The following is a 288,358-nucleotide window of genomic DNA, read 5'->3' as shown; positions in this document are numbered from 1 at the left end:
AGTTTCAGTTTTGTTTTGTTAGGGAAAAAAAAAAAACCTGCCAAGATGTGAACAGAAATGTGTGCATAGAAATGCAGAGCTTGTTAGTCTGAGCCAAGATGGCAGCCTTCTCTCGCTCTGCCTTGCCCCTAAGACACCACTGTGAGGTTGTCAGTTTCCCAAGGGGACCACAGATACAAGTATTTCTTTTACAGGAAAAAAAAAAAAAAGAATGCCTAGAATTCATGTTATATCCTTTGTTAGTTTCCTACATTTAACATCTCCTTGATCCCCATAAAACAATATGCACATTCCTGAATTATGTCTATGGCTGTCTGTCCATCTGTCTGTTTCTTCGTTGTCCCCACTGCCTCCATTCTCTCTCTCCTCCCCCATCCCTCTCTCAACTCTAACTCAAACTCAATACTTTAAAAGTTCTCTAAGAACAAGTGGAGGAGATCTTCAGTTTCATTTAGTACCATGACTCAGTTGAAGATAGCTCTGTGGTGAAGAGTGTAGAAAGAGAAGACTACATTAGAGTCACAACTGGTCTTTTTCTTCATCTCTGAACAACCTGCACATTTTCCATTGTTTCTTTTTCTTTTTTCTCTTGCATTGGAAACTATTTTTGTAATTAATTAATTTATTTTAATTAGAGGCTAATTACTTTACAATATTGTAGTGGTTTTTGCCTTACATTGACATGAATCAGCCATGGGTATACATGTGTCCCCCATCCTGATCCCCCCCCTCCCAACACCTTCCCCATCCCATCCCTCAGGGTCATGCCAGGGCACCAGCCCTGAGCACCCTGTCTCATGCATCAAACCTGGACTGATGATCTATTTCACATATGGTAATATACATGTTTCAATGCTATTCTCTCAAAATCATCCCACCCTCTCCTTCTCCCACAGAGTCCAAAAGTCTGTTCTTTACATCTGTGTCTCTTTTGCTGTCTTGCATATAGGGTCATCGTTACCATCTCTAAATTCCATAAATATGCATTAATATACTGTTTTGGTGTTTTTCTTTCTGATTTACTTCACTCTCTATAATAGGCTCATTAGAACTGATTCAAATATATTCTTTTTAATAGCTGAGTAATATTCCATTATCAAATTAATTCCCCCAAATAATTCACATGCCATATAGGAAAAGGACCCTTCAACTGGCCACACCCGGCAGCTGAATGAAAGTCAGAAGGTAATGAGAACCTCTTCTTTCCCTGACAAATTCATTTTCTTATTCATCTGGATGCTCACAGGATGAAAGTGAAAAGAATCATTTCTCAAATTTCTTTATGGAGTTCCATGTCAAATAAGTATGTATAAGACTGATATTGGACTGAGAGTGAAGAGTAAACCTTTTTAGCATTTGTGTCATTTCACAAGGATAGATGGGCATCTCCTGGCTGGGCCTTGTTACCTCTGACACTAGGTCCAAATGAGTTTAACCACTTGTGCAATATGCCCAGAATACCTGTAAGATTCACATCTTCAACAGTGGCAGCATTTCCAATTTATTGCCCAACCAGCATCTATCTCACTACCACCACCACCAAGTTTTTTTCCTGAGTTTGCCAAGATCTTGGACTGTTTCAAACTTCCATTGCTCCCAGTGAGGCAGGAAGACTGTCTCCCTGGCTCCCTGGCATGGACAGGGGCTTGGGAGAAACTGAAAATCCTAGACAAGGGGCTAAGGACCTTCAGTTCAACCAGCATCAGAGTTATTTTCTGCTTCTAAGGGGATCCCACATGGAATGCTGCCAAGCCCCAAGAGGTCAGCTCAGACTTCCAAAAACTCAATAAAAATCTTCCCAGAGCCCAGTCCTGAAAACCCCACACTGGCGACACTGCACCCAGCCCTGTGAAGCCCTTGAACCCTCTTTTCCTCCAACTCCTACACAATCTTCCAACTCACCACCTCTCCCTGGCTATTTTTTCCTCCCTTAATTCTCATGGCTCTTAGTAAGGGAAAGGGAAAATAACAAATAGTCAAGAGAATGAAAGCATCAAACTTTCTAGGTATGGCTATTAATATTTCTTTCACACCATAAGAATCCTTCTATACAATTCTTGTTGAAATGTCAGTCTTGGGAGAGAAGTATCCTCAGGCAGTGGTGTCTGTCAAGGTTTGAGTTTTGGATCAAGATTACATATAACCCCCTCCCTCCATGGGTCTCAAGATGAGCTGTGTGGAAATGCTTCATTCATTCATTTACAAGTATGTACAGTGAACCCCATACAAGATAAATAGTCAAATGGGACTTAGTCCCTGCCCTCATTTATCCTATGATTTTTCTTCCCCATGTCTTCCAATTTCTCATCTGAATAAACACCATGACCACCTCACAACTTCAGCTCCATTCCTCAATCTCCTACTTTCGCTCCAGTCCACTCTTCATACTGATGTCTCAGGGAAATTTCCAAACACCACTCTGTTTTCCAGGTCAGCTTGCCCCCTGTTCAATATTTTCAGTGCTTTACTGTTGCCTTTAAAATAAAGCCCAAACCCCTGAGTAGCAGAATTAACTACCGGCAATTCCCCCAAATATACCATGCTCTCAGATCTCAGGCTCTTTGCATATGCTGTCCTCTCTACCTAGAATGTTTTTCCTCTTCCTTTACCAAGGGAACTCCTGCTGATACTTCAGAATCCAGTTGAGATGTCAGTACCTGTAGGAAGCTCTGACCACCAGCCACTTTTATTCCAATTTAGATGGCCCTCCCTTCTCTTTCATTAGCACTTTGTGTACACCTCTGTCACAGCAAAAATATATTGAATAGTAACTGTCTTATTTACCCACTTTCTCCCCAACTAGACTGAGAATGTGTTGTAAATGAAATCTATACTTTTTGTCACTATTTATCTGATCTCCCAGTAGACTGTCCGAGACATAATAAGTGCTCAGAAATTGTTTGATGAGTGAAGAAGTTCAAAGTCTAAGAGGGAAGACAAAGAGGCATAATTCCCTAATGAGGTGTGATAGATAACAGAGTGGGGTGCAGTGATAACTGAGCAGAGGGATTGCATACTTCTGCTTGAGGAGAAGACAGGGTCTAGGAAGTCATCCCTGGGGAAAAGAGCTTGGGTTGGCCTTGAGGGAAGATTAGGAAGGCACCAGGCCTGTTGGGAAGACAAGGCAAGGAAATAGTGGCATATGGAAGGCCCTAGCCGCCTCGGTGAGTATGATGCATCTGGGGAGATTTCCCTCAGAAGAATGCTGCTGGTGACCATGTGAAGATATTGGTGGGAGTAATCCAGATGGAGGCAGGAACTGAACTAGGAGCTCAGCAGGAGCCCCAGGTTTCTATCTTGGGTGAATGGTGGCGCTGTTGTCCAGGATGAGGACTTGAGAGGACAGACTATCTGGGGAGAAAGGTGGTGAGCCCGATCGACTGGTGTTGAGCTGCAGTGGCCTGCTGGACATCCCAGTGGAGGAGATGTTTAGCAATCAGTCAGGTATGTGAACCTGAAGAGAGTAGCCAGGAATGAAGACTCTATTATAACAGCTTCACTGAAACCTGTGCTTTACTTCTACGATGTGATGCTGGGTCTTGGGGTTTCAGTCACAGGCGAGGATTGCTGAGAGAGGGTTAGTTGGTCCCACTTCTGCCACTGGCTTGGATACCTGACCTCAGGCTAGCTGCTGGACTTCAGGCTGTGCCTGGTGCCTCCTGGGAAAGGAGACCATAAAGGAAACCTGAAGAAAACTGGTGCAAACCTTGGCCCTAAGACAAATTAATTTTGTCCTGTCTTTAGTGATTCTTCTATGTGGAGTTTGTGCCATCGAGGCCAGCCTCTTCCACTGCCTTGAAACAGTGCTTCCAAAGGCCACTGAGTACACGAAGTGGGGAGCCTTTACTTTCATTACACTGAAGTCCTGGCCCCTTAGGGAATCTGATTTAGGTAGAGGCATCATTTCCATGGGCTTCCCAGATGGCGCTAGTGGTAAAGAACCTACTTGCCTGCCTGCTGATGCAGAGACGTGGATTTGATCCCTAAGTCAGGAAGATTCCCTGGAGGAGGGCATGACAACCCACTCCAGGATTCTTGCCTGGAGAATCCCATGGACAAAGGAGCCTGCAGTCAATAGGGTCACACAGAGTCAGACATGACTGGAGTGATGTAGCACACACACAAGCACATACATCACTTCCTTACTATAATAAACATGTGTTTATTCCCCCCTCCTCCCACTTTACTCTACCCTTTGGCTGTTGAGACAGCAACTTTTTGTTCCTGTTCTGGTCCAGCCTATAGCACTCACTTTGATAGTGCTCCCTTAAACGGGGCTTATTTGCAATTCTGTCTGCATTATCAAGTTCAGGAACCCACCTAAAATAGCATTTCTGCAAAGCAACTCATTGTGCTTTTCCTGGCTAATTTGTCTTAAGTGACTTGCACTGAAATGAAACATATTTTAATTCAAAGGTTTCTGACAGTAATAATACTGTGGGAGTTACATGGTGTGCTCATGGTTGAACCTCTTTTATTCCAAATATCTATTCACAAAGGATAACGGGAGCTGCTTATGGAACCCACGCACGCTCAGTTGTCTCAGCCGTGTCCAACTCTTTGCAACCCCATGGACTGCAGCCCACCAGGCTCCCCTGTCCATGGGATTCTCCAGGCAAGATTACTGAAGTGGGTTGACACGCCTAGGTATTGTCAACAATTCAAGAGGAATTGGTATTTAACCAAAGAGTTTCTGACAGTCAGATGTGAGAATGGCAAAGACTGAGCAAGGGCATTAGTCATGTATGGAGAATGGAGTCATTTTTAATTCAAAGGACTGTGATAGAAAATTCATCATCAAACTTGAGTATCAACCAACCACTATTTACAAAGAAGGCAATATCACAACATCACCCAGGGAAATGTAAGTAAATGATGCATAACAAAAATTCTCAGAGAAGCCCAAAAACCAATCATTCCACCCAACACACTGAATTAGATCCTGCAATGGCAACCCATTCCAGTACTCTTGCCTGGAAAATCCCATGGATGGAGGAGCCTGGTAGGCTGCAGTCGATGGGGTCGCTAAGAGTCGGACACGACTGAGCGATTTCATGCATTGGAGAAGGAAATGGCAACCCACTCCAGTGTTCTTGCCTGGAGAATCCCAGGGACAGCAGAACCTGGTGGGCTGCCATTTATGGGGTCTCATAGAGTCGGACATGACTGAAGTGACTTAGCAGCTTAGCAGCTGTGTTCAATGAAAAGTCCTTAAAATATTCACTTCTTGACTCAAAGCGAAGATGCCAGCTTATTTTGAATTGCAGCATCAAACACATCCCCTAATTTTTTAAGAAAATCCTAAATAGTTTAATTATGACCTCTGTCATACTGGCTAAATATAAGTGACATAGCATCACAACCTTCATGGTCTAATATTTGAATTTCTACAAAGATAAATAAAGCTTGGTGGTCAGATTCAGGATGCAGCCAGGGATTAGCCTCTACTAAGGAGCAGCAGGCTGCAACCAAGCCTTTCTGTTGCTCTCTGGAAACTGGTCATTTATGGGTGCTTCTCTGTTGGAAATGCAACTTGAATAAAACCATCTTTGGCTAACGTGATGTTTCTTTAATTAACAGGTAGGAGATCAGATCATTGAAATCAATGGGGAGAGCACAAGAGACATGACCCACGCCAGAGCAATAGAGCTCATCAAATCAGGCGGAAGGAGAGTGAGGCTACTGCTGAAGCGTGGGACGGGACAGGTCCCAGAGTATGGTACGTTTCACATTTTGATTCATGTCTTTTCTGTCTCTTCTGTGCCCATAAATGCCTATGCTTATTTATAAAGCTACGTAAGTTCTCTAATTCTACCTAAATATATATTTAGTGATCAGTGGACATAGATCTATACACATGTATATTTAAGGACAAGGTATATATTATATGTTTGTGAGCTCTTTCTTTTGCTCCCTTATTTAGGTAATGTTGAAAATAGCAAATGTAGGACCTTTCAAGGCATCTCTGAGTGTGCTGGGAGATCTGGCTAAATTTATATATTGGAACTTCTGTTATTTGACTGATAGTCCTCTGTTCATTTGAGTCCACAGTAATTTATCAATTATTTCCTAAAATGACTCATGCATCAGACTGTCCTGTGGGATATGTAACCTGAGCCAAGGGACCAGCAAGACCAAATCTTCAGGTTATGAAGATTAAAACATAAACTTCAGTTCAGGTAGTGGTTGCATTGCCTTGGAGTTCAGGGATATTCCAAAAGTTCACTCTTATGTGTATCTAGATGCTTGTGAGGAAGGCTTTGCAGTGCAATTTAATTCATAGATTTGCCTTCGGAAGTCTTTAACAGTGTTATTTCCCAAAAGCCCATTTAAGGTACAGCCAACATCATTACCCTAGTATATCAGAAACTGTTATGTGATGTTTACATGAGAAACAGAGAAACCTTGGCTTGTCTTTAATCTCAGGGAGTAACAGAGAGACAGACAGACATCAGTCAAGAGTAGCACAGATAGTAAGTGTCTGGATTAGGGAAATAAGATCTAACCACTGATCTGAATAAGTAGCTGAGGATGTTGATCTAGATTAAATTGACTCCCATTTTCAGTCTTCCATTCTTGAAAATCTAACTAGTACTTTTTCCTCTTAAACTGTGCTTTCTGCCTAAGTTACCTAATAATTGACTGAATGCTTATTTAGTAGGACAGATATAATCCTGAATTCAGTTTAAATATCTGAATTCAAAGGCCCTTAAATTCTTTATGTTTCCAGGGTCTTGAACATACTGAAAGCCTACAAGAAGGGCTGGCAAGTCCTCACATTAAGAGTAGGGCAGCATTTAGAAGTTTCTAGGGCTGGCCATATGCCCAGGGAAATATTTCATCCCAGCTTCCCATCCTTAATACTCGGATCTAATAAAATATTTTTAATTATTAATATTAGCAGTAAGCACAGACTTGAGCCTGTTCAATGGCATTGGCATTCTTCCCTTTGTAAAGAATCTGAACTCTTGAAATAAAATCATTTTTTGCACCCTAGGGCATGAAGGGATTCTGTAATGTGAAACCAACCAGTGAAATTCTATCACTTCTACAAAAGACCTTGCTTTCAAGGTGTGTTTCCTTCCATGCCAAGACCTATTATCTATACCCAGGAATTCTCATAGAATTAATGTTGTTCTTATTGTTCTAACAGATTAATCTTTAAAAAGTTAATCTGAATAACATGGCTGTCCTGAACTTTCTATTCTTTTTGTAGAATCACTATTTGGTCCTTATTCTGAGCACCCACCACACCAACTGCTGCTCTACAGAGAGCAGTTAAAACAGTCTGTCGACCAACATGTGGCATAACTCAGACTGTGATGCGTCAGCACGAAGCTGCCTCAAGGCATAAAAATAAAAATATGTTTCTGAACAGCATGAAAATTCAAGACCATGTCAACATTATCCCATTAATTCTTAACATCATCTGAAAATATATAGTTAAAGTTAAATTCTAAAATTAACCAACACAGAGAGTTTGTTAAATATCTGGACACACTTTTGAATATTAACTAATATTGTTAACTCTAGCAGTATTGCAGAATTTCTTCTAAATAATTTCTTCTAAAATGTAATATAAAAATCATACACACTGGTAGCAGTAGAGCTTGTCAGCTACTTTTGATGTTAGATTTGACATGGATTGTGACTGTAATTTTAGAGATTATGTCATAAAAGAACAAATTTAATAGAGTAAAGCAATCTCCTTTAGGGAAGTAAATGAATAGTTATAAACTAAGTAAACATTAGTTCTTCAGGAAACTCTAAACCAAAATTATGGTTTGGTTGGTTCGGTATGGTTTGGTTATTTGCGTGAAAAACCAAGAAAGTAGGGATCAGATCCGCATTTTTGAGGATAATTCCATCAAATGATATTTCTGGAACCTCACAGTGCCTCATGAAGGAACTGTTTTAGGGGTCCCCAAGGCTACCCCACATTCAGGTATTTGCTTATAGGACTCCTGGGACACAGAATATAGTTGTGGTCACAGCTCAGATTTATGACACTGATGTATTAATAGTAAGGATACCCAGTAGAATCATAAGGAAGAATAACACAGGTAGAATTGGAGGAATCCACATGCAGGCTTCCTTCTGCTTTCTCTGTCTCCCATGAGGGGTCACCCAGAGAGCATTCTTCATGCAGCAATAAGAATGCAGCAGCATATGTGTGATAATATTGCTGCCCTGATGGTATGGCTGCCCTGGGAAGCTCATAAGAGACTCAGTGCCCATGGTTTCTCCTGGAGGCCAGTCAAGCTGGCACCCTCTGCCTGGCACGTACCAGAATCCCAGACTCCCAGAAGGACAGCAGGTGCTGAGCATAAACCACATTGCTTGAGCAAACAGTTGAGATACAGTGAGAGACTTGTATCACTTAGGAAAGGTTTATATTAGTGAGGGAACGAATTACCAGTCACGTTCCCGGATGCCAGCCCAGAACCAGACTGGTGAGGAGGCCTTTCTGAGGTATCAGTTACAGCCCTGCTCTGGAAATGCATTCCGGTACCAGGAACAAGCCACAAAGTGGCCACATTCACAGACTCTATAGATGCCCCCAGTGTCTGTACTTGCAGCTAAGGAACTCGCAATTCCTCCAGCATCAGTTAAATCGACTATCATGACAAAGAATTTTTTTGTCCAAGATAGAGTATATTTTTATTAAGGTACTTTTATGAAAATTTTTATTAAAATATACTCTAGTCTATCTTGGACATAAAAAAAGTGGGGGAGTGGCTAGGGGTGCAGGTAACAAAACAAAACAATAGCAACAAGAGCAGTGAAAGAAAATGCTTGGACTTATAGTAGATGTAACCAAAAATAAAATCCACTTTGTCCAAATGCACCCTAACGACAGGAAAACTGATTTCTCTGTCAACTATGAGTTTAATCCTATGTTTGTTTCCTTTGTTTGCCCTTTAAGATCCCAAACTTGGCATAAAATCCAGTCTCAAAAGATTGTTAAAGGGAGTTTATCAGAATCTAGAAGAGACTTTACCAGTTAGGGAAGTGTTCAGGCTTAACCCCGCCCGGGTGAGAGTGAACTCTGAAGGTGAAGAGACTGGTGAACAGCAGGCTAGGAAGGGGTTTAGGTGATAACCCTCAGCCCTACCTCTGATACCTGCAGAATTCAGAATTCAGAACAGCTCTGAAGCCGTCCCTTATCTGGACTTTTGGACATGTCAGGAGAAAGCTGATCTCAGTCCAGAGAAATACAAAAACTCTGGCTCAGAGTCCTTAAGGTGGTTTGTGACAGAGAGATAAGCACAGGTACAATGGGAAGAAAAAATTACCCCAGGTAATCTGTCAGATTGTTGACTAAACAAAGTCAGTGTGAAGCCAAGTGAGCTGAGGAAGGGAATAAATATGCTGCAAACACGCCATCCATAATTACCATGAGACTAATCGGCAGACACACCTCAGCCGATCCAGAGGCAAGAATAAGCAAAGGCAGCCACTAGCAAGCATACTGGCTGCTCACAGAGGTGGCTGAGCAGCTGTGGCAGGGGAGGGGAGGTAATAAGGGCTTCGAAGGAGAAGCTGCTTTCATAGTTAAGTCCTTGAAAGAGCAGCTCAGGAGATAGGCACTTCAACTGCACTCTAGTCCTCGGGATAAGAATTTGTTGATTGTAAACTCAACGAGAGCTTGGGCTCCCCCTCCCCTGACACATACATCTCAACACCTGCCAGGAAGAAGGCAATTTGATGCTACCATACTGAGGAAAGGATCAAAAACGGATGCAGCAGAAGCAAGCGGTGCCCTCCTTAACACTGACTGTTGCAGTTCCAATTAAATCTAAAAAGTCTAAGAGAAAAGAAAACAGGGATCCTGATTCTAAAGCTGCATAGGAATGTATTATGCAAATAAACTCCTTCATCAGCATTCAGGGATTGTAAGGAATGTTCACTTGATGTATACACTGAGCCACAGAGCCAGGGCCTTGGTAAACAGAAGTGCCACTGGATGAAAAAGATGTCCTCCACCGGCAGTTCAGGCCAATGCAGAGCCTTCCCCGGTTATACTTGCTGTTCAGAGCTCATCAAAATTAAAAAAAAAAAAATTATGCCTTCCATTTTTGGTTGGTGGTCTGGCCTGTTGATTCTCTTAAGCAGCATTCCAGGTCTTTATGACAAGAATGCTGAAGTAAGTTTGATTGTAAATGGCCTCAATCATCTTAGGAGGCCAGACAGGGTTCCCAGGAGGAAGCACAATTCTCAGAATGCCTAGGGACAATTAACACTAATGCCCACATCTCCCTTTGGGGAAAGAAATCATCAATCCATGAGTTAGACTTCTTCCTGCACTACCATTTTCAAAGTTAATTGCATCTTTGATAGGTGTTGACTAATATAAGGCCTATGAGAAATGAAATTGTTTACGTTTTATAAGTGTAATAAATGCATAAGGTAAGAAAAGATCTGTTTGAACCATACTGCATTCACACTCTAGCTGAAGAAATGAATGGGCTAAATAGTTAAAGGTCTTCCTTTAATCGGTAAATGAAAATGATTTACAGTAGTATCAGAGCAACAGATTAAGCTGTACCAGTCTCTACTTGTATGGCAGTTAACATTATTTTTTCATGTATTCTTCTTTAACAATGTGCATTGGCATGTGGCTGTTATAAGCATGCTCCTATAATCTTGTTAACAATTATTTGTTCAAGTCCTTTCTTCCTCTGATCATACAAAGGTCAGCTCTAGACATTGTACTCCTACCAAATAAATATTCCGTATGAGGTGAGGCAGATCCTGTAATTAGTATCATTAATTAATATCACTACTATTTCCTCAACTGAATCAGGATTTTCCTGAGCACCTACTATGTTCAAGGCACTTTGCAGGCACTGAAAGTAAGACCCAGTCCTGGCCTTCTGTGAGCTGACAGTCTAAAATGAGCATATGTGTAACAGTTGATTTTAATAGAGGGGTAACTAATTAAAATGTCTCAAAGGATCTACTCTAATGAAAAAATTATTAGTTTTACTAGTTATATGTGGCTTTAATAAATACATCTAGAGGGTTAAGGATCTTTGAAAAGCCCTTGGCTTCTTTTGTCTGTTAAGCATTTCCTTTGTAATATTTGTACTAATAATTTGTACTTTTCCTGAAGAATGAACTCACTGAGTATAGATAAATTTCTGCTTATACCTTGGCTGAATTATTCTCAGTTCCAAATTAGTGAGATAGAATTCTCTTGAGCAAATCTGCTGATCGTTGCTCCTCCCCTCCCATGGCACTCAGCATGGAACCTGGAGCACTGTAACCTCACAGCCTGAGGTGTCCATGGTACAGACATGGGGAGAGTCTCTGCTGCTTTTGCCTCTTCCTCAGAGACCACATTTATGGGAACTTTAAATGGTTCCATAGCCTTTGCACTATTTCACCTGCATTTTTAATAGGGCAAAAGGCGGCTGGCTTCAATAATAAATTCTGAAATTTAATTTCAGCTTCTGACATTCATGGTTGAGTGTATCTCCCTTTTCCATGAGTGGTTCCACAAATTACTCCAGTTCACCCTGACTGACCCAGACCAGGGAAGAGGACAGGCAGTCAGACAGTACTCTGGCTGCATCCTGCAGAGAACAGAGTCCTTCCTTGGCTAGAAGGCTCCAGACTGCTCTCTTCAGAATTTAGGGAATCCCAGGAAATGTTCAAACCATGAAGCTTCCAATAGGTTCCTGTTTCATGGAGTCATACCCAGGGGCTTCCTTGAGGATGCCCAACTCTGAAATTCTTTTCCCCGCTGCTCAGCCAAAACCTCGTTTATTAAGGTGCTTTAAAAATGAGGGTGAAATCCCATTTCTTCATATGTTTTATTGGAAACCCTGGACTATGATGATATTCCTTCTTGATAGTCTTTGCAACATACACTGTTCTCTTTCAAGATATATTAAGTGACCCACTTCCCCCAGTCGACACTTGTTAGGTATTTAAGACTCTGATAAAATATATTAGACCATGAAGTAACCAAGAAATCAAGCAAGAAAAACCAGTTTTGCTCTTGAGGTCTGACCTCCTTTCAGTTCCTTAACAGTACATTGTTGGAGGAGACTAATGAGTGAACAGCTATCTTTCCCAAACCCCACTGAGAAGGACTCCACATGCATCTTGGAAAACCTAAAAAATCCAACTCCTCCAGTAACTCATGCTGGACAGTTGGATTTAGGTTCTGATAAAACTTTCTCTTGCCTCCCCTAATATGAAGCTGAGCTCTCCTGGGCAAGGGCTGCTTCCACCACAGTCCAGGGAGAAGGTAGCCTCTTAGATGAAATGCTGATGAGTTCTGTAAGACCATTGAAATAGATCTCAGAGAAGTCACAGAATCAAGAAAAGGTTGGTTTGTTTGTTTACACGGTGAGCAGAGAGTGGGTAGGAGTGGAGATCAAAGTATTAAGGTTAAGAGGAAAGAAAGCTCACATCATGGTTTTACATCTGCACACATATTTGTACCATATGTACATGCGCGCACACACACACACAGAGGATTGGGTCGATTTTCCAGTGTCATCCCAGGTAATTTCATGCCATGGAGATGGCTGGCTTTGTCTCCTCTAGTTCTCCTGTAAAGACCCAAGGAGTTTCTTGTCCTCTCTGTGTCTTTGTGGACCTCTCGCTGTATGAGCCTCACCCCTCAAGCCGGCTCCCGCCTTGGCCATCAGATCTGAATCACTCTCCATTCAGGCTTGCAACCGTTAAAAGTAAAGAAAGGAGATAAGACTGTCTTCCCTTTTTTCAGTCTCTGGCTTTTGTGACAGTCTCAGCTCAGCTCCCACTCAGCTCAGTGTCCCTCCTCACTGAGACAGTCTGACCTGTGTTCATAGCATGGTGGTGTTGATTCAAGTCAAGCTTGTGACCCCTCAACCTCTCCCATTATGAAGCTGGTGCTAAATGCCAAGCCATTTTCTCCACTGTCTGATTGTTCTCTTGTCTCAAACTAGAGATGATACAGAAGATGTTGACCCCTATGAGGGAGTTTTCTAACAACATCCTGTTATCCAGGTGCTCAGAGTGGAGTTTAATATCATAAGACAAATTCTTGGGTAGATCCAGCTAACCGCTACAACCAGCAAACATCAAGTCTCCAGAGCAGTCCTTAAGCTCTGGAGTCCATAAGTCCTATCCCAGTGTTCCCAAAGCAAATAATTCATTTTAAACTTAAGTACTAAAAACCCCTCATTTCTAGTGAAAGAAATAGTCCATAAGGTTGGATTTTTTTGTTGTTATTTGAGAATTCTGCCTACAACTTTGCTCACAAATAGGGTTATCCCGATGTCCTGTTCTGACAAAGACTTCCCCAGGTTTTCTTTTCAACCGAACTCCCTCAGACAGGACCAAAATAAGATTATATAATGCCTTACTCCAGGCTTGAATTATATGCTCTAATTGTAGCAAAATCTCTATAAACGGTGAGAATCACACATTCTTCAACGTGCTGTTTGGGTTCAAAAAAATTTTTAATAGAAACAACAGACAGACACTTAGCCCGGATTAAACAGCGGTTTACTCTAAGGCAGCTCCCACATTTGCTTAGAGAGGAGCCTGCATTTACACTCCCGTCACAAGGTCTCTCATGTTTTTATACACAGTCTCCAACAAATAGTGATCCTCATCAGGACCCTGGGTTTTCAGACTGAACATGGGTTTTAGGACTCATGACGTATGCATCGCATATGCCAAGCACAGAATGCAACTCTGTTTGTCACATTTCACCGTAATTTCTGTTACAGTTTTCACAGCTATTTTCCCCACCATGTTCTGGGCTCTTTTGTTTGACCTCTGGCCCCAACGTTTCCTAGCACATGTATCTTTCAAGCCCAGTAAAGGCCATGTTTAGAATTAAATGAGACCCTTTTGTGCTTGATAGTAAAACCACTTGATGTTTTTTGTACAAAAGTACTTGCATCTTGGCTAAATGGTAAACTCAGTTAATAATTCCTGAAACTTCACTTCCCTCCTGACATTCGTTGTTAAGCGTTGGTTTCCACACCACAGAGAGCCTCTACTTTCCCTTTAACTTCGAATTGTTTGTCCAGGTGGCGCTAGTGGTAAAGAATCCGCCTGCCAGTGTAGGAGATGTAACAGATGTGGGTTCAGTCCCTGGGTAGGGAAGATCCCCTGGAGGAGGACATGGCAACCCACTACAGTATTCTTTCCTGGAGAATCCCATAGACAGAGGAGCTTAGTGAGCTACAGTCCATAGGGTCCCAAAGAGTCGGACACGACTAAAGCAACTTAGCACAGTGCACCCCTCAACACAGCTGTGCGGTGAAAAACACCCCGGGGGGTGCGGGGGGGAGTGGGGAGGGGCGCATAATGAGACATCCGTGTGGGGGCACTGTCTCTTTTGTGTGTTGAAGCACGTGGAACAAGTTAGGCATTGAGATGGGGGCTGGGGGAGGGGTGGTATAAGAATATACTGGCAGAGAGGGGAGCAGGCTCCCAAATGTCTGAGCTATGTGGACTCAGTGCTTCTGATCCAGCAGCCCCACGTCACCTCTACCTCACACTGTACGGGAGCTAAGACAACATGGCACTGAGTGCTGCAGGGACTGGTTATTACATCTCCCAGGGCCTGTCTGGTGGAGATCACTGACAGCCCAGAATTTCTAGTACCATCTTTATGTCAGCAAAGAACTGAAGCCCAGGAGCTGAGATAGGCCTAGACCAAGGCAGCTGCTAAGAGGCAGGTTTCAGAGCACAGCCCTTGGACAGGCGAGTACAGCCACGTAGAACAGGCAAAACCTGGCTGTTCTGCAGCTCTTTTTTTCTCCAGAAAACAAATACGGCCAGCAAGTCAACTGTGAAGTTTGATTCTAAATGAGCAAATTGTTACAGAAGAGACGAGCTATAAGAATTTATGAGATTATTAGAGAAAACATAAATATAAACATAGGCAAACCATGGCTTTAATTTGAGGGTTTTTCAAAATTTAGAAACATGATTACTGTGACTTCTCAAATGACAGCTGGTCTCACTGAAACACTCTAATTATGAGAAAATTCTGCAAAAATTCTGATATTATGATTTCAAGATGTTTTAAACATTTGTGCCTCCTTAAAAGCACCTCAGGATGCCCTCAATATTTTGAGAAAAAAAAATCTATTTTTGGAATACACATGTAGCTCAGTCTTTTCACTAATTTCACTTGCTGCATGCTCAATAGGGTCAGCTTTGCTTAAAGTCTTTATTCTTACTGCCTAGATAATTTTTATTCAGCTACTCTAAACGTACTAAGCAATCTTGATTCTAACAGTAATACTATATCTTTGTCACTGGTTCTGTTAATTCTAATGATTGGTCCTAGGCTGTTCCTCCCCTTCCTTTAGGAATGGTACCTTCCAGTCTCTCCATGTGCATGAAAAGTGACAAGCATGGGTCCCCATATTTCTACTTATTGGGCCACCCTAAAGACACGGTTTGTAAAATCTGCATGAATATTATCTTTCTCTAATGAGCTTTGGTTTTGCATATGTTTTTAACTGATGTATAATGCTCTATCTTTCATAGTAGCTTGTCTAATTACTGCTAGAGCTCTGGAAAATATTTATAGCTGAGACCTTATGAGTGGTGAGGATAAGATCTGTGGATTCAGGAAAATTAGAGACGCACTCATTCCTGGGTTCTAGCCAGTATGGTCCCAGAAGGAAGGAAGGGCTGGGAGGGGACATACAGCAGAGGCAGCGCTGGGTGAGCTCCGCACACACACTTCAGAAAGCAATCCCTGGGCGTCAGTGCAGAAAAACAAAATGTATTTTCTCTCAGCCCACGTTTGGTTTGGCCAGCTCCCATGAGGCCACTCTTTCTACACCAGACAGAGAGAGCCACAGTCATCAGACATGTTAGCCCTGGGAACCCAGAACTGCCCCCAGTGTCTTGCTATCCTCCAGCCTGAGTGTGCCAGTTAGTCATTAAGGACAGAATCTTCTAACTCTCCCTCTCCATACTAGTGATGCACCGAGTTTAAGGGGGAAAAACAGTTATGATTTTTTTTAAGTAGTCCTAAGTTTGTATCTAACGATTTCAAAGTGAACATTCTCATGCTATATTTTAGTGTAACATTTGGTAAAAATTCTTAAGGAAATTAAGAATCCTGTATGTTACATACATATAGACACAAACATACAAATAAAGCAAAATATGAATAACAGCTTTGCAAATATAGTTCAAGCAACTTCTCACCCCTCAACTACATCCCTAGAGCAGCCCCCATGTCCACTATCAAAGCTTGCAGTAGATCTGTGACTACCAGCCCAATTTTTAAAAACTGCGATTTTAAAATGTCAGTTTAACTTTTCAGAAGTAGTTGATACACATGCTCGGTTTCCCCACGGTTTGCCATGGAAACAGGAATCAGACTGACACGCTTCTCAGTTCTGACTCGATTCTATCCCCCGCCTTACAGTCTCCCAGCCATGGCTAAGCATCTCTCCAACAAAGGTTTTTAAGTTGGCCTTCTGAATGTTTTCTGAAATATATTTTTCTATTGTTAATAACCCTGCTAGTTGCCATCTAGGACTGGTTTGATTTAAGAATGAAAGGAAATATTATTCTCTAAGTGAATTATTGAATTGGCCTATTGTTGAACATTTCCTTATCAAATACATTTATGTGGATATGTGTCTACACACACACAAACACCCTTTCACAATCATTCCCTGAAGATGTCTACAGAGACATAAGTTTTAAATGAATCGTTTCTCTAAAGTGTCTCTCAAGGGTAAGTTATTGATCAGGGGAAACCTAAATTAGGGCATAAAGAAGACAGTTGCAATGTACTGGAAAAAATAAAAGCCATGGAATCATTATTGGGGACATCTAGTCCAGTGACCATGCTTTAAAGAGGTATAGATTTCTGTTTCTGACAAAAGAAATGTATATGCTTGTCATATAATTTACTTTAACTAGTTTGCAATCCATGCAGGTAAGGTGTCCTGAATCAATTCACTAGAGTCATTAGCTAAAACCAACAACAGAAGAATTGGAGGGCTCTTTGTGGTCTCAGTCCAGTTCCACCAACATCTATCAGGCACCTTGCTTGGTTCTAGAGAGAGAAAGATTAATGAGAGAGTCTCTCACTCTATGCATTCGAAAGCAAGGAGGAGTGATGGGGAAGAGAATGAGGTAAGGAGACAAGTAAGGATAGTATCAGCAAGGAATGCTAAGAGCCCAAGGGACACAGCACCTGAAATCTGCTGAGCAGACTTGTAGAAGATTCTACTCCACCTAAAAGGTGACATGTTAGCTGGGCCTCGAGTGACAAGTATGATTTCACTTGTGTGGGCAGGAGGTACAGTGGCTCTTATACTGGAGAAGTAGGAAAAGGAGAGGGTCGGACTGAAAGAACATTAAAATGGGGCTCAGTGAAAAGGGCCTTCTATGCTGCATAAGGGAATTTGAATTTTATATAATCATATATCATCAAAAAAATTAAGTGGAAGGGTGAAATTATCTGTATTTGGAATTGTGCCTCAATAGTATTTAAAATGGCTTTTTATAGGAAACTGGGGACAATTAAAATGTTATCGTAAAAGTTGAAGCAAATGATGTGAGGACCAGAATTAGGGAAGTGGTGACGGAAACAGCACATTGGAAACAGATTTCAGAGATATCTCAGGCATTTCATTGATGGAAATAAAGCTTGGTCAATAGTGAATACAAAGAAAGGGTTCAGGAAGCAGAGCTGTGGCCAGAGTTAAGTGGAAGATGATGCCGCATGGGTGCAGGAGCAAGTTTAGGAACAAAGGTGATGAGGTTAGCTTCAGATTTGTGAGTTTCTGGTGCCTGGAGGAGCCTTTGGGGAAGAGCCCAGGTGCAGGGCACCAGGGTGTGGTGCTCAAGGGCAGAGCATTGTGGGAGACCTGGAAGGGGCCATCCTGGAATGGGACGAGCTCTCCCCAAGAGACCCTGCTGCGCAGAGAGCAGAGGAGAGTATAGTCAGAGAGGAGAGCAGAATCTGCCAGGCACAGTCACATCTGAGTGGCAAGCTAGGGCAGTCTGAGAGCTAGGGATCTCTTCCAGAAGAGGAGCCGGAGGGGAGCCAGGGTGGGGGTTCAGGGAGGCCGCAGGGAGAAAGGGAATGGGAGGCAGTTAGAAAACAAAGGGGAGGAGCAGGCCTAGCCTGCCGGTTCAGCGCAGTGCAGGAGCACAGCACTCCACTGACGCTAACGTGGTGAGGGCGGCGGGAACGGGCCTTCAGCTGCTCCTCTGCAGGGGCCTCCCCACAGGCCTTCCCTGCGCACTGCCCCACGGTCACAGCCACACTGGGAACCCCCGCAGTGAGACCATGGGTGCTCAGGTCCAGTCATGGGCAAAGGCCTGGCTTCTCTGGTTTGGTTTTTCAGAGGGCAGGGGTAGGTAGGATACAAAGATGAGTAAGACACCAATTCTACTCTGAAGGAACTCAGTATGTAGGGAATGTTTAAGAAAAACAGAGTGCTCATTGTTTACAAAAAACACTCTTTAATCACCATCTTGTTGAAACCGTTCTCAAATGTACTGTGTTCCATTCTTGGGTTGAGGCACACAGTATCCTGAAAATGGGCATGCTCTTGAGTTTCCCTTTTCCCCTGACACATTCAGCATTTGAAATCTGGATTTCATCATCAGGACTCCAGTGAAAAGCATCCCCTCAGTGATCACCAGCCTCACCATAGTAACAGCATCCAGTGATGGAGTCAACCCTTCATCCCCTTGGGACGGCCTGTAAGCCGAGACTAGTGGTCAGTGTATTCGCTGAATTTTCTCCTTCCTCTTTGATTGCTCCTCAGGGGGTTCCTTCAACTCTCTTCTAGTGCGGTGACGCCCCATCCCCAACCCCTCCCCCAGGACCTCATCTGTTCTCATGGCTCCACCCGTCACCACCATACAGATGACTCTGATGTCTGTTTTGCCATCTTTGGCTTCATTCCCAAGACTTCCACTTGCCCTCTCAACATTTCTCTCCAGATGCCCCACATGTATGCGTTCAAAATTATTCATGACCTCTCCTCCTAAACTCCTCCTCCTCTTGAATCACCTATTAATTAAGAAACCATCAACCCTCCTTGTTGCCCAGCTCAAAACCATCTAAGTGCCTTCACACTCGTATATATATATGTATCTGTATATATATATACAATCAGTTCCCAAATTCAAGTGATTTTACTTCCCCATTTCTCATAAGGGCCCTCTCCTCCTTTCCTCCTGCCATTCTATTCCTGTTCAGGCCCATTCTACAGGGTGAAATAGCCTCTACTACTATGGTAAATCTTCCCTGATCACTGATGCCACAGCACTTGATTGTCCTAAAGGACCGCCCCACTTGGAGACTTTTCTCACACACACACAGTGTTAAATGAGTCCTCAGAGCGTCCCTGATGCAGCCCCATTCAAATCTGTCTTATCTCTGCTCTCCCACAGTAGCCTCTTACCCATCTGTGCTGCTGAAACACTTGGCATCGTCCTGTGTTTCCACTTTCATGGTTAGGCCCATGCTGATCCCTTACCTTGGAAAACCCTTTCCGCAAACCACGTCCTCCTTCAAAAACCAGGTTGAAGTCTGCCTTCTCCATGAATCCTTCCCCAAATCCATCAATCAGAAGTGATTTCTTAGTCCTCTGAAGTCCCATCGCTCCTCATACATCTCTTTTGTTCCCTCTCACTCTGTTTTGCAACATGGTTATCGGTGTTCACATGTTCTCCCTTTTATGGAATTCAAATACTGGATATTACCTTGGGTTCTTACAACAGTGGTTTTCAGAGAGAGTGAACAAGTACGTGAATGAGTAAATAAGTCTTGCAGTATCATTAAGTCATCATTCTATATCAAATTTCGGGTAGATTGCCTATCTCTACATCACTTAGTTCTTCTGGAGCTTTATCTTGTTCCACTGCCATCTCATTTGGTCTAAATTTCTACTGGTATTTTTATGTATGTGGAAGGTTTCTTACATTTCTTGACCTTGGAGAAGTGGCCCTCTGTAGGGGTGTGCCGTATGTCCTAGCACTTCACTCCCCTCGATCACTCAAGGGCCCAGGGAGCAGCCTGTCCCCGGTGGGCTACTCAATTCCAGAAGCTGCTGGGTTGTGGTTTTCTGGTTTCTGGTGTTTGCCGCCTTGTTGGAGAGTCGGTCTAGAGGCTTGTGAAAGGCTTCCTGGTGGGAGAGGCCGTGCTGGCCTACTGGTGGGTGGGGCTGGGTCTTAGCCCTCTGCTGGGCAGGGCCTTGTTAGGGGCGTGTCTACTCACCGGAGTCTTAAAGAAGCCTGTCTGCCGCCGGGTTGGAGCTGTGTTCCCATCCTATTGGTTGTTTGGCCCGAGGAGTCTCAGCATGAGCCTAAACGTTGTTCTGTGGGGCCAAGTCTTGGTCCTAACTGCTCCAGCTGGATGTCTGCCTCCACTAAGAGTTCAAGCAGAGGAACACTCCCTGATATTTCCACCACCAGCTTTTATGAACCCAGAGAGAGGGCCACAGCTGCACCCTCCTCCCCAGGAGACCCTTTAAGACCAGAAGGTAGGTCTGGCCCAGGCATGAGACCTTGTGTGTGCCCTCCCAGAGTGGAGTCTCTGTCTCCCTTCCTCCTGTGGAACTCCTGTGCTCAAGCCCAGCTCTGGGGGCTCCTCTTCCCAATGCCAGACCCCCCAGGCTGGGGAGCCTGGCGTGGGGCTCAGCTCTCTCTCCTATAGGAGAACTTCTGTGACCTAATTGTTCTCCAGTTTGTGCGTCACCCACCTGTGGGGTATGAGATTTGATTATATCACACTTGTGCCCCATCTACCATCTTGCAGTTTCTTCTTTATGTCTTTAGATGTAGAATATCATTTTTTGTAGATTCCAGTCTTTTTGATTGATGATTCTTCAGCAGTTAGTTGTTATTTTGGTGCACTCGTGAGAGGAAGTGAGCAAATTTATACACAGGCTTTTATTTTATAGGAGGATGGCCCAAATTTCCACTGACCGTCTCAACCAAAATCAGAAGCAGATGTTTATTTGTTAATAACTTCCTGATTGTTTTGCTTATTTTCTTGTAATATATTGCTTTCTGTTCAGAGTTGAATGGAGAAAAACTGGCTAATTGAATGTTCCAGGTAATTGTCTCTGGTTAACCTAACTTTGGGCTTCCCTGGTAGCTCAGACAGTAAAAGAATCCATCTGCAATGCGGGGGACCTGGGTTGGGAAAATACCCTGGAGAAGGGAAAGGCTACCCACTCCAGTATTCTGGCCTGGAGAATTCCGTGGACTGTATAGTCCATGGGGTTGCAAAGAGTCAGACACGACTGAGCGACTTTCACTTCACTTCACCCTAAGTTTTGTTTCTATAAGGTGTTTTCTTTCACATGGGTAGCTGGGACCTATGTCAATCCAGCTACTCATTAGAATCACCTGGGGGACTTTGTTAAAAAAAAATAGAGGCTCCTCCCCAAACCAATTAAAACAGATTGGTGCCAGGAGTGATGATAGTGTGAGGTATGCTGCTTTTTTTTTTTTTGAAACACACCCCAGGTCAGTGCACTGAGCAGCCTGAGTGGAGAATCACCAATAGATCAGATAAGTAGGAATATTATATACGGAGGCTGTTACATTAACTGAGGGAATTCAGGAGCGGGGATTGAGGTGCTGAAAATAGCAGAAGTAAAATGCAGAAGTGACAATATCAAGAGTCTTGAACAAATAATCATTAAGACTTGGTGACTGTTGACATAAAGGGAATAAAAATTAGGAGAACTCAAAAATTATCCCTGGACAAAATCCCAAGTATTTGGGAAGATGGCACAGCCATTGTCGGGGCGGGGGGGATGGGAAAATTCAGAAATGATGCCGTTGACAAACTGGGTGGCCTTTCAAGAATTACTTACCTTCTCAGGGCCTCCGTTTCCTTGCCTATACAAATGATAGGGTTTGGTTTTTTGATGTCTCAGTTCCTTTCAAGTTCTAGCATCGAAAGTAAGTGCATGAACTAATCTGGGATAAAAAGCCATATGGAATTTCAAGATGTGTGTGGACATTTAAACAGTGATTCACAACAAGCAAGTGAATCAGAGCCCTGTGGCTTCAGCAGATGGGGTCTCCAGGGAAGAGCCCAGAAAATTGGGGTTGAAGGGTAGGTCAGGAAAGGAGACTGAGAATATAGAATTTGCCTCTTCACCTGCTCCAGGCTTGCTTACCTTGTGACTGGTGCGCAGGGACACAGTGCCTGCTGTCCCTCATCACCTCACCATTAATGCATGGACACAATCATTTTTCACAGGACTACTTGGAGTTGCTGTCATATACAAGGTTTTTCTGGAGAAAGATTGCCTCTTATTAACAGTGCCTTTGAAAACTGAATTGGATCATTTTGCAATTCATTATGAAAATTTACTAACAGGAAAAAAAATAGCAGGATATCTTAATAGCTCTTTTTTATATTTAAGATGTCTCTGTGTTTTCATATCAAGTGCCAGGAGGGAGAAAAATTATATTTTACAAGTGAAATACATCTGTTCAGTTGGCCTTTTCCTATTATTTCTATCAATAGCTTATCACCCCTGGGCATACAGAAATCAATATCTTTAGCTTGTTTTCAGAGTGAAATTTTAGGCAATGGCCATGGGGGGTGGGGGGGGCGGGAAACCTCATTGCTTATTCAGCATAGAAGTGAAATGTTGATTGCCTTTCAGCTGTCAAATACAGTGAAACCAAGTCCCAGTCTTCCCATACCCAAAGCTGTGGGGCCCACAGAAGCTCTAGCTAGAAACCCCTGGTTGTGTTATGTTTGGACCACAAAGATACACAAATAGCCAATGAGCTGTTCAACCTCACTAAGGATCAAGGAAATGCAAATCAAAATCATAATGAAATATTGCCTCATATCTGTTTGGCCACTATTTGGAAAAAAAACAAAAAAACAAAATAGCAAGTTTTTGGCAAGGATGTAGAGAAATGAGAACCCTTGTGCACTGATGGTGGGAATGTAAAGTGGTGAAGCCACTAAGGAAATGGTATGGAGATTTCTCAAAAGATTAAAGATAGAACTACCATATGATCCAGCATTCTCATTTCTGGGTATATATCCAAAATAATTGAAAACAGAATCTCAAAGATATGTGCACACTCATAGTTCATTGCAACATTATTCACAATAGCTAACAGCTAGTGGCAACATCGGAGAAGGCAATGGCATCCCACTCCAGTACTCTTGCCTGGAAAATCCCATGGACGGAGGAGCCTGGAAGGCTGCAGTCCATGGTGTCGCTGAGGGTCGGACACAACTGAGCGACTTCACTTTCACTTTTCACTTTCATGCATTGGAGAAGGAAATGGCAACCCACTCCAGTGTTCTTGCCTGGAGAATCCCAGGGACGGGGGAGCCTGGTGGGCTGCTGTCTATGGGGTCACAGAGAGTCGGACATGACTGAAGTGACTTAGCAGCAGCAGCAGCAGCAGCAACATAAATGTCCATCTTTGGACAAATAGATAAAGAAGTAGAATATTATTCTTTAAAAATAAATCCTGACACATGCAACAACATGAATGAAACTTGAGGACATTATGCTAAGTGAAATAAGCAAATCATATAAACACAAATACTGCATGATTCCATTTATATGAGGTACTTAAGCAGTCAAGTCTTAGAATGTAAAATGTTGGTTAACCAGGGGTTCAGGGTAGTAAGGGGCATTGTTCAGCAGGCACAGGGCACAGGGTAACAGTTTTACAAGATAAAACAAGAGTTCTAGAGGACTATGTATAAATAACAGTGCTGTTAATGTTGTTGTTCAGTGGCTAAATTGTGTCCAAATATTTGTGACCCCATGGACTGCAGCATGCCAGAATTCCCTGTCCTTCACTGTCTCCCAGAGTTTACTCAAATACATGTCCATTAAGTCAGTGATGCTATCTAATGATCTCACCCTCTGTTGCCCCATTCTTCTCCTGCCCTCAATCTTTCCAAGAATCAGGGTCTTTTCCAATGAGTTGGGTCTTCACATCACCTGGTCAAAGTATAAGAGCTTCAGCATCCATCCTTCCAATGAAAATTGAGGGTTGATTTCCTTTTGGATTGACTGGTTTGATCTCTTGCAGTCCAAAGGACTCTCACAAGTATTCTCCAGCACAGTTCAGAAGCATCAGTTCTTTGGCACTCAGCATTCTTTATGGTCCAACTCTCACATCCATAATTGATTACTGGAAAACCCACAACTTTGACTGTACAGACCTTTGTCTGCAAAGTGATGTCTTTGCTTTTTAATACACTGTCTAGGTTTACCATAGCTTTCCTTCCAAGGAGCAAGTGTCTTTTAATTTCTTGGCTGCAGTCACCATCCCCAGTGATTTTGAGCCCAAGAAAATAAAACCTGTCACTGCTTCTACTTTTTCCCCATCTATTTGCCATGAAGTGATGGGACTGGATGCATGATCTTAGTTTTTTGAATATTGAGTTTTAAGCCAGCTTTTTTCTCTCTTCTCTTTCACCCTCATCAAGAGGCTCTTTAGTTCCTCTTCACTTTCTGCCATTACAGTAGTGTCATCTGCATATCTGAGGTTGTTGATATTTCTCCTGGCAGTCTTGATTCCAGTGTGTGATTCATCCAGTCTGGCATTTCTCATAATGTACTCTGCATATAAGTTAAGTAAACAGGATGACATTATACAGCCTTGTCTTATTCCTTTCTGAATTTTGAACCAGTCCATTGTTCCATGTAAGGTTCTAACTGTTGGTTCTTGACCCACAAACAGGTTTCTCAGAAGACAGGTAAAGTGGTCTGGTATTCCCATCTCTTTAAAATTTTCCACTGTCTATTATGATCCACCCAGTCAAAGGCTCTGGGTACTCAATGAAGAAGTAGTTTAGATGTTTTTTCTGGAATTCCCTTGCTTTCTTTGTGATCCAGCAAATGTTGCCAATTTGACCTCTGGTTCCTGTGCCTTTTCTAAACCCAGCTTGTATATCTGGAATTTCTCAGTTCATGTACTGTGGAAGCCTAGCTTAAAGGATTTTGCACATAACCTTACTAGCATGCAAAATGAGCACAACTATATGATAGTATGAGCATTCTTTGGCATTGCCTTTCTTTGGAATTGGAATGAAACTGACCTTTCACAGTCCTGTGGCCACTGCTGAGTTTTCCAAATTTGCTGACATACTGAGTGCAGACTTTAAACAGCATCATCTTTTAGGATTTGATATAGCCCAGCTGGAATTCCATCACCTCCACTAGATTTGTTCGTAGTAATGCTTCCTAAGGCCCTCTTGATGTCACATTTCACGATATCTGGCTCTATGTCAGTGACCACACCATTGTGGTTATCTGAGTCGTTAAGACCTTTTTAGTGTAGGTCTTCTGTGTATTCTTGGCACCTCTTCTTAATCAAGTGTGCTTCTGTTAGGTTCTTAGCTTTTCTGTCCTTCATCATGCCCATCCTTCCATGAAATGTTCCCTTGATCTCTCCAACTTTCCTGAGAACTCTCTTTCTTGAAGAGATCTCTAGTCTTTCCCATTCTATAGTTTTCCTCTATCTCTTTGCATTGTTCACTTAAAAAAGGCTTTCTTATCTTTCCTTGCTATTCTCTGGAACTCTGCATTTAGTTGGATGTACTTTTTTCCTTTCTCCTTTGCCTTTCACTTATCTTCTTTTCTCACCTATTTGTAAGGCCTCCTCAGATAACCATTTTGCCTTCTTGCATTTATTTTTCTTTGGGATGGTTTTGTACGATGTTACAAACCTCTGTCCATAGTTCTTCAGGCACTCTATCTACCAGATCTAATCCCTTGAATCTATTTGTCACCTCTACTGTCGAATCATAAAGGATTTGGTTTAGGTCATACCTGAATGGCCTAGTGGTTTTTCCTACTTTCTTCAATTTAAGTCTGATTTTTGCAATAAGGAACTAATGATCTAAAGCACAGTCAACTCCAAGTCTTGTTTTTGCTTACTATATAGAGCTTCTCCATGTTCAGCTGCAAAGAATATAATCAGTCTGTTTTTAGTACTGATCATTTGGTGATATCCATGTGTAGAGTTGTCTCTTGTGTAGTTGAAAAAGGGTGTTTGCTATGACTAGTGTTCTCTTGACAAAATTCTGTTAGCCTTTGCCCTGCTTCATTTTTTACTCAAGGCTAAACTTGCCTGTTACTCCAGGTATCTCTTAACTTCCTACTTTTGCATTCCAACCCTCTATGATGAAAAGGATATCTTTTTTGGTGTTAGTTCTAGAAGGTCTTTTAGGTCTTCATAGAACTGGTCAACTTCAGCTTCTTCAGCATCAGTCGTTGGGACATACATAGCCTTGGATTACTGTGATGTTAAATGGTTTGCCTTGGAAACAGAGATCATTCTGTCATTTTGAAGTTGCACCCAAGTACCGCATTTTGAACTCTCTTATTTGACTATGAAGGCTACTCCATTTCTTCTAAGGGATTCTTGCCCACAGTAGTAGATACTATGGTCATCTGAATTAAATTTGCCCGTTCCCATCCATTTTAGTTCACTGATTCCTAAAATGTCAATGTTCACTCTTGCCATCTCCTGCTTGATCGTGTCCAATTTACCTTGATTTGTGATTTTTACAGCATCAGACTTTACTTTCACCACCAGGCACATCCACAACTTGAGTGTCATTTCCACTTTGGCCCAGCCTCTGCATTTTTTCTGACGCTATTAGCAGTTGCCCTCCAATCTTCTCCAGTAGCATATTGGATACCTTCCAACCTGAGGGGCTCATCTTCCAGTGTCATATCTTTTTTTTTTTTTTTTGCCTTTTCATATTGTTCATGGGATTCTCATGTCAAGAATACTGGAGTGGTTTGCCATTCCCTCCTCCAGTGAATCACGTTTGTTTTTGTTTTTGTTTTTTTACATTATTTTTAATTTATTATCTTTTTACTTTACAATATTGTCTTGGATTTGCCATACATCAACATGCATCCACCATGGGTGTACACATGTTCCCCATCCTGAACCCCCCCTCCCACCTCCCTCCCCATACCATCCCTCTGGGTCATCCCAGTGCACCAGCCCCAAGCTTCCTATATCCTGCATCGAACCTGGACCGGTGATTCGTTTCTTATATGATATTATACAGGTTTTAATGCCATTCTCCCAAATCACCCCCCCCCCCCAACAGAGTCCAAAAGACTGTTCTATACATCTGTGTCTCTTTTGCTGTCTTACATACAGGGTTGTCGTTACCATCTTTCTAAATTCCATATATATGCGTTAGTATACTGTATTGGTGTTTTTCTTTCTGGCTTACTTCACTCTCTATAACAGGCTCCAGTTTCATCCATCTCATTAGAACTGATTCAAATGTATTCTTTTTAATGGCTGGGTAATACTCCATTGTGTATATGTACCACAGCTTTCTTATCCATTCATCTGCTGATGGACATCTAGGTTGCTTCCATGTCCTGGCTATTATAAAGAGTGCTGCGATGAACATTGGGGTACACGTGTCTCTTTCAATTCTGATTTCCTCATTGTGTATGCCCAGCAATGGGATTGCTGGGTCGTATGGCAGTTCTATTTCCAGTTTTTTAAGGAATCTCCACACTGTTCTCCATAGTGGCTGTACTAGTTTGCATTCCCACCAACAGTGTAAGAGGGTTCCCTTTTCTCCACACCCTCTCCAGCATTTATTGCTTGTAGACTTTTGGATCTCAGCCATTCTGACTGGCGTGAAATGGTACCTCATAGTGGTTTTGATTTGCATTTCTCTGATAATGAGTGATGTTGAGCATCTTTTCATGTGTTTGTTAGCCATCTGTATATCTTCTTTGGAGAAATGTCTGTTTAGTTCTTTGGCCCATTTTTTGATTGGGTCATTTATTTTTCTGGAATTGAGCTGCAGGAGTTGCTTGTATATTTTTGAGATTAGTTGTCAGTTGCTTCATTTGCTATTATTTTCTCCCATTCTGAAGGCTGTCTTTTCACCTTGCCTATAGTTTCTTTTGTTGTGCAGAAGCTTTTAATTTTAATTAGATCCCATTTGTTTATTTTTGCTTTTATTTCCAATATTCTGGGAGGTGGGTCATAGAGGATCCTGCTGTGATGTATGTCAGAGAGTGTTTTGCCTATGTTCTCCTCTAAGATTTTATAGTTTCTGGTCTTATGTTTAGATCTTTAATCCATTTTGAGTTTATTTTTGTGTATGGTATTAGAAAGTGCTCTAGTTTCATTCTTTTACAAGTGGTTGACCAGTTTTCCCAGCACCACTTGTTAAAGAGATTGTCTTTTCTCCACTGTATATTCTTGCCTCCTTTGTCAAAGATAAGGTGTCCCACGCACCAGTGAATCACGTTTTGTCAGAACTCTTCGCTATGACCCATCTGCCTTGAGTGGCCCTGCAGAGCATGGCTCATAGCTTTATTGAGTTACACAAGCCCTTTCACTGTGACAAGCCTGTGATCCACGGAGAGGATGTACCATACCATAGTGTACATTTAAAATTGTTAAGATAATCAGTTTTATGAATTAAAAAAAAAAAACAGCACCATATAGGGCTCTTATAAGAACCAGCATCTGTAAGGCTTAGTAATTCAAAACACAGAGGACTTCTCTTTGAGCTTTATTTTGTAAAATGTGCTGAAGTGTGCTTCCCTCAGGGCCATTAGATGAGAAGCCTCACATTTCTTAAACTGATGAGGAGCCATCAGTTGGAGGGAGGAACTTGTTATAGTAAGATTGACATTAGTATCCCTTCTCCCTCTACAGAGTTTTCTGTTTTGCTTCTCTCATTGCTGCTGTTTAGGTTCTTGCTTTTGGTTCATTTTGGAATAGGGTATCTTTGGGGTTCCACTGGGACAATAAGGAAGGAGGACTGTGTAGAAAAGGAAATTCCAGATTCTCGTGACATTTCAGAGATCATTTAAATCTATCTGTTCCTTTGCATCCCACCTCTTTTCACGAAGGCCTCTTTGAGGCAATATTCAGGTTCATTGGGAAAGAAGAGTATCAATTGTCCTGCCGGCCGAGATATCAAAACAGACAAATGCTGACAGAACGCACAGCCCTCATCCCCACCCAGAGGCCCAGTGACTCAATGACAGGGCAAAGCGTTCCCATCAGGGGTCCCCTGTGGCGGCTGCAGCCCTCACCACAGCGACAGGCATGGAGGCGGAAATGCCTTCCCGGGTTATTTGGTTATTGCAAAATGTGCTGTGAAGAGCATGGCATGCCTTTCTGTGACCTTGTTTATGAAAGTTTTTAGGAGGTTATTATTTTTGTTCATCAGTTAGCAAGCCCAGAGCCCCACGCGGGCCCCTGAGACAACTGTTTACCTCCTGAGGACAAAAGCCACGACTGCTAGCTCAGTGGGTCTGAACTTCACACCCAACGGTGCCCTGTGCTGCACTGTATGAATGAATGAGCGAGCGAGTGACGAGAAAGGACATACAGCAGCAGTCGGGCCCTGCCCTCCAGGAGATTGTGGTCTATTAGGAAAAAGACAAAAAAGAGAACAAACGTAAAAACAATGAGAACACAGTACATACACACACTGAAATGAGGAGGATGCCCAAAAGAGTAAGTTGAGTGTGGGGGAGACTTTTTTTTATGAGAATTCCTACCCTTCCAGTCTGTGGAAAGTACATTCTTTTAACCAACTGCAATACCTTTTGCCTATGTTTATACTAAACTTCTCTATTTAAATATATATATGTATATATGTGTGTGTGTGTGTGTATATGTGTGTATATATATATATATGTAAGAGAAAGTGCAAAGTAAACTCAATTCATAAAGAACATAGTGTTGGATCTAGCTGATTCTGAGGCAGACCCCACAAGAGGACATGTGCGCTTGAAAACTTAAAAAGCTAGAACTTATCCTTTAACACCTCACAGCAGCTGGAAGTTCAGTTTGGACAGCTGAATGGAATGCCGAAAAACCCAATCACCTCCATCTCCTAGCAAAGGGTAAACGATTTTCAGCAGAAAGCTTTTTTCTCCCCGCTTGCTCACTTCTCATCACCCTCTCCATCTGATCGGTCCTCAGTCCACCCACCCCAGGAAATGGATGCTTCCACTTCGAAGCAGGAAAAGGACAGGGTATGGGGGAAGTGAGTCACAAACTGCTGCCCAGGCCGGAGACTCGAGAGGAAAAAATACAGGGAGATGTCACCTATATTTTTCCAAATTACTAGTTAATAGATTTCTCCTGAGAGAAGACATTTAGCCTCACTTTCCCGTCTCCGAACAGAACACGTTCCTGCGGCAGGTTCCTGGCCAGTCTGTCCTCCCAGGTCTTCACCCAGCTTTGGGACCAGTGTGACCAAGAAAGTCAGATGAGGGAGAGAGGTGGGACCCTCGCCTGGAAACTTGCTAGTTCAGAGGCGCCATACCCTGGGACTCCCTCTGTACTGGGTCTCTTCACCAAGTGTTCAGGGTACCGCCTTCATGAATGGCTAATATTCAGAAATGAACTCTTAAGACAGAAATTAAGAAAAGGATGGATCTTAAATCTCAATTTTGAGACTGTTCCTATTGTCATTCTGTGGCTGCATTTATCCTCCAGTGATGCTGCAGAGGGCATCACTCCTTAAGATAACTTTTACTATTTTTAACACAATAATACACACTGGTTATAGAATATCTCAAAGAAATTATCAAAAGAAGGAAAAACTTCTTCCTCTATCTTGAAAATATAACCATTTTGTTTGGAAACCTGCTTGATTCATTTGCCAGTCTGCTTGCCTCTCCAGAATAGAAAATACCCTTCTACACATCATTTTGCACAACTGCTTAGCACTTTGTTATAAAGGTTTATCATTCAACCAACCTCCTATTTGAACTTCTCTTGTTTTTTTCTGATTTGTCCACTATTGTGAAAATTACTGAAGAGTATCTTTGTGGCTATATCATCTGTCCATGGGATTTCCTCAGCAAGAATACTGAAGTCGGTTGCCATTTTCTACTCCAGGGTATCTTCCCAACCCAGAGATCAAACCCAAGTCTCCTACATTGGCAGGTGAATGCAAGAGACACAGTTTCAGTACCTGAGTCAGGAAGATCCCCGGAAAAGGGAATGGCAACCCACTCCGGTACTCTTGCCTGGGAAACTCCATGGAGAGAGGAGCCTGGTGGGCTACAGTCCAGGGGATCGCAAAGAGTTGGACACATCTTAGTGACTAAACAGCAGCAGCAGCAGCTATGTCTTGCCGTGTATCTTTAGTTCCTCGGGATAACTTTGGAAAGTAAAACCACTGGGGCAGAGTATCTGCATTCTCACAGGAGGGTAGACGAAGTCAGAGAATCATGTGGACCCATGTGGGAGCTACTCCTCGGTGATGAAGTAAACTTTATAATAAAGTATCGTTTCCAATAGCCAAGCAGTTATGAGCTCTAGCAGAAGCCTTGTGATCTAATAAAAAGTGCCAGGAGCTGAGAGTCAGAGCTGGGCAGGAAGGCCAGGCTGCCCCACACAGCCCGCAAAACCCCTCAGGCCCCAGCCCTGCTTTCCAGGGCTCCCACAACTCATGGATAACCTGGTGACTAGGCTGAACCACAGGTTCTCTGACCAACTCTCAGGCTGGAGCACAAGAAGACTCCACTCAAAACTGGAAAACAGAGTGCAGCCCAACAATTGCTTCGAATTTATGTGTACCTACAGTTTGTTTTACTGTTATTGTCCCTTCCGTTTTCTTTAGTTTGTTTTTAAACAGCACTAGCAATATTTCTCAGAGAAGCAGAGGGCTGTGTGTGCAATTTCATAATACACTTCCTTGACAGTTCAAAAAATCATAGGCCTTCTCGGATAACTTAGAAGCTGTCTGCATCTGTGTATCATATTACGTTGGGGAAGAGCAATTAGTCAAGGGGAGGCCCAGGCCCAGGGCACCACTGACATTCCTCTAGGTTTTCTTGAAGTGTTCTGGACAGTAAGGGCTCTGCAGGCACTCAGAGTGAGTGCTGGGTGGTCACTCACCATGGCAGGCCTGACCTGTGGTGCTGGACCTCTTGTGCCTGTAGCACACTAGGCAGCGACGGAACCCAAGCAGCCTGACGTCCTAGGGAGGGATGGCCAGCAGAGGAGGCTGTGGTTTCTGACTTCAGAGGTATCTGTCCTCTGGCACAGCAGATTTTGAGGTCCATTCCTGTTGACTCAAGTGTGGAAATGCTTCCATTTGGGGAACCGGCTGAGATGGTAATATTTAAGGGGACCCGTGGAGCCCATGATATCTAACTATCACTCTTCCTGGTAAACTGTGCCTTCACCTCTAAATATGTGCTATTTCACTAAGAAAGTTCTTGTGAGATGATGTTTTCAAGCAAGCAGGTCTTTGAGAATTCCTTAAACTAGATCAAGACAGATCAGACCCCTGGGAGAATCGTCTCCACATTGCAGTTCAGAAATCTAAGATGCAAGAGGAATTTCTGATCACACGAACCTACAACGCCAGTGTAGAAATGAACATTTCCATTTCCTTGCCTTCTACCCATTCATTCAGTAATATTTCCAGCTGAACAATAGCAGCCGATGGGAAATACTCCCGTGTCATTTAGTTGCTGTCCAAAGCAGACACCCTTGGCACTTCCAAAAAGAGCTGTCTTATGGAGCACCTTGACTGAGCTGAGAATATTCATTCCTATTCAGTCTTCACTTTAAATAGCCACTGTCTTGTTTTTTAGCAAGATAGGCTTAATTTGAAGAGCCTATAGTGTGGGGGGAAAAAGAGTAAATGAATTGAATACTGGTCCGTAACATTGGTCTAAAACCATCAGGCAATTTAAATGTAAGATCCCTAAGGTTTCTTATAGAAACAGATTTATGGCTAAGGGTTAAAAACTATTCAAGGACAAAACTGAGTATGAGAATGTATTATACACACACAGCTGTAGCACTTAATAAATATGTAATAGCTAACAAAGAGAGTTGAGACAACTTCCTAATATAGAAAATTTGGACAACTTCTACCTGGTGATATAAGAAATTTTCTCCATCGTGAAAGATTTGTTGGCCTTTTACACAGGTATCAGACAGCCTTCATTATCAGTCCCGATGTATAAAATGGTGTTTAAAGAGAAAAATAGTGGCATATTTCAGAGGCCAAAAGACCCTAAGATCTTAGAGTGAGTTTTTCCAGGAGCATAAATGTGTGGAAAATTACAGAGATAAATTCTGAAGCACATCGATATTCAGTGAGACCCTAAATACTTGAAGTTCTCATTTTCCCCTTCTGAAATGAATAAGAAAACATGGAGACATCCCTGCCATGTTATAAAGAAAGCATCACATTGAGAGTTTTTCTCAGTCAGGGATGTTGATAGAGGATGTCATCAGGCACAACCTGGCAGACTGTATCCTTGGAACCGATGGGTTTTGTTTATCACGTTCAAATGGATTCCCCCCTCCGCCCACCTCCATGATCCGGGTGGAGAGGAGATGGTAATGGTTGTTAGGTGCTTGACTGCCGGCCACTAAAACATCGTGAAATTGCACTTCTGTCTGCAACCATTTGTTAGAAGCTAGAGCTGATTACAGGTGCGAGGACAGAGCCCCCACCATGATTTGTGGTGGAAGAACAGCTCAGAGAGGAATTCAGTCAAGCAGGAGTGGCTAAGAAGCGCTAGCCAAGGAGTGAGCACGAAGTGAAACTTCTAGAAAGAGGAAACTTCAGCCACAGGCCCTAGCCCTGTGTTCTGAGCCAGAGATAAGTTTAACCTCTTCTCCTTCCTCATCTTTGACCTGGTTTGCAGTTTGCACTGACCATTCCCGGGAGAAGCCCTTTACAGATCAGACTGGCGACTGTGGCAGTGATGAGACTATTGTGATTATGAAATTGCCTCTGTGGCAGTGATGAGATTATTGTGATTATGAAACTGCCTCACATCTTTTATTTCACAGGGTCTTTTTATCATCACGTTGTACCCTTAAAACAAAAGAAGTGCATCAAACGTTTGATGTGGAGAGGACAGAATAAATTAAAAATTAATTTTGAAACCATTTTTTAAAAATTTCCCAGCCTTCTTTATATTCACTGGAAATTCCTCAGAATGCCTCATAACTAAGAGAAGAAATCAATGAAACTATTTATGTTTGAGATCCATTCTTGGGTGAATGGAGAACCCAGGATAAACCACTCCTCCAACACAAAATCGGTATGAAATGAAAATCTAGTTTGTATAAATATGAGGGTATCAAGGAGAAATGTCATAGAAAGAAAAAAACACTGGAGGGAAATTCACATTTTAATAGTATTTTTTTTCTGAGTAGCAAGAAATACTGCCCAGATTTTACACCTCTATATATTATCCAAAGTGTCTCTAATATATTTTAGTATTCAGAGAACAAGGAGAAGGAAGATGAGAGACTGACTCCTTCAGAGGGTGACTGATTCATTTCTCTTGATTATCATATGTAGATAGATGTATGGGTGAGAACATGAGTTATATACACAAGGACTTTCAGGCAACTCCTGGGGGAATCACCATGTTCTCAACCCAGGCTTTCTTCTGAAATACTATCCCCATAAAAAACAAAGCAGTACCCCAATTTAACATACTGTGCATGTAGGAGACATTCCAGTGAGGACATTCTAATATCCACATTGTTACCCATTGAGTTGCAGAGCCTTCATTCCAAAATGTCACCTGGGCAAGGCTTTCTCTTGAACTGACTCATTCCTTAAGTCAGTTTTTGGTGCAAGGCACTTATCTTACCACTGAGAGGAACAGAAGATGAATGAGCCACGCTTCCTACATAGTAGGCATGACCCAAAAAGCCTATCAAAAAGTAAATATCAGCCAACAGATACTCAGAAGAGATGAGCAAAACGCATCTTTCCCTGTGAGGTTTTCAAAGAAGACTTTCCAGAATGTGGTGGCATTTGACTGAGCCTTGAACGAATAGGCTGACTTTTTAGGAGGCAGAGAGGGAGTGGGGCAATCCAGTCACAGGCGAAATAAATCAAAGCGAGGGCTTGAGAGTCAAGGCAGGTAAAACAATTTGACTGGAGGGTAAGGTGCATGCTCGAGTGGGAAGGAAGGAAAGCCAGAAAGCCTACCATTCAGCCCCAGGCCATGCCATGGAGGCCAGACAGTGAAGACAGAGCAGTGGGGTAGCAAAGGAGAGGCTGGAGGTGGAGGCAGCGATGGCCAGGTGACAGCCACCACAGTGCTGTAGAGAGAGAGCAGACTCCAGGGCCTCAACTAGGGCAGGAGTGGAAAGGCAGGCAGAGATGGGGGGAACTACCAGTACCTTATTACGGGCAAGCGGGAGAGGACAACCCTGAGGCTTGGCTCCTGAGTGACTGACTGGCAGAGGAAAGAAAGCAGGGAGTCAGATGGCGGCAGCTCATCCTTAGCGATTCCAGGGAGGCTCAGCAGCCTCCAAAAAGGCAACATGCTTCCACACAGGATCTGGGCTGGCGTGTTTATAGGCTCATCAGGAGATAACCCCGTTCATTTTCTTCTCTTCAGGCAGTTCCACGCCAGAGCTTCTCCAGACAGCTGAGCTAGATATACACCTAGCAAAGAAAATTCTTCTCCCTCCAACCCCATTTTAAGTTTTCACAGGAGAATGTATTTGCAGGTTATCTAATTCGTCCTGCCCTAATCTCTTTTCCTTCCCTATTAAGATGATACACACAGAGCTCATTGCTTGGTTCTTTATAAAAGGGCCCAGTCTCTGACTAATCAGTATCCTAATTTTAAATCCCGTCGATGGGGATCTGGTCTATATATTTTATAAACATGGATAAGCAGTTACCTGGCTATTTAGCTAGTGATGCAAAATATCATTAAACTACTTTATATTACCAGTTAATATATTTAATATTTAATGTTACACACTAACATGAAGTAAGTGATTCCTAATATTTTAGTCCATATACATTTTCATCTGGGAAGAATATTTTATTAACATATTTGTGATACCACTTAATTCTATTAATAAAAACTAATTTTAAAATCTTTTCCTAATTATAGCTTTTGATTTAGTTATTTCCTGCTTGGCAAATAAGGGTTGCTGAAGCTGTCATGCAGTTGGTCCATAGCTAGCTTTGTTCTTTTTGTGTCTATCATGAGTTATTTGGTAAAGGAAGTTGATTAAAAGCAGCGGCTCCCCATGTGGCCTCACGACTTGACTGTAGCCCAGTTTGTCAGAGCTCTGAGCAGATGCTTAGCTTTTAGCTTATTCTCTTCCATGGTCATGACCTTTAGCCCACAGAAGCCGTGTTGAAAGCAATTCAAACTGGATGGTCAGCAGCCTTACCTATGATGACCCAGGTCATCTCATCAGCATCTTTATTGAGCCTGATACTAGAGACATTCCTACTTCTGAATGTGAGATGCCTTCCCTTGGTATTAAGTTCCTAGCTCCTCAATTTCTCAACTGTGGACTCATCATCCAGGCTCTGTAGATACAAGGCTGGCAGGACCAGGACACCAGGGACCATGCGGTTTTCGACCTTGATGTTTGCAACAAGGTCGCAAAGCTGCTGAGTGTTCAGTAGAGCCAGTATCCTAAGACATATATCAGAACTCATCAGGGGAGGGCTGCTGGCAGGGAAGAACTAAGAAATAGGGGATGTAGAAGAGATGTCATATCTCCCATATAGATGTTAAGTTCCATGGGATAAGGCTGCAAGGAGCCTGAATATTCCTGTAGAGGTTTGCTCCTTGCCTGAAAGCAAACCACCAAAGGGGAAGAGAGAATGCCTATCTGTTCACCAGGAAACAAGCACTCCCAGATCTTGGTGGTTAAGAAGGGAGTTGCCATAGTCACCAAATGTTTTCAATTACAGGTAAAGCCAGCTTGTTTCAGAGTTAAGCCAGAGTGTATTGATTACAGAAAAGCTGTTCTTTGATCTAACTCTGGTTCCAACTGGGAAAGTTTTTGAGCCAAAAAGAAAAAAGTGCAGTAGCCAACAATGAATTGCTCAGAAAGCAATTGAGTTTTTCCCCTCACACTGTTTCATATATTAAAGTAAGCATAACATGACTGAGAAATAAGCATATGATGCTACTACAGCTTTTTTTTTCTTCTTTTTTTAAGAAACCTCAGGTCAGTCTGTCTTAAGGGAAGTTGGTCAAAGAAATGGTAAAGCAGGAAGGTCAAGTGATCCTGAAAAGTTAAAACATCTCTAATCCATCTAGGCTTATTAATTTTAATATTAAAGTGCTTTCACTGTATCCATGCTCTTTACTAAGAGAGTTGCATGTAGTTGTAAAGGAAACAGGTTCATGTTAGACGAATCTTCCATCCCAAATGACGGGAAAGTGAACTTACCCCATGTATGTACATAACCGTAAAATTGTTGACTGAAATTGAAAAGACCCATGAAAGTGCCATCATTACTCAGATACTTTCTCTCTAAAATACATTTCTAAGGAATTGTACCATGTCTTCATATCAGTCAGTGTATAACTCTATTACTGTGCTTAACAACTTGTACTGTACTTCTTTCTTTAGGTGTCCTTCTCCCTTCATTAGAATGTGAGGTGCACAAGGTCAGAAGGAACAGGTTCTAAATTCATTTTCATATTCCCAATTGTGAGCACTTCACTCTGCCTTAGGGATATGAATAGGCTACTCAGCCTGTGGTTGAATGAATAGATGGATGAAAAGAAACTAAAGAGTTTCAGACCCCCAACCAAGATCTTTAAATGGCTGTTGCTGTTCCTAGACCTACCTGTTCCTAGGTAGGTCTCTGCCACTAAGATACATCCTGAAGCATCTGGGGGAAGTCTCCCAAACAAAATCTCTGGAGTCTTAAGTTTCCATCCACATTCGACATTTATCCCCACTTGTAGCAAATGATAACACTGAAGTTTTTTTGAATGTCATATTGACTTTGTCATTGAGTCTCAGACTCCATCTCTGAGTCTTGGTGGGAGCCTTTGTTTGCCAAATACTGCCCCCCAAATGGTATGTTAGCTCTACAAGGGCACTGATGATGTCTTGTTGACCTCTGTATCCTGAGTGCTACCACTGATAGTTACTCCAAAGATATTTGTCAAATGAGAAAGTAAAGATTTCTCAGTCTGCTGCCATCTAACCAGTCCTCTATACTGCTGTGGAAGAAAAGACAGAAATAAAAAGCAGTACTAGAACTCTGCATTAAGAATGAGTGGTTTCCTTGTGTTCAGCAAAAGGTGGAACTGGAGTCTGAGGAGATACTAACACCACTCCATGTGGCTCTGAAATTTTGTCATTCTGAATGGCAGTGACAACAACCAACCTGTTTTCCTCATGGCTATGTTGACTGCAGCCATGAAATTAAAAGACGCTTACTCCTTGGAAGGAAAGTTATGACCAACCTAGATAGCATATTCAAAAGCAGAGACATTACTTTGCCAACAAAGGTTCATCTAGTCAAGGCTATGGTTTTTCCTGTGACCATGTATTGATGTGAGAGTTGGACTGTAAAGAAGGCTGAGCGCCGAAGAACTGTGGTGTTTTGAACTGTGGTGTTGGAGAAGACTCTTGAGAGTCCCTTGGACTGCAAGGAGATCCAACCAGTCCATTCTGAAGGAGATCAGCCCTGGGATTTCTTTGGAAGGAATGATGCTAAAGCTGAAACTCCAGTACTTTGGCCACCTCATGTGAAGAGTTGACTCATTAGAAAAGACTCTGATGCTGGGAGGGATTGGGGGCAGGAGGAGAAGGGGGCGACAGAGGATGAGATGGCTGGATGGCATCACTGACTCGATGGACATGAGTCTGAGTGAACTCCGGGAGTTGGTGATGGACAGGGAGGCCTGGCGTGCTGCAGTTCATGGGGTCGCAAAGAGTCGGACACGACTGAGTGACTGATCTGATCTGATCTGATCTAATGTTGAGAGAGGAGGAAAGTCTTACTATTCCCTACACACACACTCACACACTCACACTCTTTCTCTCTCTTTATACACATACATACACATGCCTGGAGAATTCCATGGATGGGGAGCCTGGCACACTACAGTCTGTGGAGTTCCAAAAGAGTTGGACACAACTGAGTAACTAAACAACAACACATACACTCAAAGACCTCCTAGTTAAAAGAAATAGTATTTCCACTTAGAAATAATTGTTGTCAGTCTTACTAAGAGAAAGAATGCCCAGGGAACTTTGGATCCTGAAAGGGAATAGTAACAGCGCTATAAATTTAGGGAGGAGAAATCATATTATTTTATTAAATAGTTCTCATAAAATAATGGAATAAAAATGACCTCCTCATAATAGATGTACAAGTTATGACACAAATTACCTTTCCCCCACCATTTACCTTTAATCAAGCTACTCCCGGGAAGATGAAAGAGTAAAGAGAATAAGCTTGAACTTGAAAAGAGATAAGATTTATACCCCAGTAATTGTCTTGATCCATTAATTGTCATTATTCTTTTAGCATTTGCTTTAGGTTAGAGTTTGGCAAAAATCAAGCTTGGTGAAAGTAATAGTTATACCAGAGTATATCAGTTCTCAATTTTTAAGTTTTTGAGGCAAATTTACATCTCTTAAGATTTATACTTCTCAGTAAATTGGGGACACCTGTGTCCTAGGGAAAGGCATTGCCAAAATTAAAGTGCAAGGCTGATTAGCATTCACTCTTTCCTAAAACAGCAATGTGGCAATTTGACCGTGAAGACAGTGGTCACACATCAAGTTAAAATATCTTTGACTTGCTTGACTCATTCAAGCTTAGATGCTACAAAAGAGGAGAGTGCTAACAGACCATCCTCTAGGGCTCTCTGAATCCATAAGCCTTATCTAGCTTTGCTGGTTATTTCAAGTGGGCTATAAATGGAGATCATGACCAATCCATTCTACCCCCAGAGGTCAATAGAGCATCTGTACTTTTAAAACAAATTCTTCTAAAACTTAAGTTCCCCGTGCAACTTTCTCTTGGTCTTTAAGGCTGATAAGAAGCTCCAGAGCACAAGCTCCCCACACAGATGCACCCCTTCTCAGACTCCACCTGCCACACACAGAACCAGTAGGGTCCATCCAGCTTACCTGGCGACATCCAAAGCCTTTTGTAGCAATTTCAGTTGCTAAAATGTAGCTCCCCAAATCTGTACTGTTTTAAAAAAGTTCTTGTCAGGTAATACAAATAAGAAAAATAATATATCCCACTGTATATTTGTATAGCGTCTTTACTTCATACAAGGCAACTTTAAGAAGGAAAGTAATTAATATTTAACAGTTAAGAAAATTGAGGCCCAGATACATTTGTCCAAGGTCACATAGCAAGTAAGCAATAAACAGTGTACTTAAACCCATCTTCTGACTTCAAAGGATAGTGTTCTTTTCACTCAGCTGTGCCCTGCTGGCCTGATCCAGAGGCTTTACTCAGCTGAAGAGGATGCTGGTATATTCCTGCATATTGTATATATTGATGTATTGATGAAGTCATGGTCTTGAGGGTCTGGAAGTTGTTATTTAGCTGCATTTGACATCTCCAGGGTTCACTCCCTGTAATACTGTAGATATGGATAAAGCTGACTCATTCAAAGTAATTCCAGGCAATTCAGTCCAGTCAGGCCTTCAGAGAGTCTCCAGAGGACAGGGTCTTTGTGGTCAACCAATAATAACAACAACATTTAATTCACTTTGCATTTACTTTGTATCGACTATGTGTCTGGCACTCTAATGGGTGACGTGGTTATTGAGCTCCCTCAAACTTTATAACAGGTCTGGAGTTGGGCACTTCAACTCATTTTTTTTTCTAACTTACTTAAATTTGGCTGCATTGAATCTTCATTGCTGTGCCCGGGCTTTCTCTGGTTGTGGCGAGCAGTCATTGTGGGGCATGTGCTTCTCATTGTGATGGTTTCTCTTGTTGTGAGGCACAGGTTCTAGGGCATACAGGTGCCATACTTGTGGTTCATGGGCTTAGCTGCCCCGCAGCCTGTGGGATCTTACTTCCTGCACCAGGAATCGAACCTATGTCCCCTGCATTGTCAGGTGGATTCTTAACCACTCGACCACCAGGGAAGTCCCATCCTCTCATTTTCCTAAGAAGAAAGTCAAGGAGTAGAGAGTGCTGGTTGGCCTTGACTGGGGAGGCTGATCAGAGAGTGGAATCAAGGCAGTTGGACTCCACAGTCCAGACTTTTAAAAGATGCGTTACTACAGCCCAGAGGAATCCATGCCCTCCTAATCAGCCCCAGCCCTCCAGAGACTCCTGAAATTTAACCAGACTTGAAGCCTTTATAGAGAATACTGTCCTAAAAAACAACAGCCAGCCCTCTTGGCTTATGGCCTGCAATGTTTGCCAGGACAGGGAAGAGCTGCCATTTCATTAGCACAGTGAAACTACCCTCTCGTTCTTCTTTGGGTCATTTATCGAGCCATGTAAATGTAGCCAAAGAACATATTCCTCAACCACTGGGAACCTGACCCTGAGTTTTTGGAGTCAAGAGCAAAACTCTCTAAAAACCATATTAGAGGAAGAAAAGATAAAGACTTGAAATAAATGTACTGATTTGAGATCAGAAGGAGCCATTTAGGACCCGTGTCTTCCGTACTCACAGTTGCTTTGAGTATGCATAATGGAATCATCCTTTGCTTTGAAAACAGCCCCTGTCAAAAGGAGCAGCGGCACCTCCTCAGGCCTTCCATTGTTCATTGCATCCCCTCCAGACCTCCTCACCTCCTCCACACAGCAGCCTCACCCCTGGGAGCAGGGTTCTGTGAGGCTCTTTAAAGGAGCCACTGAGAGGGGCAGCAGGGCATGCAGTCGGGCAGATTCTGACCTCAGCCAGCCAACTGGCATTCACAGGGCTGGGTTTCTAAGTTGACCAGAGCCTTCTTGCGCAGCTTTGCATGGCAGACTGGTGACGGTGGTCGCTCCACCACCAGCATCAGTTTCTAGTGACTGGCCCTGAGAGGTCATGGTGGGTGGATTTTTCTTTCCATGGACGCTTGGATTAAAGCATGCAGTTTCAGGTGAGGAGTGACGTCGTCTCTGGTGCTAAAAGCAGCCAGAGATGATCCTGTCTTCCCCCAACAGCATACCTTGTGTGTTCAGCAAAGCAGCCGATAGTGGAAGCAAAAGATGCAGAGTACATGCTGGGGTGGGGGAGGGGGGGGAGCGTGAGCATTTTCCCAGCTGCTCTCCCTCTACCTTAGGCACAGTGGCAGCCACAGGCATACCTTGAGGCTCCTCCAGTATCCTTAGACTCTATGACTTCCTGAAAGACCACTGAAAGATTAACATCCCACCCCACCCCATCCCTGGGATTCCCTGGTGGCTCAGATGGTAAAGCATCTGCCCACGATGCGGGAGACCCAGGTTCGATCCCTGGGTCAGGAAGATCCCCTGGGGAAGGAAATGGCAACCCACTCCAGTACTCTTGCCTGGAAAATTCCATGGATGAAGGAGCCTGGTGGACTACAGTCCATGGGGTCGCAAAGAGTCAGACAACTGAGCCACTTCACTTTCACCACCCCATCAGCTTTAGTAGTTAAGCCATTTAATTGGAGGCAGGTCACCTGAGTCCACCCTTACTGAGCAGTGATGTAAATACAAAAGAGCTTAGTCTTCTCAGATGAAAAGGGATTCTTATTACCAACTAATGCTTCCAGTCAGCATTTCTAAGGCAGCAGGTCTTTGCCCTACCTGCTGACTGGAATCACCTGCCATGCTTTACAAAGAACCCAAATTTGAGTCTCCTCTCCAGAGCCCAGGGACTGGTCCACGTGCCTATGCTGGAGGAGAAACCCAACCACCATATTTTGAGTGCAGGCAGAGGAGGATCCCCTCATTCCCAGTGTTTAGTTCAGTTCAGTCACTCAGTCGTGTCCAACTCTTTGTGGCCCCATGAATTACAGCACGCCAGGCCTCCCTGTCCATTACCAACTCCCGGAGTCTACTCAAACCCATGTCCATTGAGTCGCTGATGCCATCCAGCCATCTCATTCTCTGTCGTCCCCTTCTCCTCCTGCCCCCAATCCCTCCCAGCATCAGAGTCTTTTCCAATGAGTCAACTCTTCACATGAGGTGGCCAAAGTATTGGAGTTTCAGCCTCAGCATCAGTCCTTCCAATGAACACCCAGGACTGGTCTCCTTTAGAATGGACTTGTTAGATATCCTTGCAGTCCAAGGGACTCTCAAGAGTCCTCTCCAACACCACAGTTCAAAAGCATCAATTCTTCAGCGCTCAACTTTCTTCACTGTCCAACTCTCACATCCATACATGACCACTGGAAAAACCATAGCCTTGACTAGACAGACCTTTGTTGGCAAAGTAATGTCTCTGCTTTTTAATATGCTATCTAGGTTGGTCATAACTTTCCTTCCAAGGAGTAAGCATCTTTTAATTTCATGGCTGCAATCACCATCTACAGTGATTTTGGAGCCCAAAATCACAAAAATAGTCTGACACTGTTTCCACTGTTCCCCCATCTATTTGCCATGAAGTGATGGGACCAGATGCCATAATCTTATTTTTCTGAATGTTGAGCTTTAAGCCAACCTTTTCACTCTCCTCCCTCACTTTCATCAAGAGACTTTTTAGTTCCTCTTCATTTTATAAAGGGTGGTGTAATCTGCATATCTGAGATTATTGATATTTCTCCCAGCAATCTTGATTCCAGCTTGTGCTTCTTCCAGCCCAGCGTTTCTCATGATGTACTCTGCATATAAGTTAAATAAGCAGGGTGACAATATACAGCCTTGACGTACTCCTTTTCCAATTTGGAACCAGTCTGTTGTTCCACGTCCAGTTCTAACTGTTGCTTCCTGACCTGAATACAGTTTTCTCAAGAGGCAGGTCAGGTGGTCTGGTATTCCCATCTCTTGAAGAATTTTCCACAGTTTCTTGTGATCCACACAGTCAAAGGCTTTGGCATAGTCAATAAAGCAGAAATAGATGTTTTTCTGGAACTCTCTCGCTTTTTTGATGATCCAGCAGATGTTGGCAATTTGATCTCTGGTTCCTCTGCCTTTTCTAAAACCAGCTTGAACATCTAGAAGTTCACGGTTCACGTACTGCTGAAGCCTGGCTTGCAGAATTTTGAGCATTACTTTACTAGCGTGTGAGATGAGTGCAATTGTGTGGTAGTTTGAGCATTCTTTGGCATTGCCTTTCTTTGGGATTGGAATGAAAACAGACTTTTTCCAGTCCTGTGGCCACTGCTGAGTTTTCCAAATTTGCTGGCATATTGAGTGCAACACTTTCACAGCATCATCTTTCAGGATTTGAAAGAGCTCAACTGGAATTCCATCACCTCCACTAGCTTTGTTCATAGTGATGCCTTCTAAGGCCCACTTGACTTCACATTCCAGGATGTCTGGCTCTAGGTGAGTGATCACACCATCGTGATTATCTGGGTTGTGAAGATCTTTATTGTACAGTTCTTCTGTGTATTCTTGCCACCTCTTCTTAATATCTTCTGCTTCTGTTAGGTCCATACCATTTCTGTCCTTTATCGAGCCCATCGTTGCATGAAATGTTCCCTTGGTATCTCTAATTTTCTTGAAGAGATCTCTAGTCTTTCCCATTCTGTTGTTTTCCTCTATTTCTTTGCACTGATCGCTGAGGAAGGGTTTTTCTCTGTCCTTGCTATTCTTTGGAATTCTGCATTCAGATGCTTATATCTTTCCTTTTCTCCTTTGCTTTTCATGTCTCTTCTTTTCACAGCTATTTGTAAGGCCTCCTCAGACAGCCATTTTGCTTTTTTGCGTTTCTTTTCCATGGTTATGGTCTTGATCCCTGTCTCCTGTACAATGTCATGAACCTCCGTCCATAGTTCATCAGGCACTCTATCTATCAGATCTAGTCCCTTAAATCTATGTCTCACTTCCACTGTATAATCGTAAGGGATTTGATTTAGGTCATACCTGAATGGTCTAGTGGTTTTCTGTACTTTCTTCAATTTAAGTCTGAATTTGGCAATAAGGAGTTCATGAGGTGAGCCACAGTCAGCTCCCGGTCTTGTTTTTGCTGACTGTATAGAGCTTCTCCATCTTTGGCTGCAAAGAATATAATCAGTCTGATTTTAGTGTTGACCATCTGGTGATGTCCATGTGTAGAGTCTTCTCTTGTGTTGTTGGAAGAGGGTGTTTGCTATGACCAGTGTGTTCTCTTGGCAAAACTCTATTAGACTTTGCATTGCTTCATTCTGTATTCCAAGGCCAAATTTGCCCGTTACTCCAGGTGTTTCTTGACGTCCTATCTCTGCATTCCAGTCCTCTATAATGAAAAGGACATCTTTTTTGGATGTTAGTTCTAAAAGGTCTTGTAGGTCTTCATAGAACCGTTCAACTTCAGCTTCTTCAGCATTACTGGTTGGGGCATAGGCTTGGATTACCGTGATATTGAATGGTTTGCCTTGGAAACAAACAGAGATCATTGTCATTTTTCAGATTGTATCCAAGTACTGCATTTCGGACTCTTTTGTTGACCATGATGGCTACTCCATTTCTTCTAAGGGATTCCTGCCCAGAGTAGTAGATATAATGGTCATCTGAGTTAAATTCCCCCATTCCAGTCCATCTTAGTTAGCTGATTCCTAGAATGTCGACATTCACTCTTGCCATCTCCTGTTTGACCACTTCCAATTTGCCTTGATTCATGGACCTAACATTCCAGGTTCCTATGCAATATTGCTCTTTACAGCATTGGACCTTGCTTCTATCACCAGTCACATCCACAACTGGGTATTGTTTTTGCTTTGCCTCCATCCCTTCATTCTTTCTGTAGTTATTTCTCCACTGATCTCCAGTAGCATATTGGGCACCTACCCACCTGGGGAATTCCTCTTTCAGTGTCCTATCTTTTTGCCTTTTCATACTGTTCATGGGGTTCTCAAGGCAAGAATACTGAAGTGGTTTGCCATTCCCTTTTCCAGTGGACCACATTCTGTCAGACATCTCCACCGTGACCTGCCTGTCTTGGGTGGCCCCACGTGGCACGGCTTAGTTTCATTGAGTTAGACAAGGCTGTGGTCCGTGTGATCAGATTGACTAGTTTTCTGTGATTATGGTTTCAGTGTGTCTACACTCTGATGCCCTCTTGCAACACCTACTGTCTTACTTGGGTTTCTCTTACCTTGGACATGGGGTATCTCTTCAAGGCTGCTCCAGCAAAGCGCAGCTGTTGCTCCCTACTTGGACAAGGTCACCCCTCCTGACCTTGAACCTGACCTTCCCAGTGTAGGAACCACCATATGAACTCAAGTGGGTGAGTTTGCCAACCCAGGGAAAGTTGAGCAAAACGTAGAATGAGGCGCCCAGGTTCCACCCTAGGACTGAGCTGTGAGGGGGCGGTTCAGCCAGGAGTCCACCAGGGGATGCTTGTCCTCCTGAAGTCCATGCCAGGCCATGCAACGCACTCTGTGTGGTGGCCTGGGGAGAGGATGGGAAAGAACTAGCATTGTGCTCTAACTCCTTCCTGCATGTGAGGTGACCCAAGGGAAGTCACTTGCTGTCTGGGAATACATACATACAAAATACATACAAAAATAACTGTTACCCACAAGCCCTAGACAAGTGCCCTAAGAGCAACAGCGGGATGGCTGGGGAATGTACCGGCAAAAGCAGCCCATTTGCAGGAATTATTATCATTACGAATAATAACTTGCCTGTTGAAGTCTAATGTCTATATTAGAACGGCTGCCCGTGTGCTGGGAGTGGTCCTCTAAATGACTTAACACATTATTGTGAAGATTAGTCCCCCAACCTGTGGAACAGTATTAGCAGGTCACTATGAGGTTCATCTCTCAAAATTGCAGATTCAGAAAGCAAATCTCAGGTGGCAGGTATGCCGTCGTGTCCACTCCACCAAGGGTAAAGGCCAAAGAATTAGCAGCATCTTAATTACTCATCCACCGGGGTGTATAGACTTCAAGGCTGAGCCAGAATGCAGGAAGCTGTTGCCCTGCAAGGACCTCCCTACATTTTTCAAGCAATTTCTCCAGTTCATTTGTTTCAAGCACCTTTGAATTCCTCTGGCATAATCACCCTACCCTTTGTCAACACAAAGTGATCGTTTAAACGACTCAATCAGATCATGCCATGGGCGACTATTTCCATTTATTATGATTTATTGCCTGTTTAGCACCAGTGTGCCAGGCACATTCAACAGAAAAGGAAGCTTCGGAAATGATTTTTCTTTCTGCTCTGAAGGCCTACAAAATAAAAACCGCCTGCTCAGAGTAAAGGAAAGATTATCCTCACTGATGAGGATCAGTGACTAAGGACATTTGGGGAAGGAGGTTTAATTTTCCAGATGAAAAAGAACAAGATTTTCTCATTGCCATTGATCCTCCTGTTGACCTAGGGCACAGAGTAAATTGATTAAAGAGAGAGGGAATTCCCGGTTTTTCACCAGGCCAGGAAGAGATTTGTCTGGAAGTCACATAATCCCATTGAAGGCAGGAATCTGGCTCTATTAGTCTTGATTCCCAGCACTGGCCCCATACTGGCACCTTTTGGCACTGAACAAATGCTTATTTAATCGATCAATCCAAGTGTGAGCGATCAGACCACTTATTATCCCCATCACTGATCACATCTACCATTTAGAGAATTGAGGTTTTTTGGTAACAGCTTTTCAGGGAAGAGCCTGTCACCATTTTCCCTCAAGTGGTTGCCAGAAAATGACAGGAGCTAGGTACTGAGAGGTGGTTTTTGAACAGCTGATGGCCTCAGGAATATATTAACTGGATAAACAGGCTCAAGTTCTTAATAACAAGAGCCAGCTAACTTCCTTTTTAAGAAGTCCTATTAGTATTAACCATCAAATCATTTATAAAAATTAAAAAGCACTGTCTATCAACACATCATTCGGATACCCCCTCTCCAGTCATACCTGGGGTAGACAGGGATGATTGCTGTCCTGTCCTGAATGAAACACTGAGAGTTAATATGACAGTAACATGGCATGACTTATGCTTGGTTAAAACACCACTAACTTAGCCAGTAGTCTCTCTTTAGCATTCACAAGCGAAAGCCTACCTGGGAGGCATAGAATTTCTTATTCATCCTTGAACATCATTCACTTCAGCACTCTGGTCACCACTATTACTTCTTTTCTCAACTTTGGGAAAGCGCCCCCTGCAGTTCACAGGATGATCTCACAGGCTCAGATCAGATCAGTCGCTCAGTCGTGTCCGACTCTTTGCAACCCCATGAATCACAGCACGCCAGGCCTCCCTGTCCATCACCAACTCCCGGAGTTCACTGAGACTCACGTCCATCGAGTCAGTGATGCCATCCAGCCATCTCATCTTCTGTCGTCCCCTTCTCCTCTTGCCCCCAATCCCTCCCAGCATCTGAGTCTTTTCCAATGAGTCAACTCTTCTCATGAGGTGGCCAAAGTACTGGAGTTTCAGCTTTAGCATCATTCCTTCCAAAGAAATCCCAGGGCTGATCTCCTTCAGAATGGACTGGTTGGATCTCCTTGCAGTCCAAGGGACTCTCAAGAGTCTTCTCCAACACCACAGTTCAAAACACCACAGTTCTTTGGCGCTCAGCCTTCTTCACAGTCCAACTCTCATCTCACAGGCTAAACTGAATCTTTGAGAGCTTTCTCAAGCTAGAAAAGAAAGTGAAGTCGCTCAGTCGTGTCCGACTCTTTGAGACCCCATAGACTGTAGCCTACCAGGCTCCTCTGTCCATGGGATTTTTCAGGCAATAGTACTGGAGTGGATTGCCATTTCCTTCTCCAGGGGATCTTCCCAACCCAGGGCTCCAACCCAGGTCTCCCACATTGTAGACAGACATTTTACCGTCTGAGCCATCAGGGAAGTCTCTCAAGCTAGAGAACTCATTAAAATGCAGATTCTTTTTTTTTTTTAATTGAAGAATAACTGCTTATAGTATTATGTTGATTCCTGCCATACATCAACATGAGCTAGCAATAGGTATACCCATATCCTGTCCTGCCTGAACCTACCCCCCACCCCATCCTGCTCCTCCAGGTTGTCACAGAGCACCAGGTGTGCACACCTGTGACACACAGCCATGTCCTACTATCTGTTCTACATCTGATGTATATGTTTCCATGCTGCTCTCTCTCACAGTTTGTCCCACCCTCCCCTTTCCCCACTGTGTCCACAGTCTGTTCTCCATGTCTACTTTTCTACTGATGCCCTGCAAATAGGTTCATCAGTACCATCTTTCTAGATTCCATATATATGCATTCAGGTATATTTGTTTTTCTCTTTCTGACTTACTTCCCTGTGTATAATAGGCTCTAGGTTCATCCACCTCTTTAGGACTGACTCAAGTTTATTCCTTGTTATGGCTGAGTAATAGTCTATTTTATATATATATATATATATATATATATATATACACACACACACACACACACACACACATATATATATACACACACACACCACAACGTTTTGATCCATTTATCTGTCAGTGGATATCTAGGTTGCTTCCATGTCCTAGCTATTGTAAGTAGTGCTGCAATAAACATTGGGGTACATACGTCTTTTTCATTTATGGTATCCCCAGGGTATATGCCCAGTAGTAGGATTATGGAAGTTTTAGTCCTTGTTTTTTTAAGGAATCTCCATACTTTTCTCCATAGTTGCTGTATCAATTTACATACCCACCACAATGCAAGAGGGTTCTTTTCTCCACACCCTCCAGCATTTATTGTTCGTAGATTTTTTGATGATGGCCATTCTCACTGGTGTGATACCTCTTTGTAGTTTTGATTTGCATTTCTCTAATAATGAGCAATGTTGAGCATCTTTTCATGTGTTTGTTAGCAATGTGTATATGTTCTTAGAAGAAAAGTCTGTTTAGGTCTTCTGCCCACATTTTGATTGAGTTGCTTGTTTTTCTAGTATTAAGCTGCATGAACTGAAAACATAGGCAGGACATTCCTTGACATAATCACAGCAAGATCTTCTATGACCTACCTCCTAGAATAATGCAAATAAAAACAGAAATAAATAAGTGGAATCTAATTAAACTTCAAAGCTTTTGCACAGCAAAGGAAACTATAAACAAGGTTAAAAGACACCCCTCAGAATGGGGGAAAATAATAGCAAATGAAACAACTGACAGAGGATTGATTTTCAAATGCAAATTCTTATTCCTTGAATCTGAGATTGAGGCCTGAGATTCTGCATTTTCAATGAGCTCACAGGTGACGCCAATATTGCTGGCCCATGGAACAGCTTGAATAACAAGGTTTTAGCAATTCGTACAAAATTTTTCCTACATATTGTACATGACGTGGAATATCTTTACTTTTTTTTTTTCATTTAGCAAGACAGTAATGCAATAAAATGTAACTAAATAAGAGTTGTATAGCATTGAGTGATATTACCTATAGATACAGACATTGATACATATACATTTAGTTCAAGTATACCAGCTTTCCACATTTCTCTAAATTACAGTGGTTGGCTGCAGTTACACCTTTAGGAGAGGAGAGTGAGTGATCTCTAAGTGATATTCATCTTTCATTCAAGGGCTATTTATTGAACACCCAGTTTGAGCCCACAGCTGTGTTAGATAATGAAGTTGTAACAGTGGACAAGACAGATCACTGTCTAATAGGATTTGTATTGGAGGAAGAAACACACACAAATTGGGATAAGCACTGTGAAAGAAGAAAAGGAGCCTAAATAAAGAAAATGGCCACTTTGGGCAAAGTGGTGAGAGAGGCCTGTGTGAGGAGATGACACTGAAGCTGAACAGTCTGCTCATGTGAAACAACAGCGGCCCGAGTGTTTGGGTTCCGGCCGTGTGCACGGCCCAGGGAGCCGCTCCTTCCTTGGCAGCAAGTGGGTACTGAACAGAAGGAGCCGCTGCACAAGTTTGGCCCTCAGCTCCGAGTCGGCATCACGGCCAAGACCCCTCTGCACTCAGCTGCGAAGTTCTTTCCCCAGCCAGCCTCTGGTCCCCTCCTGTCGGCAGCCCCATCCAGCCACTGCACTAGCGCCCCCTGCAGGCTTGCTGACACGAGTGGCGGTTTTCTCCTTGTGCACAGACCCGGGAAAACCTGGGGGCTGATAAACCATCCACCGCAGTGATAGTCAAATAGAGTTTCTGGTATTTCTTCTCAGTTCAGTTTCATTTCTGAAAAAGAGATGCCAACAAAAGAGCCTTATCTTGCTAAAACAAAATTAAACCTGCTGGAAATTGAACATTATGTATGAGACCAAAATGCTCCAGAAATTGATACTTACTGTTTGTTTCTAGGAAGAGCAGGGACTTTGTGTGCAGAGTAAAAATTCATAGACAGTCTTTTTCAGAACCCATTGAGAACTATCTTTTTTACGGAGGCAGACACTGTGTGGATGGATGCCTTGTGGGCTCTGGTTCCTTCTCTGGTGAATTATCCAGGAGATGGATCTACTAGGATCTGTATTTGTTCATCCTTCTCTGGGGCCGTAGCTCTGCTCTCAGCATCTTCTACAGGATATATGAGAAACGAGATAAAACTCACCTTGCCTTTTTGCTCCTCATGGGAACTGTAAAAGTTACAGAAAGGCTAAAAGGGTGGGAGAGGACAATCTCCGAATAAGCCAGTTAACCTTTCTGAGGCTCAGTTTCCTCATCTATATAATGGAGATAATGCCAGTATCTACATCAAAGATATGTTGTGAAATTTGAATGACAGAATGCATATACAACATTTAGCACAACAGTAAGTGCCCAATGAATGTAAGCTGTTTTTTCCCATTATCTTTATTATTTACAAGTGCTTACTATGTGCCAAAAGCTGTGATAGATGCTTGTTTAATGTCTACAAAAGTTTGGGTAATTTTAAGTTTCATAGTAGACATGTGAGGAAGTTATTATATCACTTAGGCTCAGAGAAGTTGAGTACTTTGCCCAAAGTCACACAGCCAGTGAGTAGTAAAGCTAGGATTTAACTCTATACCACCTCGATTGTAGATCTCCGTCCATGCTTTTTCATGGGTGTTCATGAACACTGACATTACAAAGTCGGGCTCAAACCCCCCAGTAGTTCTCCGGCACCTGAATAATGAATGACCTCCCTCACATGCCTGCAGATGAAGAAGCTCGCCATCGCCCCTCTTCCATTACCCCTCACGTGCTTGGATAGTCTGTTTGGAGCCCCTCATACACTGCGCACATAGCACAAAACTTGAGCAAACAAATAAGTGTGTGCAAATATGAATGCACAGGAGTCAGGTCTGTGTGGCTGACTCTGAAAAACAGAGGAGCTTAGTTTGGGGGGTATACACGTGAGAGATTTGTTTTTTCTTCCTTTTTCCAAGGTAGGCAAGAACTGAACATGATTGAAGGTGGAAGAGAAGCAACCACTTGAGAGAAAAAAGCTAATTATTCAGGAAACAAGGGATGATATCCCTGCTAATAATAAAACTATAATTAATCTAGTTTTCACTTGAAGACCATTTTGGCAGGGAGGCTTTCCTGAACCCCTAAATGAGGTCAGCTCCCCCATTAAATTCTTCTGTAACAGCCTTCACTTTTTCACACTTTTCTTTTGATAATGCATCATATTTGAAATCATTTGTTCTGTATCTGCCTCATATAACAAGTACCTAAGGGAAAGACCATCATCCTTGTTGATTCTGGATTCCCAGCAATGAACACAGTGCCTGGCACACAGCAGATGTTCAGTTATTATTAATTAACTGCAAGATTAATAGTATTTGTCTGCCCTGAGAGCAATAGTATTTCTCCTTGCCAAAACCAGTAAGATAAAAAGAAATTTCATTTCATGATATAGGAATCTAAAACAACTTGATACTCGGATTGAGGAAGCAGACAGTAAGTTTTAGTTCCAGCATCAGTGCATTGACTCACTTGTTAGTCAAGGAGGGGGAACCACCCTTATCACTTTCCTGCATTTAAACCCTCCCCACTGTCTTTAGGTTGAAGTTTTCACTCCTTAGTTGGTACCCACAGTTCCTAGGCACCCAACCTGCCTTCCCAACCTCCTTCTCCATCACGAGCCCAGGCGGGCACTCCTTACCATTTACACAACCCTCTGAGCTCTTGCTGATCCCACTTTCTGGAATATTCTTTACTACATTTATTTATTTATTTTTTAACAGCAAAAATATTTTGTATTGGGGTATAGCTGACTAACAATGTTGTGGCAGTTTCAGGTGAATAGCAAAGGAACTCAGCCAAACATATTCGTGTATCCATTCTCCCCCAAACCACCCCTCCACCCCCCACCATTCAGGCTGGCACATAGCATTGAGCAGAGTTCCATGTGCTATACAATAGGCCTTTGTTGGTTATCCATTTTAAATAGACCAGTGTGTACATGACCTTCCCAAATTCCCTAACTATCCCTTCTCCCCAGCAACCATAAGTTAGTTTTCTAAGTCTGTGCATTTCTTCTTATTTTGTAAGTAAGTTAATTTGTATAATTTTTTTTTACATTCCACATACAAGGGATGCTGTATGATATTTCTCCTTCTCTGTCCGACTTCACTCAGTATGACACTCTCTAGGTCCAGCCATGTTACTGCAAATGGCATTGTTTCATTTTTTAAATGGCTAAGTAAAAAAGAACATTTGTTTGTTTCTGGATTTTTTTGATGATAGGTATTCTGACTAGTGTGAGGTGATCATAGTTTTGATTTGCATTACTCTAATAACTAGCAATATTGAAGATCTTTTCACATGCATATTGGCCATATGTATATCCTCTTTGGAGAAATGACTATTCGGGTCTTCTGCCCATTTTTTGAGTGGGTTGTTTGTTTTAATGCTATTAAATTTTGGAGACTAATACCTTATTAGTCACATCATTTGCTAATATTTTCTCCCAATCTGTGATTTGTCTTTTCATTTTGTTTCTTATTTCCTTTGTTGTGCAAAAGCTTTTGAGTTTAACTAGGTCCCAGTTGTTTATTTTTGCTTTTATTTCCATTTTTCTGGGAGATGGACTGAAAAAACATGTTGCTGTGATTTATGTCAGATAGCATTCTGCCTATATTTTTCCCTAGGAGTTTTATAGTAGCCAGTCTCAAATTTAGGTCTTTAATCCATTTTAAGCTTATTTTTGTGTATAGAGTTAAGGAATGATCTAATTTCATTTTTTTTTTTTTAATGTTTTGGCTAAAATCCATGTCATGTATTTATTTAACAAAAATCTGAATATCTTCAATGTTCCAAGCCATCAAGCTATGTCCTTGGTGCTGGAAATGGAGATTAAACCCCTAGCCCTCAAGGAGCTCACAGTCTAGAGGGGAAAAGACATATACATAAATAAATATAACGTAGAGTATGCCAAGGGGACCATTATAGGAGGCAAAGAGCCAAGGAAGCTGATTTTATGGTTAACGTCCACAGCAAAGAGAGACCTGGCTAATGTGGATTTTTTGTGAAGAATAAAGGCAGTGGTTCTCAAAGTGTGACTGGCTAATTATCTTCGTCAGAATCATCTGGAGCACATATTAAAATGGAGATTCCCAGCACTTCAGCAGGTTGGAGTTTGGGACCTGGGAGTCTACATTCTAAAGTGCTCTAGGTAATTCCACTGCAACTTAAAGTTTGAGAACAAAGAATGATCTGCACATCGGATATACTAATTTGTGGGTCTTTAGCGAGAGGTGAAGTAGGAAAGAAGGGAGTTGACATTAAGCTCTACTACAATCTTTATATAAGTTAATGTAATTCTCAAAATGATCCCATGAGGTAGATGCAGAAACAGAATTATTATTTTTTTTGTTTGTTTGTTTGTTTTTACATTATGGTTGTCCAGTTTTACCAGTGCCATTTGTTGAAGAGCCTCTCTCTCCAACATTGTGTAGTCTTGCCTATTTTGTCATAGGTTAATTGACCACAGGTGCTGGGCTTATTTCTGAATTTTCTATTCCAATCCATTGATCTATATTTCTGTTTTTATGCCAGTGCCACACTATTTTGATGACTGTAGCTTTGTAGTATAGTCTGAAGTCAGGGAACATGATTCCTTCAGCTCCATTTTTCTTTTCCAAGATTGCTTTGGCTATTTGGAGTCTTTTGTGTCTCTGTACAAATTTTGAGATTTTCTCTTCTAGTTCTGTGGAAAATACCATTGGTAATTTAATAGGGATTGTATTGAATCTGTAAAATGCTTTGGGTAGTATAGTCATTTTGACAATATTGATTCTTCCAATCCACAAACATGGTATATCTTTCCATCTAGTTATGTCTTCTTTGATATCTTTCACCAGCATCTTACAGTTTCTGGAGTACAGGTCTTTTGCCTCCTTAGGTAGGTTTATTCCTAGATATTTCATTCGTTTTGATGCAGTGGTAAATGGAATTGCTTCTTGAATTTCTCTTTCTGATCTTTCATTGGTAGTGTATAGAAACACAACAGATTTCTGTGTATTAATTTTATAACCTGCAACTTTACCAAACTCTTTGATGAGTTCTAGCAGTTTTCTGGTAGTATCTTTAGGATTTTCTGTGTGTAGGATCATGTTATCTGCAAACAGTGACAGTTTAACTTCTTCTTTTCCACTTTGGATTCCCTTTACTTCTTTTTCTTCTCTGCTGTAGCTAGGACTTCCAAAACTGTGTAGAATAAAAGTGGTGAAAAGAGGTGTCCTTGTCTTGCTCCTGATCTTACAGGGAATGGTTTCCGCTTTTCACCATTGAGTATGATGCTAGCTATAGGTTTTTCATATATGGCCTTTATTATGTTGAGGTATGTGGTACCCTCTATGCCCACTTTCTGGGAAGTTTTTATGATAAATAGGAGCTAAATTTTGTCAAAAGATTTTTCTGCATCTATTGAGATAATCATATGTTTTTTATTCTTCAGTTTGTTGATGTCATATATCATATTTACTTGTGGATGTTGAAAAATCCTCACATCCCAGGGATGAATCCCACTTGATCATGGTGTATGATCTTTTTAATGTATTATAGAATACAGATTGCTAGTATTTTGTTGAGGAATTTTGCATCTCTGTTCATAAGTGATATTGGCTTGTAATTTTCTTTTTTTGTGGCATCTTTATATGGTTTTGGTATCAGGGTGATGGTTTCCTCATAAAATGAATTTAGATGTTTTTCCTTTCTCTGTGACTTTTTGCAGCAGTTTCAGAAGGATAGGTGTTAACTCTTCTCTAAACTTTGGATAAAATTTGCCTGTGAAGCCATCAGGTCCTGGACTTTTGTTTGTTGGGAGACTTTTAATCATGGTTTCAGTGCTTGTGATTGGTCTGTTCATATTTTCTATTTCTTTCTGGTTCAGTCTGGGGAGACTGTGCCTTTCTGAGAATTTGTCCATTTCTTCCAGGTTGTACATTTTATTGGCATTCAGTTGTTCATAGTAGTCTCTTAGGCTCCTTCGTATTCCTGTGGAGTCAGTTGTAACTTTTTTTCCATTTCTTATTTTGTTGATTTGAGTCCTCTCCACCTTTTTCTTGATGGGTCTGGCTAAAGGTTTACCAGTTTTGTTCATCTTTTCAAAGAACCAGCTTTTAGTTTCATTGATCCTCACAATTGTTTTCTTTGTCTCAATTTCATTTATTTCTGCCGTTTTCCCTCCTGTTACAGTGTCCTTTGCCTTTTAATGTTTTAGAGTGTATTTTGTCTGATGTGAGTATTGCTACTCCAGCTTTCTTAGGATTTCCTTTTGTGTGAAATACCTTCTCCCACCTCCTTACTTTCAGTCTGTAAGTGTCCACTGGTCTGAGGTGGGTCTCTTGTAGACAACATATATATGGGTCTTATTTTTGTACCCACCCCGCCAGTCTGTGTCTTTTGGTTGGTGCACTTAATCCATTTACATTTAAAGTAATTAGAGATATGTATGATCCTGTCACCATTTTGTTCATAGTTTTGGGTTTATTTTTGTAGCTCTTTTCCTACTGTTGTGTTTCCTGTCTAGAGAAGTTCCTTTGTTGTAAAACTGGTTTAGTGGTGCTGAATTCTCTTAACTTTTGTTTGTCTGAAAAGCTTTGATTTCTCCATTGAATTTGATAAGATGTCTTACTGGGTAGAGTATTCTTGGTTATAGGTTCTTCCCTTTCATCACTTGGAATTTATTATGCCATTCCCTTCTGGCTTGTAGAGTTTTTGTTGAAAAATAAGCTAGTATCCTATGGGATTTTGCTTGTGTGTTATTTGCCTTTCTTTTCCTTGTTGCTTTTAATATTTTATCTTTGTCTTTTAGTTTTTATCAGTTTGATTACAATGTGTCTCCGTGTGTTCCTCCCTGGGTTTTATCCTGCATGGGACTCCTGTGCTACTGGCTGACTATTTCCTTTCCTATGTTCAGGAAGTTTTCAGCTATCATCTGTTCAAATGTTCTCCTGGGTCCTTTCTCTCTTTTCCTTCTGGGACCCCTATAATGCAAATATTGGTGCATTTAATGTTGTCCCAGAGGTCTCTTAGGCTGTCTTCGTTTCTTTTCATTCTTTTTTCTGTATTCTGTTTTGCAGTATTAATTTCTACCATTCTGTCTTTCAGGTCACTTATCTGTTCTTCTGCCTCAGTTCTGCTGTTGATTCCTTCTAGTGTATTGTTCATCTCTGTTTGTTCTTTAGTTCTTTTAGGTCTTTGGTAAACATTTCTTTCATCTTTTCCATTGTTTTTCTGAGATCCCAGATCATCTTCACTATCATTCTGAATTCTTTTTCTGGAAGGTTGCCTATCTCTACTTCATTTAGTTGTTTTTCTAGGGATTTATCTTGTTTCTTCATCTGGAACATAATCCTATTTCTTTTCATTTTGGGTAGCTTTCTGTGATTCAGGTATTAATTCTGGAGGCTGATGGGGTTGTAGTTCTTATTTCTTCTGTCTGCCCTCTGGTGGATGAGGATAAGAGGCTTGTGCAAACTTCCTGATGGGAGGGACTGGCTGGGGGGTGGGGTTGGTGGTGGGGAACTGGGTCTTGCTTGGAGGGTAGGGCTGTGCTCAGTAAAACCTTAATTCAACTATCTGCTGATGGGTGGGGCTGCGCTCCCTCCCTGTTAGTTTGGCCTGAGGTAACCCAGTCCTGGAGTTTATTGGCTTCTATAGTAGGGCTGTTGGTGACCTCCAAGAGGACTTATGCCAAGACACATCTAAGACTGCTGCTGCCAGTGCCCCTGTCCCCATGGGGGGCCACTGTCAACCCATGCCTCTGAGGAGACCCTCAAACACTTACAGGAAGGTCTGTCTCAGTCTCCTGTGGGGTCACTGACCCTTTTCCTTGGGTCCTGGTGCACACAAGATTTTGCTTGTGCCCTCCAAGAGTGGAGTCTCTGTTTCCCCCAGTCCCATGAAGCTCCTGTAATCAAATCTCTCTGGCCTTCAAAGTCAGCTTCTCTGGGGATTTCCAGTCCCTTGACCAGAACCCCAGAATATTGACAATGGTACAAGAACCTCTTTGGTATTATTGTTCTCCAATTTGTGGGTCACCCACTTGGCAGGTATAGGATTTTATTTTGTTGTCATTGTTACCATTTTGTTACAGCTTCTCCTTTGTGCTTGGATGGGTTTATCTTTTTTTGGTGGGTTCTTGTGTCTTCCTGTTGATGGTTGTTCAACAACTAGTTGCAATTTTGGGGCTCTGGCAGGAGAAGATGAGTGCACGTCCTTCTGCTCTGCCATCTTGAACCAATCCTCCTATTCTTTCCTACTTTCTGCATCTAGCGGACTCTTACTCTGCCTTCAAGCTCAAACTAAAACCTCCCTTAAGTCCCAAGTACAGAAGAAGCTGTTCTCATCCTGCCTACCTCACAGCACATTGTACTTTCCCCCCAAAGTCTAGAAATCTGGAACAGGGCACTGTGAGCTCCCTGAAGGCACTAATTGTGTCTTATCCATCTTTGCCTCTCCAGTGCCTGTATAAAGGTCATTGCATTTTCTAATGAACAAATACAGAAGAAACCCTTGGGTCCTCCATGGCTCTTCTCTCCCTCACACCCAATATCCAACCCATCAGCAGGTCCAGTCTAATTTATCTTCAGAATCATCCAGAGTTCAGCCCCTTCTCTCCACCTCCATCACTACCACCCTAGTCCAAGCCCCACCATTTCCTGCCTTGGCCCCACAGTAGCCTCCTATCTGGTTATCTTGATTCCACTTATAATCCGTTCCACACACAGAAGCCCCATTGGCCTTTTAAAATACCAGTCTCCTGCTTGAGACCAACCTCTGGTTTCTATCACACTTAGAATAAAATTCAAACTCCTCACTGAAGCCCCATTGATCCAGATTTTCTCCCTTCTGCCTCTATTTATATGCCTCCAACACGCCAAACCCTCTCTTTGCTCTTGTTCTGTTTTTACTCACATGACTTGCTCCTCAGCATTCAGGTCCCTGCTCAGTGTCACCTCACCACAGAGGCCTTCTCTGACCGTGCCTGCTTACTTAGTCAAGTCTGACTCTTTGTGACCCCATGGGCTGTAGCCCGCCTCCTGTGGAATTTTTCAGGCAAGAATAATGGAGTGGTTAGCCATATCCTACCCAGGGGATCTTCCCAACCCAAAGATTAAACCCATGTCTCCTGCATTGGCCGGCGGATTCTTTACCACTGTCCCACCTGGAAAGCTCCTTCTCTGACCACCTTATCTTAAATAGCACCCAAATTTCTCTCCATCCCCTTGCCTAACTTTACTTTTCTGCATTGTACTGATTCATACCAGATTTGTTACCGTTGCCTATTTGTGTATTAATTTTCTGTCTCTTCTACTCTAAAAGTAAAGTCTATGAAGACAGGATATTGCTTTCCTCACAGGTGTATTTTCAGTGCATAGATCTGCATAACATAAACATTTGTTCAATGAAAAGTTTCCCCCAGGCGTCTGCTGAAGGTGGCAGTGGGGCAGGTCTGGTGCTTGATGTCTGAGGCCATCTCCTGGGCCACAGGCACCCATCATGGCCAAGAAGGTCCTCTGGGTGGGAAGGCATGGTCATGTGCTGAGTGGGCATGAACATCGTTTCTGGCAGTTTCTCAGAAACAAGCCAAAGTGCCTGGCCCTCCTCTGAAAGTGTATGAACATCAGTTGGTCCCGTGGCCCCTCCCTCTTCCACCCCCATTCTCATCCCTTGGTGGATGGAGGAGGCGTGCTGCCCACAAGACCAAGTGAGGCCAGGCTGCCCTGACCTCTGTGGTATCGGATAAGATCCCTCAACCCCTAACAAGAGAAAACAGGTGGTCATTCTGCTGCCCTCCAGACTGTGTGTCTGGAAGCTTTGTGAAAGTTTGTCCACACAGGGTGCCAGGACCAGCAGGTTGGCTGGGAGTATGGAGGTGATAGCACCTGGAGGAGAAGGGGAGGATGGCCAGGTTTCTTTACCGGAGGAAAGAAGGCTCATGAGTCTACAGGAAAAGGCTGAAAGGAATGTGGAGAAGAAAACCTGTCCATCCACAGAGATCCTCAAGACCCAGGGACTCCCGGGCTGACTGCAATAATGGCAGTCTATGCCTCTTGCCTGGTCTGCCCTTCGCCCAGCACCTTCCTGGGATGTGGGGACCTAAGGGCGGCCATCCAGGGGCCACAGGTAGCCTGGGGCTTAGTAGGCTAGGGTCACAGAAAAGGCCTTGGTCATTGTTCCTGATGAAGAAAGACCTTTCTTTAAAAAGTTACTTTAAACACCTCTAAGAGCTGTGCAGACATACATGGTCTGTAACCTACTTGTTCATGAGGGACTTTTAGAAAATCAGTGGTAGGAACTAGTTACTTCAGTTTTAGTATTTGCACAAGTGAGCTGTAAAACCATCATTGGAGGGGAAATCTGCATTATGAGTGGGACATCTGTTTGAAACTTCCCGCATGGTGGTATACTGTCCTCAGCGGCTGTTAGAATATAGGGAAATGCTTGTGGGGATGGAGCCTGGTGTGGTACCGAGGTATGCCAAGATATGCACCCAAGTGGCTACAGACATAGCCATTGCTGTTGCTCTGTATTCACGATCAGAAGTGAATACAGTATTTTTTAAATTATTTTAATAATTTAATCTTTTAAAGAAAAAAGGGTGAATAGAGCAGCTGGCCTAGAGAGAGATGAGTGGGAGGACAGTGCTTTGTCTCTGGATAGTCTGATGAAATATGATGACAGCGAAACTGGATGACTGGAGACACAGAGCTTTGCTTCCACAACTACATTTTCTTTTAAACAGCCAGAATTGTTAAGGGACTTTGTTCCCTGGGGACAAATTTATGAGGATACAGCTGCACATCACCTGTGGGGCCTCACAGTCTAGAAGTGAGTTAATGTGATGGCTGAGTCTTTCCTGTGGATGGCAGGCAGAGGAAGGGATTATGGAGAAGAGCTTGTTTGGGTACACAGAGGTGTGGATTTAGCTAGAGTACAGGAGCATCCTCTGAGTAGCTCATCTCCACTTCTTGCATCTTTGGTGACAGGCAGCTATTACCGTTTCCATCACTTCTCCCATGAAATAGGCACATTATGATGGATCATTCTCATCCCTATTTCCACTCTCTGCCACTTCAGACAGGGGATGTATTTCTGTGATGAAGAACATGACTCCAGAAAAGCTGGGATATTAAAGATGCCCTCTAAAGATTAAAGTAAAATCTCTTTAATTAAGATTCCACTGTCTGAATTCAGAGTTCATGATCAGTTTCATTGGGCTGAGAGTTAACTTAGTCCAGTGGTGAGGGAGGGAGGGAAGTTCCTAAGCAAATTAGTGGTGGAACCAGTATTTGCAAAAGGTGTAGCCAGTTTAAAAAGATTGCTTCCCATAAGGTGTAACAACAGTTTATCAACACTATTAATTTTTTAACATTTTTAAATTGAGGTTTAATTTGCATATAGTAAAAATCACCAGTTTAGGGTGCAATTCTACCAGTTTGAAAAACCGATACAGTTATATAGTCACTATCATAGTCAAGATACAGAACAGTTCTGCAGTCTCTCCAAACTCTTTCATTCTCCACCAGGGTCAAGCCTCTTTAAACCCCCAACCCCTGGAAACCACTAATCAGTTTTCAATCCCTTTAGTTTTGTGCCTTAGAACATGATATGTAAAAGGAATCATACATACAATCAGCTTTTTGAAGCTGACTTACTTCACTTAAAATTTGAGTTAACTTTGTTATTGGGTATATAAATATTAATGGGGACGGGGGAGCCTGGTGGGCTGCCATCTATAGGGTCGCACAGAGTCAAACACGACTGAAGCGACTTAGCAGCAGCAGCAGCTTGTTCCATTGTATAGCTGAGTACTGTCTCCCTGCAGCACAGTGTGTTTACCCAGGGATCATGGGCATTTGGGTTGTTTCCAGTTTGGGGTGGATAAGAATACAGCTACCATAAAAATTTATGTTCAATAGGAAATAGTCGATTATGGGCTTCCCTGTTGGCTCAGACAATAAAGAGTCCACCTGCAATGCAGGAGGCCTGGGTTCAATCCCTGGGTCGGGAAGATCCCCTGGAAAAGGGAATGGTAACCCACTCAGTATTCTTACCTGGAGCATTCCATGGACAGAGGAGCCTAGTGGGCTATAGTCCAGGGGCTCACAAAGAGTTGGACATGAATAATATTATAATAACTTTGGTGTGTTACCTATAAAAATATACAATCACTATGTTGTACATCTGAAGCTAATATAACATTCTAAGTCAACTATATACTTGAATTTTTTAAAAAATGTGCACTACTCAGATTTTTGTTTGAACATTAACTTCTTGGATATATCAGAGTGAGATTGCTGAGTTATACAGGAAGTACATGGTTGATTTTCTGAGAAACCTCCAAGCTGATTTCTAAGGGGGCTATTGCTCTTTTCCTTTCTAACATAAATAGGTGAGAGTTCCAGTTGCTTCACATCCTTGCCAGTTATTTTCTAGTTGTTTGTTTGTTTCAGTTTTAGCCATATTAGTAGATGTGTCGTGGTATCTCATCGTAGTTTTGATTTGGATTTTGCCATTAATGAAGTTGGCTATCTTTTATCTGCTTATTTGCCATGTATATGTCATCTTTGATGAAGTGATAGTGCATATCTTTTGTCCATATATTTTATTTTTCTTAACTTCTAATTTTATATTGGAGAATGGTTATTTCCAATATTGTGTTAGTTTCAGGTGTACAGCAAAGAGATTCACTTATGCACGTACATAGATCCATTTTTTTTTAATTCTTTTCCAATATAGGTTATAACAGAATATTGAATAGAATTCCCTGTGTGATAGAGTAGGGCCTTGTTGATTATTTGTTTTATATATATTACTGGGTATATATTAAGCCTAACCTCCTACTTTGTTGTTATTGTTGTTCAGTCACTAAGTCATGTCCAACTCTTTGGGACCCCATGAACTGCAGCATGCCAGGCTTCCTGTCCTTCACTATCTCCTGAAGCTTGCTCAGACTCAACATCCATTGAGTCAGTAATGCCATCCAACCATCTCATCCTCTGTCATCCCCTTTTCCTCCTGCCCTCAAACTTTCCCAGCATCAGGGTCTTTTCCAATGAGTTGGCTCTTTACATCTGGTGGCAAAAGTATTGGAGCTTCAGCATCAGTCTTTCCAATGAATATTCTGGGGTATATTTCTTTTAGGATTGACTGCTTTGATCTCCTTGACGTCCAAGGGACTCTCAAGAGTCTTCTCCAGTAACCACAGTTAGAAAGCATCGATTCTTTGGCACTTAGCCTTCTTTATGGTCCAACTCTCACACCTATACATCACATCCATACTGGAAAAACCACAGCTTTGACTAGACAGACCTTTGTCGGCAAAGTCGGATATCTCTACTTTTTAATATGCTGTCTAGGTTTGTCATAACTTTTCTTCCAAGGAGCAAGTGTCTTTTAATTTTGAGGCTGTAGTCACCATCTACAGTGATTTTGGAGTCCAAGAAAGTAGAGTCTGGCACTGTTTCCACTTTTTCCCCATCTATTTGCCATGAAGTGTTGGGACCGGATGCCATGATCCTCGTTTTTTTGAATGTGCAGTTTTAAGCCAGCTTTTTCACTCTTCTCTTTCACCCTCATGAAGAGGCTTTAGTTCCTCTTCACTTTCTGCCATAAGGGTGGTGTCATCTGCATATCAGAGGTTATTGATATTTCTCCCAGCAGTCTTGATTCCAGCTTATGCTTCATCCAGCCTGACATTTCACATAATGTACTATGCATATGAATTAAATAAGCAGGGTGACAATATACAGCCTTGATGAACTCCTTTCCCTAATTTTGAACCAGTCCATTGTTCCATGTCTGGTTCTAACTGTTGCTTCTTGTCCTGTTTACAAGTTTCTCAGGAGGCAGGTAAGGTGTTCTGGTATTCCCATTTCTTTAAGAATTTTCCACATTTTGCTGTGATCCACACAGTCAAAGGCTTTAGTGTAGTCAGTGAAACAGAAGTAGATGTTTTTTGGAATACTCTTGCTTTTTCTATGATCCAGTGAATGTTGGCAATTTGACCTCAAGTTTCTCTGCCTTTTCTAAATCCAGTTTGTACATCTGGAAGTTCTCAGTTCACATACTTTTGAAGGATTTTGAGCATTATCTTGCTAGAATGTAAAATGAGCACAGTTATATGGTAGTATGAACATTCTTTGGCATTGCCCTACTTTGGGATTGGAATGAAAACTGACCTTTTCCAGTCCTGTGGCCACTGCTGAGTTTTCCAAATTTGCTGGCATATTGAGTGCAGCACTTTCGCAGCATCATCTTTTAGGATTTGAAATAGCTCAGCTGGAATTCCATCACCTCCACTAGCTTTGTTCATACTAATGCTTCGTAAGGCCCACTTGACTTCACACTCCAGAATGTCTGGCTCTAGGTGAGTGACCACACCATCGTGGTTATCCAGGTCATTATATAAGTCCTTTTTTGTACAGTCCTTCTGTGTATTGTTGCCACCTCTTCTCAATCTCTCTGCTTCTGTTAAGTCCTTGCCATTTCTGTCCTTTATTATGCCCATCTTTGCATGAAATGTTCTCTTGGCATCTCCAATTTTCTTGACGAGATCTCCTACTTTATCCTTTCCTGAAACTTATTGCCTTAAGTATCCATAACTTTGTTTTTGAAAGCTGTGAGTCCATTTCTGTTTTGTAAATAAGTTTATTTATATCTATTATTGTTTAGTCTCTCAGTCTTGTCCACCTCTTTTGCGACCCCATGGACTGTAGCCTGCCAGCCTCCCCTGTCCATGGGATTTCCCAGGCAAGAATACTGGATGGGTTGCCATTTCCTTCTCCAAGGGGTCTTCCCGACCCAGGGCTTGAACTCAGGTCTCCTACACTGCAGGTCACCAGGGAAGCCATCTATTATTAGACTCCACCTATAATTTATATCATATGATATTTTTCTTTCTCTGACTTATTTCACTGAGTATGATCATCTCCAGATACAGCTGTGTTGCTATAAATGGCATTATTTCACTGTTTGTATGGCTGAGTAATATTCACTTCCACATATGTACCATATCTTCTTTATCCACCTATCCATGGACACTTTCATTGCTTTTTTGTCCTGGCTGTTGTAAATAGTGCTGGAATCAATGTTGGGGTACATGTGTCATTTTGAATTCTGGTTTTCTCTAAGAATATGCCCAGATATGGTATTTGGGATCATGTGATAGCTCTATTTTTATTTATTTTGTGGAATATCCATACTGTTCTCCATACAGCCTATTCCCAATTTACATTCCCACCAACAGTGTAGGGTGGTACCCTTTCTCCCATGCCCTCCACAGCATTTATTCTTTGTAGACTTTTTGATGATGACTACTCGATTTGTGCCAATGATACCTCACTGTAGTTTTGACTTGCGTTTCTCTAATAGTGAGTAATGTTAAGCATCTTTTCATATGTTAAAAAAAAAATGGTGTGAATACAATTTGTCTTCAAATTATCTTCTTGAAAGCCTGCTTTCTTCTGAATTCTCTTTTGATTACCTACTCCAGTACATTTCTTGAGGGATACTGTCACTGACAGCCCTTCAGGCCTTGTGAATATGTGTGTTAAGTTGCTTTGGTCGTGTCCGACTTTTCGTGACCCCATGGACTGTAGCCCACCAGGTTCCTCTGTCCCTGGGATTCTCCAGGCAAGAATACTGGAGTGGGTTGCCACTTGGGAAGTTTCCAAAATCACTGGTTTTAAAGTTGTTTTTACCCGAAATGGCCACAAGGCGGCAGGGTTTCTTCATGCCCAAATCTGGTTCTTCTGGCAACGGGAGCCTTCATGAAAGGTCTCTTCCTGGTTGTAAATGAGAGGCGAATGTGCCAGAAAAAAAACACCCAAGAGCTGGTGTATTATTATTTCTTCCCCATTACCCTTCTGAAGAAGGCAATGACACCCCACTGCAGTACTCTTGCCTGGAAAATCCCATGGACGGAGAAGCCTGGTGGGCTGCAGTTCATGGGGTAGCTAAGAGTCGGACATGACTGACAGACTTCACTTTCACTTTTCACTTTCATGCACTGGAGAAGGAAATGGCAATCCACTCCAGTGTTCTTGCCTGGAGAATCCCAGGGACGGGGGAGCCTGGTGGAGCCTGCCATCCATGGGGTCGCACAGAGTCCCCATAGACAACTGAAGCAGCAGCAACAGCATTACCCTTCACACCCAGAAAAATCCCAACCCATGCAAAAGCACACTACTGAGGGTGCTGTGGTCCAAAGCTCGGGCAACTCTAAAGAAGGAGACTGGAGGTGCAAACCCCAGCGCTAGGACACATGGAGGACAGGTGACTCCTCAAAGGACCTACAGCCTAGAGGGTCCATCATCCTTTGGGTGCACTGACCTTGGCTTAGTTGTCAGATGGCCTGCCTAGTCCTGAGGACTATGGTCCCATGCAGAAGAACCAGGCACTTCAGGTCCAAGAGGGTTCCTTTCCTGGCACATCCTTCCCAGCTCTCTCAGCCTTAGGACAGTCCAGCCTCAGGACCCTAGCCAGCCCAGGCTCCAGGGATGTGCCACCAACACCAAACACCCATGTGTAAGGGGAATATTGTAGGCATTCTTCCTGTTCATATATTTTCATTTCTTTTTTAGTTAATATTGGAGTACAGTTGAATAACAACATTGCATTTCTTTGGACATGAACCAGATTTATTCGGTTATCCATAGGGGTACATCTACTCTTTTTTAGATTCTTTTCCTAGATGGCATCTTCCAGGGTGTTCATTGGAGTTCCCTGTGCTGAACAATTCCTCCTTGTACTATGCTTAGTTGCTCAGCCGTGTCCAACTCTTTGCAATCCCATGGACTGCAGCCCACCAGCATCCTCTGTTCATGGGATTCTCAAAGCAAGAATACTGAAGTAGATTGCCATGTCCTTCTCCAGGGGATCTTCCCAACCCAGGGATCAAACCCAGGTCCCCCACATTGCAGGTGGAATTTTCACCAGCTGAGCCACCAGGGAAGCCCTTCTTAATTATCTATTTTAGAGGTATCAGTGTTCATATGTTAATCCCAACGTGCTGATTTATCCTTCTTCCCCACTTTTCCTCTTTGGCAACCATAAGTTTCTTTTCTAAGACTCTCAGTATGTTTCTGTTTTGTAAAATCATGTGTTTCTATACATTTTTAGATTCCACCTCAAAGTGGTAGAATCATATATTATTTGTCTTTATCTGACGTCCTTCCAGCAGTATGATAATCTCTAGGTCCGCCAGTGTTGTTGCAAATGGGACTATGTTCTTTTTTATGGCTAAGCCACATTCCCTGTCAGAGAAGGCAATGGCACCCCACTCCAGTACTCTTGCCTGGAAAATCCCATGGGCAGAGGAGCCTGGTAGGCTGCAGTCCATGGGGTCGCTAAGAGTAGGACATGACTGAGCGACTTCACTTTCACTTTTCACTTTCATGCATTGGAGGAGGAAATGGCAACCTACTCCAGTGTTCCTGCCTGGAGAATCCCAGGGACGGCGGGGCCTGGTGGGCTGCCGTCTATGGGGTCACACAGAGTTGGACACAACTGAAGTGACTTAGCAGCAGCAGCACATTCCCTGTATATAAGTGCCGCATCTTCTTTATGATTTCAACTGCTGATAGAAAGTTTGGTGGCTTCAGGTCTTGGTTAATGAAGGTAGTGTTGCAGTGACCTTGGGAGTCGTCTGTCTTCTGCCTTAGGGTTTTTCTTAGGTGTTTGCCCAGTGATGGGATTGAGGGTCCTGTGGTAGCTCTCGTCTCAGTTTTAAAGGAACCTCCACTCCATGGTGTCCTTCATAGAGGCTCTTACCAGGTTACGTTCCCAGCCACAGCACAGGAGAGTTCTTTCTCCACACCCTCCCCAACATTTACTGCTTGTAGACCTTTCTGTGATGACTGCTTGGACTGATGCAGGTTGGTACCTTATTGTAGTTCTCATTTACATGTCTCCATTCATGAGCGATGCTGAGCATCTTTCCATGTCCTTCACTTAGGGGAAAAAAAAATTTTTTTTTTTTTTTTGAGGAAAATTGAAATGGCTTCTCTCTTGAAATGGGTTTCCTGAAAGTTGACTGTGTTTTGAATTTTCTTTCAATTACCTACCACAGCACATTTCTTGAGGTCAATTTTTATTAAGAACCAGCAGGCCTTGTGAATGCCATTCCCCTGCTGCTGCTACTGCTAAGTCACTTCAGTCGTGTCCGACTCTGTGTGACCTCATAGACGGCAGCCCACCAGGCTCCCTGTCCCTGGGATTCTCTAGGCAAGAACACTGGAGTGGGTTGCCATTGCCTTCTCCAATGCATGAAAGTGAAAAGTGAAAGGGAAGTCGCTGTCGTGTCCGACTCTTAGCGACCCCATGGACTGCAGCCTACCAGGCTCCTCCATCCATGGGATTTTCCAGGCAAGAGTACTGGAGTGGGGTGCCATCGCCTTCTCCAGCCATTCCCCTAAACACTGGTTTTAAAGTGGCAGTTATAGGAAATGGCCACCAGGTGGCAGAATTTCACTTTCCCCCCAACTGGTTACAGGGGCAAAGGGCAGATGAGGGAAAGGCCTGTTCCTAGGTTGTAAATGAGAGCCGAATGTGCCAGAAAACACACACCCATGACTTCTGTCTCACCACTTCCACCCTCTTACACTCTGCCCCCCCAAAAATATCCCAGTCCCTACAAAAACCCTGTGATGAGAATGCTACCAAAAAGGCTAGGGGTAGGAACCCTAGCACCAGGAGACATGGAGACCAGGTGACTCCTCAAAGTCTTAAAACCAGAGGGTCCATCATCCTTTGGGTGCGGTAGGCCTGGCTAAGTTGTCAGATAGCCCACCTGGATCTTCAGACTGTGGTCCCATGCAAAGGGACAAGACACCATGGGTCCAAGGGTGTTCCTTTGCTGGCACCTTGTGACTATTCCCTCAACTTTAAGACAGTCTGGTCTTAGAATGCTAACCAACTCAGGCTCCACAGAGGTCCCACTAGCCCAGATCACCCAGGCACGAGGGGAATATAGCAGGCATCCTTCCGGTTTATATTTTCCTTTCGTTTTTGTATTTACTGGAATACACCTGATTAACAATGTTGTGTTTGTTTTTGGTGCCAAGCAGCTCAATTCAGTTTTACAGATGGATGCATCTGCTCACTTCTGGCCTCTCTTCCCAGATAGTTTCTTCCAGAGTGTTGAATCGAGTTCCCTGTGCTGGACAGGAGGTCCTTGTTGATTATCTATTACAGTATCAGTGTTCATATATTTATCCCACTTGCTAATTTATCCCTCTCCAGCACCCTTCCCCTCCGGTCACCTTAAGTTTCTGAGTCTGAGTGTGTTTCTATTTTGTAAATTTGTGTATTTCTATACATCTGTGGATTCCACTCCAAAGTGGTATCATATGCTGTCTTTAACCTGCTTCCCATAGTATGCTCATCTCCAGATCCATGTATGTGTAGGAAGTGACATTACTTTATTCTTTTTCTTGTCTGAGCAATATCCCCCTGGATACATGTACTACATCATCTTCATCCATTCCTTTGGTGGACGGTGTGGTGGCTTTCAGGTCTTGACTATTGAAGGTAGTGTTGCGATGACATTGGAGTACATGTGTCTTTTGACTTAGGATTTTCCTCAGGTGTATCCCCAGGAGTAGAATTGTGGATCATGTGGTAGCTCTCATTTCGTTTTCTAAGCAACCTCCATAGTATTCTTCGTAGTGGCTATTACCAGGTTACATTCCCACCCAGAGCATACGAGAGTTCTTTTTCTCCACACCCTCCCCAGCATTTATTACTTGTAGACTTTTCTTGCATGGCCGCTTGGACTGGTGCAAGGTGGTTCCTCATAGTTTCGATTTATATTTCTCTGATAATAAGCAATGTTGAGCTTCTTTCCATGGCCTTTTTACATTAAAAAACAAAACAAAATATTTTTGAGAAAAATTGAAATGGCTTCTCTCTTGAAATGGGTTTCTTGAAAGTTGGCTGTGTTTTGAAATTTCTTCCCATTACCTACCTCAGCACATTTCTTGAGGAGAGTTTTCATTAGTAGCCTTGTGAATGCAATTCCCCTAAGCACTGATTTTACAGCTGTAGTTATGGGGAATGGCAACGAGGCAGCGGGATTTCTTCCTCCTCACCTCTGGTTGCTCTGGCAAGGGGGAGATGAGGGAAAGTCTTGGGTTATAGGTGAGAGCAATATGTGCCAACAGCCACACCCAGGGCTTCTGTCTCACCATTTCTACCCCCTTACCCTTCCTCCAGGGCAAATCCGAAGCCCTGCAAATGTGCCGTGGTGAGAGGGCTGTCATCTATAGGCAGGATAGCAGTAAGGAGCGAGGCTGCAGGTGGGAACCCCAGCCCCAGGAGATGTGGAGACCAGGTGACTCCTCAAAGGACCTGCAACCTAGAGGCTCCATCATCCTTTGGGTGCACTAGGCCTGGCTTTGATGTCAGATCACCTGCCTGGATATGGGGACTGTGGTCCCATGAGGAGGGACCAGGCACTATGAGTCTAAGGCAGTTCCTTTCCTGGCACCTCATGCCCTCTCCCTCAGCCTTAGGACAGTCCAGGCTTAAGACCCAACCCAGCTGAGCCAGAGGTAGGTACCCCGGCCACCCAGGCATGAGGGGAATGTCGTAGGTATCCTTCCTATTTATATTTTCAGTTCACTTTCTATTTCTGTTGGAACACAGTTGATAAACAGTGTTGTATTTGTTTTTGGTGTCAGGCAGCTCAATTCAGTTACACACAGGGCCACGTCTACTCATTCCCGCCTTCATTTCCCACACAGCACCTTGCAGAGTGCTGAGTGGAGTTCCCTGTGCGGACAGAAGGTGCTTGTTGATCATTTATTAAACGTATCCGTGTTCATATATTAATCCCATGTATTAATTTTTCCCTCTTTCCCACCTTTCCTCTTTGGTAAATATAGTTTTCTAAGTCTCTGAGGATGTGTCTGTTTTCAATTAGGGTGTATCTATCCATTTTTTGATTCCACCTGAACATGATGTATATACTATCTGTCTTTATCTAACCGACGTCCCACAGTATGACCATCTCCAGGTCCACCTGAGTTGTTACAAGTGGCATTATTTTTTCTTTTTTATGGCTTAGTGATGTTTCCTTGTATAAATGCACCACATCGTCTTTATGCCTTCATCTGCTGATGGACAGTTTGTTGGCTTCTTGGCGACTGAAGGTATTACTGCAGTGACGTTTGGGTGGGTGCTTTGGGTTTTCTTCAAGTATATTCCCAAGAGTTGGACTGCTGATCCTGTGGGCACTGTAATTTCATTTTTAAGGAACCTCCACAATGTTCTCTGTAGTGACTCTTACCAGGTACCGTCCCCACCCACAGCTTAGGAGAATTCTTTTTTTTCTAGGTCCTCTGCAACACTTACTGCTTGTAGACATTTTGATGATGGCCCCTCAGACTAGTGCTAGGTTTTACCTTATTATAGTTTTGATTTACATTTTTATGATAAGTGATGTGAAGCATCTTTCTATGTCCTTTACAGGGGAAAATAAAAAGTAAAATGTTTTTGAGTCACAATTTGAGTAAAACTGAAATGGCCTCTCTCTTGAAATGGGCTTCTTAAATTAACGGCCTTATTTTGAATTTTCTTTTGAATACCTACCACAGCACGTTTCTTCAGGGCAGGCTATTATTCACCTGAGGGGCCTTGTGAACCGAAAGTTCACTGTTTTACATCTGGGTATTTGCTTTTTCAGTTCACTTTTCTATCCATTTTAGTTTCCACCGCAACCTGGTATCACATGCTGTCTGTCTTTCTTGATCGGACCTGCTTCCCATAGTATGATCATCTCCAAATCCACCAAGTGGATTGGAGGAGCCAAGTGTTCTTCCAAGTGACATAACTTTATTCCTTTTTTTATGGTAGGCAATATTCCTTTGTATACATGTACCACATCTTCATGCACTCATCTGCTAATGGACAGTTTGGTGGCTTCCATGTCTTGGCCATTCAAAGTAGTGTTGCAATGGCATTGAGGTTCATGTGTCTTTCACCTTAGAGAGTTCATCAGGTATATGCCCAGGAGTGGGATTACAGATCATGTGGTAGCTCTCATTTCATTTTTAAAGGAACCTCCATCGTGTCATTTGCAATGGCTCTTACCAGGTTACATTCCCACCCAGAGCATACTAGAGATCTTTTTCACCATGCCGTCCCCAAAATCAGTGCTAGTAGGCTTTTTTTTTTTTTTTCACACACACACACACAAAACCACGACTAAGCACACTGGGCTTTTGCCTTTTCTCTTACTGACTTGTAGGAGTTCTTTATATATGCTGGACATTAATCCCTTTTAATTGTCCATTTTTTAATATAAATTTATTTATTTTAATTGGAGGTTAATGAATGATGGCTTCTGATAAATCCTTGTAGTTGTGATTTACACTTCTCTGATAATGAGTGATGTTGAACATCTTTCCTGTCCTTTTATAAAAACAAAAGCATTATTGAGTAACACTGAAATGGCTTCTCTTTGGAAATGGACTTCTTAAAGATGTATTTTTTGAATTTTCTTTCCATTTACCTACAAAGCATATATCTTGAGGGCTGTTTTCATTAATAACCACACAGTGGTTGTGAATGCGTGGCCGAAAGACTGGTTTTAAAGTTGTAGTTTAGGGAAACGACCACGTGGTGGCAGGATTTCTTTTCCCCACCTCTGGTTACTATTCTGGTAATGCAGAGAAGGCGATGGCACCCCACTCCAGTACTCTTGCCTGGAAAATCCCATGGAGGGAGGCGCCTGGTGGGCTGCAGTCCATGGGGTCTCGAAGAGTTGGACACGACTGAGCGACTTCCCTTTCACTTTTCACTTTCATGCATTGGAGAAAGCAATGGCAACCCACTCCAGTGTTCTTGCCTGGAGAATCCCAGGGACGGGGGAGCCTGGTGGGCTGCCGTCTATGGGGTCGCACAGAGTCGAACCCGACTGAAGCGACTTAGCAGCAGCAGCAAGGCAGAGATGAGGGAAAGTCCTGCTGTGGGTTCTAAATGAGAACAGAATGTGGCAGAACCCACGCCCAGGGCTTCTGCCTCACCACTTCCACCCCCTTACCCTTCACCCAGGAACAAACCCCAGCCTCTACAGAAGTGCTGTGATGAGGGTGCTGTGGTCTCTAGGTGGGGTCACTCTAAGGAAGGAGGCTGGAGGTGGAAACCCCAGCACTAGGAGACATGGAGACCTGGTGACTCCTCCAAGTCTCACAACTCACAGGGTCCATCATCCTTTGGGTGCACTAGGCTTGGCTGAGCTATGTCCCATAGCCCATGTGGATCTGAGATGGTGGTCTCATAAGAGGGACCAGGCACTCCAGGTCAAAGAGTTCCTTTCCTGGCACATCCTTCCCAGCTCCTTCAGCCTTAAGACAGTCCAACCTAGAACCCTATCCGGCTCAGGCTCCAGGGACATCCCACCAGCCCTGAACACCCAGGCAAGAGGTGAATATAATAGGCATCATTGCTTTTAGCATTTTCATTTAATATTCAGTATCTATTTGAGTATGGTGATTTATAATGTGTTTGTTTTAGGTGTCACACAGCTTGACTTAGTTATACATAGGCATACATCTACTCATTTTCAGACCCTCCCAGACAGCTTCTTCCCGAGTGTTGAGTAGAGTCCCCTCTACTGGACAGTAGGACCTTGTTAAGTATCTATTACAGAAATCAGTGTTCATGTATTAATCCCACGTGCTAATTTTTTCTTCTCCTGCACCTTTCCCCTCTGGTAACCTTAAGTTTTTTCTGTCTCTGAGGGTTTCTCTGTTTTGTAAATTCATATATTTCTATCCAATTTGAGATTGCACCTCAACATAATATCATAAGCTTTCTGTCTTTCTCTATCTAACCTGTGTCCCATAGTATGATCATCTCTGGGTGACATCACTGCATTCCTTTTCTTGTCTGAACTGTATTCCCTTGTATTAATATATGTGTACCACATCGTCTGTATGCGTTCATTTGCTGATGGACAGTCTGGTGGCTTCCATGTCATGACTGTTTAAAGTAGTTTTGCAATTATGTTGGGGTACATGTGTCTTTAGCCTTAGGGTTTTTGTCATATATATGCCCTGGAGTGGAATTGTGGATTATGTGGTAGCTATCACTTTGTTTTTTAGGGAACATCCATGGTATCCTTCATAACAGCTCCTGCCACCCACAGCATACGAGTATTCCTTTTTAGCATGTGATCCTTAAAATTTACTGCTTGTAAGCTTTTCTACGATGGTCACTCAGACTGGTGCAAGGTGGTACCTCGTTTTACTTTTGATTTATATTTCTCTGATATTGAGCAGTGTTGAGCATCTTTCCGTGTCTTTTATGTTTTGTTTTTTTTTAAGTATTTTTAAGGAAATTTGAAATAGCTTCTCTCTTGAAAAGAGCTTCTTGAAAGTGGCTGTGTTTTGAATCTTCTTTTGATTACTTACCACAGCACATTTCTTGAGGGAAGATTTCATAGCACTGATTTTATAGCTGTGGTAATCATAAATGGCCACGAGGCAGCAGGATTTCTTTTTCCCCAGCTCTGGTTACTCAGGCAAGGGGGAAATGAGGGAAAGTCTGCGGTTATAAAATGAGAGCTGAATGTGCCAGAACACATACCCAGGGCTTGTCTCCCCACTTGCATCCCCTTACCCTTCATGCAGGAATAAATCCCAACCTCTACAAAAGTGCGGTGCTGAGGGAGCTTTCATCTATATGTGGGGTGATTCTAAGGAAGGAGACTGGAGTGGGAACCACAGCATCAGGAGACAGAGAGACCAGGTGACTCCTCAAAGTCTTGCAACCCACAGGGTCCATAATCCTTTGGGTGCACTAGACTTGACTTTGCTGTCGGATGCCCCACCTGGATCTGGGGGCTGTGGGCCCATGCAGACTGACTAGGCAGTGCAGGTCTAAGGGTTCCTGTCCTGCCTCATCCTTCTCAGCTTCCTCAGCCTTAGGACAGTCCAGCCTTAGGACCCTAGCTGCTCAGGCTCCAGGGATGTCCCACCAGTACCAAACACCCAAGCCTGAGGGGAATATAGTAGACATCATTCCTGTTTATAGTTTTGTATCATTTTTATTTCTGTTGGAACAGAGATAATAAACAATGCTGCTTTGCTTTTCCCCATCAGGCACATGCATTGTTATACATAGGAATGCATCTACTGGTTTTTGCCCCCCTTCCCAGATAGCTTTCTCCAGTGTGCTGACTAGCATTCCCTGTACAGAACAACAGGTCTTTGTTGATTATCTCTACAGATGCCAGTTTTCATGTAATAATCGCACATGCTGATTCATCCCTGTCCAGTATTTTCCCTCTCCAGTAACCATAGGTTTCTTTTCTAAGCCTCTGAGTGTATTTCTGTTTGGTCAGTTCACGTATTTCTATCCATTTTTAGATTGCACCCCAGCGGGATATGTATGCTATCTTTTTCTCTGTGTAACCTGCTACCCATGATATGATCATCTCCGAGTCCATCTATGTTGCTGAAAGTAGCATTAATTTATTCTATCTTATGGCTGCCCAATATTCCCTTGTATACATGCACCACCTCTTCCTTATGCATTCGCTGCTGATGGACAGGTCGTGTCTGTTGAAATGACATTACGGTGCATGTTTCTTTTCCCTTAGGGTTTTGTCGGGTATGTGTCCAGAGGTGAGATTGCAGATCACGTGGTAGCCTTTACTTCATTTTTTAAGGAACCTCCATAGTGTCCTTCCTAGTGGCTCTTACCAGGTTACATTCCCACCCACAGTGCAGGAGAGTTCATTCCTCCACACCTTTCCCAGCATTTACTGCTGTAGACTTTGACGATGCCTGCTCTAATTGGTGCAAGGATGTACCTCATTTTAATTTTGATTTACATTTCTCTGATAATGAGGGATGTTGACCATCTTTCCAAGTTCAGATCAGATCAGTCACTCAGTCGTGTCTGACTCTTTGCGACCCCATAAATCGCAGCACGCCAGGCCTCCCTGTCCATCACCAACTCCCGGAGTTCACTCAAACTCACGTCATCGAGTCAGTGATGCCATCCAGCCATCTCATCCTCTGTCATCCCCTTCTCCTCCTGCCCCCAATCCCTCCCAGCATCAGAGTCTTTTCCAATGAGTCAACTCTTCATGTGAGGTGGCCAAAGTACTGGAGTTTCAGCTTTAGCATCATTCCTTCCTAAGAAATCCCAGGGCTGATCTCCTTCAGAATGGACTGGTTGGATCTCCTGGTAGTCCAAGGGACTCTAAAGATTCTTTTCCAACACCACAGTTCAAAAGCATCAATTCTTCGGCGCTCAGCTTTCTTCACAGTCTAACTTTCACATCCATACATGACCACAGGAAAAACCATAGCCTTGACTAGACGGACCTTTGTTGGCAAAGTAAGGTCTCTGCTTTTGAATATGCTATCTAGGTTGGTCATAACTTTCCTTCCAAGGAGTAAGCATCTTTCAATTTCATGGCTGCAATCACCATCTGCCGTGATTTTGGAGCCAAAAAAAAAAAAGGTCTGACACTCTTTCCCCTGTTTCCCCATCTATTTCTTATGAAGTGGTGGAACCAGATGCCATGATCTTCATTTTATAAATGTTGAGCTTTAAGCCAACTTTTTCACTGTCCTCTTTCACTTTCATCAAGAGGCTTTTTAGTTCCTCTTCACTTGCTGCCATAAAGGTGGTGTCATCTGCATATCTGAGGTTATTGATATTTCTTCCGGCAATCTTGATTCCAGCTTGTACTTCTTCCAGCCCAGCATTTCTCATGATGTACTCTGCATATAAGTTAAATAAGCAGGGTGACAATATCCAGCCTTGACATACTTCTTTTCCTATTTGGAACCAGTCTGTTGTTCCATGTCCAGTTCTGTTGCTTCCTGACCTACATATAGGTTTCTCAAGAGGCAGATCAGGTGGTCTGGTATTCCCATCTCTTTCAGAATTTTCCACAGTTTATTGTCATCCACACAGTCAAAGGCTTTGGTATAGTCAATAAAGCAGAAATAGATGTTTTTCTGGAACTCTCTTGCTTTTTCGATGATCCAGCAGATGTTGGCAATTTGGTCTCTGGTTCCTCTGCCTTTTCTAAAACCAGCTTGAACACCTAGAAGTTCACGGTTCACATATTGCTGAAGCCTGGCTTGGAGAATTTTGAGCATTACTTTACTAGCGTGTGAGATGAGTGCAACTGTGTGGTAGTTTGAGCATTCTTTGGCATTGCCTTTCTTTGGGATTGGAATGAAAACTGACCTTTTCCCGTCCTGTGGCCACTGCTGAGTTTTCCACATTTGCTGGCATATTGAGTGCAGCACTTCCACAGCATCATCTTTCAGGATTTGAAATAGCTCAACTGGAATTCCATCGCCTCCACTAGCTTTGTTTGTAGTGATGCTTTCTAAGGCCCACTTGATTTCACATTCCAGGATGTCTGGCTCTAGGTGAGTGATCACACCATCGTGATTCTCTGGGTCGTGAAGATATTTATTGTACAGTTCTTCTGTGTATTCTTGCCACCTCTTCTTAATATCTTCTGCTTCTGTTAGGTGTTGACCATCTTTCCTAGTTTACATTAAAAAAAAATGAGTAAATTTGAAATGACTTTTCTCCTGAAATGAGCGTATTGCAAGTTGGCCTTTTAAAAAAATATTTTTCAAGTATGACTTTACAGTTCTTGAGGTCCTTTTTTTTTTTTTTTTTTAATGAACCTAATAACCTTAAGAGTGCGATTCCCCAAAGCACTGATTTTAAGTTGTAGTTTAGGAAACAGCCACAAGGTGGCAGGAGTCCATCTTCTCCACCTTTGGTAACCAGGGTGAGAGGATGATTAGGGGCAGTCCTGCTCTTAGGTTGTAAAGGAGGGCAGAATGTGCCAGAACACAGACCCAGGGCTGTGTCTCACCACTTCCATCCCCTTACCTTTCAATGTGGGAAAAATCCCAACCCCTGCAAAAGCGCTGTGTTGGGAGCTATTCTCTATACATGGAGTGTCTGTAAGGAAGGAGACTGGAGGTGGGAACCCCAGCACCAGGGGACATGGAGACCAGGTGACTCCTCAAAGTCCTGGCAACCTGAGGGTCCATCATCCTTTGAGTGCACTATGCTTGGCTTTGCTGTTAAAGGGCCCGATGTGATCTGGGGACTGTGGTCCCACATGGAGGGACCAGGCACCATGGGCCCAAGGGGCTTCCTTTCCTGGCAGATCCTTTCCATCCCCCTCAGTTGAGCTTTTCAACTCAATCTGGTTCAGGCTCTAGGGATGGTACCCCCAGCCCTGACCACACAGGCAAGAGGTGACTATAGTAGGCATTATTCCTTTTCATGATATCTTCAATTTAGTTTCTAATGCAGTACAGTTGATTTACAAAGTTGCATTTGTTTTGGCATCGATTCAGTTACAGATAGGAGTACATCTACTTGTTTTTGGACTCTAGTCCCAGATGGCTTCTTCCAGAGTGTTGAGTAGAGTTCCCTATGTTGGACAGTAGGGCCTTGTTGACTTAGAAATATCAGAAAAGAAAGGGAAGTTGCTCAGTCGTGTTCAATTCTTTGTGACCCCCATGGACTGTAGCCTGCCAGGCTTCCCTGTCCATGGGATTTTCCAGGCAAGAATACTGGAGTGGGTTGCTATTTCCTTCTCCAAGGGATCTTCCTGACCCAGGGATCGAACCCGGGTCTCTCGCACTGCAGGCAGACTCTTCACCATCTGAGCCACCAGGGAAGCCCAAAAAATACGTTACATGTTAATCCCAAAGTGCTAATTTACTTCTCTTCTGCACATTTCCTCTTGGTAACAATCAATTTCTTTTCTAAGCCTCTGAGCATGTTTCTCTGTTGTCAGTTTGTGTATTTCTATCCATGTTTAGATTACACTTCAAACTAATATCATGCAGTGTCTATTTTTGTCTATCTGACCTGGTTCCATAGTATGGGCATCTCCAGTGCCAACACTAGAGATATAGCTGTAGTTCTGGGAAATGACCACTGGGCAGCAGGATTTCTTCCTCCCCACCTCTGGTTACTCAGGCAGGGAAAGTCTGCAGTTGTAAATGAGAGTTGAACGTGCCAGAACACACATCCAGGGCTTCTGTCTCACCATTTTCACCCCTATACCCTTCACCCAGGAGCAAACCCCAACACCTACAAAAGCACTGTGGTGAGGGAACTGTGTCTGTAGGCAGTGTGACTCTAAGGAAGGAGGCTGGAGGTGGGAACCCCAGCACCAGGAGATGTGGAGACCCAGTGACTCCTCAAAGTCTTGCAACCGACAGGGTCCATCACCTTTGGGTGCACTAGACCTGGCTTTGCTGTCAGATGCCCCGCCTGGGTCTGGGGCCTGTGAGCCTATGCAGAGGAACCAGGCAGTGCAGATCTAAGAGTTCCTTTCCTGCCCCATCCTGCTCACTCCCTCAGCCTTAGGACAGTCCAGCTTTAGGACCCTGGATGCTCAGGGTCCAGGGATGTCCCACCAGCTCTGTTCACCCAGGTGTGAGAATATACTAGGCATCATTCCTGTTTATATTTTTATTTCATTTTTATTTCTACTGAAATAGTTGATAAACTTGGGTTTGTTTTCCTTGTCAAGCAGCTTGACTCAATTATACATAGGGCTGTGTATACTCATTTTAGGCCACTTTTCCCAGATAGCTTATTCCAGATTGTTGAGTGAATACCCTGTGCTGGACAGTAGGTCCTTGCTCAGTACCTCTACAGGTATGCTAATCCCAAAGTGCTAATATATCCCTCTCTTGCACCTTTAGTAACCAAAAGTTTATGTCTGTGTATTTTTGTTAATTTGTGTATTCCTATCCATTTTGGTTCCACCTCAACCTGGTATCATATGCTGTCTTTCTCTGTGTGACCTGTTACCCACAGTACAATCATCTCCAAATCCAGCGGTGGGGTCCCAAGTGGCATTACTTTATGACTGAGCAATATTCCATTGTATACGTGTACCACATCCTTATTCACTCATCTGCTAATAGTTTGGTGGCTTCCAGGTCTTTGCTATTGAAAGTAGTGTTGCAATGACGTTGGGAGGCATGTACTTTTACCTTACTGTTTTCTTGAGTACATTCCCAGGTGTGGGATTGTGGATCATGTGATAGCTTTGCTTTTTAGGAATCTTAATGTGCTATGCTTAGTCATTCAGTCATGTCTGACTCTTTGAGACCCTGTGGACTGTAGCCCGCCGGGCTCCTCTGTCCATGGGTATTGTCCAGGCAAGAATACTGGAGTGGGTTGCCATGCCCTCCTCCAGGGGATCTCCAGGGATCTAACCGTGGTCTCTCACATTGCAGGCAGATTCTTTCCCATCTGAGCCACCACAGTGGCCCTCATAATGGCTCTTACCAGATTACATACATTCTCACCCACAGTGTAGGAGAGTTCTTTTTCCATGCCCTCCTCCACATTTATTGCATACAGACATTTTAGTGAAGGCCATTCTGCTTATGGGAAGTGGTACCTTGTAGTTTTGTTTTGCATTTCTGTGATAGTAAGTGGTATTAAACATACTTTCATGTCCTTTTTGGCCATCTGTATATCTTCTTTGGAGAATGTCTATTTAGATATCTACACATTTCAATTTTTCTTCATATTGAGCTGCATGATCTGTTTATTTGGGTTCAAACTATGAATGTTATGGCTGACACATATATAAACGTTCACATATATATTCTTCTATGTGATCATCCATACTTCTGTGATGGAAGCAGAGCAAACACTCCCTAATTCTCAATTGTCATTTTCTGTTGAGAAACTGAAGCTGGAAAGGGTTACGTAACCTGCCCGAGTTCACTGCCCCCCACAAGTGTTTGCTTAAAGTGAAATGAAAGTGAAAGTCGCTCAGTCGTGTCCGACTCTTTGCAACCCCATGGACTATACAGTCCATGGAATTCTTCAGGCCAGAATACTGGAGTGGGTAGCATTTCCCTTCTCCAGGGCATCTTTCCAACCCAGGGATCGAACCCAGGTCTCCCGCATTGCAGGTCTTTACCAGCTGAGCCACAAGTGTTTGGGCTAGGAGGGCTCAAAGCCTGGCTGCTCTGGATACTCTTCTCTCCACAAGATGCTGACTGACTGACTTTAAGACAAATGGGGTCACTTCCTACTTAGCAGAGCACTGAGGCTCTAGGTCAGCAGCCATCCCAGGCAGAATTCTGGAAGGTGAAGTCTGTCCTTCCCACGTGTGCTAGACATCGCCACCTGTTTCTCTTCTGTCCGTTATCTCCTGTCTCTGAAGCCTAACTCCTGGCTACTACCACTCAGAAAAAAGCCTATTGCACAAATCTTCCTTGACTGTTTGCTCTTCCCATCCCTAATGCGCAGTGGTTTTCAGATTCCGTTAGAGCTTCCATGTTCCTGAGAAATGGCCAGAGGAGCCATTGCAGGTGGGCTTGGGGTTGAATGGGAGAGACTGTGGCTCCACTCAGCCAACCAAGGATGTCCGGCTTTTATCTCTTTTACATATTGCACTTTTAAGACTTTAATTTAGAAGAATACATTGCTTTCTAAAACATGTGTGGAATAAATACACCGACATGTTTCTCTTCTATCTTGTAATGTTGATAATTTACTAATTAAGACTGGTCTGTGGGCATCCCCACACCCCTAGTTTAATCTGGATTATCACGATGTACCTTGCTTAAAAAAAAAAAACCTGAATTTCAAAATCTGTTCTCCATGATACCCCTCTGATGGGTTATACCGGGACGGGGACTCTCTTTAGCGCTCGGGACACACTTGGCTGTCATCTGCAGACCTTGACTGTCTTCTTAGCTTACTCCAGTGCAACGTCTAAATAAGCTCTTCTTCCATGTGTTTCCTGATGTGGAAAAAGTTGTTAGGAAGCACAAAAGTACCGGAAGCACTAAAATCTAGTAACACTTGGGGCTTGGGCTCTGGAATTTTATGTAGTCAGTCATCTTGATTCTTACTAGCTGAGCGGTCCGGGCAAATTGCTTAACCAAGCCTCAGTTTTCTCATCTGTGAAATGGGGATGACAGCACCATTTCTTAAGAGCTGGTGTGAGGATTAAAAGAGAATACATGTGACATGGCACAGTAGCTGGTATGATACTTAGGACACAGTAAACCGTAGACCCACTGTTAATAGCCCACCTTGCACCGAGATTTGCCCTCAAGCATGGAAGTCAATTTTGCCATGGCTTTACTACTACTGCATCTTTGATAATGCTTGCAAAAGAGTATAGATGTGAAACATCGTAAACAAATATAAACATTAATAACTTTAAAAACTGTGACTATAACACCTAGTTTACACTCTCTGATAATAAAGGTGAAACAAATACTTACTTGAAGGTTATTAACAGTGCCTCCAGACTGGAAACGCTGCTTCAGAAAGAGCAGAATCAAATACTTTTTCCTGAAATTTTTTTAAATGCACATTTTTATTTATATTTTGTTATAAAAAAACAATCATCTTCATGATGGTAGAACAAATCCAAATGAGCCATTATGGTTTGAACACATCTTAATAAGTTTTCTTCTGAATACCAAAATGACTTCACATTACTGTCTTTTGATCTAATCATTTATATTTTCTTGTAATATTCTAAATTAGAAGAAAATATACTTCTGTATAACCGTATCAGTATTCTCTAACCCAGTCAATTTATAGGAAATAACACTTAACCAAATCCAGAAATCTCTTTGCAGAAATTTTATTCATTTCAGCAAAAGTATTTATGTAAAAGATGTTTCCAATATCTAGTTTGAATATTTTTATATTACTATATCGGAGAAGGCAATGGCACCCCACTCCAGTACTCTTGCCTGAAAAATCCCATGGACAGAGGAGCCTGGTAGGCTGTAGTCCACGGGGTCACTAAGAGTCAGACACGACTGAGCGACTTCACTTTGACTTTTCACTTTCATGCATTGGAGAAGGAAATGGCAACCCACTCCAGTGTTCTTGCCTGGAGAATCCCAGGGACGGGGGAGCCTGGTGGGCTGCCGTCTCTGGGGCCGCATAGAATCAGACACGACTGAAGCAACTTAGTAGTAGTAGCAGTAGTAGTAGTATATCACTATATATTTATCCTTTTACTATTTTATTGAAGTATAGTTGATTTACAATGTTGTGGTAATTTCTGTTCTACAGTAAACTGAGTATATGCACATTCTTTCTTCTATAAGCTTTTCTCCTATGGTTTATCATTGAGTATCTCTGTGCTACACAGTAGGACCTTGTTTATCCATTCCATATATGAAAGCTTACATCTGCTGACCCCACCCCCCCACCCCTCCCCTCTGGCAACACCAGTCTGTTCTCTGTCCGTGTTTGTTTTACAGATAGGTTCATCTGTGTCATATTTTAGACCCCACGTGTAAGTGATATCATATGGTATCTGTCTTTCTAACTTACTTCACTTAGTATGATAATCTCTAGTTGCATCTAGGTTATTGCAAATGGCATTATTTTTCGGTGTGTAGTATTCCAGTGTATATGCACCAGATCTTTATCCATTCATCTGTGGATGGACATTCAGGTTGTGGGATTACTGGATCATAAGGTAATTCTATTTTTAGTTTTATTAGTGGTTTCTGGAAAACCACTATACTGTTTTCCACAGTGTCTATACCAACTTACATTCTCAACAACACTGTAGGAGAGTTTCCTTTTCTCCACATCCTCTCCAGCATTTGGTATTTGCAGTTTTTATGATGGCCATTCTGACCACTGTGAGGTGGTACCTCACTGTAGTTTTGATTTGCATTTCTCTAATATAATTAGCGACAAGGAACATCTTTTATAAGCTTCTAAGTTTGATTACGTCCCATTTGTTCCTTTCCTATTGCCTTGGGAGACTGACCAAAGAAAACACTGGCATAGTTTATGTCAGAGAACGTTTTGCCTATGTTCTCTTCTAGGAGTTTTACGATGTTACGTCTTATATTTAAGTCTTTAAAAGCCATTTTAAGTTTATTTTTGTGTATGGTGTGAGGGTATGTTGTAACTTCATTAATTTACATGCAGCTATCCAACTTTTCCAATACCACTTGAAGAGACTTTTTCCACTGTAGATGAGATTTTCAATTCAATTCAGGTTCAAGGTGTGACAACATGAGGGATATTTTTAAAGCATATAATATTATCCCCAACCTTAAGACATCTAATCTCACTGTTCTGATTCCAGCTAATAATATGCCCAGCATTTCCACAGATCAACACAACACCCCAGCTCTGTAATTATTCTTCTGTGTCCAAGATTCAAACACAAATAGCATTTCAGAGACTATTTGGATTAATAATAGATCTGCCTCCGACAGTGCTTTAAATGGGAGTTCCTGTCAAGCTGCCCTAGAAGAGATGAGTCCCAATCAAAAGAGTTGATAGCAAAGGAGTCTCGTGACAGTATTCCAGCTGAGCTTGTAGAACTTCACCCCATTCAGAAAGTCATTCAACAACCCTGTTCTATTACCTTCTGCTATGTAGTCTTGAACAAGGTAAACTTTTTGTGCCTTGGTTTCCCCATCTGTAAATGTGCAAGTTTACAGGTGAGTAAATACATCTTAAGAGTTCAGAATAGTTCCTGGTACCTAGGAAGCACTTCAATCCGTGTTAGCTGTTGTCGATATTAGTCATTCCAACGGTGGTGACAGGACTGGTACTTTCCTAGATACCCTAATCCAAAAAGCAGCCATTAGGCTTCGGGCCCCAGACCTCACTGAGAGGAGGAGACAAGTGCAGGAACTCTTTTTCAGGGTTTAGGGGACCAGTCAGCCCAAGCTGGAAGCCTGGAGGCTGTCAGGTAAGGGGTAGAGCAGGAAACAGATCCTCTTTCCCTGCAACAATCCCTGGCTTCCTTCCTTCCAAGGGTCTCCCTTACCCTTCAGCACAGAAAAAAATCAACTCTTCCTTGACTTATTTTCCTCTTCTGTACAAATTTTTGCTGCCAATAAGAGCCACCTGGGAAAACCAATAATACAGATATTTACTACAATAAGTAGTTTATTCCTAGCAGATCACCTCTCTGGTTATTGTCACTCTAGTGATATTCAATAAAATAAAAAGAGTGGTTGAAGCACAGTAGATAAGGTTTTTTTTTTTTTTTTTTAAAGCTTGGACATATGAAGTCAGAGAGCATTTTATTTTTTCAATATTGCCAGGTTCCTACAAGATAATTTAAGAGGTCATACATCTTTTAATCCAGAGATAATGGTGTGTGTTTGTGAGCGTGTAATGTGTGTACACCATATACTAGTAATATGTAATGTGCATTCACTGGTTTGTTTTCTAGGAGAGATCCAAACTGGCTAGAGCTGATAGGAAAGGGGGTTGCTTGCAAGATATTTTGGTTCTGTCTTACCTGTCAGCTAATCTGAACATTCACTGGCACGTTGATTCGTGCTTCCATAGGGATGACGTTCTTTAAGCAAAGGCATTATTACCATTGTAACTGCAAAGATTACAGAGGGAAGGAACATCTGTTGTATCAGATGGACTTGGATTGGGACCCTCTCTGCCCTCTGCATCCGAGGAGCCACCAGGGAAAGCTGGTGTCACTGGTGTCCTCCTTCTGCTCTCTTTCTGCAGACTTCCTTCTTTCCTCTCACACTTCAAGCAGACATCGTCATTTCACCACCATCCTCCCCTTGGAAAGTCTTCCATTTCTATTTGTGCAGTAGATTTATTTTTTATTCAAATATACAGTGAACAGGTATTACTGTGTCAAGCACTATGCTAGATGTTAAGTCCACTGTGATACACAAGACCAGTGTGGTCACTGCCCTCATGAAACTTACAATCTACTAACTGAGACTTATGTTAATTAAAGGGGCAGCCAAGTATTAATTCCAAATTATAAGCACTATGAGGAAATAAAAAGACAAGAAGCTCTCAAGGAGACCAGAATCCCTACTGTGGGCTGGGGTTCTCTTGGGTAATATTTAGCAGTCCTAAAGAATGAAAAAGAACCCACCCTGTGAATCACTGTGGGGTGCAGAGGAGCCAGCAATGATGTATGGTCCCAGAATACAGAATGAGCTTGTGTGTGTGAGTAACTAACTGCACAAAGACCAGTGTGAATGAGGAACAGGGGATGAATGGAGGTGAAGCTGGAGAGGCTGGCAGGGGCCAGATGAGGCAAGCTTTTGTGGGCTTTGTTAATGATATTAGTCTAAGAGCAGTGAGAATCCACCAAAAGTTTTAAGCAAAGGAATGGCATGAGCAAATTTATGTCTCAGAGACATTGCTGCTGCATGGAGACCAGAGGTAGGGAAGAGTAGAAGTAAAGAGAAGACTGGGTTATGGTGGAGCCCACGTGAGAAACAAAGTTTGCTAGGAACTGCACTGACTCTGCAGACTGCCTTAGGTAGTATAGTCCACTTGGATAATGTTGAATCTTTCAATCCAGGGTGATGGTGGCCTCATAGAATGAGTTTACAAGTTTCCCTTCCTCTGAAATAGTTTCAGGATAGATGTTAATTAACTCTTCTCTAAATGTTTGGTAGAATTTGCCTATGAAACCATCTGGTCCTGAACTTTTGTTTGTTGGGAGTTTTTAAATCACAGATTCAATTTTAGTACTTGTCATTGGGCTGTTCTTATTTTTTTTTACTTCTTCCTAGTTCAGTCGTGGGAGACTTGTACTTTTCTAAGAATATGCCTATTTCTTCTAGGTTGGGGGAGGACTTTTGCAATTTAATTATTCTGCAGTTTGTGGGTCTCCCACCCGGGTGGTAAGGGATTTGATTATATCGTTGAGTGTGCCCCCCCTACCGCTATCTCGTGGTTTCTTCTTGTGTCTTCGGATGCAGAATATCCTTTTCTGGTAGATTCCTGTCTTTTATCAATGGCTGTTCAGCAGTTGGTTGTGACCAGCATGCTCACGAAAGGCGGGGAGCTCAAAGTATCTGCCTTCTTGTCTCCAACCAACCTCAGGTTCCTGCAGAATAAAATAATTTGTGTTTCAACAATAAAGTTTGAACATCTAGTAGACAACTTTGTATTACCTGTTTGAATCTTGGAACTCAGGTTGACAATATAAGGCCAAAGGAAAGTTGGAGATTATATTATATATATATATATATATATATATATATATATATAGGAAAGAGCTCCTAAAGGGTGTCCATCCAGGAAGTCAAAGTTTCTGCAAAACTTTCTAACACTTTAAGGCAGAGCCTCATAGAAGCGTCCCTCCTTCCACACCAGCCTGGTCCCACTGCCCGCCCCAGTCTCCAGAAAAACGAACCTTTTTAGGTGTCTTTATCCAAATTCTCTGTCTGGTGGTCGCTAAGAAATATGTCTTGAGTGACACTGAACTGCTGAGAAAGTCACTCCCCCAATTTCTTCCAGAGAATGCAGGCCAGTATTTCTCAAAGGCTGGTTCTCCAATCACTTTCTGAATTACCTGGATGCCTGTTAAAAATGCAGAGGACTTCCGTAGCCCTATCCTACTGGAAGCTCTGGGTCTGACCATCAAAGAATCTGCATTTCTCACGGCTGCCCTAGGTGATTTATGTTCAGCCAAGTCAGATTTCCACACAGGACTGACTGTCAGACCTGATGACACCCCAGGAAGTTAGAAGGGGCCAGGGCAAAGGGATGGATTAGGCCTGGGCTTTGTAACAACCTTCCTGACCCAGCAAGGAGGGAAGGGGTGAGGTAGAGGATGGGAGGTCAGCTGCCCTCTTGGCAGTGGGGGTGGGGGTGGCAGTGGCTTGGGGCGTCGAGAGCAGGGGGTCCCCGGCCACCTGCTCTCATTCCCAATGTGGAGGGAGGTGGCGAGAGGTGGAAAGCCTGTGCGGCCGGGCCCTAATGCCTGCGCTTCCTGCCCCACAGACGAACCCGGCTCCTGGAGTGCTCCCGCTGCCGCCTCCCCAGGTCTGCCGGAAGTAGGCGTCTCCCTGGAGGACGTCCTCTCTCCATTCTGTCCATCACATCCAGCCCCACCCTCCGACCCTTCCCACCAGACAAACCCAGACCCAACTTGGGATATCAAAAGGGAACACGACGTTAGGAAACCAAAGGAGCTTTCAGCCGGCAGCCAGAAGAAGCAGCGCCTTGGGGAGCAGAGCGAGCGCTCAGCCAGCCCGCAAAGGGCCGTGCAACCAGGGCTCGAGGAGGCGCCTGGCGGCCAGGGGCAGCCTGAGGCCGGCAGGCCCTCCTCGGAGACCAGAGCGCCTGGGCCCGCACTGGCCGAAGCGGCGCGGGCTGGCAACAAGGAGGGGCTGCAGGCCCCGGTGGGCTCCGAGCTCGGCCGGCACGGAGGCCCCGGCGCGGCACCTGCGTTCGTGGGCCCGGGCCGCGGCGGGGGCGCACGGGAGGTCGAGGGCCGGGCCGGGGCGCGGGCGGGGTCCAGGCAGGGCTCGCGGCCCCCCGGGGGCGCCCCTGCGCGCAAGGCCGCCGTGGCGCCCGGGCCGTGGAAGGTGCCGGGCTCCGACAAGCTGCCGGGCGTCCTCAAACCCGGCGCCTCAGCCCCGGGGAGATGAACCCGCCGCCCCGCCTCAATACCTGCAGGCCGTTCTTAGGTTCCGTCTCTCGGCGTTTTAATTTATTTCCACTGTCACACGCATAAATCCACGAGGCACCAAGGCTTGGGAGCACCAACATGAAGCCCCAAGTGTCCAATAAGCATAGTCCGGACGGTGTCTACAGTGCAGACCTAACTGATCCTAAAGCCCCTGTTACACAGTGGGGGCTTTGGCAGCTACGGAAGAACCAAAATAACATGAAGAACATCACAGAGAATGCAGTGTAGCTTTAGTTAAAAAAAAGAAAAGAAAAAAAAATTCCCCCACTGCATGAAGGATTTGGATGTCATCCAAACTTTGTTTCAAGAAACTGGACAAGTTAAGAGCAATCACAAACTGGAATATCGCCTTAAAAATCAAACTGCACGGAGCAAGCTGAAACTGAGACAAGATTATATCTTTTAATTGATCTGAAGAGTTGTAAATAAATTGTTCTCGACATATCTAGACAGGGGTTAAAAGGTTTCTTTGAAACATTCGGAACTGTTCGCCCATGACCTGTTTCCACGGCTCGCTCGTGGCACCCATCACCAGTCTTAGAAGCAGTGTTCCCTGCACACTTGCAGGGTGAGTTAGAAACCTAGTGAATTCACTGGTGTGCTGCCATTTGTACTGCCATTTCTGTAATCACGTTTCTGTACATTTTCAGTGGTAGAAAAAAAGGTTTTAAAAATTGTATTCTAGGGAGCAGTTTGCCATAAGTCAGAATTTTGCAGTTTAGCTCATAGATCTTAATCAGTTTTCATCTACAATACAAATTTTATAATTGAAGGACCACAGTTTGTTAAATTGAGATTGGCATTGCTGCAGTTCCTTTATGAGAAGGCTTTCCTCTCGTCTCAGGCTCAGAGATAGGAGTTTCTTTGACAGCATTGTTATATTTCTATCATTTTGTTGTCTTTTTAAGAATCCTCTTTCCATTACATTTTCACCTTGACAGAGCAAAGTATTCCTCCTATATTTTCTCAGATTACAATGAATCTCTTATATTAAAAAATCATTATTATAGTCCATTTATTTTCATTAAAGAACACAGATCTTTTTAGCATTCCTTTCTGCTTACCTTTCTTATTATTTCTCCTTTTATTTCTATTTGGTTTGCTTTTTTGTCTAGATGTTTAGTTTCCTTGCCCATGGTTGATAACCTAGTAAAATTTCAAGGCTTGCCTTTCTTCTCTATTTTAATTTTTAATCTTTACCTTCAGTTAATTATCCATGCATTCTTATTTGTAGCTACACATACTAAAAGGCAAATGTTTCAGAGGGCAGTTTCTCTTTAATGGGACCTGAAATAATGAGGCTTCCCATACTCTGCCCCTCACAGGAGTTCAAATGCAAATAAGCCTTACCTCCCCTACTCAGAAAGTCAAACAGGGAGATCAGGTCCATCACAAGAGGGCACATGTAAACAGCTTCCTTGGGTTGCCTCTTTCCCTCTCTTTGTAAGTGCAGTATCCTGAGCACCAGCTGTTTAATTCCCATCAGGCAGAGGTATAGTTTAGTTGTTTGACAAGAGGACAATGTAGTTGAAAGCCTCAAGTGAAGAGTCTTGCAGCCTGTAAAAGCAATTTCCAAAAAATGAAACTTAGTCATCATAAACTAAAGCACAAACACATGTAGCAGTTTACAGTACTTTTGGTTTAATCTCAATTAGTCTTTCTCCCCTGGACTAGAAATCCAGTCTATTTTGCCATTAAGTTATTGAATCTGGTTTTGGACAATGCTTCTGTAGTGTAGCTGCACGTCCGGGTACTGTATCCTCTGACCTTTATTTTCCATATGTTACAAAAGGATAAAAAAAAATTTGAGATTACGCTTGCATAAACTCTAATTTGCACAGTTCACAGCTACTACTTGTGCAGTAATTGCTTTATGCGGCTGTAATCCATAACCTGTGAAGACAGCACATCATCTAAACCCCATTCCAAATAATATTTCTGTGTAGTGTTAGCTGTGAATTTACCCTGTACAGCTGTATCTCTATAAATATAATTACATGTATTAATAGTCACAGAAAGACTGTAAGTGAGCAACTATTTTTATGAAACGCACCACTATGGATAAATTAACTTTTACAGAAATCTTGTTTACTGTATGATATTCTAAAACACTGTCAAATAAAATATATATCCAAAAATATTTTCTTTTTCCAACTATATAGGCTGTGTGTTGTCAACTGAAAAAAAAAAAAAAAATTCACAGCATGAGAGCTGTGAGTTAAGTCTTATTCGGGGCAAAATGAGGACTATAGCCCAGAAGACAGCATTTCAGAGAAACTGAGAAACTGCCTCAGAGAGGTGGGGAGTGGTCAGTATTAGGTATGACTATAGTGAAGGGGTGGGATGTGCAGTCATGCACACATTCTGGTGGAGGCCTGCTGCTAGTCATGAGGAGTAGATGTCCCCTTTAATGATTTTAGTGCTTTTCTAGGTATGAGGAGATGCAAGCACTGAGCTCGTAATATCTCCAGAGAACATCTGACTATCCAAAGGCCTGTTCTGCCAGAGCACAGAGTGCCCCATTCCTGACCTCCACCCTAACCTCCATTCAGGAGGCATTGAAGGTCAGTGACTACAGTGGCAAGTGACCTTATCTGTGTAGAGGCAGATGACACGTGCCCATTTTTAGTTGGCAGGGTTCCCTAGTGGTCATAAATGTGTGGACTGCAAGGCATTTTGTGACTATTTTGGCCCATGGTGCTAGGGATCCCTAGGTCAGGTGAGGATTTCATTGTTAGGCCACTCAGTGTGCTATTACTGGACTAGGCCTTATTAACAGTAGTCAAAAGTCTCTGGACAATACCAGTCTTACTCGTCTATCATGGTCCCAGAAAAAAAATTCCCTCTTATTGCTTCTTCCCATATCTAGAGTTATACTATTAAAATCATTTATCTCACATATATGTATTTTATATATATATTTAGAGGAGAACTATAAATGTGGTCAAGTGCTTCCAATCATCATTTTATCAGAGGTTCAGTCACACATTTGATAATGCAAGAAACAATTTTGTAAAACAGGCAATATACAAATAATGTAACTACCAGTATTGGTAAGGAGCAGCCCAGTACATCCCCAGGCTGTCTTAGTCTGTTCCCCAATCCTGGCACTGTCCGTAAGGTGCCCAGCCCAACTTCCTGCTGTTCCTAGGCTGGCTATCCTTGTGCGTGTGTGTGCTCAGCTGTATCCTTTTTGTGGCCCCATGGCCTGTATGTAGCCTGCCAGCGTTATCCCATCAAGAATCCTGGAGTGGGTTGCGATTTCCTCCTCCAGGTGGACTGTTTACCACTTTTGCCACCTGGGAAGCTCTGGCTATCCACAGTATGGTTTAATTGTACCCAACATAAGGGAGTCTTTAAACTTAAATGGATATAGCCTAGTGTTAACCACATAGTCTCAAAATTGTGGGAAGCTGTATTCTTTGGCTAAAATTTTTTTGTCTGTTGCTCTGACTGAACTTGGAAATGTCTATTTATGGCCAGGGTCAGAGCAGTCCAGGTGAAGGGATAGCACCTAACAATAGTGTCCAGAACAGAACTATACTTTCTTTCTTTCTTTTAGAATAAGTTTCCTAAGAGCCAACCAAAAGGAGAGGAGAAATCCAAGGTAACACAGAAATACTAGACACAGGTAATTGGTCACAAACCCAATAACTGGATTGAATTTTAAAACTAGCACAGGATCATGCCCATGATAGAAAAACATCTGATTCGAGTGTACAAAAAGGTCCAAGAAGTCAAGAAAACACAATAAATGATCTTATGGGTCAGGTCCAGCACCTTCAGTCAGCTGTCTACTTCGGATGTTGTCTTTTTCTCATCCTGGTCTGAGTGCAGTTTCTCCTCTGTTTGAGTGTCGTTTTAAGGTGAATTTGAGATCAGCAGTCCTCTCTGTAGACCAGGCCAGTGTAGGAGTCCTTTCTAAGTGGAAATATTAATCAAAGAGTCAATTTCTTTCAATTTTGCAGTGCATGAGCTAGTGTAGAGTACCTGATAAGGATCTTTCCACCTAAGTGGGAGATGGTCCTTTAAAAGATGTCATTTCCAGTACACACAATACTGCTTGCAGGCTGTGGGATACCTGATCTTCCTCTAAAGATTATTAAGATAAGCTTCAGAAACAAACTTAGGGTGTCCTATTAATTATTCAATTAAACTTAATATAACAGCAAGGAATCATCTGAGAAGTGAGTCTTAGTAAATGCAGACCTCAACACAACTAGAATTTAGTACTCACTGAAAGAATCTTTTTCTAAAATTACTTACCAAATTCAGCCAAATTAAGTCTAATTTGTTTCCAAAGTAAGTCTGATTTCAATAAACTTGGCCTGATGATTTATATAAATATAGTTGATTGCATAGGCTTTTTTAAAAATAGCTTTGAGGGAACTTCTTTTATAAGGAGTCTCTGACTGAACCTGTAAAAGGCCTCTCAGAAATAGGAAAGTCATACCCAAGGGCTTATCACAGACTGTCTCACAGACTTCGGTGAATCCCTTTCCTTGAGACTCCTGTATCTGTTAGGAGGTGTCCTTCCTAATATATCAGACAAAGCTACTAGTGAACCTAAGCATTTCTAGTCTCTGGAGAGATCAGATAGGTGAGATAAATGTTTCAATTCAGTTTACAAAAGCATAATTTACCAAACGCAAGTCATAATCAGCTTGAGGAGGAGGGTTTCCTTGTATCTGGAAAACACAGATTAAAACCAGTTACTTTTCAGATAGAAACCATAAAAATTACAGCCAGAGTCATCAGTTCATTCACTCCTTTTGTTAATAGTTTTATGAACCCATTAGGTTTCCTTTCAGAATTCCTTCATTTCTTACCCAGTTCAGCATTATTGTCTGAAAGTCAGAAACCTATACTTGTCCTAATGTACTTCCCATAAATCTTTTTGAAGAGGAAGCATTTTTGTAAAAGCATCAGAATAAAACCATAAATGTCAACAGTGACAAAAGACATATGGCACTTTTAAAATCTGACTACAATGCAACTGACAAAGAAATTTGGCTACTGCTATAACAAATAACACTTTAATAACCAGAATTATGACTGATAATTTTACCAGGAGTATCAGATTTTAAGAATTCCATGCAACTTCCGGAATATCTATGTTAATAACATTTCCCCTTATAACATAACCTAAGAAGATTTATTACTCATTTGACAATACTTCCCATGAAATTTAACATACCAAATGAACCTAATTAGTTTAATATCTTTCTCTGAAGTTTTCCAGGGGCCCTTTGAAGCATCCCCAAATTAGCTAGGGGTCAAAAGAACTTCATTAGAATTTGATTTTGGAAGTTTTGTTAAAAAAAAAAATTATCAGTTTTAAAACCCTTGGTCAGACAGGATCATAGGTCACTGCAGAATAACATGCCCTTAACAAAAGTGACTGAAACTCCAATATTTTGGCCACCTGATGCAAAGAGCCGACTCACTGGAAAAGACGCTAATGCTTGGAAAGATTGAGGGCAGGAGGACAAGGGGATGACAGAAGAAGAGGAGATAGCTGGACAGCATCACTGACTCAATGGACATAAGACTGAGCAAACTCCAGGAGCTACTGAAGGACAGGGAAGCCTGGCATGCTACAGTCCACGGGATTGCAAAGAGTAGGGCACAACTTAGCAACTAAGGCAGGTACAGATCAGATCACTTAAAAGGTAAAGAAACTTAAAAATATGTTATCAAAGGAAGCTCAACATTTTAAGAAAAATGTCTCTTAGAAATAAAAACCAAATTCAAGTCTTGTACCAGCTTACTTTTAAAATTCATTTACTCCACTAAATTTAAACTTAGCCAGTTCTAACCATGCACAAAACTCTTTTGTTGGCAGTGTTAATTTGAAGGAAATAATTACCAGAAGTTGAGTTAATTTTTAAAAACTGCAGTTGTCTTAGATTTTTCAAAATATAAGTTTAATGCCCAAACAGGACTTCTTTGAAAGTTGACTCTAAATGCAGTAAAACTGCAAGGGAGAATAACTGCAGACTTTTTCCACCCTAGTAAGCAGAGTTTTCTCACAGACACTAGTTGGTATTTGCCTGTCAAGGGACCGCATCACTCATGAATTGGTGCTATGTTTCTGTTGCTTGCTATGCTGATTGATACCGAACTTTTTTTTTTCCCAAAAAGGTAGGTATCAATCACCAGTAAATTCCATCGCATTTTTTTCTTTTAATTCTGGATTTTTTTCATGCAAAATCCAAGCTTATGCAGAAGCCAAGATCTAGTGAAAAACAGTGTAAAGGTACGAAATGAATGGCCAGATAAACTGTTTGCAACATAAAACAATACTTGCACTACAGAGGAGAGAGTTCTAGGAAGTAACAGGAATAGGATGATGACAACCGTGCCATCAAGATTACAATCCAAACAAATAGTTCTCAACCCTAGTCAAGACTTCCCACTGATGTCAACAGGAGGCCTAAAATTTCCAACTGACCATTTTTACTCCAGTAGGGTTTTTCTTTTTAAAGATTTAAACCTACTGTATATCACTCAGAAAAGCGAAGACGCTAATACAAAGTGTGAAATCAAGCACACAAATTGAGACAATTACCATAAATGTATGTCGTGCTTTGTGGACTAACCAGAGAAAGGCCAAGTGCAAGTTGAAAAAAGCAAGATCTAGAAAACAATGAATTTAGTTTAAAAAATGAGGTGTCAATATTAATCATGCACAGCCAATTACGTCTTAAAAGGAAAAAAGTCATTAGGACATCAAAAAGATCACAGATCAGAGACCAAAGGTATCAGGGCGGGGACAGAGCAGCACCAGGGCTGAGCAAGTGAGGAGCCTCAAAGGACAAGGCCTTACCATGAATCAAGTTTCCAAGGTCAGGCAGAAAATAAACATGAAGATGCCAAGGTGGGGACTGGGTGGACCAATAAGCACATCCCTCCTCTAAAGCTGTCATCTGTCACTGTGGAACTGTCTTTCAGTTCCTCATGAGAAGGGTTAGGGGGGTGGGGGGGAGAGAAGAAAACAAAAAAGAAATCAGCTTTTTATATGAAATTTATGGTTTTTAAAGTTTGACAAGTTTAATTCACATTTTTAAGAAACACTGAACAAGAAGATTCGTATCTTCTACCACAACTAACCACCTGCAGACCGAGTCTGGCCCACAGCCTACCAATCTGCAGCCTCTGTCTTGGAACAACAGCAAGGCTTTCAGCAGAGAACCCCTTGCTTTCATCAGGATCTGATTCCCCTTCCAAGCAGTGGATCATACACACCCCAGACCTGGTGAAGTGTGTGGCTGCTGGGGGCTACACGTGCCTGGCATAGCTTCAAGTGTGTACTCCAAGTGCAAGGCACTCTGCCAGACACCTGACCACTGTTCCTACAGTACAGGTGGGTTTGCTGTGAAGCTGGAGGAACTGAAGCGTGCATGAGCCCTCAAGCTCATGTGGAATTTTACATTTTCTTTCTTATTGAGTCTCTCCCAAACTGTGTAAGCTTGGGGCTCCCCCAGAATGAATCTGACCCTGCCCAACTGATATTATTTTTCAGGCCAAACTCACTGCAAAATCAAGTGACCTAACTGCTGAAGAAGTTGGACTAACAAGATTTCTTTTTCAGATAATCATAGCACCAGACGGGATGCCTACAAAATCTCCAGAGTGCTTTCCAAGTCTTAACACAGTAAGGGCACTATGTCCAATGATAGTGCATGATTCTGCATCATGTCAAGTTTATTTAGGGCACCAATTAAATGTGTAGAGATGATGGTTATGCTTACTGGTGGTAATAGCAGCTGCAGTGTGTAAACATTTGGGAATAAATGATGGAGCAACAATCTCGAATTACACTGACCTCTTGCTGGGCCACACTGGTGGCATATCACCCCGGCAGCACAGCGATCCAGGAAAGCTGAAGTCTGTCCACCGCCCGGGGGGAGGGTTGCTGGCAACCGCAGATGAGGGCCACATCTGTTTTAAAAGATTCTGAGAGTTTCGTTGGATCTTTTCTTCTGATGTAACGGTGTCTTGGAAAATGAGTTCACCTGGAAATCTTGTGAAGCAACAAAGTGACCTTTCTTCATTAAGTGGAAGGTAAATTTTCTAAAACCCTCACAAGGTGTATCTGTGTGAAAGAAGATGTGATCTCCACTGTGCCTTCCTCCTGGGTCAAATGCCTTCACGCCAAGAACACACAGTCCCTGGGGGTCACACAGAGACTTTCCAGGGTGCACACAGGCAGAGACCTATCTTACCTGGAATCCACTTCCAGAACTTCATCTTCCAATTTTATGCATTTCAAGGCCTGTGGTTTGCCCACTGCCCATTCCCACCTGCCCTACACAAGGACCCTTCACATTATGGAAGACGGACTTATCACACAACCTAAATTTGACTCTGTTCATCCCCCTAAAGTGTAAAACCTCTAGGGCATTAAAGTGACAACTGGAGAAGGCAGCCTTGGGGAGTCAGGAGAGCAAAGCAGACAGCATCACTTACATGGGCAATGCCTTCCTTCAATTCAAGAGCCCCGGAGGGTTCCTATCTAAGAATCAGCACCCACGTTTATCTAAATTTTAAAATAAAGTCAGACTTTTTTTCTGATTGAATGTGTGGTTTGGCTGTTTGTCTGACTTGACCACAAGGACTAGCTTAGCCAGTTAGATTATATAGCAGGTATTTTCCATAAGTTAAATGAGTCAAATCTGCAACTACAAGGTTTAAATAAGATACATTTAAAGCATATATACAAAAATATATCCTTGGCAATATTTAAATTTGTGAAAAAAACATAGATGTCAACTTAAAAATGAAATCGGATCTAGAATTTTTATAAAATTATTTTACGGGCTACGTGAAACAAAAGGAGCATGAATTAAACCTACTTAACTCAGCTTAACAAACATTTTTGAATAGTGTTGAGTACCTACTAACTATAAAGCATTACAGATGCGTAGAACGCAGCCCCTGTTCTCAAGCTGCCTATAATCTGGTTAGAAGATCAAGACAGTTAACACAGTGGGAATGTCTGTTTCTACAGAATGCAGAAATGGGTGGAGGCAGTTAGAAGTGACCCTGGACAAGGGGTGTATTAGTGGGCTTTGGAGGATGGGTAGGATTTCAAAAGGTAAGGGAGGGATAAGGCATAGAACAGCATGAGGGAAGTCAGAGTTAAGAAAGTTGGAGGTATGTTAGAGAAACAATGTATTGTTTATTTTGACTGAGACTGACAGAGACAGACAGGCAGAAGAATAACAGACGTAGGGGCAAGCAGATCACAAATGCTATTACGAGCAGTCGAGCGTCATTAGAGCTTTCTGAGGAAAGGTGAACTCAGCACTCAGCTCTGGGAGGAGGCCCTGGCAGCCCTGTCCAGGTGCAGTGGAGACAGGAGATGCGCTGGCAGGCACTGAAATCCTCCAGGTAAGAAATAAGGAGACCTGAGTACCTGTTAAGGGTGCCAAGAAATAGCCAGGGACTCTGACTCGAGCACAGAGTACATATACAATGACACATACACATTTTTAAGTTGTTGCTCTTACCAGCTGAGAGACATGTAATGGTTTGCAGTGGTGCTCCGGAATTCTCATTCAGCAGATGTTTATCAGTGTCAGTCATGTGGCAGGTACTGTGCAGAGGGCTGAGACTACAACTTTAAACCAGACAGGCACGACCCACCTGTCAGAGATGTGCAGGCTTTACATATCAGGAAGCTAATTCCACAACTAGTTATGTTACTTGCAGTTGTAATAAGAGCTTCAAAGGAGAACTGAAGGAGCCAGAGTGGGCAAGCAGGAGGCCTCATGAGGCCAGGAGGGGTATACCCAGGGCTTCTCCTAAGAAAACAGCCGGGGACTGGTTCAATGTGTGCAGAGTCACAACAGGAACAGCGTGAGGGGGTCCAGGCCTCGGGGAGCAAGGTGACAACTTCCCCCAGTTTGACAGGATGGTCTTGGTTTCGAAACTGTTGAGTGGGCATCCAAGCAACACCCTCCCCACCTCGAGTCATGGGCAAACTGGAGCAGTTCGGCCACCTGAGAAGAAAAGGGCCTGGGGGCCAAGCTCCAAATCTGAGACCTGATGGCAGCCCGTCACCTGAGGGCAGAGGATATAAAAAACTGGCCTGTAGAAGGCTGGGGGGCCGTGGGGTAGATTTCACAGGCATAACAGGCCCCGGCCAGGATGTGGGCCTCCACACCAGGCAGCAGCAGGCACTGACGGGTTTCACTGGAAGGATGACCTGACATGACGTGGGTCCCCCTACAGAACCCGGAGCTGGGGTGGGGCCCACCTTTATGCTTCCTGCCTCTCTTCCTTCCACTCCATCCTCTGCTGGAGGCTGCAGCCCTCACAGGCTGCTGACCCGGAAATCAGCCTCTCCCAGCCCCCAGTTGTGTTTCAACTCTTCCAAGAGCTTTCCTGGACAGGTATCTAATCAGTACACAGATTCACATTCTTATAATCTGCTCTCTTCTCCATCATCAAGGTATGAAAATTCACCTTCAATTTCTACAATTAATCTTCATGGTACCTAACACACAATAGGCGCTTGGTGAGTATTTAAACATCAGATAATTAAAAAAAAAAAAAAAAACTGGTCTCACGTCTAAATCCACTATAGTTTCCCTTGAATAAAAATGGTTTGTAACATGGTAAGTGACCCTGACTAGTCAAAGTGGACAGTTTGCAATTCTTCTCAGGTTTGCTGCTATTTCTACACAATTCTGACAGAAGGGCTTGATGTTATCTGAATACCAGATGGGACGAAGGCTAGCTTCTGCCACCACCCAGGTGCTTTATCCAAAACCAGTATTATTTTCCCTTGACTTCCTCCTGTTCCTGCTCAGGCCCAGCTCTGTCCCAAAGCCAGCAGGCCTTGAGAAGACCCAGCTCTGGCTTTATTTCAGGAAGGTAAGGTCAGGACCATACCAACAGTGAGAGGGCAGGCCTTCTTGTTCCAGCCTTTCTTCCTCAGAACCTGGGGAGAGATTTCCCACTAGCATCCTTGGCTGATTTCTAGCATGCTGGATCCAGCTGGTCAAGGTACCTCAGATGAACTTGGCCTCCCCACTGTGAATGTTCACTGCAAGGAGGCAAAAGGCTCCTGTGGCTTTTGACCTTGGAGCAGGTCTGGACTCCCTCTGCCTCTCTGCTCCAACTGCAACTCTTCCCAATAGCACACACACTCCGATACCACACACATCAGTATCCCATCTGCCTCCCTGCCCAGGCTTCTGTCACTGGGGTCAAGCAGCCTTTGAGTGACCACACTTTTGGCTGGGCTCCTCCAGCCAACCTCTGCCCTGCAACCTGCACCAGGGCCCTGGCACTCACCCACTGGTCCCTTGCTTAAGAGACTCTACCTCAATTCCCTGCACTGAGACTTCTCAGGGTCAAAGACCCTCATGGTCTGCTCTCCACTAACCTCCCCGCCAGATGAGGCAGATCATTCACAACCCATCCCAAACATTTTCACTCTCTGTTTTTAATCCAAGTCAACAAATATAAAACCCAGATTTTTTTTTCCCCTTAACCACTATTGTCAATGAGCTAATGGATAAGGCTTTGGCAGGTTTTAAAATGGGCTTCCCTTGTGACTCAGCAGTAAATAATCTGCCTGCAATGCACGAGGCACAGGAGATGCGGGGTCGATCCCTGGGTCAGGAAGATCCCCTAAATGGCAACCAGTATTTTCCAGTATTGCTTGGAAAATTCCATGGACAGAGGAGCCTGGCAGGCTAGAGTCCATAGGGGCTGCAAAGAGTTGGACGTGACTGAGCATGCAGACACGCCCATACCTTTCTGCAAAGGCTTATTTCTCACTCAGGTAACAGATCAGGAGTTGCTGAGTAAAGGAGATTTTTCCTACTTAAGTGATTCAGAGACAGGTTCCTTTCATTTTATGGCTCCACTACAGAATAAAGGTCTAAGCACTAACAGCACTGCCATCTCCTGGAAACTTGTTAAAAATGCAAGATCTCAGACCCTGCCCTGGACCTACTGCACCTGCCCTGTGCTTTAAGATCTCCAGATACAGGTGACTCAAACACTCAGAAGTTTCAGAAGTCCTGCTCCAGAACCTCAGAGCCCTCTATATCCAGATAGCTGAAGGGGACAGAGGGCTTGCAAGTGAGCATTTCATTAAAAATCCCAGCCTGCAAATGACAGGTCACTCCCATTCCCAATCCATTGGTCAGAACTAGTCACATGGGTACACTCGACACAAAGGACTGTGGGAAATGTAGTTCCTGACTGGACAGCTATCAGGCAGCTACCACGCCACACTATGGAACTAGGAGGACGGATTTTGGTAGACAGACATTTCTGACTCAGAGTACTTTTTGTATTTTTTTCCAAGAGTAGAAAGCAATGTCTTCCTCTCTCCTAGAAACTGTCTTGGAATAAAGTGACAGGGGAATTTCCCCAGCTTTCTTTTGGGTTTTTTTAATGGATTTTTGTGGTAAGAATACTTAGATCTACTTCCAACAAGTTTTAAGTAAACAATTCTGTATCATTAACTACAGTCACCATGCAGCCTCCAATGTGAAGGTGGCCCAGCCTGGTATTAAGTGGACCAATGTACTGAACAAGAAGATGCCCCCGCAAGGCTTCGTGTCTGTGAGAGTCTGTGAGCACACGTGGTTTACACCAGTGCTGCTTCCCTCCTCACCCTTAGCTCAGAGGGCAGCCCTGAGTGACCTTATCTTCTGAACACATCTAAGGTATCCAAGCAGGGGTCAGCAAACTTTTCCTATCAAGTGTCACATAATAAATATTATGAACTATGTAGGCCATTCTGTGACAGCTGCAATCACTCAGCTCTGCCATTCTAGCATAAAAGCAGCACAGACAAAATGTAAACTAATTCACGTTATGTAAACAGTATGGAGAACTGACTATAGTTCATGTTACAAACTTAACTGAGTATTTATTAAGCTACTTAATGCCTCTTGTCCAAAGTGTAAACTCTGTGAGGACAGGAACCATTTCTATCTCCTTCCTTATTATAATCCTTGAACACAGCACCATAAATGTCACATTTAAATGAAAGAATGAATAACTAAATGAATGTCATACATGGGGAAATTTTCAGATTGGAACAGATGTAGCAAATGCTCTGAGGTCCATCCTGGCCAAGGGCACTGCCCAGTCAGGGCTGCCATGCACCACAGGATCAGCATAAGGCCAGAGAAAGTCATCAGCAAGGTCATTAATCTTTGGCAATCTGGCCCAGAAGGGCCCTCCCAGAACAGGCTAGCCTGAGGCTTTCACCTTCTTGTCCAACACATCAGACCGTTCAGCACCAGGATGAACCACCCTCACAAAGGAAGCAAGGATTGCTGCTAATAGTGCATTGTCCACTTGAAATCTGCCAGGAGAAGATCTTAAGCATGCTCTCACCATGACACCTCCTTAGTGAGCAGGTGACCAAAGGGGAAGAAACACTGCTCTGCCAACAAACACCAGGCCCCGCACCAGGGCACACACGACATGAGTGTGCAAGAGAGAAACAAGCAGAACCCTTGAGAGTTCTCAAGAGAACCATGAGAGCCATGGAGAACCATGGAGCTACAGTAATCAAGACTGTGAGGTCCTGGCAAATATACGCAGATCAATGGAACAGATAAGAGCTCATAAACACAACCATACATAACCTAAATGGCAATTCAAAGAAGACAGAATAGTCTTTTCAAGAAATATATATATGTTCCTTGATGCAGGCCTCACACTGCACAGAATTTAACTCAAAATAGATCACAGACCTAAATGTAAAACCTTAAATCTGATAACTGGACATAAGTAAAAATTGGAAACATCTGCTATTCAAAAGACCCTATTTTTTTAAAAAAATGGGAAAAAAGAGAGTCAAAGACTGGTAGAAAATATCTGAAAAACAAAAATTTGATAAAGAAATTATATCCTAAATACATTTTTAAAAATTCTGAAAATTCAATAGCAATTCATCAAAGGCATGAAATATTTGTAAAGACATTTCATCAAAGAAGATATATAGAAGGCAAATAATTACATAAAAATAATGCCCAGCGTTATTAGTCACTAGGGAAATGCTACTTACAACCACAAGGAGACATCACTACATACCAACTAAAATGACTCAAATTTTAAAAGTGACATGCATTGGTAGTGGGAGTGCAAAACGAGACAACCACTTTGGAGAATAGTATGATAGTTTCTTATACAGTTAAAATGTGCTTGCCATCTGACTCTGAAATCCCACTCTGAGGCAACTATCCAAGTGAAATGAAAATCTGTGTTCACACAAAAGCTAGTATGTGAATCTGAATAGTAGCTTTATTTCTTATTCATATAAAATTGGAAACAACCTGAAAGTGCCTAAACTTGTGACTGGATAAACACACGGAGGCACACGCACACACTGGACTGCTGCTCAGCAAAAAGGAGACTAGGGCATTCCCTAGCGGTCCAGTGGTTAGTGCTCTGTACGTCCACTGCAGGGGGCATTCTGCATGCTCCAACGGAGACCGAAGATCCCGCCTGCTGCAACCAGGACCCAGTGCAACCAAACGAATACACATCTATAGCACAGGCTACATGATATATAGTTTCATTTACATGACGCCCTACAGACATAACTCTGAAGACAAAGCTAAAAGGCCAGAAAAGACAACAGTGGTGCCAAGGACTGCAGGTGAGGGCCATGCTGACCACAAAGGGGTCCCAGTGCACTCTGAGTGGGGAAACTGGTCTACATCTAGACGGTGACAGTCACGTGACTACACGTGTTTGTCAAAACTCACAGAACTATGTAGTCCATATCCTCAGGTTCCACATCCACAAATTCAACCAACCTCAGATCTCAGATTCAGGGGAAAATTTTTTTGACAAAGTTCTAAAACAACAAAACTTAAATTTGCAGCATCCCAGCAACTATTTACACAGTATTTACACTGTATTAGGTATTACAGGAAATCAGAGATGGTTAAAGTACATAAGAGGATTTGCGTAGATTATATGTAAATATAAGGAACCTCAGCATCCATGGATTTTGTTCTCTGCAGGCACGGTGTTCCTGTGGATCCTAAAAAAGGTGAATTTTACTGTATGTAAATTCAAAAAATTATATATGAATAGGATTTGTATTTAGACTTTTAGAAAGAAAATTAATCACTTATGAACCTGAATAAAATTCTACGACTGCAAATAAAACAAGTCAGACTCTCACTCTTCGGCTCACACTCAGCACCCACCACCCAATCTCCACATGCACACCTACCTGATTTCACTTCCTTTCACTCTCCCTGTTGCTTCACTCCAGCTACACTGGGTCCCTTGTTCTTCCTGAAATAGTTTCTTTTTCCTTTGCTCACGATGCTCTTCCTGTTGTTTTCTGCATGCCTTCCTCCCTCACTTCCCTCGGGGCCTTAGCACAAATGTCACATTCAGAGACCTCTTTCCTGATCTCTCCTTTTCTCTCTCTCAGTACTCCTCCTCCTTACTCTGTTTTATTTGTCTCCATAGCACTTCTCAGGCACCTTTTTTGCTTATTTGCATAAGAATATAAGCTTTATCTGCTGTCATCACTTTAGTCTCCTAGAACAGTTTCTGAAACATACTAAAGTGAAAGAAAGTGTTAGTCGCTCAATCATGTCCAACTCTTTGCGACCCCATGGACTGTAGCCCGCCAGGCTCCTCTGTCCATGGGATTCTCCAGGCAAGAATACTGGAGTGGACTGCCATTCCCTTCTCCAGGGGATCTTCAAATGCTCCATAAATACCTGAGTTTTTTGTTTCTTGAAAGAAGCTTCTTTTTTTGAGGTATACTTGACATATAGTATTAAATTAGTTTTGGATGTTATAAACACTTGCTAAATGAACAAATAAATGAAAGACTGCATGGGCTGATGGGAGCAGGGATGGAAAGACACAGGGAGGGAGGGAGGGAGGGAGACAGAAAGAAAGGAATGGGTGGATTAGCTGGTGGAGATGACTGGATATCCTCAGAATTTGAATTCAAAACATGAAATGAGAATAAGCAACAACTGTAACAGTAAAAACAGAGATATGAACAACTGTTTTACAAAAAGATTAAACACTAAAATTAGCAGTCACAAATAATTGCAATCTCACAAATAATTAAAATCTCAGTCAGCATGGTCACAAATTTTAACACATGATAAGTAAATGTATCACAGTCTTCTAACTAGCAAGTCTAGCTGCCTGTCTTCCTTACTTCCCTCAGTTTCCCTACTAAAACCTCTTTTGACTGAGGTTCCCCACGCTCTTTCTGGGGGACTCGGGGATGGACTGTTTCCCCTGCTCAGGAAGAGCGCCCTCTGCAGGTTTCCATCGGCCGGAGTCACAAGAAGACGTGAGCACCCAGAGTGATGCTGCTCTACTACCAGCCTCAATGTTGTGTGACAACAGAATTTCCGCGTGTCCCCAGGAGACCCCTACAACTTCCTTCTTGCAGCATCAGGACAACTTGCCCCAACTCATCATGCCCCTTAACTCTGCTTTGGTTGGGTATCCTTTAACCCTCAAACCCTTATCCCACCCCTTTCTGACACTCCTTTTTCTGATCCCCTTCCCTGAAGCTCTTCCACAGAGCCCTTTGAAAATCATCAGCAAAATGTCCACAGCCTTCATTTCTTCTCTGAACTTTTCTGAATCGTTGTGGTCACTGGAACCTACCTTCCCCTTGGGACTCTGCTTCCCCTGCAGGCTCTCAGTGGTAGTTTTCTTTCCCACTTCTCTTGTTCTTTGAGGGTTAAGTGTCTTTCTTACATCTCATGTCACTTTCAGCACCTCTCCATCCTCCTCTATAAAATGTTTAGTCTTAAAACTCATGTCAACTGACTCAATAATTCATTTCTAATATATGAATTCATTGTTACAAATTTTCTTCTATGCCTTGCTTTTATTGCATTCCATAATTTTGATGTTATATTTTTATTTACTTGAAAATATTCTTTAAAAAATTTTCGCATGATTTCATTTTGACCCATATGTTATTTAAAAGTGTGATGTTTAATCTCCAACGATTTTGAGATTTTTCAGCTTTATTTCTGTTACTGATTTCTAGTTTAATTCCATGTGGCTGAGAAGAGACTTTGTAGGATTTCTACTCTATTGAATTTGTTAAGGTATATTTATGACCCAGAATGTGTTTTAATCATCCATATGAGCATGAAGAGAATGAATATTCTGCTGTTCTGAGATAGAGAACTGTATAAACGTGAACTAGATCCAGTTGATAACAGTGTTGTTCAATTCAACTATATCCTTACTGACTTCCTGCCAGCTGGATCTGACCTAGCTTAAACTCCATGGTCACTCACCATACTCCTCCCTTGCACCTTGCCCCTCTCTGCTCACTTACCTAAACCACAGCCCTGTTCAATCCAGTTTTCTGCATATATATTGCCTATCTCCACACATACTGACTGTGGTCAGTGAAAGACACCCCACCATGGTGAATGGTCTCTCCTTAAATTCATAAGCACTAAGATCAGGTGGGCCTTGATTGCTATCAAGTGAACAGACTGACACTCCCCATTCCCTGGAAGGATCCATTTCTAACCCCACTCTCATGGATGACTATTTCCTTTCTTTCTGCACTAGATTCCCCTTGCTTACTCATAAGTGATTCTCCAGCAATTCTTTTTCCCCTGCAGCATCCATTTGTCCCTCACTTTGATCTTTCTCATCAGCACACAGGATATTTTGTCTCAAAATGGCAGGCATGTTCCTCGAAAATTTGTATTTGTTTTTTTCCTCTTGGGAAGATGCTCTTCCCAAGAACAGTCACATGACTTTCTTCCTCTCCTCCCCAGGTCCTTCCCCAAATGGTAGCTCTCAGGAATGCCTTCTCTGGCCACCCTGTCTAAAACTGCAACCCCACTGGGTCTGGATATTCCCTAAGGTGACCTCCAATGAGCCACACCTAGAATCCCTCCCCCCTTGGGTGAGAGCAGAACCTGTTATTTGCTTCTAATAAAACAGAGCAAAGGTAATGGGGTGTCACCCCATATTTAGACTACATGATAAAAGACACCATCTTAGGAAACTAGAGAGACAGCTCTTCCTTGCTGACATGAAGAAGTCAGCTGCCATACAGTGAGAGGGCCAGTGGAAGCGGGAGGCCTCTAGGATCTGAAAGTGGGCTCCAGTGGAGAGCCATCAAAAAGCTGAGGCCTTCAGTTATACAACTGGAAGGAATTAAGTTCTGCCAACAACCTGAATGAGCTTGCAAGAAGATGATTCTCCAGTTAATTCTTCAAATGAGACTTCAGCCTAGGTGGCATGTTGATTGCAGTCCCGTAAGACACTGGGCAGAGGACCCAGTGAAGCCGTGTCCAGACTCTTCAAACCATAGAAACTGAAAGATAATAAACATATGCTGCTTTAACTGGCTAAGTTTGTAGTGATGTGTTATACAGAAAAGTTGAGAATATATCCCCCAAATCCTCCCAAAGGAGGATTCACTTTTTTGCCCTGGCATTTATAACCATTTAACATTTTCCATTTCACTGATTTGCCTTGCTTATAGTCTGCCTCGTCCTCTACTTTTGAATACAAGTTTCACTAAAATAGGGATTCCTGTCCATTTTTTCCCCCATCATTATATTCTCAGTGCCTGGCACACTCTCAGTAAATGTTTGTGGATGGAAGGAATACTGAATAGATGCTAACTCTTGTTACCTGAACAGAGGAATTCACTAAGCGCACATATATCTCAGAAAGGTAAAGGTATGAGAGGAAAGGTGTGTATTGTTTTAAACTTGTTAGGGAAATGTTTCAGCACTCTTTCAGAGCCACTGTGATGTGTCTAAGCAACAGCTTCTTACTAGCCTGGCTTGCTCCAATGGTAAATTACACATTCTGAGAGCAGCACTCTTCAAGACCTTTTGACTTGAATCACATTTAAAAATACATTTCACATTATGTCTCAGTACACACATATACCCACATAAATAATAGAAACAAAGCTTTCATAAGATAGTGCTTATCTTTATCACATGCTCTGATGGTTTCCCATTCTATTTCATCCTATTGCATTTCATTTTTTTAGAAACTAGGTAAGACCCACTGATAGGTCAGACAAACCCTCCAGGCAATTCTCTAGGAAGATCAATTTTCTCAGTTGTCAGGCATCTCCCGGGTGCAGACTACTACCAGTTATTCCTGGAGAACACAGGGAAGGCTCCTCTGTGAGGCCTGGACAGCAGAGGCATTGCCTCAGCAGCAGAAGAGCTGAGGGGCAGGGCTTGCAGCAAGTGAGCCTGGGCAGGGAACCAGAGCTTCTGGCTGCAGCAGAGCCACAGGATGGGCCTGGGGCTGATGCTCATCACCATTAGTTAAATAAGCGCTCATACATTTCAAAGATTCTAAAATATCATAATATTGTTACAACTAACCTTTAATCACAGTCATACATATCTCATCAGATGTCTAAATGGTCCCTAAGTCACTGGTATGTGGTGCTTGAATTTCTTGGTTATACAGTGTTTTTGAAAACCACCAAAACATTAGCTACTTCACATGGTTCCAAATAGCATAACCTGTGAACTACTGAAAAATTACGGTAAGGTACTTTCCATATTGCAAGATCTAATCAGTGAGCCCAGAAAAGCTCATGTTGATGAACTGCCATTAAGTCATGGCATGAAATGCCACCTGTGGGTAAATCTAGGTGTAATTTGCCTTTTTGCAAGTAGTTTTCTATTTATTTGAATGTGAAATGAATCCCAAGGATGGGAGATGATAAAGATGCTGCCCCTTCAAAATTGATTTGATTTTAAATGTATTTGTCTTTTTTTTCTTAAAAAGCATGTGGTTCAAGAAAAAAAAATTTTTTTCAAATCCCTTAAGTTTTAGCTCAACAGTGCAACCAGAATGAGGAAAATGCCCCTGCCCTACCACTCTGCCTGAGGGTTGAAGTGGCAGGGTGAGGAAGGGGAGGTGCTCGAAGACAAAGAACTCAGAAATCAGCAGCAGGCAAAAGTTATCTCCAGTGCTTCTCTTTGCGGATCCTCTGCTTTTCAGCCCCCACTTTCCTCACCTTCCCTGTGGGTTGTGCCCCTGTTACTGCAATTCCTTTCTTTGGGTCAGATGGCTCGTTTTTCTTCCCTTCTGTTTTCATTAAAACATCCCTGACCTGTCTCATTCCTGTAGGATAATTTCTAAGTTTAATGGATTTCTGTTAGGTAATATTTTTTTGTCACCATGAAGTAGCAACAGCCAAATCCACAATGTGGGAAGGACAAAAGACCCAGTTGTTCTACCGCAGGAATAGCAAGGAGGGAGAAGCGGAGATAAGGTATGCAGGGGAGAAGGGAGGAGGAGCTGTTAGACTACATTAATAAGATTCAGTCTTGTTTCAAAGTACAGACAAGAGTTCAGTGAATCCCCAATTGCCCATCATCCAGCTTCAATATTTATCAGTATTTCGCTCTTTTTGCTTCAATTATTCACTTCAACAGATGTTTATTCCTTTGTTTTGTGGAGAATTTTAAAACAAGTCCCAGAGTTCTTATGATTTCATCCACAAATATTTCAATAGTGTATCTTACAGAAATGCAGTTGGGCAAGAAGTGTCCAGCCTTCAGAGAGGGGCTCTCCCAAAAGTATTCCTTTGACTCTAAGTGAGGGTTTGCTTTAAGGATATTATTGATATTTAGAAAAACACATTGTTCCTCTATACACAGCCTCAGAGTAAAATTCCTTCCAGACTTAGCCTAGGAGAATTGCCACAATTTCTGACCCAAACACTGAAAAATTGGTACACAATCAAATTTCCCTTTATATATTAATAAGATGTGCTGGGAAGCTTAGAGGCAAACCTGCAGCCCACCATGTCCCATGTCTGCCCTCCATAATATGACATTTTCTGTTAGCATCATCTCCAGCTCTAGTGAGGCCCTCTCCTTGCTGTTCCTTTTATCTTTCTCATCTACTTCAAATCTTACCTTAGTGTATCTATATATGTCCCTGTAAGCAGAGGTGTACTGGTGAATGCGCCACACCTGGTTCTTTGAAAACAATGTACATGTATATTACAAACGTGCTATAAAATATGTATAATACACAGTAAACAAATAATAGTAAAATACACAATATTTATTGTAAATTCCAAGCAGCCAATTGATTCTCATAGAATGCTTTTGTTCATTTTTGTCAAATCCTTTACCCACAGCCAATCTGTGGTTGCAATCAATAAATAAGAATAGTTTAGACATGAATGTTGGCTAATATTTCCATTTTAACAAGGAAGACAAAAGTGAAACAACAAAGATCTATGTCATGCATCAGAAATCCACTCACTCTTCCCCATATAAGCAACTTTTTTGCTGAATTTGTTAACTGCTTCCAAACGCTGGGAGAGTATTTCCTCAACTTTTTGTGCTATTCAGAATGTAACTGCTGTGGATATGACACACTTTTAGTATTTACTTTGCACTGTTATTCTCTTCATCACTATATGAAATTTAGACAATCAATAAAGAAATAAATAAGAGTTGATTTGTAATGTGTGTCCATTTCCCTGGTGTAAATACTCCCACCATGGCCCATTTCAAGATACTAACATGAAGCTGTCCAATGTGGATTTAGGAGGAGATGTGCAGTAGGACACCTTTCTGTAGCATTTTCACCATGCAGATACGATGGACATAAATAACCTCAACAGTATAAGTAACAGTGGAACATAATAAGAAAGTGATGAATTTGAGTATTTATTACATTTGTAATTATTTAATTGTAAGTTTATATAATTTAATTTTTAATGATGGCTGTGTTTAACAGACGGCTTGCAAGATTCTTAAAAGTTTAACAATAAATTTCTCATAAGCCAGTACAAGATGACTCCACCATACCACTATCTGTAGGCCACCTAAGATAATTTTGGAATTAGGTGGGGTATTAAAAATGAATAGATCAATACACATGTGGGGGTTGCTCTTCTGGTAAGGTTATAGATTGCAATTATGAAAATCCTCCCCTGAGAATACTAAATTCTGGATTAATAATAATAAACATACTCTTTAAAGTGCAGTTGAATTATTTACAATAGCCAAGAGATGGAAACATTTTAAGTGTTCATCAGTGGATGAATGGATAAAGCAGACATGGTATATATATGCAGTTGAGTATTATTCAGCCATTAAAAAGAAGTGGGACTTGCCTGGTAGTCTAGTGATGAACACTATGCACTTGCACGGCAGGGGACATAGGTTCTATCCTTGGTTAGGGAACCAAGATCCTGGCTGCTGCATGGCGTGGCTAAAAGAAAACAAGTAGGAAATTCTGTCAGTTTGTGACAATAAGGATGGACCTTGAAGGCATTATGCTAAGTAAAATCAGTCAGGCAGAAAAAGACAAATACTCTTTGATCTCAATGATATATGGAATCTAAAAAGAACACAGAAACACAACATAGAAACATAGAGACTATTAGTTGCCAGAGGGAGGGGCGGAGGGTGGGAGAAATGGGTGAAGGTGGTCAAAAGGTACAAACACAGACTTTGAGTTATAAATAAGTTCTGGGGATGTGGTGTAAAACATGACTACAGTTAACAATACTGTATTGTATATGTGAAAGATATATAATACAGTATTTGTATACTGCTAAGAGAGTAAATCTTAAGGGTTTTCATCACAAGGAAAAAAAACCTCTGTAACTATGTAAGGTGATGGATATTATTTAAACTTAGCATGGCAATCATTTCACAGTATATACATATATCAAATTATATTCTGCATCTTAAACTTATACAATATTATATGACAATTATATCACAATAAAACTGGGAAAAACAAAGTATTGCTGAGCTCAAATGAAAATACGGGTTCAAGGGGCAAAATAGGAGCAGTGAGCTAAAACCAGGTCTGTAGACAGTAAATGAAAAATAAAAAACCAAAAACAAACCAAAAAACAAGACCAAACAAACAAGCTTGGTTTCTCCTGAAGGTCAATGCTTCTATCACACAAAGAACCACAGACCAACTTGGATCATACAGAGTGAGGAAGTGAACCTCAGACCCTCACAATGATTTAAGGACTCTCAAGAGGAGTATACCCTTTGTGGGACTTCAGGACAGAAAAATAACTCACCTCCCAGCAAAGCAAACCCAGGCAGAATGTGGATTGTCTCCATCATAATTCCAGGTGGAATTACGTGGGTGCTCTGCTCTCTGCTCTTAACCCTGGAGCTGGTGGAGTCTAGTCCCCTCCACCTGTGAACTCACACCCAGGTCCCAGGCCAGGCAGCAGTCACTTCTCAGGCTGCCAGGACCCCCTCCTCCTGAAGCTATTGTACCTCCCTGGCCTCCCTTCACCTCTGGGCAAAACCAGGATCCGGAGACAGGCTGAGCAGAAACCACTGGGGAACCTGGTCCATTCAGTCTTCAGGGGTCTGTGGGGAAGGGGTGCTATCCTAGAAGGCTTCCTGGAGGAGCGGAGCACTAAAGATGGAAATAGCACTCCCTCTGGGCAGAGTTTAGTACCGTCCTAATGACTTATTTTCTTACTAATCACATGGACACCCCTTCCTACACCTCATGTCGTTGGGCAGTGACTCTCCTCTCCTCCAGAACAAACTGCGGCTCCTCGGGCCAGTACAACTACACCCAAAGCCCTGCGTCTCACACAGGTGCCCTGCCATTCGTGCTTCTTTCACACCCCTCCATCTGCTGCAGGCACAGTGTACAGGCAGTTTTCATCATGACCACCCGAACCCAGCAAACTGCATGAAAAGCTGCTGAAAGAAGCGGCAGGATCACGTGGGGCCATTCCTACAGACCCACTCGCGTCACTGTTTTACAGCTCACAGTATTTCTATTCCTCAGAAAGAGGAAAAACCAACACAACATTTAAGAGCTTCAGATTTCATTTGCTACTTTTCTATTCTACCCTTCTTCCCTGAGCATCTTTTAGGGCACTACTACTTAAATGGATAAATGCACACAGCGTGAACTGAACTCTTAGGGTACCAGAAGAATCCATCTAAGTATGCCCAGTGTTCCTGATAGAATGGTCTCTTCTCTTTCCTTATTCTCTCTCCCTCCCCACTTAGGGTCTGTAAAAATAAAATAATTAAGTAAAAATTATTTTAAAAAATAAAAATAAATTATAATAGAGTGGTGAAAGTGGTGTCAGGTTAGTAATACTACCTAATGCCTAAGCAGAAGCACAAATTCTCTGGAGAAACAAAGTAAGTTCCATCAAAAATGATCCCATCAAATATAGAAGGAAATAAAACAACATGGGTGGGAGTCAGGAGAAACAATACACAGCAGATTTACATCTCCAAGAACCCTAGATGTTAGAAACACTGGAAACAAAATTAGTATGTATAAAATATTTAAAGAGGAAGATATAATCAGAAAAGGGTCAAGAAACAGAGAACCAGAAAGACTTGAAATGATTCATACGAAAATTTTAGAAAGGAAAAATATTAAAACTAAAAATTATGACTGTATTAAACAGTAGACTAGATATACTGTTAAAAAAAAAAGGCAGTAAACTGAAAGATAGATTCAAAGAAATTACCCACAATTTCATAGAGGCATGGAAATAGAAAATAAGAAAGTAAGGAGAAATGAAAGAGAGAATGAGGTTCAACGGAAGGAGACTCAAAAGAAATGATAGAGAAAATATAAAGAAATAGCAGTTTGTTTGTTTTCTTTTTAAATTCATGAGATGTTACTATAGACAAGAAGCACATAGATAAATGAAAAGAAAAAATATCCCCACCTAGACCTGCTAGAGTAAAACCACAAAACAAGAAAAACAGAGATGATCACAAAAGCAACCAGAGAAGAAAGACATCTTGGTCACAAGTAATGACAATCAGATCAATAGTCAACTTGCCTACAGCTATACAGGAAGACAGCAAAGGGTGGGGAAATCTCTGCTGAGAGAAAATAACTGTCAGCACAGAATTATGTCTCCTTTCGAGAAGACAGGTGAAATACCCAAACTGAGAGAGTTTACCACCAACAGGACCTGCACCTAAGGGGAGGGTATCCTACAGAAGAAAAGACAGGACTGAGAAAGGACCTGGAGTAAGAAAACTGATAAATCTGTTAGTAAATATAAACAACTAACTATGTAAAATAATAACAGTGTCTAATTCTTAGGGGTTAAAAAGACATTAAAACACTCACCAATAGCGTGGAAGGAAGGAGAGGGGATCTGAGTTAAAAGTGGTCAAGTCTCCTTATTTTTATAGTAAAGGAATTAAGATATTGATTATATTTGCATTGATAAGTGTGCATATTAAAGTTTCAAGGACAAACACTAATACTGTAGAAGTAGAGGGTCTAACTTCCCAATCCGTGAAAACGGGGATATGGAATAAGAAAACAAGCAAGGACAGGCAAGCCATTCAAAAGACAGTAAGGCAAGAAAAAGGCGCAGGGCATTTGAATGATGAAATGACGATGGTCACCAGGAGGAAGGCACTGATTTGAGAGAACTCTTCCCCGTAACTCACTGGCAGTGCACCCATCCCTTCGCCCCCTTTAGCCAGACCGTCTCCAAGTTCAGTTGCCACCTGGGTGGGCAGGTGGAAGCAAAGGGTGAACAGGCAGGTGCCTGAAGCCTAGACATTCTTTCTCAGAGAGGGAGGTTCCAAACCCATAGCCTTTCAGGATCTCCTGAGCAACCCTGGCTCAGTCTGACTCTTCCTCTCCCAGGTGCCTCCCTGAAGTCTGCTCAGCAGCAGCACAGAAACATGAGGTGTCTGTTTTACAGCGAAGGCTCCTTCAGCACAGTTAACGATTAAGTGGATGGGCCTGGACAGAATGGAGTGGCCAGTGGTAATCCCAGTTACACTCCTCATGACTGTGTAAGCTCAGGACTTTCAAGTCATCTCTGCATATTCCTCATCTGCGCAAATTAGGAGGCTGAACTAGACAACTGGCCAGGTCCTTTATAGCTCCAATATCCCTTGATTATGTTCTCCATTAAATATGCATCAGGGACATTCAATTGTAAGCCTCATTTTTTTCTGATTAAAATATTAAAGTCTGCTCTTTGCACACAGCTTTTATAACTTGCAGCTTACATAACATGTCCAGTATGCGCACAAAACATGATAGCAATATTCCCTCTAACAACATGTATTCAGTTACTGCCTTTCTTAACATCACTTTTTTAGGACCTCAAGTAAGAGGTTTAAAAACTAAAAAGACGCAAAACAAACAAGCCACCTTCAGTGACTCTGCTTCTCGTGATACGTGTCCCTTTGTCTTTTCCCATCTGTTCAGGTGCAGCAGGTCTGCCGAGTTGGCTCAGATCTTAAGTCCTCTACTCTGGGGAGCTAATAGGCCTTCATCTGCCTGGATTTAGAAGTCAAGTTCTCCCCACAGCACTCTATTCAGAGCTTCAAATGTCCCTTGATAGATAAATTAAATGGTCATTGTCCACTATGATCCCACTTGATTTAGGTGATGTTTTGAAGTGATGAATCACAAGGTATTGCTTCACTAACTGTCCTCATCAAGTTTTCAAGGTTCTGGACTCCAGTCTCTGCTGTGTTTATTCCTGTCCACATCTCTCCCTTGGACAGCTTGAGTGACCATCATTATCATGCAGAAAGTGAAAGTGAAAGTCACTCAGTCATGTCCCAACTCTTTGCGACCCCATGGACTATACAGTCCATAGAATACTCCAGGCCAGAATACTGGAGTGGGTAGCCTTTCCGTTCTCCAGGGGATCTTCCTAACCAGGGATCGAACCCAGGTTCCTATATTGCAGGTGGATTCTTTACCAACTGAGCTATCAGGGAAGCAGAAGATCATGCAGAAGGGACCCCAAAATCTAATGCTCCAAATTATTCTCCTCTTACCTCTCAGGCTCAAATTTGTCCACCTGTTTCACTAGAGTAACAGCTGAGAAACAGAGCAGCCTCCTCCTTGACTTACCACTCAAGCCCCACTCTGCCCCCTTTCGTGTGTGCAGGCATTGCACTCAGGTGGACAGTCCAGATGTAGGAGTGCTAGACCACAATGCCAGCCTCTTGCCCCACCATCCCCAGTTTCTGTTCTATGTCTGTGAGAGCATTCACTAAGGTCTTGTGGGTGTTCCAAGAATTCCAACCTCAGTCTGACCACTGGTACCCTGAGTAATGTCAGTCAAACTAGCAAGCTCTATGCACCCAGGACCATCAGGAGAACCTTTGCCACACGCCATTGCTGTGCCAAGCTCATTTAATTCTTTCAATACTGTCAAAAGGGCTGATATTCAGCTGGTTGGCATGAGTTGGTCCTAACAAGTGATTTACAATCCTCATCCACAACCACTGGTCTGTGCCCGTGCCACACCGGTTGGAAATGTACTAAACACAGCCTGGAGATAGACAGCACTCCCAGTTTATCAACGAGGAGATGAAGCTCTGAGCTTCACAGGAAGAGGGGTAGTAGACCACGGCAGAGGTGCGGGAGGCCCTAGAGCTGCAGGGGTGCAGCTTCCTGCTCACGGTTAAGACAGCAGCTCTTGGCAGCACAGTTCTATAATGTGGTCTAGAGGGTTGTTCCTGGAAGCCCGAGCTATAGGCCATTTCTTCAAACTCTTCTAATTCTATAAAATACCCCCCTTAATAAATGCCTTGTGAAATACCCAAATGTCAGAACTAAAACTACAGAATTCTTAAAAGAGAACCTAGGCATAACTCTCTGTGACCATGATGGTTCTTTAGTACCAAAACAGTACCAAAAAGCACAAGCAAAAAAGAAACAAATAGATAAACTGGACACCACAGGGTCATCAACAGTCAGAGCTTTGGTGACCTTGATAAGAGCCGTTTTGGAGCAAAGGAAAAGAAGAAAGGTAAAAAGACTTGTACATGGAAATAGCAATGGGCATAGACAGACTGGAACAGATAAGGCAGGGGATACGTCAGCAAGACCTGGCAAAAGAAAAGATCTTTCCCTGTGGTACAAGAAAGAATGAAACATCAAACATGGCGCAGGTATGTGTATGTGGGCATGAGCGTGCTCAGCCGTGTCCAACTCTTTGTGACCCTGTGGATTGTAGCCCATCAGGCTCCTCTGTCCATGGGATTTCCCAGGCAAGAATACTGGAGGAGGTTGCCATTTGCTTCTCCAGGGGATCTTCCTGACCCAGGGATCAAACCCATGTCTCCTGCAATGGCAGGCAGATTCTTTACCACTGTGCCACCTGGGAAGCACCAATGGCACAGATAGCTATTAACAAAAATGCTTTTTATTTTAAATTTTATTCTGAATTTAACTGTGCAACCTCGCCATCGAAAGCAAAGTGGCTCAGTACTTAAAGCCCCAGTCTGTTTACATACATACATATGTATATGCACAGAAATAACAAAGCACACAAAAAATATTTACAGTGTTTCTTCCTGATTGAGGGATAATGGACGATTTTCATTTTCTTCTTTATATTTTTAAATCAGAAAAAAAAAATGTAAGAAAATAAATTCAAAGAGTTGTTCAAATTTCATAATACACAAGAATAGAAAAAGGTTAGTGTTTCCTCTCTTATCATCTTCCCTTACTTGCTACCCTGCCCAAGTCCTTCCTTTGCTGAAAATTCATAGTAAGCCAAACCTTCAGAGGTTAAGTAGTTTCTACAGACTTGGTTCTGCTAAATCAGGAAAAGAAACCCTCCGACACAAAGTTAGAAGGTGTCATTGCACACTTCTCCGGGGGAGTAAGACAGTGTAAGGGTTAAGAGCAAACCAAGAGATTCTGATCAGGCACTACTCCTTATCTGTGAGTGGCCTAGAGCACATGTAAAATCTTCTTAGCTGTGTTTCCTTGGATGAAATAGGCTAATTCTATAAAGGTATTCTGAGATAAAACAAGCTAATGCTCATAGTTGGGTTATGAATTTGACAACTTTCAAAGGGCAGCAAAACCTCTGAAATGTTAGAGTATCTATGCACAGAGACAGAGTACCAGAACTTAAAGAGTTTTAACAACATCCTGTGCTCACCTTACTTGAACTACATAAGACTCATCAAGCCTGTCAGATGTTACTCCCCACCTGCTCTCTCCCTAACGTCCACATCCCTTTAAGTATCCAACATGATAGCAGATTCAATGATCAACATCTGGAATGAGGCTAGGGAGCTGAAATCACAGACTCTAAGATGACTCGAGATTTTAAACCTTGCTGTTTAAACAACTACTCAACTTTTAAAAATTCAAGCAATCCAGAGAAACAAAAAAGAATTTCTTTTTTTTTAAATATATATATTAGCAAATGAGCTCAGCAAACCATAGCCTGGAGACCTGCAAAACCCATGCCAAATGAGGCAGGGACTGCCCACCAAATGACAGAATGACAGTTTAGGGGAGACTAAAGCATGAAAAGAAGTCATCCCAGGGAGGAGCAAGTTCAACTCCTTCACTTCACAGAAAGATCTGGGGTGTCTCCATCCAACTACACATGGCTTCTCTTCCACTGTCGGCCCACATGGACGAGCAGCACTACTGTTACCGGGTGGTCAGACCTCAACCATGCAGGAAGCCTCTCTGCACAGGAAGCCTCCCGCCAGGGTCACTCTGTCTCCTCTGACTCCACTCTGACAGTGGAAGTTTCCTGAGTTTATCAACAGCAGCAAACGCGGAAGGGCGAGGATCCAACAGCAAGCCCCCTAGATTTTCATGAACTGAGCTCATCAACTGAAATGCAGAGAACAATTCCTACAGGAAGTTTCAAGGATAGAAAAGAAACTAGGGCTTCCGTGCCCCAAACTTCTTCAAAATAACTCTGTTCTTTATTCAAGGGCCTCCCACACTACTCTTCTCATCTTATTCCAAAGGACTCTCTTCCTGAATAACTACTACTGGAATCTCCCCGACACTTAGCCCATTCTCCCCACTCCCTGAAGTGCCTCTGTCCTATCCATTTCCACCTGTCAAAATCTCACTTATCCTTGAAAACCCAGTTCAAACCACTGTTCTCCATGGATTTACCCCTGATTACTGTGACAGGAAGCAGTGACTTTCCTTTGAAATTCAAACAGAACCACTAGTTAAACATCTCCCATAGTCATCTGATGAAGAAAACATATGACAAGAGGCATGATTCTTAAATACTGAAGGCCCTGAAGAGTAGGAGCTGTTTTTGTGTTAATGTCCTTCCTCAGTACCAGGCAGTGAAGGGACTTCATGATGAACAAATGAATGAATGAACAAATAGAATAAAGAAAAATTAGACCTTCATGTTCCATCTCCTCAGCTCAAGAGACAATCAACCCCATCAAATGAAATATCTCTTAAAAAAAAAAAAATGATTGATTGATTTTTGGCTATGCTGGGTCTTCACTGCAACATGTGGGCTTTCTTCAGCTGTGGAGAGCAGGGGCTACTCTAGTTGTGGTGCTCAGGTTCAGGCTTCTCATTGTGGTTGCTTCTCTTGTTGCAGAGCACAGGGTCTAAGGCGCACAGGCTTCAGCAGTTGTGGCCTGTGGGCTCAGCAGTTGTGGCGCACAGGCTTAGTTGCTCTGCAGTATGTGGGGTCTTCCCAGACCAGGGATCAAACCTGCGTCACCTGCATTGGCAGGCAAATTCTTAACCACTGGGCTACCAGGGAAATTCTATAACTTTTGCCTGTTTTGTCTTTGTGCCTGTGCTCAGTCATATCCAGCTCTTTGCAACCCCATGGACTGTAGCCGAATAGGCTCCTATATCCATGGAATTTTCCAGGCAAGAATACTGGAGTGGATTGCCATTTTCTTCTCCAGGGGACGTTCCTGACCCAGAGACTTAACCCGCATCTTGCATCTCCTGCGTTGGCAGGCAGATTCCTTACCACTGGGCCACTGGGAAGCCCAACTCTCCTCTTAATGACAATTTAAACCCAGGAGCAGCTCAGACAACATACTGATGGATTAGAGAGATGAGCATCAAAAATGTGAAGCACATTTGTCATCAATACTATTAATAAGTACAACTGATTTTATTACTTGTTTTTCCCCTCACTTTTCAATAATGAAATAAACCCCAGTCCCAGCAAACCAGAAATCTCTATTCTTAAAGTACACTTGGATTTTACTAATTTACTTTGCTTATACATAATTCAAAGCTAAGTCGCTTCAGTAGTGTCCGACTCTGTGCGACCCCATAGACGGCAGCCCACCAGGCTCCCCCGTCCCTGGGATTCTCCAGGCAAGAACACTGGAGTGGGTTGCCATTTCCTTCTCCATTGCATGAAAGTGAAAAGTGAAAGTGAAGTCACTCAGTCGTGTCCGACCCTCAGCGACCCCATGGACCGCAGCCTTCCAGGCTCCTGTGTCCATGGGATTTTCCAGGCAAGAGTACCAGAGTGGGGTGCCATTGCCTTCTCCATACATAATTCAAAGGGGGGGATTTTATTTCAGTGCTTTATTTGTGGCTTCTAGTTATTAATCCTTCTGGAAAAGGTCCTTCATGTATATTAGGTGTAAAGCTCCACTAGAAGGTTTTGGGGTGTGTTTTTAAATTCATTTTCTTAAGCCTGTAAAGTGGAAGAATGAGTTTGGCTGTTTCATGGTGCCATTCAATTTCTAGGACTGTATGAACCCTAGTGAGGACTGGTGGCAGGATGAGGAATGAGATGTTGAAATACCAGAATAGGGGCTTATGGTTTCTCGGAAAAGGTTTTGCTTGAGCCAAAGTCTCTAACTGCAGAGAAAAATGCCTTATTCAGAATCAAATGGGCACCTTCTCTGAAGTGCCAGAACTATATTCCCCAGAGCCTGAATAAGCATGGTTTAAAATAAAAGAAAGAAAGAAATCCATCTTACCCCAGCACTGTGATAGAGGGAACTCTCTATACTGTGGGAAAACGTCAACAAAAATCTCAGAGACTTAAGAGATAAGCACTGTATCTTGAAACCTCCTAGCAGGGCCAACAAAACAGCTGCCCTGTGCATCTCAGCGCCCTAGGCTGCCCCCTATCAAGTGGGGTGTAACTAGTGTGTTGGCTGAGTTTCCTGCACCTCTGTGGGAGCAGAGATAACCTATAAGATGCTGAGATAAAACCTGATTTTAAAAATAGTATCTAATTGCATGCCTGGGGCATTGGGAAGGGTTTATAGACAGAAGGGACAAGGGTAAAAAGGCAGATGGTCAGACTTACTATCTACCAGGTAGGCCAAATCTTTCAGAGGAGTTTTCTAAGCTGCCAGGAGACCTGACAATGCTTCAGGTCCTTGCTTTCTGCCTTATTCAGCAGTGCCCTGATGGTCACCACTATGCTTGGCCCTTATCTCCCGCTTTCCTGAGCTGAGTACAGACCTGACCTTGACAGAGATCAGGGAGTTAGACAAAACAACAATCTCAGTCTGAATGGTCCAGGAACCCAGAATCTCAGCTCCTATGGGCCAATCTGATGCCTAAAGTCCTTGGTACCATGACCATTACTCAGTCCTAACCTCCTTTCACAGGGAGGTTGATCCCGGGCCTGCTTTTGGGGCTCAACGATGACCTCTGGCTAGATCACAGCATCAAAGACTAAAACGGGTGTGCATATCCTTAAGTCCAATAGCAGAGATGAGGAAACTGAGGCTTCCAAAGATCAAGCCCCTACCTCCTGTCCTCTGACTGCTGAAAGGCAGAGTGTGAATGCCCTACCTCTCAGTGGGAGTGTGCACCCTCTGGCTTTAACCTGCATGGTCACTGGCTATGAATCAGTCCAAACTTGAATGCATTAAAATGTAATGCTTTTACTATCCTCAAAATAGAAATCAATTTCTCTCCTGACATTTTCCATCTACCATTCTCCTTGCTGAGCTTTTTCTTAGCATTCTGCTAGCAAAGTCTCTTCCTGAAATAATTCTGCCTGTTATACTCTTGAGGGAAGTATCATAACTGCCTGGGGTGAGCTGATTAGTATTAGCCAAAATCTGAAGCTCTTCTATAACTGGTTCTTTAAAAGGCAGGGATGGGGGGAATCTGGTATTATCCCAAGGATTTGTTAGGAACAGTGCACAAGACAGAAGGAACAACAAAATGGCATTTCCGTTTACAAACCCTTTGAACACTGTAAGACCCAGCCAGTCCTCCCAGTGATGCCTGTCTCGATCTGCCTGATGACTGAGCCCTTGTATTATTTAATCAATTCAAAAAATATAAACTAGCTTCATTTCATTAGTACTTAAAATGTTATGATTAGGGCATCCAGCAGTGAAATGCTGTATTTGTGTTGTATAAAGTGGAACATATATTTTAATTGTGATTGATTCTCTCAAACTGGTCAACTAATGTCTTTAAGTATTACTGTGAGCAAACAGACACAAAGGATGTAAAAACATAGAAGGCTGTACCATCTTCGACTGATTTCAAGACTCACATTTTCACATTTAACATCTCTCAATCTATGACAGTGCTTTTTCTAGTAATACACAGAATAATGATATATTTTATAATAGATGACATCTTAGATTCAATAAAACACTGAACATCAGATTGCTAAGAAGAAATTACTGGGTGACTTATGATTTTGGAAAAAAAAGAATGTAGCCATTTCCTTATCCTAACATTTGCATGTGGAAAATAAGAATATACATAATGTATATGAAGTAATGAAAACTGCAAAGGTTATGCTTTCTTTGCTCCAATCCACTGAGGGCCACATTATATTTAGTAAGACCAGATGCTCATAGACTTCTATCATATCTTACATGTTTTACCCTATTAGAGAAACACACTGATTTGGTGACCAGTTACTTTGTCAATGACAGTTTTATTAAGAGAGAAAAGTAAAATATCAAAATTAACTTATATACATAAGAATATACAAAAAAGTGAGAACTTCCATTATAGAATTAGTAGACTCAGTAGAGTTGCTTTCTCTTTTCTCATTAAAACAAACAAACCCCAAAAAATCTGATACATTTTGAACACTAGCAATGACAGTCTGCCCTGTTAATAGCACTTCCTATGAATAACAGGCCTAAGCCTCCCAAAGCTGACAAAGGTCATCCTGGGAATCTGAAAGATGGAAGCACTCATCTCACACGCTAGTCAAGTAATGCTCAAAATTCTCCAAGCCAGGCTTCAGCAATACGTGAGCCGTGAACTTCCAGATGTTCAAGGTGGTTTTAGCAAAGGCAGAGGAACTAGAGATCAAACTGCCAACATCTGCTGGATCATTGAAAAAGCAAGAGAATTCCAGAAAAACATCTACTTCTGCTTTATTGACTATGCCAAAGCCTTTGACTGTGTGGATCACAATAAACTGTGGAAAATTCTGAAAGAGATGGGAATACCAGACCACCTGACCTGCCTCTTGAGAAATTTGTATGCAGGTCAGGAAGCAACAGTTAGAACTGGACATGGAACAACAGACTGGTTCCAAAGAGGAAAAGGAGTTCGTCAAGGCTGTATATTGTCACCCTGCATATTTCACTTATATGCAGAGTACATCATGAGAAATGCTGGGCTGGAAGAAGCACAAGCTGGAATCAAGATTGCCGGAAGAAATATCAATAAACTCAGATATGCAGATGACACCACCCTTATGACAGAAAGTGAAGAGGAACTCAAAAGCCTCTTGACGAAAGTGAAAGTGGAGAGTGAAAAAGTTGGCTTAAAGCTCAACATTCAAAAAACGAAGATCATGGCATCTGGTCCCATCACTTCATGGCGAATAGATGGGGAAACAGTGGAAACAGTGTCAGACTTTATTTTGGGGGGCTCCAAAATCACTGCAGATGGTGATTGCAGCCAGGAAATTAAGAGCCCCTTATTCCTTGGAAGGAAAGTTATGACCAATCTAGATAGCATATTCAAAAGCAGAGACATTACTTTGCCAACAAAGGTCTGTCTAGTCAAGGCTATGGTTTTTCCAGTAGTCATGTATGGATGTGAGAGTTGTACGGTGAAGAAAGCTGAGCGCCGAAGAATTGATGCTTTTGAACTGTGGTGTTGGAGAAGACTCTTAAGAGTCCCTTGGACTGCAAGGAGATCCAACCAGTCCATTCTACAGATCAGCCCTGGGTGTTTTTTGGAAGGACTGATGCTGAAGCTGAAACACCAATACTTTGGCCACCTCATGCGAAGAGTTGACTCATTGGAAAAGACCCCGATGCTGGGAGGGATTGGGGGCAGGAGGAAAAGGGGACGGCAGAGGATGAGATGGCTGTATGGCATCACCGACTCAATGGACGTGAGTCTGAGTGAACTCCAGGAGTTGGTGATGGACAGGGAGGCCTGGCGTGCTGTGATTCATGGGGTCACAAAGAGTCAGACACGACTGAGTGACTGAACTGAACTGAAGCTGTTTCAGGTTGTGCAATGTTAACTGAAGCATAATAAAGACAATTTATAGTTGGTTTAGAGATGAGCAACAGATAGTTTCTGGTTTTACTAACAGATTCGATGGGAAACTTAAAGAATGGCGTTTTGAGTCTGATAAAAACTGCCAGACGGGGACTGAATTTATTTTGTAAATATGATTTGGCATTAATGAGAACTATCACTTATTAAGCAATTTCTATTGCCAACATTTCACCCCATCCTATTTCTGGTAAGCTTTCTAAAATAAACTATCCAACTATTTCAACATGAGAAAATCATCTGAGGGGCAAGTTCTGCCTCAAGATCTCACCGCTGCTGGCTGAGAGCCAGGACTCACATCAAACCTACCACCTTGAAGACCCATTCTCAGTCTTAACCTGGGCCTGGAGCTACCAGATGGTGGTCAGGTATCTCTGAGGCTTCTAATCGTGACTTTGTTCTTTAACAAGTGGTCTGTGAGTCAGAAGGAGCAGTTCCCAGAGACTGGGTCAGAGATTTGACACAATGACACTGCACTCTTCACCAACAGGTTTGTGTGTGGGGGCAGACACCTGAGCTTACTCAGAAGAAATGAGCCAGTGGTCTTGCTGATACGTTGTGAGTGTAAACCAGGTAATGCTTGAAGGGAGGGCCTGGGAGTGAAGGCCTGCTCTCAGGGCAGTGTGCCTATGTCTCTCCCTCCCCACTGAAAGGGATATATATGCTCCCTCTCCACTCTGGAGCTTACTCTCAGAAGTTGGGGGAAATGTCTCTTCTTTGCAACACAGTCATAAATCTTGGCAACTGGAGACCTGAACTTAAGCTCCAAAACTTCCTATGGGTTGTCCTAAGAGGCCTTATGGTGCTTGTCAGACAGCTGTCCTGCAGCCCTAATGGCACAACAAAGGGTCCTGAGGTGGGTACACATGCCAGACCACACTGGGACTCCGCAGAATTAGGGCAGAATCAGAGTGCCCAGAATGGGGTTCAAGCCAGTTTCCTGAGTGTCGTGGGTCAGTGGGTCTCATTCAGTAGGTGTATCCTGCTTAAACATAATTTGGTGTATTCTAAGAACTTTCACAATTCAGCACAGATGCAATTTTTAACAATTATTTTTGTTAAAATAAAAAAGTCATCTCATTAACATAGCAAAGATACCCTTATGGTTCTCAGTTCAGTTCAATTTAGTCACTCAGTTGGGTCCGACTCTGCGACCCCATGAACCGCAGCACACCAGGCCTCCCTGTCTATCACCAACTCCTGGAATCCACCCAAACCCATGTCCATTGAGTCAGTGATGCCATCCAACCATCTCATCCTCTATCGTCCCCGTCTCCTCCTGCCCTCAATCTTTCCCAATATCAGGGTCTTTTCAAATCAGTCAGCTCTTCGCATCAGGTGGCCAAAGTATTGGAGTTTCAGCTTCAACAACAGTCCTTCCAATGAACACCCAGGACTGATCTCCTTTAGGATTGACTGGTTGGATCTCCTTGCAGTCCAAGGGACTCTCAAGAGTCTTCTCCAACACCACAGTTCAAAAGCATCAATTTTTCTGCACTCAGCTTTCTTTATAGTCCAACTCTCACATTCATACATGACTACTGGAAAAACCATAGCCTTGACCAGACGGACCTTTGTTGACAATGTAATGTCTCTGCTTTTTAATATGCTGCTAGGTTGGTTAAAACTTTCCTTCCAAGGAGTAAACGTCTTTTAATTTCATGGCTGCAATCATCATCTGCAGTGATCTTGGAGCCCCCCAAAATTAAGTCAGCCACTGTTTCCACTGTTTCCCCAGTGGCTCTCAATACCTAAGAAACTCCAAAGGTTTAAGAGCTATGTGCTATGGGACTTCCCTATAAAGTTGTAGGACTCCATGTGCCAAACATAGGGGCCCCGGTTTGATCCCTGGTCAGGGAACTAGATCCACATGCCCCAACTAAAGGATCCTGTGTGCCACAACTAAAAAAATAAATAGCACAACCAAGTAAATAATTCTTTTTTATAGACCTATGTGCTGGATGAAGACCAAACATACGTTTCTTATTATAAATCACCATATCACACCAATCTAAAACATGCCTTTGTAAAACTTATTTTAGCTATTTGAGGACCTGATATTGACAGACTCAGTGTGAACTAATAATGGATGAAAGAGAAAAGGCAGTCAGTGAGAAGGGCAGTCAGGGCCACCTGGTGAGAGACTGAATATACAAAGAGACAATTACCAAACTGGGTATAAAAACAGAACTCTGACCCATAACTTGCAGCAATTTGCCCAGGAAACCAACCGTCTTATACTGTATACAATAATCAGCCCTGGAAGTCTCCTCGCAGGAGACTGGATTGCTATCTCTAATAATAATCCAAGAAGCCAAACAATAACTTTTATAATAACTTGCTCAAACTGACAAGGACTTGACTAACAACTGTTAGCTTTGCTAATTTGTATCCTCACTTCCAATTTAGGACCAGTCAGAGAAAGCCAAATACATACACCATAAAATACCCTGTTTTAGGCTTCTAGTTAGACCACCTATTGGAGAAGGCAATGGCACCCTACTCTGGTACTCTTGCCTGGAAAATCCCATGGGCAGAGGAGCCTGGTAGGCTGCAATCCATGGGGTCACTAAGAGTCAGACACGACTGAACGACTTCACTTTCACTTTCCACTTTCATGCACTGCAGAAGGAAATGGCAACCCGCTCCAGTGTTCTTGCCTGGAGAATCCCAGGGACGGGGGAGCCTGGTAGGCTGCTGTCTATGGGGTCGCACAGAGTCAGACACGACTGAAGTGACCTTAGCTTAGCTTAGACCACCTATGGCTTCCTCATGCAAACAGCTTCCAGTCACAGCACAGCCAAGGCCTTCCCTTTTTTCCACTATAAAGCTATCCCACTTTTCTACTTGTCTTTGAGTCTCCATTAAAATGCAAGTGACAGTGGTTGACCCCCCTTGCTATATCAAAGATCTGAATTAATAGCCTTTACTTGTTCTTTATATCTATAGTATTTTTTAATGTGAAAGTGATATGTGCTCATTGCAAAAACACTTGGACAGTAAAGAAATTAATATCACACATATTTTCGTCTTCAGAGACAATTTCCAATAACTTTTGTAGCATTTCTTCCAGCAACCCACCCATTTAAACACAAGTGAATGCCAGATTCTTGTCTCTTATTGAACTGTGAGTTTGGCTGGATCTTGTGAAAGATCAAGGCCTTATATTTAATTCCAAATGCAAATTTCTTTGCTTGAATATTCTAGAATGTAATAACCACCTGGCGTGTTGCCTTTTCATTGTGATAGTACCAATCTAAATATAACACGTAGGTGATAAGCTAAATTCCAAAACGTAACTACAATGACACTGTTAATCCTATTTTTTGTTGTTGTTCACTCACTCGTGTTCAACTCTTTGTGACCCTGTGGATCTTATTTGTATGAGTGCACAAATTCAGACTCTACATTTTTGTTCAATTCTTCTAGGCTTAAAAACATAGGAATGAGATTCTAAAGTGGATTGGTAGAGAGAGCTTTTTATAAAGGCTGCCACTTCAGAAAAAAACAGAATGTCTTATATAATAAACATTCTGGCAGTGTGCATAATCCTTCACCTATGTGTTCACTCTGTGTGTTTGCACTCCCAAAGAGGCTGGAGGTGATTACTCAACTAAACATTAAATCTGATGAGGATTCTGTATTAAGAGATCATCCTCTTAGCCTTTTTATTGATCTGTACACTTTTAATACCAACTCTGACTATACATGTCTGTTACACACCAGGGTTAAAGAAAATATTCAAGTAGAAAAGATTTAAATTTGAAAAGAAGCATGAATGTGTTGGCCCAGGAAGGAAAATCATTGAGTAGGAATGCTCTGGGTGCAGCTGACTCTGTTTTTGATGTAACAAAAGTTAGTAAAAGGCTTTAGAGGAAAGATGATTTCTAAAGCATGCAGATGAACTATCTGAAAAGCAACAGGCAAAGAGGAAACTGTTCCTAAGAAGAGAATTAGGGTACCCAGAAGAAAAGTCCAAATTCTCAACAGTGCTGTAATAGCCACATGATTGTATTTCTTTTTAATTCATAAACACCTAATAAGCACAGTCTGCTTCACTTCACGACACTTTGAAGATGCAGGATGCAGGCTGCAGTCTGCCCAGCACCATTTCAGTCACTGAGCTGCCTCTGTCTTATTCCAGGTAGTTCTGATGGGATACCAATACCAATTGATCCACCACTCCCTGCCAAAGGAGTGGGCATATGACCCAGTCTGGATAACCGAGGTTCTCCTTAGCTTTGTCTAAGGTCATTGGTTGCAGACAGGCATGTGGCCCAAGTCCAGTCAATGAAAGAGTCTCCAAAGGATTGGTTTGTGACTGCTGAGAGTACATCTTTGTTTCTATCTCTGAGCTCATGAGCTCAAAGGTCCATATGAGCTTAGAGCTTCTGATGGCTATTCTGTGGCTGAATGGAGAACAAAGTAAACAGAGGTAAGTAGAGGGAATGGGCAGAAAATGGGAAGAGATAAGAAGAGGGAAGAGAACTTAGAGTGAAGCCACTATGGCAGTGATAGTGCCATAGTGATCCAAGCCAGCTCTAGCTCAGCCTGGTTTCCCAGTTACATGAGTTAATAAATGCTCTTTTGTGCTTAAGCTAGTTTGATGCAGGTTTCTGTAACTTAGACGAAGACCTAGAAAGGCTTCTGACTCCAACTTTGTAACTGCAGATAAACTGCAGATAATAAGTCCCAGAGAGATGTTGCCCAGATTGGACAGTAAGGTGAGGGAAGGTCCTCATTCTCCAGTGTGTGCCAATCAACTACCAGCATACTGAAAATAACCACAGAGTCACAAAACTAGAGATTCCTTTTCTACACCTCAGACGTGCAATCTGCTGGCCTCCCCATAAGCATTGTGAACAGTAAGATCCTTTGTCATAGCAATGTAATTTCTGGACTCCAAAAGGACCCTCTCAAAATGTCTCCCTTTTAAGTCTACCATAGTGTTTTATTTTCCCTTCCTGTTTCTTTTTCCTCCTTAAAGGGAAAAAAAAAAAAAAAAAAAAAGATGGAATTTAGTTTTAGTACTGTCTCAAAAATCCTAAGGGCAGGAGGGATAAGTGGGCCTTACAAATGTCTATACAGCAGCTGAAAAGTGAAAAATCTACATTACCCTGAGTCTCTTGGGAGCTACGTGACTTAACTTTTGTTTGTTGTTGTTCTATCTGCTTACGGGTCTTCTCATGTTTATACCCATGCCCTCCTCAGCACCAGGGTTACCCAACTTGTAGGTTCAAGCAATCCACTAACTACTTCAGACATGTAGATCACATGTTCTCAGATTATTTTTGTCTCAGAATCACTTTACACTCTTGAAGTGAAAGTCCCTCTGTCGTGTCCGACTCTTTATGACCTCATGGACTACACAGTCCATAAAATTCTCCAGGCCAGAATCTGGACTGGGTAGCCTTTCCCTTCTCCAGGGGATCTTCCCAACCCAGGGATCGAACCCAGGTCCCTCGCATTGCAGGCGGATTCTTTACCAGTTGAGCCACCAGGGAAGCCCAAGAATACTGGAGTGGGTAGCCTATCCCTTCTCCAGCAGATCTTCCCAACCCACGAATCGAACTGGGGTCTCCTGCATTGCAGGCGGATTCTTTACCAACCGAGCTACTAAGGAAGCCCTTACACTCTTAAAAATTACTGACAAATTCAAAGACTTTTTGCTTGCATGGCTTGTATCTACCATTATTTACCACGTTCAAAATTAAAACAGAAAAAGTTTAAACACTTATTTGTTAATTTATTTCAAGGTCATGATAATAAATCAATTACATGTTAATCTAAATATTTTTATAAAAAACATTTTCCATAACAAACAAAAAATAGCTTAAAGTGTAGAATTGTTTTGAATCTTTGCAAATCTCTTTAATATGTGGCTTCTAGAGAATGGATGGGATTTCTGCTTCCAAAATAGACGGGAAAAACAGCAATCAGATTTACCATCCTGCATGAATCATCTAAGAAACAGGAAAAAATATATAATGGCAGATTAGATGTGGAGAAAGAAAAGATCAGTAAACTTGCTATCATGATTGAAACCATACAAAATGAAACACAGAGACAAAAAGCTGAAAAAAAGTGAACAGAACACCAGTGATACTTGGGAAAACTCTAAGTAGACTCATATACATGTATTTGGAATCCCTAAAGCAGATGAGGGGCAGAAAACAATTTTAAGAAATAATGGCCAAGATTTTATTGAAATCAAATTTGATAAAATTAATAAGCCCATTAGATCTAAGAATCTTAATCAGTTCCAAGAACAGGAAACACAAACAAAGCCAAACCAAGTCACTTCAAAAACAAACTGCTTAAAACTAGTTGTCCGAAAACAAAGGCAAAATAAAGACTATTTCAGACATACAAAAGCTAAAGGAATCTGTCACCAGCAGATTTACACTAAATAAATACTAAAGGAAATCCTTCAAGGGATAGGAAATCTAGATTTACACAAAGGGATAAAACAGATCAGAACTGGTAATTATGTCAATAAATATAAATATTTTTTATATTGTTTAAATACATTTAAAAAACAGCCAATTATTCAAAGTAAAAACAACTACAATGTACTGTGGAATTTATAACATATGGAAACAAAATGTACGACACAACACGAATTTTCAGAGGGAAGAAATGAAAGTATATTATTACAGAATTCTGCTATATGTGAAGTGATATAACACCAATTCAAAGTAGAATATGGTAAGTTTAAGATGTATATTACAAACCCTAAGGCAACCACTGAAACAAAATAAATAGCTAAAAGCCAACAAAAATGATAAAAAGTATCATAAAAAATGCTCAACCCAAAAGCAGGCAGAAAAAACATAAAACAAGAAATTGATGGAACAAATAGAAAACAAATGTCAACATGGCAGACTTAAATCCAACCATATCAATAATAACATTTAATGTAGATGGTCTAAACTTCCCAATTAAAAGACAGAGATAGGGCTTCTCTGGTAGCTCAGTGGTAAAAGAATCCACCTGCCAGTGTAGCAGACACGGGTTTGATCCTTGATTTGGAAATATCCCACTTGCTGTGGAGCAACTAAGCCTGTGCGCCACAACTACTGAGTCTGTGCTCTGGAGTCTGGGAACCAGAACTTCTGAGCCCTCACGCTCCAACTACTGAAGCTCACACACCCTAGAACCTGTGCTCAGCAACAAGAGAAGCCACCACAGTGAGAAGCTTGCAAAGCACAACTAGAGAGAGGCCCCTGCTCACCACAACTAGAAAGAAGTCCATGCAGCAACAAATACCCAACACAGTTGAAAATAAATTAAAAAATTTTTTAAAGAGAGATTAGGAGACTGGATAATAAAGCAAGACCTAAATACATCCCAAATGCAAAAAAACTCACTTTAAAAATGAAAATACAAACTGGCTGAAAGTAAAAGGATATGATAATATATGCCATGCTAATATTAACCAAAAGAAAGCCAAAGTGGCTATATATTAATATCAAACAAAGTAGATCTCAGAACAGAGAATATTAATAGGGATAAAGAGGGTCATTTCATAATGATAAAGAGATCAATTTATTGTAAGTTCATAACAAGGCTAAACACATATGTATGTACCTAATAAGAGAAAATCAAAATAAATGAAGCAAAAACTGACAGAAATAAAAAGAGAACTGTTATTCTCTTGAATAACAATTATATTTGGAGGACCTCCCTAGCCGTCCAATGGCTAAGACTCTGTGCTAACAATGAAGAGGACCTGAGTTCAATCTCTGGTCAGAGAACTAGATCCCACATACTGTACCTAAGAGTTTGAATGCCACAACTAAAGACCCTGCATGCTATGATGAAGGCACAGCTGAATAAATCAATACTAAAAAAAAAATTACATTTGGCGATTTCAACACCCCTTCCTCAATCACTGATAGAGAAAGTAGAGAATTTGTAAGTAAACAGAAAACTTGAACAACACAATCAACCAATTTGACCTAATATTTATCACGCACTCTCGGCTCAGCTGGTATAGAATCTGTCTGCAATGTGGGAGACCAGGGTTCGATCCCTGGGTTGGGAAGATCCCCTGAAGAAGGGAAAGGCTACCCACTCCAGTATTTTGGCCTGGAGAATTCCATGGACGGTACGGTTCATGGGGTCGCCAAGAGTTGGACACAACCGAGCAACTTTCACTTTTCACTACCAAACAATAGCAGAATACAAGTTCAAGTGTACATAGATTATTTAAAGGTAACATCACTGGGTGGAATCTGAAACCACATTTTACATATTTTATGCTGCTACATTAAAATACATTGATCCATATTACACTTGGATGGATCTTTCACTCATTCATGAAGATCCATTGTCTTACAGATCCATGAAAGAGTCTTGGTAATCTCCTAAATGCCCTGAACCACACTTTTCAATGGCAGATCTAGATTATTCAATCTTTTATCAACTGAGATGGAGGCAACTCCTGGGGCCTACCTGACCCTAAAGAATCTGTGACAAAGTAAGGAAGGTAATCCTCATGCTGATTTAAAGATTAGATTTGATGAGTAGTTTAGATTAGTTCAATGTCTGCAACAAATTACTGTGCTTTCCTCTTTAAATATCCTCTTGAAACAAAGTACCTAAAAGACCTGCTGTACCTCTGTACCACAGATGAGCACTCTGGGAAGCAGAGACAGGCTAAACATCACCGACAACACTCAGCTGACATATTCTGTTTGAACATATCAACAATCTTTACGCCCTGAGGCAGGAGCAATATTACTCACAGGTGCTGTCAGCAGCTAACGAGGATCAACAGGGTCTCCAGGTATGAGAAGCGCCAGGAAACTAATAAATAAAAAAGAGAAAACAATGGTACATTATTTAGGGCACAAAATTTTCAGTTGTCAACATAGCAAACACATTTCTTCTAGCCTCTGAAATCATGAATCCACTGGCAATGTCTTCAACACTGTCTAAATGTTTCTGAGAATGAAGACCAACATTTTAATAATCACAATTCTGGTTCCCCAAGAGTAACTGGTAATAGTGGGCAGAGTTAAAAAATCCTCTTCTCAGAATCTCTGGGAGTGGAACAAATATATCAGTTTTCCTAAGGGTCCACGTCATTCTAATAGCCAAGCTTGAGACGCTCATGAAGACACCACACTCTTAAGGAAACCTTATGGTCTCCCTCTGCTACTCCCTCTTTATCTTCCCCTCAGTGAGAAGCTTCGGAGAAGGCAATGGCACACCACTCCAGTACTCTTGCCTGGAAAATCCCATGGATGGAGGAGCCTGATAGGCTGCAGTCCATGGGGTCGCTAAGAGTTGGACACGACTGAGCGACTTCACTTTCACGCATTGGAGAAGGAAATGGCAACCCACTCCAGTGTTCTTGCCTGGAGAATCCCAGGGACGGGGGAGCCTGGTGGGCTGCCGTCTATGGGGTCGCACAGAATTGAACACGACTGAAGTGACTTAGCAGCAGCAGCAGTGAGAAGCTTATGTTCAAAGATCTACATTAGATGTTTGGGAAGATATAAAAGAAAGACTTTGTTTCTTATAACCTACACACACAAAGATGTTACATTCTATTATGATGGCAGAATCATGTGCCTACTTAATCTTTTAATAAGATGCTTAAAGAAGATCGAAAAAGTAAGGGCAAACTAAACAATTAGGAGTAGAGAGAGAAAATGTAAAGAAAAAAGTCTCAGAATGGTAAAGTTCAATGGGAACAGACCAAGTTATTTTAATTCTGTCCCATCTTTATTCAGATAGAGAGTAAATGGCTACTATAGGTCACCAAGGAAATCAGCCTAAAAGGAAAGATAAAAATCTAGGTTCCTGATACTCAGAGCATGACCTTCCTCCTATGCCACATCTCCTTCATATTCAACTGAGATGAAAAAATCTTCCATTGCAGATGAGAAAATACGATTTTCTGGATCAGCTACTGAATGACAATGTACTCTACATGGTATCGTTCTACACTGATAAGAGGAGGAGGATTCAATGCACCAATTAAACCAGTTCCTATTTCCAAGCAGGTGAAGCCCATAACTGGCTGAAGTGTCTCTAGAGTTGGGGTAGCCCCAGTTTCTAGTAACATTCAGTGTTGAATAAGACGCTTTTTGTTTCATACTGTGTGTGTGTATAACAAACTAAAGTCCCACAATACAATCCAAGTGCTACCTGTTGCTTTAAATTCTGAGATGAATGAAGAGCAGATGATTAGGGACTTCATTGTAAGCCATCACATGCCCAAAGACAAATGTGACCTTCTATTTTTTTTTTTCATTTCCATATTGAGTCCAAGTGCTTTCTCCCAAAGTCTGACTTTTCATCTCTTTAACAATTTAGACTTTTTTCTAGACAGCTTCAATTTTTCTAGCTCATTTTCCAATTGGATAATTAATTTATGGAGATCATTGAATCTTTGCTTATTACCTGAAAAGGATGCTAATAAAAATAATAATGCTAATATTTAACAGTTATTGTGACATGACTGTATGTCAGGTACCAAACTAAACACTTTTCTTAAGTGGCAGGATTCTTTGGAATATCTGATGCTGGAGAAGACTTAAAAAAAAAAAAAGAGTGATGTCTTCCCCTCCACTGTTCTTTTTTTTTTTGCAGTCTTTACATTTTATTAACCATAGAAGATACTTTTTTAAAGAGTCTAATAGAGACATTAACTGTACAAAAGCCGATGACATTTACAGTCTTAAATACAAGGACCAACACAGAAAGTTCAGTCGCTCAGTCGTGTCCGACTCTTTGTGACCCCATGAATTGCAGCATGCCAGGCCTCCCTGTCCATCACCAACTCCCGGAGCTCACCCAAACTCATGTCCATTGAGTCGGTGATGCCATCCAGCCATCTCATCCTCTGTTGTCCCCTTCTCATCCTGCCCCCAATCCCTCCCAGCATTAGAGTCTTTTCCAGTGAGTCAACTCTTCACTTGAGGTGGCCAAAGTTTTGGAGTTTCAGCTTTAGCATCAGTCCTTCCAATGAACACCCAGGACTGATCTCCTTTAGAATGGACTGGTTGGATCTCCTTGCACTCCAAGGGACTCTCAAGAGTCTTCTCCAACACCACAGTTCAAAAGCATCAATTCTTCAGCGCTCAGCTTTCTTCACAGCCCAACTTTCATATCCAAACATGACCACTGGAAAAACCATAGCCTTGACTAGATGGACCTTTGTTGACAAAGTAATGTCTCTGCTTTTCAATATGCTATCTAGGTTGGTCATAACCTTCCTTCCAAGGAGTAAGCGTCTTTTAATTTCATGGCTGCAATCACCATCTGCAGTGATTTTGGAGCCCAAAAAAATAAAAGTCTGACACTGTTTCCCCATCTATTTCCCATGAAGTGATGGGACCAGATGCCATGATCTTAGTTTTCTGAATGTTGAGCTTTAAGCCAACTTTTTCACTCTCCTCTTTCACTTTCATCAAGAGGCTTTTTAGTTCCTCTTCACTTTCTGCCATAAGGGTGGTGTCATCTGCATATTTAAAAAGTCCATTAATTCTACACTTAAGAGGATCATTTCTTTATGTAAGCACAATCTCATTTATGTATTACACATGATATGTAGTTTAGGATCCATCTACATTATGCTTGTAACTGCATGCTGCTGCTGCTGCTGCTGCTGCTAAGTCACTTCAGTTGTGTCTGACTCTGTGCGATCCCATGGGCTGCAGCCTACCAGGCTCCTCCGTCCATGGGATTTTCCAGGCAAGAGTAATGGAGTGGACTGCCATTGCCTTCTCCTCCCCTCCACTATTCTAAGAACACAGTCTCACAAATCTATTTTGAGTTCAAGTCCCTCCCTGCAAGGGTATCATTATCTTTGGAACTTCTGAACAGAAAACAGTAGTTCTCAAGGCTCGCAGGACAACAACTCAACCAGGCTTTGGCTCAGCAGTCTCATGGATTCAGAGGATCTAGTGGAAAATGAGGGGGTGTGGATTACTGGAAGAGGGGCACATTCCCAAGACAGGCTGCAGATGTGCAATGGCCCACAGCTGTGGGGCATCTGTGGAAGGAAATGGGCACTAATAACAGAAACCCTGAAGCAGAGATGAGGACCTTGAGGCTTAGCCTGGGGTCAGGGTCGGGGAGGACCTCTGTGGGGAGCATCTCTGAGCTAGCTAGAGCATACATGCCCAATAAACACAGGACACATTGGCCAAGCAGGAGCATCAAAATGGAGGAATAGCTACCACCAGAGAATAAGGACTGGGCCAGTTCTGTATTTTCCAAGTACTAGGTGAATCCCCCCTAGGATTTTGTGTCACTCTAGGGAAGAGAGGCTCTTCCAAACATAACATACTATATTCTCAATAATCTTTTCAGTAAGTGCTCAATGCTGGATTTAGTTTGAGGACAAATAAATTGATGTTTTATTGCACAGGAGGTTGGTGGGCCAGGACTATGCCCAGTACACGGACATTTTCTAATTTTATACTCACAAGAACCACTTTAGGCTCCAGCAGCAGCAGCTCCACACCTCATTTTACAGGTGAGGCTTAGGGAGTGTAAGGAACTTGCCCAAGGCCATACACATGCTGTGAAGTATCCCAGCTCTGCCTAACTTCAGAACCCATGGTCCTCATCATAGTGCAGATGAGCTGGGCTATTCTGTAATTTAAAAAAAAAAAGAGAGAGATGCAATTTTGCAAATATCAATAATTATAAACTGACTCTATCATCCAAACATGGACAAAGAAACTGAAGTCAACTTAATTTTACAATACTCTTAGATACAGATTTGTGCCATGTCATTTTTTTTATGACACAAAAATTCTAGCATAGATTTAACATGGACAAAAATTTTAAATTAAAAACCTTAATTCTCAGACTGGAGCTGTTCACTAAGTACTCAAGTGAAGAATGTGGTCCCTGAGTTTGGTATTTGCCAAGTAATTACGACATGCCAGAACTGAGCTAGGCAGTCTCAATCTTTGAGGATAAAATTCAAATCCCTTAACTTCACAAAATCATCTGCTAGTGTTATCTTCCAACCCTTGTCTACAAATATCACCAGCCATACTGAACTGCCTGCATGTGACACTTACACTGGCACCTCCACAGCACGTACCCTTCACAAGCTAAACTTTGTACCTCCTAGCCTCCATGGTAAATGAAACGAGGGACTGTATTTTAATTTCTATTTCCCTAGTACCTAGTTCAGTGCCTAGCATGTGATATTCAAATACTATCCATGGAATGGATGGAAGAAAAACAGAATAAAATTGCAATTTTAAAAGCATTTGGTCTGTTTCCCATTTGCTAGAGTAGCCTCTTACTTGAATGTGTTTCCCCAGACAGTAGACTCACATTTTGAGAATCTTTCAGCACCACTAACCTGACACAGTAAATTCTGGCTAAGAGCAAGAGTAAGGGTATAAATAGAAGGCCAGAAAGCTGCCAGGTCAGTCTGCATTTCCAGGCAAAAACAAGCAAATGCATTTGCAAACATCGGGTATATATCCCAAGGGATGCAAATTGGTCACAGCCTTTGGCAACACGTCTATTTTGCTTTAAAATACACCTCTCACTACAAGGTTAGGAAAACCAGAAATTCCCAAATATAAATAATTGATCAAAACTTGTAAGAGAATTTGACAAAGACAACCCCAAATTCTTAAAAACCAGAGAGATTGCTAAATAACTGCATTAAGTAAATGATTACATTTGGCACAAAGAGTCAGTTTCTGCTTTAAAAGACAAAAAAGAAAGCAAGCTGCTAATTTAAATTTCAGATCATTGTTGAAAACACAGAACTGAGAAATGCAGCAGCATAAAAAGAAAGGAATAAGCAAAACTTTTAGTCCTGAGACTGTTAACTATTTTGTAGACACAGGAGACATAAATATGTTGGAAGAGTAGACAGCACTGATAGCCAAGCACTATCCTTAACGAGATAGGAGTAGAAAGATGCAGGGGGAAAGCCAATTAGGGAAGAAAAATGGCTTGAGATTATACAGTCAGTCAAATGTATGACGCTTATCCAGGTTGACAGTCATCCTTTGGTTACTTGAGGTGATGAATTTATCATAAAGATAAATGGGGGCATCTGGCCTCACGGTTCAGGACACAAGATGAAGCTACCACAGTCTGAGACCAGCTCTAATGATTCAATGGCACAGCTGGTCAAGCTATCACTCAGTCTCTCTGCCTCCAACAGCTTAGGAAGTTTCTGTTAGTTTCTTCTCCTATCTTCACTTTCACCACTGTCTCTCTACTTTAAGGCTTTTTAATTCACGGCTTCTTTTGGGACTCTGCTATCCTACCAACTCTTCCTGTTTACACTGTGCCTGATTCATTCTCGCAGCACTAACAGAAATTCTGACTGGGTCAGGAAGTAACCATGAAGGATGGAAAGCCTGTGCTGGGCAAAACTCTCATACCTGTTGGTTTCACAGGTTCCTCGAGGCCTGTAAAATGGCTGGCTGCTTTTGGGCCCAGGACTAATCACTGACCTGTTCAGCTATGGCTGAGAGAGAAAAGTGAAGAAAACCAAGCTTGACCAACTTCTTGCTTTGTTCAGATGAGGGTTGTAGCAAGCCCTTACAGGGCCATCTAGTAGACAATGGTCCCATCCAACCTATGACCAATAAATTCAATCTCATACTAAGGATCCAAGCACCTCTCATTGAAATACAAATGATTTATAATATAAAACTGCAAAGGGTAAGACTGAAGATGATGATGGGGGAGAGCAGAGGAGGTATCCTACAGGAGGGCAGCAAAAGAATCCTGAGCACTGATAGAGAGCTGGCCTCACAGAGCAATGTTTCCTTCACAGAACTGAAGAAGGTGGAAAAAGAATTCATGCATGATGATTTTTCTCTCTTTGGTAAAGTTAGAGGAATAAAATACCAATAGTTATAAGATGAGAGGGATTAGGAGCTTGATGATAACAAAGGCGGTTTGGAAAAGCCATTGTAGGCAACATCTAAGTGGACAAAAGACTGATTAAAGAAAAAGCACTGCCAAATACAGGACTCAAAAGTTCTAGTAATACCTTGATAAGCACCATTCGTAAAAAGTGAAGTCAGATGTTCTCCAGCTAGTCAAAGCACAAATAGTGAGCAGAAACTTAAAAGTTAAGAGGTGAGATCAGGTAGAAGACACAAAAACTCTAGGCTGTTACTAGTAAGGGAATCTACCACATAAACGAAACAGAAATCTAATAATAAAAAGATATGAATGGAATATGCACCTGAGAATTTAGTAAAGTCATTCATAATTGGATATAATACACAGGCTAACAAAAGAATGAGAATAATTCCCTTCCACATTTTAGTGTGCCTACTTATGAAGTAAAGGAATTAGATGTCAACTCTGTAAAAGAACTCTTCATGTATGATAATTCCTATGAAGCATGATACTTAGTTATGTCTCATTTTGGTAAGGATGCATACATCTTTTGTAATGTGAATGCTTTAGCTTGGAACTTTTTGTTTGTTAATTTTCCTGGGCCATTACTTATTTGGAGGGGAAAGAGAACCAATCTTTTTGCACATTCAATACATGTCAGTTCCAGTGCTGGTGCTTTGCATATTATATTAATCTTACGAATCCCTCTAATAGTCCTGTAAAATAACTGTCAGTAATTTATAGTTGAGAAAACCAAAGTTCACAGAGGTTAAATAATTTGCCTAAGACTATAAAATAAGTCTGACTCCAAAGTATGTGATCTCTCCAGCAAGTCCCACTGCAGAGCTGAACAGGGGAGCCATCAAATGAATTCTCTTTCCTAGAACAGGAGAGCCATCAAATGAATTCTCTTTCCTAACACCAAAAGCTTCTTAGTACACATATGATCTCACTACATATATGTATAGACTTATAAATATTTATAAATATTCCAGAATTTTTTCCTACTATTAAGCATTTTGATTAGTTAAGAGATGCTGTTACAGAATATACCTCCAAAGGGAATAAAGGAGAGTGTGGATTCTACTCGTGGAAACTTAGGCAAGCTTTTCAATCTCTTCTTTGGATTCTTTTTTTTAAACCTATCAATAGTAAAATGAGGGCTTTGGACTAGGTGGTGTCGAGTTCTATGTGACTCAAGTTATCATTCAAAATTCATTCATTCAATAGACTGAGATTAGGCACTATTTTATGTGCTGGGAAAACAGTGGTCAATGAAGTTAAAAATCTCATGTAACTTACATGCTCTAAAATTTCTGATCTTAAGACAGTAATTCTCAAGGTGGTGAGGAGTGATAAGTGGAACAAAATTTCAAAATCACTTATGGAATACTTTTTTCAGAATATGCATGTACCACATCCAAGATACACAGTCTACTCCCCAGGAAGTAAGCACCGTGGGGAGCCAGAGATATCAATAAGCATTTGTGGTATCTCTCTTATAAGGTTGGTAGAAAAACGGTTGAGAATTAGTGTTCTAAGTGATACAGTATAAAGAGATGCAAGTCATATTGCTCTATCTGTAAGTGTGAAGGGAGACTCATTAAGAGACCCAATTCTAAGCTCAAAGAAAGTTGGAAAGTGCACTTGAATGAAGAGTCCCTGATTAAGGCCTATGAACATTTGTACCAGTCAGAGAACAGAAATATTACAATGCTTACCCATGTTATTGTTGGCCATGATCTCTCTAGTTGAAATTATGTGTAAAATCACTTGGTTAAAAACACAATCCTCCTGATAATGAATTTTAATACCCCAGGCTACAGCCAGTTTTCTGTATTTAAATACAAACAAACAAGCAAGCAAACATTAATGATGTCATAGCATTTTGGTAATGAAAAGCCTGTGCGCTAATTCTTCTTTCATATTCTGAGAAACATAACGCAAAATCTGAAATGTTGGAAAGGTTTTAAAAATATATTCCCACTCCCCTCAAATCTAACAGTTACACCTAAAGTTTATGCTACAGTAAATATAAAATTACCATAGAAATGTGCATGACTTGAAAATCTGAAAAAACAAACAAAAAAAACCAAACCCACTCCAGGTTTAACACTGTCAGTCATAGAACGTTTATTTTAAACTTGCCATTCAAACTTTCAAATACGATACATGTGGCAAAGAAACAACAGTTAACACACAACATCTGCCACAATTCTATCTTTGAACTGTCTTTTCTATATTATGTGGTATGTTACAATTTCTTTTAATTTCTTACATTCATTGTATTCTTAAAGGCAGCAATGTCAATTTTTCTGCTTTGAAAAGAGTTCCATTAATGTTCTGAAATTACTTAAAATGACAACTTTGCCCTCTTAGTATTCTACCGCTGCCATACTAGTGACATAATTCAACATATTATTAATACAATGTTGAGAGGTACACTGTACTTAATAAATCAACTCCCAACTCCAAGTTGAAATGAACTTCAATCAAAAAGCAAGCATTTTCCTAAATCAGTTTACTCAGCTACTTTTCTCAAAAATATTTCCATTCTGAAATAAGATTTTTTTTGTGAGATACAATAGTTTCATTTTTATTCCTAACAGAACTCATGCTGTACTTTTTTTTCTCAAAATATATTCAATATATTCTGTGCAAAATGTTAAGTTCTGTATAGGTATGTACCTTATCTTGAAAAACTTTATAAAATATAATTCCTAAAAACAACCTCAACATTAGACAATAGAGGAAGAATAAACATATCAGACAAAGCCTAATTTTTCACAGGAGAAAATAAGTATGTTCTTAAAGCTCCAGTAATACATTCCTTGAAAAAACTCAGAATGCACTTTGGTCATTATTAAACATATTAGAACATAGGCAAATAAAACAAAATGTTTTTGTTTTCTATAGAAAGAAAATATACTATACAATGAGGCTGATTTGAGGCTGATCAAAAGGAATGGTGAGAGCAAAGTGATATTATGATATGGCTCTGTTCTCCACACATTCCTGATCTTAAGATTATGATTTGGGGATTAAAACTGCACCAGTCAAATAAATCATTTACAATTAATTATTTTAAATTCTCTAAAACATGGTAAAAAAAAGGTGAGGATATTCAACATGATACAACTTGCACCAAGAAAATTCTAGATTGTTTCAAATAAAGTCTTTTAAAAACTAGACACCCAGTTTAAAAAAAAAAAAAGTTTGCTAAAACATTTAATATTTCATGTAACTCCTAAAATTTGATTGTACAAATATAACAACTTAAAATCAAGGCCCAATGTAAGAGACCATCATATTTGCCCTATTTACCTAACATGCCAACAGATAAGTTCTCATTTGGACACTTGGCAAATTATTTGGAGGGGAGGGAGGGGGTTACTTTCTAGGTTAAAAGCATCTAAAATAGCCCTTATGTAACTGCGAGTTGAGGAGGGAGATATACTAGATAGCAGAATTTGCAAGCTATCGCTATTTTTCCTGAAAACTCATATATAGTTTTACAGCTAGCAATCAGGAATATCTGATTGGTTCTCAATGTTATTCTTGAGTTGTTCATTTGAGTGTGGTATGAATAGCATACACTATAGTGTACCATGGGGAGAAAATTATTTTACTTGAGTAAACATAACATACTTGAGTAATATCAATAGGCACTTCACTTGTGAGATGAGTATATACCTCACTCAAAAGGATACCATATCATGCCCTAGTACACTATAACATACCCCATATAAAGACACACATTAAAAGTAACAATTTTAAAAAGTGCACATTTTGAGCATGCACAGTTGGAGCTGTGCAAACAGCCCAGTGTTTCAAATAAATACAATTATTACTAATTTTTATCAAAATATCTTACAGTATGGTAACCATTTACAATTATTGCTCTATTAAGAGTTTTATCATCAAAGAGCACTTGTTGACCTGTTGTGTAATACCATAGATATTAATACTGAAGGGTGCTTAAACTGCAGCTTTATCAGTTTAGATCCTGGCATTGTTCCAAAATAACTCAAAAGAAACCCGGACTGGATCTTGATTTACTAAAGAAAAACGTTTTATGTGTTTAGTTGAGTCTAATGCAAGATTACAAAGTTAAAGAAATTTACTTCAAGTAAGGCAAGTCACGGCACTGATGGAGAAACAGTGTTTAGCAATGGCTTCTATTCTCACAATTTGTTGTCATTTTTTATGAGCAATTACCAGGATCTCAAGTATGTGGACATCAGTTTCATCACCCTTTCAACAACTAAGTATATCAATGCTAAAAATAAAATATAAAGACTAAAATAAATGTAAAAAACAGTGAACAAGTGAAATAAATATAAGAATTGCACACGACAGTCTGATGTAAACACTTCAATTTCTCAGCTGAGATTCCTGAAGCAAAGAGTCAGTGACTGCTTTCAGGCAGCTTAGTTGGTACTCTTATTCTGGAAAAGAGGCTACATCTTCTTTTCTCTGAATTGTCATGATTTAATCTTCCAGAGCTAGTGAAAAAATAATATAAGTAGGGACCATTAGAGCCAGTTTTGATATTGCTACTTATTAAGTTACATCACATGATATTTTTTTAATCTAAATTTCATTCATAAACAACTGAAGGTTCTACTATTTTAAATTCTTTTATTCTTTTATTTTTAAGAATTCACCTCAAACAAATAAAAAAGTGAGACTCCAATTTCTCTTGCTTTCTCTAACTGGAAAGTGACAATACACATCTACTACCGGTTAATATAAACATTCTACATCTTATTCGCTAGCAGCTTTGCACATGTTGGAGGATGCATATATTGCTATATAGATGAATAATATAGTTTTTGGCCAAAGCCAGTAATAGGGCTCTTTTTTAAAAAATCATCTAAATTAGAATGATCTTATATATGAGTAAAAATAAATACTTCCACTTATCCTATCCAAGAGTACCATTTGTAACAAATACTGTTCTGAATAAGAAGGTCCATCAGCATTATAAGCCAAGAATATTTATCATTCTTTGAAATTAATGTTATCTTCATTAATTGTATATAATATAATCAAAATGACTCCATTACTATACATGTGAGATCTCAAGAGTGTTAGGGTGAAATAAATGTCACGAATATGTAATAGGGTACTAAGAAACTTAAAAATACCTGCAAGCCCTTACCTTTAAATTAAATCCAAGCAAGTCACTGATAACACCAGAAACAGCTGACAGGATGACAACCTGGGTGATGTTATAAAGCAGTGGATTCATTGTAAGTCCATATAGTCTAAAGGGACTGTCCAATTCCTAGTAGAAGAGGAAAAAACCATGAACCCAGATTCATTGAGAATTATTAAACTAATTCAGGGCAATATGCAAAGAGAATTTTTACAACCACTGTTTCAAAAGATAGTTACAAATCATGATAGTCTTAGAATAAACTTGGTTAAACCTGAAGTAAGTAAATATACTTTTAGGTATTCTTAGGAGAAAGTGCGGAGAAGGCAATGGCACCCCACTCCAGTACTCTTGCCTGGAGAATCCCATGGATGGAGGAGCCTGGTAGGCTGCAGTCCATGGGGTCTCAAAGAGTCGGACACGACTGAGCGACTTCACTTTCACTTTTCACTTTCATGCATTGGAGAAGGAAATGGCAACCCACTCCAGTGTTCTTGCCTGGAGAATCCCAGGGATGGGGGAGCCTGGTGGGCTGCCGTCTATGGGGTCACACAGAGTCGGACAAGACTGAAGTGACTTAGCAGCAGGAGAAAGTGACTTTCATTTAAAAGAAATCTATAACCTAAATTTGTAACTCCAATTTCTGTCCCAAATGAATGACTAATAAACTATTGGTCTGGTAGCTACAAGGTTAAAGAATACTTTTCACTATAACAATAGAAATTGAAAGAGAAAGAGAATAATATATTTTTGCATAAGAATTAGAAATTTAGTTAGCCAAATTTTCTGTCTATACACAGACACACACACACATACATACATATATGCATATATATATGTGTGTGTGCGTGTATATATATATATAATCCCCCTTTGAGATAATTTTCAAATGCATAGATTCATTAATTGATAGACTGACTCAAACATTTAAGTAAAGTTCTATATATGCTAGGCACCATGGCAGACTCTGGAGAAGTTAAGATTCAGTCCCCATGCTGAAGGACCCTGCAGTCTAATATACAAGCAAAGATATAATTCAACTATGAGTACCACAAAAGAAATATGTATAAATGGCAGAGAGCCAGAGTAGAAGGTGCTCCTGCAACTTGGTTCATGGGAGGAGAGAAGGTATTCCCCAAGACACAAGAACATGGCACCTTTGAATTGCTATAGGTTGTATGAGGCAAGTATAAATTTTATAAAACTGGCTACTTAGGTAAGGGTCATTCTTTAGGCAAAGTGTGACAGGAGATTGGCATGAATGGAATTTAATTTGGGGCGCAGTATATCAGATGTGCATGTGAGAACTACAGATTAGAGAGCAGCAAGACCAGAAAGAAGAAGCCCTCAGAGTTCAGTTTATCAGAAGCTCAACTGAAAATGATGCGGGTCTGACTTAGAGCAGTATTGGTAGGAAAAAGAGGATGAACTGGACAATATTTGAGAGGGTGAGTCAATGGGCCCAAGAATTTCTTGGCTGTGAAGAAAGAGAAGGAAGGAGCAATCTATATTATGTCACAGGTTCTGAATAGAAGACGATGTTTGATCAAGAAAGATCACACTGAGTGCTTTGTATTATGGTTAACTTTGTATTTCTCTCTATTTTGCAAGTGAAGCTGCTCACATGAAGTCTCAACTTTAGAGCCTCCTCCTAGCTAGCACAGTGCCTACACTCTCAAGATACTCAATATTTGTGTCAAAAACTCACCCAGAGCTTCCCTGGTGGCTCAGAGGTAAAATATCTGTCTGCCAAGGTAGGAGACATGGGTTTGAGCTCTGGTCTGGGAAGATCCCGCATGCTGCAGAGCAACTAAGCTCATTTGCCACATCTAATGAGCCGGTGCTCTAGAGAGCGGGACTGGCAACTACTGAAGCCCATGTGCTCAAGAGCCTATACTCCACAAAAAGAGAAGCCACCGCAAAGAGAAGACTGCTCACCACAACTAGAAAGGAGTCCCTGCTCACTACAACAAGAGAAAAGCCCATGCTGCAACAAAGACCCAGCAGAGCCAAAAATAAATAAATAAAACTGGAAACAACAAAAACAAAATCCACCTAACTCTTCTGACTCCTTTCAGTGCCTAATATACTGTGAGGCACAATCTCGAGTCAGTTAATGCATTTTAGTTAACTGAAGAAGTAACCATGGCATTGAGACACAACTAATTTCCTACTATTCTACGAACACTTTATCAACAACTCTAAAATTTCCATTTAATTTGTTACAGAAACAGAGATTTTAAAAAATAGTTTCCTTTTGAGAAAGAAAGGAATTATTAACACTGCAGTGATAATGATATTTTATTAAATTACCTCCAAAGAGGGAATGCCAGACCACCTGACCTGCCTCTTGAGAAACCTGTATGCAGGTCAGGAAGCAACAGTTAGAACTGGACATGGAACAACAGACTGGTTCCAAAGAGGCAAAGGAGTTCGTCAAGGCCGTATATTGTCACCCTGCATATTTCACTTATATGCAGAGTACATCATGAGAAATGCTGGGCTGGAAGAAGCACAAGCTGGAATCAATATTGCTGGGAGAAATATCAATAACCTCAGATATGCAGATGACACCACCCTTATGGCAGAAAGAGAAGAGGAACTAAAGAGCCTCTTGATGAAAGTGAAAGAGGAGAGTGAGAAAGTTGGCTTAAAGCTCAACATTCAGAAAACGAAGATCATGGCATCCAGTCTCATCACTTCATGGCAAAGAGATGGGAAGACGGTGGAAACAGTGGCTGACTTTATTTTTCTGGGCTTCAAAATCACTGCAGATGGTGATTGCAGCCAGGAAATTAAAAGATGCTTACTCCTTGGAAGGAAAGTTATGACCAACCTAGATAGCATATTCAAAAGCAGAGACATTACTTTGCCAACAAAGGTCCGTCTAGTCAAGGCTATGGTTTTTCCAGTGGTCATGTATGGATGTGAGAGTTGGACTGTGAAGAAAGCTGAGTGCCAAAGAATTGATGCTTTTGAACTGTGGTGTTGGAGAAGACTCTTGAGAGTCCCTTGGACTGCAAGGAGATCCAATCAGTCCATCCTAAAGGAGATCAGTCCTGGGTGTTCATTGGAAGGACTGATGTTGAAACTGAAACTCCAATACTTTGGCCACCTGATGCCAAGAATTGACTCATTGGAAAAGACCCTGATGCTAGGAGAGATTGAGGGCAGGAGAAGGGGACGACAGAATGAGATGGTTGGATGGCATCACCGACTCAAGAGACATAGGTTTGGGTGGACTCCAGGAATTGGTGATGGACAGGGAGGCCTGGCGTGCTGTGATTCATGGAGTCGCAAAGAGTCGGACACTGAACTGAAATGAACTGAAAGAGTTACTATTATGAGATGAGATATACTGAAATTATATTATTTTTTATTGCTACCCAAAAAAGTTTTGAAAATTCACTTATTGGTGATATATAATTATTACAGTGATAATGTATTACTACTTTTTAAACCAACTCAGGTCAAGTAAACAGAAGACTGCTTTGAGAAATACAAAATGAAAAAAAAATAGCGAATTAACATCAAATCTTCTTTTTTATAATCTATTTTAAGTTCTAGGATGCAAAAATTTCTAAGGATGCCAACTTCTACAATATTCTGAACATTATTAAGAGTCTTAAAATTTCAAAACTGAATAAAATTTCAAAATGAAATAATCTGAATTACTTTGATTAGTTTTTCAATGAGAAAATGTAAACTGCATGAATGTGCTCAAAAATAATTTGGAAAACATTTTCGATAATCCTGAAAAACAAACACAAAGTAGGATCTACAAGCAAAAAAGTAAGAAAAGTTAGAACAGCATTTTCTTCATGATGTCCATTTTCATTTTCACTCTTACCTTTAGCAATTTAGTAGCCAGTTTTAAAACATTGTTCACTAGTGTCAATTCCTCCTTTTTGTTAGGTTTCTTTTCCATTTTCAAGTAGAGGTTTATCTTTTATTAAAAAAGAATTAACAATTAAATATACTTAAAATTATAATACTCATTTTAAGATGAACTGAAAAACATTTACTAAAATATTAGCAGTAGTTCTCTATTATTAAGAGTATAGGTGATATTAATATTCTTCTTCACACTTCACTATATTCCTAACTTCTTACAGCAAATAGTTTATACGAAAATGATATTTAACTTTTCAAATGTAACTAAAAGCTGAAAGAAGGAAAACTGGATTTCATTATTAAAAATGTGCAACACTTTAGTCCCAGATCCAAATCAACACGGAAAATAAACAATAACTAGAGTAAAGTAAATCAGTTGGTTTGTTTCCTACTTTCCCCTTTCCCTCTAACTGACTTGGTTTGACAGGGTTACCAATTTCTAAAAACCAAACTATTCCTGACAAAAATACTCAACAAGTTCACTAGAAATAAGTTTGTTTAAATAATTCCTATGAAATAAGGAAAATGTTTTTTTTTAATTCATACAAAATAAAGTTAAGCATCAAAATTATTAGGCTTTACACTTTCTATTGAATAAAAGTTTATGCCTTTCAAATATGGCTCTGCTACACTCCAATGCAAACATATCCCAACAACAGTTTAAAGTCCATCATTTCTACAAAAGGTTATTTCCTGCTTATCTAATGAAAATGGGACAGAGAAACAATAGCTTAGACTTGAAATCTGTATCAAGGCAGAACACTGAAGAAAGTTTTGTACTCTACCAAATTTCAAGTTTTGCTCTGCAACATAAATGGTCTTAACAGAGGTTCCTGAAAAATTCTGAAGTAAATGAAAACTTTTAATTTTAACATGTAGGTATCAGACATTAATTTATAACATAATAAACATGAATTCTCACCTGTTCAGTAAGTAATATTGAGGTATTGCTATATTTTTTACTTGTTTCTGATCCAAGGGTAACAAATCTTAGGAGAAAAAGTGTTAACGAGATGCACCAGATTACCAGTTCCCAATTGTAGTGACAATCAAGGAAGATCTCATGTACATGAAGCAACTAAAAATGTAAGGAAAAGGCAATATGAAGAAGAATGTCATTCATTAAAAGAAAGCAAAATTTTACTTCATACAGATATATCATGGATATAGTGTTACATTTTTCAAACATCTGACATTTCTTAGGAAATACTGCAAGCACATGAAAGGTACTGAGTATGATGTAATCAAAACCCATATATTTACTTTCACTAAATCTTAATATCTTGCAATTTTTTTTTTGATTTTCAAAAACATAAGAGTAAAGATTCAAAGGAAGCCCCTTTAAACTGTTCTTTTCATCATTCCCCTTCTTCCCCACCCCTCTGTAAGGGTAATGACTTTTACATTTACCTCTTCCACTCAGCTTTTATAGTTTAGCTAAGTATTTATGCTTATACTATGTTATATTATGAGATCCAACCAGTCCATTCTGAAGGAGATCAGCCCTGGGATTTCTTTGGAAGGAATGATGCTAAAGCTGAAACTCCAGTACTTTGGTCACCTCATGCGAAGGGTTGACTCATTGGAAAAGACTGATGCTGGGAGGGATTGGGGGCAGGAGGAGAAGGGGACGACAGAGGATGAGATGGCTGGATGGCATCACTGACTCGAGAGACCTGAGTCTGAGTGAACTCCGGGAGTTGGTGATGGACAGGGAGGCCTGGCGTGCTGTGATTCATGGGGTCGCAAAGAGTCGGACACGATTGAGCGACTGAACTGAAGTGATATTAGAATTTGTATAAATGCTATCACATTGACCTTATCATTCTTCAATCTGCTTTTTAATCTACGGGATTTTGTTTTCGAAGTTTATCCATGATTCATTAAGCTTAAATTCATTCATTCTAACTACTGCAAGGTATTACAGTAAAAGAATCAACCACAGTGGATTTGCCTACACCACCAATTAATAATATTCACTGGGCTGCCAATTTCCTCATTGCAAACTATGTTGCATTAAATATTCTCTTCTGCCTCTCCTGGTCTTCTTGTGCACATGTAAGACCTTCTTGAGGAGTTAATATCTAGGCGTAAAACTGCTAAAGCCTTGGATAGTCACACATTCAGTGTTAGCAAATATTACAAATTTGTCTCTGAAAACAGTTGTGCCAATTTATACTCTCAGCAGTGGATCAGTTTCCTTTGCCTTCATATCTGTCCAAACTGGGTATTATTTAACTTTTTAACACCTGCCATTCTAATGGGTGTGAATTGTTCTTTTACTCTTTTCCTTTTACTTTTCCACATTACTTAGGGAGGATGAGTATGTTTCATATACTTACTGGTCACTGGGTTTCCTCTTAAGTTATCTTTTTAAATTTTGTATCTAACTTTTTCTATTAGGTTGTCTGTTTTTATTGATTTGTTGCATATTGTGAATAACAAAGCTATTTAAACGATGTATTTTGCCAGTATTTTTTCAGACTCTCTTTTGTCATTTATGGTGCTTCTTTAATACTTAACAATTTTTAGGGAGAGGCAGGAGAGAAGAATATATGAGAGACTGAATGTATCAGGTAAAAGTCTAAAATATTTAGTCTGGACCTTTATAGAAAAAGTTTGCTGATTTCTGACTTACAGAAACAAAACTGATTCTTTTATATTGAGGTTGTATCCATTTTTATTGATCTTGCACTTCTAAAAAAAAGTGTCATGTTTTTAATAATTTGTCTGGAAAGTTACTAGAATATTGTACATACACATCCATACAGTCTTATGTTCTTTTTTCTTTTCCAATCTTTATACAATTTCTTTCTTTTCCCTATCTTCACTGGTTAGTACCTTTCTTAACTAGAAGTGATAAAGAGGGCACCCATCTCATTTCTGATTTTAAAGTATCTCAAAGATAATAAATATCATATGTACAATGTTTGCTCCAGTTTTTGAAATATTTTTTATTTATCAAATTAAGAACAGTACTTTTCAGTAACTGTATTGTGAATCTCCCATCGAAATTTACCAATTTGTTTTCTATATCTATTGAGAGGATCAGATAATTTCTCCTTTAATCAACTAAAGGAGTTTAAACTAGATAACTGGATTTTCTAAAGTCAAAAACCTTTGCATCCAAGGGATCGGCTGTCTAGGTCATGGCATGTTTACTGTTATTAACTGCTGGCTTCATCTTCTGAGTATTTCTGCATCTAAGCTGGTTCACTGCTTCCTGTGTCCATACTGTCTCTCTGGTTTGGTAACAAAGTTACATGAAGTACATAAAATGAATTGGAGGAATATTCCCTTTTTCTACTCCCTAGATCTTTTGTGTAGGATTAGGATTACTTGTTTATTAAAACATTTGGCAAAACTAATCTGTAAAAATCACATGGGTCTTGGGGATTTTTGTTGGTAGCAGATTTTCAAACTACTGAATCAATACTGCTGTACGGCTACAGGGTCTTCTCAGCTCTTCAGTTACTTTTTGAGTCAGTTTTAATTAATATTTCTACAAAACTGTCCACAGAAGCTTTTAACTTTAATGACATTAATATATACTACTATTCTTTTTTAAAAAAATTCTCAACTATTTCAGTTTAATACTGTGAGTTTTCTTTTTAAACACTGCTATCTATAAGTATGTTTTGAAATTTCCAAATGCATGGTTTTCTTTTTGCTGTCATTGTTTTCTACTTTAACTGTATATAACCAGAGGTCTGTATGGTATCAGTTGAGAATCATTTTGTCACCTAGTACATGGGAAAGTTTAATAAACTGTTCTGTGTCTGAAAAGAGTATGTATTGCCCAATTTCAGAATAAAATTTTCACTGTCTTGTTTAGATACATGTCTTCATATTTTTGTCTGCTTCATCAATAATGAAAGAAATGTGTTCAAAGCTCCCAATGTGGCATTTTGTCAATTCCTCACTACAGTGCTATTATTTAGGCTGTATATAGATAAGACTGAAGTTATGTGACAACACATATACAATTCTAGAATTGTTAGATCTTCCTGACTAACAACTCTTCAAACTTTTTGTCAGGTTTCTCTCTATCCCAGTAACACGTCTTAGATCACAGTCTATTTCATCTGCTATTAATGTTACTTCACCAGCTTTCTCTTGGCTAGTATTTATCTGCAATGTATTTTTCTATCTTTTTACATTTAAAACTTGACAATGTTATTATGTTCCATGTGTCTTTTGTTGACAGAAATAGATTTTATGTTCATTAGAGACAAAAATATTGCAGGATGTACTTCAGGAAAATGGAAATAAAACCTTGAAGAAAAGACTGAAATGCAACAAGCAATTGTGAGTAAAGAAACCAGTCTTCTTCCTTTTGATTGTGTTAGATTTTTGTTTTTGGTGTGCTGCAGTATCTCTATAATGTATCCAAGTGTCAATTTGTTTTTATTGTGGCTTCTTCTTCTTCTTGTCCTTCCCTAAACCTGAAAATTAATGTCTTCTACTAATTCAGAAAAACTCTTATGTCATCATCTCTCCAAATATTGTTCTCTCTCTTCTTTCAATATGAAATTCCTATTAGATATATGTTGGATCTCCTTTTCATATTTCCATCTCTTCATCTCTGTTCTATATTCTGGGTAATTTCTTCCATCTCCCAGCTCACCAATTATCTTTGTCTCCAATTTGCTGTTTCTTCTGTTTGTTGTGTTTTTTATGTCAGTGACTTTTTTTTTTAAACTTCTGTGAAGCAATGCTTGGGTATTTTTCAAATCTATCTGCTCTTTTTTAAATAGTGTTATCTACATCTTCAGTCATTTTAAACAAGCTTATAGTTTCTATCTGATCAGATCTGAAGTTGCTGGAGATGTATTCCTGCTGTGTGTTAATTTGTTGACTCGCTCATGTTAGAAAGTTTTTTCAAGTGTTCTGAGACCTGAAGGGGCTTTAACTGTGCAAATTCTGTGAGGATTAGGGTGGATGTTATATCCCCAAGAACAGTCTTGGTTTAGCTTCTTTCAGGTATCCAGGAGTCTAGGATCTTGTTATATTAACTTCTTGACACAGCGGCTACAAGACAAGATCTGTAATGTACACTTGAACCCTGAATCTGTATTAAAAGCTGACCTACATTTATATATTCTTAGGAGAGACTTTCTCTGCCTCCTTGGCCAGAATCCTGGCAAAACTGACCAAGCTTCCTTATTGTCTTCCTGTGCTGTAGGGCAGACTTTTTCTTATTGCACCTTTTCACTGAGACTGTAGGCCTTTGAGGATTTTGGCCTTGTAGCGTATATATAAGGAGGTACAGCAGATCAAGGCCTCATCTCTCACATACTAACACAAACAAAGCACTTCAACCTAACATTAACACATATACTTAACTGCTCTGTTTTTCACTTTTATCCTCATTTTTGGCCCCTTACTGTGTTATAAACTGAAATATACAAGCAATATGTATATTTATAAAACACCTCACTTATACATATTACGATGCTGGGTATTTTCCCCCCAGTATTGTATGTTTTAAACCAGAAGAATTTTCAGGTAATCTAGCATGTCTTATTACTTGAAACAGAAGTTTAAATTTCATAGCACAGACTATATTCTGAGATACTTTTGTGCTTCCTGACTAATCTTGGTCAATGAGAATTCTTTTTTCAGAGATGAGACAGTTAAGTCACAGTGATAATTCAGGTATAAAATGAAAGTTAATACTAAATGTGAATAAAGCAGAGATCATGGAAAATAGTCTGAAAAATTTCATAACTCTAGACACTCATCAGTTTGTTTTGGAAATAAAGATGAATTGTAGACAAAAACTAATTATTTTATGTTCAATTAATAGACACCTGAAAATAAGTTAGTTATTGTTCATCATGTAAATAAGTAAGATGCATTTACTTACTCTACTGAAAAAAATAAACTGTAAAAATTCAATTTCAAATTACTTATTACTTTATTATTAGAAAGCCTTGGAGGTTGAATATTTATAGATCTGATTATCTAAGTTCTACACAAAATAAGGTAACTCACCTGGGCACAACAGATAAATACAACTGAGATAGTCAACAAGAAAGCAGATGAAACTATGACATCAACTGATCGCTGAGGACCTCGACGCTGGGGGGAAAAAAGTGAAAACACTTTTAAATATATTTACTAATTAGCAGCTAATTCCATGCTTTCAACTAAGGTACTGATCCATCACTGCACATTGACCATAGCTTATGACATTGAAAATATACTTGATTAGTGAGATGAATTTTAATTATAAACTGTTATTATTGCCTGAGGATTTGCAACACCATGAAAAATGGTGAATATATAGCCTAGAATTTGTAGAAGGATAAATCCCAAATATTCCATTTTGTCAAACACTAACCATTTATTGAACAGGTTTTTTGAACACCTGCTCAGAATGAGGGACAGTGGTAGGTGCTGGAAATACAGTAGAGAACAAAACAGACAAGGAGTCAAACATCAAGCTCATAGAGACAGATATACGTGCAAGTTGTGATGAGAGCTATGAAAGAAAGGTATAGAATGCTTTCAGAACATTGGTGACAAGTTTGGTACAAATAGCATTTCCTTACAGAGATCTTCCCAGGCCCATACTTCTAACTCTCAGAAAGATTGTGTAGGCCTGGGAAGATCTCTCCAAGGAAGTGATATTTACCCCAAAGTAGGGTGCAGTAGCATGATGGCACACGGCAGTTATTGGTATTGTTATTGGTAGAAGGAAAAGCAAGTGCAAGAGTGTAAAACAGAAAAGATCACAGTACATTCAAAGCATTGAAGCAGTGTAGTCTGGCTGGAATGCAGGGAGGAAAGTATTTCAAAATGAGACAAGCGGGACAGGCTATCTGCAGGAGCTGAGTCATGAAGGGCATTAAAAGCCCTATTAAGATTTGGTTCTACATCCTAAGATCAATGGAGAATTTTCAGAAAATTTTAAGAATATGGTCAGATCTACATTTTTAAGACACCTCTGGCAGCAAACTGAGGAAAATATTAAAAGGAGGAAACAGGAATGCTGAGAGGCCATATAAGACAAAACTGCAGTAATCCAATACAGGAGATAATTGGTGGCTGCAATTAGGGTGGGGAAATAAAAACAGAGAGAGAGAAGTAAATGGATTTGAGATACATTTTGGAAACAGAAAGGGTGGGAATTGGTGATAAACTGAATGTTGGAAATGCAAAAGAGGAAGTCAGTACTCAGGATAATTCCTAGACCTGGGGTTACATGTTTCCCTCACTGAAGAATGAGCTCCTAATGGCAGGGAGTTCCATCTCATCAATAGTGAATGGCACATGGTTAACATTAAATGAATGTTTATTGACTAAAATAATCAATGCATAAAAGAATGCAATACCTGCTCAGGGATGATAAGGAGAGCAAATTTTAGGTGTCTTCTCACTAAGACAGGTAACAAGGATCACATCCATCCTTCCAGCGGTGTCACAGTGAGAAAAAACAATCTACACTGATCTGTGGCATTGCCCAGTGAAGACTAACTTAGCTGAGTTTAACAAGTTAAATAAACAGCATAATGAATTTTTTTAAACAGAAGTGTAGACAAATAATGCAAAATTTTTCTACTTTTTCCTTGTTACCTCAAAATAAAAGTCATTAAAGATCTAAGCATGTCAGAGGATAGTTGGCCTTTAGGTCAATTTTATTAAGCTATGATTACTCCATACACAATGAGTATGCAATAAAGTAATAATCCTCAGAAAAAATGTTTTCCTAAAACTAATTCAGATGTTTCCCATTTCCCTCCTGAGCTTCTATATCTTAATTCCATAATTGGGAAAGTTACTTTAAAAGATTAAAGGAAAAGAATGGCATGAAAAGGATGGCTTAGAATTGGAAGCTAAAGTTTTCAAATAGTAATAGGTCACCTCAGTGAGGCAGCTCATTTTGACAAGATTTTTTTTTTAATTTCCTTTTTTAAGCAGTGGGCTCCCTCTGCTGGCTTGTGATATAATCATTCTACTGTAGAAACAAAATCTTTAATCTAGCTTTTGAATGAGTAGTAGTAGTTGGTGAGATTTATGAACAAAGATAAATTTTGGACAATCTGATCTTGAATCATCTATCTAAAATGCATTTTAGCCTTCTGGACTTCAGATCTTTTACTGTAAAGAACCAGTTAAACATTCTGAATTTCTGCATATGGATCAAAATGAACACTAGATGTGGCCACATAGCACCATGTGAATACAAATCTGACTATAAATCTAGACATACATACATACTGACAAAGAACTGGAACTATGAGAGGGAGCCAGCACGTTAAGAGTACTTTTATCACTACCATTCTACCTTAAGATAGGATCGGAGAGAGAGCCACATTTTTATATTCTGTACTTTCTTCAATCGGAAATGGGGAACCTCAGATTTTCGAGCCCTCCTTGCCGATGTTAAATGTCCAAAGAGTTTTGCAAAAAGTAATCGCTAAAAAAGATTAAAATAAAAATTAATTTTCAAGTAGATTACCACATAAAAATAAAAATTAACAAAATAGAAGTTATTAAGATTTGGTTAACTATTATAAAAACAAAATGGGGAAATAATTAGCATGTCAAAATGATTTAATGAAACACTAAAATACTTCAGGAATACCATGAATATTATGAAAAGGATAAAATTCTCTATAGAGATGTCCATATTATACTCACCTGTTTATAAGTTCTTTCTGCTACACAGAGCAAAAAAAAGAAAATCCACACAAGAGACACACGAACCACAAAACTTATTATAACCATAGAAAGAACTATAACATCTTCATTAGAACCAAATGCAATCACATAAAGTTCTGAAGCAGAATGTGCTGTGAGTTGATCCAAGTCGGTAGCTTGGGAGAGTCGGAAAACAAATGGAGTTAAACCCAGGATTAGAGAGATTGCATTTCCAAAAATCTGGTAGCCTATCCCTGGTATATGGCTGTTTACCTTTAGAGAGAGAGAGAGAGAAAAAAACACACACACAAATTTTATCTACAGTAAAATTAATTCCTAATGAAGCATTATTTTATTTACAGCAATATGAAATTACTGTTAAAATATATCAGTTTTAATACCTGAATAATGCAATTTAAATTTACTCAAAGTTTTGAGAACCTATTACACATAAAATGTAAGTCAATATTTCTCAGTTTTTAAAAATAGTTCATTATCAGATCTCTAATTCATTAAGTAGATGCAAAAGGATTTACTTACCTGGTCTTACCTGGATCTTGAAAAAAATATTCTACTTATCTCATTAATTAAAAATTTAGACATATTTACAAATACTAGAATACTGAAAAGAATGAGATCTTGTATCCACTTAAATCCAGTTACAGAAAAAAATCTAGAATTTATACTTTATGTTCTGCTTCAAAGAGTTCACAATACAAATGGATAATCTCCTTAAACTGTAAAACTACTTTCTTTTATGTATATATACATATATGTATATACATATTGTTTTCTGAAACCATTTCAGAAGAGAGAATATGCTAGAGGGGTAAAAATTAAATAAGAGAGAGGGAAAACGGGGCAGGGGAATTATAAGAAAAAAAAGGAATTTCGAAATTAAATAATGGAAAATACAAAATTGGCAGGACTGGGAGGGATTTTAAATATCATCTGCTGCTGCTAAGTCGCATCAGTCGTGTCCCACTCTGTGCGACCCCATAGACGGCAGCCCACCAGGCTCCCCCGTCCCTGGGATTCTTCAGGCAAGAACACTGGAGTGGGCTGCCATTTCCTTCTCCAATGCATGAAAGTGGAAAGTGAAAGTGAAGTCGCTCAGTCATGTCCGACTCTCAGCGACCTCATGGACTGCAGCCTACCAGGCTCCTCTGTCCATGGGATTTCCCAGGCAAGAGTACTGGAGTGGGGTGCCATTGCCTTCTCCAAAATATCATCTAGCTACCTTTTTTATCATCATATTGCATAGTATGTAAAAATTCACAAAAAAGGTACAGAGTATTAACCAGATGCAAGTTTTTGGAGACTCCTTGTTAACAGCTTTTCATAGCTCACATGGAAATATGTAATAGGAAGTAGCTCAGTTTCTGACACCAGTTATTTTAATTCCTGTCCTACATAAAAGTATGCACAGTTCTAGTTAGCAACACACAAGAAATTTAAAATTGCCAAGTTAAATCACGCCTAGCTGTCCATGGGAATTAGGCAAAATTTTAAAAGTAGTAATGATGTAATAAAAGAAATAATACAAACTGAAGTTTAAATCTGTAGGATTTGTATTCCACATCTTCAAGTGACTTAAGATTCTTTTACCATTAGTTGATTTACTCTTGTATATTTAAGAGGCAAGCGTCAGTAGAAATTTTCCAGTGTGAATTCTTCTTAATGTTTTGAGTAGTAATAAATCAATGAAGTGAGGTAAATGATACAGAAAAATGTTTTCATTAACAATTGTATATACCTAGCAGCTCCTAAATTTGATCCACTGAAAGCAAAAAAAAGAATAATATAAAAGAAAATTTTAAACCATCAAGGTCTATTCTTGATCAGAAAATGAAAAGCACCAAAAAATGTTTGGTGACAAACCACTCAAATACAAGAAACTTTTTTTTTTTTCAGGTTGAAGAAATGAGGTGAGTAGGTTGTAAATATAACACTTCAGTAATCATTTACTATATTAATAATCACTATCTAAACAAATAAAATTTAAAAACTCACTCTGTTCATTATCATTCCACTGATTTCAAGGACAGACATATCTGCTTTCTTGCAGTCATTGCCTTCCCATACGATAGCACTTATTTTTTCTAATCCTGGGTGGGAACTATGGAGCCAGGGCAAATGACTCTATAAAAAATAACCAGAAATTGGTGAGTATATTAACTGTATTTCAAAATAAAATATATATACACACACACACATACAATTTTATCTATATACACTAAAAAATAGAAACTGGTGAATGCATTTATATTTATAGAACACATATCTATACAAAGCTATCTCATGTACAATTTCAGGGACACTAAAATTCTATCTTAAAATTAGTTAGCATATACTAATTTGTAGCATAAGTAATTAGAGTTATAAAAATGCATTTAAGTTAAGAACTTTCAGAACCTATACTAGGCAACTTATTCAAAAATACTCTAAAATTTGTCAGCAAAGGCACTTAGTTGTCAATCTGTTTACATAACTCCTAATATACTAGTGTTCAAAGACAAATGTGCATCAAATTCATATTACTAATTATTCATATTACTGACTATTCAACTTATGCATGTGTGATACGAAAGACAATGATTACTGAGATTTGAACCTTTCTAAAAGACTAAACAGTGATACAATCTCATTCAGAAAGACACACACTTACCCTTAATACTTGATTTAGTTACTTTTCTGATTTTTTTAAATCTAGCATTTCTCCAAAGGATCCATTTAACTTTTCCCTTCGGAACAAATATTGCAAACTGAAGCACATAGAACTAGAAGTATTCCCCCAAGTAAAATAAAGTATCCCTCACAGTTTCACAGAATAGAAAATGGTAGGAAGAAAAGCTGAAAGCTTTAATACAAACAAAATCATATACTTAAGTGTGTTTGTTTTTTCTGTTTGTTTCAGATCTATAATTAAAAGAATAAAACTTCAAAATAGGATAGTTGAAGGTTAAAGATAGCAACACAATAAAACACTAATCTTTACATTATCAGATATCAGTAGAAATAACACAAAAAGACTGGTCCCTCCCCTCAAAAAAGATTAGTTCCAGAATGAGATACAATTGATATTTCTAATATTATATTATTTCTAAGTTATTTTAATAACATATTTCATTGAAAGAACTTCTAACAATGAACAAAATAATCTACTTTAAAATATTATTTGGCAGATAAAAATGTGAAATATGATAAAAGATATGCTTCTGCAGACTTAAGGAATATATTTTCCTCCGGAGGAAGTTGCACTGATTCATTTCAATAAAAGGTATAAAAAGTAACATAATAATATGCAAGAAAATAAATATGGGAACTTATTATTCTGACCTCATACATTAATTTTCTTTATGTAAAGCTAATATACCACATTTATGTGCACAGAGTAAAAAAAGTGATGAACAATTATACAGGCAAACCATAATGCCAGGAGTCATGTTATTGGCAAAGCCCTTTTATATGTAGTTATTTGGCTACCAAGACGGTTCCTCTGAAAATTTATCTATTGCAAAAACAGAGTATCTTAATATACATTAACCTTCATAGTATATATTTCATTACTGGAGAACCTTAAGAGCTATGTGATACTGACAGGAGTTATTAAATATCCACCTAATTCCTCAAATTGTATAATTTATCCCCAAACAAAACAAATAATCTACACTAAAATGTCAAATTTTCCCTGAAACTATAATAATTATGAAAAATGATGAAACCAAAAAGCCTGGAACAAGTATGAGAAGCTGAATGGAAAGATTATTAAACCACAGAGATAATAGATTAAAGCATCGATATGCACGCTCCTTTTTTTTAAACTCTCAGTCTGTAACAGTGAATTATATGAAGCAAGATATACAATACCAAGAATGTCCATCTAGAAAAAGAAACGGGAAGTCAAAAACATCTTCATTCTAATTCTAAAAGTACTCATTTTGCCCAGGTAACTTCTAACTAGCATTTGATAGAATTTTCCTATTTCTAGAAAGGAAAAAGGCAAGAGCATAAAAAGCAACTAAAACCTGGAGAATTTAAAAAGATATAGGAATGTGTGTGTGCATGTGTAATGTACTCAAAAAAACAGTCTTATTGAAATATACACTGCCTTTAGTACATGAAAGATTTTTTAAAAGCCTCAAAGAAAACATAAGAGCAAATCATTACATTTTATAGTTTCATCAGATAACAGGTTCTTCTTAGCTATGTTTTTCAAGCTAAAGTTTAGAACTCATTCAATACTTCTTGTTATCCTTATCAAAATCTCAATTGCTTTGCTCCCTGTTCATTCAAAGCTTTCTTGAAGTTTCCAGCTCTGGGAACTATAGCAGTTAAAGTATGGCTTTACCCACTGAAAAATTAACTTCACTTGAATGTGTCTTGGTCATTGTTTGGTCACTAAGTTGTGCCAGCTCATTGCGACCGCATGGACCGTAGCCTGTCAGGCTCTTCTATCCATGGGATTTCCCAGGCAAGAACACTGGGGTGGGTTGCCATTTCCTTCTTCATGGGATCTTCCTGACAGAAGGACCGAAACCATGTCTCCAGCACTGGCAGGTGGATTCTTTACTACTGAGCCACCAGGGAAGCCCCTGGAATGCGCCTTTATATTATATACTCATCCATGGCTACAGAATAAAAGCTTTCTCTTTTAGAAATGTTTCAGTAACTATTTACCAAGAAAATAAAATAAAACTACATATTTGGTGACACACTGTCTAGAACATACTGATTGAAATGCTCAGTGCATCTTCATGGGGAGGAATTTTCCAGTCTTTATCATAGGCAGGAAAAGGTCCTCCAAACCTTATACAGATCTTAGCCAAACAAACAGAAAAGGCAGCTTTTCATTAAAGGGAGCTAATTTCAGCTAAAACTGAAAACATGAGCTTGTTTTTAGACGCCTGAGAATACAAAATGCATGTGAAATCGTCCTAAATCAAAAAGCAAAACCACTGTATATCTAGAATACTGTAATTAAGATGTAGAGTAAAACAGTAAAAAAAAAATTTATCTTACCAAAAAAAAAAAAGAAAAAAGAGATATAATAGATTTAGGACCAAAATTTATTCTATAAGCATTCATTACAACAAAAATTTTAATCATTTAAGAAAGGTCTACTTAGCACCTTTTGAAAATTTTTTGTTTCATTATTTCACTCAACTAATATTAAGCACCTACTATGTACCAGGCGCTGTGTGATACAACAATGAGCAAAGCACGCGTCGTCCCTAGCTCTGTGCCACTTACGCGGTTGCTGAGAAAAGAGCTCACAGACATTTTCATAAGCCTAAAATCCAGTTATTATCCTCAGTGACTTATATGAATATACAGGTGACTCATCCATCACCCTTTTCACATGCATTATTCTCTGTTTTTTTTTTTTTTTTTCACTTCTTAAATTCAAGGGATCTTCAGCTAGTCCCATGACAACACTCTGGACCCTGTCACCACACTGAAATGCCTACTTCTGAAGTGAGCCTCTAACCACAGTCTTCCATCTTACCAGAAAGGAAAGATTCCTCAAACCTTCAATTTAAAACACACTTTTCCTTGAACACACGTGTTCTTCAACCTATCGGTCTCTTCTTCATATTTCCTTCTCAATTTAACATGTCTAGATTCTTGCCTTATCCATTACTTTAACCAGCATAGCATCCCCTTTCCTGTCCCTTGAATAGCAACTACTTGGCACCTACACTGTGTGACTCTGGGTGCATTACTTAATCCTGAGCCTTCATTTCATTTATGAAACAAAAAACAAACTACGTTGACATAGATCATGGAGATTACATGAGACAATGCATCTAGATTACTTGCACAATGGATGATATATAGGGTCAATGCTTATTAAATCTTTGTTATTATAATTATTACAACTATATTCTAGAGAATATCATACAACTGTATAAAACTGTTATTTTTCAGTTGCTAAGTCACGTCCGACTCTTTGTGACCCCATGAACTACGGCACACCAGGCTCCTCTGTCCTCCACTATAACCCAGAGTTTGCTCAAATTCAAGTCCAGTGAGTCGGTGATGCTATCTAATCACCTCATCCTATGCCACCTCCTTCTCCTTTTGCCTTCAATCTTTCCCAGCGTCAGGATCTTTTCAAATGAGTCAACTCTCTGCATCAGGTGGCCAAAGTATTGGAGGTTCAGCTTCAGCGCTAGTCCTTCCAATGAATATTCAGAGTTGATTTCCTTTAGGATTGACTGGTTGGATCTCCTTGCAGTCCAAGGGACTCTCAAGAGTCTTCTCCAACACCACAGTTCAAAAGTATCCATTCTTTTTGCTCAGCCTTCTTTATAGTCCAACTCTCATGTCTGTACATGACTACTGGAAAACCCAAAGCTTTGACTTCACATACTTTTGTCAGCAAAGTGATGTCTCTGCTTTTAATATGCTGTCTAGGTTTGTCATAGCTCTCCTTCCAAGGAGCAAAGTTCTTTTTATAATTTCATGGCTGCAGTCACCATTGGCTGTGATTTTGGAGCTCAAGAAAATATTTTCTTGAAAATCCATCACTGCTTCCACTTTTCCCCCTTCTATTTGCCATAAGTGACGGGACCAGATGCCATGATCTCAGTTTTATTTAATGTTGAATTTTAAGCCAGCTTTTTCACTATCCTTTTTCACCTTCATCAAGACACTCTTTAGTTCCTCTTCACTTTCTGCCATTAGGGTGGTATCATTTGCATATCTGAGGTTGTTGATATTTCTCCTTGCAATCTTGATTCCAGCTTGTGAGTTATCCAGTATGGCATTTTGCATGATGTACTCTGCATATAAATTAAATAAGCAGGTGACAATATACAGCCGTGATGTACTCCTTTCCCAATTTGGAAAACTGGATGTTCCATGTCTAGTTCTAACTGTTGCTTCTTGACCCGCATACAGGTTTCTCAAGAGGCAGGTATGGTGGTCTGGTATTCTCATCTCTTTAAGAATTTTCATAGCTTGTTGAGATCTACACAGTCAAAGGCTTTAGCATAGTCAATGAAGCAGAAATAGATGTTTTTCTGGAACTCCCTTGCTTTCTTCATGATCCAATGAATGCTGGCAATTTGACCTCTGGTTTAAACCCAGTTTGTACATCTAGAAGTTCTCGGTTCACATGCTATTGAAGCCTAGCTTGAAGGATTTTGAGTGTTTCCTTGCTAGCAAGTGAAATGAGTGCAATTGTATGGTAGTTTGAACATTCTTTGGCATTGGCCTTCTTTGGGATTGGAATGAAAACTGACTTTTCCAGTCCTCTGGCCACTGCTGAGTTTTCCAGATTTGTTGGCATATTCAGTGCAGCACTTTAACAGTATCATCTTGTAGGATTTTAAACAGCTCACCTAGAAATCCAGCACTTCTGCTAGCTTTGTTCATAGTAATGCTTCCTAAGGCTCACTTGACTTCACACTCTAGGATATCCAGCTCTATGTGAGTGACCACACCATTGTGGCTATCTGGGCCATTAAGATCTTTTTTGTACAGTTCTTCTATGCACTCTCAATCTCTTCTGCTTCTCTTTGGTTCTTACCATTTCTGCCCTTGATGGTGCCCATCCTTCCATGAAATGTTCCCTTGATATTTTCAATTTTCTTGAAGAGATCTCTAGGCTTTTCTATTCTATTTTTTCCCTCTATTTCTTTGCATTATTTAAGACTCTCTCTCCTTCCTATTCTCTGGAATTTTGCATTCAGTTTGTTATATCTTTCCCTTTCTCTCTTTTCTTTTGCTTCTCTTCTTTGTTCAATTATCTATAAAGGCTCCTCAGACAACCACTTTGTCTTCTTACATTTCTTTGGGATGATTTTGGTTACTGCCGCCTGTATAACATTATGAACTTCCATCCGTAGTCTTCAGGCACTAACAGATCTAATCCCTTGAATCTATTCATCATCTTCACTGTATAATCATAAGGGATTTGATTTAGGTCATACATGAATGGTTTTCCCTACTTTCTTCAATTTAAGCCTAAATTGTGCAATAAGGAGCTCATGATAGGAGCCACAGTCAGCTCCAGATCTTGTTTTTGCTGACCATATATAGTTTCTCCATTTTCAGGTACCAAGAACATAATCAATCTGACTTCGGTATTGACCATTTGGTGATGTCCATGTGTAGAATCATCTCTTGGGTTGTTGGAAAAGAGTGTTTGCTATGACCAGCAAGTTCTCTTCACAAAATCTGTCAGCCTTTGCCTTGTTTCATTTTATATTCCAAGGTAAAACTTGCTTCTCTGATTATCTCTTGACTTCCCACTTTTGTGTTCCAACCCCCTATGATAAAAAGGACATCTTTTTTGGTGTTAGTTCTAGAAGGTGTTGTTAAGTCGTCACAGAACTAGTCAACTTCAGCTTCTTAAGCATCAGTGACTGGAGCACAGACTTGAATTACTGTAATGTTGAATGGTTTGCTTTGGAAAATGTATAGACTGGGCAGCTACAAATTCATAGTTTTAGATTCCAGCTAAACCAAGATTCCACTCAACCAAGTGGGAGGGTGACTCTTTTAATGTGTTATATGGCGTGAACACAAATAAACATATACTCTCTCCTCACCATCTCCATTTCCCATAAATGATAATGCCAAGCCTTCACCACTATCCATAAGCCCCTTATCCTATCATCTCACTTCTCTTCTATTAAGAGACCATCTGGCCTCCAGCACTTCAAACAGAGATCATGCAGTAACTCTCATGGTCTGACTGACTTCATGAACTCTTCCTCCCCTGCCTGTTTCAGCAGAGGATGTGGTCCTTGTCCTGTTGCAGGCTAGGCTTCCTAAGTATACCTTTTCTCCAGAACCCTAGGAAACCAAAACTGTACCAATTTTCCCACCTGCTTTTCTCCTATGCACGTAAGTGCTCTCCCATCTTCACATCTAGCAGCTAGGGACCAAAACATTCCTTCACTTTCTCCAACTTGTCAGGGTTATGCTTCTTCTTTTTTGTTTTTGGTTTTTTTTTTAGTATTTATTTTATTTATTTATTTAGCTGCATCTGGTCTTAGTTGCAGTACACTGGACCTTCTCATAGTAGTTATATGTTGAAATGATAATATTTTAAATATACTGGGCTAAAAACATATTTAAACTAATTTTACCTTTTTAAATGTTTTTAAATGAGACTACCAGAAAATTTTAAATTATGTATGTAATTCATTTTATTTCTGTTGGATAGCATTACTACAGGCACTTTGAAATAGAAATCTGATATTCATGAGGTGTAGATTTGTGAATTATAATCGTATATTTGTGTGGAATTAAGGTTGCAGGTATAGATGAATCTGACCATGAAGTATGCTTAGTGAGAAAAAGACTAACACATCTAAAGTACAATCTGACTTAGAAAATTCTATTTGCCAACAACTTCTCAGGAAGAGAACATATGTTTGCAAGGTGATTGACAATCACTATATAAATACTGAGATTCTATGTTCCTATGAAGCCAGATCACAGGTCACATAAAAATTAAAACATGGGAACATTATTTCTATTGAATGTAAGTTTTCTCTCACCTCTGTAAAATGTACATACATTCAAAGGAGCTGGACCAACAGCCCCACACAATCCAACACTGCAAACCAACCTGATGAAAAGGGTCGTCTCTATATTCTTTTTTCACACATGGATTAATTTGAGGATTTTCCACATCTGTCTCACTGGTACAAGATGATCGGCATTCTGCACAATGTAACAAGTCTTCCCATAACACATCTTCTGTTTCAGATTCTGGCCTTGTGCTCTCAGAATCCTGTCTGGAACTTGAACAGCGAGAGCTGCAACTAGTACCCGATTTAGGGGCATCCTGAAATCAAGATATTCTTTGACATTAATACAATTTATGTATCCTTTCCAACTCAATGGATTTTATCAGAAACATATATTGCTACTTTTTACTAAAACAACAAACACACTGCCAAATGACAGTGAAATAAACAGCAAAACATTAAAATACATATTACTTTTTAAGGAGTAACAAAATTTTCTCATATCAAAATGTGATTTCACATCTCAGCTCCAGTATTATTTTGCAGGCAAAAGCTGTGCCTGTTTTCTCTTAAACTTTATACAAAGTTCAGAATTCAAAGACTAGCCTAAATCTATATGGACTGCATAGTCAGTGAATACTAACCCACTTTAATTGATATATTTAATGAAGTTCTTTTCTTACTCTAGTCTTTTTTTTTTAAAGCAACAATAGGTTTCATGTATCTACTGTTTTCGTTTTTCAAACAGAAGTTCAATAAATTGATATAAAATTAACAAATACTCTATACCAGGAAGATAACTGCCAACTTGTGTTTTTTAGATGTGTGCTGTGCTTAGTTATGTCTGACTCTTTGTGATCCCATGAACTATAGCCTGCCAGGCTCCCCTGTTCATGGGATTCTCCAGTCAAGAATACAGGGGGTAGGTTGCCATGCTCTCCTCCAGGGGATCTTCCCAACTCAGTGATCCAACCCAGGTCTCTCGCACTGCAGGCAGATTCATTACCATCTGGCCACCAGGCAAACCCAAGAATACTGGAGTGGGTAGACTATCTCTTCTCCAGTGGAACTTCCTGAACCAGGAATTGAACCAGGGTCTCCTGAATTGCAGGGGGATTCTTTACCAGCTGAGCTACCCAGAAGTCCCAGGTTTTTTAGATAATCTATGGTAAAAAAAAAAAAAAAAAGTGAAAAACTAAAAGGCCTAAGTTAGGTAATTTCTCATCAATATACTTTTCCACTAGGAGTTTTTTCAAATACAAAATAAATACCTTTGAGTAAAATTTTAATTTAAATAAATTCAAAAGTGAAAGTGAAGTCACTCAGTTGTGTCCGACTCTGTAGCCCCACAGGCTCCTCGGTCCACAGGATTTTCCAGGCATGAATACTGGAGTGGGTTGCTATTTCCTTCTCCAGGGGACCTTCCCGACCCAGAGATCGAACCCAGGTCTTCCGCATTGTAGGCAGATGCTTTACCATCTGAGCTACCAGGGAAGTTTTGTTTTTCGTTTTTTTTTAAATAACTTCCTAAATAAAGAATGGTAATAGCCATCCTTATAGTCAAGTATGCTGAAATTTTTGCTTTTGTTTTTACCCATCCTCTGTCGGTAAGACTGTCAATTTTACTTGCAAATGTTTTATATTTATTCCTCTCTCTTTGCCATGTTACCACAACAGTTCAGATTTCATCATTCACACTTTACTGTAAGACCTTCCTTACTGACCCCTATCTGAAAGGCCTTTCCTTATTTCTAGATTAACCTTCCCACAGTGCAGCTGCTCTTTCTTTCCTCAGACTAAAATCTTTCTGTGGCTTCTCACATTCCTTCAACCTGCATGCTTGTCTTTGAACGTGCTACTTCGGACCCTGCTGTCTACTTCTCCTACAGCGACACTGGGCTACTCCCTAGCCCCTCAACACAGCTTGCTCTTTGCCACTCTAGCCTCTAATCATGTTCTTAGCACTTACTGTTAATTCTACTCTCCTTTAAAGTCCACTCTACAAAGTACCAGGAAAATACCATCTCTACCCTTTCTGGCTGTCTTACGTCGTTTCTGAATCATCTACCAATGGGAAATAAAACTACCTACCTTAAAGAGATACTGAAATGAGCGCTGTGGCTTTTAATGCAAACCTAGTACAAAGCAGGGGCTCGACAAATGTTAGTTTAAAGCTACTCTCTACCCATGGCTGATTTATGTCAATGTATGGCAAAAACCACTACAATATTGTAAAGTAATTAGCCTCCAATTAAAATAAATAAATTAAAAAAAATAAAGCTACTCTCTATTTAGAGCAATCATTTTGTCCCTAAAGCAAGTTGTTACTTTTTATCTTCATTTAATGACAAATTTTGCATTGTTTTGTGGCATCTGAAATTTATCTGTGTTAATTAAATGCTCATGTAGTTCATATTCTCAAATATATCATATCTCTTAAATATACTGTAAGTCCATGAAAGACAGAAACCACTTTTTTTTTTTGCCATCATTAGTACAAGTAACAAAATATCTTAAATGAATTAGATATATTATTGATAATTGATTTATTGATACCAGGATAGGATACCATAAACATAAATTTACTGTACTGATAAGAGAATTTATGGGAGGAACATTGTTTAAGAGAGGAAAATTTTCCAGAAGAGCTGAGCAGGAAAATGAATAAAGAAAGAAAAAAGGGTTAAAATAAGTCAACTTTGTTTTAAGACATACACTCCCAAAATACTTCAGACTAAGTAATGTCAACCATAATATTTGAAACATAAGCTGTTTTCATTAGATAGGGAGACACACTGTATTAAGTAATCAGTAATTGCTAAATCAAAATTTTTTATGAAACTAGATTATCTGTAACTAATTTCTGATGCAGACTTGCTAACCAGATACAAATATAAGTAATAAGATTAAAGGCCTGATAACTGTTTAGGTGAAACTAATGGGTGATTTCAGGGATTAAAAAAATGTATATGTAATTCTTAATAAATGTATTTCATCAAATATTCATTGCTAAGTGGGCCATTTCACAAATGTCAAATCTAAAAATTACTACCTATAATTGCTTACATTTCAAACAGAATTTAACCTGAAATATTTAGGTGGTTAATGGCCACTTTAAATTTCACTACAAATTGCTGAATTAAGCCTAAAAGTAGGAAATTTTAGAACTGAAGAAAATAGCTCAATTGGTCATTTAATATGGTTTGCTCTGCTTATCTCAAATCTCTAGACTGGTAGTTTCAATTGAGGATACAATCATATTAATAAAGACTATTTATCTGAACTGAAATAGTTGAAGGGAAGAAGCATTTATAACATAAATGCTTTGTGCCAGGCAATTATGCATAATCTTATTTAAACCTAACAATCTGATGAGGCCAGTCTCCTCCTCTCCCCACTGTACAGAAGCAGAAACTGAGACTCACATAGGTTAAACAATTTTTCCAAAGTTACTTAAGTAGTCTGACTCCAAGCCCATTGTTTCTTCATTATGCTTCCCATTATCAGATGAAAAGCTAATTCACAGCAGGAAATAAAAACTGAGACACTTGCAGAGTTAAACAAAGCAAGAGAGAGCTAAGAAATAGTACAAATACTTAAAAGGAAGGAGCTACCAATTACCCAGGACATCTCCTATACCCCAGATAACGAAGTAATTCCACCACCATCTTCCCAATAGAAGACTGGAAGAAACCCATCAGACATGGTAGATATTAACAGCAGAAACAGGCAAGGAACTAGGGTAGGGAGTTCAGGGGTAAGAGACAGAAGGGTTAAGTCAAAGTCCAAGATACTGAATGGCAAGATCACACCTCATCCCCAACTCCCTTGATGCCAAACACCATGACAGCATGGTAGAGTACCTACCACTCCCATGCCACCAGAAGATTGGATGATTTCTTCCTGAAAAATAAAATGCCCCTAAGAAGCATATGTACAGATGCTAACATCTGGGAGGCTTACAATAAACGGCTGAGTTCCTGAAAAGTACTCTTATAGTGAGGCCCATCAGTCCTGCTCCTGCACAAAGTGTTTCCCCAAATGATTTCTTTGTGCCTCACCCTAAAAGAAAACAGTATCACCAGTAATTTGAAAAGTACAGCAATAACTATATATAGATGCAAAACAACACTATAAATCCTGTTTGAATTTTACTTATTCAAAGGAGGTTTTGTTTTGCTTTTTTAATAAAAAAAAAATAAGAACAACTTTTCAGTTGGTTTGATTTCAGAGTAAAAAATTTTGAAATACAGCCTTTTAAATATCCTCTAGTCTCAAGTTTCTCACTTCACAGATGAAGAATTTGAAGATCTGATTTTATTTTTAATGTAATCTTTTACATCATTTTTAAAAGATTTAAAACAACCAATGCCTACTCAATAATTATCAGCCTTACTTAGCTTGGAATCTGAAAGATGTGAAGAAACATTTATTTAAAAGTTAAGATTAGCAGAATAATGTTCTGTCCTTCAAGAATCTCAATATCGGGACTTTCCTGGTTGACCAGTGGCTAAGAGCCCTAGCTCCCAATCCAGGGGGCCCAGGTTCAATCCCTGACCAGGAAAATAGATCCCACACGCGGTAACTAAGACCTGGCGTAGCCAAATAAACAAAGAGTTTAAAAAAAAAAAAAAGAATCTCAAATCTCAAAACATAGTTGCAAATCAAGAAAAGTAAAGATTATGGGTAAAGAAAAGTAACTTTAAAGCCAAATACTTTATTCTATAGGAGACTGGAGACCTCTTTTTATAGTAGGTTCTGAAGCCTTTCCAGGACCAACAGACTTTCACCTGTTTATAGACTAAGACTATGAATTTCACAAGCATGGTTATCTGGCTTAGGAACAGGAGACGGAACATCAGTTGTGGGCGAAGAGGCAATAAGCAGACACACTGGCATTATGTGTCTTTCAAATGGAGCCAATAACAGAAAAAACAGCCATAGTTCACAAGAAAGATTAACTAGAGACAGAATCACAAAGAAAAATATAGGAAGAACAAGTAACTCCTTTAATCTTAAAACTCTTAAGGTTTTCATATTACAACATAGCATATTAGATTTTTCAGAAGTTTGACTCTTAACCATCAAGAAAAAAACATATATTCTAATATAGTACAAAAAGAGCAGAAGGTAACATTTGTCAGCAAGTGACAAAAGGAGTAATTCATGCGCCCTGAAGAAAGACAATGTTCTATCCTCAAGAAAATGTGAAAATACAATTGAATGAAAAAAATCTTTTTCTATTGAAATAGTTTCCAGAGATATGACAACATCAAGAGATGTAATAAAGTTGGAAAAAAGGTTTAAAGAAAAACACACATTAATAAAGAAATATAAGAGTTATAGAAGAAAACGGAATTGAATTTTATAGTCTGGGCAATGTAACTGGTGACAGTGACAGGAAAGAAGTCACTTAGAATAGTAACACTGCTATAATTTAGAAGTTGTAAAGCCTTTTCAAATTGTGGAAGTCTAACATGGGAGTTCACAGATTGTGTCTCCAGAATGCTCTTTAAAAGAAAACAACAAACTCAATGTATGAATCCTTAGAGATGATGCACAAAGTGAATAAAAGTGTGCGGCTATTTATATGTGAAATATATAAATCTAAAAGTACTCTTCTATAAATCCAGATCATGTAACAGTAAGATATTGAGATTGACGGGAGATATTTATTTCAGTAATATATTCAATAGATGAAAGAAGTTGTAAGTTGAAAACATATAGATACATATGCACAAATGTAAGGCCAAAGTAAATACCTCATTAGGGTAATGTTTCTTATAATGGTGTGACTTCCTATTCCGAAGAATGCTCTCAGAAGTCCTGTCTGCATGACGGCGCAATGGGTATCCTGTTTCTGGACCTTCTTCACTGGAGACTTCATCAGAGACATTTGTTACTGTCCTTTGGGTATCCTAAGTTAGGATTATGCAAAGAGGGTCATTGGTTAATTTCTGACTCAACCTGTAGCTTTAAAACTGCAAAATTTTAAATTATACATACATATATACATATACCTTCAAATACCACTAAAAATTTCAAAGTAACTGATTAATACCACCTGATTTTCTAAAAAAGTCTTAAATCAGTGACTTTGGTACTGTTCTTTCAAGAGTAACTCAAAAGTCATTTATCAAATATTGTCCTACAACGTTTCTGTTCAAAAGATCTGAAATAGCTTATAAAATTATGAGAAGAGAGACCCTTTTAAAAGAAGCTGAAGAGACCTGAAATTAATTTAATATTTTCACAAACCAAAAATGCCATAAAACCTGATTTAATAATGGTTTACAAGGCAAGAGGAGGTGACTTGTAACCAAATGAAACACATATCAGCCAGACAACATCATGTACACATTAAGACACCCAGATTTCAGAAATTTTGAAACCAAGAGACTTCAGAACAGGTATTTTATTGATACTTTCATGTTCCTCTTATAGAACGTTAGTAGGTTAATACATACCTGGAAATGTGTTTGAAAACTGCATAACTAAAAACTTTATTTGTTAAGACATGCTAGTGAAGTGAGGCTCACATTACCAGAGAGTTAAATGCCTCAAAAATCTAAAATTATGGTAAGGGACTCTATTTTACTGCCACTCCATGATATTTATTATATAGCTACAGGTACTGAAAATATATGTACTACTGTCAAGCAATAACACATACTTTACTCAAATAGAGAATCCTCTTTTCTTCATTTACTATTCCTCAATACCCACATTCATGCTTATATTTCTAAATGTAACTAAGGTATTATGTTTTAATTTGACCACATTTTTTCCTCTGTAACAGCTTTTAAAGAAAAAAATTATTTAACCAAAAAACTTCAGGGAAAAGAAGAGAAAGAAGATATTTATATTAGGCTATGTTACAATAAACCTAGGGTTTCTTTTAGAAAAGTAAATAAACAATTGTTATCCTTAAGAATTTTCTCTAAGAATTTTAAAAAACAAAACAAATGTGCTGACACCAAAGGTCACAAAGGTAGGAAAAACAAAGTAAGATTTTCTTATAGAGAACATTAAAGGAAAACCAGGGTCCTAGGTTAAGCTTTTGAATTAACATAGATCTTCCATTTGAAACAAATTCATTTACACATATGGAAATGGAAAAATAAAAAGGTTTAACGACATTAATTATAAATTTAAATCTAATTTAACATTTTAGAAAAATTGGAGTCAATCAATTAATTTAGAAGGTGCCAGGTTATAATGGAAATCAGGATTATTAATATTACTTTATCTATTTTCAGCATTATCAGTGTTATTTGTAAAGGCTCACAGAATAAATTCTGGAGAATATATATACATTTAAGGGTAACTACTACGTCTAAGTCACTTTCCATTAACTAATGTAAAATCACACAAAGTATTATTATTATTTTTAATCACATTTACTTTGCTGGGGATGTTCCTCAGTGTTCCGGTGTTCCAGGTTGCCTCTTCTGGTTGAAGAGTTTCACACTGAGGTTCATGGCTTTGTATTCCATCTTCACTGCTTTTAACAGTCTTTTTCCCATCAAGGGATACATAGCCATTGTCAGTCTCAGTTGATTTATCAATTGAATTCTTTGCTTTCTTTGATCTACAAAGAAAAATATGTGAAACATGTTATATGGACTTAGTTTATTTTGGATAGGTTACCAGTAGAAATTACAGTCTGCTAAAAATTAAACATGGTAGTTATTTCTCAGATTTTAATTGCTATCTTATATTTACAATAAGTAATTCATAAAAATAATATATATCATAAAAAATAAATATGAAAATCAAGGTCCTATTTTACCTTACTTTATAAGTTTTAAGGTTTTACAAACAGCAATTCTAAGAGACATGCCCTAACTTATCAAACAATATTTGATCAAAATTAACAGGTCTTTGAGCAAAACCTAGACCAAAATTTTGCCCATTTTATTATAGTTAATAATATACTTTTAAAGACTAATTTAAAAAAAAACTACCTCAGTAATTACAAAATTAAGTTACAATTAGTGGTTTAACTTAATTTTAATACTCTCCTTTACCCAAAAACTTTACCATAAGTGTGGATACCTAAATACCTCTGATAAATTCATTTTAATACACAATGGAGACACAGACCTTTTGTAACATAAAAGCACATGAAAAAAGGGAAAACTTTGTACAAAATTCTACATAATGGAAGAAGTAAAAATGAAGAACGCAAAGATAAAGAAGTAACCTCTTTTACCCACTGAAATACTCTAGAAAAAATGTCAGTAATCATGTAGCTTACAAGTATTTAAAAGACTACACTTGAAGTTCTTCATTTACAGGAATTAAGTTTTTCTCAATACATAATATGTAACATAGAAAATAATAAATCATTTTTGATTAATAGGCAAATGCTTAAAGGATCCAGTGGGTGAAAGAATGGCTATCCAAAAGAAATGGTTAGTAGAAGAAATACAATGCAAACCCCACACAAACTTAAAATGTACTCAATGCAGATTAAGTCTATCATAAAACATTATTAAAAAGCAACCGTGTCTAATTGTATTCAAAATAAATTTCCTTGAATTTTCTCTAGAGTATCAGTTTAGGAAGACAGGAAAAATAAAACTAGTACAATGCCTTCATGTAGGTCAAAAAACAGAAGAACTTTTAAATGGGGGGGAAATGTTTCTTTGGGAGAAAAATGTTACCTTTAACACTACAGTTGCTCAGTTCTATTGGAATCTATCAGAACTGTACAAGACACTGTAACTCACCTATGCTAAATGCTTGCTTTGGAAACAATAAATCAGAAATAAAAAGAGGTGTAGATGATTAATTTAAGGTCACACAGTCAGTTAGAGCCAAAGTTGACATTAGAACACAGACCTTCTGACTATGAGGTTTATTCTCTATATGATCTCCAACAGCCCACTCTTTGGGAAACAGCCTGTTAAGATTTCTTCTTAACACACTCAAAGCCTAGAAAGTTTGTCTTATACTTCCGACCTTCTCCTGTAAGATTATGAAAGGGGACAGACAGATCATACTTCCCATATGCTCTACAGAGCTCTAATGCTTCCTTCCTGGTCACAAAGAACAGATCTTCACAAAGGTGCAAGACGCAATGCCCAATCATCTCACCCTTTTCTTTCTGTATGACCCTAAGAGGCACAGAGAGACTAAGGGCATGCACTACAGAACAAAGATCATTTAAGAGTGGCAGATGCAGGGAGGAAAATTAACTACGGGAGAGAGGAGAGACAGGGCGAAAGAGAAAATAAAAGGTGCAGAGAACACCTGTAACCTTCTCTGTCTAGAGAAATGTTATTTACTGTTCCCTTTACCTCTCCCTTGAACACTGTGCAACATGGAGATGTAGAAAAAGACCAAAAGAAGTGAAATTACTTGACCTTATAAAAATGTGGGAAACTCAGACAGTAAAAGAGTGTGCTGGAAAGGTATTATGAAGCTTCATGGAAATTGTTCTAGGTTGGAAAGGGAGGGGTGAGGCCGTGAATAAGAGGAAGGGAGACTGGGAAGTTAGTAGAATAGAGTCATTAATCAGCCGGGATATGCAAGGAGAGAAATTTACTTGGGAAGAAAGATGAAAATGTTGGAGCTAAAGTCCCCAGGAACATCCTGAAAAAGATCAGTAGACAGTTGATAACACAGGCCTAGAAGACAATTGTTAAAGCAGAAAAAGTAGCTGTAACCTTGAAGAGTGACCCAGAACCCCAGAGGACCAAAAGATATGAACCTAAGAAAAGGGCTTGAATCTGTATTAATGGCTGCTTTAAGAATATTTCTAAGGAGAATGTATTCTTCCTTTACCAGGGCAGAGTGAAGACTGTATTAAGCCAAGAGAAAGAGTTCTAGTAGCACTCATTTCATATACTTTTCAGCTATCTCCTACTTCCTCTCTTCCTTATCTCTGCCTCCTTCTAATTTTCTCTGGGCTGTTTTCACCCAATACCTCCTCAAAGTACAAGTAATGCTGTCAGAAGGTATGAACAGTAATTTACTAAGCTACAGTAGCTATTTGATATTTCTCTCACACTAAATGCAGATAAGTTGAAAATCAAGCTGAAATAACAAAGAAAATACTAAATGTAAGTACCAACTTCAGGGTTTACAAAGCAGCTTAAAATACAAATTGAGGTATCCTGGCAGTGGCTGATAACAGCAGTGGTAATAAAAGAATTGCAAGAGCATACAGTAGTTGGAATGGAACAGCAGGAGCAGCCCAGCAACAAGCAATAATGGCAACTAATTTGAAGGCACTTTTAGGGCAGGGGGCAAGGTGCAGCCCAGAGGACTGGAAATGGGTTATCAATACACACAGAGGATTAATCAAATAAGTATATTCAGGATTAGAACCAGGTTTTTCAGTAACAGAGAATGAAAATATAAAGAAGAGAAAAGATACAATGAGCTTTGTGGTACTGTATCTGAATGGGAACTATCTCTGAAAATCCATGGCTTATATCTAGACAAAGAAATAAATATAAATGTAAAAGGACACACACACACACACTTTCTAGCTCTTTCCACTGAGAAGGCTCCAGGGTGGCAACACTACAACAGCAATGAGTATATCCAGCATTCAGAGCTTAGTTTCCACACATTACTCTCCTTGAAGAAGCAGTTCATTCCAAGCCTGAGGAAGAGAAAGTACAAGTTGAACCTGGAAACATTTTGTTGTACCAAAAAGTAAGGAAGGGTTCAGAAAACAACAAGGACATCCCCAAAAGAAAAGAAATTGCTCTAAGGTATCCCCTGGCCAAACTGAAGCCAATCTAATCATCCAAATAAAAAATGACAATAACAAATTGAAAAAATAAAAATCCCTAAGTAAATAATTAAGGGAAAGCTCTTCCTTAAAGTGAATGCCAAATAATAAATGTAGAGGGAAATGATGTAGTTAGAAAAATTACCATTTGGCAACTACCATAATTCAAGCAAGAATCATCAATGGATGCTAAAACTAGAAAGTGAAGGTAGGATGAGAAACAGGTCATTTTTACAGTTAATGTATCTCTACACAGGATATCTGTTGACCACAAAGGAAAAGTATAAAAATTTACAGTGGAGAAATTTAGCTGCTGCTGCTACTGCTAAGTCGCTTCAGTCGTGTCCGGCTCTGTGCGACCCCAGAGATGGCAGCCCACCAGGTTCCACCGTCCCTGGGATTCTCCAGGCAAGACCACTGGAGTGAGCTGCCACTTCCTTCTCCAGAAATTTAGCAGACGCTATCTTAATCAAGTGATTCATATAAATATCACTAGTGAGGAACAAATCTGCGCTGTTTGCCACCTGATAGTACACAATGATATTCCTACCAAAAATGCACAACTGGGTTTAAATATGAAGAAATATCACACAACTAACTCTGTGGTGTGCTGCTAAATGTAGAACAATCAGCTATTCAGGTGTAAAAAGTCCTTGTCTGTAGTGTTTTCTGATTTCCATGGTGTAGATAATCCTACCATGACCAATTTCAAGTACCAACTGATGATGCTGAAGACAGCATAGGGAAGAGATACACACTGAGCTCCCATGAGTCACCTGGAACTAGACGCAGAAAACCACTGACACAAACCCACATTAAGGGACATTCTACTAAGTGACTGCCCTGTATCGTCCCAACTGTGAAAAACATGAAACTGCAGGAAAGACTGAAGCCTGTCCCAGAGTGAAGGAGATGAAAAAGACATGACCCCTGAGTGTGGCATATAATCCCAGATTAGATCCTTTTGCTGTAAAAGACATTAATAGGGACAGTTAACAGATTGAACAGGGTCTCTGGGTGAAAAATATATGGGAGTTCTTTGCACTGTTCTCTCAACTTTTCTGTTAAACAACAATTGTTAAAATTGTTTCAAAGTAAAACTATACATTTTTAAAAGTACAAACTGATTACTTTAGATTTTAACATAGGAGAAATGCAGGAAGGAATAAATTCAAAAAAACATGTAGGTTAAAGAAGGTCAAAAATGTAAGTTAAAGAGGTTAAACCTCCAGGCAAGGTTTAATTTTACCACTGATTGCTGTATCATTGATATTGTCATTAATAGCTGAAAGTAAGAACTTCACAGAGTAATAATTTCTCAAAATGATCACAGATTACCAAGACTCAGATTTTAAGGAATTCCTCCCATTTCTTTACAAGAGAGAATAAAACTGTTAGAGATACAGTGGGAGTGACATTCAGTTTTAAAAAATAGATAACTGTGAAATTCTACTTAGAATATATTTTTTAAAGTGAAGTTTAAAAAGGGAAAAAAAGTTTTAAAGGGAAGTTAAGGCAACTTTAAAATGTTAAAAAATAACATGTTAAAAAATAAACTGAAGGGAGTTAAATATCATTTTGATTTTCTTCCTTTTTCTTTTTTTGGGGGGATCATTTAATAGAATTTCCTCTTTTACAGGAGATAACCAAAAACAAAAAGCAAGGTAGAAAGAAGCTACTTAGGAATTAAAACAGTATAGAAAGAAATGGTGCTTTTTACTATTAAAAGGCAATGCCAAAGAATGCTCAAACTACCGCACAATTGCACTCATCTCACATGCTAGTCAAGTAATGCTCAAAATTCTTCAAGCTAGGCTTCAGCAATACATGAACCGTGAACTTCCTGATGTTCAAGCTGGTTTTAGAAAAGGCAGAGGAACCAGAGATCAAATTGCCAACATCCGCTGGATCATGGAAAAAGCAAGAGAGTCCCAGAAAAACATCTATTTCTGCTTTATTGACTATGCCAAAGCCTTTGACTGTGTGGATCACAATAAACTGTGGAAAATTCTGAAAGAGATGAGAACACCAGACCAGCTGACCTGCCTCTTGAGAAACCTGTATGCAGGTCAGGAAGCAACAGTTAGAACTGGACATGGAACAACAGACTGGTTCCAAATTGGAAAAGGAGTACGTCAGGCTGTATACTGTCACCCTGCTCATTTAACTTATATGCAGAGTGCATCATGAGAAACGCTGGACTGGAAGAAGCACAAGCTGGAATCAAGATTACCGGGAGAAGTATCAATAACCTCAGATATGCAGATGATACCACCCTTATGGCAGAAAGTGAAGAGGAACTCAAAAGCCTCTTGATGAAAGTGAAAGAGGAGAGTGAAAAAGTTGGCTTAAGGCTCAGCATTTAGAAAACGAAGATCATGGCATCTGGTCTAATCACTTCATGGGAAATAGATGGGGAAACAGTGGAAACAGTGTCAGACTTTATTATTTTGGGCTCCAAAATCACTGCAGATGGTGACTGCAGCCATGAAATTAAAAGATGCTTACTCTTTGGAAGGAAAGTTATGACCAACCTAGATAGCATATTCAAAAGCAGAGACATTACTTTGCCAACAAAGGTCCGTCTAGTCAAGGCTATGGTTTTTCCAGTGGTCATGTATGGATGTGAGAGTTGGACTGTGAAGAAAACTGAGCGACGAAGAATTGATGCTTTTGAACTGTGGTGTTAGAGAAGACTCTTGAGAGTCCCGTGGACTGCAAAGAGGTCCAAACAGTCCATCCTAAAGGAGATCGGCCCTGGGATTTCTTTGGAAGGAATGTTGCTAAAACTGAAACTCCAGTACTTTGGCCACCTCATGCGAAGAGTTGACTCATTGGAAAAGACCCCGATGGTGGGAGGGATTGGGGGCAGGAGGAAAAGGGGACGACAGAGGATGAGATGGCTGGATGGCATCACCGACTCAATGGACGTGAGTCTGAGTGAACTCTGGGAGTTGGTGATGGACAGGGAAGCCTGGCGTGCTGTGATTCATGGGGTCGGAAAGAGTTGGACACGACTGAGCGACTGAACTGAACTGAACTGAACAAGAAGATCTTACCTTTTGATAGCTACATTTAATGCATATAATACAGTCACCTAATAAAACCAGAGTTAACAATGGGCAGTGATAAGCAGTATCTTAAAAAAGGGAGATATACAAGTCTATACCGATTTTACTTACTCCACAATAGAAGTGGTATTTCTTGCATTTGGCCTTTTCTTACTGAAGTATTGTTGATATACAATATTATTTTAGCTTCAGCTGTAACAACATAGTGGTTCAGCATTTATACATTGCAGAATTGGATTTTGAACAAAAAGCATTTGCAATGACAGAATGTCCAATTTCATTGCCATGGTCATGGCTTATAAAGGGACTAATAACTAATAAACACTTTTGGAAGGCACGACCTGTGTAATACTTTCTTTGAAATATCATGCTTGATGTTCAAAAGAGGTTACTCTATGTCAAAAATATCTTAGGAGGACATGACTTTAATTGCCTTAGTTCCTCTGTGAGAAACATTGGGAGACAATTTGGTTCTTTTCTGAAAAAAATTTAAGTAAATTTTGTACATGTCCATGTACGATCTACACCATAAATAAATGATGAAATTAAATTTTTTCACATAAAAACTTTGGCCAAAAAGTTAACAACTTTTAAAGAACTACTTAGCTTATGAAATATCCAATCTACTATACCAAACATGAAAATTAGTGTGTTTCTACATTAAAAAACCTAGTCAGGTTATCAAGAACACTCAGAATATTCTGTACTGCTATGGAAAAAAATGTTGGAAGTATTTTTTTGGTGCTCTCAAAACTGTTCAGAGGTATATAAACTGAGCCAACTGAAGATCATGCTTTCGATAGTAAAGGACATTAGACATGATAGGGAAAAAGTTAACAGCATCAGGTAACTCTACTCTAGAATACAGTATGAAATTTCTGGTTCTGCTCTCATCTGCACATGGTTAGGAATCAAGGGGGAGAGAAAGTTATAGAAACAAAATGCATAAAATCTCAGATATAAGAAAATGACACAGGGGCCTTATACAACCATCACTGCTATCTGGATCTATGACTACACCTTGATTACATGCTAACATACCCCTTTCAAAGACTCTGGGGACCCTATGTTTCTCTAGGTATCCTCTATCACAAATAAGTTTGAGAGGTGTGCCAAATTATTTATAGTACCTGTAATCTTTCTAGGATCAATCCAACCCTAAAATACAGTGACGCTAGCAAATTTAATAAGTTATCTAGTTGTGTCCGTAAGATAGTCTTAAAAATCTGGAAGAAGCCAGAATACACTGGCTTTTACATGGTCTTCATCCTTATCTGTGAAACACATGCAACAAAGCTTCACCTAGTCGACAGCTTAAATAACTGAATTTTAAACTACAGTCAGTAAAAGCCAAGTTTTAATCCCTGTATCTAAAGTTTCTGGCGGGACTGTATACTACTTACACTATGCAATATACTCCACTATGTGAAGAAAATCAATTTACTAAACCTTTAATATTCAATTTGGTATTAAAAAGAGTAAATATGGAAGCTAAACAGAACAGAACACTTCAAGGTAGGTCAGTTACGCAGAGGAGTTAACATGAAACCTGATTTTATTCTGCTGTCTCTAAATTACCAATTCAATTTATATAATTACTTTTTTTACTCAAAAGCATAATTCCAAATGCTTTTAATGATTTTGTGACAGACAAATGAGTTCTTAAAGGACATGAAAGAGAACTTAGGAACTATCTGAATTTTGAAACAGGTACCGTGCTGAAAAGATGTACAATCTAGATGAATTTTTCATATTTACTCTTTCTATAATTAAGCTAATTTAAGATTATAACTAACTGATATTAAAGTGCTAAGTCCTTAGAAAATATGACTGATTTGTGTATCTTTTCTAATTGATATTTTGTCTGGTTCAGTTTTCTCAGGTTTACAGAATTCCTTTACAATAATTCCCATTTCTTCTCAAATGAGAAATATTATGCCTTACTTTAAAAAGTTTTACCTTGAAAATGAAATATACTTAGAAATGACATTAATAGTAGTTCCTACGGAGCTGACTGTGACTCAGATCATGAACTCCTTATTGCCAAATTCAGAATTAAATTGGAGAAAGTAGGGAAAACCACTAGACCATTCAGGTATGACCTAAATCAAATCCCTTATGATTATACAGTGGAAGTGAGAAATAGATTTAAGGGACTAGATCTGATACACAGAGTGCCTGATGAACTATGGACGGAAGTTCGTGACACTGTACAGGAGACAGGGATCAAGACCATCCCCATGGAAAAGAAATGCAAAAATGAAAAATGGCTCTCTGAAGGGGCCTTGCAAATAGCTGTGAAAAGAAGAGAAGCAAAAAGCAAAGAAGAAAAGGAAAGATATTCCCATTAGAATGCAGAGTTCTAAAGAATAGCAAGGAGAGATAAGAAAGCCTTCCTCAGTGATCAATGCAAAGAAATAGAGGAAAATAACAGAATGGGAAAGACTAGAAATCTCTTCAAGAAAATTAGATACACGAAGGGAACATTTCATGCAAAGATGGGCTTGATAAAGGACAGAAATGGTATGGATCTAACAGAAGCAGAAGATATTAAGAAGAGGTGGCAAGAATACACAGGAGAACTGTACAAAAAAGAGCTTCACGACCCAGATAATCACGATGGTGTGATCACTCACCTAGAGCCAGACATCCTGGAATGTGAAGTCAAGTGGGCCTTAGAAAGCATCACTACGAACAAAGTTAGTGGAGGTGATGGAATTCCAGTTGAGCTATTTCAAATCCTGAAAGATGATGCTGTGAAAGTGCTGCACTCTATATGCCAGCAAATTTGGAAAACTCAGCAGTGGCCACAGGACTGGAAAAGGTCAGTTGTCATTCCAATCCCGAAGAAAGGCAATGCCAAAGAATGCTCAAACTACCGCACAATTGCAGTCATCTCACATGCTAGTCAAGTAATGCTCAAAATTCTCCAAGCCAGGCTTCAAAAACACATGAAACATGAGCTTCCAGATGGTCAAGCTGGTTTTAGAAAAGGCAGAGGAACCAGAGATCAAATTGCCAACATCCACTGGACCATGGAAAAAGCGAGAGAGTTCCAGAAAAACATCTATTTCTGCTTTATTGACTGTGCCAAAGCCTTTGACTATGTGGATCACAATAAACTGGAAAATTCTGAAAGAGATGAGAATACCAGACCAGCTGACCTGCCTCTTGAGAAACCTGTATGCAGGTCAGGAAGCAACAGTTAGAACTGGACATGGAACAACTGGTTCCAAATACGAAAAGGAGTACATCAAGGCTGGATATTGTCACCCTGCTTATTTAACTTATATGCAGAGTACATCATGAGAAATGCTGGGCTGGAAGAAGCACAAGCTGGAATCAAGATTGCCGGGAGAAGTATGAATAACCTCAGATATGCAGATGACACCACCCTTATGGCAGAAAGTGAAGAGGAACTCAAAAGCCTCTTGATGAAAGTGAAAGAGGAGAGTGAAAAAGTTGGCTTAAAGCTCAACATTCAGAAAACGAAGATCATGGCATCTGGTCCCATCACTTCATGGGAAATAGATGGGGAAACAGTGGAAACAGTGTCAGACTTTATTTTTTTGGGCTCCAAAATCACTGCAGATGGTGACTGCAGCCATGAAATTAAAAGATGCTTACTCTTTGGAAGGAAAGTTATGACCAACCTAGATAGCATATTCAAAAGCAGAGACATTACTTTGCCAACAAAGGTCCGTCTAGTCAAGGCTATGGTTTTTCCAGTGGTCATGTATGGATGTGAGGGCCGGCCTGTGAAGAAAGCTGAGTGCCAAAGAATTGATGCTTTTGAACTGTGGTGTTGGAGAAGACTCTTGAGAGTCCCTTGGACTGCAAGGAGATCCAACCAGTCCATCCTAAAGGAGATCAGTCCTAGACGTTCACTGGAAGGAATGATGCTGAAGCTGAAACTCCAGTACTTCGGCCACCTCATGCGAAGAGTTGACTCATTGGAAAAGACCCTGATGGTGGGAGAGGATGGGGGCAGGAGCAGAAGAGGACGACAGAGGATGAGATGGCTGGATGGCATCACCGACTCGATGGACATGAATTTGGGTGAACTCCGGGAGTTGGTAATGGACAGGGAGGCCTGGCGTACTGCGATTCACGGGGTCGCAAAGATTTGACACGACTGAGCGACTGAACTGAACATAAATACAGGGTATTAAAAATACAGTTTTCATTGTACCCTCCAGAAAACCATCAACTCACCAAACACAAAGCTTAGATATTTGTGTGATTATGCATTTATTCTTCCACCAGTTATGCTAATTCAACTTGTTATCACCGGAAACAATTTTAAGTCTCGGTTGGTATTTCAGTTTAAGCACTCTGTGTCTTATCAAAGCCTGAAAGACCAAGACACCATCAGGATTCCAGAACTCAGTTTAGAACTTTTGAAATTAACATTTTTCTTAAGATCTTTTTATACCCAGTATTTAAAACAGTCTCATTCATATGCTGGCAAACTATCCCAAACCAGACAGTTCAAAACAGTGCTTCTTTAGAAAGTTAGATTACAGTTGTCATGATTAAAGAGAATAAATCCAAAGGGATTTAGCCATCATAATATCAATAACTAGGAGTCAAAGTCATGGTACAGCCCCAAAAGATCAGAAAATTAAAGTCTGGAACTCATTTGACTAGAGAAACAAGGCAGAATTCTAAAGGCAGGAGGATTCTGAATACTACATAATAATACAACACCAGTTTCAAATGAGCAAAACATCTAAATGATCCCGTCAAAGTAAAACGTATCTACTATGCCATTGATACTTGCTTACAGAAAGTCCTGAGAAACATTTAAAAACTTGATTCTGCAGTGATAAGACTATCATATTTTCACTGTCAGAAATTAAGAGATATTTATTTATATTCATAAAATTCTCCAAGCTAGGCTTCAAAAATACATGAATGAGAACTTCCAGATGTTCAAGCTAGATGTAGAAAAGGCAGAGGAACCAGAGATCAAACTGCCAACATCATGAAGAAAGCAAGAGTTCCAGAAAAACATCTGCTTCAGTGACTATGCTAAAGCCTTTGATTATGTGGATCACAATAAACTGTGGAAAATTCTTAAGGGGATGGGAATTACCTTACCTGCCTCCTGAGAAGCCTGTATGCGGATCAAGAAGCAACAAGACATGCAACAACAGACTGGTTTCAAATTGGGAAAGGAGTACATCAAGGCTGTGTATTGTCATCCTGGTTATTTAACTTATATGTAGAGTACATCATGGGAAATTCCAGGCTGGCTGAAGCACAAGCTGGAATCAAGACTGCCGGAAGAAATATTAATAACCTCAAATATGCAGATGATACCACCTTTATGACAGAAAACGAAGAAAAACTAAAGAGCCTCTAGATGAAATTGAAAGAGAATGAAAAAGCTTCTTAAAACTCAACATTCAGAAAACTAAGATCATGGCATCCAGTCCCATCACTTTATGGCATACGGGGAAACAATGGAAACAATGACAGACTTTATTTCTGGGGGCTTCAAAATCACATCACTGCAGATGGTGACTGCTGTCATGAAATGAAAAGACATTTGCTCCTTGGAAGAAAAGCTATGACCAACTTAGACAGCATATTCAAAAATAGAGACATTACTTTACCAACAAAAGTCCATACAGTCAAAGCTATGGTTTTTCCAGTAGTCATGTATGAATGTGTGAGTTGGATTATAAAGAAGCCTAACTGCTGAACAATTGATGCTTTTGAACTGTGGTATTGGAGAAGACTTTTGAGAGTCTTTTGAACTGCAAGGAGATCCAACTAGCCAATACTAAAAGAAATCAATCCTGAACATTCACTGGAAGGACTGATGCTGAAGCTCCAATACTTTCACCACCTGATGCAAAGAGCTGACTCATTAGAAAAGACCTTGATGCTGGGAAAGATTGAAGGCAGGAGGAGAAGGGGACGACAGAGGATGAGATGGTTGGATGGCATCACTGACTCGATGGACATGAGTGAGTAAGCTCCGGGAGTTGGTGATGGACAGGGAAGCCTGGCATGCTATAGTACATGGGGTGGCAAAGAATCAGACAACTGAGCAACTGAAGTGAACTGATATAAAATATGTATTTTCTAGAAGACTAAGTGGTTGAAAAGTCAGAGAATCAACTTAATGCCACATTACTGCAAATTATTAAAATTTGTGAAAATTTCTCCCCAAATTACTATCAATAAGAATACGCCCAGGATATAACTGGTTAATTATATAATTAATTATATGCACTATAATTATATAGTGCATGATAAACTTTATCATAAGAACACAATCACATTTGATAAAACAATGATACTAGCAGAGAAGTTACCAGAAGTGACTGAAAATAAGTTACCTGCAGTATCCCTTTTCTTGACTTATTAACTTGGCAATTTTCATCAGTTTTTATTATGGCACAAACTAAGTAAAAAACCCAAACTACAAAAAACAGAATCTTGTATTATAGTATATATTTTATTCTTTCAAGTAACAATACGTATACCTATATGTTTTATTTCAGATAATTTTATGTAATTGAGGCAAATTTTTTAAAAATGTCATACAACTCACATGGTATATTAACAAAGCCAATTTGTCCTACAGTGCTGATGAAGATTAAATAAGCAATTTAATAGAAATAAAATAGTACTTGAGAAATCACAAAAGAAACTAAGATAAATACTAAATATACTTTGATAGTATATTTTCATTCTCATACAGATGTATTTATACATATATATATCTCAGAGTGAATTTTATGGTCTCTATTTTTTCCATTATATACAGCTTTATAATTTATAAAAATAAAATCCACACTAGGACTATCATATTCAAAATCATTAGTACTCATTAATTAAGACTGTAGTACCAAAAAAGGGACAGTGCATTTCTAAGCCATAGAAAGTCTTGAATAAATACAAACCCTGATAAAAAGAATGCAGCATGCCAGAGATCTCTGAAGACAGCGCCAACACTGTAAGAGGTGCTTGTACCGTGGCTCTGAACTGCTCCCTCCTGTGTGTTATCTGTGGTACTAGAACCATCTCCTTCCCTATGTACTTCCAAATGGGCTGCTTTTCTTAATTTCCTTCATTAGAAGAGATTAACAGTGGAAGGTAACTTTAAAATTTAATAACCACTTTCTCGACAGTACATTTAAAAATTTGGAAAACATAAACACAGGAACTTGAATACACAGTAAAACTCAGGCTGATGCATAAAAGTTATGCCAAATATTAAGTACATATTCAAGACCAGTTTCTATAAATGTTAAGTTATTGTTTCTTGCTCATACTGACAAGTCAGTGGACACTAGGTTGTAAGGATAGCACTAGGCAGATTATTTACAGAAGTACCCCTTCCCTATTGGAATGCCACTTATTTGCAGATGAAGAAGAAAATTTAAATTGGAGAGATTTATAATCTATCTGTTCAGCAGTGCTACTTATCTAATTAGGTATTATTTATTTTTTAAATAAACAGCTTAAATCAATATTCCAAAACAGCAAATGTCACAATCTCTTAGCAACAATATTCAAAAGAGAAATTGTTCCCAAAGACCCTTAAAACAGAACTTCATTGTGCTAAGTGGCCAGTAAGACTTGCTATGCTTACTTCATCAAAGGGCAATATTAAACAGCTTCAAATGACATATAATAAATGGAATTTAGCTAAAAAATTTCCTTGACTTTGTTTTTGCCAAAGCATCTTTTAAGCACAAGGTTCTGTAATAGTGGAAATTATTAGCAATTCCAACTAACATATATTCCCTACAGTGATATCACATGCCTCAGCAATGAGCTTCAAGAAAGAAACCAAAAACGAACAGGTATGGGGTCTCAAAATGGCTCTGGAGCAAATAAAAGAAACTAAATTATTCAATAGCTGATTCTGACTGAAGCTCACTGTTTCAAGATAACATTTCATTCAAGTCAAGAACAATACTGGATTCCAATTACAGAAATCTACAAAAAGATCACTTTTAAACAGACAGTACCTTCTTCTTTTACCCCCTGTGCTTAGGGGAGGTTTGGGTGTTCTCGTTGAAACAATCTGGCAGTGCACAGTTCCTAGGAGCAGCATCAGCCATATTGGCTCAGTCACTTCCGTCAGAGGTATGCTATGTGGGCTAGAAGCGGAACAGAATAATACTATTGCGGCAACTACAAAAAGGGAAAGAAAAGACATTTAATTATAGATCTGATAGTCATGTCCTCAAAACTTTAAAAAAAAACTTTAAAAACTGTTCTAACATTGTTCTTTGCCAGATTATTTTTCTAAATTTAAATGAGTATAAAAGTTACTTCAGACAAGCTCTTCAAGACTTCTTTGCCCCTGGCTAATCAGGCCATTCAGAAATAAACTCTTGGAACTAAGTAACAGCCAATGTGGCCTCTAAAGTCACACCTTAGCACTGCAATGAAAACTAGATACATATAAATCTAAAGGCATTCATTCCTGGTAAGATGACAGACACACCCTCCTTAAAGCAAAAGGGGGACATATAAAGAAATAATTAAAACCCCTGTAATGAACTGAATTGTGCCCTCCACCCTCATTCCGTATGTTAAAGTCCTGACCCCCAACATGATCATCTTAACAGATAGGGTCTATATGATGTAATGAAGGCTGAATAAAATCATAAGGGTAGGACCTTAATCCAAAAGGACCAGTGCTCCTATAAGAGCTAGAGGTACCAGAAATCTCTTTCAGCACATGCACAGAATAAAGGCCATGTGAGGATACTGCAAGAAGGTAGCCATCTACAAGACAGGAAAAGAAACCTCTGACAGACACCAATCCTAACCGCACCTTGATCTTAGACTTCCAGCTGCCATAACCATGAGAATACAAATGTCTGTTGTTTAAGCCACTCAGTCTGTAGTATTTTATTATAGCAGCCTGAGCAGACTAACAGAATATCTATGACACATAAAAAAAGACATGTCAACTGGAGAGGTATGAAGGAATTCTAACACCTAATTCTCAAAAGTTAACTAACTCACAGAATAAGTAGTGGACTAAGTAAATAAAAGGGGAAAGGGCTACACAGGCAAAAAGAGTTACCTCCAAAACATACAGGTTACCAAAAAAGGCACAGAATGTTTAAGAAACAGCACAGAACCAGTTTAGTTTGGTTAAAGTTGAGAAATTTAAGAGACTGACTGAAAAACTGGCTCTTTATCTTGAAAGCAAAGATAATTAAGATTTAGAACTTGAGTGGCTGGTTTAGATTTGTAATGTAAAAGGTAAATGTGTGTGTGTGTATGTTTAGTCACTAAGTCGTGTCTGACTCTTTTGTAACCCCATGGACTGTAGCCCCCAGGCTCCTCTGTCCATGGGACTTCCCAGGCAAGAATACTGGAGTGGATTGCCATTTCTTTCTCCAGGGGATCTTCCTGACCCAGAGATCAAATCCATGTCCCCTGAAAGGCAGGTGGATTCTTTATCACCAAGCCACCAGGGAAGCCCAAAAGGTAAATGGACAGAAAGTAAAAGACACAAGAGCTCTTGGCAGTGATCCAGGAGAGAAATGACATAAGCAATAAGTAGGATGAAGCTGAAAATACATAGTTGAGATATTTAAAAGGCATGTGACTGAAGTGAAAAACTGTAGCTATGTAAAACCCAGTCTGACTACACACAATTCTTTCTACTCTTCAGGACAAGAAGGTGGGAGAATGAGGACATAATTCAGAGCACTATACTCTGCTCAGTATGCAAAGAGGCAGAAGCACAGGGGTTTCTAAAGGCACTCAGATTGCTGAGGGTTTGTCTTATCATGGCTTTGTCACTGGCTGTGTGACTTGAAACAGGTTAAGGCACTTTTCAAACTAAGCTTTACCACGGAAGACGTCAGTGGCCATCACTTATAAACACTAATAACGTTAAACTTTGGTTTGGAACTGAAAAATATCTGGTTTTCATGCTTAATCTAAGCTATGCTCCCTATTTAATTTAGGCAAGCCAATATGTGAATTTCAGCCACAATATACGACCTTCTAATTACACTGGAAACTTGTTTGTCCTCAAATACAATAAAGCAATAATATCAAAAAAGTACAAGGCACAGTAGTTACAATGAATGGTACTGATTAATTATTACTCTAATAAGCAATTGCAATTTCTGACCACTTTAGAATAAAGTGTTCTCCTCTAGGTAAACTAGAAAACATTGCAGGATAACTTCAAGTTCACTCCCTCTTAAGTATATAAGATATATATATACATACGCTAAGTCGCCTCAGTCGTGCCCGACTCTGTGCGATCCCATAGACGGCAGCCCACCAGGCTCCCCCATTCCTGGGATTCTCCAGGCAATAACACTGGAGTGGGTTGCCATTTCCTTCTCCAATGCATGAAAGTGAAAAGTGAAAGTGAAGTCGCTCAGTCATGTCCAACTCTTGGCGACCCCATGGACTGCAGCCTACCAGGCTCCTCCATCCATGGGATTTTCCAGGCAAGAGTACTGGAGTGGGGTGCCATTGCCTTATCCATACACAAGCTTAAATAACCTAAATAAGTCTTTTGTTTTTATTGTTTTCATTTACTTAAAAGATATCTTTTAATTAGTGTTTTTTGATAGAAAGAAAGTGAAAGTCACTCGGTCATGTCCAACTCTTTGCGACCCCATGGACTGTACAATCCATGGAGTTCTCCAGGCCAGAATACTGGAGTGGGTAGGCTTTCCGTTCTTCAGGGGATCTTCCCAACCCAGGGATCAAACCCAAGTCTCCCACATTGCAAGCGGATTCTTTACCAGCTGAGCCATGAGGGAAGCCCCTTAGGAATACAATTGTGTTTAAAAATATATATATAAGATACTAAAAACATTAACAAGGTATCAACCAAATTAAAATTTTTGCTTTGTCAGAGTGATAAGAAATGTGAGCAATTTCTTCTTTTAGGCTGTAAATGCTCTAGAGTGTTGTGCGTTTTGCACTGTATACTGCTGCTGTGACTGTGCACTGGAACACTGCTGTGCTGGGATGCAACATTACAGAGCTGTGAAGCATGTGGTTCTGAAGTCAGACTGCTTAGACTTGAACCTGGACCGCCACACTTGCTGAGTATGTAACTTTGGACCTGCAGGTCCTTCAGGTCCCATTGTCTATAGGCTAGGCATACTAATAGTACCCATGCTTCACTGGATGGTTGTATTAAATGAGCATCTGTAACAAGCTCTTAGACATGGTACACAGAATTTTAGCCCAGAATGAGAACAGTCTCAGAAAACAGTGGTTAAGGGAAAAAAAAAGAATACTGCTGAGAAAGGAAGAATGAACCCTAAGGCTTCATAAAAAAAGACTCGTGTGTCCATATATGTAGGGGTACATTTGGAAGAGATTCTGTAATTTTTAAAAATCCTCTCAATTTGTATTTTTCTTTAGCAATCCACACATTCAAATTATCATAAAATTATTTTGGAAAATAACTACTTTGCTTTCTTAAACATTTTTAATCCCAAACTATTTGTGTCTTATTAAATGAAGCATCACAATAAATTTTTTTCCATACTCAGTAGCAGTATATTTTAAAAATAACAAAGCCTTAGTAATCCTAACCAAAAAAAAAAAAAAAAAAATGCTGAAAGTTAAAAGCAAAATGCATTTCCTTCATTTAGTTGTACCTTGAAGAAGATAAAGGACTAGAAGCCAGAAAAAGATGACTTTTGATGTTACTTGTAACCACCACCGGAAGAAAAAGGGAAAAAATACAACTCGAACAATTCCCTTTCTAGTTAAAGAAGTCCACGGACTTTCGGGTTTTGCCTTAGCAAATGCAGACCCTAAGAAAAGTAATGCAAAATGAAAGACAACATTTATTATTTCTTAATTTCCTTAAAGAAAAAAATTTAAACATCTGAAGAACAATACAACATATTATTTCTTTTGTACTATGGGTGTCAACTGTCCAATTGTGGGTAGTAAACATTTAAAAAAAAAATCACATATGCCTTTATATTGACTCAGGTACTTTGAAAAGAACTATTTTTAACTGAAATAACAGCAAAATTTCTCCTACATATTTTATAAATACAAGACAGTTTTCAAATGTCAGTTTCAGTTAGGAATTAAAAATACCACTTTAATGTTTATAACAAGCTTCATAGTCTGCTAAGCAAATATGAGCTGCTTTTCTGTTACACTTATTAATTGGAATGATTTTTAGTGAGAGAAAAGACTAGTCAATGGTATTTAAAGGTCTCCACGCTCTTTTTTAATACTACTTCTAACTTCATTTAGCCTCACATTGCTTTTATTCCTGCAAACATATACATCTAACCCATTTTGAACTCTGTTGCTTCGAGGACAGTTCCTAATTTCATTAAATATTTGGTTATTCAAGACTCACCTCTTACAAGATCAACATCTATGAGGTCTGGTTTCACATGGGCTGTTTTCTTTGGTTTATTCCTTAACCCCTATAACATATTAAAAGTAGTATTGATAAGAGAGTAGATCTTTAAAGTTCTTATCACAAGAAAAAAAATACGTAAGTATGTATGGGGATAATTATTTAAACTAGACTTAACTATGGGATCATTTCTCAATATATAAAAATATCGAATTACTATGTTTTACACCTGAAACTAATATGTTATATGTCGATTTTAACTCAGCAAAAAAGTAGTATTGAAATTCAACACATGTACATTTTTAATACCCAAAATCAATGCCTACAGATTTCGATTAAGAAGAAAAACTTTAATAGACAAAAACTAACACATATATTTGTGACAAACGGAACACAACAGTAGTGTAATAAATTTTATTATTTCCAAAAGAATAACTTTAGGGATGTATGTAACACATGGGGTCTGTTTATTACTAAAAGCGTAATTTTAAAACAAAGACTATCACCACCAATTTAGATGTACAGCCTGAGATGGTCCAGGAGACCGAGGTGGCCCTTGTTTTGCACAGGAAAGTGCTGAAGCTGGCTGGGAGAACAGTGGCCCTAAAGGGCCTTTAAGGTGTGATGCTGGAGGCAATGCTGAAGGAAGCAGTGGTCACAGAGCTGAGGACAGACAGCAATGCAGACTTCTTAGCAGATGCCAACATGTAGGGTGAGACCAGAGAGGACGATGCACATCTCAGGGTTGCTACTGTCTTCACATGCCAACCACTAACCAGACCACAATGCCACCTTATCACCTCATAACTTAGATGCCATGCCCCAGAGGAGGAGGAAGGAGAAAGCAGAAATCATGAAATCAATTAGTTTCAACTTGGAATTATTGAACTAAGATTAAGTTTCTGCATCAGTGTACTGAGTTAGAGTAGGAGTAGAGATCAAAATTGATGAAAAAAAAAACTATCAAAAAATAAATTATGCTTTATAACTTAAGACTAGGATGTTAAGAATTGGAGGAGCCCAGGCTAAACTCCTTGGAATCCAAGTGCTGAGAGATGACCTAGTGTTTCAAAGATTTGTTTATTGTTCCTTCAATTAACCAAGTACCTATAAAGTAAATCCTTTGTTTAGTCCTAATCTAAGTAATAATGACCCCTTAAAATAAAAATTTAATCAAGTAACATTTTTATCTGAAACAGAGAATAGGACATTTGAGCTCAAAATTAACTGAGATGTTTAAACCAAAAATGTACCCTGAAATCAAGATGCAATTAACCTCGGAACTCCTTCAAATAGTCTGTCCGTGTGAAGATGCAAACTACCCACAGATACAAAAACAAAAGAAAGAAAGGGTCAGAGTTGAAGACACAGCCATGATCATCTTACATGTAGTCAATACTGATATTCATAGAGTCCATACCTGCAAGCTCACCTATATGGTAAAATTAATTTGTCCCTAAAATCAATATTTGCTGTGATCTTGCGGTCATTTGCAGACATACACAGTGAGAGTGGCAAACAATTTGAGTCACTCAATGTTCACATTCCCAGCTGAGATCAAACAAGGCATCACTCTGCCTTCTTGTTTAGCTCTCTTGTTTCAGTTCCTTTTCACAATCTATTCAGCGTCAAATCTTTTGCTTTCTGTTGGTAATGTTGTGTTGAAATGGTCACTGAGATAGTGCTGACAGGTGATCTAGCGTCCCTAAGTGCATGAAGGCTGTGACGTGGCTCACTGAGAAAATGTGTTAGATAAGCTCTGTTCAGGCATGAGATGTTTCCTGTTAGTTCAGTGTTAATGAATCAACACCATATATTAAATAAGATGTCATTTAAACAAGGTTTTATATTGATTAGCTGACAACTGTTGTGACTAGGGGCTTGCAGGAACTTAATTCTGTATTCCTCCTAAGAACAACAGTCAGTATTCACTAAATCAGCATTCACGGTGAGCTGAAAGAACATTAACTACTGTACATCACAAAAAACAACTATCTGTATGTCATTTCCCACTTTAATGTCATGACAGTGTCATTCATAGGCTGTAAATCACTCCCAATATTTTGCAAATTGGAAAGGTAAACTAGTAAAACATATTTAAACAAAAAATTCACTGATCAAACATTATTTAAATTTGGCATGAAGTTTATTATGCTATTTTACCTTCATTAGCGCCAATAAATTTGAAAACAATAACATATTTTCATTTACTTATATCTTTCATAAACTGCTTTTCTAGCACTTTGAAAATAACCTTACTGCTAATGTTTATAACAAATCTGAAGCCTAATTTACTGCTGTATACCTAAACTTTACCTCAAGACTGTTTTAAGAACTTCAAGTCCTTATAAGAGAAATAGTAAAGTATTTTGATTTATGCAATTATGTTGTTTTCAACATGCTTATTTTACTTGGCCTTTTAAATGTGATTAATTTCTTATATTTTATTAAAACATTTTGAACTATCATACACTGTAAAGTCATAGCATAATTTTGAGCTACAAAGTGAAATCATAGCATTGTAAAGTCACAGCACAGTCGACAATACCCTTCAAGGTAGCCTATCAGTATTTAAAGGGTTTAAAAAAAAGGATATAGAAAATTATTATTGATAAATCTTCTAACATTAGTGACTTTATTCACAAAAACAAAAGATATTAGTACCAAGGTCATTTATAACATGTGATTCTAATTAAGTAGATATTTTAAGTCGGACAACTTTAAATTGGTTTTGAGTAAACTACACTTACACAAAACAGCATAGCTTTCAGTACTAAAAAAAATTATGAGCCTTCAAGAAGTTTAAGTGAACAAACAAAAAATGAAAACTAACTTAGTTTTAGCAAGATTTTTTAAACTACTGGTTTAACCAGAAAGTAGAAATAAGTACTATGAATACAATTGCCAAGAATTCAAATAATATATTCTTTATTGAATATATATTATTGAAATATATACTAACCACAGTTTTACTTTCTGGAAATCCTATTTAGTTTCCCCCATCCCTTTAATGACTTGAAACAACAGAGTTTGTTTTGTTGAAACTTTACAACGCTAGTGGGTACTAAAACAGGGAAATTCCATATTTACTTTTAAATTTGGGTCAAGGGGAACAGAAAACTATAGTTTTCAGTTATAATTCCTAAAACGTTTAAGAAAAAAATAACTTGCAATTTACAAGAGACTTTACACTTTAGCAGTATCAGCTAGGGTCTTTATACAAAAACAATTTTCAAGAAATATATTTTCATGGTTTCCTTTAATTGTTGCTCACTGCTTTGACAGATAATAAAAGAACTAATTATATAAAAGGACAAAGTCAATACATTTGTAACGGTATTCTCTAAACACAACAGGTACAGTGTTTTTGTTTTTTTAATCAAGTATCAACATTAATACACCAGTTACACAACTTCTCTACCTTCCATAGAATAAATAACAAAATTATTTTACACTATAAATAGCTTACTTTCAATAGAACATTTAATAAGAATGGAATGTGCTTTGAGGCTTGTCAACAAATTGAGCCTTTTAATGCAAAATAACAAAAGTAAGTTTTAATTCTTCAGTTACTATTTCAAAGTATTATCTTTAAAAGGAAGACATATTTCAGAAACAAGTTATAAGTCTTAGCCTTCCCTAAGTTCATCCTGCCAGCACACCAAGTACCAACTGATATAATCCTCCCTTACTTTAGCTTCTATTTAGGCATTAAAATAGATCTATTAAAAATGAGGAGATTACATAAGTAAAATAGTAATTTGTCATGAGCACTTAAAGCTAAAAAACTGCACATAGACAGACAGATTTGGGGAGGGGAGTTAATTTCAAAAACATCCAAGTGTGCCAACCGGTAACACAATTTCTTAAGGTAGTTAACATTTCCTGCCCAACAAGTTAAAGACTGTCAAAGAGCATTTTAAAGCATCTTAGTAGACCTCTCTGCTAATATTTTTGACTATTCCACCTCTTTGTAACATTCTCAGACTATTGTTTCGTGATCTCTCATTTCTCTTTCCTCCTTCACTTACATCTCTCTTTTTTTTTTAATAAACCTATCTGTTAAATCTTGTTTCCCAATGTTTTGTTCTCAGCTTTTTTCTCTCATCATTCAATGTAAAAATCCACTGAGTCCTATGGCCGTATCTGTATAATGTGTACCATATATAATCTACATAACACCCAGGCACACAACTTAGCGACTGAACAACAAAAAACCACCCACACATAGGTAGCTCAGCTGGCAATGCAGGAGACCCCGGTTTGATTCCTGGGCCGGGAAGATCCGGTGGAGAAGGGATAGGATACCCACTCCAGTATTCTTGGGCTTCCCTGGTGGTTCAGCTGGTAAAGAATCAATCTGAAATGCAGGAAACATGGGTTTGATCCCTGGGTTGGGAAGATCCTCTGCAGAAGGGAAAGGCTACCCACTCCAGTATTCTGGCCTGAAGAATTCCAAGGACCATTCCATGGGGTCACAAAGGGTCAGACACAACTGAGACACTTTCACTTTCATACATATACACGTGGAGAATCTGCCTGCAATGTGAGAGATCCGGTTTGATCCCTGGGTCGGAAAGATTCCCTGAAGAAGGATATGGCAACTCACTCCAGTATTCTGGCCTGGAGAATTCTATGAACAGATGACTTAGGTGGGCTACAGTCCATGAGGTCACAAAGAGTTGGACACAACTGAACGACTTAACACACAGGTACATACATATACATATATACAGACATACATACTTTATATACTGAGGACTCCCCAATCTCTCTGCCAAGTACCCTGAATACTTCTAAAACAGAATTATGTATCTGCTCCTCTTCTAATATTTCCCACCATACTTAGTGCTGCCTTAGTGAAGTTGTTGAAATAGAAATCTAACCAGATAACCTTTTCTGCTTAAAATTCTTTCATGTCTCTTCCGTTGTTTTCTAGATTATGTCTAGACTCTTGGGTAAAGCAGTTAAGCCTCTTCAAGATCTGACTTCATTTTCCTTTCTTGTTTTTCTCCACATCACTCTAATTGCCTTCTTCCATCCAACCTATTACCCATCAGGTTCCTTGAGGATTCCTCAGTCAGTCATGCTCCTTCCATCCTGTTTATTTTCATAAGCTCTTCATTCTGTCTGGAATGTTTTCCTCATTCTCACTAATGTGTGTCAAACTCAACTCATGAGTCACTTCGTCTGTGAATCTTTCCTAAACTCACTAGCAGTGCTTCTCAAATTTGTACCCTAACAGAGAACTATACATCCCTCTCTCAACTGAATCTATCTCGTTTGTAATCATGTATCTCGTCTACATAATTATAGTATACTTTATCTTTTTTGTCCCCATGATTTAATCCTAATGATTTAATGATTTAATCCTAATGATTTAATCCTAATCAAGACATAGCAAGTGCTCACTGCAACTTTGTTGACTGTATTAACTCTTCATGACAACAGTTCAAAGATTAAAACTAACAAATGGTAGAGTCTTGCTCTTTATTCTAGATGACTAAGTTTGTCTAAACACTAGATTTTTTTTTTGACAGATTTTTAAGCAAATATAGACACGGGTTTTCAATTTAATGTAAACTTTTTGTACAAAATATAAAGCAACTAAAGTATCATTCTTTGGGCCAATATTAAGTTTAGCTCGTGCAGGAAAACACTGATTAGTATCATCTATGCAAATGAAAAATATAAATCTTATTACTGAAAAGGTGTGACTGCTGAGAAACAAAACAAATTTAGTTAAAAAATAGTTTTCATGCTAGCAAGGTAGCCTATGAGGATATCTTATCACTGTAAATGATTACATGTTCAAGAAGAAATTGCGAACTATAGAAACATTTTAATTAATGTTTTATTTTCCTAAATTCTTTCCAAAAATGACCAACTTTTCAGCGACTCTGTTTGCGTCCAAGTCATTGTTAGTAGCACCAAAAAGCAGATCTCGATTAAGCAGAGCAACGTTTGCACAGTATCACTCAGGCTGGAAAAATCCTGAAACACTTACCAGTTTAATAAACTGTACAGAGCAATGACAGCATCAAAAGGGAGGAAAAGTAAACTAGAAGTATAAGGTGACAAGTGAAAGGGGAAAAAAGCTGACAAAAAATAATCATTAGAAATTAAATTAAAACAAAACAGAAAGATGCTAAAGATCCCAAAAAGAAAAATCAGAGGTGAAGACACATGAATATACCATCATAAAAGACTTTACTTTGTTATATACAAGTGTGGACAGAATGAGTACTATTAATTTGTACCTTAAAAGGTCTGCAGAAAGATATTAAATTAACTATGGTTAATAATCAATTTATAGAATATACAAAATAAACTCGTTACCTTGATTTCTCTTTGTTCAACAGATTTTTCCCATATTTGTTGATCATATGCTCCAATCTATAAAAATAAAATAAAAACAGTACTACATTAAATGATCATTATTGGAGCCCATCCAACAAGTACAACTCTGTTGAATTACAAGCAACAAGTTGTCCATTCAACACAGATTAGACCCAGCTCTGTCTCATACTTCTGTACCAGTGCTGTATGGCAGTGGTTCTCAAAGAAAGCTTGTAGGACCAGCAGTTTTAGCACCATCTCAAAACTTGATAGAAATGCCAACTGTCTTCACCTCAGAATTACTGAATCAGAAATACGGATTTCATACTCAACAATCTGTTTTTAAAATCCCTCTAGATGATTTTGATACACTACTAAAGTTTATAAGCCTAGGGCAATGACCCTAGGCAATCTTTTATTTTAAACTAACATAATTGTTAAAGCCCTGGTACATTCAAGAAAAAACTCTTTATGGAGTTATTTTTAAAGAAAAAATATCAATATTATACAGAAGTAAAAATTGATAAGCAGGTAGACCACAATTATCCACTTAGATTAAGGTTTAAGTTGAAAAATAAAGTCAGAAAAGCAACTGAAGACACAGAGAAAGCATCAAGAAGTAGAATTCCTTGTAGCTTGTGCCTATTACTCTTACATGCTGGAAAGTTCTCTGAATACACCTTTATTTGGGCAGGATGAACAAACCATTCTTACTGTTCCTAACCAAGTTCTTTTCTCTTGCCTCCTATTATCTCCAATTTCCACTCAATTTCCTATATTCAAGAGGACACTGAAATGGGTCAAAAGCCTATAGTTTAAGAGTTTTCATTATGAGCATTAATTGAAAATTAGAATTCTGAGAAATTAAAATTACTTCAGATAATTACAATTTAGAGACTGGAGACAGTGACCAGAGACAGGCAAAGACATGAGTAAATTCAAGAAAGTATTTTCTGACTTAAAAGATCTTTCTACCCACAAATCCTCTTTTCTACCCATTCTTTTTAAAATCTCATTTCAAGAAACAACAAATTGATAAGCTGATAATATTTTAAAGATAGACATAAAGGAGGTTAAAAAAATATTAAATCATTTTTTAAAGGTGTGACTTTTACAAAGCCTTTTTAAAGATGTACATGCTTTTACACATTTTCTAGCAGAGAGAAAGAAATGCCCAGACATCCAGTCAGTACCTGGGGCTGTTCTGTAAGTACCCTTCATTTCTGTTATTCTCTCTTACATGTTAATCTTATTTATTCTAATTTCTCTGTTCCTTGAAATACTGTTCTTTTTCATCACTTTCCTGTGACTTGTTTCTTATTTTAAAAACCACTTTATGATATACTAATACCCTGCAAATTAAAATCCTTTAACATGTAGACCAAGTCACACATACTTAACCGAAACTGCCATCAGTCTCTATAAAGCATGATTATTAGGTCCTAGGTAAGCAATAACCGAATGGCTAGTCCTAATGGTAGTGCTGAACTGAGATGACTAGCTTCCCCTTACTCTCTTAAATTCTGAATTCAATCAATCATCTTTCTTAAAATTATAAAGGTAAGTATCAGAATATAGATTCCATAGGAGTAATTCTGCTCTAACATGATAATTCAGAATGACTGGGCTAATTCAATCAACATTTGTTTTTTTTAAATATGTAACTATTTCAGTGCACTGCATACTCTTCAGTGAAACAATAACCAAAACCAATAAATAGTAGGTTTTGTTGTTATTGTTTAGTAGCTAGTGAGTAAGTGCTGAAAGTCGTTCAGTAGTGTCTGACTCTTTGCAACCCCATGGATTGTATGCAGCCTGTCAGGCTCCTCTATCCATGGAGTTCTCCAGGCAAGAATACTGGAGTGGGTAGCCGTTCCCTTTTTCAGGGGATCTTCCCAACCCAAGGATCAAACCCAGGTCACCCACACTGCAGGCGGATTCTTTACCATCTGAGCCACCAGGGAAACCCTAGTAGCTAAGTCACATAAAACTCTTTTGTACTATATACCATGACCCACCAGGCTCCTCTGCCCATGGGATTTCCCAGACACAGGTACCAATATGTTTAATAATTATTTTGGCAGTATTTTGTTTACAGGTACAAAACAATGCACTAGGCTCTCTTTAAAAAGAACTGTGGTGGTTTTTGTTTTCTGTTTTTTAAAGTAATTAATTTATTGGCTGTGCCATGCAGCATAAGAGATCTTAGTTCCCTGACTAGGGATGGATGTTAGTTCCCTGCAATGGACGCATGGAGTCTGACCATGCTTAACTTGATCACGAGGGGATCCAAGTGTTTTTATTTCAAGATGACTCAAGAATATGGGCATGGGAATATATACCCCACGGTTCTAAAGTCAGGGAAAATAATGCATGTACAACAGACCAACTCAAAAAAGCATGCCAGTACAACCACAGTACGCTACTAAACAGCTTCATATTTTAAAGGTGTAGAAAGTCTAATAAACCTTGCAGAAGCAGTGGTTAAAAGTGGAAAAGTTTTTTGAAGGCTGAAACTCTTGCAAACAGCAGAATGGTGATGCAGAATATTGCTATAAAAATATAAAAAAGAAAATGATGGCTTGTTTTACTGGGTAATCAACTTTTCTTCAAAGATTTCATGGATGAGAGGAGGCACAACTTTTGCTATAACAGAACACCTTGTGGGATCTTTTTTGTTGTTTTAAACCAGGTTTAAGTGTCATTTTCAATTACAAGCATTTAAATTTCTCTAAAGTGGAAACATCAGTTCTCTTTTGTTTAGTTTTCATTTTGTTTTGAAAATAATACCAGAGCAGACCCTTTAGTTACATAAACAAACTGCCTCATTTATTGAAGAAAACTACGAGATAGGAGCCTTTAAAGCTAACCACAGGTGTTTCAGGAAATGCTCAGGGTTCTGCTTAGTAATATATAATGCCATTAACAAACTACCCTTACATATGAATTCAGGCTTAACTGTCTCTGAAAACTGCATCCTGGGATATGTGTATAGGACCTCAGAAGCATCATGAAACCAGGGTGGTGGCAGGGCACTAGAAGGGACAAGCAAGGAATTCAGAAGGGAAGACTCCTTTCTGACCTAAAGCCTCACTTTATTCCACCCTGAAATCTGGCAAGATAGAAGATTGGAACACATGCGGCTGGGGTCAAGCTTTTCCCTTGAAAGAAACATAATCTACGGTCAATCGTAACAGACCAAAAAGAGAAGTGAAACAAACTGAAGAGAAGAACGAACTTCTCAAGACTTAAGGTCATAGATCAAGAATAATTTGCAGAGCTGTGTACAAAAAAAAAAAAAAAAAACTTGACAAGTTTTCCAAAGGTTACATGCTATTTCTAACTCATACATACTACACAGACTTGACTAAATCACCTAACCTTGATAGCTGTTTCTCTTGTGTATTTATTTCTTCTACAAAAAATTAAATGTCAAGGTCAAGTTCCAATACAGTTCTGTGAAAAATCAGGAAGACAATAACTACATTACATTTTAATACCATACAAAATATTAACAGAAGTTCAGTAGTAACACATGTCTAACAGAGATGGCATTTTAATCAGATAATATGTTCTTTAACTGAGAAATATGTAATATTTTGGCCACTTTCAAATTTTAGCTACCTCCTAACTGCCTAACTGCTCTCCCCTGACCTACAAGATGCCTCCACTGTTTGGGTGTTTAGAAAAGCACCTAACATTCTGTAGGAACAAAAGGATATATAGGCAAATAATGTTTTACTGGTAGACAAATACCTACATAATTAACGTATGAGTAGTTCCATGATTTTGACCATATTCTCCATGTGATGTTGTGCTTTAAGGAGGGAAAAACATTGCTTCTATTGTATTATAAGAGAGGACACAAATTCTGATTAACATTTGATGTGCAGCCAACAGTTTTATACATGTTAAGAAAGTAACATTCATTCTCTGGTGCCTGGCTACAAAAAGCAAATTTTATTAATGCTCTGATTATTACTCCCACAGATGCCCCGAACACCTTAAGCCTCTGCTGCTGCTGCTGCTAAGTCACTTCAGTCGTGTCCGACTCTGTGCGACCCCATAGACGGCAGCCCACCAGGCTCCCCCGTCCCTGGGATTCTCCAGGCAAGAACACTGGAGTGGGTTGCCATTTCCTTCTCCAGTGCATGAAAGTGAAAAGTGAAAGTGAAGTCGCTCAGTCATGTCTGACTCTTGGCGACCATATGGACTGCAGCCCACCAGGCTCCTCCATCCATGGGATTTTCCAGGCAAGAGTACTGGAGTGGGGTGCCATCGCCTTCTCCGCCTTAAGCCTCTAGTGTAATCTTATCCAACCAGAGCTAATCAGCAGTCAGCCTTTTTCACCAGGTCCCAGAAGACCAAACATTTTGCCCTCTATAGATGCATTCTGTATCTTCAACAAGAGGTCTTTTAATCTTATATGGATCATTTACAATACTCCCCATAATGACAGCAAGCATAATTCTAAATTTTCTCCTCACAGGCTTTAATTCCTACTCAGAACATAACACTCCTGGAAGCACTTTTAATCAATTATTTCAACTGCATCTAAGCCGTATGATGCAAATGTTAAGATTGGTTTAAAAAAACAATTAAAAAATAAAGAAAATATTCGAGGGACCAGTGTCCTGAAAGTGGTTAAAAAAATAATTTAAAGGAAAAAAGGAGAAAAGAAATTGAGATATTATAATTTAGTAGTATCAAGCACACTAAAATTGAACTAACTGCTTTATGACATTCTGAAGACCTACTTATAAAAGGCAAATGGATGGAGCTAATTAACTACATTAAACATGTATATAAATATATAGAGAGAGCAGACATTTCAAAAAGATATATTAAAACCATTAATAGTATCTCTGGAAAGTACAGAAAAGAACAGCACTTTTACTTTCTGCTTTATATTCACTGATACTGTATCACTTTTTCTCCCTACAATGGATATGTGCTATTTTTATAAAGCAGGAGTCTAACACAGGTCTAGTGAACCACAAAGTAATTTGAATTGGTTATCTAAGAAACTAATACGTTTCTGTCAATGAATATTATCTTTGCAAGGAATCATCTACCTCTTCTTGTAATCATTCTAGTTTTTATTTTTCTATATACTGAGACAAAATAGGGAAGAGAAATAGAGGGGTGGGACAAGGAGAGGGAGAGGTGGGAGGGACAGTCAGGAATGGAGGGGAATGAGAGGAAAGAATTGGTAGGTAAAGAAAAAGACTGTCTTTGTCCAGGTGTCTGCCATTTGGCTCTGGCTTCTCCGGAAAAGAAATTATACTGAAAATGAAGGTATCGAGAATACAAATACTAAAAACTAGGTAATTAAATGGTGAAGTGGGAAATATGTACCAGTTATGATTCCAGAAAAGAAATACCTCTGAAAAACAATTTGAAAAGCTACTCTTGGGTGATCTGATTACTACTTAGGTCATCACATTCACAAGAACAGTGGATCAGATATCAGGAGGCTAAAGAGAAGGTGTTGTTTCAAAAATGTAGTTACCAACAGTTAATTACATGAAGTGCTTAAATAAAAGATTGAGAGTTCACAAATAAATATAAGCAGGGCAAATGGAGGCCCAGATTTGCACACATACTTTAAACACTCAGCTCTTTCATTAATGAATGGGCATTCCATAATACTATGTTAGAGCCTTAATTTTTCCTACTACTTTCATGCTCAGTTTCATTTTTTTGCAATCTCATTTCAGAAACTCTGGAAAGTAGGCTATTAATTCTCACAAACACCAAATTAGGTTTAAAAAGGTGGGACTTCTTGGTGGTCCAGTGGCTCTGACTCTATGCTCCCAAAGCAAAGGGCCTGGGTTCAGGCCCTGGTCGAGGAACTGGATCCCAAATGCTACAACTAAAAGATTCCACATGCCACAATAAAAAAAAAATAATAATAATAAGTAAATATTTTAAAAGGTAACACAGAGCCCAATCCTCTCCAAGCTTGGCCTCATTCAACAAACATCAAAGGCCAATCACGTGCCAAGACAAATGAAGCCTGCCTTTGTCAGCAAGAGTGTCTGTTAAAGGCACAAGACGAGAGGCTAAAGAATCTCTAGATAACTGATTTCCAGTACAACTCACGATAATTAGTTTTCGAGTCTTTTTATAAAAATGAAAGTTATCAATCAGAATATATCCTTTTTTATATTTATAAGTTTTGGTTTCTTAATCCTATGTTCCTGCACTGACTTAGTTGATCAGCTCTTAATGTTTGCTGACAGGAGTTAGAAGAGACCCTGGACTCTGCAAGAGAACTGGCTTTTCATCCTGCCTCCACCATGACTAGTCTCATGGTCCTCGGCAAGTTTCTCGACCTCTGAGATTCTTTAAAATGGGGGAAACGGAACATATTTCACAGAACTGGAATATAAAATGATTGTGTCTGGTATACTGTCAGTGCTCTGTGAAGGTTAGTTCTTTCCTTTCTTGGCAAATCTCAATCTCTCCAGGCCTCAAATACCTCATTTTTAAATTGATGAAGTTAATTATATTTAAATTAAATCAGGACAACTTTTTTAAAGTTTTAATTGGAGGACAACTGCTTTACAATGTTGTGTTGGTTTCTGCCATACAACAATGTAAGACAGCTGTAAGTATACACATATTCCCTCCCTCTGGAGCCTCCCTCCCACTCTCCCCCAACAACTCACCCCTCTAGGTTGTATGACAACATTTAGATTCACTAATGATAATTTGGATGACCAGAGATAGTTTTTTTTTATGTACCAGTATGGGAAGAGAAAAGACTCAGTGCTACTATGGAAAAAAGTAGAAATAAAAGGATAGCTGGAAATGTCGAGGCAGAAGGTACTAAGAAAAAAAGCAAATGATGGTGTAAAGTTAAGTATCCTTTCCTTAATAACCAAGAAAAAATTTTTCTAGAATTACATACAGTTTATTAGTGAAACCAGAACTGTCAACACCCAAAATCTCATTTACCCAGACAACTAAACTACATGGCTTCCACTCTCACAATGATCTGTCTACAAGGATGGTAAGAAACATGAGACAGAGGGGTGCATTGAGCAAACCAACAGAAGTGAAGTTACTGAACCAAACAGTAGATCTCAGAATACTGATCACCAGTGAAAGAAAATTTACATCTATAATAATAAAAATTATGTTGTCATGGTAGACATTCTGAAATCATATGGTACTTCTGTTCATATTACTAAAAAATCCTAAAGAAACAATTAGGATCATTTAAAATCATTAGGATTATTAGCTTCCAGATAAATCTCTCCCCAGAATTAGTGGAAACTAATTCTTTTGACCTTTTTAAACTTTAAAATTTAATTTTATAACCATTTTTAATTGAAGTATAGTTAATTTGCAATCTTGTGTTACTTTCAGGTAAACAAAAAAGTGATCCAGTTAGTATATAGTATGTATATACACACACATATATTCTTTTAAAAGTTCTTTTCCATTATATGTTATCACAAGATATTGAATATAATTCCCTGTGCTATACAGTAAGTCCTCGTTGTTTGTCTATTTTATGTAGAGTAGTATGTATATGGCAGCCCACTAGGCTCCTGTCCCTGGGATTCTCCAGGCAAGAACACTGGAGTGGGTTGCCATTTCCTTCTCCAATGCATGAAAGTGAAAAGTGAAAGTGAAGTCATGTCCGACTCTTCGAGACCCCATGGACTGCAGCCTACCAGGCTCCTCCGTCCATGGGATTTCCCAGGCAAGAGTACTGGAGTGGAGTGCCATTGCCTTCTCCTTCTAACCTGCTATGTATCTTCAATAGCAAATTCCCATTACGTCTCCAATTATATGCTCTCTTATCCTATTCTCTTGCTTTTTCACAATGTCTTATTTTAATCAACATATTGTCCAATGTTTCTGATTGTCCATTACATACATACAGACACACTCCTATAATTGTCAGTCACTCAGGTAACTTTAATGATGAGGATCAAATGAAGAAGTTAAATCATTTCATTACACAATATAAACTATGAGTGATGATAATGTCAGAAAAAAATGTGTGGCATAAAGACATGGCATGAGTTAGCAACTCCTTTGAATGTGTAACAACTACCAAATTACGAACTTTTTAACTCTTCTGAATCAGTTTTAGAACTCTAAAATCATATGAGACGCCAAGTCATAGTGTTAAAGTGTCAGCAGCTCAGTCATGTCTGACTCTTTGAGACCCCACAGACTGGAGCCTGCCAGCTCCTCTGTACATGAGATTCTCCAGGCAAGAATAATGGAGTGAGTATCCCTTCTCCTTCACCGGGGGATCTTCCCAACCCACGGACTGAACCCGGGTCTCCCACACTGCAGGCAGATTCTTTACTGTCTGAGCCACGAGGGAAGCCCAAGCCAAATCATGGAAGCCTTTTAACCCAATAATTAAAATACTGCCCTATAATTCTATTTTTGGGGGCAAGAGAAGAACCTAAAATGGGTAAGCATTCAAAGTTAGGATAGGATTTCTCCCACTCTCTGAAAGTAGAGCATTCCTATGAAACTGTTTATAGGCCAAAATGGCTTAAAATGAAAAATGAAGACTCAATTATCTTAGGACACATCTTGCTAATAGAGGCACAAAATAAATCGAGATAAAGCACAGATGCTCACAGGCACAGTTCAAAGCAGTGGCAGCTGGGATGCTTCACGTTGTTCCTGGGGAAGGAGTTTGGCGGTGCATTCTTGCTGCTTGGGGTGTGTGCGGCCCCTTGAACAGCTCACTCACTGCAAAACAAACGCTGGATGCTATTTTCACTTTTCTCCTTTTTTCATAAAAGTGAAAATACTCTGGATTTTTTGGGGAGGATGGATAGCAACAAACCCAATGTAGGCCTTTTATAAAAGCAAGTGGTGTACACCACACTTTCAACAAGTGGGGGATACCTGTATCCTAATTGGGGAAAGAAGTTTAAATCACAGAATAAATAGGAATAATCATAAGCAAAGAGGTTTCCTGGCAATCTCTGCTTCAACTGTCATTTATTTCTTTTGCTATCAATTACTACCAGAATCATATTATACCAAAAGTCTTACTACAGAAAGCAAAGCTACTTAAGTAGAAGGCAAAGTAAAAAATAAAACTTCCTTTTTTTTAAAGAGTAAAAAGTCTTTTTAGATGGAGAACAGAACTTTAAAGGAAGAAAACAGATTTATGAAATTTAACCCACTTTAAATTACAACATATCTACCCGGCCTCTGGCATTTGGATTAAAACATCAAAGTGTGAAAACACATCCTCATCTACAGATATTAAAATCTGGCTAATTAGCAAAGATTCCAGTCATTATTAATAATAACAGCTAAGGCCATTTCACGTCTTCCCACAGATTCTGCTAGGTTATACATCATCTAAAACTACTCCCTTACCTGGATTAACCCTAAGAATAGTGTATTACAGGCCACATACATATTATCAAATCATGAATCATGACCAAGTTTCTATTGCCTAAGAAAAGCCAGTTAATGATATAGTAAAAACACTGATTCAAGTTTAGAAAAAAAGTCTTGAAGGGTATTCTTTAATTCAATAAAGAGAGATGATCGTGGTAGAATGTGCTTCTAAGACATTATAAATCCAAAGAAAAAATACTCAGAGTTCATTATAATTCACATGAAGTAATGAAGGCAGGACTTCAGAATGAAGTAAGGACTATCATCTTACACATCACTGAGAGTTGGTCTGAAAATGAGCAGTATTTGTGAGACAAAAGGTATAACAGGAAACTTACTGGATATGGGGGCATGGGAAAGAGGTAACATGACAATTTCTGGCTTAAGTATCTTGAACTGTATAGGTATCACTAACCACGGCATGGAATTAAAAAAAAAAACCCACAGGTTTGAGAAAAGCTGTTGGAGCTCTAGGACAGCTAGGAATTATGTCTGAGATCAGAGAGTTGAAAAGGTAAAAAAAAAAAAAAAAATTGGAACTCAGAAGCTTAAACTAGGTGTTTTGACATTATGTGGTCAATTTGATAATCTAGAGGAATAGAATAACTTAATGAGATCAAGAACAAAATATTAAGAAGGGTAAATATTCAACTGGAGAGGAGAAGTATCAAAGTAAAGTTATTAAGAAGGACAAATATTCAACTGGAGGGAAGAATTATCGAAATCAAGTAAGGAGACTTAGAAAAATTAGGTAGGAAGAGATTGTATAATATATTTATATATGATAATTAAAGCATTATATTTATATATATAAAGGGAGTATAATATACATATTAATATACTATAATAAATGGCAACCAGGAGTTTTAAGAAAGAAGGTAAAGACAGCTAAAATTATTGAAACATTTTGAAGTTATTAGATAAACAAATTCACGTCAAATAATCTTGATCACATTTAAACAGAGGCCAAGTCATTAGCTGAAATATGGAAGCTGGCAGTTTAGGAAATGAGGAACGATGAAGGTAAGAAATAACCAGTCGGGGAGACAATACAGAATCAACCAGAATGAGTTAAATTAGGGACACCAGGAAGAGCAAATGCAGATGAGTTGGTATTAGAAACAGTCAGCTGGGAATCAGCTGAGTTACATGTTTGTATTTTCTCTTTCACCACCAAATCTCAGGATCAGGAGAGAAGAATTAAATATACAAACAAACACACACCCTGCCACCAAATATATACAACATACTAGGCATAATGCTATGCCGTGGGCAAGGCCCTTCGTTAAGTCTTCAAACTGCATAACCTCCTTTCTCTTTCTTCTGCTTCTCCCAAACAATTCAGGAGTACACCCATTAGATGGGTCAGAGTTCCCGGGGCCGGGGGCGGGGTGGCGCATGCAAAGCAGGGTGTCAGAGACTCTGACACACAGGGGTAACCATGGTGGGTTATCAACCAAAGAGGGGTATAGAAGGGGACCTTGTGGGAAGGGTAAGGAGAGGACCACATGTGAGAGTGACCCAGCCTTGCAGGGTAAAGAGATCAACTACTTGGAGAATATGCTGATGTGGGGTATCAGAGCCCAAGAAACATAAAGAAGGTCTAGAATAAAGAGCTTGAACGGGATTAAGAGGGTATCCATACACAATATGGTATGACTAGAGACTGGTTACATTTATAAGGACCAATATCTCAAAAGCTTGAAAATGTTCCTCTGTTGACTCAAAAATCTCTATAAAGCTATTAAAGTAAAAGAGATAATTAGTTCAATGACATGAATGCTATATATAAGCAGAGGCGTTTCATTAATAAATTATGGCATATTTAGTCAAGAGACTATTACACTCTTTAAAATTATGCTTTAAAAGGATATTTAGTGATGTGAAACAGTAATATTTTTGCATGAAAACAGGATATAAAAACTAAATACAATATAATCCTAATTTTGTTGTGGTAAATTCACAATGTTAATAGTAGGGTAATTGTGTGACCTTATTATACTTACCTGCCTTTTCCACTTTTTGTAATGGAGACATATATTACTTTTAAACTATGACTAAAACATTTAAAAATCAAGAGGAAATAGAAGCTCATATTATCTGAATAGCATCAAGTATTGGGTTCCCCGTGTTCTGATAGTAAAGAATCCGTCTGCAATGAGGGAGACCTGGGTTCAATCCCTGGGTTGGGAAGATCCCCTGGAGGAGGGCATGGCAATACACTCCAATATTCTTGCCTGGAGAATCCCCATGGACAGAGGAGCCTGGCAGGCTACAGTCCATGGGGTTGCAAAGAGTCAGACACGACTCAGTGACACAACACAGCATCGAATATTTAGGTACTGGGCTGCTGCTGCTACTGCTAAGTCACTTCAGTCGTGTCCGACTCTGTGCAACCCCATAGACGGCAGCCCACCAGGCTCCCCCGTCCCTGGGATTCTCCACGCAAAACACTGGAGTGGGTTGCCATTTCCTTCTCCAATGCATGAAAGTGAAAAGTGAAAGTGAAGTTGCTCAGTCGTGTCCGACTCTTTGCGACCTCATGGACTGCAGCCCACCAGGGTCCTCCATCCATGGGATTTTCCAGGCAAGAGTACTGGAGTGGGGTGCCATTGCCTTCTCCGTAGGTACTGGGCTAGATGGTTTTGAATACATTTTCTCATGGGAAAGTACTGTCAAGAAAAGTAACTGCCATTTTAAAAAATCAATTTAAGTCTCATTATGAAAATAAATAAGGCTTTTTCTATGAGTTATATAACAGAAATTTTCAGCTGAGAAGTTATGCCGTAGTAACAAAACTGTCAGAAATTCTAGTACTGTGAAAGGACAGATAGATATCCACATCCTAGAATAACAAGGGAAAAAAGGAGTTAAAGAGGCAAAATGCTAAAATACTCAAAAGCCCAAGAAAACAACATTTCACAGAGGACTCCTGTGGTAGAAGTGTAACTTAAATTGCATTAGGTGGTGATGGAAGGAATTAACTGGTTCACACAGGAAAGGGAGGGAACAGAAGGAAGGGAGCCTGGCAAACAGCTCCATGGTAGAACTGGGAGAACTCCAAGTTCTGGAAGAAGCCAAGGAGAAAAGGCCATCATCAGTTCTTTGGCCTCTGGAGCCACCAGTGGGGGCTGGACATACAGGAGAAAGCAGCAGCCGTGGACTGTCTCTTCTGAATCCTCTCCTGGTGTCCCCTTGGATCCTCAAGAGAGTAAAAGTCTACCCTCAGAGCAAATGAGAGCTAGTGATGTAGTGTTGTATCAGAAACCCTAACGAGATTAAAAGTTCACCCTCAGAGCTGAGAGCTAGTGATACAGTGTGGTATCAGGGATCCTCAAGAGATTAAAAATCTACCCTCAGAACTAACGAGATCTAGTGACGCAGTGTAATATCAGGGGTCCTCAACAGCCCCTGAATGCCAAGTTCCCAACTGTAATATGGAGTTGTAATCTGTAACTTAAAGCTTAAAAAGTATATAGTTGATTTAATGCCTTTCATATATACTTAAGTAAAACCATTCAATCACTAAAAATAAAGGACTGAAGTCCTACTACACTCTGAGGAGGACTTGAAAGGACCTCGTCTGTGTAATTTGATTCTGCACAGGCCCCTCCTCCAGTGATTTCAGGGGAGACAGCTGACTCAAACTGAACCAATCAGATTCTCCCTCCATTTCAATGTCAGGTAAACAGGAGAAACAGAAGTATGGCAAACAGAGGGAAATAAAATTAATACCACAGAGCCCTACAGAGAAGTTTCTAGAAATTCTGCTGCTACGGGGCCTAACATAGTCCTGGTTTGTCTTTCCATCCCAGCTCTTGGCTGTCCGCTGTTGGCACAGTTTATATGTGTAGTGAAAGTAGAAGCAGAACACAGTGGTGTATTTTCCGGGTCCAACTTTAATGAGAACGTTGCTGTTAATGCAAACCAACACCGCTCTGCATAATTTACGAAGACTGTTTATTTTCCAATGTGCTAGTACATGGCAGTGTATTCTCAGTGGATTTATTAATCAAGACACTATCCAATTAAAAACTTTCTCCAAGAAGTCATCTTGGCAAAGATTATTTTACTTCTACGTTTTCACTTAACCTAACTTTGCACAGTAAATTGTGAAAAGACCCTGCTAGTGAGAAAAAAGGGAGCATTGGTTGTTATTATTAATCATAGGAAAATAATTCAAATATGCCTTACTTAATCAATCAGAGGGTCAAAAACACATTACCAAGGGTAAATACTAAAGTTCTGTTTAACAAATCTATAACATCAATTCCCAGGTGTTAAAGTTTTTACAACCAAGTCTATAAAATTTAACATCATGCAATTAATACTCAAAACTTTCAGTAAATGTTATTTCAACAATGAGAATGGAAATTATTAATAGTTTAAATAAATTATTAAACTATTTTAAAAAGCTTTTAAAAATCTATTCATTACTTAAAATAAAGTTTTAAAAATTAAGGGTTCACTTCTTTAGTTTCTAAATCATCCAAACACAGCGAAAGACCAAATATAAACTTTACTTTGTCTTCATTTTACCATTTCCAGTGCTGCACATAGTTTATATATCAAGCTTAAGAAAGAAAACCTCCCCCCAAAAAACAAACTTCATCTCACCAAGTCCATGACAAGACATTCACCAACAACACAGATTATAATTCTCCTAGCCAAACATGCATTTATAAAAATTAACATTTCAATAACAAGTTGACCCAAACCAAGCTACTCAGAATATGTACAAGACTTCCAATAGACTAAATACATTTAAGCTAAAATAACAGTTATATGAATAAACATAACTGCTGCTCTAGTTGCTGAGCACTTGTTGTTTTGTCATAGATTACAGTCCTGGCAGGAAACAAGACACACACCACTCACAACCACCTGAGAGCCCATAGCCAAGAAAATGGAAAATGAAAGAAGAAACAGGCCAGATTTGGATACAAAGTTGGGAGTTGAACAGCTATCAGTTAAGGAGTGCAGATTATGAAGCCTACTACAACTTGGTTCAAATTTTGGCTCATCATGCCTTCTTTATGTGACTTTGAAGAAACCAATAGACTTCTCTGAATCTTAAGTTTCTTCAGCTATAAATTCTGGATAATGGCAGTAATGTCTATTTCACAAAATTGCTGTGATAATTAAATGCAAGTACAGTACTTAGGACAGTATTGTAGCACATAGTAAGTATTCAATAAATGCTACCTGTTATCATTATTCAATGAGTTCAACAACCATGACATAGGAAGCCCTGGGCCAACTACTTTACTTATACAGTATTATATAATCCTCATATTTTAAAGAAAATTGGACATAGGAAATTCAATAATTTGTCTAAAGTCACAACATAGCAAATGACGGAACCAGATTCAAACACAGGCTCTATTTTTTGTGTTTTTTTGTTTGATTGTTTATTCCTGGTTGACTTTTAAGTTATTAAGACAGGGTATCTGTATGTGCTACAAATTCAAATTGTGTCAAAATGAGAGAGAATGTTTATTTTAAAACCTCTCAGACACTGTGCTAGAACTTTCTCAAAACACATTCAGACTTATGGTTACCAGTGGGAATGGAGGCTGGAAGAGGGATGAATTGGGGGTTTGGGGTTAGTATGTGCAAACTATTACACATAATAGATGAACAACAAGGTCCTACTATAAATCACAAGGAATCATATTCAATAATCTGGTATAAACTATAATGAAAAAGAATGTAAAATAGAATGTATGTATGTGTATAACTGAGTCACTTAGCTGTACAGCAAAAATTAACACAACACAGTAAATCAACTATACTTCAATAAAAACAATAAAATTAAAAAAAGTCAACCTTTTCACTCCATTATGAAGATGAGGAACTTGAGTCTCAAAAAGTTTGAAACAATTTGCTCATGGTCAGAGAGCTTATAGGATACAGAATTTGGATCCCATCTACAAACACTGATACCCACAGGCTGACTTTCCACTACACAGTGCTATCTTCCTAAGATAAATCTTCATTTTCTTTTCTCAAAATAACAGCAATCTGTGGAAACTGCTATCTCTTAGTAGCTGAAACCATTTCAAATTACTTGTTTAGGTAAGAATTAGGTAACCATACCAACTACTTCAGATATATCAATTCTTTGATTTGCCAAGACTTGTTTTTAATCAATTACATTCCCAAGAATAACTATCACTTTTCCTTTGCATTCATGATTGGAGTATTATTACTTACTTTGCATATAAGAGGATTAACACCAACCAGGAAGAGTGAGAAAAGATTCCAAACCAAAGCACTTCATGTACATTGAGGAGACAAATTAACTATTTATTAAAACATAAATGTATATACTTTCCTCTAAACTGTATTGTTTAATTACTTTAGACGAGTTTTTTTAATAAAAGTGTTTTTTTTCTTTTTAATCAAAAGTAAATTCCCTGAACAGGGTTTCATTGGTCTAGTACTGAATAAAACCAAAAAAGCACATGAATAGGATAATTCTATGGATGGTTTACTGCATCAGACTGTAGATTACAATTATAATACCAAACTAATAAAAGGAACAACAATACAAATTAAGTCCCCAAGAGATAGCACTTCATATCCACCAGAATGTCTATAATTAAAAAGACATCAGGCAACTTCCCTGGTGGTCCAGAGGTTAAGACTCTGCACTTCCACTGCAGGGAGCACAGGACAGATCCCAGGTGGGAAACTAAGATGCCGCAGGCAGCATGGCCAAAAAAAAAAGAAAAGGCAATAATGCTGGCAGATGCTGGCAAGGATGGGGAGAAACTAAAATCCTCATACAATGCTTGTGGGAATGTAAAATGAAGAAGCCACTTTGAAAACAGTTTGACAGTTTTGACCTGGTAATTCCACTCCTAGTTATTATTCTAAGAAAAATGAAAACGTATGTCCATATGAAGATGCGTATGTGAATGTTTATACCTGCACCATTCATAACAGTCAAAAAGTGTAAACAACCCAGATGTTCACCAATGGTGAATAAACAAAACATGGCACAGCTATACAATAGTATTCTCAGTTCAGTTCAGTTCAGTTGCTCAGTCGTGTCCGACTCTCTGCGACCCCATGAACTGCAGCACACCAGGCCTCCCTGTCCATCACCAACTCCCGGAGTTCACTCAAACTCATGTCCATCGAGTCGGTGATGCTATCTAACCATCTCATCCTCTGTCGTGCCCTTTTCCTCCTGCCCCCAATCCCTCCCAGCATCAGAGTCTTTTCCAATGAGTCAACTCTTCGCATGAGGTGGCCAAAGTACTGGAGTTTCAGCTTTAGCATCATTCCTTCCAAAGAAATCCCAGGGCTGATCTCCTTCAGAATGGACTGGTTGGATCTCCTTGCAGTCCAAAGGACTCTCAAGAGTCTTCTCCAACATCACAGTTCAAAAGCATCAATGGTATTATACTCAGCAATAAAAAGGAATGGAGTACTCACATATGCTAGAACAGGAGTGAAACTCATAAATAGCACGTTAAGAAAAGAAGTCAGATACAAAAGACCACTCTTCCATCATTCTGTTTACATGAAATGTACAGAAAAGACAAATCTATGATACAAAAAGTAGATCAGTGGTTGTGTGCCAGTGGGGGTGGAAATGAGGAGTGACTACAAATGTTGTTGTTCAGTCACTAAGTCCTGCCTCACTCTTTCCAACTCCATGGACAGCAGCATGTCAGTCTTCCCTGTCTACAAATAAGCAATACATTTTTGGGGTTAATGATCAAAATGTTCTGAAATTAGATTGCAGTGATGGCTGTACACTTAAAACAAGTGAGTTTTATTGCATTGAAGCTCCATGTCAATAAAAGCTGTTTTGTAAAAAGGAATAGCTATGTTTCTGCAAAATTTCTTTAACTAAAATAACATAACAACATTTAAAGGGAAAAGACATATAAATAGATATAGATATACAGGTAGATATGTCTATAATTAAAAAGACATCGGGCAACTTCCCTGGTAGTCTAGGGATTAAGATTCTGCACTTCCACTGCAGGGAATTTTAGGACTGCTCTGTAAATATGTATAAGAAACTTGTTTGCAATTATTAAATACGTAATTTTTGCTTGGATAATCAGATAATTGCTATGAAAGTAAATAATAATGAGTTTTTGTTTTCCTTAAGCAGGGCTTTAGAGACAGAAGATCTGGACAAGCCAAGTTCTGCCATTTACTCAGTGAGTAGAGCACTCAGTGAGTAGAGCAAAAATGAAAAAACCTCTGAACTTGCTTCTTCAGTGACATTTTTGAAATTGGACAGTGCAGCACTTAATATATATCAGGTATTTAAGTTTTATTTTAATGCCAACTATGTCTAGCATTACACAAAAATATCATATACAACTGGAGAAAATCTGCTGTAATTGGATTTCATCAAAATGCCCTCTCTAGAATTTTTGGATCAACACTGAGTTATTTACTCCATGACATAGTATTTTAAACATAATAGAAAGCTGAGTTAGTTTCTGATTTTGACATCTATGGCACTATGGTATGAACCTGTAAATAGGGATGACAAGTTAAACATTCATATTAACAGCAATTTAAGCTATGAAGAAATTCAATGGTCATATTTAACTTAGACAATAAGCAATTCTTAAACTGAAGTATTTATAGGAAAATCTAGCTTTTGCAGCTTTCAATTTTTGATTTGTTCAACCTATCAAAAATATATCAGAACATTTCCTTAAGCATCACAGGTAAAAAAAATTTCAGTTAAAAGTCAATTTCTCAAAGAACAAAAGCATCAGGAAATGGACTCACACACTGAGAAACAAAGCAAATCTGAGTAACTGTATCTGAGCATTCTTCCACGTACTCTAAGAATTTCTCAGCTTCTTATTTCTCAATGGTTGGTACTCCTGTGTAGTCATTTTTTTAAAATAATTATTAAATTTATTTTATTATTTTTGTCTCCACTTGGTGTCTATTGCTGTGCAGGCTTTCTCTAGTTACAGTGAGCGGGGGATACAGTTGCGAGGCAGAAGAATGCATGCATTCTCTTTGCAGTGGCCTCTACATACATACAGTGGCATGAGCTCTAGGGCTTGCAGGCTTCATAGCTGTGGCGCACGGGCTCAGTAGCCATGATTCCCAGGCTGTAGAGCACAGGATCAGTAGTTGTGGCCCATGGACTTAGCTGCTCTGTGGCATGTGAGATCTTCCCTGACCATGAATAGAACCCATGTCTTCTGCACTGGCAGGTGGATTCTTTACCACTGAGACACCAGGGAAGCCCCTGTGTAGTCATTTCTGCTTAAGGGCAAATGAAGATCCCCTCTTTCATAGACAATTCTAATAAACAGCCAAGTAAATGAAAAAGGAACCTTGTGCTACATAGATGTTAACCTAGGATACTGTACATTTTCATCTGATATTTTTTAACATCTAACGCTATTAGACTGCAGCTTGTTGACAACAGTATTTGCTTTACTCTGTCTCCAATTTGCTTTCAGGAAAAGAGTCCTTCTATACATAGACATGGAAGAAATTTCTAAAAAAACAAACAAACAAAAAAGAATCTAGTTCTATTTAAGACCAATTTAAGATATAGCCTTGTTTACAAAGGAAATTAAATCAGAAAATTTCTACTCACTGTAAAATTATTCACTTTATTTATTTTTAAAGCAGGGGACACAGAATTAAAATCCTAGACTTAAACTTCAGCCTTATCAGTTACTAACTAATGACTTCACTCAAATTACTTCAACCTCCTGATGTTTTCTCATTTATTGCAGTAGACAGACATTTCTGAAGAAATACCTTTTTTTTTTTTAAAAAGAAATCTCTCCCCCAATCCTTCCATTCAGGAAATCATGTAATAATAGCATCAGTATCAGTTTTGTCTGAAAAACAGAAAACTTGAAAGTAAAAGTAGAGAAAATACTGGTGTTGAGTCATGTTCATTGAAAATAACCTTTATATCACCCAAGATGTCAATAAGAGGTGGTCTGTCTTTAAAATTTGTTATTTACCAACTGCCAGACACAATTTCCACAAACTAATTTAATGAATCCTCACAATTCTATGAAGTAGATACTACTGCTATCCCTATTTTATAGTTACAAAAACTTAAGTTGTACAAAATTTAACAGTAAGTAGTGGAATATAGGAATTCAAATCCAGATGGACTGGCTCTACAACTGAGGTCTTACCCACCAGTAATTTCATTCACATCCTTACACAAACCACCTTATGTTCTTCTGCCTTGGCTCTGATCACTAAGAGGTATCTGAGAAGGGTAGTATTTAACCCCTAATCATTGTCAGATGCTCTACTGACTCTCCATGGCTGCCTTGCCAGCTGGGAAGCTGTCAGACCTATTAAGAGAGCAAATGAAAATACACAAAACTCCTCCGGAAGTACAGTTTACTCAGTTCTAAAAATATGCAAAAAATTTAATATTATTAGTAACCACAGGATAACCATAAGGATTAAATGTGCTAAATCATATTGAGCTAACAACAGTAACAGACACATAAGAGCTCAATAAATGTTAGCTATTATGTCATTTTAATAAATTACCTAATGCTTCCCTTTCCTTAATAACACAGCATGAGACAAGGAAGCAAGGTATATATGCCTTTTTTGCATTCTTTTAATGTTTATCACAGGATATACTCTGGTTTATTACTCAAAAACAAAACCCTGACTAAATGATACATACGTATTATGAATCAAGACTACAGCACCTTCCTTGTTTACATATTTCCAATAGTTAACTATAAATAGCATGAAAAGCTGTATCATATTTATAAAGCAATTAAAATGCCAAGAGTATTAAAATATCTAGGTTATTTAAGTACCCTTGTATTTTAGAAAATACCTAACATATTACTGCCACTAATTCAATCATTTGAAATTAAAAATGAGATGATGAAATAGATCTAAGTTATTCAAAATCAAACACATTGAAGTGTTTAGCTTTCTTCCCCTTACCTACATAAGATACAATTAATGTGGAGAAAAAGTTAAGATAAATTGCTCCTGGGTGCTTAGTTCAGATTCCTCAGAATTAGAATTTAAGGGACCTGGGCCACTATTGTTATTAGTTAAGAAAAGTTTGCTTTAATTCAAGAATCCAGGTGGCTACAAAATTGCTACCAAGAGTGACTACAGGAATGCCTTTAGAAAACAGTTTCATCTTCCCTATGTAGAATTCAGAGAAGGCAATGGCACCCCACTCCAGTACTCTTGCCTGGAAAATCCCATGGATGGAGGAGCCTGGAAGGCTGCAGTCCATAGGGTTTCGAGGAGTCGGACACGACTGAGCGACTTCACTTTCATTTTTCACTTTCATGCATTGGAGAAGGAAATGGCAACCCACTCCAGTGTTCTTGCCTGGAGAATCCCAGGGACGGGGGAGCCTGGTGGGCTGCCATCTATGGGGTCGCACAGAGTTGGACACGACTGAAGCGACTTAGCAGTAGCAGTATGTAGAAATAGGAAAAACTTAGCAGAGGAAGGAATGAACTGTTTATCTAGATAGTAAGATTATGCTAAATTACTAATCTTTGTCAAGTGCTTTGTAAAGAATTTGTAATCTTAGGCTGTACATGGGCTTCCCTGATAGCTCAGTAGGTAAAGAATCCTCCTGCAGCAATGCAGGGGACCCCGGTTCAGTTCCTGGTTTGGGAAGATCCTCTGGAGAAGGGAAAGGCTACCCACTCCAGTATTCTTGGGCTTCCCTTCTGGCTTAGCTGGTAAAGAATCAGCCTGCAAAGCAGGAGACCTGGGTTCAATCCCTGGATTGGGAAGATCCGCTGGAGAAGAGAAAGGCTATACCCACTCCAGTATACCAGGCTATACATACTAGTGCTATATATATTCTTACACTGATGAGACAACAGAGGCTGTCAGAGAGTTCTGCATCTAGGGTTTCAGGGAAGAAATTCAAGTCCTGACTTACAACAACATGCCTTTTCCACTGCACTGCACTCTTTTATATAACTTGGCCAGCATTTTCCTCAGTATGTTACACAGATATTTGGGGGGTGGGGGAGAGGGAATTAAACAAACTGAAAAATTAAACATGTTTCTTCTGTTTGTCTTATAGGCAGTAACACTACACATAAACTATGAAATCCTATAATAAAGTTGTTAACCTCTGTTTAACTCAATATTTCCCAAACTTATTTGACCATAAAAATACCTCTATTCTAATAACACCTATTAACATCATAGAGAAAACACTTAGGGAATGTTCAGTTCAATTCAATCACTCAGTCGTGTCCGACTCTTTGCGACCCCGTGAATCGTAGCATGCCAGGCCTCCCTGACCATCACCAACTCCCAGAATTTACTCAAACTCATGTCCATCAAGTTGGTGATGCCATCCAGCCATCTCATCCTCTGTCATCCCCTTCTCCTGCTGCCCCCAGTCCTTCCCAGCATCAGAGTCTTTTCCAATGAGTCAACTCTTCGCATGAGGTAGCCAAAGTACTGGAGTTTCAGCTTTAGCATCAGTCCTTTCAAAGAACACCCAGGACTCATCTCCTGTAGAATGGACTGGCTGGATCTCCTTGCAGTCCAAGGGACTCTCAAGAGTCTTCTCCAACACCACAGTTCAAAGGCATCAATTCTTTGGCGCTCAGCTTTCTTCACACTCCAACTCTCACATCCATACATGACCACTGGAAAAACCATAGCCTTGACTAGATGGACCTTTGTTGGCAAAGTAATGTCTCTGCTTTTGAATATGCTATCTAGGTTGGTCATAACTTTCCTTCCAAGGAGCAAGCATCTTTTAATTTCATGGCTGCAGTCACCATCTGCAGTGACTTTGGAGCCCAGAAAAATAAAATCAGCCACTGTTTCCACTGTTTCCCTATCTATTTCCCATGAAGTGATGAGACCAGATGCCATGATCTTCGTTTTCTGAACGTTGAGCTTTAAGCCAACTTTTTCACTCTCCTCTTTCACTTTCAACAAGAGGCTTTTTAGTTCCTCTTCACTTTCTGCCATAAGGGTGGTGTCATCTGCATATATGCGGTGATTGATATTTCTCCCAACAATCTTGATTCCCAGCTTGTGCTTCTTCCAGCCCAGTGTTTCTCATGATGTACTCCACATATAATAAGCAGGGTGACAATATACAGCCTTGATGTACTCCTTTTCTTTTTTTTTTTTTTTTATAAAACAGATGACTTTTTAATTCAGTATATTCCAAAAAATATGGAACGCTTCACGAATTTGCGTGTCATCCTTGCACAGGGGCCATGCTAATCTTCTCTGTATCGTTCCAATTTTAGTATATGTGCTGCCGAAGCGAGCACTACTCCTTTTCTTATCTGGAACCAGTCTGTTGTTTCATGTCCAGTTCTAACTGCTGCTTCCTGACCTGCATATAGGTTTCTCAAGAGGCAGGTCAGGTGGTCTGGTATTACCATCTCTTTCAGAATTTTCCATAGTTTATTGTGATCCACACAGTCAAACACTTCGGCATAATCAATTAAGCAGAAGTAGATGTTTTTCTGGAACTCTCTTGCTTTTCAATGATCCAGCAGATGTTGGCAATTTGATCTCTGATTCCTCTGCCTTTTCTAAAACCAGCTTGAACATCTGGAAGTTCATGGTTCACGTATTGCTGACACCTGGCTTGGAGAACTTTGAGCATTACAATACTAGTGTGTGAGATGAGTGCAATTGTGCGGTAGTTTGAGCATTCTTTAGCATTGCCTTTCTTTGGGATTGGAATGAAAACTGACCTTTTCCAGTCCTGTGGCACTGCCGAGTTTTCCAAATTTGCTGACATGTTGAGTGCAACACTTTCACAGTATCATCTTTTTGGTTTTGAAATAGCTCAACTGGGATTCCATCACCTCCACTAGCTTTGTTCGTAGTGATGCTTTCTTTTTTTTTTTAATTTAATTTTATTTTTAAACTTTACAATATTGTATTAGTTTTGCCAAATATCGAAATGAATCCGCCACAGGTATACATGTGTTCCCCCACAGTGATGCTTTCTAAGGCCCACCTGACTTCACATTCCAGGATGTCTGGCTCTAGGTCAGTGATCACACCATCGTGATTATCTGGGTTGTGAAGATCTTTTTTGAACAATTTTTTTCTGTATTCTTGCCACCTCTTAAAATCTTCTGCTTCTATTAGGTCCATACCATTTCTGTCCTTTATTGCTACTATAAGCTGAAGCATTATGTTTAATACTTAATGTAACAGATATTCAGCATACAGAGACTATTTCATATTTACTACTAAATTACATCAAATTACTCAAAATAAGTGTCTGCCTTGGTATATGGCACATCATTGGCACTCAATATAATAAAGAACTACACAAACCAAAAGTTTAATGTAAGTATTGTCTTCTGAAAGTACTGTTATCAAAGCAGAAAAATTTACCAAGCTCTAAATAAAAAAGTAAAGCATTGAAATAAATAATAGAGTTACAAAGATAACAATTCCTTCCCTTATGGATTATCAGGGGTAATTAATTATAATGCAAGTCAATCTGTGGTAAGTGCTAGAATAACAAAATACCACTGTAACACAGAGTTAGAAAAATAACTGAATTTATACAAACACTACTAGTCATGCAGGCAGGAGGAGAAGAGAACGACAGAGGATGAGATGGTTGGATGGCATCACCGACTCAATGGACATGAGTTTGAGTAAGCTCCAGCAGCTGGTGATGGACAGGGAAGCCTGGCATGCAACAGTCCATGGGGTCACAAAGAGTCGGACACGACTGAGTGATTGAACTAATTGACTGACTAGTCATGCCAAAGAGACTCAAAAGCCAACCTGAATAATCTCCTATTGGCAACACAACAATCTGAGCATCAAAAACTGCAACAGGGTGAAACATTATCAAGTATCTTTAAAGCCAAGAGTTCACAATGAAAATTAAAAACAAAGAATGGTGTTGACTTCTGAAAGTGGTAAGTAACTATCACATTAGTTTGTAAAGTTGTTAAAAAATAAAAAAACAAGAAAGAATTAAGAAAATAAAAATCTCCATATTCTTGCCTTACAGATAGCATGCATAAATTTCCTATATGAGCATTGGCAAGGAACACATAATCCAGTCTCCATGGGATTATGAAAGATGTCCTTCAGGGGAAGATACTAGTTTTACCTATTAAGGATCAACTGAGTTAGTTTACAAGGCAGGGGCAGGGTAACAACGAAGTGGGCACCTCAAGCAGTAAGGTGAAAAACAGTATGGGGAGATGTCAAAGTTTTACTTGTTGGAGAAGTGGAATTAATTCAGTGAGAGCTGAAGGCTGGAAGAGGTTACAAAGGTAACTGAATTTTTTTTTTTAAATCCTTATGGTTTGTGAAGAAATGTGAGTTTATACGATATGTGAGAAGTCTTTGAAGAGTGTTATTAAATATATAAGTCCAAATTTTCATTTAAGATAAATCACTCTGGTGTCTCTAAGGAAGAAATATTTAACTGGAACAAGAATTAAGAAACAATGAAAACAGGAAGATTACAGCAAATCTGAGAACTATTTAGAAAATACAAGTAGTAACAGAATGGGGACCGAAAGAACAAATTTACATGAGTTTCCATAGTGCATCTAGGGTTTTCTTGTAGCACTTACATAATCGTTTTCTGTTTGTACTTTGGTTCTCCCATGATGCAGAGCTGCTGTAGGGTAGTACTCAGTGCCTAATACATAGCAGGCCCCTCATAAATGCTATTTAAATGCAGACAGGTACAAATTCTAACAGGACATTATTTTTGGAGAGAGGGAAAAGTCTTGATTTTTTTTTTAAAGGCTTTAATTATGAAAGTCAAACTGTACTGATAAAACTTAAACGTACTGAGTTTTCCCTGTATGAAGTCAATGCAATGAGGCTTCACTAACAATTTTTCCTAGTTTTCTACCAGTAAATAAAAATGAACCACGTAAAGTGCTGTGGCCACAAACCAGTAATTAAAAATTACTTTTTAATTAAAACATCCTTCTGTCTACCATTTTGATATTGGAAAAATAATACCTCATTCTCTGATTCCCCAAAACTCTATTAAAGAATTAAATTTTAATAAGGCTACCTTTGGCTTTCTAGGTGGTGCTAGTGGTAAAGAACCTGCTTGCCAGTACAAGAGATGGAAGGGACATAGTTCAATCCCTGGGTGGAAAGATCCCCTGAAGGAGGAAAAAGTAACCCACTCCAGTATCCTTGCCTGGAGAATTCCATGGACAGAGGAGCCTGGCAAGATACAGTCTACGGGGTTACACAGAATCAGTCACTGAGGGCTACCTTACTTTCCTTTATATACTGTCTTTTACTTGTTTACAGTTATGCACTAACCCACTTCTTCACTAGATAAACCAGATAAACTAGATAAATAAACTAGATAAATCAGAACTCTCTATCTGTAATTTTAATCCCACCATAGGGGGAGAAGGGAAAAGACACCAAACACAAAAAGCAAACTAAAGCAACATTTCATTTTAAATGACCAAGTGTATCTTAAGGATGTTAATTTGGGGCAAAAATTCAAATAGGAAATTTTTAGGCAATACACCCTCTCCAGCTTTTTATTCTTGTGAATCAGTCCTTGGTATTGAATTAACGGTCTTCTTTTGAATAAACTCCATGTGCCATTTGGCAAATGGCAATTTAGTTTGTAAGTTACCCTGCTAAATACCATTTATAAATGTCATTCTTTGTGAACTATAAACACAGAGCAGGTTAACATCAGTGTTTTAGATATTACAGGCCTTGTAAAAGCTGGTACATTTGCCTAATTTTAGGCTGTCAATGGCAACTTACCAACTTATTTCACCACTCTGTCTGTTACCATGGTTAAAGATAAACTGACTACAAGATATTTGGAATATAATTGGCAAACTTATACCCTTGACTAACATTTCTATTTTAAATCTATTCATCAGCAAATGAAAAAGATTAGAGACTAGTTTTCTAGTATGTCATAAAATATTAATATTTTTCTTCCCAACTCCCTACAGGTATAAGGTTTAATCAGTGAAAAACTTCAACTCTCTTCAAATAACATTGTCTCCTAGATCTCCTCATAATCTGTGTAAACAACTACTTTAATTTTTAGGCACTGTATCTCCAGCAACTGCTGTAGGCAAATGAATATTTCCTTTTAAAGGAATAAATATTTCACCTACCCCCCCCAAAACACTGATAAGCAAATAAGAGAACTGCAGTATTTCAAAGAAGTTATGTACTTTGTAGATATTCCTAGTTCTGGCATACCAGAATATTTGCAAAACAAAACCAAAAACCTTCTATCGCCAAATACTCAACTTCTAAACAGGACAAACATAAAATATTAAGCAATTGCGTGTTTATGTATTCATAATATCTGAACACAGGGAAAGATACTTCAAAAACTTTAATAATAATAATTTTCTATTAATACTGTTTTTGTTAACTTAGTACTTTAATACTAAGGAGGACTGAATATGGATCCCCTTGGAGTGTGTAAACATTACCATGTAGCAGCCCAGAAGGACTTTGCTAGGAAATCCTACAAGGTTTTGTTTTGTTTTGTTTTGTTTCCATTTGCTTCATCCATGGGAGCTGACTCTACTATTTCAATTAAGTACAGGTAAAGCTTGCTCAAAAAGTGAAATTCAATAATTCATAGTATGGTTGACAGCTCTCTAGACTAGGTAAAGACAAACACATAAATAAAAGCAAGACTTTATTGAGTTCTCTTATCTCTCAGTGTCTCAGTTTCCTCATCAGTGAAATAAAGATACTAAAAAGGTTAATTTCTAAGGTACCTTTTTCCCTCTCTACATTTCTGATTCCTTAGAAACAAGGTTCTAACACAAGGCAACCTCAAAGAGTGATAGCCTCAGGCCAAAAAAAAAAAAAAAAAACAGAAAGAAGTAAGAGTTTCTGAGTCACTGAAAAAGCTGGCGGCAGAATCAGCTCACTGGAGTACTTGAATCTTTACCCAAAGAGAAACTTCCTTGAATCTTCCCTCACGTTTTGCTTCAGACACGTCCTCCTTCAGTATCCACAGGGGATTCGTTCCAGTTCCTTACAAAAAGGGCATAATATTTGCATTTAACCTATGTACATCCTCTCATTTACTTTAAATCATCTCTAGATTACTTACAATAACTAATACAATGTAAAATGCTATGTAAGTAGTTGCTGGTGCTTGGGAAAATCATATTTTGCTTTTTGGAACTTTCTGAATATTTTTTGTTCCTGAACATCTTTGACCTGAGTTTGGCTTAACTTGTGGATACACAACCTGGGGATATGGAGAGCCCTGTGCAATGAATTTACCTACAATTTTACTAACTGATTAAACAAATGAGGATAAGGCCAAAGAAGTGAAAATTCATGAGAAAAGAGCACACGTAAACGACAATGTATTATAGACCAAATCACAATGAACACAATTAAACCACAATTAGCAACAACCACAATTCAGGAAAATATTAAAAAGTGATCATGTCTATACCATTTGCAGTAAAAGAATTTTTGGAAAAAGTCAATTTTTTAAAAACAAGTTTGGCTATTTGAAGAAATGTATCAGAATATGTATCAAAGAGTATGGTTCATTTTTCACAGTTACTATGTAAAATTAGGCTATTAAATTTAAGAAATTATCCTACTCCATCCACTTTTTAACGCATCATTTGTTTTGTTCCTTCCTAAAATATCTCTCCTTAATCATGAAAAAAAGTATTTCAAATTATCTCAGATAAAGAATGACATTTTACAAGAAAAAAAAAAAAGAAGCTATTTGTTCTAGAAATTAAAGCAAAGAGCAAAGGAGAGAGCAACTAAATGCAATAAATACAGAGCTATCAAAAATACAAAAGAAAATTGCCCCCTTCTTTTGATGATGTCTATTTTAACAGATATAGAAATGTCCAATTTTTAAAACTATTAACCAAAACCTTTAAGTATCCAAATTTTTATTAATAACAATAATTAATAACAATAATTCCATTATTCTCAAGAGGGAACAGAAGAGGAAGTACAGAAAGAGTGAAGAAGCCAATGTGAAGCTGAAGGCATGGACTGGACTGATGCATCTACAAGCCAAAGAACACCAAGGACTGTGTTTGCATAGAAGCTACATGACAGGCATGGACAGTTTCTCTCCAAGAGCCTCCCAAAAGAAGGAACCAACCATAGTGATGCTGATTTTGAACTGCTGGCAACCTGAACCATGGAAAAAATACAACTCTGTGGTTTTAAGCCATCCAGTTTGTGGTCAATTATGAAAGTCCTAGAAATCTTATACAACTTCTTACAGTATCTTGATATAGCCACCAAGTTAATCCATTTCATTATCACAGTAAATCAAACCATGAAAATATATAATATGGAAGCACTCTGAAAAACAGATGCTACTTAAATACGTGGCAGTGCTAAGCACCTTCATTATCATCATCATTCAATCATTAATGTTAAATCAATACCTATGTACATTAATTCTATTTTTTTAAAAAAAGGTGACACCCTTTCAAACACTCTCACAAAAGAAATTACCTTTAAAAAGCCCTGAATATCCATGTAAAGTGCAGACAGTAAACCATGTTCCTACAGGGGTCAGACAGGTGATATAAAGGAGAGGTGAGGTAGGTCCAAGTCCACATATATTCACCATGAGGACTGTAGCAAACTGGACAGCATATTCCCCAAGTTCATATTTTTATCTGAAATATTCTGCTCTTTCATGTTGACTTGATTTTTAAAAATTTATCCAACTAAGTCAAAAACATCTGCAAGTCCTGCATGGCCTTGATTCTCCAGGTTTCTCCCTTCAATGTAAACAAAGCACTGAGCCCAGTGTTTGACACCCAGTAAATCCACAAGAAGCACTAGGTGTTGTTTTAATAACGGTTTATTATCACCGCTGACCTTTGAGTACTTCCAGCAGAAAGGCAGAGGCAGAAGCCAGACTGCAGCAACTCGAGGACCAATGGCTAAAGAGGCAATAAAGACAATGTACTGCAAGGAGATCAAACCAGTAAACCTTAAAGGAAATCAGTCCTGAATATTCATTGGAAGCACTGACGCTGAAGCTGAAACTCCAATACTTTGGCCACTTGATGTGAAGAACTGACTCACTGGAAAAGACCCTGATGCTGGGAAAGACTGAAGGCAGGAGGAGGTGAAGGGGACAACAGAGGATGAGATGGTTGGATGGCCTCACCGACTCGATGGACCTGAGTTTGAGTAAGCTCTGGGAGTTGGTGATGGACAGGGCGGCCTGGCCTGCTGCAGTCCATGGGGTCACAAAGAGTCAGACACAACTGAGTGACTGAACTGAACTGAAAGACAATGGCATAGTCCTTTCTAACTGGAAGCCAAGGAACAGTAGGAGGGATGAGCAAGGACAGAAGCTGGAAGGGGAGTTGGGGAACATAAAACATTCTTTATTAAGGTTTCAGTTCAGTTCAGTTCAGTCGCTCAGTCATGTCCAACTCTTTGCGACCCCATGAATCGCGGCATGCCAGGCCTCCCTGTCCATCACCAACTCCCAGAGTTCACCCAAACCCATGTCCATCAAGTCGGTGATGCCATTCAACAATCTCATTCTCTGTCATCCCCTTCTTCTCCCGCCCTCAATCTTTCCCAGCCTCAGGGTCTTTTCAAATGAGTCTGCTCTTCGCATCAGGTGGCCAAAGTATCGGAATTTCAGCTTCAACATCAGTCTTTCCAATGAACACCCAGGACTGGTCTCCTTTAGGATGGACTGGGTGGGTCTCCTTGCAGTCCAAGGGACTCTCAAGAGTCTTCTCCAACACCACAGATCAAAAGCATCAATTCTTCGGTGCTCAGCTTTCTTTTAAGGTTTATCTACAGATTAAATGAAGCTTTTTTTTAAAGTTTTTTTAAAAAGTTCACACTCAACAGATGAATTTTATAAAAGTTTCTTCAGTGTGTTTTTCAAAGCAACCTTACTACAGGAGAAAAGAGCGGCCTGAAAGCAGACTTGAGTTTTGGTTTTATCATTAATTCATGACTATGATCAAGTTATTAGATCTATAGGCATCAGGTTTCTTATCAGTAAAGCAAAAAGTTTAACAGGAACCAGATGATCTCTAAAGTCAAACTACTTTGACGACTGCATAGTTTCTTCTTCCTTGTAAATGAAATTCAAACTCAAACTATTTACCTTAGAAGCACCCAAACTGGAGAGACTGTGAGAGTGGAAAATTTCAAGAACTTCATGACCAAAATAGGGGAGAAAATTCCTAAGTGAAAAGGTAAATATTTCAGTAACTAAACTAACCAATCTATTTCTGCTAGGAAAAATCTTTATTTTTGGCAAGAAAGTGACTTTGAAAAGGAAATGGTGGAAAAAATGAGCAGTGACTGAAGCAAAGAAAGTTGAGGTTTATAAATTACACTTCATCATGTCTCTGTTGTATGAGTGTTAAATATCAACTAAATACCCACTGTTCTAATACTGGGTATCAGAAGACTGATATTTCAGGTTTTTTATTTACAAATAAGAATCTTTTTAGCCTCATGAGAATTTTTAGAATCCATGAAATAAAGCACTCTGAAATAAGTTAGTGGAACTTCCTCTGATCAGTGCATAGAACATGAAGCAATAACAACAGAAATAACTCTCATTCATTGAAGGCCTACATGTGAAGAGCACTTTGCTAACACTTCACATATGTCATCAATTAATCCTCAAGTAAATATAAAGGATATGACTGAAGCAACTTAGCATGCAAGCATAAAGGACAATGTTTATATATATCATGAAAGTGAAATTCAGAGACGACACTTATCCAGAACCATACATGCTTTCAAGAAAAAGGATTCAAAATCTTTTGCCAACCCCCACACCTGTGTTCTGGTTACCATGAAGACATACTGCCTCATACACTGGTCAAAAGGGTCAGGCTGTGACTAAAAGGGAGCCTGAAGGTTTTGTAAAGCTAGTAACATTCTCTTTCTTGATCTGAGTCCTATTTTGTAAACAGCAAACAAAGTCCTGAACACAAGCAGTTGCTCAGTTTGTAAATATATATATAAATTTATAATATATATAATAAATTATAATCTGTGTGGTTCTGAGTATGTATCATACCTCAATAAAATTTATATATTCTCTATACATTAGTTGGGACTCTTTTACAAGTAACAGTCTAATTTGAACTAGCTTCAACAAAAAGGGGAAACATCAGCTAAACAATTCAAGGGTCAGGGCTGAAGCTAACCTCAGGGTGGAGTGAACTGACCACTGTATAGCATAGTTTCTTCTTTGTAAATAAAATTCAAACTCAAATCATTTTTAAGAGAGATACTGCATATGAACAATTCATAAACCAGTAATAAAGACCTTTTTAAAAACTGTATTTAAAGTTGATTTACTGCTTCACAACCCTTTCAGGCACATAGAGGAAGCATTAATCTCCTCAGATGAAAAGAAATTGAGGCTCACACAGATTAGATAACACACTCAATATTACAAGCTAACCAATGTCACAAAATCAAATACAAATGCTCTTTTAATCACATCATACTATAAGGCACAGTAGTTTAAAAATCACATTGAAGATTTAATGATTCCTGTAAGAATATGGTTCAAGAAAAAAAAAAAAGAGAAAATGTGATAAATCCATTGGTCTGAGGCTCAGGACTTCTATTTTGGTAGATGTTAATCTTGTATCTACTGCTATAACCATTCAAAGAAAAAAAAAAAAAGGACTATACAGGAAACTACATATCATCAGAAAGCATTTCTTGGTTAATTATTTAGCATGCCTTCAGCTGCAAGGAAATTAAACTTCAAGTAGCTGAAAAAAATGAGGGGATAGTATCTCATACAATAAGAAGTTTCAAAGTAAGATATTTCCAGAGTTAGTTAATTCCATGGCTCAAAAAATCCTGAAAAATTCAGGTTCTTTCCATCTTTCAACTCTGCCTGTTGTTCCCCTCTGGGGAGCAAGTTTGCTTACCACAGATTCAGGCAGCAGAGATTCTCCCAAAGCATCCAGAGACAGGTAGCAGACCCTGTATCTCATTTCATTCATTTATGTTAAATTTTATATATATATATATATATATATATATAAAACCTAGAAAATGCCTGGTACATAACAAATGTTATATAGCTTTTGCTATTATTATTGTTGGGTCTCTTTTTAAGTGATGGAAGATTTCCCCAGAAGTTTTCATATCTCATTAGCCAGAAATGGAATATGTGCCTCTTTCTAAGCCAATCACTGGCAACAGAAATAGACTTCCAGACTGGCTTAGACTGATCAGGATTCATGCCCTCTGAGACTAGATACATGCTCCCAGGCCACACTGCTCTATAATGAATTCCCTAACAAAATAGAGGTTCTTCCAACAGGGAAAAAGGTTGGGAATAGTTTTGATAGGAAACCCACTGTATTCCAGTCCTCCACACATCCTCCTCAAGGAGCTAAAAGGAGTGTGGAGGCCCCTCTGGGCGTATTTCTACAGCAAGGAAAGTTTTTTGCATGTACGTGCCAAGAAGAAACATGTTAGCTCAAGGAAAGTAGGAAAGAAAGAGACAGATAAGACACCTCTGATGAAGCTCTGGTCTTAGAATTCAGTCAACCCTGAGATGCATTTCACCACTTTTCATGGTTTAGCTTGAAAGACAAAAAATGTCCCTTGTTTTGCTAAAGATAGGCTGAGTTGGATTTGTCTTACTGCAAATAATAGCACAGGTTTTTGGAAATGAAAGTTGAGACTTAATACTTCTCAACCATCTGTGTGACCCGGGCAAGTTATTGCTCTGAAATGCCTTACATATGTCCTTAGTACACACACATACAGACAAACACACAAGCATACACAACTGAACTTTACTAAAATGGTAGAGAATTTAACGTTCCCAACTATCAATAGTTGACAGTAGTTATCAATCAAGTTCATGATACTAAGGCCAGTTTCTCATTTAAACTACTAAATAAATTCCACTGTGGGCTCATATTTAAAAGCTATTAAACATAATTCATTCCAATTTTCTTGCTGGCTACTGACTCCATAAAAGCAATGACCAAGATGTATATAGTTCTTCCTCAGTTCTATAAAGTAAGTTCACTATCTTACTATTTCTATACAGTGTCACTAGTGCCTCCTTAAAATCTGGAGTTTTATCTGGGCCACTCTGCTTTTATATATTCATTTCCTGAAAACATAACCTCATTCTCTCATAATATGATCTACATATTTACAATAGAACTCTACAGGTTGTATTTTTTTTAAAAGAAATACTTAGTGTGTCAATTATCTTTTACCTCCTATAACTTAAGCCCCTATTTAGGATGCCTTCTGAAAGATAAATAATCCCGTCTTCTCAGGAACAAGAAAGGAGAAATGCGAAAGAAAAGCAGTGTATTATTTAAAAAAAAAAGTTCAAAAGCCCAATATTAATCAAAAACTATTCTGGTTTCTTCTATTACCATTCTTGAGGGTTAAATGAGTCTTCCAAATTAACATTGAAAATCACTTTGCTTCAACAGGAACTTTCAAATTCATGACTATAGATGGCTATGACAGTACAAAATGAAGTTTAGAATTAGATACTAGTGAACTTTTAAAATCTCAAAATAAACCATGCAATTTATTAAAAGTTTTTTTAACAAGATATTTACCTAGATCACCAACACACATTTAATACTTAAAACCAATTTATGTATACTTATTTTTCTCCTGGAAATTTCCCATCTGATATTAGAATTTATGTCCACAGCAGTCCATAAATCAAGTAATGGTCTTTGGGGGTAGCTCATTTTCATTACTCAAAACAAAATTACGAAAATGTCACCATTCTCCAGTAAAAAAGGTGACTCTAAAGTGAGTTACAAGCAAAGAAATATTCAAGAAAATGAAGTTGAAATTTCTTGGTTTTTATTTATAGTGATACCTCCTAGTATATAACATGATTAACTACTGAATGACAGACACAAAATCAAAGAATGCTAAAATATTAAAACATTTAAAATCACCTAACCCAGGACTTCTTCATTTGGGGCTTGACTCAGATGTAAAATTTTGTTTGTTCCCTACATACAGTTTTCTGGAAATAAGAACCTGGAAACTGGAAATTTCATCACAATTTCAAAAAGATACATGACTGAAAAGAGGTTGTGAATCATTATCTAATTAATTCAGAGAAATGAGATTCAAAAAATCAAATGATCTGCCTTAGTCAAATAATCAGGAATATCAAGCTTCAGTACTCAAGCCTTCTTTTTTCACTGAAACATGAACACCTCTGAAAGGACTTCTTTTTACTAGGATATATTTAAGAGGAAAATAAATCTGTATGATCTAAGAGCAGTGAAAGGAACTCTCAGGCTGATGATAAAAGAAAATACCAAGATGGCAGGTGACAGGCATGAGTTGAGAACAATCCACCGAAGAATGCAGCAGGTGGACAGAGGGTTCTAAGAAGGTCATTCCCAAGAAGGAAAAAAGAAATTAGTAGAATACCTGAATGTGATTGACTACAACAAAAGTTTGTCATCTCTGTCAGAGACTTTCAAGATCCAAAAAAACCAAGCAAAAAATATAAACTGTCGAACTGAAAGGAAATATTATCACAGTATATTACATTGTAGATGATTTCTTACTGATTTTTCACTGTATAATTAGGATTTCATTTTTTTTTTTATTTCTTTCCACTAACCCACCTCCATCCTCCCAATGACTAAAAATTCTGGTTAAATAAGTATTCAGGGCATAGGAATTTAAAACAACTACCTCTGGGAACAGAACTCAGAGGTTGGATAAGGATAGGTAAGGGTACTTACAGGTGCTATTTTTTTTTTTTTAATAAGCCTTGAAAGATTAAGTAATCTTTCAAAGTATTCCTATGTATTCTTCAAGAAAATTAAATTTAAAAGCAAAATAAAACAATCAAGCAAATCAAATCTGGTTAATGGTTCTGGTGATTATGATGTGATTATATTTGCTAGATATAATTTGTTATATCTGTTAGGGTTGCTCTGGAGAATTTTTTGATTGCACATATCCAAAGCTTTTGGAGAAGGAAATGGCAATCCATTTTCCAGTGTTCTTGCCTGGAGAGTTCCATTGAACAGAGGAGCTTGGTGGGCTGTGGTCCATGGGGTCGCAAAGAGTCGGACACAACTGAGCGACTAAGACACATCCAAAGCTGTTAGACCCTCAGATAAGAAGGGTGCTACTGTGCTTACTGAATGTGAATATAATATTTCAAACTCTCTGATCTTAAAAGAGGTCAGTTAAGCTAATACATTCTATAAATGATCTTTAGTGAAGTTTGAAATGTTTGCACATAAAAAGTCGGATAAAATTTTTGATAAGCATTTCTCTCATAAGTAGAAATTAACAGAAAAGCTTTCAAAGATCTATCTGCAAAAACAATTAGTTTTATTTAATTCAGCTTTCTTTAAGTATATTGGAAATTTAGAAGTAACTTTAACACTAAAATAGAAACATAAAAGACTGAATAGTGTGATCAACACCAATACTTCAACTCACTACTTCATAAGAAAAATGTGATACTGAATTATCTGTGGTATGTTCTACCCAGAAAGAAATAACATATTCAAAGACAGACTGTATTCTTAGGTTTGTCTAATCTTTAAAGTGTGCTAATTACCATTTATTTACTACTAAATTTTAAAATTGCCTGATTTTCCCATACAAAGGAAAAGCTTTAAATACCTAATTATCCTTTGTTAATAGGGACCTAATGAATAAGGCATAAAAATGTTTTAAATGTGAAAACAAACATAATTCACTACAGAAGTTAAAAATCTAAGATACCACATATAATAACAATACATTTTAAAGAGTATAAACAAGACTCTTCAGGAGTAAACAGGAGTATCTTCAAAAAAAAAAAAAGGTACTGGAACTTATACTTTATAAAGGAAACATTAAATTGGTAAAGCTTATTTTGAAACACATAGGATGACAGAGCTAGTTAAGTAGTTATGGCAACTATTCCTAAAATGTCAAAATAAACATTTTAGTATTTCAGTTTGGAAAATACAGTCTCCAAAGGTTTATTTTACTGAAAAGATTCAGCTGTTGAATTGTAGCTTACAAGAAAGATTAAAACTATAGTTACCCCTGTAAAATAGTTATAAAATTATAACAGCTCTGTTAACCTACCTCTTCTCAAAAGAAATTAATGCAAGAAAAAATGTAATGCTTTCATAAAATGTGAACTGGAATCCTGGAAATGTGGTTTATAACTGAAAATAATCTAGATATTCTGACAATGTGGAGTAAAAACTAGAGAAAAATATTTTTAGTCATCACCTTTCTTATTTTCGGTAATATCTGACACAAATTCATCAAATTTTAAAAATATGCATTTTAAAATAAAAATATTTAAAAAGTAAAAGCTCTGGTTGTCAACTTACCTTCTTTTGATACCACACAATAGCATCTGTGACTTTGGACGCCATTTATCCCACTGAAATCACACATTCGTCATTTTAGGCTGTGCAAGAGAGAGAAAAACAAAGGACTTCTTGACTTCCACCTTCTAAAAGGAGACTGAACAACATGCATACATAGCACTCTGGTTACTTGCAGAGCAAGGGGTGTATGACTATACTTAAATTACACCCTTCCTCATTACTATTTTAGCAACAGGTTCTCTTAGGTAAACAAAAAATCAGTTGCCATAATAAAAGAAGGATCTTTCTACATGAATAGAACATTTAAAATTTCTTATAAAATAGTTGATTTTTTAAATAAGTCATTAAATAAATTTCAGAATTTTCCAAGTATACAAGACATTTTTCATTTATAAATTCACATATGATAGGAATCAATCCATTCACTCAGTAACAAATCAGTTAGTTGTGTTTTAGCTTCTATCTAGGAACTAGCATCAATTACTGCTGCTAATGGATAGCTTGACAGAGATGCCAAAATTTATAATCACATTTAATTTTCCCTGATACTTGGTAACACAAAGTTGAACTGAGATCAAATAGCTGGAGAAACCTAATCAATGTATGTTAAATACTAAGTGAATATTAGAGTTAATTACACAGGAATAACTAATATTAAGGGCTTTTCAGGTATCAGTTTGCTAGTATTTAAAAATTCATCACAGACAATTTTATAAGCATCTTCTGGATACTAAACTTAATGGTTCCTTACCCCTAGAGAAAATTAATTCCAGACTGATTCCAGTAACCTCTGAAATAGTTTTCTAGTTTTTAATACCACACTGGCACAGGAGGGTACCTCTGGCAGGTGTTAAGGATGAGCCTAAACAGGTTCAAATGCAGATACTGACCCCAGATTTCATTTTTCAAATTGGGATCATCCACGGCCAAACAGGATCTCAAGGAAATTCTGAGAGTCGAGAGCACCCTCCTCAGCCAATCCTGGCACATGCAGATTTGCAAGGGCCAAGTTCACCCAGAGGAAACAAAATACCAGAGGTTTTTATACTCCATTTTTAGGAGCGCATAATGATTCAAATATAATGACAATAATTACCGGCAAGTTCAAATAGATCAACTTGTAAAATTTAAGGCAGAATTTACTTACTGCCTGTATTTTTTTTAAACTTTTACTGAAATATAGTTGATTTACGACGTTGTGATCGCCTACATTTATGATAGTGTTAGAAACCAAATTACTTATTACCTTTCCTAAGATACTGATTGTAACTTTAATTGATCAAATTCAAGTAAACCATGTTGTGAAAACCTCATAAATTCCCACATATCATGAAAAGAGGAGCAGAGAGTCAAAAGACAAGGATTCAAATGGCTCCACGAGCTAATATGTAATATTGAAGAGGTCATTCACCTCTATGACCTAGTTTCTTATATTTATAAAATAGGAACAACTGTACCAATCTATCCTCTATAAGATTCTTGTGACTAATAAATAATACAGTAACATAAAATGCTTTCCAATGTCTAATACATATAGATGCTCAATTATAATTATATTATTAATTTTATATTTTAAAGTTCCCCAATTCAGTAACTAGGGAGTATCAATAGTTCATTTTTTTTAAACATGGCAATCAGTTTAAAGAAGGAAAACAAAGTTCAATCACTTTCTATTGACATTTAAAAGAAAATTCTTGCCTGGGAAATCCCATGGACAGAGAAGCCTGGCAGGCTATAAGTCCATTGGGTTCCAAAACAGTCAGACACAACTGAGCAACTAAGCACCACCACCACCTAATTATCTTAAGAGTGCAATGTCAATTCTCAACTATATACACACCAATTATTTAGAGACTTCAAAGTCCACATCCTCTGAACTTCCTCAGTCAAGTGTGACTACCTTCATTTCTCTTACCAAGGTTTTGGGAGGAACCTTGTCCTTACTAACTTAAAAATCTCCCTTTTGTTTTTTCCTGGAGGCCTCTGGGAATATTTCATTAATTGTAACCACATTTTGTCCTAGAGGTTTCCCCTTGATTCTGTCAGTAGACTATTCATTAACATTACACAGTCATTGTAACTGTTAAGACATGTGTATGTCCAAACTGGTTTAACTCTCCTTTTCCCCGGCTTCTGTCCCCACCTTACCAAATGCAAATCACAAAAAATTCTACAAAAAGTATGACAATATCAATTTTTCACTTTACTGTCCTTTAATCTCACCCAATCTTTACTGATGAAAATTCCACATTATCTACCAAAGTAAAAATCCTTTTTCCTAATGTCCCAAGGTGTAAATAACAGGCATTTCATATACAAAATGTGAAAGAATTTTTTATTCAATCTACTAAATATGAGATATTTAATACATTTGCAGAATATTTAAATTGTCACATAATAATAGTTTTTTTTTTTTTTTTTTAAAGAAAAATGCTTCAATGCAAGTTAGGAAAACAGTACCTGGTTCAAATAAAATTTTGTGAAAAGCATTTTTTAATATGCTTTGGTTTATACCACACTATCCTTGGAAATAAATTTCAAAAATCAACTATAACATTTCACTAGGTATATAAAATGTTCTAAATATTTTAATTATATTCATATGGACCTACAGAAATAAACTTTCAATTTTGTTTAAAAAAAAACAAACGAAACACAACCCTTCTTCATGTAAAGGTAAGTTTTGCTCCGCAAACTCATTTAACAGTTTCTCCACTGTGTCAACAACCTTTCAGTGACACTGAGTGGCTCATATCTATTTTTAAAACAGGTTTTACAGCATGCTAAGATGCATTCCTGAATCAGACATCTGACAAAGCATAAAGACACATTTAAATCAACAAACGATTTCATTAATAATGAAGATTGTTTATAAAGCTTTTCCAACTACTTTGATTCTGACTGTCCAGGAAGAGATCTCTTTTATCATGATAGTTCATGATAAATAACTTTATATGCTAAATTACAACACTAAGTTTAATTTACAGAAAAAAAGTAGAACATTATACTTATTGAGTACCTTAAACACAGGATTCTAAGAGGATTTTAATTTCTGATCAAATGACCTGATAGAAGTAATGTATTAAGATATAAAAATAATCCAATTGTGAAAATAGAGCTAACCATAGGCATAACATTCAAATATTGCCACAGGCAGTTACCCTGAGCTAATTCTCTCCTTGAAGCTGCTTTAGTCACCATACCTTGTCAAAGCATCTTTACTGTCAAAGCATCTTTAGTATCTCAAAGTTATGACCAACCTAGACAGCTTATTAAAAATCGGAGACATTACTTTGCCAACAAAGGTCCGTCTAGTCAAAGCTATGGTTTTTCCAGTAGTCATGTATGGATGTGAGAGTAGGACTATAAAGAAAGCTGAGAGCCGAAGGATTGATGCTTTTGAACTGTGGTGTTGGAGAAGACTCTTGAGAGTTCCTTGGACTGCAAGGAGATCCAACCAGTCCATCCTAAAGGAAATCACTCCTGAATATTCATTGGAAGGACTGATGCTAAAGCTGCAACTCCAATACTTTGGCCACCTGATGCGAAGAACTGACTCATCTGAAAAGACCCTGATGCTGGGAAAGACTGAAGGCGGGAGGAGAAGGGGACAAGAGAGGATGAGATGATTGGATGGCATCACTGAATCAATGGACATGAGTTTGGGTGGACTCCAGGAGTCGGTGATGGACAGGGAGGTCTGGCGTGCTGCAGCCCATGGGGTCGCAGAGTCAGATACAACTGTGCGACTCAACTGAACCGATGTAAAAGTCTACACAAATGCTTTAATAATGTAATCCTTTACTAACACACCACAAAATATTAATATTATCTAAATCAATGATACATATTTGGGTCCTCATTGTTATGCTATTCAACAACCTAGCATCACTCCCCACGGCACTTAGAACTGCATTTAGACCCTCTAAAATCTCACACTACCCTACTTACCCAGCATTACTGCTCACCATCTTCTCACACATCTGTTTCAATCGTACCATACTTCCTCCACTTTCTACCTCTCTGCCAAAATTAACACTTCTTCTCTTTCCAAACAAAGAAGATTTCAAGAAGGCCTTCTAAATTCCTCTTTCTCTAAAAGTTTCTCCCAAATTCCTCCATTTTAAATATTTCTCATCCTGTTCTGTATTCCCGTCACACTTAATATGTTCTGTTTGTACAGACTTTTGTATACTTGTCTGTACACGCCTCTACCACTATCTGCAGTTTTGGCTTTTTTAAATATTTATTTATTAGTCTATGCCTGGTCTTAGTTGTGGCATGCAGGATCTTTAGTAGTGGCATGTGGGATTTAGTTCCCTGACCAGGGATCAAACCCAGGCCCCTTGCTTTGGGAACATGGAGTCTTAGCCACTGGACCACCAGGGAAGTCCCTGTGTGGTCCAATGTGTTTGTTACCTCTGAACTCTCCCATACCTTTTTATATATAATAAACACAAATGTTTACAAATCAGAATAAACAGATGCCAACCAAAGCACCGTCACAGATGAATGAATTTAAGGGCCTAATGACTTAAGAAAAAAAAAAAAAGGGAACAACATAAGAGTTGTCAGTTAAGTTTTATTTGGGTAAAATGAGGACTACAACCTGAAAGACAGCCTTTCAGGTAGCTCTGAAGAGGCAGGGGCAAAGTTGGCATGTATGCGACTTTAGTGAAGGGGGATATGAGTAGTCAGTCACACATTTTGGCAGAAGGTTGCTGCTGGTCACAAGAAGGCTGTTGCTAGTCACAAAGAGCAGATGTCTCCATTAATGATTTTTTCCAGATGTGAGAATATACAAGAAATTAGGCTCATAAAATCTTCTCCAAGTATCTAACTATCTGAAGGCCTGTACTGCCAGTTTTTCCAAGAGCACAGAGTGCCTCATTCCAGATTCCCGCCCTGAATTCCTCTCAGGGTGTGTTGAAGGTCAGTGGCTAACAACTTCATTCTTGTAGTGTCAGACGCGAGGGACAATTTTTAGTAGACAGGCCAAAATTAAAAACTCTACCTGTCAAACTCCTGCACTACCTCAACATGCATATAAACAAAGAAACACTTTTCCTAATAGTAAAAGGTACAAAACTATAGTGAAGTATAATTAATACAGTTGGTTTATTAGCTGACATTTCAACCAACAAATATATAATGATTTGCAAACCTATGAAGTACAATGCTATAGTTAAATATAACTCAGCTGCATCCTCCAAGGCTAAAATAAGTAATTTTTAGACTTCAGAAACTAGGAACAAGGCAGTTTTCTCTTTAAAAAAACAAACACTAATGCACAAACCAAATTTTTTCATACTGATACTGAACTTAGGAAAAAGTGAAATTCTGGGAGAAGGAATGTGGTATGGACAGAAGGAAAACTTCTACTAGTTTCAGGGTGGCTGTGTTCTAATCATATGACCTACAGATTGCTCCAGAAAGCTTACAAAATAATTCATCTGGAACAGACTTTATTTCATGGAAATGTTGTGAAGAATAAACATCACAAACTATATGTTTAAAATTGTTTTCAATCTTAGGATAGGAAAAACAAATGCAAAAAGAGGTCTAAAAGGTACACACTTTCTGTTATGCTGCTGCTGCTGCTAAGTCGCGTCCCACTCTGTGCGACCCCATAGACGGCAGCCCACCAGGCCCCGCCGTCCCTGGGATTCTCCAGGCAAGAACGCTGGAGTGGGTTGCCATTTCCTTCTCCAATGCATGAAAGTGAAAAGGGAAAGTGAAGTCGCTCAGTCATGTCTGACTCTTAGCGACCCCATGGACTGCAGCCTACCAGGCTCTTCCATCCATGGGATTTTCCAGGCAAGAGTACTGCAGTTGGGTGCCACTGCCTTCTCCGACTTTCTGTTACACCAGTTCATAAAAGGAGTATTTGGCATTTTTATTTTCCTTCATGGAAACACCACATAGTCCACGTATTGGGGGCTAGCGGATAACACCTAAGTTAAGAAAAATTACAATCTTTTCCAGCAAATCTGGAAGACCCAACAGTGGCCACAGGACAGGAAAAAGTCAATCTTCATCCCAGTTCCCAAGAAGGGCAGTACCAAAGAATGCTCAAACCATCAGACAGTTGCACTCATCTCCCACGCTAATAAAGTCATGCTTAAAATCTTGCATGCTAGGCTTCAGCATTACAAGAAACAAGAACTTCCAAACGACCAAGTTGGGTTTAGAAAAGGCAGAGGAACAAGAGATCAAATCAAATTGCCAACATTCGCTAAATCATAGAGAAAGCAAGGGAATTTCAGAAAACCATCTACCTCTGTTTCATCAATTACACTAAAGCCTTTGACTGTGTTAATCTTAACAAACTGCAGAAAGCTCTTAAAGAGATGGGAATACCAGACCACCTTACCTAACTCTAAGAAACCTGTATGTGGGTCAAGGAGCAACAGTTAGAACCCTGTATGGAACAACTAACTGGTTCAGGATTGAGAAAGGAATACGACAGGGTTGTCTGCCTGTCACCCTGTTTATTTAACTTACACGCCGAGTACATCTTGAGAAAGGTCAGTTTGGATGAGTTACAAGCTGGAATCAAAATAGGTGGGAGAAACAACAACCACCTCAGATATGGGGATGATACCATTCTAGGTAAAAAGCAAAGAGGAACTAAAGAACCTCTTGGTGAGGGTGAAGGAGGAGAGTGGAAAAGCTGGCTTAAAACTCAACATTCAACAAACTAAGATCATAGCATCCACCCCATTACTTCATGGCAAACAGAAAACGAAAAGGCAGAAGCAGTGACAGATTTCCTATTCTTAGGCTTCAAAATCACTGCAGATGGTGATTCATGAAATCAGAAGACAATTGCTTCTTGGTAGTAAAGCTATGACAAACCTAGACAGTGTGTTGAAAAGCAAAGACACCACTTTGCTGACAAAAGTCCATATAGTCAAAAAAAAAAAGTCCATATAGTCAAGGCTATGGTCTTTCCAGTGGCCACATATAGTTGTGAGACCTGGACCATAAAGAAGGAAGGCAGAGCGCCAAAGAATTGATGCCTTCAAACTGTGGTGCTGGAGAAGACTCCTGAGAGTTCCTTGGATAGCAAGGAGATCAAATCAGTCAATCTTAAAGGAAATCAACCCTGAATACTCACTGGAAGGACTGATGCTGATGCTGAAGCTGAAACTTCAGTATTTTGGTCACCTGATGTGAACAGCCAACTCATTGGAAAAGTCCCTGATGCTGGGAAAGACTGAGGGCAGAAGGAGAAGAGGACCTCCAAGGATGAGATGGCTGGATGGCATCACTGATGCAATGAACGTGAACTTGGGGCAAACTCTGGGAGATGGTGAGTGACAGGGAGGCCTGGCATGCTGCAGTTCTTGAGGTCACAAAAAGTCAGACAAAACTGGACTACTGAACAACAACTTCTCTCTAAATCTATATTTACAAAAATATGTTGCACTATTGTGAAATCTAAGAGAATCCCTAGAGATATAATCTTAATACCCAGAATACTCTCTGTAGAACTTTCTGATGTGTACAACCAACCCACCCTGTATGTCCTTTAAAGTAGCTTCTTAACTTTAGCACATACCTATGAAATCTCTACTGATAGCATTCCTTTGGGCTTTCTTTTTTTTTTTTAATACTTAGGAGGTCCTTTGAATACTCTTTTATATTTTTATCCAGTGTACTGGGTAAGTGATTCTCATTTTTAACTGTTGTGCCACTTGGAGAAGTCAACAATGAAATACGATCTAAACAGTTTAACTTCCTCATTTACTCACAAGAAATTTTTTTTACATCAACTGTTCAGACTCCACTCAAATATGAATATACTATTAGAGGTGTCTACTAAAAATATTAACTAAGTTAGTGTTCCAGGTACTCCATTATCAAAATGATAATGCATGAAATGATAATCCAATGTTTTAAGGATTTAATAGAACTTAAAAAAGTATTTAGAGATCAAAAATTACTCACTAAAAATACCATGAATAAAATATGAAAAACACTACTTGAGAGATGTTTCAGCCAGAATCTGACTGACTAAACACTAATATTGCACTGTTGCAGGAACTAAGGACATAAGAATAAACAAAAACCAAGGTCCCTGCCATGAAACAAATTACCACGCAAAGAGAGAAGATAAATTAACAGCAGGACAAGATAAATTAACATCAAGATAATTTTGTGTTGAGGCGGTACTATGAAGGAAATAAGCAGGGAGATATAGCTGGGATGGAGTGCAGCACTTTTGGAAAAGATGGCTAAAGAAGTCCCCTCTGAGATGACATGTTAATTGAGATCTGAAGGATGAGGACAGCCAGGCTAAGAACCAAGGGAGGACATCCTGAGCAGAGGGAACAGTAGGAAGCACAAAGACCCTGAGCTAAGAATGAGCTTAGAATTTTTAAGAAGCAGAAAGGAGGCCTGTGTGACACAAGTATAATGGACACAGATGACAGTGGCTCTGTGAAACATGAAAGGGAGATAAGAGCCTTTTCACAGGGTCTCAGATATCACAGCAAATAACTTTATTATAAAGATAGGAAGCCACTGAAGTGATTTCAGCAAAGCAGTGATAATCTAACTTGCAAAGACCACTCTGAGAGCTGTGAAGAGAAAGGACTGGACTGAAGAACTCAGACTGCAAACAGCAAGGCTAGTTAAGAAAGTCAATCTCACACAGAAGCTGACAGTATGCTGGGCTCAGAGGGAAGCAGCAGAGATGGCAATTGGTGTGCAGTTTTTAATTTTATTTACAGGTAAAATCAACAAGATCTCGGAACGGACTAGTTTGGGGCAGAATGGAGGAGAGGATAGGGAGAGAAATCTAAATTTTTGGTGTGAACCATTTTTCTGAGATGAACTTCCATTTAAAAAAAAAAAAAGGTTTATGAGAGTAATACAAAAAATTTGATTCAGGCTTGTTAAGGGGACATTACCTACTAGACAGAAAAATAAAGATGTCCAATAAGGAGTTGGATCCTTGAGTCTGAGCTTAAGATAAAGATGAGGGATAGAAATATGGGTATAAAAGTCACGAATACACAGCCAACATTTAAAATCAGTGTGTAGGGGGGCAGGTCTTCACTGGTGGCTCAGTGGTAAAGAATCCACCTGCCAATACAAGAGACATGGGTTCGATCCCTGGTCCAGGAAGATCCCACATGCCACAAGGCAACTAAGCCCATGCTCCACAAACTACTGAGCACAGGTGCCCTAGAGCCTGGGCTCCACAGGAAGAGAAGCGACTGCAACGAGAACCATGCACCACAACTGGAGAGTAGCCCTGCTCACCCCAACAGGAGGAAGGCCCATGCAGCAGCAAAGACCCAGTGCAACCAAAAGTAAAGTGGCAATAAAAAAGAATGCAAAAAATAAAAGATCCACCTGATGAAAAAACATCCCACCTTGCCAAAGCACTTACACCAGTTTGACTGTGGTGGCTAAAAGACATTTAAGGGGAGCTTTTCAACATTAAGGCAGTGTGATACCATGCTTGATTTTCTTTTTCTTTTGGGCCAGGGAATGAAGAACAGTGCTCCATCACCTCCTTTTTCACATTTTTCATTTTCCGTTTTTTTTTTTTTTTTCTGTTGAAGATTAACCCTAATTATCATGTCTGACAAATATGTGTGTATGATTTAAGCACTTTGTACATTTTATAGGGTGATGGTGACTTAATGAGTGTTTAGGTAGAGCACTCTTTCCTTCTCTTTCCACATTTTAGCTCCATGTATTTCCACATTCTCTCTCATTCTCGTTTTCTCAGTGTGTACTTTTCATACCTTAATATGCCCTCTAACCGTAGCACTACATGTTTTAATCATTGGCAGTGATTAAAATAAGCATAGGTGAAAAGTCTTTGATTATTGTGTAGAAGATGGCTATGAATCATGAAAAGGATTAGAAAGTTTAATAGTGTAGTGTACAGCTTATGGTTAATTTTTTAAATCTCAATTTAAAACATTATTGGATTTTTTAAAATTACAGTCCTCTGACAGCTGGATTGATTGGTGTTTCATCTCCTGTCATCCTTTGGTTTTCTTTGCCCACTGATTTCACAAAGATATAGACAGCAGGTAGTAAGTCCCTAGGAAAGTTTATTGATGAAACACTACTGCAAATAACAGTTGTCTCTGAAATATTTCATAGATTGATTAGAAAAAAGATATTTAATAAAAGAAATTATACATTTGTTGGTAAAAAAAAAAAAAAGAAGCTTTAGCAATATGGGGAGGGGGGAACTCAGGTGTAGGCTACACAGGTTTAGGTCAAAACTAAACAAAATTTAACACCTGTGCCTTTCAGAGATGATGTCAATAAAATCATGTGACTGCCATATCAACTAAGAAGATTATAATTAGAGAAGGAAAGGGTTCAGCCTCAAGTCTACTACTATTCAGAGAAGCAAAAAAAGAGGGGCCAAGAGAGGAGGGTCTTTTACATAAGAGTAGGCTGCTAAGAGATCACTGGATTAAACAAACAGAAGTTAGAATTAATTGGTAGGAGCAATTCAAATGGAGTGGAAGAGAGAAGTCAAGGTCAAATGAGAAGAAATGGTTGATAAAGAAGAGAATGTTTAAAAAAAATAAAAATCACCAGCGACTGCTAGTTGACTCTCATTATTCTACCTTCCTCTTCCTTTTGCAAAATTCTGCTGAGCACATTGTTGCCCAAGATAAAGACCTTTCCTAAGCCAGGTGTGCCTATGACTATGTTCTGGTCCAGACACAAGAGGTGTTAGGTACAACTTCCAAGTTAAGCCCCTTAAAGAAAGCTCAGTTGGAGAAAGCCCTTTGTTCTTTTCCCCCTTTCTATTTCCTGCTCCTTGGAATGCTGTTCTCATGGCCAAAGTTACATCAGGCACCATGGATAGTGACCTTGAGACAGAAGGTAGGTATATTCATAGACAGGAAGGAACCTAAGTTGCCTGGTGAAACCACCATACCAATTCTGGACTGCCTACCTCCAAACTTTTTGTATCCAAGATTATAAATCCTTACAGCTTTAGCAACTGTTATTAGCAGCCAAACCAAATCTAATACTTTTGTATATAATAGTTTTGATAACACAATAATTTTTTTTTTTTTTTGGCCATCAAAACTTCATAAATGTTGTTGGCTTGTCTTTTGGAACTGTATGTATATAACTGAGAAGTTTGCAGTCAGCTAGATACCTGCCTCCCACTTGCCCATGTTAGTCAGATTTTCATTTTGGCCAGGATTCCAAAATAATTCTCTGCTTATTTCTGAAGTTAAGAACTACCAGGGTGTAGTCAGTTTTTCATCGTTTCATGAAATTTTTCCTGCTGTTTAGAGTCTTTCAGCCTGCAAGTGTTACTTTTAATCTCATACTTTTTTTTTTTCCTTTTTTTTCCTTAAATCTTTTTCTGTTCCGTTTGTTGGAGTTTCTATTTTGGGAATACAAGTTATGCTAATGTAGGATAGCCATATTGTTTTTTTCATGGTCTTTTTTTTTCCTGTTGTGTATTTGTAGAGTTGCCATGTCATTAAAAATAAAATCTTGATTATGTTTAACATGGGGAGTGCTACACTGAAGCTCATCCAATAGGTTCTCTTTGACAATTTCAACATCCTTCTTACCAGAACCACTTTTATTTCTGTACATACATGTGCCTGCACACAGTACACACAAACTTCAGTTTGAGAACTGGATAGTACTGTTTTAATCTTTTTTTCTATAATCCATCAATGGTCAGGAAAAGTCTGAACTAGAACAGCCACTGCTGAAAAGTCATTTAGTATCCTCTACGTATCCTCTACCAGGATCCATGTCCCCATCAGGGGACTATCCTATCTCTCTTCTTGGGTTTTGGTTCTTCTCCTTAACCAGAGTACATTTCAGAAAGTCAATGGTCCTTGACAGTGTGAGGCTCAGAAATAGTATGTGAGGGTCTTAAGGGATTTTTTGTTGACTTTTTGCTCCCTACTCATCCCTTAGATCTGCCTCCCTGAAGAGAATTAGTGAGAATACTTCATGGTTTTATAGACCTCATCTTTCCTTAGTCTGGCTTCTTGGATATGGGGCTGGAATTATAAATCTTGACAGATACATCTAGTATTTTCTCCTTCTTTTCTGGTCTCTACTGAAGTATTTGGCATAAGGTTGCACATACCTCCTTTTCCAGATTCTATTCCATTTTTTTTGCCCTCTCCTCTCCCCCTACCCACTTTTTCCTGTTTTCATTTGGTTTCAGTGAAGTAAAATTATGTGATTCTATAGTCAAAGCTATGGTTTTTCCAGTAGTCAGGTATGGATATGAGAGTTGGACCATACAGAAAGCTGAGCACAGAAGAATTTATGCTTTTGAACTGTGGTGTTGGAGAAGACTCTTGATAATCCCTTGTTCAGCAAGGAGATCAAATCAGTCCATCCTAAAGGAAATCAGTCCTGAATATTCACTGGAAGGACTGATGCTGAAGCTTAAGCTCCACTATGTGGCCACCTGATGCGAAGACCTGACTCAATGGAAAAGACCCTGATGCTGGGAAAGCCTGAAGGCAGGAGGAGAAGGGGACAACAGAGGACAAGATGGTTGGATGGCATCACCAACTCAAAGGACATGGGTTTGAGCAAGCTCCAGGAGTTGGTGATGGACAGGGAAGCCTGGTGTGCTGCAGGCCATGGGGTCCCAAAGAGTCAGACACAACTGAGCAACTGAACTGAACTGACTGAACTTCATTTTTACTCACAAATCCCTAAATTTACTTTTTAGTACTTATTTTTTTACGTACTAATGACAATCTTCTAAGTTAATGACTCAACTGAAAAGCAAAATTTAAATATTCTAAAATAGGATGCTAAACTAACAACAGCTGCAATTTTACTTCTGTTATTTCTAACAGAGGGAAGTAAAGGGAAGACATTCAGTTTCAATTCTTTTCATAAAATCAAGATACTAAACAGAAAATACAGGACCAAGCTTAAGCTTTTCTGTGAATCTGCGACAACTACCTCCAGGGAAAAACAAAGCTAAAATGCCTTTTCCCTCCTAATCTACTATTCATTTACTATCTACTTCACTCAATACTCGGAAAAGGCAATGGCACCCCACTCCAGTACTCTTGCCTGGAGAATCCCATGGACAGAGGAGCCTGGTAGGCTGCAGTCCATGGGGTCACTAAGAGTTGGACATGACTGAATGACTTCACTTTCACCTTTCACTTTCATGCACTGGAGAAGGAAATGGCAACCCACTTCAGTGTTCTTGCCTGGAGAATCCCAGGGACAGGGGAGCCTGGTGGGCTGCCGTCTATGGGGTCACACAGAGTTGGACACGACTGAAGCAACTTAGCAGCAGCAGCCACTCAATACTTAAGCAAGGAACCCTAGAATCTTTGTCTCCTTCCCTTTCCCACCACCACCAATTCTATTCCTGACACATGGGAACCATTCGATAAATATAAAGGAATAAATTAATATAGTCTATCTGTCACATGGGCAAAACATCTCTTATATAACCTGCCCCTGGCCCCACTACCACATGCCTAGTGCAAGCTCTATCATCTGTCACCAGGACTACTCTAACAGTCTCTTGTTACTTCTTCACTTTCACCATTTATCTGTCTAAAATACTGACTTTATGTTTCTCTTCTTCTTAAAAAATCTCTATTAATTTCTTATTACCTAACAAAAGAGTTGTATCAGCATAGTATACAAAAGACTCTTCCTTTACAACCTGATCACAAATTCATTGTTTTTATAACCAGCAGCATCCATCATCTCTACCTTCTTCCACACACTAACCACTCCAATCTGCCATCCAAACATACCTTACAGTCAAGCCATATGGATTATCAAATATATTTTTACGCTTGCCTTCTAGTCCTGGTGGTAATTTCTCATTCTAAAATGACTTTTTCCTTGTTTTGACCTATTTGACAAGTTACTTTGGAACTCTTCTAGGACCAGATCATCACAGGAAATTAAATGATGAATATATAAACAAAGGAGAATATATAAACAATGATGTTTCAATGACTTAATGAAGAACAACTTAAGATTTAAATATTTGAAACTACCAGGGGAAAGAATGATGGAACTTCTTGGGGTTCCAGTGGTTAAGACTCCATGCTTCCAGTGCAGAGGACGTGAGTCTGATTCCTAGTCTGTGAACTAGGATTCCACATGCCACCCAGCACAGCCAAAAAAAAGCCAAAAAAAAAAACCCAAAAGAAACAAAAAGAGTGGACGAAACAGAAGCATCTAACAACTCCACTCCCTTATAATAAGTAACTGAAACTACAGCAAAAGCATACATATGTAAGGAATGAACTTGGAATTAGTTTTAAGAAAGTAGATGCAGAATTAATGGTGAAGTAGTGGTAAGAATCAAACTGTGTCCCCTGGGTTTTCTCGCCCCATAGTTAAAGTGGCCAATTTAAAATTAGGACATGTGGCTTAAAATACAGCAGGTAACTTCTTATGGGACAAGTGAACTATATTTTTAAAATGAAACTATGGTTGGTGATCAAACTTCATTATTTCATATAATAATAATACCATTATTAATATGTCCAGATAATCAATTCAAGGTTAATGAAAATGAAATTTGGGGGTTTTGCTTCGTATTACTACTAACTACCATGCCAAGTGACCCAAACTGCCTGAAATTCAGGAATGCAGCACAGTTTAATAGCCACTACACTCATAACATTATTGTGTCTGAGGGAGTTTTCTACAAATCAGGAAACCAACACTTCAATTTCTAGCCCATCCAAGTCCATACCACAGAGGAAAGTACTTTCTAACATACTACAACTACCATTTAACCAGAACCAACAGCTCAACTATGTATAACTCATTCTTTTCCTTGGTCTCTAATCTCTCCAGCTATACAGTACAATGCCTTTTTATATAAAGGATTTGAGCACCAGTGAATCTTGGTATCCCTAGTAGGGAGTCTTGGAACCAATCCTTGCGAGTACCAACGGATGACTGTATACACAGAAGGTATGTACTCAACAAAAGGAAATATTCCATTTCTGTTCTTCCCATCACAGCAAAATTTTGCTATCTCCTCCAATCGTTACACTTCCTCTCTTCAATCCAAGCATATCTTTGCTGCCCACACTCCAATGAAAGTTCTCTTTAAGGACACCAATGAATTCAGGTTGCCAAATCCAATGGTCAAGTCTCAGTTCCTCATCTAATCAGCAGTACACAACACAGCTGACTACGTTCCATCCACTCAGAACAACAGTCACTTACCCTCAAGAAAACCACTCGCTTGCGTTTGCCCCTAACTTTCTGGCTACTCCTCAGTTTCTTTGCTGACTCCCATCTTCTCCCTTATCTCATTCCTTGACATCTGTCTTCTTCACTCAGTCCCTTGGTAATCACTCAAAATATCTTGGTTTAAATACCATGTGTATGTAATGACTACTATGTATGAAGATTACATCTCTAGTCTCAGTTCAGTTCAGTCGCTCAGTCGTGTCCAACTCTTTGCAACCCCAGGAATCGTAGCATGCCAGGCCTCCCTGTCCATCACCAACTCCCAGAATTTACTCAAGCTCATGTCCATTGAGTCAGTGATGCCATCCAGCCATCTCATCCTCTGTCGTCCCCTTCTCCTCCTGCCCCTAATCTCTTCCAGCATCAGGGTCTTTTCCAATGAGTCAACTCTTCGCATGAGGTGGCCAAAGTACTGGAGTTTCAGCTTTAGCATCAGTCCTTTCAAAGAACACCCAGGACTCATCTCCTGTAGAATGGACTGGTTGGACCTCCTTGCAGTCCAAGGGACTCTCAGGAGTCTTCTCCAACACCACAGTTCAAAAGCATCAATTCTTCGGTGTTCAGCTTTGTTCACAGTCCAACTCTCACATCCATACATGACCACTGGAAAAGCCATAGCCTTGACAGACCTTTGTTGGCAAAGTAATGTCTCTGCTTTTGAATATTCTATCTAGGTTGGTCCTAACTTTCCGTCCAAGCAGTAAGTGTCTTTTAATTTCATGGCTGCAATCACCATCTGCAGTGATTTTGGAGCCCAAAAAATAAAGTCTGACACTGTTTCCACTGTTTCCCCATCTATTTCCCATGAAGTGATGTAACCAGATGTCATGATCTTAGTTTTCTGAATGTTGAGCTTTAAGCCAACATTTTCACTCTCCTCTTTGACTTTCATCAAGAGACTCTTTAGTTCCTCTTCACTTTCTGCCATAAGGGTGGTGTCATATGCATATCTGAGGTTATTGATATTTCTTCCGGCAATCTTGATTCCAGCTTGTGCTTCTTCCAGCCCAGTGTTTCTCACGATGTACTCTGCATAGAAGTTAAATAAGCAGGGTGACAATACACAGCCTTGACATACTCCTTTTCCTATTTGGAACCAGTCTGTTGTTCCATGTCCAGTTCTAACTGTTGCTTCCTGACCTGTATATAGCATATACAGCATATAGCATAAAGCATCTATTTCTGCTTTATTGACTATGCCAAAGCCTTTGACTGTGTGGATCACAATAAACTGGGGAAAATTATGAAAGAGATGGGAATACCAGACCACCTGACCTGCTTCTCTAGTCTCAACTATCCCCTAAATTCACTAGATAAGAAAAAGTCAAACAAGTTTCCTTACTTGAGGACTTCCCAGAGCCTCCTATGTTGCTGTGCATTATAAACATGTAAGAGAAAACTATAATCATGTTGTTTCTTACACAGCAGAACCTTTTCCTCATGAGGCACCTCATAACACATACAATTAACTAAACATGGCCAACACAATTAACTAACAAGCCACTAAATATGGCATGCTTAGACATCTTTCAAGTACTTCCAACTTCTCATGGTACAAATTAATTATATGAAAATGGGCAAACTTTTCTATCAGTTGAAAAGACAATATCTTAGTTTGAGGATTTTTCAAGGCAATTCACTCTATTAGAAGAGAGTTTGCCTTAAAAATTTTCTTATGCAAAGATAAGTTGGTTGTCTTTCTTAAATTACACTCACCTGTATTATACTCTACATGAGCACAGAATAAATTTACCATATCTTCTGCCTTCAAATCAAATAATATAGCAAGTACATGCTGCTGTTAATCTTTCCTTTCTCTAGATTAAATATATCTGCCTCCTTCAACTGTTCTTCACATAACATGCCTTTCAAACCTCTCTCCATCCAGTCATCTTCCTTATCAGATAAGATCTAAATTCCTGGAATCTAGTTGGCCAACAAAACAATCTATTTGTCTGAAGAATGCAAACAACTGTGGATTTATAATGAACATGATCACTTAGTAATACAACCTAAGAGTATAGTCACTTTTTAAATTTTCAGCAGCCATGACACTGGTTAACTCAATAATAGTTTCTAAAAGTAAAGCTATGTATCACATACATCCACACACATACATACTCATACATAATCAATACACTTAGCTATATCCACTAAGAGGGCTTAGATGCAACAATTTCTCAGTAGCAATAAGCACATTTAACAAGTAAATCGGAGAAGGCAATGGCACCCCATTCCAGTACTCTTGCCTGGAAAATCCCATGGATAGAGGAGCCTGGTGGGCTGCAGTCCATGGGGTCGCTAAGAGTCGGACATGACTCTTTCACTTCTCACTTTCATGCATTGGAGAAGGAAATGGCACCCCACTCCAGTGTTCTTGCCTGGAGAATCCCAGGGACGGGGGAGCCTGGTGGGCTGCCGTCTATGGGGTTGCACAGAGTCGGACATGACTGAAGCAACTTAGCAACAGCAGCAACAAGTAAATATTTAAATAGTATTCTGGAGAAGGAAATGGCAACCCACTCCAGTACTCGTCTGAAAAATCCCATGCATGGAGAAGCCTGGCAGGCCACAGTTCATGGGTTGCAAAGAGTCAGACACAACTGAGCGATTTCGCTTTCACTTTTTTTTTTTCCTACTACAGCAAAGAAATCAAGGCTCCTTAGAGAAATGTCTAATTTCAGGGCTAGTATAGAGACATGACAAGGTGATCCTAGAACATCTTGTTGAGTAAGAAATTAAAGTGCTCAACTTGCAATGCTTCCCACTCTAAAGCCTCCCCCTGCTGCACTGGCCCCTGTGGGCATGCCCATGGAAGCCAGCGCCCCAGCTGGCCCCTCAGACATGTGTACTCCAGGCCAGCTTCAAGAGCAGATGCTGGGGTAACAAGATGGGGCTGACACAGTGGGTCCAGGGACCTACCTAGAGGTCTTGGAGGCCCTCCTGGGGAGGAGAAGGTTGGATGTAGCTCACATTGACAATGGAAACACCAGGAAGTTTTTAATTTTTTTAATTTTTTTAAAAATTAAAATAAATTTTTTTATATTTTTGTTCTTGTGCTTTTTTATCTTGTTTCATTTTGTTTTTATTTTACCTAATAAACTTTAGTTTTCTAATTTTACTTTTTATCCTTTCTTCTTGTTCTGCTGTTTTTGTTTGTTGTTTTTTTTTTTTTTTTCTTTCATGCCACACCATGTGGCTTGCAGGTTCTTGGTTCATGGGCCATGGTCAGGTCTGAGACTTTGTGGTGGGAGCACTGAGATCAAGCTGCTGGACTAACAGAGAACTTCAGGGCTCAGGGACTATTAACTGGCTTCAGGTAATATTAACTGATGTGAACTTTCACAGAGGTCCTCTTCTCAGCACCACGACCTGGCTCCACCCAACTGCCAGCAAACTCCAGTCCACTCAACTCCAGTGCTGGACGCCACAGGCCAAACAACCAGTGAGACAGGAACACAGCCTCACGTATCAACAAAAATGACATAACAGAAAATTTGTGGCAGATGAAGAAGCCAAGCAAAAACCTACAAGACCAAACAAATGAAAAAAGAAATAGGTAATCTACCTGAAAAAAACTCAGAGAGAAATGATAGTAAAGATGATTCAAAATCTCACAAACAGAACAGAGGTATGGATCCAAAAAATACAAGAAATGTTTAACAAGGACTTAGAAGAACTGAAGAACAGTCATAAGAAGCACAATAACTGAAATGAAATATAAGAATCAATAGCAGAATAACTGAGGCAGAAGAACAAATAAGTGAACTGGAAGATACAATGGTGGAAATAACTGCCAAGGAGTAGAATAAAGACAAAAAGAATGAAAAGAAATGAGGACAGTCTCAGAGACCTCAGGTACAACATTAAACGCACCAACATCCAAATTATAGGGATCGCAGAAGAAGAGAAACAGAAAGTGGCTGAAAAAATTTGGAGAGATAACCGTCAAGAACTTTCCTAACATGGAAAAGAAAACAGCCACCCAGGTCCAAGAAGCACAGAGTCTCACATAGGACAAACTCAAGGAGAAACACACCAAGACACATATTAATCAAAATAACCAAAGTTAAATTCAAAGAAAAATATTAAAAACAGGAAGAGAAAAACAACAAATAATATACCAGGGAAACCCAAATAAGGTTATCAGCTGATCTTTCAACAGAAACTCTGCAGGCCAAAAGAGAGTGACAGGATATATTTAAAATGATGAAAGGGAAAAGCCTACAACAAAGATAACTCTACTCAGCAATGATCTCATTCAGGTTTAATGGAGAAATCAAAAGCTTTACAGGTAGACAAAGCTAAGAATTCAGGACCACCAAATCAACCTTACAACAAATTTTAAAGGAGCTTCTCTAAGAGGGAAACAAGAGAAGAAAAAGACCTATAGAAAAAAACCCAAAATGACTAAGAAAATGTTAACATATTGATAATAACCTTGAACATAAATGGATTAAATGCTGCCAAAGACACAGACTGGCTGAATGGATACAAAAACAAGACCCGTATATATTATCTACAAGATACCCACTTGAGACCTATTGACACACACAGGCTGAAAGTAAGGGAGCAGGAAAAGATATTCCATGCAAATGCACATTAAAAGAAAGCCAGAGTATGGATACTTATATCAGACAAAACAGACTTTAAAACAAAGACTGTTACAAGAGACAAAAAAAAATACTATATGATGATTAAGGGATCAATCCAAGAAGAAGATACAACAACTATAAATATTTATGCACCCAACAAATGAAAACCTCAATGCATAAAGCAAACATTAACAGACATAAAAGGGAAATCAACAGTAACACAATAACAGTGGGAGATTCTAATACCCTACTTATACCAATAGACAGATCATCCAGATAGAAAATAAGGAAACACAAGCTTTAAATCACACATTAGACCAGATAGACTTAATTGATATTTATAGGACATTCTATCCAAAAGCAGCAGAATACACATTCTTCTCAAGTGCATATGGAATATTCTCCAGAATAAATCACATCATGGATCACAAATCAAGCCCTGTTAAACTGAAGAAAACTGAAATTGTTTCAAGGATCTTTTTTTGACCACAATGCTATGAGATTAGAAATCAACTACAGGAAAAAAAAAAAAAAAAAAACTACAAAAAACACAAACACATGAAGGCTAAACAATAAGCTTATAACCACAAGATCACTAGAGAAATCAAAGAAAATATCAGAGAGTATATAGATGCAAATGACTATGAAAACACGATGACCCAAATCCTATGGGAGGCAGCAACAGCGGTTCTTAGAGGGAAAGTCACAGGCATACAATCCTACCTCAAGAAACATGAAAATTTCAAACCTTTTCAAACCTTTACAAATTTCAAAACTTTACAAGCTGCTTTAAAGCAACCAAAGAACGAAGAACAAACAAAACTCAAAGTTAGTAGAAGGAAAGAAATCATAAAAATCAGCAGAAATAAATGAAACAGAAATTAAAAAAACAATACCAAAGAGCAATGAAACTAAAAGTTGGTTCTTTGAGAGACAAAATTGATAAATTTTTAGAGTCAGATTCCTCAATTTAAAAAAAAAGGGGGAGAGGATACAAATCAACATAATTAGAAATGAAAAAGGAAAAATCACAGCTGATACAGCAGAAATTCAAAGGATCATAAGAGAGTACTATAAGCAACTATATGCTAATAAAATGGATAATTTGGAAGAAATGGACAAATTCTTAGAAAGGTACAATCTTCTAAAACTGAACAAGGAAGAAATAGATAGTATGAACAGACCAATTGTAAGTAATGAAATTGAAACTTCCAACAAACAGAAGTCAAGGAGCAGGGGGCTTCACGGGTAAATTCTAGCGAACACTTAGCAAAGTGCTAACACCTACCCTTCTCAAACTGTTCCAAAAAAACTGCAGAGGAAGGATCACTCCCAAGATCAATCTGTGAGGCCACCATCACTCGATAGCAAAACCAGACAAAGGATGCCACAAAAAAGAAAATTAAAGACTAGTAATACTGATGAACACAGATACAGAAATCTTCAACAAAATACTAGCAAACAGAATCCAATAACACATTAAAAGGATCATACACCATGATCCAACTGTGATTTATTCCAAGGATGAAAGTTTTCTTCCATAATAGGCAAATTAATCTACATGATATTCCATATTAACAAATTGAAGAATAAAAACCATATGATCATCTCAACAGATGCAGAAAAAGTCTTTTTTATAAAATATGTATTTTTTTATTGAAGTATAGTTGACTGACAATGTTTCAGGTGCACAGCAGGTGATTCAGTTATACAAATACACGTACTTTATTTTTGAAATTAATTTTCACTATAGTTCCCTATGCTATGCAGTAAACCTTTTTTGCTTGTGCACATCTATTTTTAAATTAGAAATGTAGCATTCTATTCATACTAAGTCAAAAAGTAGAATCAAAATGTCCTAATTTGTTTATTTAGGCAAAAATTCCTGTTTTCTAAAATATATAATTATACATATTTTTATATATGTATACAAAAGCTTTTCTACACTTGATAAAGGTTTGAGAAAGAACATCCAAAAAAAAAAAAAGAAGAGATGGAGAAACTAGAGAACATAAACTAAATAAAATGGGAGCACTGAAAATGAAATAGAAAAAAGTGAGACAAACTAGATAGAAATAAAAGCTCATCATACAGTCCAGCTGTTTTTAAACATGACTGCTGGTTAGAAACCTAGCTGGAACATATCAAGATAATTCTGATATGCATCTGGATTTTAAAAAGTGATTACAGGTCTTTCTATTAGATCTTGGTTTTGGTGATACAGAGTACTATTATTTTTCTGTTAACAATGGTATTAAGTAATAGTTACTTAATCACAATAGTAAAAGATGTTTATCAGTTTTCACAATCAATAGCCAGACAAAAAAAAAAAAGATAGTTACAAGTGCAAGCCATAATGGCAACATGATTAACCAAACCTCTTGATGAAAGTGAAAGTGGAGAGTGAAAAAGCTGGCTTAAAGCTCAACATTCAGAAAACGAAGATCATGGCATCCGGCCCATCACTTCATGGGAAATAGTGCAAACAGTGGCTGACTTTATTTTTCTGGGCTCCAAAATCACTGCAGATGGTGACTGCAGCCATGAAATTAAAAGACGCTTACTCCTTGGAAGGAAACTTATGACCAACCTAGATAGCATATTCAAAAGCAGAGACATTACTTTGCCAACAAAGGTCCGTCTAGTCAAGGCTATGGTTTTTCCTGTGGTCTTGTATGGATGTGAGTTGGACTGTGAAGAAGGCTGAGCGCTGAAGAATTGATGCTTTTGGACTGTGGTGTTGGAGAAGACTCTTGAGAGTCCCTTGGACTGCAAGGAGATCCAACAAGTCCATTCTGAAGGAGATCAGCCCTGGGATTTCTTTGGAAGGAATGATGCTAAAGCTGAAACTCCAGTACTTTGGCCACCTCATGTGAAGAGTTGACTTACTGGAAAAGACTCTGGTGCTGGGAGGGATTGGGGGCAGGAGGAGAAGGGGACAACAGAGGATGAGATGGCTGGATGGCATCACTGACTCGATGGACGTGAGTCTGAGTGAACTCTGGGAGTTGGTGATGGACAGGGAGGCCTGGCGTGCTGCGATTCATGGGGTCGCAAAGAGTCGGACACGACTGAACGACTGATCTGATCTGATCCGATTAAAAAATCACATACAACTTGGGGAAGGGGGTCGAGCAGAGTGGTGTGCAAGTGGAAGTGCACACGTGCACACGTTTCATCCACCCAGCCAGTCTATGTCTTTTGGTTGGTGCATTTAATCCATTTACATTTAAGAGAATTATTGATATGTATGATCCTATTACCATTCTCTTAACTGTTTTGGGTTTATTTTCTTTAGTAGGGCTTTTCCTTCTCTTGTTTTCTGTCTAGAGAATTTCCTTTAGCATTTTTTGTAAAGCTAAGGTTTGGTGATGCTGAATTCTCTTAACTTTTGCTTGTTTGGAAAACTTTTGTTTTCTCCATCAAATCTTAAGGAGCCTCTTGCTGGGTAGAGTATTCTTGGCTGGTATTCTTAGTATTCTAGGTTATTTCCTTTCACCACTTTAAATATATCACCCCATTCCCCTCTGACTTGCAGAGTTTCTGTTGAGAAATCAGCTGACAGCCTGATGGGAGTTCCTTTGTATGTTATTTGTCATTTTTCCCTGTTGCTTTTAATATTTTATCTCTGTCTTTAGTTTTTGTCAGTTTGATTACCATGTGTCTCAGTGTGTTTCTCCTTGGGTTCATCCTTCCTGGGACTCTCTGTGCTTCCTGAACTTGGGTGACTATTTCCTTTTCCATGCTCAGGAAGTTTTCCGCTATTATCTCTTCAAATGTTTTCTCAGGTCCTTTCTCTCTCTTTTCTCCTTCTGGGACCCCTACAACGCGAATGTTGGTATGTTTAATGTTGTCCCAAAGGTCTCTTAGGCTGTCTTCATTTCTCTTAATTCTTTTCTCTATATTCTGTTCTGCAGAAGTGACTTCCACCATTCTGTCCTCCAGGTCACTTATCTGTTCCTAGAAAAAACTTTTGACAAAAATCAATACCTATTTACAAAAAAAAAATAAATCTCCAGAAAGTGGACACAGAGGGAACCTACCTCAACATAACAAAGGCCATATGTGACAAATTCACAGCACACATCATTCTCAATGGTGAAAAACTGAAAGCATTTCCTCTAAGATCAGGAACAAGGCAAGGATGTCCACTCTCACTATTATTATTCAACATAGTTATAGAAGCCCTAGCCACAGCACTCAGAGAAGGAAAAGAAATAAAATGAATGAATCCAAATTGGAAAAGAAGAAGTGAAAACTGTCACTGCAGATGACATGATATGATACATAGAAAATCCTAAATATTCTAACAGAAAACTACTAGAACTCAACAGAGAATCTAGTAAAGTTGCAGGATACAAAATTAAGGCACAAAAATCTCTTGTATTCCTATACACTAACAATGATAAGTCAGTAACAGAAAGTAAGGAAACAATCCCATTCACTACTGCAACAAAAATAAAATACTTAGGAATAAGCCTACCTAAGGAGACAAAAGATCTCTATGCAGAAAACTGTAAGATACAGACTAAAGAAGTCAAAGGCATCACAGAGAAATATATCATGTTCTTGGACTGCAAGAATCAGTACTGTGAAAATGACTATAGCCCCAAAAGCAATCTACAGATTCAATGCAATCCTTATCAAATTACCAATGGCATTTTTCACAGAACAAAAATTTTTACAACTGTATGAAACACAAAAGACCTCAAATAACCAAAGCAATCCTAAGAAAGAAAAACGGAGCTGGAGGAATCAGGCTCCCTAACTTCAGACTATTCCACAAAGCTACAGTAATTAAGACAGTATGGTACTGGTACAAAAACAGAAATATATATCAATGGAACAGGAGAAAAAGCCCAGAGATAAACACACCTATAGTCACCTAATATGACAAAGGAGACAAGAATGTACAGTGTAGAAAAGATACCTTTTCAATAACTGGTGCTGGGAAAACTGGACAGCTATAGGTAAAAAGATAAAATTAGAACACTCCCTAACACAAAAATAAACTCAAAATGGATTAAAGATCTAAATGTAAGGCCAGATACTATAAACCTATTAGAGGAAAACATAGGCAGAAGACTGACATAAATCACAGCAAAATGATTTTTTTTAGACCTATGTACTAGAGTAATGAAAAAAAAAGGGGGGGGGGTACCTAATTAAACTTAGAAGCTTTTGCACAGCAAAGCAAACTATAAACAAGATGAAAAGACAACCCTGAGAATGGGAGAAAATAACTGCAAACAAAGCAGTTGACAAAGGGTTAATCTCCAAAATATACAGGTAGCTCATACAGTTCAATATCAGAAAAATGACCCAATTAAGAAGTGGGCAGAAGACCTAAACAGACATTTCTCCAAAGATGACATACACATGACCAATAAACCCATGAAAAGATGCTCAACACTCCTCATTATTAGAGAAGAGCAAATCAAAACTACAATGAGGTATCCCCTCACACCAGGCAGAATGACCATCACCAAAAAAATCTACAAAGAAATGCTGGAGAGGGTGTAGAGAAAAGAGAACTCTCTAACACTGTTGGTGGGAACGATACAGTCACTATGGAGAACAGTAAGGAGGTTCCTTAAACTAAAAGCAGAACTACCATATGATCCAGCAATCCTACTCCTGGGCATATACCAGGAGAAAACCGTAATTCCAAAAGACACATGCACCCCAATATTCAGAGGGGCACTATTTACAACACCCAGGACATGGAAGCAACCAAATGCCCATCAACAGAGGAATGGATAAAGAAGATGTGGTACACATGTAACAATGGAATATTAGTCATAAAAATGAATGAAACTGTGCCATTCACACAGACGTAGATGGACCTAGAGACTGTCATATAGAATGAAGTCTGTCAGAAAGAGGAAAATAAATATTGTATATAACTCACTTATGTGGAATCTATAAAAAAAAATAGTACAGACGAACTTGTTTGCAAAGCAGAAATTGAGACACAGACACAGAGAACAAATGTATGGACACAAAGTTGGGGGGTAGGGGATTGGGATTGACATCACACTACTGTGTATAAAATAATAGATAATTAACGAGAACCTACTGTATAGCACTACAGAAAGAAATGGCAACCCACTCCAGTACTCTTGCCTGGAATATTCCATGGACAGAGGAGCTTAGCAGTCCATGGGGTTACAAAGAGTCAGACACAACTGAGCGACTTCACTTTCTTTCTTTCACTGTATAGCACAAGGGGAAAATGAAGATACAATCTGTTTGCAAGATGAATATTAACTTTAAAAACACATTATAGAGTAGGTGCAAACAAATACTACTTGATTTCACTTACACAAGGTACCTAGAACAGTCAAATTCATAAAGTCAGAAAGTACACTGGTAGATGCCAGGCGCCAGGCTTAGGGGTCAGAATGGGGAATGAGGACTTAGTGTTTAATGAAGACAGTGTTTCAGTTTAAGAAAGTGGAAAACTCAGTAGACGGATGATGTTGAGAGCTGCACAACAATGTGAATGTATTTAGTGCCACTGAAATGTTAAATATGGTTAAAACAGTATATTTTATACTATGTGACTTTTACCACAATAAAAAACATTTAAAAAATTAAAGTGATCAAATAATAACAGGGACACTGTCAAAAGAATAAAACAAGAAACAACAAGTCTATACTAGTATGAATGAATGGGCAAATAAATAAGAGAATGAAGTTTTTTCTGTGGCAGAAAGTCAGCCTATAAACACAGAAGAAATCAGTGAACTGGGGAAAAAGAAAATCACCAATTTTCAACCATCTTTTCTCCCCCCAATTTTAATGAGATATAATTGCCCTAACATTGCATAAGCTTAAGCTCCACAACATAATGGTATGATACATGTATACAGAGCAAAATGATTACCACAGGAAGTTAACCATCACCTCACAGAGCTACATATTTTTTTCCCTTGTGACAAGAACTTTTATGAAACTATCCTGATAACTTATTCGTACAAGAATCATCAATAGATATTAAAGCCAATGGGGAAGTTAAGGCAATGGCACACCACTCCAGTACTCTGGAAAATCCTATGGACGGAGGAGCCTGGTAGGCTGCAGTCCATGGGGTCACTAAGAGTCAGACATGACTGAGCAACTTCACTTTCACTTTTCACTTTCATGCATTGGAGAAGGAAATGGCAACCCCCTCCAGTGTTCGTGCGAGGAGAATCCCAGGGACGGCGGGGCCTGGTGGGCTGCCGTCTATGGGGTCGCACAGAGTCGGACACAATCGAAGCGACTCAGCAGCAGCAGCAGCAGGATATTTACATAATCAAAGGATCTCTCCACAAGGTACTTATTAGTTGCAAAGAGTAAAATAATTACTTGACCTTGGAGAAACCTGGCAGATATCATCAGAACTAAATGATAAAAATTATCATCATCAGTTAATAGGAGAAATTGCAACATTTGCTTCTTGATATAATGTACAGGGAAGCAGTGGAAACAGGGTCAGACTTTCTTTTTTTGGGCTCCAAAATCACTGCAGATGGTGACTGCAGCCATGAAATTAAAAGACGCTTACTCCTTGGAAAGAAAGTTAGGACCAACCTAGATAGCATATTCAAAAGCAGAGACATTACTTTGCCAACAAAGGTCCATCTAGTCAAGGCTATGGTTTTTCCAGTGGTCATGTATGGATGTGAGAGTTGGAGTGTGAAGAAAGCTGAGGGCAGAAGAATTGATGCTTTTGAACTGTGGTGTTGGAGAAGACTCTTGAGAGTCCCTTGGACTGCAAGGAGATTCAACCAGTCCATTCTAAAGGAGATCAGCCCTGGGTGTTCTTTGGAAGGAATGATGCCAAAGCTGAAACTCCAGTACTTTGGCCACCTCATGCGAAGAGTTGACTCATTGGAAAAGACCCTGATGCTGGGAGGGATTAGGGGCAGGAGGAGAAGGGGACGACAGAGGATGAGATGGCTGGATGGCATCACCGACTTGATGGACATGAGTCTGAGTGAACTCCGGGAGTTGGTGATGGACAGGGAGGCCTGGCGTGCTGCGGTTCATGGGGTCGCAAAGAGTCGGACACGACTGAGTGACTGAACTGAACTGATAATGTACAGAAAAGAACACAACATTAAATCTTTGATATTCCTGTCAAAAGTATATAACCTGACTCTAATCTTGAGAGAAAATCGACCAAACTAAAACTGAAGGACATTCAACAAAATGAATGGCCTCAAAGCTTTAGAAAAATGTCAGTATCATGAAACATAAAACATAGGCTCTAGAATTGTTCCAACTTAAATTACAGAGACATGACAATTAAAGGCAGGATGTGAACCTGCACTTTCTTTTGCCAAAATGGACAGTATTATGAGAGTTGGTGAGATGTGAATAATATCTACAGATTATAGTATTATACCAAAGTTAATTTCCTGACTTTTTTTTTTTAAATCATTGTACAATGTTTATGGAGGAATGACCTTGTTTTCAGGAAATAAAACTCAAGTTCATAGAGACAGAGGAATATTCAGACTCAATGAGAGGGCAATGTCCCAGAATAATGCTAAAATTAGCCTTGTATTAAAGGATGCTCAGGATTCATCCAACAAAGCTTAAAAAGCATGCTTTGAAGAACTGTTTTCAAGTAACTTAACTGTGTCCCAAAACAAATCTCAAAATATTGAAAAGAATACAAAAAAAAAAAAAAAAAGATAGCTCCAAACAACAAAATTCACAATGTCTGGCATCCAACAAAAATTAGCAGGAACACAAACAAAAAGGAAAATATAACCCATATAAGGAGAAAAATCAGTTATAAGAAATGGATCTAGAAATGACAGAAGTGATAATGACTAAAACAGCTATTGTACACAAAATACGATATGTGTATATATATGTTGCATGTATACATATACAGACACACACACACAAAGAAATGCATGTTCATGGATTAGAGACTTAATATGTCCATACTCAAAATAATCTATAGATTCAATGCAATCTCTATCAAAATTTCAAAGGCATTTTTTTCCAGAAATAGAAAAATCCATCCTGAAATTCACATAGAATCTTGAGGGATCCCAGGTGCCCAAAATAATTCTGTAAAAACAAAAATTGGAGAAGTCACACTTTCTGATTTCAAAACATACTACAAAGCTACAGTGTACTACTGGCATAAAGACAAACAAACTACTGGAACAGAACAGAGCTCAGAGATAAACTCTTGCATATGTGGCCAAATAATCTTTGATAAAAATGCTAAGATCATTTAATGGGGAAAGGACAGCCTCTTCAACAGCGTGTATGCAGAAAAATGGATATACACACGCAAATGAATGAAGGTGGGCCCTTAATTAACACCACATACAAAAATTAACTCAAAGTGGATTAAAGACCTAAAAATAAAACCTAAAGCTATAAAACTCCTAGAAGAAAATTTATGGTTAAACTTCATGACACTGTACTTGGCAGTGATTTACTTGGTTGTGACACCTAAGGCACAACCTAAGACAGTAAAAGTAAAAATACACAAATGAGACTATATAAAACTTAAAAGTTTTGTGCATCAATGCATATAATCAATAGAGTGAAAGGCAACTTATGGATGAACGAGAATATTTGCAAACTATATACATGATAGTGGGTTAATATCCAGAATATATAAAAAACTACAACTTAAGAGCAAAAAATCAAATATCTCAATTTACAAATGGTGAAGGACTTGAATAGACATTTCTCCAATGATACAGAAATAGCCACCAAGCATATGAAAAGATGCTCAACATCACCAATCATTCGGTTCAGTTCAGTCACTCAGTCATGTCCGACTCTTTTCAACCCCATGAATCGCAGCACGCCAGGCCTCCCTGTCCATCACCAACTCCCGGAGTTCACTCAGACTCATGTCCATCGAGTCAGTGATGCCATCCAGCCATCTCATCCTCTGTCGTCCCCTTCTCCTCCTGCCCCCAATCCCTCCCAGCATCAGGGTCTTTTCCAATGAGTCAACTCTTCGCATCATTAGGTAAATGTAAATTAAAACCATAATGAGATATCAGTTTTATATCCATTATGATACCTAGTATCAGCAAAATAGAAAATAACAAGTGTTGACAAAGATGTGAAAAAGTCGGAAACCATGTACACTATTGGTGCAATGCTGAAGTGGCACAATCACTACAGAAAATAGTATGGAGATTCCTCAAAAAATTTGAAAATAGAACTACCAAATGATCCAGCAATTTTGCTTTTGGAAAGTAAAAGTGTTAGTTGCTCTGTCATGCCTGACTCTTTGCAACCCCATGGACTGCAACTCACCAGGCTCCTTTACCCATGGGATTTTCCAGGCAAGGACATTGGAACGGTTTGCCATTTCCTTCTCCAGGGATCTTCCCAACCCAGGGATGGAACCTGAGTCTTCTGCACTACAGGCAGATTCTTTACCGACTGAGCTTTGCTTTTGGGGATATATCCGAAAGAAGCATGGTCTTGAAGACATATTCACATATCCATGTTTACAGCAGTAATATTCATAACAGCCAAGCAATGAAAATAACCCACATGGCCACCAATGGATGAATGAATAAAGAAAATTATACAATAGAATATTATTTAGCCTTAAAGGAAATCCTGCCACACATCACAACATGGATGAATCTTTAGGACATTAAACTAAGTGAAATAGTGAAAGTGAAGTCGCTCAGTCGTGTCCGACTCTGCGACCCCGTGGACTGTAGCTCACCAACCTCCTTCGTCCATGGGATTCTCCAGGCAAGTATACTGGAGTGGGTTGCCATTTCCTTCTCCAAGTGAAATAAGCCAGACACGAAAAGACCAATGCCGTGTTACCCCATTAATTTGAGGTACCTAGCATAGCCAAGTTCATAGAGACAGAAAACAGAATGGCTTCCTGGGACTGGAGGAAAGAGTAAATAGTAGTGTTTTTAAGTTGTTTAATGGTTACAGAGTTTCATATTTGCAAGATGAGAAGTTCTGAAAAGCTGTTTCAAGACAACATTAATGTAATTAACACTACCAAACTGTATGTTGACTGAGATGGTAAATTTTATGTACTTTTTAATTACAATAAAATAAAAAAAAAACCTCAGTATAAACTCCATGTATACAGTTGACCCTCAAAAAACATAGTTTGAATTGTGTAGTTTCTCTTAAACACAATTTAAAAAAATTACATTACTACATGATCTGTGATTGGTTAAATCTGCACATGCAGAACCATGACATGGAGTGTTATAAAGTTATACAAAGATTTTTGATTGTGTGAACAGTCACCATCACTAACCCCCACATCATGCAAGGATCGATTTTATTCAAGAAAGGAGAAGAAAGCCTGAACATATAAAGGAGAAACATTTAAGATACAGACAAGATTCAAATCAAACTTCTAGAAATGAAAATGCCTATTGAGAAAAATACCGTGGGGCTTCAGTGGTGCTTTACTGCTCTACTGGCCGACACAGGAGACTCAGGTTCAGTCCCTGGTCCAGGAAGATCCCAAATGCTATGAAGCAAGTAAGTCTGTGCTCCACAAATATTCAGCCTGTGCTCCAGAGCCTGGGAGCCGCAACTACTGAGGCCCCAAGTCCTAGAACCCATGCTGCACAACCGGTGACGCCACCACAATGAGAAGCCCACACACCCCAAATAAAGAGGAGCTGCTGCTTGCTGCGACCAGAGAAAAGCCCAAGCACAGCAACAAAGACCCAGTGCGGCCAAAAGTTAAAAAAAGTTTAAAAAGAAAATTTGCTGAATGAGATAATAGCAAATCAGAAAGTGAAAAGATTAGTAATCTTGAGGACAGAGCAAGAGACACTGTCCAAGTTGAAACAAGGAGAGAAAAAAAAAGGGGGGAAGAAAGCATCAGTTAGCTGTGGGACATTATCAAGAAGCATAATATATAAATAACTAGTACCAGAATGGGAAGAAGGCAATGGCACCCCACTCCAGTATGCTTGCTTGGAAAATCCCATGGACGGAGGAGCCTGGCAGGCTGCCGTCTATGGGGTCGCACAGAGTCGGACATGACTGAAGTGACTTAGCAGCAGCAGTACCAAAATGAGAAGAATGAAGAAACAAAAAAAAAAATATATCTGAAGAAATAATGGACAAATTTCTTCTACATTTGATAAAAACAGTAAAGCTGCAAACCAAGAAGTTCAACAAACCCCAAACCTAAGAAACATAAAGTACCTAGGTACATCTTACTACAAGTGCTTAAAACAAATGATAAAGAGATCTTAAAAGCAGCCAGAGGAAAAAAACAATTTCAGTATAGTGAAATAAGGATAACAGATTTCACATTGGAAAAATGCAATGAGATGACAGTGGTGCAATATTGTTATACTCCTGGGGAAAGAAACAGAAAAAAAAAAAAAAAGGTTTTGATCTAAATTTCTATACCTGGCAAAAATATATTTTAAAGTATTTTTTCAGACATACAAAAGCTGAAAAAAATTTCATCAGTGATATAGCATTACAACCATTACAATAAATACTAAAGTAAGTACTTCAGGAAAAAGGAAAATACCAGATGGAAAAAGAATTCCAAAGGAAAGAAGGGCCCTAAAAATGGTAAACATGTGGGTAAATGTAAGAGATTTAAAAAAAAAAAAAAGTTCACTGTACTTAATTGGTCAGTCATGTCCAACTCTTTGTGACCCCATGGACTGCAGCCCGCCAGGCTCCTCTGTCCGTGGGGATTCTCCAGGCAAGAATACTGGAGTGGGTTCCCATGCCCTCCTCCAGGGGATCTTCAAACCCACGGATCAAATCCAGGTCTCCAGCATTGCAGGTGGATTATTTACCATCTGAGCCACCAATCCCCTTAAAAGACAACTGACCACGTAAAGCTGAAAAAGTAGAAATACATTGTGGAATTTTAAACACATGTAAAACCAAAATGTATGACAATAGCACACAAGCTGAAAAGAGAAAATCCAAGTGTACCGTTACAAGGCGCTTACATGAAATGAAGAGTGGCGTTTTACTCAAAGTAGATGTGATAAACTAAAGATATATATAGCCACTACAAACAAGCAGCAAAAATTTTTTTAAAGCTACAGATAATTAATTCTCCAATAAAGTATTTATTATCATAAAAATACTCAAATACAAAAGAAGGTAAAGAAAAAGAACAAAGAACAGATGTAACAAATAAGAAACACGTTACCAAGAAGGAAGATTTAAACCCAACAAAATAATCACATTAAATGTAAATGGTCTAAATTAACAGCAGAGATTAGAAAGCTGGATTTGAAAGAAAGAAAAGAAAAAGCAAGGTCCAACTATATCCCATGTACCATAAATCCAGCTTAAATACAAATAGGTAAAAAGTTTTCAAATGGAAAAAGAGAAATAACACTAACACTACTCAAAACAAAGCTAGAGTGGCAATACAAACAAAGTAGACTTCAGAGAAAAGCATATTACCAAAGGTCCATTTCACAATGACAAAAAGATTCATCAAAAGATAACAATCGTAAATATGCATGCATCGAGTAACAGAACTTCAAACTACCAATATATGAAGCCAAACTGATCAAACTACAAGGAGAAATTGGCAAGGCCACAATTATAGTCAGAGATTTCAACACCCTTCTCTCAAAAATGAAGAGAACAAGCAGACATAAAATATGTAAGGATACAAAAGGCTTGAAAATTTTGTCAGTCAACTTGATCTGATTAGTATTTACAGAACACTCCACCCAACATTCTTTTCAAGCACACATGAATCATTTACCAAGAGAGATGATACTCTCATAAAACAAGTCTCAATAAATTTAAAATGACTCAAATCATGCCATGTACGTTCTCTGACCACAGTGAAATTAAATCAGAAGTCAACCTCTGAAAAATACCTCAATATTGGGAAATTTGTGTACATACCTTTAAATAACCAACAGATTCAATGAAGAAACCACAAACAAAATCAACAAGGATTTCTGAATTGAACAAAAATGAAAACACGAATATAAACATTTGTGAGATGCACTCCAATCACTATTTAGAGGGAAATTTTATAGCATTAAACATTTGTATTAGAAGACAATAACAGAATAAGTTTACATTTTAAGATTCTAACAAATCAAAAGCAAATAAAATACAAAGTAAACAACAAAATGGAAATAAGAACAGAAATCACTGAAACTGAAAACACAAAATCAATTAAAAAAAAAAATCTGGCTCTTTGAGAATATCAACAAAACAAATTTGTAGCCAGACTGAACAGGAAAAAAAGTGAGAAAATACACAAATTAACAGTCAGGAATGAGAAAGAAAACATTACTACAGATCTTAGAGATATAAAAAATATAATAAATGAATATTATGAACATGTATGCCCCTGAATTTAACAATTTAAATTAACAAGTTCCTTGAAAGATACAAACAACTGATGCTTACTCAAAAAGAAATAAATAAAAGAAATAAAAAGAAATAATCAATTAAATAAATAGAATTTAAAGGTAAAATCTTTCCTATAAAGAAAACTCCAGGTTTAAGTATGCTAGCCACTTAAATTCATCTTAAGTTTAAGATATCAATACATGGAGAGATCAGGTATTTATTAACTATCATGTACAAGCATTACAGATAGAAATTAGATATGGTTATGTTAGTATTTCAGTAAAATCATTCTGGAAGGAAGCTGTGTAGAGAATTGGTTAATATGAGGCCAAATTAAAATCAGAGAGACCTGGGACTTCCTTGGTGGTTCAGTGGTTAAGACTCTGCACTTCTGCAGGGGGCCCAGGTTTGATCTCTGGTCAGGGAACTAAGATCCTGAATGCCTCAAGGTCAAAAAAAAAAAAAAAGGTACAGAGACTAGAGACCATAATGAAATGATGAGGACATGAAGTAAGTCAGTGGCAATGAGCATTTTTATTAACTCAGAGTAGGTGTTGGGATAGGGCATTAATAAAATAGATAACTAGTAGAGAGAATAAGCAGATGCAGTGACTGACTGGACATGAAAGGTATGGGGAATAACAGAGTAAGGATATTCCATGATTCCCGGCCTGAACATTAGAAAAGCCATTGACTAGAATAGACAATACAAGAGGAGAAAAGATGATATGTTTATTCTTCAACATATGGCACATTTACGACAGCAAACTCACTCACATACAGCCAGACATCTTGGGAGTATGAAGTCAAGTGGGCCTTAGGAAGCATCACTACAAACAAAGATAGTGGAGGTGATGGGATTCCAGTTAAGCTATTTCAAATCCTAAAAGATGATGCTCTTAAAGCACTGCACTCAATATACCAGCAAATTTGGAAAACTCAGCAGTGGCCACAGGACTGGAAAAGGTTAGTTTTCATTCCAATCCCAAAGAAGGGCAATGCCAAAGAATGTACAGACTACCACACAATTGCATTCATTTCACATGCTAGCAAAGTAACACGCAGAATTCTCCAAGCTAGGCTTCAACAGTACACGAACCAAAAACTTCCAGGTGTTCAAGCTGAATTGGAAAAGGCCGAGGAACCAGAGATTACATTGCCAACATCCACTGCATCACAGAAAAAGCAAGCGAATTCCAGAAGAATATTTACTTCTGCTTCACTGACTACGCTAAAGCTTTTGACTGTGTGGAAGACAACAAATTGGAAAATTCTTAAAGAGAGGGGAATACCACACCACCTTACCTGTCTCCTAAGAAACCTACATGCAAGTTAAGAAGCAACAGAACTGGACATGGAACAACAGACTGATTCCAAATCGGGAAAGGAGTACGTCAAGGCTGAATACTGTCACCCTGCTTATTTAACTTATTCGCAGTGTATATCATGTGAAATGCCAGGCTGGATGAAGCACAAGCAGGAATCAAGATTGCTGGGAGAAATATCAATAACCTCAGATATGCAGATGACACCACCCTTATGGCAGAGAGTGAAGAGAAACTAAAGAGGCTCTTGATGAAGGTGAAAGAGGAGAGTGAAAAAGCTGGCTTAAAGCTCAACATTCAAAAAACAAAGAGATCACAGCATCCAGTCCCATCACGAATAGGCAGGCACACAATGGAAACAGTGACAGAGTGATTTTCTTGGGCTCCAAAATCACTGCAGATGGCGACTGCAATCGCCACCTGAAATTAAAAGACTCTAATTCTTTGGAAGGAAAGCTATGATCAACTTAGACAGCATGTTAAAAAGCAGAGACATTACTTTGCTGACAAAGGTCCATCTAGTCAAAGCTATGGTTTTTCCAGTACTCACATATGGATGTGAGAGTTGAACCATAAAGAAGGCTGAGCGCCACAGAATTGAGGCTTTTGAACTGTGGTGCTGGAGAAGACTCTTGAGGGTCCCTTGGACTGCAAGGAGATCAAACTAGTCAATGCTCAAGGAAATCAGTCTTGAATATTCACTGGAAGGACTGATGTTGAAGCTCCAATACTTGGGCCCCCTGATGCAAAGAACTGACTCATTTGAAAAGACCCTGATGTGGGAGAGATTGAAGGCAGGAGGAGAAGGGGACAACAGAGGACGAGATGGTTGGGTGGCATCATCGGAGATTGAAGGCAGGAGGAGAAGGGGACAACAGAGGACGAGATGGTTGGATGGCATCATCGACTCAATGGACATGAGCTAGAGCAAGCTCTGGGAGATGGTGAAGGACAGGGAAGCCTAGTGTGCTGCAGTTCACTGGGTGGCAAAGAGTCAGACATGACTAAACGACAACCATGGTACATGTAAACTTTCAGAGGCCAAAAGGTAGACTCTTGTGTGTGTGTGTGTATGTGTGTGTGCACTCAATTGCTCAGTCGTGTCCAATTCTTTGTGATCCCATGCATTGTAGCCCTCCAGGCTCCTCTATCCATGGGATTCTCTAGGCAAGAACACTAAAGTGGGTTGACACTTTCTCCTCCAGGTGATCTTCCCAACTCAGGGATCAAACCCATGTGTCCTGCAGTTTCTGCATTAGTGACTGGATTCTTACTGAGACACCTGGGAAGCCGAGCCTATTTATTTGCTCCATCTGGTTTAATGAGTCTGACCTACTTTCTTCAGAAAAAGATTGGGGAATGTGAAGCTCTCCCCCTACCTTTTCCCTTTTTTGTTGTATGTGGCTGTAATGATTCAATTCTTTACTGAATTCTGCTTATTACCTATGTAACATCCTTTGCCTCCTTTTAAAGTTTTCACTATTTGTCATTTTCTGGCTTTCCTGTTATTTTTTTACATTTTTAATATTTATATTATTTTATTTGGCTGTGCTAACTCTTCATTGCACCATGCGGGATCTTTACTTGGGCATATGGGATCTACTTCCCTGACCAGAGATTGAACTCGAGCCCCTTACTTCGGGATTTCAGAGTCCTAGCCATTGGACCACAAGGGAAATCCCAAGAATTGTTCTTTTATTTTCTTAAGTACATCCTTTTCAACTTGGTTGAACTGCAGCAACTTTTTTTTTTGGCCAGTCTTATAAGCCAGCCCATGTATCAAGTGTTTCACATGTATCAGTTCATCTCATTTTCAAAATTTTGCAAAGTATCTGCATTTTATGATTAAATAAAACTAAAACTGTGAAGAAAGCTGAGCACCGAAGAATTGATGCTTTTGAACTGTGGTGTTGGAGAAGACTCTTGAGAGTCCCTTGGACTGCAAGGAGATCCAACCAGTCCATTCTGAAGGAGATCAGCCCTGGGATTTCTTTGGAAGGAATGATGCTAAAGCTGAAACTCTAATACTTTGGCCACCTCATGTGAAGAGTTGACTCATTGGAAAAGACCCTGATGCTGGGAGGGATTGGGGGCAGGAGGAGAAGGGGACGACGGAGGATGAGATGGCTGGATGGCATCACCGACTCGATGGACGTGAGTCTGAGTGAACTCCGGGAGTTGGTGATGGACAGGGAGGCCTGGCGTGCTGCGATTCATAGGATTGCAAAGAGTCAGACACGACTGAGCAACTCAACTGAACTGAACTGAAACCTGAAAAAGATTGCATAGTGAGCCGAAAATTAAGACAACTGGTGGACTGCAGAATTGAAATTAGAACCTAGATCTGTAGAGCACCAAAACTTGTGACACATAACTTTCATAAGCTTTCTGCTACCTTTAAGAGGCCTCTTGCTGAATGTTTGACCAAGGTGATTTCATTCATGAACAAATGTGCCTACTGCATGTCTTCAAAATTTCTGTAGATACACTTCTAATAGCCCCTTTCCCTACTGCTTCTAAAACTGGAAAGCTGCATACAGTGCACTTTTTCTCCTTTACTTCCTCTCATTAAATGTCAAATTTAATCATGTTATGATTATTATCAGGTAGTGGTTCAGCCACAGCCATTTCCTGCCCCAGTTTCTGTTCAAAATGAAGTCCAACATATTTTCTTTCCTAGTCTTCTAAAATTACCTGTTTAAGGAAGCCATTTTTTTCATCTGAAAGCTCACCTCTATTATTTTGTGTCATTTACGCATCCACATGACACTTAACAAGTTGGACTAAAAAGGCAGCTTTCCCAAACATCATTTGACTAAGTATTTTCAACTTAGTCATATGATTTTGGTTATCAAGTGATCCACATTTATAAATTCAACGTGAGTATTTATGGTTCTGTGCTGTCCTGAGGAGAAGACATAAGCATGGGAATTTTTCTCAGGTTTTCAAGGACAGTCTCAATTTAAAACATTCTGTTAGACTGTCACATCTCAAGTTTTGGGTCAGAAAAGATGGTAACATATATGCCAAGGGTAATGTGCAATATTGACTCTACATGGCAACGGGGTAGGTCAGGTTAAGGAAAGGCAATCACTTAATTAAGACTATTTTACTTTAATTTCTTTGGTGGCACTCCTCATCCTACAGAATCTTAGTTCCCAACTAGGGATACAACACGCACCTCCTGCACTGGAAGTGTACCACTGGACATCCAGGGAATTCTCAAGATTATTTTTCTTTTTAAAATAATCCCAAAATACTTCCCTTGAATTAGGCACAGCTGCCTTAGTCTTCTTTTACTGGTTAGGATGAAATATCATAATGAAATAATGAAATAGTTGCTTGCCTGAACACATTTGGAAATCAGTATTAGTAAGTATTAAAAAGTAAATATTAAATAAAAAAGTAACAATTCACACTCTTGAGATATTCTTATAAACTATATAATTTCTAACTACTAAAATTGCCCAGCCACATTTCTACACAATTATCATTTACATTTGGCCTTTGCAAATACTTTGTATACAGAGCCACAATTACTTGCCATTCCCATAACAATCCATATTCCCGTTCTGAGACCCTGCCTCTGGTTCTGTGTGTTCTATCTGTGTTGATGCCCTTCCTCCCCACTAATAAAAGTTATCAGTCACCCTGTAAGGCTCCAGAGATAAAGTTACCAGTCACCCTGGTAAACCTCCAACCCATCTCAACTCTTCAATTTATTTGTTTCTTATTCTTCATTCAGGACTTTATTCATCCACATACCAATAAGCCAGTACTTTACATATTTTGCTTAATATTAATACTCCCCTTTGAAGTATTATTCTCTCCACTTAACAGATAAGGAAACTAAACATGAATGAAATTTGATATCATGTTCCAGGTCACAAAGCAAAACAGGAATTCAAATGCTGGTCTGAACTTTAACTCAATTCTCCTTCCATGAAACCACAGACTTTATGGCACTCTCTTATAGTACAATATACACTGTATTGTATTACCATTATTTGTTCACATCTCTCTCTCTCACTAAAGGGATGTTCCTCAAAGACAGGGAAGGACTCCACCCTTACATTCCAGCAATAGTCAACAGTGCTTATTGTACAGTAATCGCAAAGTGTTACCAAATATTAAGTTTATTCTGCAGCATTATTTTCCACTGATCAGTCGCCTTCAACCAAATCTGTATGAAGCCATTTTTAGGCTTTGTAATTAGACTGCTTAGATGTGAATTCCACCTCTAAACTTATCTGAGAAATCTTGAACACATGTGTTAACTACGTTAACTCATAGGAGGACAGTAATCACTGTAGCCACCTCTTTTAGGATTATAACAATTAAATGAGGCAACACAGAGGCAAATGAACTATTTTTTTGATCCTCATTTTTTTCTACATACTACCCTAAATTTTCTTCAGCTCAGTCTAGGGAATCCTTTTTCATTATAAATTCTTGAAATGTTGGTATTACTCAAGTCATAAAGAAATAATAATTCCATTTGCAGCAACATGGATGGACCTACAGACCGTCATACTGAGTGAAGTCAGACAGAGAAAAACAAATACCACATGATATCACTTATATGTGGAATATTTTAAAAGGGTACAAATGAACTTATCAACGGAACAGAAATAGTTACAGATGTAGAAGACAACTTATGGTTATTGGGTGTAAAGGGGAGGGATAAATTAGAAAATTGAGACTGACATATAGACACTACTACATATAAAATAGGTAATAAGGATTTACTGAACAGCAGAGGAAACTCTACTCAATACTTATAATAGCCTACACAGGAAAAGCGTCTAAAAAAGAGTGGATATATGTAAAACTGATTCACTTTGCTGTACACCTGAAACTAACAACATTGTAAATCAACTATATCCAATAAAAACTTAAAAAAAAAAAATTCCTTGCAATTTTGAATGAAATGGACTAGCCAAAAAGGTTCATGGCTTAAAAATTGGTCAGGTCACTTAACTTGACTTTTATAGCCAACTGGCCAGTGCCAGTTTGGATTCAAAAAAAAGTTTATTCTTGGAAGCTTGACCATGCAAGAGTGTCCCCATTGTATACTTTATTTGCTCACCTCATTTTCAAGCCCTACCAGAAACTTTGAAAATTAGAACACAGACACTTTCTACTTTATTACCACCTAACTTAATACTGCCACCTCATGCGAAGAGGTGACTCATTGGAAAAGACCCTGATGCTGGGAGGGATTGGGGGCAGAAGGAGAAGGGGACGACAGAGTATGAGATGGCTGGATGGTATCACTGACTCGATGGACCTGAGTCTGGGTGAACTCAGGGAGTTGGTGATGGACAGGGAGGCCTGGCGTGCTTCGATTCATGGGGTCGCAAAGTCGGACACAACTGAGCGACTGAACTGAACTGAACTTAATACTACCTAGAATGCACACAGACAACTAAATTGTGAGGGAGGCATGTTATTTTCCCAACAAGAAAACGCTCCTGGAACCACCTGTGTTCTGGCCTCAGACATAACTCATTCTCCCCACACCTGCAAGATTTCTCTGGAATCTAGAGGATAAGTCACCGCACCGGACAGGGACTATCCACTGCCATCCCTTAAACTTAGCAGCGGTTACTCCAAAAAGTTAGGATTTTATATTGTTATGCTATTTTTATGGATCTTTAGGCTAAAGTGTGTAATTTCCAAATTTTTAGAATTTCCCCCTTAAAGCTTTTAAAAGCTATCAGTTTGGGGGAAAAAAAGTTTTTAAAAATACATAACCTCTTGAAATAAGAGCAAATACTAAAGCTACAGCCACAATCTCAAAGGGGGCGGGGGGGACAAATTTTCAAAAGTCTAGTTGGCTAAAGCTAAACAAAAATTATAAAATCAAAGTACCACAAATACCAGACTAATATCAAAGTAAGCAGGATATACTATTAACAAACTAAGCAAGTGTAAATGACAAAACACTTAATACAGTCACACGAATTTTTAAATTACTTGGTACATGTCAACAGATACTGAGATTAAGAAATTGTCCCAGATTCTGTAGTTCCCTACTCAGTACATGTTGTTTGTTATAAAGCAGGTCCTTTTTTGAGGGGGAGGGGGACGACACTAAAAATTAAAAGGGTATCAGATTACCGACAGAATACTCTCCAAAGTTCTAAAAGGAGACACTGCATTAGAAAGCCATGACCTGAAGGAACAATACCAAAACACTGGCTGTCAATATGAGACAGAATAAAATAAGAAAATGTGAAGCACGCCGATGGACCGCGGCATTGTTTCCAGACAAGAAATACCCCTTTAAGGCCCACGCCAAGGATTTCAGCACCCGCTCCGCAGTCAGTCCTGGAATCAGAAAACTGTTGCCCTCTCAGTGAGGGCAGGGCAGCGACCCCCGCCAGCCGGCTTTCAGCGCGCAGAGTCGCCCCCTTCTTCCGAGCTCGCTCCTCCGGCCGCTAGCTGGCCGCTCCCCTCTGGCCGGGACTCGGCCACCCGCTGGCCGCACACGCCCTCGGACCCGACGCGCCCCCAACAGAACGCCACGGGAAGGAAGCGAAGGAGAGGGGCCTTGAGAAGGGGCGGGAGGGGCGGGAGGGGCGAGAGGCGGCGCTGAGATTCGGGCCGTCACCATCCAAGCTCGAGAACTACCCGGGTTCAGGAGGAGGAAAACTGAGCCTCCGCCGCCGGCCAAATGATCGGATCCCGGAGCGCAGGTGCCGGCGGCTGCCCGACGAAGTCACGGCCGGGAGGACGATGCGTTGACCCCGGAGCCCCCACCTCCATCCCACTCGCCGCTCTCCTCCCTCATCCACCTTCATCTTCGGCTTATGTCAGAACCCAACGACCTCCACACGGCCCGCCCGAGCGTGGAGGTGATGCCGGCTCTTACCTTAGGAAAGGGCGCGGCGCCGCGCCGCTAGAGGCGGCTAGGGTGCGCGCGGGAGACACCGAGGCGAGCGCCACCGCCGTCGCGGGAGCCTGAGGAGTCACAACGAAGCTGCCCGCGGGCGCGCCGCCTCCAGATCCGCCGCCCCACCCCCTCTCCCGCAGGATTTAGCGCCGGAGCCTGCAGTCTCCGGGCTCTGACTGGTAGAGCCAGAGGAGGGGCGGGGCGCCCCGCGGGGGCGGGGCTGAGCGCTGCAAAGTCTAATTGGCATCTATAGGCCCAATGGGACCACGGACGCTCCCGGCTTTGCTTAGACTGACTTTCCTGCTAGCCCGTAGCAGTCAAGAGGCGGGCCCAGTGGCTTCTTTTATAGCCGTCATTTTGACAAACCGGATTGTACGAAAAAGTCGCTTGGTTTGCACTGGCGGCTGAATGGCCCAATTAATTCAGGGGAGGGAGCTTCTGAACTCTCCGATTGGCGTTCTCTCTACCTATAGGAGAGGCCCAGGCGGTTAGACCCTGCCCCGGATGTGGGCGCGGCTCTGAGGTACACCCGAGAGAGCCTGTACTGTGGTCGTTTGAGGAGGAGGAATTGAGGTCCCTTTTTCTTGACTATCATGTGATGGCTTCTGGATTTAATGGGGGGAGAAGTGTGGAAAAGGCCAAGGATCCAAACTGGCGAATTTCCTGATCTTCGATCCCCTCTCCGCTCTCCAGACAGCGGAACTGCCGGGTGAGTCCAGGGCTCCGACGAGCCAGCATACCCCGAAGTGCACTGGCCCCCCGCCCCCTACCCTGTGTCTGCCTCCCTCGTCGCCGCGCCCATCCCCTCACCCTCCAGCCCCAAATACACCGAAGTGGCACCAGGCTTCTGTTTGCGTTGTGGATCATATCGTACAAGAACTGCGTTCAACTCCAAAATGTATTGGGCCCGCAGTGCAGAATGGGGGAAGTTAGGATAGGGCGCCGCTGTCGGACCGTCGGCGTTTGAAGTTGAAGGGTAAGGATAGTTTAGGAACCCCCTTAGGAATGCCCTGAAGTTCTAGAGACAAGTAGGCCCGAAATCAGGTAAATGTAAGCAGAACGCTGTTCCTTTGAAGGATGGTCAGGTTGGCCAAGGTTGTTGAAGTAGGTACCTTTCGAAAGTGACTCATTATCTGGAGGAATTCTTTGTTGTGGGCTCATTAAGCAAAACTGTCTTTGGGATAGGACGAGTTCATATGGAAGTGTACTGGCAGTCGCGAGAAGGGAAATGCAAATAGTGTGGCAAGCACCACGGACAAGTTATCGGGTCCACCCACACCTGATACCGAGATGCTGGACCTGTGTGGGGGCAGGGCCCTTTAGATTTCCATTTAGGGGCAGCGCAGGTGTTAGGCGGATAGGCGGTATATACTTAACTGTCTTCAGGTGCAAAACATAATCACGAATGAAAAATACTTAAAAAAATTTTTGGAGTATGCAGCTTCCCCACCCTCCTTAAAAGAGAAAGAAGAGAAGTAGTAGGAAACAAATATAATAAATTAATGGAGATTTATTAATAAATCGGAGTTTTTTGTCATCATTGTACCCCAGCACCCATGATCCTTCAAGCATCATTTAAATATCAATAGAGTGCTTTTAGTGAAAGTGCACACAAAACTTTGTTGCATCCCACATAAAAAAAACTTGCAGCCACAAGGTTGTGTTTTTTTGCAGTCTTTTGACCTCCGATCTTAAAGCACCTGTTTTGAATGCAGTTACCCTTATTGAGTTACTACTCAGACCTATGTTGAGGGGGGAGGCGGAAAGCTTGACTCATTTAATGGCTGGCTGATAGAAGTTATGTTTAAGCAAATGTATTATCATAAACTTTTTTAAAAGTTAACAAAAACGGCCAGAGGGATTGGAAACTGGAATTGAGCAAATTCAATTTACAGTATGAAACCCATTTGTAGTTAATAACCAGTACACACCTCTCCACCTCTTCTTCCAAATTTGGTTCCACATCCCATTATAGCAGCCTCTGGCCAGGAAAGGACCAGCACAGAAAATGCCTTCCTGGGAGCAAAAGCATCTGTTTTTCATACTGCAGTATGAAGTATCTTCAAGCTAAGTAAACAAATTGAGTGCAAGCAGATGGGTTGTATAGAGGAAAGAAGGGAGCTCGGAGACTCAGATCATTACTGAAATGAAACAGATATATATATACTCTTGCACCATGATAGCTACCCACTGTTTAAAGTAGTAAAGATGTAACAATCAAAGTTAGTCCTAAAATATAACTACTTAAAGATGATAGGCTAGGACATTTGATTTATCTAGCCAGTTTCCTCCCTTTTTCCTTATTTCTTATCTTCCTGCATTTTTACTCCTGTCACCCATACTTCTGTTACCATCCCCATTACCTGCTTATCTTTTCCTCTTGCCATCTCCTATGCTGTCTCATCCTCAATCTATCATTCCCCAGTGGCTTATTTCCTTTTGTTTATAATTTCTCTCCTTTACTGAAAATCTCTTCTTGATCCTTCATCATCATCATTGTAAGTCTTACCTTTCATTTTCTCTTCTCCTAGTGTTTCAGAGGAATTTATTCACCTGTTTGCATTTCATTATCTTCTGTTAGCTCCTCACCCAACTTCATGCAACCTTGCTTCTGACTTGCCATTCTGTTTACCCTTTTTCCAGATGGTCACAAGACTGATATAAAAATTGGAATAAATATGGAACATACTGTAAACCTGTATGTGAAGATTAAATGTGTTTATACTTAAGTATTACAGATTGATGGATTCCTATCAAAATTCCGAGTTTTTTAAATTTAGTGATTTTAGCATTGAAAACCTGGAAGGGCCAAATAAGAGAAAATATTTTGGAGAAGAAAATAGTAAGTAGATACTAGGCCTCCCAGATATTAGAATGTATCTAGTAACAGTGATACAGTACTAGTGCAAAACAGACATTGATCAGTAAGACAGATAGGAAGGTAAGAAATAGCTCCAATTATTAAACAATTTAGCATCTAATAATCACAAGTTTTTTAAGTGGTTTTGATTATTGAGTAGCAAGTAGTAAAAAAGCTATATACCACAAACCAAAAAATGGGTATTACTAAAAAGTTTTAGACTAAGAAAATAGGTATTCATAACAACTTTGAGAAAATTTGATTAAAAAATGTAAGACCCATGGATTAAGCTATGCGAAAATCCAGTGTTACCAATGTGTTCTATGTTACTTAGCCCAGTGAACTCTGTACAATCATAGTTCTACTTAATGTTGTAATTTTTTTTAACTGTTCCCTCCTTACTAAAACTCCTCTCCTGGCTTTATACCACCCTTTCTTTGATTTTGAATGCTTTTTCTTAGTATTCCTTGATAATGAAAATTAATAGGTGTGCAAATATATAACCTTTCTTTGAAAGGTTAATTAAGAACATCCCTGAGGTACAGGAAAAAGATCCTGAGTGCCTGCATTTGTGTGAAAAACAAGAAAAGCAGGCTGTTTTTAAAACATCTTGAATAGAACTTATACCCAGTGGATATACTAAAAATTGTATTTTGTCACAGCTGTATGGAATGATGGATGTGATGTTGTCAAAGATGGCTACAAATTTGATGGATTATGAAAGGGAGATGATAAAGTGTTTTCAAAATTAGGAAATCTATGAGAGAAAAAGAGCCAGCTTTGTAAACCAGGAATAGAAATAATTTTTTTTTTTTCTGGTACCAAAATTTAAGATCTTGACTTTTTTTTTTTTTCCCTTCTCTTAGGGTATATTTTCCTTTTTTCGACCCTGCAACAGCTTCTTTAAATTGTTTAAATGAGAATGTCCTTGGCTCAGAGAGTACTACTCACCTGGCTTTTCACATTACTCTTCTTGATCATGTTGGTGTTGAAACTGGATGAGAAGGCACCTTGGAACTGGTTCCTCATATTTATTCCAGTCTGGATATTTGATACTATCCTTCTTGTCATGCTGATTGTGAAAATGGCTGGGCGATGTAAGTCTGGCTTTGACCCTCGACATGGATCACACAATATTAAAAAAAAAGCCTGGTACCTCATTGCAATGTTACTTAAATTAGCCTTCTGTCTTGCACTCTGTGCTAAACTGGAACAGTTTACTACCATGAATCTGTCCTATGTCTTCATTCCTTTATGGGCCTTACTGGCTGGGGCTTTGATAGAGCTTGGATATAACGTCTTTTTTGTGAGAGACTGACTTCTAAGGACATCAGCTCATTTTATTGCTGTTCAGCAAGCTATTATTAAAGTGTACTGAATCTTTGCAAGCTTGAAGAATGCCAGAGAACTGAGAAAAATACCAAATGTAATTTTATACTGCTCCCATTAAAATAGTCTTGGTGACTTCTACTTGACCCCAAACTTAATCATTCAATATTTGAGTTATTAATACCCTTATTGTTCTATATGAATAAAGTTTGTTTTGGATCTTATGTTTCTACTTGACTCTTGAATAATCTGTTTTAAGTATGTGGTCAATATTAAAAGTACGTAAACTAAGTAAAAGCCTTTAGTAAGTAAAGTAAAAGTAAGTAAAAGCCTTTAAAGTAAGTAAAAAGCCTTTAGGCTACACATTTGAATAGACATTTAATATATCATGGCCCCATTATGACCATGTAAATAGTCATTTGTGCTTCTCAATTATGAAGAAAACCTAGTTACTGAAATAACTGGGGTGCCACTTAAGGTTTATATTCAGAAAGAATCTAAAAGTTTTGAGTTTTTTCGTTTTTTTTATCTAGGCTACCTTCATTGTTATCTTCGCCTTCCATCTGGAACAAATAAATTAGAGATAGAATATTAAAAACTGAGCAGAAGCTTGCCTCTTCCTCATGTTAGGGGAACCATCCATCCCATTTATGTCAGGACAGTCCAGGTTATGCCTATTGGTCTGGGGTCTCAGGGACGTAGTTCCCCTTTAATTCTTACAAGTGTCTTGGTTTGAAAAATTACAGATGCCCCTACCATAGTACTTAAACAATTCCAGTGAAACATAGGTGGCAGTAGGGCTTCCCCAGTGGCTCAGAATCTGCCTGCAGTGCAAGAGCTGCAAGAGATGCAGGGTTGGATCCCTGGGTCAGGGAATATCCCCTGGAGAAGGAAATGGCAATTCACTCCAGTATTCTTGCCTGGAGAATCCCATGGAAGCAACTTAGCAGGCACATAGGTGGCAGTACTTAAAAGAATTCCGGAGTCCACAACCCTAAAGCAGGGTCAGGGTTATACAGCCCTCTTAGCTTTGGGAGTCTCTAAAGTAGTATTATGTTCATTTTAAAAATATCTAACAAGAAAATGATTTCTGGCTGTTAGTACTTGAGGGTGTTACTAGCTCAGTCGTGCCCAACTCTTTGTGACCCCATGGACAGTAGCCTGCAAGTCTACTCTGTCCATGGAATTGTCCATGCAAGAATACTGGATTGGGCTGCCATTCCCTTCTCCAGGGGATCTTCCTGACCCAGGGATCAAGCCCAGGTCTCCGCATTGCAGGCAGATTGTGTACCATCTGAGCCACCAAGGAAGCTTGAGAAGATTGCTTAGAGAATTGTGATCTAGTTCTCCCTGGTGGTTTAGAGGGTAAAGCGTCAGCCTGCAATGCAGAAGACCCAGGTTCGATCTCTGAGTCACGAAGATTCCCTGGAGAAGGCAATGGCAACCCACTCCAGTACTCTTGCCTGGAAAATCCCCTGGACGGAATAGCCTGGGAGGCTGCAGTCCATGGGGGTCGCAAAGAGTCAGACACGACTGAGCGAGTTCACTTTCCTTTCCTTTCTTCTTTGTGGACCGATAACGTGACAAAGTTTCAGACACAACACTACAAATTAATACTGCTTAACTCTTCATTTGAAACTACAGAGCTAGGTTAAATGAAAAAAAAAAAAAAAACTGATTACAAATGTTTTCCTATCTTATAATTGGTATGTATTAGTATTTTGGATATGTAAAAATAGGATTAAGAAGGATAGTTAATATGGGGAACATAATGTTCCAAGACTTAACTAGGTATTCCTAATTCAGTTGAGAGATCTAAACTATTTGTCCCTGGAATCTATTAATTGGGTACATTCGAAGTAGAAGAAAGCTTTTGTGTATGAGAAACCAGATAAGATTTTGTAGTTTAGGAAAACCTGTATTTGTGAAAGCATCACAAAGTATAATCTCTCATAGAGAAAAGGAGAAGAAACAGCATCACATGCAAAGAATCAGCTAGGCCAGGAGTCAGTAAGGTTATTTTGTAAAGGGCTGTATAGTAAATACTTAAACCTTTTGTAGGCCATATAGGTTTGTCACACCTATTCAGCTTAATTCATGTGGTAAGAAAGCAGCCAGACCCTAGCTCTGTTCCAATAAAAGTTTATGGACAATGAAATTTAACATTCTATGATTGCCACATATCAAAATATTCTTTTGATTTTTGTTTCAACTATTTAAAACTGCAAAAACCATTCTTACCTTACAGGCTATACAAAAAGCAGGTAGTGCTCTAGATGTGACCCATGGGCAAAGTAGTTTGCTGACCTCTGAGCTATAGGCCATAAAATAAGCAAAAGTAGAAATTTTTATGACACTACTAAGAGGAGAGGTGGGGCTGGTCTCCAAGGAAAGGAAAAGAGGTTTAGGTAAGATTTGTATGTAAAAGGCAGCACAATAAGCAACTTGTTTACACTTAAGTATCAACCAATCTTAAAGTGTCTGAAAGAATCCCAGAAAGTAGAACTCCTCTTTCTTAATTTGCTCAGTCATGTCTAACTCTTTGCAACTCCATGGAGTGGAGGCTGCCAGGCTCCTCTGTCCATGGAATTCTCCAGGCAAGAATATTGGAGTGGGTTGCCATTTCCTTCTCCATAATTTGGTCTACTGCCACACTAAATAAGCAACTTGACATAGCAGTATTATTGATGTGTGCCTCCCTGATCTGGACACCAGATATTTTTGTTTTTTCCTCACATCACCAAGGAATTAACTCAGTTCTGACACTATGTGGAGATAGAAGATAGAATCATATCCCATAAGCTAAGGTTCAGTCTCAGAAGACTGCACATTTTCCTTCCCCTCCCAACTTCAGATGCCAATCACATTCAGGTGGTCACCTTGCTTCTGACCTACTTGCTCTAAATTGCAGGTTCCTATGACCCTCTCAAGTTTAATTAATTTACCAGAACAGCTCACGTAACTCAGAAAAACATTTTACTTACTAGAACACCAGTTTATTATAGGATATTAACTCAGGAACAGCCAGATGGAAGAGATTCACCGGGCAAGGTATGGAGAAGGGGTGCAGAGTTTCCATGCTCTCTGTGCACACTACTCTTCCCCCATCTCTTCATGTTCACCAACCTAGAAGCATTCTGAACCCTGTACTTTTGGGATGTTATGGAAGCTTGATTACATAGGCATGATTAATTAAATCATTAGCCACTGGTGATTGAAATCATCTCCAGCCCTGGGGGAGAGAAGGGGACTGAAAGTTTCAACTCTAATCACTAGGTTGGTTCCCCTGGCAACTGGCCTCAAACCTAGGACCTTTCCAAAAGTCTTCTCATTAACATCAATTCAAAAGACACATTATTTACAGTTATCACTTGGGAAATTACAAGGGTGTCCAATTCCTGTGCAAGAAACAGGGATGAAAACTAGATATATATTACTTCTTAAAAGTCATATCACCACAGTCTCAGTAATTGGGATATACTTTAAAACATTAATGAAAGACACAGACATGAAATTATACTTAAAGGAAAAGCAAAACTAATGTAGTAATACAGCAAGTATTGCAGAAAGCTATCTTCTAGATTTTAGCTACAGGATACTTTATAGTAGAGATGTTTACTGATGGTATTTATAAAAAGAACACACTTTGCTTTGAGAAAGAAGCTTGAAATAGTGAAGCCATTAATTACCAGGTGGTGATATAACAGGTTTGGAGAAGGCAATGGCACACCACTCCAGTACTGTTGCCTGGAGAATCCCATGGATGGAGGAGCCTGGTGGGCTACAGTCCATGGGGTTGTGAAGAGTCGGACACGACTGAGCGACTTCGCTTTCACTTTTCACTTTAATGCATTGGAGAAGAAAATGGCAACCCACTCCAGTGTTCTTGCCTGGAGAATCCCAGGGATGGAGGAGTCTGGTGGGCTGCCATCTATGGGGTCGCACAGAGTTGGACACGACTGAAGTGACTTAGCAGCAACCTAACAGGTTGGAATAGGGGTAGAGGCAGAGGACTGCAGGCAGCCTAGAACAGTTTATGCTATTTTAAGAATCTAGATGAGATGAAGATCTGTGACTGTGAACATCTACTATAACAAAGAGCAGACAAATTATAAACAGTTCTGGGGTCAACACAAGAAAATATTTAAGGATACATTGTAGAGCTGATCCTTGAACAATGTGGGGTTTGGAGCACTGACCTCCATGCTGGCAAATCCACCTATAATTTACAGTTGGCTCTCTGGCCCTCCACATCCAAGATTCCACATTCTTGGATTCAATAACAGGTTGTGTAGGAATATGGTACAGGTTGAAAAATGTGTATTAGTGGACCCTCACAGTTCAAACCTGTATTGTCCAAGAATCAACTGTACACAGAGAAAAAAATATAGAAATCAGATTACCATGAGATGACTGTGTAGAGTGATACAACAGCAAAACTAGGAGGGAATGAAACAGCTAATTCTTGGGGACAAGGGTAAAGAGAATTTAGATTTGATAGCATGGATCATTAGGTAGCTCAGATGGTAAAGCGTCTGCCTGCAATTCGGGAGACCCAGGTTCAATCCCTGAGTCGGGAAGATCCTCTGGAGAAGGAAATGGCAAATCACTCCAGTATTCTTGCCTGGAAAAATCTCATGGTTGGAGCCTGGTAGGCTACAGCCTACAGGGTTGCAAAGAGTCGAACACGACTGAGCGACTTCACTTCAAGAAACCAAGGCTGACTGAAGTCACGGTGTCATGAAGATAGTTCAAGGACATAACCTAAAGACCTAAAGGGAAGAATCACAGAGACCCCCTTAAATGGTGGTGGTGGTTTAGTTGCTCAGTCATGTCTGACTCTTGCAAACCCATGGACTGTAGCCCACCAGGCTCCTCTGTCCATGGGGTTCTCCAGGCAAGAATACTGGGGAGGGTTGCCATTTCCTTCTCTAGGGGCTTTAAATAGTAGTGGATAGGTAAAAGACGCCATCCAAAAAAACCAATGAAAAACCCCACAACGGGTCATGAAGAGTTTTACTGAGTAAATGATCGATAACAAGTGTTACAGGGGTTAAATGGAAGTATTAAGACATGGAGCCACTGGATTTGATAGTCAACAGTTGGGAGAATCACTTCAGTTGAACAATTAAGAGAATTAAAATGAAATTGTAGTGAGATGAGGAAGTGAAGCAGAAGATTTCCAAAAACGTTGTTAGGAAGACAGAGGGAACAAGAGCATAAAGTCAGACTCAAAGTTTTTTTTGTTTAAGACAGACTTGAGATTTTTCACATAAGAATCTAATACAGTTAAAAACCAAAATTTCGGGATTTCCCTGTCATTCCAGTGGTTGAGAATCTGCCTTGCAATGCAGAGGACGCAGGTTCGGTCCCTGATCAGGTAACTAAGATCCCACATGCCTTGAGGCAACTAAGCCTGTGCACCACAACTACTGAACCCAAGCACCACAACAAAGACCAATGTAGTCAAATAAATAAATGTTTTTTTTTAAAAAAATTCAACCAAAGAAGAAACTGGGCAGAGTGGAGTGGGAATCGAACTGTCTAAAAATTTTAAAACACTGTTAACATAAAATATTAGCAAGTATATTGACTTGCCTCTGAGTCTGCACACTTAGTAGTATTCAGCAGTACAGTAGCAATGAACTTTATAGGGAAGTGTAAAGATTTAACATTTTAGGGACTCCCATGGTGGTCCAGTGACTAAGACCCCACATTCCCAATGCAGGGGCCCCAGCTTTGATCCCTGGTCAGGGAACTAGATCCAACATGCTACAACTAAGGTTCACAGTCTGCAACTAAAAAGAAAACAAACAAAAAAAAATCGTACATGCCACAGCTTAAAGATCCTGCATGCCCTGCAATGAAGACTGATGGCAACTAAAAGCTGGGGGAGCCAAATAAACATAAAAATATTTTTTAATTAACATTTAAAAACACAAATGCGTAAAATCTAAATCTCAAAATGTGTTGAAGATCCAGAGTTTCATATTTTAATAGTACAGTTCTTAGAAGGTAGAAAATAGTAATAGAGCATACAAGGTGTACAAATTCTACTTTTAATTTCTAGTTAACATAATTCAGTTTCCTACATTTTGTTCTCAGGTCATTCACATTCCCTGTTTGGGTCTGAAGTCCTGAAGGGAAGATATATGTAAAATTTTTAGCAAGATGTATTCCCCTTTCTTTCCCTGTTCTCCCAGTAGAGATGATACACATCTGTAAACTTAAAGGAGACATCACTGCTTTTAGGTTCCTTGTGCTTAACATTCTAAAAAACTCATTCCCATCTGCAGTATGCAGTGGGTTACAGGAAGAGCTGAACAGAAAAGCCAGGACAGAGATAGGATTTTATAGCTCTCCTGAGTTGTCCTCCTCGGAGAGGGCAATGGCACTCCACTCCAGTACTCTCGCCTGGAAAATCCCATGGACAGAGGAGCCTGGTAGGCTGCAGTCCATGGGTTCCCTAAGAGTCGGACACGACTGAGTGACTTCACTTTCACTTTTCACTTTCATGCATTGGAGAAGGAAATGGCAACCCACTCCAG

General features: G+C 39.5%; 3 protein-coding genes, 3 long non-coding RNA genes and 1 other non-coding gene across 59 annotated transcripts in view; 2 read left to right on the top strand and 5 right to left on the bottom strand.

Moving 5' to 3' along the window:
- Window positions 1-90,786, top strand: part of MAGI2 (membrane associated guanylate kinase, WW and PDZ domain containing 2) — a 1,472,356-nt gene extending 1,381,570 nt beyond the window's left edge. For 9 of the 18 annotated variants that reach the window (XM_086397095.1, XM_086397093.1, XM_086397091.1 and 6 more), the window contains 2 exons: window positions 5,581-5,719; window positions 87,956-90,786. In XM_086397095.1, the coding sequence (XP_086253221.1) occupies window positions 5,581-5,719; window positions 87,956-88,605 (789 nt within the window). In that variant the 3' untranslated portion in view covers window positions 88,606-90,786. Of the gene's footprint in view, window positions 1-5,580; window positions 5,720-15,310; window positions 15,422-87,955 lie in introns of all 18 variants that reach the window. The other 9 variants (XM_086397103.1, XM_086397102.1, XM_086397100.1 and 6 more) reach the window with 3 other exon arrangements.
- LOC147374423 (uncharacterized) lies at window positions 18,446-19,630 on the bottom strand. Its single transcript, XR_015162750.1, has 2 exons — window positions 19,491-19,630; window positions 18,446-18,706 (listed from the first exon to the last, which is right to left on the bottom strand). It is a non-coding gene; the product is annotated as an uncharacterized LOC147374423 (long non-coding RNA).
- LOC147374420 (uncharacterized) lies at window positions 75,214-99,213 on the bottom strand. Of its 10 annotated transcripts, XR_015162740.1 has the most exons (11): window positions 98,162-99,213; window positions 96,475-96,672; window positions 95,476-95,593; window positions 93,290-93,334; window positions 92,427-92,567; window positions 89,997-90,203; window positions 88,628-88,823; window positions 87,366-87,532; window positions 86,891-87,056; window positions 85,479-85,568; window positions 83,587-85,078 (listed from the first exon to the last, which is right to left on the bottom strand). It is a non-coding gene; the product is annotated as an uncharacterized LOC147374420 (long non-coding RNA). The 10 variants fall into 10 exon arrangements; XR_015162741.1 differs by lacking the exon at window positions 98,162-99,213 and having other exon boundaries at window positions 95,476-95,603; window positions 96,475-96,848; XR_015162745.1 differs by lacking the exons at window positions 83,587-85,078; window positions 85,479-85,568; window positions 98,162-99,213 and adding an exon at window positions 75,214-77,707 and having other exon boundaries at window positions 96,475-96,744.
- On the bottom strand, window positions 80,733-82,560 carry LOC147374422 (uncharacterized). The gene is made up of 2 exons (XR_015162754.1): window positions 82,462-82,560; window positions 80,733-81,971 (listed from the first exon to the last, which is right to left on the bottom strand). It is a non-coding gene; the product is annotated as an uncharacterized LOC147374422 (long non-coding RNA).
- Window positions 99,214-140,875: 41,662 nt separating the features above from the next.
- On the bottom strand, window positions 140,876-277,984 carry PHTF2 (putative homeodomain transcription factor 2). 27 transcript variants are annotated; one of them, XM_086397122.1, is made up of 19 exons: window positions 277,601-277,829; window positions 235,227-235,306; window positions 225,797-225,882; window positions 198,478-198,534; window positions 192,136-192,205; window positions 191,411-191,569; window positions 187,778-187,943; window positions 186,704-186,868; window positions 173,361-173,553; window positions 171,725-171,880; window positions 166,061-166,279; window positions 158,485-158,613; window positions 156,472-156,744; window positions 156,116-156,247; window positions 153,820-153,906; window positions 148,745-148,900; window positions 147,779-147,874; window positions 143,932-144,057; window positions 140,876-143,272 (listed from the first exon to the last, which is right to left on the bottom strand). In XM_086397122.1, the coding sequence occupies exons 2-19, from the start codon at window positions 235,291-235,293 to the stop codon at window positions 143,252-143,254; spliced, it is 2,358 nt and encodes a 785-aa protein (XP_086253248.1). In that variant the 5' UTR covers window positions 235,294-235,306; window positions 277,601-277,829; the 3' UTR covers window positions 140,876-143,251. The 27 variants fall into 27 exon arrangements, with proteins under 27 accessions (XP_086253248.1, XP_086253250.1, XP_086253274.1 ...); XM_086397124.1 differs by having other exon boundaries at window positions 173,367-173,553; XM_086397148.1 differs by having other exon boundaries at window positions 173,367-173,553; window positions 187,778-187,909; window positions 225,829-225,882; window positions 277,601-277,746.
- On the bottom strand, window positions 221,053-221,159 carry LOC147374419 (U6 spliceosomal RNA). The gene has a single exon (XR_015163320.1). It is a non-coding gene; the product is annotated as a U6 spliceosomal RNA (small nuclear RNA).
- A 151-nt stretch (window positions 277,985-278,135) lies between the features above and the next one.
- Window positions 278,136-282,034, top strand: TMEM60 (transmembrane protein 60). The gene is made up of 2 exons (XM_086397152.1): window positions 278,136-278,330; window positions 281,348-282,034. The coding sequence occupies exon 2, from the start codon at window positions 281,398-281,400 to the stop codon at window positions 281,797-281,799; it is 402 nt and encodes a 133-aa protein (XP_086253278.1). The 5' UTR covers window positions 278,136-278,330; window positions 281,348-281,397; the 3' UTR covers window positions 281,800-282,034.
- Window positions 282,035-288,358: the final 6,324 nt, after the last annotated feature.

This window comes from Bos grunniens, chromosome 4 (assembly GCF_055505025.1).
Source record: "Bos grunniens cultivar Pamir isolate PY7600 chromosome 4, Bosgru_T2T1.0, whole genome shotgun sequence".
Taxonomy (NCBI): domain Eukaryota; kingdom Metazoa; phylum Chordata; class Mammalia; order Artiodactyla; family Bovidae; genus Bos; species Bos grunniens.
Note: the sequence above shows the minus strand (reverse complement) of the source record. Positions and strands in the feature narration are given on the sequence as shown.

Bases quoted from the DNA above. Each gene is read 5' to 3' on its own strand.
- PHTF2 (XM_086397122.1), bottom strand. From the start codon at position 235,293: ATGTGTGATTTCAGTGGGATAAATGGCGTCCAAAGTCACAGATGCTAT. The intron at 192,206-198,477 runs GTAACGAGTTTA...AATATGTTATAG, and splicing joins TTGAACAAAGAGAAATCAAG to GGGTTAAGGAATAAACCAAA. The intron at 166,280-171,724 runs GTATTTACTTTG...TCTTGATTTCAG, and splicing joins AGAAACATTACCCTAATGAG to GATGCCCCTAAATCGGGTAC.
- TMEM60 (XM_086397152.1), top strand. From the start codon at position 281,398: ATGAGAATGTCCTTGGCTCAGAGAGTACTACTCACCTGGCTTTTCACA.